This window comes from Urocitellus parryii, chromosome 1 (genome assembly GCF_045843805.1).
Source record: "Urocitellus parryii isolate mUroPar1 chromosome 1, mUroPar1.hap1, whole genome shotgun sequence".
Classification (NCBI taxonomy): domain Eukaryota; kingdom Metazoa; phylum Chordata; class Mammalia; order Rodentia; family Sciuridae; genus Urocitellus; species Urocitellus parryii.
The window spans coordinates 233,127,508-233,415,865 of record NC_135531.1 but is presented as its reverse complement, the minus strand read 5'-3'; the positions used below and the strand labels follow the sequence as shown (position 1 = coordinate 233,415,865).

The window sequence follows — 288,358 nt, the reverse complement described above, 5'->3', positions numbered from 1 at the left end:
CCCAATCTACACCTGTGGAGCCTAATCCCTTGGAACCTCTTTCTACATTACAACTGGAAAATTTATCATGTAGGCTTGGTATTATTAATAACTGTGCTATTCTATCTCCTGATGAAATTACTGATATACCTCTTGGAGAACTAGCTATGATTTTTATTTCACCCTCATAATCGGGATCAATTACCCCAGGACTTATCATAAGTCCTTTAAGTGTAGAAGAACTGCGTCCTAATAATAAGCCTACTGTTCCCTGGGGAAGAGGTCCTTTTACTCCTGTGGGAATGATTTGAACTCCCATCTCTGGAGTTAATACTGCTCTGGCAGAGGCACAGATGTCCAACCCTGCGCTCCCTCTAGTCTGTCTGATGAGGGATCTGATGGATAATGCGTCCTGGGCACCACCTTGATGGTGCTGCTGGGTTCCTCCATTGCCCCGTATATTTGTGGTTTTGGGCCCCGGGGCATTGGGCCCTCCAATTCGTTTTTTGACAACGGGGCCTGATGCCTTTCTCCACGATATCGTGGGTAGACATTTGGTCTTTGTCCATTTTTTGATAACGGAATACCCTCTATGGTGGTTTGAGAATGGCATTCATTAGCCCAATGTCTCCCTCTATGGCATCGTGGGCAAATACCCGGGATTCTACTCTTTTGATACCTAGCTTTGTTAAACCCTCCTCCTATGGGGCAATTTCTTTTAAAATGCCCTTCTTGATTGCAATTATAGCATGTTTTTGGCTTGGTACTTAAAGCCTGTTTTACTTCAGCTGCCATGACTTGTCCTTGTTCATTAATGTCTCTACATAATTTAATATATGTGTTTAAATCTTCCTGTTTCCATGGTCTAATGACCTCTTTGCAGCAACGATTTGCTTGATCGTAAGCCAGCTGTTTTATAAATGGCATTGCCTGTTCTGTATTTTCAAATGTCTCAGAGGCTGCTTCAATAAGTCTAGCTACAAAGTCAGCATAGGGCTCATTAACTCCTTGTATTATCTTAGACAGTTGACCTTGAAAATCCCCTTGTCCCTTCAAAGTTTTCCATGCCTTAATTGCATTTATAGCGATCTGAGCGTATACGCCAGGATCATATCTGAGCTGTTGCATCTGCTCTTGAAATTCCTCTTTTCCCAGTAACATTTTGAGGTCTCGTTCAGGGTAACCTGCTTCTGCATTTCGCCTAGCTGTCTCCTTGCAAAATTCCTCATTGGCAATTTTCCATAATAAATACTGTCCTCTATTTAGCACAGAATTACACACGTTAGCCCAATCTGCTGGTGTTAAGTTCCAGCCGGTAATAGATTCGACCATACTGACTGTGAAGGGAGCGGCCGGGCCGTAGGCTGCTACAGCTTCCTTTAATTGCTTTATTATTTTGAAATCTAAGGCACGGTAAACTCGTTCTTTTTCTTCTCCCTGCTCAACTACAGGGCATGCTAGTTTTTGGGGTCCCGCCTCAGGATTCCGTTCATCATCTATGGAGGCAGGTAAAGCTGTTGGTTGAACTATGCCCTCTGGTGGTGGAACGGAGTTAGTAGCAGCCTCCCTATCTGACGACCGTTTTTTCCCTGAGCTTGCCTTGTTCAAATTTTCTTCTATCTGACTAGCTTGAGAGACCTTTTGTTTTGCTTGACCTAATATGTTTTCTGCCATGGCCTGGACCTCTAACAATTTACTTAACAGTTTTTCGGTTTGTTTTTTACTAGATTCTAATCTACTATAAAGGTAACGTAACCCAATAAGATAGGATAGAAGAAAGCCAAAACAGAATGAAACAGAAACGGAGAGGAGGAAAATGATTATGTCAATTTTCTCTCTCTCAGGGCCGAATAACTTCAAACCTTGAGTTAACCATTTATCCCAACTCGTCTGAAAAAATTGTAAGGCTAGAGAGCCTGAAATAAGAGCAGAATAAATCAAAACAGAAATACCCATTCTGTCGCCTTTCCTTAGGGGCGAGCGATATTACTCACCTTTAAATTTTGGGCGTTCCCGGTACAGGGCCACCAAAATGCCACAAACTGCCCGGCCCCGGGCCGGCTGAGTCCCGCTCCTGCTGCCGAACACTGCCTGCGGCACCCCTGCTGAGCGATTCCCTGCTGAGCTATCAGTGCACGTGGGCTTGCAATCTTGCAACCCGGTTGGGCACAAAAACACAAGCCAGTCAAACTGAGACAAAGTTTTATTTAGAGAGAGGCCGTGTGCGTCCCCTAACAGGTGGGTCCGCCACGTGTGTGTTCTACCTGAGCCGGGCGGTTTCCCCTTCCCCCGGAACACCCTCCTACCATCCTTTCCCAACCAATGGGAACTCTCCCATTACAAGAGTGACATGAGTAACCTGAGTCCTGAAAATGGGCCCAGCTAGACAGCATGAGTCCAATTACCATATGAATGTGAATTGCTGGCTGGCAGTCAATAAAATCCAAAGGTGCCTGTATCAATATTTTTGCTGTGGCTTCTAACATTTCATCCCTACTTGGGAATTAGAGCCCCATTGTGTTATTCTCATAACTTCTGCTTGGTAGTTTGGACCTTGGGTTTTTTAGTTAATTATGGGACTTCTGATTTTAACCATCTGCCATATTCCTAGGCTGATAAATGGCTGCACTTTTTCTTCCTTCCTTCCTTTTTTTCCGTACTTTCTCTCTTGTTGTTGTTTGTTTCTTGCTATTTTCTCTCCATCTTCTCTTTGCTATAACCCTGATGTTGAGTCACAGAGCTTTGTGATAATATTTGATTTGATCTATCACAGATTTTTTTTTAAAGTGAATGTTTCAGGCTTACTCCCCTCAGCTTTGCTGATAGAGAAACTTTCTAGTTCTTGGATATGTGCCTAAATATTTATCATGTAAAAACAAACTCATTTTTCTTTTGCCACTCAGATTTAAATGAATCATTATAATATCAGTAATGTATCTGTTGGAGTAATATATTATAGCTCAAATGATCATTTAAGACACAAGTCATCATTTATTAGTTACTTCTATAGGCAAATAAAATTTTTAACTACTTATGTTGTTTTTGTGTTTTCAAAGAATCAGTAAAAGGATGGATCTGAAGACTATTTTGCAAGTGAAATAAGTCAATCCCCAGAAACTAAAGGTCAAATGTTTTTGATGATATGTGGAAACTAAACCACAATAAAAGGCAGGGGGAAAAAAGAGAAGTTCAGTTGATTACACTAATGGGAATGAAGGAAAGGGGAGTGGGATAGAATAGGAAAGACAGTAGAATAAATCTAACATGATTTTCCTATGTACATATGTGAAAATACCTAAGTGAACCTTACCATTGTTCCCACCCACAAGAATGGGGTCTTAATTAAGATATAACCTATGGTTGTATAATTTCATCAAAATGGATTCTACTGTTAAGTATAACTAAGTAGAACCAATAAAAAGTACACAAAAAAAATCAAGGTAGTAGGACTGTTTTGATTTGTTTGTTTTAATCAGAATGGTTAGAAATATAGGTTCTATAATAATCATATAACTGATATATCCAATTGGTTTACCAAAGCATTAATTGCCATAGCTTATTATGTGCCCTCTATAATTTTCTTACATAAGTAAATTATTGTTATTTCTTTTAAATACAGTTAGCATTCACATTTTTCCTCCATCCATAATTTGGAAATTTTAATCAAAATACAGGTAAATAGATGGTCTTTCTTGACAAGTTGCAATTAAAGTACCAAACACTTACTTATGTTAGGAAATAGATTGCCTTAAAATACACGTATGCATATGCCTCAAATGGACCCATGTGACTTCAGTAGTAGCTGAAAGTACTCATAACGGAAAATTGCTATTCTAGCCTATGATGAAGTATAAATACTAAAGCTCCAAAACTTGCTGGGATTATGCCACAATTTACAAAAGATTTTCTAATACACAAAAATATCAACTTATCCTACCCTATTTTGAGCTGCTTCCAGAGAATACGTTGACATGGAAAGTATTAGTTAACATGATTGCCTAAATTCTCCTGGGTAATCTGTTTCAATTGTCACAGCATAGGACTGGGGAATGACTCATGATATTCCGGCATCCTTATGTGCTCCCTGCTTGCCCTTCCCAACTTGTGACCCAGACTTCCCTGCCACGTGTGCTTTGGAGTTCTACCTAATCCAGCAACTCATACCCAAGCATAGACCATAGATCAGAGGTCAACTGATCATTTGGAACTGCATTCAAACAAAATGGAGAATTCTCACCTCTATATTATCATGCTGTTTTTTTTTAATAAAACAGCAAGGAATCCTTAGAAACCAAAGGATTTGTAAACATCAGATTCTAAATCTGAGTCTTAGAATCTTAGATATTTTAGGAATAGAGATTTAACTATACCTAGTTTCACTAATATTATCAGTGTAAGTCATCTGAAATTACTTTTTTTATGAGTTAAAAAAGTCAAATGTTGGAAGCTCCATAAAGTTCAATTACACAAAACTAGAATAAGAAATTTTATTGAATACAGCTATGTGCTAATCATTCTACTGAACACATATTTTTATTACACTAGACGTTTACACAACCTTACAAAATAGGGAATATTATTACCCCATTTTATAGGAGAAAATGATATAATTTAACAAATTTGCCAAGGCTGTTCAGTTCCGTTTTAAGTCCATGCTCTTTGCACTGTAATATGTTGTTTTCTTAAGATGGTTTTGGAAGAAATATCACCTTCTCCGTACACAGTCAATGAATTCTAAGATATCCCTAACATTGAGTCAAGTAGCATTTTGTTAGATATGCTGATATCTAAACCTCTGTTGAATACTCATGACCTTCAGACAAAACCCATTCTAATTTTGTATAGTTTTGTCATAAAACTTTCTAGTGAATGAAAATTTGCCTCCCTATAATTTCTACTTCTTCCTACAATCCAGGACAAGTCTAATTGCTAGTGCATATAGTGGTCTTTCATGAATATGAAGGTAACTGTGTATTGCTATGTGTCAGTATCCCTACTTTATAATATTCGTATGTCACAGAAATTGTTGATCATCCAATTTGTGGGTTGTTATATAATAAAAGGCATGGCAATGATGTCCCTTTGCTAGCTGTACAATATGATTTTAGCTGTCTGCTCCTCTAGGTGAAAATACAATAGGGAAAAGGCCAGTGAGAAAGACATCAGGAAAGCAAGGATGGGGCTTGTCTACGTTTTTTAAAAGTTTAGAATAAATGTGAATGTATATGCAAATAAGATACATCCCTGAATGTTGCCATGCTTTGAGCCTCAGAGTGAGTGTATATTTGTCCTGTTTATTGGTTAGAACAGATAATTCTAGTTATAAAAATGTAAAATAGATATGAAAGAGAATAAGCACAGAAAATGCCTGACTTACGTACTAGAGCCCAAGTAATTTCATTTTGAAAAGGCTTTTCACAGCTTATGATAATTAGGGTTCATGATGTGGGTAGGCCCTGGATTGAGGAAATCATATAGCTTGGGACCCAAATTATGTTATTAGTTGCTATTGGAAGGCAAGTTGAAAACAGTGACTGCATTATAGACACACCCCAGTGTGGCCCTGAAAGAGAGTAGAGTGGAAAAAATCTTCCTATGGCCAAAGCTAAAAGCAGTGCAACTGATTACTCTTTGGATGTGCAAAGAGTAGCTCAAGATGAGAGTAATAGAGATGCTGGTGCAGTGACCAGTTTTTTATAGGCTCACAAATTTAAGGACTAGAAAATTGAATGCAAGGAATTTTAAGGAAATGCATGTGAACCCAGTAGGAGTGGCAAAGTGTGAAGTTTCTGTATTTTTTAATTTTAATTTGTTATATGTGACAGCAGAATGCATTACAATTCATATTACACACATAGAGCACAGTTTTTCATATCTCTGGTTGTACACAAAGTAGAGTCACACCATTTTTGCCTTGATACATGTACTTAGGGTAATGATGTCCATTTCATTCCACTGTCTTTCCTATCCTGATACCCCTCCTTTATATTCCCTTTCTTTTTCCCATTTTCCCTATTTAGAATTCATCTAATCCTCCCAAGCCCCCCCCCCACCACCACATTATGAACCAGCATCCTTAAAACAAAGAAAACATTCAGCATTTGGTTTGTTGGGACTGGCTTATTTCACTTAGCATGATATTCTCCAGCTTTATCCATTTATCTGCTAATGCCATGACTCTATTCTCTTTTGATGCTGAATAATATTTCATTTTCTTTATCCATTCATCTACTGAAGGGTATCTAGGTTGGTTCCACAGTTTAGCTATTGAGAATTGTGCTGCTAGAAACATTGATGTGGCTATGTCCCTGTAGTATGCTGTTTTTAAGTCCTTTGCTTATAGACCAAGGAGCTGGATAGCTGGGTCAAATGGTGATTCCATTTCCAGTTTTCCAAGGATTCTCCATACTGCTTTCCATATTAGCTGCACTAATTTGCAGTACCACCAGCAAGGTATGAGTGTGCCTTTCCCCCTCACCAACACTTACTGTTGTTTGTATTCTTGATAGCTGCCATTCGACTGGAGTGAGATGAAATCTTAGAGTAGTTCTGATTTGCATTTCTCTAATTACTAGAGATGTTGAACATTTTTTTCATATATTTGTTGATTGTATAACTTCTTCTGAGAAATGTCTGTTCAGTTCCTTGGCCCATTTATTGATTGGGTTATTTTTTTTTTAGTATTAAAATGTTTGAGTTCTTTATATATCCTAGAGATTAGTGCTCTATTTGATGCACCCCACGTGTGGTAAAAATTTGTTCCCAAATTGTAGGCTCTCTATTCACCTCACTGATTGTTTCTTTTGCTGAGAAGAAGCTTTTTAGTTTGAATCCATCCCATTTATTGATTGTTGGTTTTAATTCTTATGCTATAGGAGTCTTATTAAGGAAGTTGTGGCCTAATCCTACATGATGGAGATTTGGGCCTACTTTTTCTTCTAATAGATACAGTCTCTCTGGTTTAATTCCTAGGTCCTTGATACACCTTGAGTTGAGTTTGGGGCATGGTGAGAGATAGGGGTTTAATTTCATTTTGTTGCATATGGATTTCCAGTTTTCCCAGCACCATTTGTTGAAGAGGCTATTTTTTCTCCAGTGCATGTTTTTGGCACCTTTGTCTAATAAAAGGTAATTGTAATTTGGTGGATTAGTCTTGGTGTCCTTTATTCTGTACCATTAGACTCCAAGTCTATTTTGGTGCCAATACCATGCTGTATTTGTTATTATTGTTCTGTAGTATAGTTTAAGGTGTGGTATAGTGATGCCACCTGCTTCACTCTTTTTGCTAAGAATTGCTTTATCTATGCTGGGTCTCTGATTTTTGAATCAGAGATGAATTTCATGACTGCCTTTTCTATTTCCATGAGGAATGTCATTGGGATTTTGATTGAAATCGCATTAAATCTGTATAATGCTTTTAGTAGAATTAATATTTGACAATATTAATTCTGCCTATCCAAGAGCAAGGGATATCATCATCACATATCTTTCCATCTTCTAAGGTCTTCTTTAATTTCTTTCTTTAGCGTTCTGTAGTTTTCATTGTAGAGGTCTTTTACCTCCTTTGTTGATCCCCAGGTATTTTATTTTTTCTTTTTGAGGCTATTGTAAATAGGGTAGTTTTCTCTATTTCCCTTTCAGAGGACTTGTCACTGATTTACAGAAATGTCTTTGATTTATAAGTGTTGATTTTGTATCCTGCTACTTTGCTGAATTCATTGACTAGTTCTAGAAGTTTTCTGGTGGAGTATTTGGGTCTTCTAGGTATAGAATCATATCATCAGCAAATAGTGCTAATTTGAGTTCTTCTTTTCCTATTTGTATCCCTTTAATTTCTTTCATCTAATTGCTCTGTCCAGTGTTTCAACCACGATGTTAAATAGAAGTGGTGAAAGAGGGCATCCCTATCTTGTCCAGTTTTTAGAGGGAATGCCTTCAACTTCTCTCCATTTAGAATGATGTTGGCCTGGGGCTTAGCATAGATAATCTTTATGATGTTGAGATATGTTTTTGTTATCCCTAGTTTTTCTAGTGTTTTGAACATTGAAGGGGTGCTGTATTTTGTCAAATGCCTTTTCTGCATCTATTGACTTGATCATATTATTCTTATCTTTAAGTCTATTGATGTGATGAGTTATATTTATTGATTTCCATATGTTGAACCAACCTTGGATCCCTTGCATTCCAGGAATGAATCCCACTGGATAATGGTGCACAATCTTTTTGATATATTTTTGCATTCAATTTGCCAGAATTTTATTGAGAATTTTTGCATCTATGTTCATTAGAGATATGGGTCTGAAGTTTTCTTTTTTTGATGTGTCTTTGCCTGGTTTTGGAATCAGGGTAATATTGGCCTAAATAGAATGAGTTTGGCAGTACTGCCTCTTTTTCTATTTCCTGAAATAAATTGAAGAGTATTGGTATTCTTCTTTAAAGGTCTTGTAGAACTCATCTGTGTATCCATCCTGTCCTGGGCTTTTCTTTGTTGGTAGACTCTTGATGGTGTCTTCTATTTCATCACTTGAAATTGATCTGTTTAAATTGTGTATCTCATCTTGACTCAAATTGGGCACACCATATATCTCTAGAAATTTGTCAATGCCTTGGATATTTTCTATTTTATTGGAGTACAAGTTTTCAAAATAATTTCTAATTATCTTCTGTATTTCTACAGTATCTGTTGTGATATTTCCTTTTTCATCACATATGTTAGTACTTTGAGTTTTCTCTCTCCTTCTCTTCATTAGCATGGCTAAGGGTCTGTCAATTTTATTTATTTATTCAAAGAACCAACTTTCTGTTTTGTCAATTTTTTTTAAAGAGAGAGTGAGAGAGGAGAGAGAGAGAGAGAGAGAGAGAGAGAGAGAGAGAATTTTTAATATTTATTTTTTAGTTCTCGGTGGACACAACATCTTTGTTGGTATGTGGTGCTGAGGATCGAACCCGGGCCGCACGCATGCTAGGCGAGCGCGCTACCGCTTGAGCCACATCCCCAGCCCTTGTCACTTTTTTTAATTGTTTCTTTTGTTTCAGTTTTATTATTTCATCTCTAATTTTAATTATTTCCTGTCTTCTACTACTTTTGGTGTTGATTTATTATTCTTTTTCTAGGGTGTTGAGTTGTAATGTTAAGTCATTTATTTGTGGACTTTTTCTTCTTTTAAGAAATGAACTCCATGCGATGACCTTTCCTCTTAGTACTATCTTTATAGTGTCCCAGGGATTTTTATATGTTGTGTCTGTGTTCTAATTCACCTCTAGGAATTTTTTAATCTCCTCCTTAATGACTTTTGCAACTTACTGTTCATTCAGTAGCATATTATTTAGCATCCAGGTGTTGGAACAGCTTTTATTTTAAATTTTATCATTAATTTCTAATTTTATTTCATTATGATCTGATATAGCCCTACTTTTTGTATTTGCCAAGAATTGCTTTGTGAAATAATATATGGTCTATTTTAAAGAAGGATCCATGTGCTGCTGAGAAGACATGACTTGTATTCCCAGCCATTTTTGCATATTTTTGGTATTTAACTAGACTTGGTTTCTCCTTTGATTAGTTTTTCCTTTAGTGGAATACCTCCCTTTGCTGATTTTCATTGTTGGTTTTCAATTCCTCTTTATGGCATATTTTGCTGAGGATGTTCTGTAGTGCAGAGTGCAGGCTTTCTAGTTGTAAATTCTTTTAACTTTTGTTTATCATGGAAGGTTTTTATTTCATCATCAAATCTGAAGCTTAATTTTGCTGAATATAAGATTCTTGGTTGGCATCCATTTTCTTTCAGAGATTGGTATATGCTCTTCCAGTATCTTCTGGCTTTGAACATCTGGGTTGAAAAATCTGCTGAGATACAAATTGGTCTCCCCTATATGTGATCTGATTCCTCCCTCTGTGGCCTTTAAGATTCTATTCCTATTCTGTATGCTAGGCATTTTCATTATAATGTCCCTTGGTGTAGATCTGTTGTAATTTTGTATATTTGGTGTCTTGTAAGCCTCTTGTATTTGATTTTCCACTTTATTTTTCATGTTTGGGAAATTTTCTGATATTGTGCATCCTTCTGGTTTGAAACTCTGTGCCTTCCTCTATTCTAATAACTCTTATATTTGGTCTTTTTATGCTATCCCATAATTCTTGGATGTTCTGCTTATGGTTCCTTACCATTTTCACTGTGTGGTCAACTTCATTTTCCAGATTGTATACTTAGTTTTCATTATCTGATGTTCTGTCTTCCAAGTGTTCTAATCTGTTGGTGCTGCTTTCTATTGAGTTTCTTATTTGGCTTATCGTTTTCTTCATTTCAAGGATTTCTGATTTTTTTTTTCAAAATCTATATCTCTTTCTTGAAGTAATCTTTTGCTACCTGTATTTGCTCCCTTATCTATTTGTTGGTGTGGTCAATGGATGCCTGTATTTGTTCTCTTGTCTCTTTGTTGGAGTGATCTATTTTTGCCTGTATTTGCTCATTTAGGTCATTCTTTAATTCACATACCATTTTAATTATGGACATTCTGAACTCTTTTTCTGACATTTCATCAACTACGCTGTCCATGGCTTCTGTTAATGTAGTATCCTGGTTTTGGGGGGCATTTTCCTCCCTTGTTTTTTTATGATGTCTATGTGATTTCCTTTCTTGCAGTGTAGATCTGAGGTATTACAGTTTCTATCCTACAATCTTGTAGTATCTGTGCAGACTTTAGTGTTGGGCTTCCAAACCCTGCTGGTGTCCCAGAAGGATGCTACTGTAACTACAGGAGGTGGCAACAATAACTCGAGAGAGCAATGGAGGTGCCCCAAGATGGAAGCAACATCTTTCAGAGATGGGGCTGAAAGGGTGGCCTTACTCTGGATTTGAGATGCCTGCTCTAAGATGCAGCTGCTTCTAGTCCCTATCTGTTGTCCCAAGGTAGAGGCTATTGCATGGGGGAAGGCTATGGGGGTGGCTACAGTGTCTCAAGATGGAAGTGGGTTAGACCTGGGCTCCCAGGTGGTGGTGGGGTTCGGATCCATGCCTACCTTGGACCCTGGCTCCTGCACAGGTCAGTGAGGCAGGTCTGGGCCCAGCCTGATCTCAGGTGGGTGTCTGCTAATGGTTGGGTAGACCCGGGCCTACCCTGGGTGCTGGGTTAGTGAGGTGGGTCTGGGCTGAGCCTGTGCTCCAGCAGGTGTCTGACAGTGACAGGATGAACTTGGGCCTACCTTGGGCCCAAGCTCCTGCAAAGGTCATCGAGGTGGATCTGGGCTGAGCGTGACTCTCTGGTGGGGTTGAAGTTTTTGTATTCTATACCACACACACACACACACACACACACACACACACACAAACACAAAAAAGCATCTACCACTGAAGAGGTACTGAATGACCAAGTCCACAAAATGACTTGCTTTGTTGATGTTAGCCATTCTTTGTTTTTAACCATCCCAGAAACAGCATGTGGAGTATCTGAATAAAATAGCCACAATGACAGTGAATGAAGCTATATATGGGTCCATCGGCAGGGACACCTATTTATGAAGTCAATATGACTATTTATGCCAGTGAATTTCACCACTGCATGGCAGTATTCCTTGATGACACAAACTGGCAGCTTCCTGGACAATTGGCTACACTGAGCCTCTTCTATAATAAAATAGCTAGTGATTCACCATCACAGGGATAAATAGATAACTATTCCAAGCATAGGTTTACCTAGTCTTCCTGTAGACTCTCACCCAGCTCTACTATCTTGGGACTTATGGAATGCCTGGATTCACAGGCGTGGATCCTAGACAACATAACACCCAACCAAGGAAACCACTTTATAGCAAAGGAGGTTCAGAACTGGATCCCTGGCAATGGCATCTACTGATGGTATCTATACCACCCAGAAAAGTAGACCCATGGCCATGGGATCCTTTAAACTGATATATAGACCATTTGGAAGGATCTAACCTCAGATAGTGTGCTGGAAAAACCTCTTAAAAGCATGGCTGAAGCTTCAAGCTAAGGTCCTCTACAAGAAGAGGCTACCACCCTTCAGGTTGCAGAGTGACCATTAAATCAGAGACTGCTACATGGTGCTATATTCCTCACTGAATCTGGAAAAAATCATGTGTCTGGGAAACAAGGAGTGGAAGCAGGATTCGTCCTACTTACTCTCCCCCTGGAATGACACACTAAGGGATTTTGTGCTTTCTGTAACTATGAACTCCACAAAATTAGAAGTTTGTGTCCCTAAAGAGAGAGGATGTTTTATAAGAATTAAAGAAATAATCCCATAGAACTATTGGATTTCTTGTGTCCATGAACCAGCAGGACAGAAAAACTGTTCTGTCAGGATAATTTGCCTTGATCAACAAAAAGAAATAGAGCAAGGATCCAGGTGCCATGGTGCATGCCTGTAACCCCAGTGGCTCAGGAGGCTGAGGTAGAGAATCACGAGTTCAAAACTAGCCTCAGCAACAGGGAAGCACTAAACAACTCAGTGAGACCTGTCTCTAAATAAAATATGAAATAGGGCTTTGGATGTGGCTCAGTGGTTAAGTGGCCCTGAGTTCAATCCCTGGTACAAAAAAGAAGGAAAAAATATATATGTGTGGAACTTAGGTGATCCACTTGGGCACCTCCTTGTTCCACCATAACAGTTAATAAATAAGTGCAGAAACCTGGCCTAAGAAATTTAATTGTCAAAGGCCCAGGCATCTAGGAATAAAAATTCAGTAAACACTACCAGGTAAGGCACTTAGGCATGCCTAGGTAGTGGTACCTGAGAGTGAGAGGAATTAATGACACATAGACAGTGAGTACCACTCACAGCTTTGAAACCAACTGCATGACAAGGACCATTATTTGTCCTACAAACTTCCCTCTAAAATTTCCCTCATGAAGAAGGGCCAATGGGAGCCCTGGAGGAGCTCTTCTTCAAACCTAAATGAAGAAATAGATTTGTGCAGTGTAAGGGTGAAACTTGGTGGCAGAGATCAACTACTATGGGGAGTATAATTGACTGAGTATAATTCTTCTCCTCTGGACTCATAACTGTGTTTACATGGAGGTCACACCTTCCACTGGGTTTCTCAGCCAATGATCGAGTAGGATGAAAGTACCATTAAATAGTTAAGATGGTTTATATTTAACTTTTAGGCCCAACCAAATTCTTCCATATCCCCAATCAGTATCAATGGTGTTCCACATTACCTGCCATCCTACTTGTGGGTCTTCAATAAATATTTCTTGAATAAATCTTTGTCCTTCTTCACATATTGCCAGTTAAGCACTTCACAATACTTGCCATATAGCTTCACTTGCTTTCATTTTCTTGCATAGGAAAATTTTATCAATAGAATCCAACATCTTGCCCAGGTGACATATTCTAGATTAGTGCCCCACCCCAAATTTCAGGATGTCAGCACAAAATGTAAGAAGTAGAGGTGAAGGGGATTGCTTGAATCCTGGTTCAGACATGTGTTCTGGAGATTTGGGCCACTCATTTAACGTAAGTTAAATATCAAATTGTTCTCATCTCTAAATGGAAGTGGTACTATCTCCTGTGGGTGGTTGCTAAAAGTATTAAAGACCAGTTATAAATTGTAAAAGGGCACTCAAGTATTTGTCATCATTATTTATTACTTTTATCCCCTAATCAAAGAGCTTCTAAAATATGAACCTTTCAAAATTTTGTTTCCAGTTTGACAAAATGAATATCAGTTTCCTCTATTTTCTCCACTCTGAACCTGAATTCACTGTGATCCTATATATGATTTATAAACACAGTACTATTCTCATTCTGTTTCCTATATCTGAATTAGTGTTTTCTCCCATTTTTGCAGTCTCCCAAAGGAAAAATAGCATAAATGATATCTACTTTGACACATCTAACCCAGTAAGCTGGACAATTAAGCACATGATGCACATTTAAAATGATAACTGTGGTAAGTGACATTGAGGTAAAAATATTTGCTGCCCCTCCCTTTCTCCTGGGCCTCCCCCATGAGGCCCTTCCCAGTGACTGGATAATATTTTCTATAGGAAGGTGTCAGGCTTAGTCATATCACTTGCTTTGTTGAAGTCTTTGTGAGTACAAATGATATTGGCCACTCCCAGCAGAAACTGCAGAGAAGCGATTGTGTGGTCCACTGTTACTCTTTTTTTTTTTTTCCCCATAAAAGAAGCCGGTGTCCCAAATAAGGGCTGCCAGTGGAAAATGACCCATGGCCTGGGTATAAGGGAGAATAAAATTTTGACTTGATTGTTCCTAAAGTATACATAAACCCACCTAAGCTGACTGACTCGATCATGATAGCATCATGTCTATCTACAGTGTTTGATTTTAGTGTGCACATCAAGCCATAAATGGGGGAATGCATAAAAAAAGTCTATTTTTATTTTATATCCTAGCTGGACCCTTTATTTGAAGCTTATGCATTTGGAAACCAAATGAAGGAAGATTTATAGCTATTTGTGCTTTTCACTCTGATATGCATCTCCTCTCTGATAATGACCCACAGAGTCTCTTGGAGGAATATTGGAAGAGCAGATAAATTTGAAAATAAAAGGGGAAAACAAACTGAATTTTCAAATTATTACTTATCTGTACTAGTAAAGTATTTGTAATATAATGTGAGAAAAGAAGGCAGGATATACCGAAATCAAATCAATGTAGTATTTTATCTATCATGAACAATTGTTCTTTCATTAAGATCCTAGGAATTCTTAGCCTACTACTGTAGACACACTGATCAGAAATGTAAAAATAGTGTTACTGCATTTTGCTTGACTTTAATTGAAAACAACTGAAATATGCTTGTAATTTCCATTATTTTTCAATTTTCTACCAAATGAATCTAGAATGAAACAGATGGATGAATAAAGAAAGTTTAGTTTGTTGCCAAGTAAATTCGCTACATAACATCTGGATATTAAAAACATCTGCATGACTGACAGTTTTCCAACTTTTCATCTGTATGTTTGTCAAATAAGGGCAAAGTGTTTTCTTTCTAAATCTAATTCTTATTCTTATGCAGTGCTATTCTGATAGCATGCTTGTTAATATTTCTATTATCCTGCTATTTCATCAAATAAAATATGGATATCATTCTGGAGCAAAACAACAAATTGTTTAATTTTATAATGCATTCCCAGATACAAGCTCTGAGAGTTGAAAAGGAAAACATTGGTAAATTCTTTCTTTATAGCAATCAATCTATTTCAATAGAGATTAACAATGGAATATATCAAAGCAACTCCACATTTAGTGGTCTCTATTGTATGTGCCCTTTATGTGGCATGAGAGAATTCTATTCTTTGACCAGATGCTGATATGGTCCTATAGCATCTGCATGGATGTCTGTTTGCCACTTGGGGTAAGGGGGGATATTTGATTGTACCCTTGAGGTTATAGAACATGGAGACAGGCATCATAATCTTCCTTTGCAAAAACTCCAAGGGGCTTAGTTACATGTTTTTCCCTTGTCAACATCTGTCAAGAACCACATGTCAATTACTACTCCATCTTTCCTCAGGTAATAAAGGGATAGAGAACTCCCAAATGAACAGTCTTTATCTTTCCAACAATATGCCCCAGGCCTTTGCTTTTGGATCTAACCCTCATAAATTGTTGTTGCTATCTCCTTACAGAGATCTTGGCAAAGAAAGAGGCCTGAATGGAAGAAAAGGTGTTACTTCTTGTACATAGAACCATTCGTGCATGATTCCATATATCTAATACAAAGAAAGGCAGGGTGAATCTAACAAATACATTTCATGTTCCCAAGAGTCACCCCTGTGTTTTACTGATAAGATCGCCCAATTTATGATTTCTATTCTGTTTTATTCTTTTATGCATATACAGTTTTATCCTTTTTTATTTTCCATCCTATTTATTGATTTATACATGTGCATGCATACCTTAACCTGCCAAAAATCCCTGATAAAGTAGTAACCAATTTAGGGTTGATGCCACACTGGATAGCCAAGATTATCATACCTAGTGTAAGGTTTATAGCTACCTATACTTCAAAATAAATAAGAGCTAGAAAGCAAAACAGAAAAACCATGCCATCAACCTATAGAATCTTGAGAAATATGTTCTTGTTTAAAGCCCCTGCATTTTTATGTATAATTTTCTGAAATTAGGCAAGCACAAAATCAGGGAACTGATAAAGGAATGTAACAAAAATTGGTCAATGATTACAGGTTACAAATCTACTAACATATCAAATTTGCACAGAGATACAAAGGGTACATACAAGGAATTCTTAATTGTACTCGGAAATCACAGGACACAATACAATCTGATGGCTTTGGGACTCAAACTTAAGTTTGAATCTCTAGCCTGAACCTCTACCCCATCATTTCTTGTCTCTCTGACCTTTGGCAAGAGCTTTCTTGGTATGTAGTTTCTTAATCTACAAAATGAAAATAATGATTCCAACTTTACATAGGTAGAATAATGGTAAGTAAGTTGGGTTTCATAGCAAACTTTCTCACATAGACGAAGAGCTCACTGTTAGTTATTGTATATCAGTGATCATAGAAGGGCTTTCTGAAGATGAATTTTGATTTGCATAATAATTAATCTATATATCTTTATTATGTAGTTATGTAATAGATTCATTCAAGTTGAGTCAGATAAATTCAATTCAGTTTACTTTTTTTCCTAGTTAGATTATGAATTTTTATTGGTTTGTATTAAGAAAGACAAATAACCATTTTCAATACCATTTCCGGCAACCCAGGACTTGTGTCTGACCAGTGATTATTGATAAGTTACCATCATATCTAACTGGTTCAGCAAAACCACTAATGTTAACAGGCCATATAGTTTGGAATATTGTTCATATCTGAATATTCACTTTCAAAAGTAGGAAGTTTTTTTTAAATGCTATTTGCAGTTTAGGTCTCTTTATGTTTGTTGTTATTACAATTCTTTCACTTGAAGAATCAATGTACAGTCATTTGCCTTAATGCAACAAATATATTCCTGAAAAAAATCAACTAAATATTACAAAACATACACTAAAAACAATAGGGTTTATATTGGCAAAATAGTATCAGGAACAAGTCATTTAAATATTCAATTTTCACTCAAAACATGCAAAACATATTAACTGGTCTGCTTAGAAAAACAACAGTATTCCTCATAAAAATATCAGAACCATTTTTAAAAGTTAAATGACTAATAAATAAATACTCCTCCATAAATAGAACCTTATAAACAACAACAACAAAACCCCAAGACTGACTTGTGGAAAGGGGTATAAAGGAAGGGCTTGGATCATGGAATATACCCAAAGAAATCACAGTCAGCATATAACAGGGAAACATGCATATCAGTGTTTCTCATGGCACTATTTACAATAGCCGCGTTATGGAATAAGCCTGGATACTTATGAACAGAAGAATGGATAAGGAAAATATGGTACATAAACAGTGGAGTATTGTTCAGCCATAAATAAGAATAAAATCACTCCCTTTATAAGCAATGAATGGAACTGGAGATTCTCGTGTTAAGCTAAATATATCAGACTCAGAAAAAAAAACACTGTCACTTGTTTTCCTCTATATGGAATCTTAAAAAAAAAAAGATCATATGAAAGTAGAAGTGGGGGACTCAGGGGAAGGAAGGAGGATAAGAGGGTAAGAGGGAAGGCAGATACTATCAAAGTACATTATATGCATATATGAAAATATCACAATAAAACCCATGATTTTAATAATTAATATGTGCTTTAATTAAATTTTTTCAAAAGTATTTTCCTTACATGAAATTTTTAAAAAGGCTTGAAGCTGCTTTGAGTTATGGACACAAAGGCCAAGTGCACAAAGATCAAGGAGAACCCCACCATGAGCACCTCCAGAGGGAGCCAAGAGAAGGATGGTGAACAGGCACCATGCAGCCCAGCCTGAATCCCACAGCTATGTTAGTGCACCTTGCATTCAGGGACTGTCACACAAAGACCCACACACCAACACTCTGTGGGAAATTCTCCATGAACCAGTGTGACTCTAGATGATATCAATCCCAGATCCCCACTGCACAGCAGCTGATTCACACCACATAAACACATATAATGTCAGAACCAACTGGAAGAGTAAAGGATGGTGATAATGACAATTCTGAAAACTATTTATTATGTAATAAAATGACTATTAAAAACTTTCAAATAGTTACAGTGGAAACTAGATTATACATTATGTAAGAGAATATGTTAGCTAGTCCTAAAGCACGCTATATTTATTTGGAGTCAACAAGTATGTATAGAAATTTATAGAAATATTTATAGAAATAATCATATGAGATATAATTAGTAAGACTATGAAGACATAAAAAAAGTGTACCCCCAAAATTTTCCTCCATCAACAGTGATTGCTCCAAAGTAATAATTTATTTATAAACATCAGTATGCAGTAGAGCTGCTGAGATATCATCATTCCTACACGACTATGTCAAGCTTTAGAAATTCAATTACTAAAAATTTTATAATAGGTTTTTATAATAAATGTTGATAAGAGTTCATATTTATTTCTACATCCCAGGAGTTTCTATTAGGATAGTGATATTTGGTTGTGACCTCAGATGTAACATAATATGGATTTTAACACTTGGCCATGTAACATATTGAAATTACTTCTATCTTTTAATGAAGAAAATTATCTAAAATAATTTCTTTTTCCTTAAATTTTTTATTTGTTATAATTAGTTATACATGACAGTAGAACACATTCTGACACATTGTATACAAATGGAGCACAACTCCTCATTCCTCAGTGTATACATGGTGCAGAGTCACTCCAGTAGTGTAATCATACATGTACTAAAATAATTTCTTATGAATAATAAGACATAATTTTAAATAGTCTAAAGTTATAGTATTTAATAAGGTAGTCACTAGCCATCTGTAATTTTTAAGATGAATTAAAGTTTAATGGAAGTCAAATGCAGTTCCTGAGTCATATCTGTCACAGATATCTATCAGGTGCTTGATCTCCATATGTATCTAGCAGCTACTGTGTCAAACAGCAGACATACAGAATATTTCCATCATCTCAGAAAGTTCAACAGTTAAGTAGTAATTCTATTGACCTTCAGCTCTGGCTTGTGTGGCCTCCCAGGTGCACAGGCAGAATGTGTGGAAGCAGCTTCTGAAAAAGGGCTTGGGCAAAGAAATGGAGGTGTTGGCACAGAGAAGATGACCAGAGCATATTGAAGTCATAAATATCAAGGCTGTGGGTAGGGTACTGGCAATGTCTGCAGAAGTTGGTCCATGTGTGAGTGAGATCACTCTGCCTAGCACCCAAAGCCAAACCAAGCCGGGATTGGAGAATCTTTCTGCACCACCACCACTGAAGAGGAAAGGCATGAGGAGGCAAGTGGGTGGCCAGTTCCTGTAGGTGTCCCATGCTTTCTGATGGCAGAATTGACCACAAGTACCAAGGAGTAACACAGAGTAAAAGAAGTCCCACTGCTCAGTAGAGAAGCCTCTGAGTTGTGTTTCATAGCATTTTCCAGAGTGTTCCTTGGTGGTGGCACCTCCAAATAAACCCTTGCATACACATCCTTGTCTCAAGGTCTACTTCTGAGGAAACCTAAACGAAGACAAAATCCAAATCGAAGAGTGAGTGGATTAATTAGAAATGGGAGAGGCTTACAAGAAGATAGTTAAGATTACATATCATTAGATGGTGAACTCCTTGACAGCAAAGGTTGTATTTCTGTACCTAATACACAAAGCCCTTGGTGAGTATTAAGGCTAATAATGTTTCACATATGTTATTTCTTTGATATCCCAATAATCTTATCTTGTAGCTATTACAGTCATTTTTCTGCTTAGGAAATGAAAGACCAAAGGATTGAAATGAATAGCCCAAAGTCACCCAGTCTTTGGCCAGGCTGTACCTGCAGTCAGGGCTTCGTGTCCAGCCTGTGTTTGTCCCTGTCACTGGTGCTGCTGGTGTGGTGGCCTGCTGGGCTCTTAGTGGAGGAACAGCATGACTGGCCTGGATATGCCCCCATCAGGTGTGCCTAGGTGCCATGCTCTGTGCATCCACTCCTGCCTGACTGGGGTGAAGAACACTCCGTGTTCTAAGTGTGTGTTGTTAACTTCATTTTCAGGGAACATGGCTCCTTATCTATGCACTTGATTCTAGACCAAATTGTGAAGGAGCAACAGTGAATTCCTTTGCTTCCCACACCCTAGTCCCAACCTCTCCCCACTCTTACCCTTGCAATCTCAAGCACCTACATCAACATATACTGCCCAGAATTCCCAGCCCAGGCAGCACCAAGACTGAAACAATTGAGAAATGACAGAAGAAACTTCCACACTCAGGGATCACCCCCCAGGTTCTGCTTTCAATTTCAAATCTTCTGTTGACTATTATCCTGGTTGTTGATTGGGTCTTTATTTCAGGTCTGTGCACAATGGACAGTTTCCTTTAAGTAAGTCGGTTGACTCTAAGGAGAGGGTGCCTGGGTAGAATCCATTCCTGTAGCTTTACTAGAAGAAGGATGTGACACTGTGGGCAAAATTATTTCCAGTTCTCTATATTTTAGTTTCCAATCTGTAGAATACAAATACTGAAAGTATCCATCCATAACAAAGTACCCATTAGTTATGAGAATGGAGCACCAGGCCCACTGTAAATGCATAATTACTACTAGAAACTACGACTGGCTATACATTTTGTATGCTGCCCACCTAGCCCCCATAAACCCAATGTAGACTCCAGGAAATCCAATTCATTATTGATAGAGAGGCCTGAGACCCCATTTATTTAGAAATAGAATTTAGATTAATGTGCTATCTCTTTGGGGATTAAGAGAAACTCCAATACTTAAGATTCCTGGATGACTGGCAAATATTTTTAATGAGAGCAATCCAAGAAGAAAGCCTGTTTACAAGTACAGTACCGTAAAATGGTAGAAACCACTTGCCTCCACGTGAAAGCCAAGCTGTTTACTTCTCAGTGATTCATGAGAGTGTGCTGAATGCTTTGTGTAGGTTAAATACCACATCCTGCATCTGGAGGTGGCAGGTACGTTGTGATAAGCACACATATTCACACATTTTGGTAGATACATTGGTAAGTGCAAAGAAAGGGTGAAGTTTATTAAAACATAGTAATTAAAATCTGAGAGGATTTTTTAAAATAAAAGCCATTTGGTGAGCTCTATTATTCCTTCTTATGTGGTTAGTTCTGAGTATACTAATGTTTTCTTATTTACAATCTTTTATTTTTAAAGTGGAGATTGTACAATCTGTGATACCACCTCTGCTGAACCAAAAATACGAGAACAGTCTGAATTGGGATTCATTTCCTAATTTTTATATTATGCATTTTCGTAAAGCATGCCAAATGTATCAGAGTCAAATTCCACTTGGCTATGCATTTCATGAAGCACCTGGTGAAGAACATAAATACTGGATATGAAACTGGGAGAGCCCCTGAGAATCTGAATACTAAGGCAGAAACCCTGCATTGCTGCCTTAATTTCCTTTTCCAGTCTTTTCCATAGCAAGGCTAATTTTCCAGTTCTCAGACACTTTCAAACTGGAATGATTCTGAAAGAAAATCTTTCCTGTATTCTGTGATAAAACTCAGTCCTCATGAAGACAAAGGACCTGCTCACACCATCAGAGTTGGCAGAAACATTGTTTTCAGCCTCTTAATTACCAAACAAGATGGAGTCAGGCTCACTGGGAAGAAAGTGTTCTGGTGAGACAAGCTTGCGGTTCAGTCCAGAATGAGCTTTTAACAAACTGTCCTGAAGATGGCGCCACGTGCTTAGCTATGGGACAGCCTGTAGCGTCCTGATCTCTCTAAAGACAGATTTGCAGAGACCTGTAAGGAATGCTCCCTTAAAATGATATTCCTGTATGGAAATATAAAGACGAAAAGAAGTCACCCACAGAACAATATGATTAGATCGTCTCTAATTTTTTTTTCAGCTAGGAGAAAGAATTACAGAAAATAATACAAGGAATGCTATTTTGAGTTAAATAATGGCATGTTTTGAAAGTCAAAGCCATCTCTGACCTTGTTGCTTCTCCTTTGTTCCCTACTTGCAGTCAATGGCACCACCATCCATCAAGTTGTCTTAGCCAGAAATCTGAATAACATACGTCTTTGATCTTTCTTTCATTTTAACCTTCTCCATCAGCAACTCCACATCCAGTCACCCCTAAACGATAAACCCCAAATGTCTTAAACATGTCTGTATCTCTCCATTCCCACTGCCACCAGTGAAGTCCAAAAGCCCAGTCACTTGCTCCTGCACCCCTGCAGAAATGTGCTGTTTTCCAGATCACAGCATGCTCCTCTCAATCTGCTCCCCCACTCTCCATCTAGAGTGACCTATCAAAGAGACAAGCTTGGTTCATCATTATCCGTAGCTCTCTAGTGCTCCCAGGTAAAGTCCAAACCCTTATTTTATAATATAGCTACCCTCCACTCCCCAGATTCATCTTGAACACTACTCTTTTACCTTAGCCACAAGACTCCTTTTCAATTCCTAGTATGTTCCCAGAATGGCTGTTTATTCTTCCTGTTCCTGGGTGTGCGCCCAGCAGCAGCTGCAACCCACTGCTTGCCTACATGACCAGCACCACACCTGCATCCATCTAACTCACGTTCGTCCTATAGATCTCAACGGAAACGTTATTTCTTCATGGAAGGAGACCCCTACAGTGCATTAGGACCTGCCATTCTAGGATTTTATAGCATCCTTTACTTTCCTGATTTTAAATCATTTCATCATAATTATTTGTTTATTTTTTACCCTACTATATTATAAACTCTGAAATTAGGCAAAGTGTCCTTATGCAACATTCTAGCCTTATACCATCTGCCTCTCATCTTAACCTTTCTGACTTTATTACCTGCATATATTTCTCATCCCTTTGTTTCAACCTCCTTGATCCTTCCTCTACACTGCTACCTCTGACGTGGCCTCTTCACTGTTCCTCTGGCTTTCAGTCACAGTCCTGTCTCAGGGACTTTGCACTTGCTCTTTCTTCTGCCTAAAATGTACCTCTCCTAGCTTTCTGTATGGCTAGCCCCCTAATCTGCTTCAAATTCTTAATTCACATACTAGATTCTCAGTGGAGTCTTTTCTGACCATCTCACCCATTCCTATTCCTCTCCCTGCTTTATTTTTCTCCTTAGCTCTTATGGTTGTTTAATATTCTTTCATAGTTTATTATTGGTCTCTCTCTACTGGAATGTAAGCCCCATGGGGACAGGGACTTTTGTCCCTTGGATTTGTAACTGTATTTCCTCCAGCAGAGTAGCATGAAGTAGTCAGTGGAATTAAGCAGCCCAGTCTCACCCTAGAGATTTCACAGACTAATTCTTTTCATCTTTTTTGGTACTAAATCATTCTAATATTTGGGTTAGGAGAAGTTAAGTTCAGCTGGAGAGTCTTCTCTCTCCCTGATTAATTTCCTGCCTATGAAACTAATCTATCTTTTGGGGGGACAGGAAGCAGAAAAGGTTTGGAGAAATCAGAACTAAAAATAAATCTTCCTGTGAAAGTATAAAAGTGGAAATTTTCCAGTGCTCTTGAAGTTTCATTTTCTTTCAAAAAATATTTTCTGAAAACCTAGAGAACATTTGATGTGAGGTCAGAGCTACCAGTCTTGTTTAAAAATGTTATAAACCTGGACAGCTCCTAGAGCAATGGTTCCTTACATCTCAGGAAATGGATTCCCTCAAGTCACTGGAGCAGCTTTTGTATTGAAGCAAGCATAGTTGCCTGGCTCTATGACCAGCTTGATTGTTTGGGTAGAAATGTGAGGTTTCTAAAACCAAACCAGATGTGCATTTGGACAGAGCCCAATTTCCTAACAAGGAAATGGCAAAGAAGATTCAGGTTTAATGACTACAAAATGGGTATACAGTCATTTTCTAAAACTCCAACAGCCTGCAATGATCAAATCCAGAGGAAAACAACATTCGGTCTCACAATATGTAAGGCTGATTCATGGCTAATGATTTATCAAGGATGTTTGATTCAACTTCCAGAGTTATAAGATAAGCTAACAGATGCTCACGACTCTTAATTTCAAGAGAATATCATCGCAATTGCAATTAAGTACAGTTTCTATATGAATATGCAAAGTATTTTACGGAGAAACAGAATGATCATTTGTAATAGGGAATTTTTTTAAAAAAATGTATTCTTTTAACTAATGAATAAAAACATACAATTCTACATATTGATGGGGTACCATGTGATGTTTCCATACATGCATACATTGTATAATATTCAAGTTAGGGTAAGTATCTCCAGCTCCTCACACATAGATCATTTCTTTTTGGTGAAAACACTCAAAATTCTTTCTTTGGTAGAAGATAAATATCCTAGTTTATTAAAGCCAGAAGGAAGAGGGAAAATTGTATACAAGGTCTAAATGACCAACTCATGTCATTTAATCATTACAAAATAACGTAAGACTTACTAACAAAAAGGATGCCATGTAGATATGGTGAAAGAAAAAAAAAAAACAAAAAGGGCTGAAGAGGCTGCTACTGAGAGGTATTCTGATGGGTGATATTTGGGCTATAAAGAGTTAAGACAAAGTTTGAGGAACGAAACAAGAGAACAGTAGTTATCAATTGGGTATTTCTGGACTGTGGAATTCAAAGTCTATGTGGTAATTTAATTAAAATGAGCATCCAGACATACAAAAATGGAGGAAAAGAGAACTGTGGGATTAAAAAGGATGACATCCAGAATAATCCCCCATAAGTTGGAGAGATCAGATCTGAAGGGAAAGATTGTGGTCAGAGTTCAAGAGAACAATGAAAAAGGTGGTCGAGGAGTGCCCCAAATTACGTAAATTTATATAATTTTCTTCTTCATTCCAAAGGACTGATCTCTGGAATTGGTTAAAAGGAATATACTTTCAAAGATTCTTTATACACAGAGAAAGATGAAGACCAGGCAGAATGGGACAGAGCTTCTGGAAAATAAATGTACCTTAAAATTCTAATGGAGATTCCACTTAACAGACACCCAAATGATAAAACTAGAATTATAACTAATGGCCAGGAAATCTAATCATTCCTATTTGGTCTTGAAAGTAATTATGCAAGGGGGAAAATATATGAGTCCCAGACTTGGTCCAAAGACAAACCAACTGGAGGAGTGTGTTAAGTCTTGGAAAATATTGCCTGGCTGGTCTCGTAATGGGAAAACTTGTATTGATACTGTTTTTTTAAACCCATAGTAAAAGCTAAAATGAAACACTCTGACCCTTTCCACCATGTGGAGTCCAAAAATGTGACCAAATAGAAATCAACTTTACCAAAATATGTACCACTGAATTTTATTGTCCGGTCAAACATATTGAGGAATTCTGAATTAAATAAAATTTAAAAGGTTTTATTACTATTAGAAGAATACAGTCCTGGAGCATCCCTGTATGTTTTTGTGGGCTATGCTGACATTGCAAGATCCTGATTACATTTTCACCCACTTTCTCTTATGGTTGTATTTTCCATGAACAACATAGCAATAGGCAATCTTGAGGAATGAGGTAAAGTCTTCCTCTGGGACAAGAGCAATCTTGTAAGAAAAGAGGTATAAAATTTCTCAGCTCAAATGCAAACCTACTGTATAAACAGCATCCTTTAGGTGCCCTCTGCACCTTCTTTAGAGGCAGGGGAAATGAAGGTGAATGTGACATTTATACTTATTGCTGTGCTATAATAAAAGTCTTTGTCTCTGACTCAGTATTCTCATGTTTTCTGCCAGCATTCATGAAAAGGTGACAGAACATCTTGTTAGCTGAAAGTGAGTTAAGTCCCTGACCCTGGAAGTAACTACAGGATTTCCTAGGCCTTCTCTATTCAAGCCATTAGGACCCAAGAAATAGCATGGTACAAACCATTTCCCAAATTTATTTGATCAAGCAAATTTGTTCTCTATGACAAAAAATCTAAGATTTTGCAACACATACCTCAGGGAACCCTAGCCTGAGAAGACTGGTTCAGATCTAGGTGGACCAAGGACCGAATTTGGAAAAAACTGCCTTCCCAAATACATCTTTCTAAGGACTGCTATGCTACCCATGATTCTTACTATGTGTTATTTCCAAAGGCCCCTATTAAAATGCAAACAGAGTACCCGGAGGTGCAAAGTACAGGAATATATTAACATGGTTGGAGGTGGACTCTGTGGAAAAATGGAAGGTGGGCTGTAGGTTAGGAGATGTCCTGAAATTTGTGTCTGAGTCACAGACGAGGCAAAATAGAAGTACTGTAGAGATGAGTCCACCTTTTCCTCCCATCTCCTCTCAAAAACAGTACTCTGGGTCAAGACTCATGTTTAAAATAAATTGTATGGCGTTGGGGATGTGGCTCAGCGGTAGCGCACCCGCCTGGCATGCGTGCGGCCCGGGTTCGATCCTCAGCACCATACACCAATAAAGATGTTGTGTCTGCCGAGAATTAAAAAATAAATAAATAAATAAATAAATAAATAAATAAATAAATTGTAAAATGCTGTGTTGCTGTTTTTTTTCCTGCTTTATGAATTTTCTCTTTGTGCTTAAAGTGAAATGTAAATTTGTCATTATTACCAAGTGGGTAGGTAAAAATTTGAATACAGTTTTTTAAAGGGATGCTTGAACCAGCATCATTTTGGGGAACAAGAGAAAGGATGGACAGACTGTATGACAGATATTTCCCTGAGGACACCTTTGGAGGTGCCAATGCAGGACAAACAGAACGCTGACTTCAGGCTTATATTTCCTGACTCTGCCTGATGCCAGGCCTGGTGGGGTGTGTGTGTGTGTGTGTGTGTGTGTGTGTGTGTTTAATTGATGTTTGCTTCATTATATTGGGGTTTTTTTTTGGTCTTAAAATAGAAACTAGGAGATTTACAGTAGGTACAACTTGATACTGCTTTTAATTATGACCATTTCTGCTTGAAAACTGCATATTCTAATGTTCTTACTAGACTCACAACTTTCTAGAAGCTGTTTATCACAGTTACTTAACTTGCACATGATTTTGCTATGTTCTCATCACCATTTTGGAAAAGTTATTCAGAGCGAATGCACTACGAGTTTTTGTATTTGCTCCCTTTAAAAAAAAAAAAAAAAAAAAAAACTTGTGCATAATCAACATGCAGGGCATTGTGCTACAAGGAACTGAGATTTTTCCATTTAAAAAGTCTTTCCCTGTTCTATACACATCAGGTTTTATATCAGAGCAAGGTCCAACACAGTATTGATCTGACAATGGTATCTTAAACATTACCATGCCAGATGGGCTGTCACAAGAAATATGTAAGATGTTTCAGAATAGCCAATTAACATTCTTTGTGTTTTATAGTCAAATCTAACATCATGTATTTTCTGCTGAAGGAAGTATCTTTGGATCAACCAGCTTTCAGTTTTTCTGTCATGTCAGGGTCATTTTCATTCACAGGAAGCCTCTGAAAATTCAGCAAGAAAGCATGACCCTTGGGACGGACAAAATAGCCAATGTTGGGGTCACTGGACTCTGATGTATTCCAACTCATCAATACACATCAGCATCTATCAACATAAATCCTCTTTTGAATTCCTACAGGTTAAAATTTCAAAAACAATGAGAAGTAAATATAACTGCATATGGGCTAACTGGTTATCAAAGCAAACTTCATGAGCATGTTGTGAAAGTTAAGAATATCTGCAAGGTATTTTCATTTTCTGTTGCAGGTGGCACTCCTTTGGATCAGTGTAATTCACATGGTAATGTACTAATCCTTACAGGAATTTAACTGCATTTTCTGACACTGGAATGCCATATGATGTTGGCATTGAATCTATGATAAATCATCCACTGACAAATTATTACCAAATATAAGTACTTTCACTTTACCCTTCAAAATCTCAAGAGAATTTTCATTGAAAATCTTCCTCATGCTGAAGCAAATGTAACAAAGAATTTAAACAGTGGATAGAGTTTTTGTTGCTTTGTTTCATTTTCTCTCAAGGACTATTTTTTTTTTAACAATAGTTTAGGTCTATTCAGAATTGAGTTAGTAGTGAAAGAGAGAGCTGCTTTTCAAATGCCGCTGAAGTTTCAATTCTACAGCATGATGTTACTGACTTTGAGGACAGGTTAAGACCTCAAAATCCAGTATGGCTGATGTCTAAGGCTGCTGGAATGCTGTAAGTCACTGCAAACATCTTGTTTGGTTCAGAATCATCCCTCAGTTCTGTCTCCTCTTCTGTTTCTTCTTACTCTTTTCTTGAGACACCCATTTTCATCCCGTAGCCTTCCAGGCTTTGATTAAAGTCCATGCAAGACCGTTGATGCTTGACCCATATCTTGCACCTTATCATTATGGTGTGTGCTGGCCAGATTTCCCACTGCCAGTGCTTGTACCTCATTGCAGAGTCTGCCCTGCCCACGTGCATGAGGCAGTCTTCAGCAATGACTGACAGAACTTGAGATCCACGTACCCCAGTTCTCTCACACTTACATAGAGTAACTCTGAGGTATTAGTTTTATAATGGCTCCCTGATTTCCCCAGCAGTATGAAGTTCCAGTTATCCACAGTAGTGACTACCTGATAACACATCCTTTATTAACTTCCTTTATTTTCCTACATAATTTTTCCTCCCCTTCCACCACCACATATTTCTTAAAAGTACTTTCCAATTAACTAAATTTTTGTCTCATGGTATGCTTTCAAAGGGAATGCAAACCAAGATACCGACGTTAGATTTCCAAGATTATAGCATGATTTCAGCCTACATTCAAGTGATGACATACCCTATTGTTAAGCTAGGCAGCCAGATAACTTACCTGCTCTACTTATCTTGGGGTAAGACTGGGAGTTACATTGTCACATTTGTACTTGAAAGGTATAATTCTCTATGCTATATTCATTGCTTTTATTGTGTCTTTATCTCTCTAGATAAAGTGTACTAATGTGCTAAAGACTCCCAAGTCTGTGTCCCCAGGCCAGAACTCTTTGTTAAATTTTGAACATGTATATCATATGATCCACGTGTCATCTGGATATATCCATGTCCATGAAACTTGGCATAAACATCCGTCAGCCCAACAAATTTCCTGTTAACCCTGCTCTACCGCCAGGCTTCCCTGTACCATTGACCAAATTTTCAAGTCAGAGAGAGAAAACACTTGAGCACTTTCATTCTACCCAATGTCAGATAGACATGCTCGTCTGAAGTAATAGAAAATTCAATTTGCAATAGCTTAAATGATATGACTTTCTTTTTCTCACATAACCTGTAGGTTCAGAGAAGGTGGCTGTGGTATTGATTCAATAACCTAAAAATGTCCAGCCATATTTCCATAACTCAGATGGTGCTCCCAATGGAATCAAAACAGAACCACATCAATTTCACCTTCAAGGAAAATGGAAGCAGAAAGAAATTACAGCACCCAGGTGAGTCTTTTTTACCAGGAATGACAGCTGTGCCCACAGAACCTCCTGGCAGACTATTTTTTGCAGCTCATTTTTCAGCACAGGCTAGTAACTGCCCCAGCTGCAGGGGAGACTGAGAAACAGAATTATCATGATAGAATTACCCCAACCAAGATCCATTGACTTCCCCCAAAACTAGGGTCTCTTTAATAGGGAAAAAAGTGAAAAGAGATACTAATTAATAATTTATAGCATCTGCAACAAGCCCCATCTTCCTTCTACCCACTAAGTCATTTCCAGTCTCACCTATGAATATCTCTGAAGTGTGTCTATTTCATCACTACTGAATCCACTTTAGTGTAAACTACTATCATCCATGTTCAGGACTACAGAAGACTGCTGTTAATGGCTGTTCTGCTTGATGTCATAATTATTTCCCTCCAACTTCATGTAGAATGATGTTTCTTGTAGGTAAACCTGAACTTATTATTTATTGTCTTAAGCCCATTCGGTGACAAACACCAGGCTACTCTTTACCTCTGCTCATCTTCTCTCCACTACTTAGTTCCTGCTACACTCCTCCTACTCCCACTTACCCACATGCAGCTGATTCATTTGTATTTAGATTTCATAAACTTACAGTTGAAAAAAGCATACTCACATACCTAAGTTCTTACATATGTACTTTAAAATTTTACAATGTGATTTAGTTATCAGTTTTAAACTTAAACTTTCTACAACTTAGTAAAATCAAGAACTCAATCCCTCAGACGCACTAATTACATTTTAGTGTTAAAGAGTCACACAGTGAGCTTAGCATTTATAATGATGTACACCTATAAACCCAGCAACTGCACAGACAGAGGCAAGTTCAAGCTAGATTGGGCAACTTAGCAAGACCATGTCTCAAAACAAGAAATAAAAGGTCTGGGGATGTAACTCAGTGGTAAAGCACCCATTGTTTCAATGACAGTGCCAAAATAAATACATAAATAAAAATTTAAAAAGAGCTATGGAGTGGACACTTCCAGAGCAGAGGAAATGTGATAAGTACACAGATAACTATAAATTAAGTGCCATGTCAGGGTGAGGATAAAGTGCTCTGGGAGCATGTTAGGGCTACTGATGTAGCTTGGCAGAGGAAATTTACCAATTTTTGAGAAAATGCTGTCTATCCTGAGACCCCAAAGGCAAGCCAGAGCTAGCCAGGTGATAAGGAAGAAAGAGCATCTATCAGAAGAAATCATGTCGCAAATAAGAAAGAAATATAGCATTTCCACAGACATGAGCAGGTTTAAGAGTGACTGATGCATAGAGTGCACATGTGTGTATACTTAGTAGATGAGGGATTAGAGAGGAGGAGTAGGAAAAGCAGCTGTTGAGAGACTAGGAAAGTTAAGCAAGGGAGAAAATAAAGAAAGTTTTCATAAGACATATTAAGAAAGTCAGACCTTCCTGAAGGCAATGGAGGAGCCATGAAGTATTGGAAAAGCATAGTTGCATGATCCTAATATGTTTTATTAATGATCTTTGAAGCTATACTATGAAGATAGATCATAGATGGAAAACAAAGTTTAGAATCTCACACCCATTAAGATGGGTACTATAAAAATATAATTAGGGTGTGAAGAAATGGGAGTGTAAAACAGTCTAAACACTGGAAAATAGTATAGCAGTTGCTCAAAAAATTACAAATGTAATTACTAAATAATTCACCAATGTCACTTCTGGGCATATACCAAAAATAATGGAAAGCAAAATCTTGAAGAGATACCTGTACAGGCATGTTCATATCCACGTTAGTCAGAATGCTAAGCTAAAATGAAGAAGCAAACCAGGTGTTTATTGACAGGTGAACAAATAAGCAAGATATGATGTCTGTCCACAATAAAACATTATTCCATCTTTTAAAAAAGGAAGGAAAATAACATATGTTCCAACATGGATGCTTCTTATGAACATTGTGCTCAGGGAACTAAGCCAATCACTAAAAGGCAAATATCACTTAACTTCACTTACATGAGGAATCTAGAGTAGGAAAATTTGTAGAAACAAAGTAGAGTGATGATTTCCAAGGACTAGGGGGGGAAAGGAAAAAAGAAGTTATTTGTTTAATGGTTATAGAGTTTCAGTTTTTCAAGATGAAAAGAGTTCAGAGATGGATGGTGGTGATTGTTGAACATGAATGAAGTTAATATTGTTGAACTGTACACTTAAAATGGCAAATATGACAAGTGTAATGTTTTGTGTATTTTAACAAACTTTTTGAAAATTAAAAACAATGACTATCAAGTTAAAAGAGGCTATTGCTATGATATAAGCAAAAGGGATAAAGATGGAAGCTGAAGTGGGGTAGGAGAGAAATGTTTTTTTTTTTCAGTGATATTAGGGGTATAATTAACAATGTATGAGAAGAGGAAGAGTCAGAATTTAAGCTATTTCCCAGCTTTCTAGTTTAAACAATGGGGTCCACCCGGGCAGTGATGATATTTGTTGAGAGAGGAAACAAAGAAGAGACATCAGCTTGGCTGAGGTTGGGGATGGAGAAATAAGGGGTTCACTCTCAGATATGTTTATTGTGAGGTGCTTACTGGGAGTCAAAGAGGAATTAGCTAGAAAGGAGTTGGGAAACAGGTCATTTTCTAAAGCCAGATCTGAGAGCTACTCTCATGTGGAGAACAATTAAAGCTGTAGGAGTGGATGGCCACTAAGGATATGCCATGGACATCTATAGTTTGTCTGCCACACATTTCCTCTGATTTTCTGCTGAGTACTTTAGACTTCTTCACCAAGAGCCTGTGTGATTAGAAGACAACTATCAGATCCCATATGCCTGGCTATAGTCATTGGGGTGTAAGGAAGAGCAACCTGAGCTGGTAGAATAAGTGCAAGTCTGAAGACATGTACATGAGGACTGATTTTAAAATAAAAGTTCTACTGAATTCAACTTCACTGGACTAGAACCTGGGAAAGTATGAACATAGAATTTTTGAAGTCATTTTGCTACTATGGGGTGAGGGCACTGGAGGCCATCACATGGAACCCCAAAAGGAATTCAATACATAAATTTAAGATGAAGAAAAACTGAGTTCCTTTTATTGCATTTCAACCCTAAATCCAGCCATGTTTGGACCAAGACAAAACATTTGACATTTCAAGTATGTAAGCCAATTAAGTGCCTTTTTTTTCTTTTTTAAATGTCAGCACTAGGTTTTTTTTTTTTTTTTTGTATTTGCATCATAATCAATACAGGCAATCCTAGCTTTGCATGGTAGCTCCGGACTATAAAAGTGACTTTGCAAGCTGAAACATATGAAGTAATTTTAATAATCAACTGGAAGTTACAATTAGTCTGTGACCTTCAAATATTTTTTGACAAGGCATTGAAAACTCTCTTATTCTTGGGAATTGAAAAAAAATATACAGCTAATATTTAGTATATTTAGTACACTGAAATTTAGAACATTAGATACAGAGAATTAAAATATTTGATTTCTTTGTAAAACAAACAAAGAAATAAACAGACAACTTACCAAAAGTAGTTTAAATACTTTGGGCCAAATCTTCTCATTATACAACTTAATACAGAGATGAAGCATCTTTTCTATGCCTTGTTGAATTACTGTAACTCTTATAAATTTGTATCAGCTTCTGACATTTTGTATTTTTCCACATTCAATGCCATGAAATATCCCTGATATTTCCTTTAATTTGAGAGGTTTTGACTCGGCTGGGTCACTTCTTCAAGCACATCTTCCTTTTTGTTAAACCACTTCCTCACTTGTGTTAATGTATTTGCCTTCATTGAGTTCCTGTGACTGCATGTCTAGTCTTTCCAATAGTGATAATATGATAATATCGACATCCTCCTGGTAAGAAATATCTACTATAACTTCATTTATATTCAATTTGAATTCTGTAAAGTCTTGTCAATTTCTGGAATGCTGAAACCAGCCTTTACTAACAGTGAAATGTCTCTGTTTAATCTTGTAATTACTGTTTTCTTTCAACACAGCATCTAAATTCAATGCTTGGCCTACATGGTCGTCATACTGATTGGTTTTTACTTACATTAGAATCTTTAATCCAAAATAGATGTAAATGCTTCATTTTCACCATAAGTGGATTTCTCTTCTAATACAACTTAACCTAAACTATATTGAGGCTTCTTTACTATATTTTTAATTTATCTGACTTTTTCATTATCATTGGTTCAGCAGCTTCATGCAGCACTAGGTCTTGTCCTATCTTTACTTTCTTATCTGTTTTCTCAAATCTAATCACATCCAGTTTCACTTTGAGCGCTATCACTTCAAACTTCTTCACTGCACTTTCACTTTTCCTCACCAATTTCTCTATTACTCATTTTTGTAAAATGTCATATGAGTTTAATACTGGAAGACAAGAATGTAACCCAACCACAGCCTTTTGTTTTATTTCACTTATCCAGTCTCAGTCTATTTGACAGAGCACATTTTTCCTTGCATCTTTCATATGCTGAAGCTATATCCTAACCATGCAAATAATTCATTTTCTTTTACTATAAGTCATTATGGTCTCCTTATCCTACATTACATAGAATTCATTCAAATTATCCAGAGCATTAGACCTCTCTTATTTCGAGTCATTTTTTTCAAGCTAACTAGAAAAGTTATATTAAAAATCCCAAGTAAATATGCATAGGAAAAATGCCTGTATCTACCTTCCTTTCTTTTTAAATTAAATTTAATTATTCCAATTTGATAATTTTTGGATGAAAACTATTAATCTTAGCCATTGGAGATACAAAGTGAAACAAATTGCCTTTTACTTTGGAAGAAATGTCTGTTTGCCCCATTCAACTCTAAATGTTCCTCAGATTCACTTCTCACCCACTAGCCATCATGAAACTTTTTGATGGAACCAGAGTATCTGCTACTTTCTACATCCAATATCTATCACTATAACATCATTGGTATAATGATAGAACATCAATGGTCATTTGTATAATGGACAAGCATAATGTTTTATGGACTGGTGAGATGACCAAAAATTTCAAGGCAAATTATTACATAGAGTGGAAGAATTAGTATAACTAAAGTATAATGCGTTGAATCATGCTGCTCTGGTACTCTCTGCTCCCTGGGAAAAAAACATTTGTCAAGAACAATAGCTGAATACCAAGAGTCAGGAATTTACTCAACTAGAGAGATCATAGAAATAATACTGAACTTTATAATCACCACTTGATTAAGTTTATAGCATTCAACTTACATTCTCGGGCTGGGGATGTGGCTCAAGCGGTAGCGCGCTCGCCTGGCATGCGTGCGGCCCGGGTTCGATCCTCAGCACCACATACCAACAAAGATGTTGTGTCCGCCGAGAACTAAAAAATAAATATTAAAAATTAAAAAAAAAAAAAACTTACATTCTCCAAGAGCCATTTGTCTTTTGCATAAGGCAAGGAAAGGGGATGCAGGCTTTTAATGGGGCTATGAGAGGAATTGCCACCTCTACTTGTTAGCATATAGATTCAATTCCTGCAGAGATAAAAAATGGTACAGATTTTAAAATAAATAAATAAATAAAGACTTATCTCTCACTCAAGTGAAAGTTCTTGTGTACGCACACTAGAGCTTAGGGGCTCTATGATGGCTCAAATTATTCTATGTCGTTGACACATTGTCCCTACAGTGGTGCTTTGATCTATATTTCAATCAGCAAAAAAGGAAGGAGTAGGCACATCAATCCACTTGATTGGCAAGATCCAGAAATTTCTCTCATCACTGTCACTCACATTCCCTGAGTCACAACTTAGTCATATGGCCCCATGTAGTTTCATTTGGCAGGAAAATGTAGTCTCTTTTTCAGAATGCCTATTTTCCTAGCTAAAATTTGAAGAAATATTGTTATGAGATAAAAGGGAAGCAGAGCTCTTGGTAGACAATTAGTAGCTGCTGCCATGTCACCTAGTATCTTTTGAATCTTTGATGATGGACTGATCTCTGCACTTCCTCCAGTGGGCTGTTTTACTTTTGGTAAGGGCAAGAAGCTCAATATTTGGCCCTTGGTTGCATCATAACCCACATTTGAGGGTCAAGGAGTAAACATGGGTATTCAGTCATTTCTATATGTGGGAAATGTGAAAGAAATCACAGTATAGATTTGCAGACCCATAGGTACTGTTGTGACAGAATTAGAACCTGCTGAATCTAATCATCTCCCAACCTTCATATATTACGATTCTTTCAAGTAGATCATGTTGAACATTCTTTACCTTATTAGTTCATAGTTAGGAGTCAATACTCCATAAAAGACCTGCCTATTTTCCTTTTCCCACCATATTGTTACCTTGGCAAATGGTCAAAGATACTTTTAGAGGGGGCTGGTAGAAAGATTTATGGCATGTGCTTGTGATGACATCACAAGGTTCTTCAGATTTCCAGGCTTCCTTTATATTCAAGGCTTAGACTTAGGTCTAAGTCTGAGAATTGGGTGATCGGCCATTAAGACATCATAGTGATTTGTGACAACCAAGGTTTTAACCATTCATGTGTTATTGTTTAGATCTAATTTAATTGCAGAAATCTCATGAAAGCTTAAGATATTGCTTTTCCTGTGTTAAATCATTCTAATCACCAGTACTTTTCTGCAGTGTGTTAGGGTAAAATTCCCAACTTGCCTCTGACTCTTATGTGATGCTTCCTAAAAATCCAAGACCATAATTACTATTAAGATTCCTATGTAGTAGTAATATTGTCTATATCCTTTCTCTTCCTGAAGAGATTTTTCAAAGATGCTGTCATTTCCAAAGCACACATTAGGCATTGTTTGGGGGTGAGTGAGAAGTTTGCACAAAATTAATTCACCTTTCTGCTTTAAACTTTGAATTGCTTTTTTCACATCATGTCAATAATTTTTTTGGTACTTGAGTGCCATGCAATATAGGTCATCTTTTGCTCATAGTACATTAACTTTATGAGCAAACACTGGGAACTATACACAGAGGTTTCATCAGCACTTTGAATCCAGAATTACTAATGATTATAGCTATGTTCATAAATTTAACCTGATTCTCCCTAGGCTAGCCTCTTCAAAAGCTAGTTTTACATTTGCCCCCACCATTTAGGGCAGTAAAAATGAATAAGACCTTGAAATTACTTATTAGCCTTCTCCTCAGGATGAAATTGTTCTTGTCCTAGCTGAGCCTGGTTGGGATCTGACACTAGTCATAGGTTAGAGAAAATGAGAAAGAGGAAGAGAGGGATATGAATAGAATTCACATCCTCCTGCATGTTGAGTACTTTAGAGGAAACCCAGACCCTGACTCTAAAGATACAGGACAAGGGAGTGTTTATTTTGAAAAGAAAACTTTCCAGTGGAATATAGGAATTTAAAATAGTTGCAGCCATTTTAGTCCTCCCAAATGTTGTCCCTAAATTTCTCAGTTTTTATCCCTTTCCCATCAGCAGGAGGATGTGGTGGGGCCTTGGAAATCATTAGTGTTTCTCAAACTCTAGTGTGTATCAGAATCACCTGGATGTCTTGAAACTGTGGATTTCTGGGCGCCAACCCCAGAATCTCTCTTTTCTTAGTTCTGGAATGAGACTCAAGAATTTCCTCTTTCAACAAGTTTCCAATTGTTACTTATGCTGCCAATCCAGGGACCACAATTTGAGCATCAGCCAACTTCTCTGTAATTCAACCACCTGTTTGGTAACAGGCTACATCAGTTCTATAAGATGATTAGAATTTACTTTAGATAATTTATAAAAATTTCCCAGGATTTTTTATTTTCTTTTCTTTCTTTTTTTAAATCGTGCTTGAGTGAGATGTGTATTTACCTGAAGTTATTCTGAGTAGTTGAAAGCCAGTAGCCCACCTCTATGTTTCTTACATAGTCCTTGCCCATTTCAGTAGCCACTCAGTATGGCACTTTGTCCCATATAACCATGGGTGATAAATTAATCAACTAGTTGCTGGGTGCCATAGATTAATAGCAACTTCTCCTTTAACACTTTTGAACCTAATTCATTTCCTTAATCAGTTGATCATATATTCCCATGTTCTTACTGTTCTGTTACCTATAGCACTTCTGGTCCCAATTACCAATCAGGAAAAAATTCTTAATTGCAGACTATATAACTCCATCTGAAATCCATACAAATATATTTCATGATAGGTATAGATAACTCAAAGAAACATTAGAAGACTTGAAGAAACAGGCTTTAGACTGAGATTCCAGGTATGGTAGTATCTAAAACCATATCATAAAACTAGGTTGTTAAGAAAGTATCTGCCTTTGCTAGAGTCAAGGAACTGACATATCAGAAAGCCGGTACCACACATTCTGGCTTCAGTACTTTGTAAGCATACCTGAGCCAGCCAAATAAATCTGTTCTATCACTCCCCCATGTAAACTGGTTCTAAACTAAAGTATAACACATCTGATTGCAAAATGTATGCCATATCTAGGGAGCATAGGAGATGTTTTGTATTAATTTCTTTGTTTTAGTTTTCCAGCCTATACATTCTAGTAAAGCATGCAAGAATGTTAGTATGGGTGTTGAGTGAACCAATCCATAGTGTCAACTATAGATGAAAAGTACAGCATGTATTTTGTGTGACTGTGTATGTCTGAATGAAAGTACAGGATTGTAAAGAGGAAAGGAAGGAGGATCCAGAATATAGTGCATTACAGTTTCCCAATATGCATATTAGTCTTCACTCTTAATTAGATTGGTAGTCACTTCATCTAAATAGAATAAAAGTAAAAAGTTAAAAATGTTCCACACTCTTCTAGATATGCAACTTTGGACAACTAACTTATTCCTTCTCTGTGTAATGACAAAGATAGCAACAATACCTATTCATAGAACTGTTTTGAAGTTTAAATGAGATAAACTTTTCTATAGTATCTAGTGTAATCCCCAACAGATGAATCCCAGTTTAATGTTTACTGTGAGGAGTAGTTCATGTTAAACTTGTTGAAACACTGTATGTATAGGATATTGATAAAAAGTCTCACTTGTAAAGATTTTTTAAATTAATCAAACATCAAACTCTCAAAGCAATCTGGAAAAAATGATTTTTTTAAATAATAGCATATCATGTATCTATTGTTCTTGGTAAACCACCTGAAAACTAGTGGATTAAAGCACAAATATTTATTATTTCCCATCCATCTATGGTCAACTTAATGCTTCTGCAGGGCTGGGCTGCATTTGCAGCATTCTCTTGTGTTCCTTCTCTGTTTTTTTGTTCCCTGGTATACTTAATTTCACAGGACTTCAAAATTAATTATCTGAAGAACTCTCTTCCTTTGTGTACTAATATTGTTGTTTGATTATATGCAGTAGTTTGTATATACTCATATAATCCAAATAAGTTAAAATAGCCACAACTACCAAATTTTAATCTTAATATTCATTCAAAATATTTATTAGCATGGTTTAATCCTTTTAAATAGAAAAATATACATGTAAAATATGTTTATTTCCAATTAAAGAATTTTACTACATTGAATACAGAAATAATTTTTTAGTTCAATCATGAATGTGAAAAAACAGTAAGTCCTCATACAGTATATACTGTAGTTAAGCAAAACTTTTTCTGAAGTGGTGGTTTATTCAAATATTTAAGAATAAAAGTTATACATGTATTGAAAGATTAGCCTTTCCTGAAAAGATCATGGAATGAATGTGAAAAGATCCAAAATGATATATATATATATATACCATAAATGTGTGGAGAGAAAGTGGATGAAGGGGGCCTGATGTATAATGGTGTACATGTGAACTAAGATAAACTGGTACTTAAGGTACAATATGACCCTGAAGGTAACATTCAGTGGACTTTCTGAGATAGACAACTTTTACAAAACGGTTTTCATAAAACTGAAAATGACTATCTTCAGAGCAGTAAAGATAAGCTTTAGTTTTCTTCTTTTAAAATGATTTATTTGAGCTGGGTGCTGTGGAGCACAACTATAATCCCAGTTGCTTCAGAGGATGAGGCAGGAGGCTGCTGAAAGCAAGCCTCAGCAAAAGCAAGGCACTAAGCAACTCAGTAAGACCCTGTCTCTAAAAAAAAATACAAAATAGGGCTGGAGATGTGGCTCAATGGTTGAGTGCCCCTGAGTTTAATCCCCTGTATATATATATATATATATATATATATATAAAAACTATGTATTTGACACAACTGTTAAATCAATTACCCATATTTAAATACATGTATTATTGCTTATTTCCCATGTTTCACATGTTTAAAAACTAAGAAGATAAGCAATAAATTAATAATACTGATAAGAGCCTTTCCCTTTCCCCATCCCAGGTGAAAAAAAATGTTCCTTTGTAAGCTTTTAGGCAACAAATATGCCTTTTAATAAGTGTTGGGTTGTAATTAAATAAGATTTATTTTACTAAAAAAAAATTCAGTTCCTTATTAAAGGAACTAATTGAATATTTTTTATTTTGAACCAGATATGACCAGAGCTAAAACAATCTGAACCCTACCAGAATAACAAGTTTGAGTAAATTTTTTTCTTTTCTGGTACTAGAGATTGAAGCCAGAGGCCCACTACCACTGAGCTACATCCTGATCCTTTTTAACATTTATTTTGAGACAAGGTCTTGCTAAGTTGCCTAGGGTGGCCTGGAATTTGTGATCCTTCATCTTCCAGATAGCTGGGTTTAGTAAATTCTTGAATAATGAACTTTTAGTAGAAACGTTATAATGTAGAATAATTTACTGTGTTGTATCATCCAACATGATAATTTCTCAACAACTAAACTAATTTACTACAAAACACGAACAGATGTAATTGACTCACTTTTCCATTACCATTTCCCCATTTTTATTTTCAGAAAGACTCGGCAACTGATATCACAGTTGTGTGTATTTTTAGATTAGTGACCACAAAACATCAAGCTTAAATTATTTCTTAGAAACAAACAAAATGATTTTTACAAAACATAACTTGTCAGTAAATCCTGGTCAGATCCTTTCCCTGGTCTGACATAAAACCTCAAAGGCAGAAGCTTTGGAGTCTAGTAGAGTATACCTCTGCACAGATTAGCTAGGTGGCATCGGGCATGTTACTTTACTGGTGTAAACCTAATTTTTTTCAACTTTCAAATGAGATAATCATAACTGTTAATTCAGTGTTCCTAGAATGTCTTATATAGATGTGTGCTGTTGCTGTTGTTATTTCCTATTGTGCAAAGTAGTTATGTTGTGGGTAGTTATTGGTGATCTAAATAAAATTTGGTATGTGATTTCTGAGGAAATAATAACATTCTCCCAAGATTATAGATAATCATAGATTTTGGGAAGGCCATTTGGGTAACTTGTACAAAATTAAACTGTGCTTTCAGGGTCATCTTTCTAAACATCTCAGAACTACATTCTCTAACTTTGTCTATCTCCTCTACAACCAGCTCAGTCCAAGTACCATCACCTCTTGCTACTGCAGTAGCTTCCCAAAACCAGCCCTGTAATCAGTTTTCTACACTTGGGTTAAAAAAAAAAAACTTTTATAAAAATATAAATCTTTCCAAAGTCTCAGCCACACCCAGTTCAATAGCTCAAATCTCTTCAGTGGGAAGCAGGTCCCTGTCTTCCCTGGTCATCTCTTCTCTTCCCATTATCCTTCCTCTTCCTAATGCTATACTGGGTGAGTACCAGGTTCTCAAACTCCCTAGACTCCTCTGGCTCAAAGCCTTTACAGTGTGTTTTGCACCCCAGCTCAGCCCCCTTCACCCGGGTAATACCCCTCCCCTTTCCTTAAAGCTCCACTGCCAGCAGTCTAGGCCAGGTTCCTTTCTTCTCTGCTTTTGTGTACTGGTGAGTTTGTTTTTCTTTTCTGCATTTGCTTCAATTTGGGTGGGTATACTCTCAGTAGAGAGTGAACCTTATTAAATCTTTCTCACACTAGATGGAAAGCTTTAAGAAAGCAAGATCTAATGTCCGTATTTGCTCCTGTGCTCCTAACAACTAGCAGCACAGTGCCCGGCACATAGAAGCATGCAATACAGATTTGCTGAGTTACTTGCAACCTAGTGAAGCAATTGTTTATAAAAGGAGGTGACTGAGAAGACAAATTCTAGAAAGAAAAGAAAGGAACCTTAATTGAAATCAACCCTGGCTTTCTATGTAACTACTATATTCCTGCATTGTGGGCAAGTATGAAAATCTAGGCTATTTTTTCTCATCAGAGATCATCAATCTTGTCCATGTGAAGCCCTAAAAAATAGGATTCAGGAATCAATTCAAAGGAGAGAGAAAAGCATATTCAACTTAACTGTTTGAATTATAATCTCTTTTTTCAACTTTTGGAAAATTTATTCCTTAAAAAAGTCTCCACCTTGCTAGGGGCACAATGGCACATGCCTGTAATCCTAGCAGCTCAGGAGGCTGAGACAGGAGGAGTTCAAAGACAGCCTCAGCAAGGCTCAGCGAGCACTAAGTGGCTCAGTGAGACTCTGTCTCTAAAATACAAAATAGGGCTGGGGAGGCTGGGGATGTGGAACAGTGGTCGAGTGCTCCTGAGTTCAATCCCCAGTACAAAAAAAAAAAAAAAAAAAAAAAAAAAAAAAGAAGAAGAAGAAAGAAGAAAGAAAGAAAAAAAAAAAAGAAAAAAGAAAAATCTCCACCCTCCATCTCTAAGATAAATAAATTAAAGGATCACAAAATGCATAAACATCCCCCTTTCACCATCAAATCATCTGAAAGATTAGGGAGAGAGAAGGGTGGGAAGAGAACCTCCCTAAAAGGCTACCTATCATCACCCCAACCACATACTTAGTCACCCAAAGACAGGTCTTGAAGGTAGACAGAGGTTGTGACCTTTGTAACACTAGAATGGAGTATCATGCCCCAGCTTCCACCAAAAAATATATCTCCTTTAGCCTTCATCATGTTGAATGTCAATATTACATGTTTATTCTTTTTTTCTTTGTGCTCTGTGCAAGCACTCCAGATAGAGACACCAGATCAAACATCACTCTCTTCCACCCTATCCCAACCTCTTAAAATGAATGAATTTATGGGTTCCTTACAACAGATAAATGGGCAGGGAACAGAAAGAGCATAAAGGAGTTGAGAGCAACTGAGAGGTCTTGGGACAGTGTCACCAATAGTAGGATTTACAAGGGCATGTAAACAGTTGGGGAGCACAGAAAACACCTGGGTTCAATTCATAATCTTGGCAACACTGGTTGTAATCTGCCTCATCAAATTAAACAGCTTTCAAGGGAAAGGAAAGGAGTTGTGTAGATGCTCACACAGAAACCAGTGGGGAGAGGAGAATTTGCCTGACAACAGGCAACTGTGAGTGCCTGGTTCACAGCTTCTCATCCTATGCTAAGATGGCAGGAGTAGCCAGTTCCCTCTGTGATGGCTTCTGACATTTATATTTCTCTTCCTCCAGTTTTTATGGACCTTTTATTTTTTAGAACTAGCTTTAGTGTACAGGGACAGGATAAACCAGTGAGTTTGAGTTATGAGTCTCAGAATATCAGGAGTAAAAATATCACAGGAAGAAAATAGACAATGGTGTTTATCAACAAATTGGGAAGTTGTTTTTAAATATCTAGTCTTATTACAAACAGATTCTCTGTTATAACATTTTTGTCTACAAAATGAGTAAGCTTAGGCACATTTATGTCAAGTATATATGTATGTGTTTAACTATTTATCTGTTTATTTATTATTAGAACCTAACCTCATAATCAGATTGTTCTGTTTAGGCCCCAAAGCAACTTGTCACTGACTAAAAATAATTTCCCATGGCAGGTGCTCCCAGCAGGTGGCTGCTCATGGTACCTGCATTGGAAAGGTAGATTTAGTCAGAGATTTTATTTTAATATGAAATCTGTATTGCAGCCTGAGCCACCACTGGGTGATGTGCCAAAATTCATGTCTGCAGCATGATTTATTATGTGAAAATACCACAGAACTAATCAGTGGAGTTACTAATTAATACAAATCTGCATTTTTTGCATAAGCAATTAGTGCAAGGAGAGAGCAGTGAAAGAGGAAGTTCAACTCCTTTAATCTCAGTGCCTACTCAAGCGGAAAGACCCACCAGGGCCAAACTCCAAGATCTACATTTGGAATTTTCCCACTTTGATTAGTTAAAGACATAAAAGGTCAAATTATCAATATTTAATTCAAGTAGAAATGCATTTGTTAAAAGGAAAGAAAACATTTTATTTAAAGAAGGTGAGACTCTAGGGGTGAATTCTTGAATCAAAAATAATTATATTTTCCATTACAGTGAAGTCTGAATAATCTAAGAATTTTGTTTGCTAATGATGACATTTTGAAAATTACATAAATTGTGTGTGTGTGTGTGTGTGTGTGTTGGGGGGATATGGAATATATTTATAAGATATTTAAATTTCTAAAGGTATTTGCTCTTCTTAGAGTCAGATCTCTACTAGACTTCCTGTGTATTCTGGATAAGTCATGTGTACTAATATACAATATTTAAATTTGGCATGATTTAGATAATTGTGTGGTTCACTGAGGAAATAATGACATTTAGCTTCTGTAAGTTTATTTTCCCCATTAACTTAAAAGAAAGTATTTATAATACAAAATAACTAGAGAGGTGATAGAATGATAGTGATAGGGAAAGATTTGTATTAATGTATACTCCATAAAACAAAAGCAAAATTTAAATAATCATTCTAGAGATATTTTGCTATTTCTATGGATAGCAAAAATAGATTTATTTCACTTTTAGAGCTTTATAGCAAATGAACACAAATGTTATAATGACATTTTTAAAAATTATTCAATTTGTGATTTCTTTGTTTCAGACTTCATCAGCTTTAATTATAGTTTAAGTCAAGCCCCTAAAACCAGATATCTAGTGTTATGGGAAACTTATTCTGATAAAGTGGCTAATTAGATACAGACTTACAGGGCTCTCTGACCAAAAATTCGGGCATGTTGACCAATGGTTTAGCGAAAGAAAGTGAACTGGAAAAAGGGAAAGACTGCCCAAAGAGGAGTTGTTGCTCCTTCTCAATAGGACGAATTTCAGGGCCAGCGTGTGGGAATTGTCCACGGTGCTGATTCTTTCAGGAAGTCATTTGCCCTCCAAGCTGCTCTAAGCGTGGCTTGCCTGCGTTCTTCTCATGCCTTTAGGAACTTGTCCAGGTTTTCTTTCCCAGCCCACGGTAATAGTTATTGTTCAGGGGACACCTAGACTCCGTCAGTGTGATTTGACTCCTGAACCTGCCCAACTACCGGGGGATTTTTGTTTGCTTAGTTTTTTTTTTTTTTTTTTTTTTTTTTTCCCCCTGTTAAGGCAAAGGCTGGCAAACATTGGGTGCTTGGCAAGTCCCCTTTGGACCACAAGCTGTTTCTCATTTCCCGAGAAACAGGTGCGGGGCCCTCTGTTCACGTTCCTCACTGGTGAGTAGGTATGGCCATGAGCACACACTTACTCGTGCACACTTATACATGTTCCCACAAAAACAAATATAGTCACTAATATAGCATTCACCCGCTCAAATGTTCACATACACACTAATAATCACGTGTATATATTCACATACACCCACGTTCACATTCACACACAATTTGACCCTGGATTATACTCACAGATTCACACACTTTTACACTCAATTACAATCACAGGCGAACATACATTTGCATACACAGACTTTCTGACGCACAGGGCCTTAGACAATCATGCTCCAGACCCACGTCTGCTTGCTCCGTCTGTGATTATTGAATGTTGTTGATTCTGTGTGTTGAACGGTTTAAGGAAAACCCCTCGATTCTGGCAGGGAAGCAGAGATGAAGTCCCTTAGAGGTCTCCGGACACCAGGAGGGGAGCCACCAAGGCCCTGGTAGGAAAGAGAGGACGTAAATAATAAATAAAAGGGCCCAAGCAGGCGGAGCTGGGGAAGCCCGGCACTAAATCACTCTCCAAATCACAGCCGCGTCGTGCTCCATCCAATAGCTCTAAGCAATTTGTGGGGCTGGGGGTTGGAATCAATTTTTTTTCCGTTCTCGCAGGTGCAATATGAATCAATTATCTTAATTAAGATTATGCCGCAAGCCCAGGAGATTTGGGGAGGACGGGTTTTGCGCTCGGGGCTATGGCGAGGCATTTTAATAGCGTCTCTTTTGCTCCTGGCTCTCCCCCGCCGCCTGCCTGTCGAGCTGGGGTAGCTCTAGCCTCTGGCCGGAACTTGGGAGTCGGGAGCCCAACCGCCTCCCTGGAGGCGAAGGAGCAAAGCCCACTCTGCGCCAGCTATCTAGTCCTTACCAGCATCATCCTTCTCTGGCTCCCAAGAACCTTCCAGATAGTGGGCCTGAGAGGGAACGTTCCCTATAGCTCTCAGCTCTCAGCTCCTTGGCCCTCTGAGCCCCAGGATATCCAAATACCCTCAGTGCCCTGCATCCCCGGCCTCCTGCCCCTGGAATGCATGGAGCTGGGTGGGACGTATCTCCTGCTGCGAGAGGCCAGGAGGGGACGAGGGCGCCGCTCCAGATCCTAGGGGCCACCCTGGTCACACTAGGTCCTTTCTTTGAACGCAAACCTCTATTCGCAAGAGCAAGCATCTGTTTCCCCGGGAAACAGGTCACCGCCGGGTACGTCGGCCGGCCTCTGCTCTTTATCTTAGCTCTGCGAATGCGTCGTCCCTACCCCACCCCCACCCCTAGCCGCCAGCCACACGCTTCCCACCCCCTATGTCCGGGCCCGCACGCCTCAGTCCCCTTTCTTCTCCCATCCCTGCACGCGACCCCCTCCCTTCCCCTCCGCCCCACCCAGGACGTACTCCCCTCAACACATCCCGGGCCACACGCCTCCTCCCGCCCCCCTTCCCGCGGGCGCTCCGGCTGCCGCTCTAACGGCCCCGACGCCTGTCCCGCGCCGCGCGGTCAGTGCAGGGACCCGGGGGGCGGCAGATTTAGGGCATTGCTCGAGGGCAGTGAGTCATGAAAGCGGCTTTTGTTGCCTGCGCGTGCGGTTCGCGTGCCGCTCGGCAGCCTACAGCGTCCAGTAGGGCGGGAGCTGGGGGAGTACAGCTAACCAACAGCGTGGAGAAAGGAAGAGAACTTGGGAAATCAGGAGGGTGAAAAGTGTGGAACCGTCCAAACAAGTCCAAAGAGAAGGAAATTTAGGAGGCGTGGCGGGACCACGGAGACCCATCTTCAGCGCTGAGCTCTGCGGAACCTCGGTTCAGTCTTCTCTAAGCATCCTAGCCACCTCTATTCTACTTTCTTGCCCCTTCCCCATACAAGAAGCACCTTGATCCAAGTTCTTTTGGGCTCCTCCCTTACCCGCCTATCGCGGGGCGGCAGTCTCCCCGGCTTTGCGAGCACTTGCCGAATGCCATGGTACTGGTGCTTTGGGTAGCCATTCTCTGCGCAGAGGCTGGTGCACAGCAGTGGCTGCAGGCCGGGAAGCCCAATAAGAGTCACCGTAACACCAGACTTCGGCCAGATCTCCGGAACTTCCCGGAGTGACTCTTCTTTTGTACAAAAATCCAGGCCTCGGTGTAAGGACGCATAGAGGGAATTCCAGGTGGATTTAATCATTGGCAGAGGATAGAAACGGGTCTAGCATCTCCCGCACTTACATTTGAATCTTGTAAGGGAAACACCCGGGTCTTCTTCTTGGCCCAGGAATATCTGACACCACTAAGATTTTCCTGTATTCCACAGAATGCCTCGAACTGGAGAAGTTTTTACTTCTGGGGGTGAGGAGGTCTGTAAGTCATCTCTGGGCCTTCAGGTCACCTGGAATCCTCTTTCCCACTCCTCCCACAACATCTCCTCTCCAGCTCCCCAAAAATAGATAATAGGGAAAGTGGCAGCTCTTAGGCACTGCAGCGAACCTCCTCAGACCTCCGGGTTGTGGACCAGCCTTTGCAAGTGTCACTCTTGACATCCCTGGAGTTTAAACCCAGCACTGAAGGCACAGATGGTATCAGAGTAAATACCAATTCCATGCTCCTTAGTGAATTCTTTTATCTTTCTGTGCGCTCTTTGTCAGCTGACGAATCAAGGTAGAAAAGCAAAAGTCCATACAATTCTTCTCCAGAACCTCAGAAAGATTCATTTTATGCTTGTGGCCACTGGTCAGAACGTACAACTGCTCTCTTCTTTTGGATTTGTGCTGGACAGGAATGGTTGCAATCCCCCACCATCCTTACACATGCAATCTCGTTAGGACCCTCTTCCCCCATCCTCACCCTTTCCCAGATGTACCCCACTTCAGCAGCTCAACCCTGACATTGTTTGCAAACTCGAGGGACATTTAGGGCAATTGCCTTTAATAAGCAATTCAAGTCAGATGCATTCATTGAGAAGGGCTTCAGGTTTTCGAGGGAGTAAGAAGTTAATGGAGGATTAAAAGAGAACCTAGGGGAGAAAGAGTAAACCCGGATTAGTGGAGCTCTTCTTCCTTTTTTCTTCCTTTTCTTTCCTTTCCCTTGCCCGTCTTCTTTCCTTCCTCTCTCCTCCCTTCCAAGAAAAAAAAAAAAAAACTATCATTCTGGAACATGTCATGGTCAGAAACATTAAATAATTGTTGTTTAGGAACAAACATGACTTCTTCAGAATTAATCAAATTTATCAGGAAGTCCAGTAGTCTTTGCTTGAAGGGGAAGTGATGGTCATGTCAAATGGAGGCTTGGATGCTACAGAGCCATTCCAAGGGTTGTTCTAATGGCCTTTTTGGAAAGAGGGGAAAGACCTGTTTAACATAGGCCCGTTGCAACTTTTTAAAAATTTTTTAAATTTTTAAAATTTTTTTTTTAAGAAAGCTCTACTGACCCAAGTACCTACTTACAGACCAGAGATTAGATACCAAGAGCACTGGCTGGGCTGTGATAGGGTGCCTATCATCTCACTAGTGGTCAGTGTTGGGCAATAAAGCTGAGCCATGGGAAGTCTGCTTCCCTGCCAACCACAACTTCCCCCAGGACTGGCTTCTTTGCAGCGACCTAGTGTCCCCTGTAAAAAGGTAAAATCCAAGCATCAGAGAAGCCCAATTCCCACACTTGACTGCTTGATGACAGGGAACTCAAGACCTGACAGAACGAACTAGCTTGCTTTGAGCACAAAATCCTAGTAGGTGGAAGGGGAAACTGAAGTAGAGAGGGGTCTTCGGAGAGGATAGCTAGCTGCTGGTCAGGGCACACAGAGTGGCATATATAGTGGGAGTAAAGTGGAAGGCACAACATTTCTATGCCTGTAGGGGTTAGGTTGGGGTGTTCTGGCTAGCGAACTAGTCTCAAAGCTGCTTTTACAAATGAAGTCATTTTTATATGGAGTATGCATTTGCCTGGAGGGGGCTGATGGACATCAGGAAAAGCCAACCTTTGGTGCCAATGAGCAAAATGTTGGCCAAAGGGCAGCAACTAAGAAATGGGCTTCTCGGAGAGCGCAGAGTCATGCTGCCCCGGAGGCTGGTGCCAGGGCGAAGACTCTTCACTGCGTGCCTCAGTCTCCCAGCTTTCTGACCTTTTCTCTTGTGCCTTAGTTCCCGCGAACGCAGGCTTCTCTTTCTGACCTAGACCCGGTCATCTTTAGCTTTCCCGCTCCCTTCCCTCAAATCCCTCCCCTCTCTATGCCCTCTTCCTTCTGCTGCCAGAAAGGGTTAATCTCTCCTGCGGGTAAAAACAGGTCCGCGGAGTCTCTAACTGGCGACAGATGGGCCACTTTCTTCTGGCCACAAAGGGGCCGGAATGGAGCGCTCCGCGGCATACAAATAGGCAGGTCACGTGGTTCCCGGCTCTTGGCTGGACTGGGAAGACCATATGGCGCATGCCGGGGAGGAAGAAGAAGGGGAGGGGGTTAGGGGTAGAGGGTGAGGGGAGCGGTTGTCGGAGAAGGGCGGGAGGAGAGCAAGGCTGAGGGGGGAGGTGGGGGCGGGGGCAGGGAGCGTACAGCTTGGACGCGTGCGCAAGTGCCAGGCGCAAGTGCCAGGCGCAAGGACCTGCTCGCTGCTCAGCTCGTGGCCCCGCCCGCTCTCAGCATCACTACCTCGCCTATATAACCTGAGCACCAGCGCAGCCGGGACACGAGGAATTCGCCTACGCAGAAGACACGGCGTCCGGAGGCCCCAGGGTTATGAGATCATCACTGCTCAGGACCTACTAACAACAACAGGTAATTACAACCCCTTTTCCTTTTTTTTTTCCTCGAGAATAAAACAGTAATTGAAGACCTGATGTACCTACATACTGTGTATGTGCGCATTTGAGAGTGTGTGTATGTGTATTGAGACCAGTATCCCTCCCTATGATTGCCCACAAGTACTCACTAATAATGAATCTGTGTTTAAGTACCCCCTGCAGGCTTTCTAATTAAATTTAAAATTTTTAATAGTATAGGAGTTTCGTGGATTAAAAAAATTAAACAGTAACTGATTATTTGCTGACGGTGATTTTTTTAAAGTCGTAGAAACAAATAATTATTTCACTTGCTCACTTCTTTTAGTAAGAAAAGAAAGGGCGGGGGGGGGGGGAAGAAAGGAAAAGAAAAAGAAAAGGCAACTGCTCCCAAAATTTGTGCTTATATATCTTATGCACATCGGGAGGGTCAACCTATCTTTTCAGTGAATGAAAAGGATGTGGGCATCTTGCGTATACACAGTCTTGAAAATAAAGCTGGGTCCAAGTTAAGTTTAGTTGAATCGGGGAAGTGGAGAAAGGGAAAGAAACCACTACTGCTACCTGTTACTGCTCCAGAGGCGGTCAAGTCAACATCATCCACTGCTGGAGCCAAAAATTCAGTTGTTTTACTAAAGGCTCTTTATATTCCGTATCAGAAGCGTCAACTTCGTCATTGCCAATCGCTGACCATTATAATTACTCAATCTTTTAAAGGCAGGTTTGAGGCGAACTTTGAAAAGCCCCAATAAAGAGCGGGCGGCCCTTTCAATGGGCTGTTTATTAGAGAGGAGCCTTCCGCACCTGATCCCCAGCGCGTGGGAGAGCGCTCTGCGCCGCGCCCCCAGCCATCGCCTAGTTGCGAGAGCTTTTGTACAAGGTGGAAATTTAGCGGAGGGTGAGGGATGGGAGGCGAGAACAGAAAGGCGAGGGAGGGAGGGATGACTCCAGTCCACGTTTGTTGTAAATCTTTCGTTAGTGGTGGAATAATTTTGTAGAAACTACTTTTCCTCTTCCGTGCATTTGCTCTTCAATCTCTATTCGATATAATCTTCTTTAAAAACACTGCCAGTGTTAGCAAATTATGTAATCGCTCTTCAACTTAAACCACTAAGTACCCAGAAGCCAGAATAGAGATGGGAACTGAAAGTGCGATTTTCAGACTCACCATTTTTTGTAGAGTTATGAGTGATTTTGGACACCTGCAGATAAACATGAAGTTACTGAAATATATGCTCATTTCCACACACATTATCCTGCCGAGAAATCCCCATAAACAGTTGAATAAATAATTAGAAAACATAAATGCATGAATGATAATCACATATATGTATCCAGCACTATCACCACCCACGCCCAGTCCTGTGTTCTACGTACCAGCGGGGCACGCACAAGCCATTATGAAACACAACACTTAACTTTTCTTCAGAGTCATCCATTTTGTAATGGAGTGTACTTCTGTTCACTTGTATTTGTGCAGGATTAGAGAGTGGAAGCTGAAGGCTTCTTTATCTGGCTTTTGAGTGTGGCATTTTTCTCCTTTTCTTTCTACTTGCCTCTCTCCCCTGTTGAATATAGGAAACTGAAACATGACCAAATCTTACAGCGAGAGCGGGCTGATGGGCGAGCCTCAGCCCCAAGGTCCTCCAAGCTGGACAGATGAATGTCTCAGTTCTCAAGACGAAGAACACGAGGCAGACAAGAAGGAGGACGACCTGGAAGCCATGAATGCCGAGGAGGACTCCCTGAGGAACGGGGGAGAGGAGGAGGAGGAAGATGAAGACCTGGAAGAGGAGGAAGAAGAGGAAGAGGAAGATGATGATCAAAAGCCCAAGAGACGCGGTCCCAAAAAGAAGAAGATGACCAAGGCGCGCCTGGAGCGTTTTAAATTGAGGCGCATGAAGGCCAACGCCCGGGAGCGGAACCGCATGCATGGACTGAACGCGGCTCTGGACAACCTGCGCAAGGTGGTGCCCTGCTACTCCAAGACGCAGAAGCTCTCCAAAATCGAGACTTTGCGCTTGGCCAAAAACTACATTTGGGCTCTGTCGGAGATCCTGCGCTCAGGCAAAAGCCCTGACCTGGTCTCCTTCGTACAGACTCTCTGCAAAGGCTTGTCCCAGCCCACCACCAACCTGGTTGCAGGCTGCCTGCAGCTCAACCCTCGGACTTTTCTGCCAGAACAGAACCAGGATATGCCTCCGCACCTGCCGACGGCCAGCGCTTCCTTCCCAGTGCACCCCTATTCCTACCAGTCTCCGGGGTTGCCCAGTCCGCCCTACGGTACCATGGACAGCTCCCATGTCTTCCACGTCAAGCCGCCACCGCACGCCTACAGCGCAGCGCTGGAGCCGTTCTTTGAAAGCCCCCTGACTGATTGCACCAGCCCTTCCTTTGATGGACCTCTCAGTCCGCCGCTCAGCATCAATGGCAACTTCTCTTTCAAACACGAACCATCCGCCGAGTTTGAAAAAAATTATGCCTTTACCATGCACTATCCTGCAGCGACCCTGGCAGGGGCCCAAAGCCACGGATCAATCTTCTCGGGAGCTGCTGCCCCTCGCTGCGAGATCCCCATAGACAATATTATGTCTTTCGATAGCCATTCACATCATGAGCGAGTCATGAGTGCCCAGCTCAATGCCATCTTTCACGATTAGAGACACGTCAGTTTCACCATTCCCGGGAAACGAACCCACTGTGCTTACAGTGACTGTCGTGTTTACAAAAGGCAGCCCTTTTGGTACTACTGCTGCAAAGTGCAAATACTCCAAGCTTCAAGTGATATATGTATTTATTGTTACTGCCTTTGGAAGAAACAGGGGATCAAAGTTCCTGTTCACCTTATGTATTATTTTCTATAGCTCTTCTATTTTAAAAAATAATAATAATACAGTAAAGTTAAAAAATGCACCTAGAATTTGGTGTAGCTGTATTCAGATCGTATTAATTATCTGATCGGGATAACAAAATCACAAGCAATAATTAGGATCTATGCAATTTTTAAACTAGTAATGGGCCAATTAAAATATATATAAATATATATTTTTCAACCAGCATTTTACTACTTGTTACCTTTCCCATGCTGAATTATTTTGTTGTGATTTTGTACAGAATTTTTAATGACTTTTTATAATGTGGATTTCCTATTTTAAAACCATGCAGCTTCATCAATTTTTATACATATCAGAAAAGTAGAATTATATCTAATTTATACAAAATAATTTAACTAATTTAAACCAGCAGGAAAGTGCTTAGAAAGTTATTGTGTTGCCTTAGCACTTCTTTCTTCTCTAATTGTAAAAACAAACAAAAAATTGCACAATTTGAGCAATTCATTTCACTTTAAAGTTTTTCCCTTTCCCTAAAATAAATCCCAGATCCATAATTTTCAAGAGGATGGAAAAAAACAAGAGATGCATTCCTTATCAAAACATATCAATTCAACAATTACTTGCACAAGCTTGTATATACATATTATGAATAAATGCCAACATACACTTCTTTAAATCAAAAGCTGCTTGACTATCACATACAATTTGCACTGTTTCTTTTTAGTCTTTTACTCCTTTGCATTCCATGATTTTACAGAGCATCTGAAGCTATTGATGTTTCCAGAAAATATAAATGCATGATTTTATACATTGTCACACAAATGGTGATTTGTCATATATTCATGTAATAAATCTGAGCCTAAATCTATTCAGGTTGTTAATGTTGGGATTTATACCTATTGTAGTCAATTAGTACAGTAGCTTAAATAAAATTCAAACCATTTAATTCATAATTAGAACAATAGCTATTGCATGTAAAATGCAGTTCAGAATAAGTGCTGTTTGAGATGTGATGCTGATACCACTGGAATTGATCTGTACTGTAATCTTGTTTGTAATCCTGTATATTATGGTGTAATGCACAATTTAGAAAACACTCATCCAGTTGCAATAAAATAGAATTGAAAATCAGACCAATTGTTATATTTCTTCCTAAAGTAATTTTTACAGTATAAAATTATTCTTAGGGGAAATAATTGTTTTATTTGCTGAATTAAAAAAATAATAAACATTATTTGTAGAATAAAGTAAAAAGAAAAAATACTTTGGTATATTTTCTAGTCTTTTTATCCCCATTAAAGAGTCACCAGTTCTTTGTAGGTAATGAAAAGACCTAACTAATGTTTCATGATTTGGATTATAGGGTTGCAGGATGAGGGGGATGAACAATGTATTTTTGCTTTTCTTTGTTTAAGCACCTTCACCTTTGGTAGGGTTGGTTCTTATTCTTTTAAATGATTGTGTTACTCTTTCCTTCTCTTTTTAAAAGGTGAATTAGTTAATTATTAACAAGCAATACATAAATAAGTGCCCAAAGTTAGTTTGTCTACACACTTAAAATATTAAAATATTAACTATTTTATTAGTGCTCTGTTACCTGTACATTATCCTGAACTGATCAGCTCAGGATATGTTTTGCAAAAGATACTGTCCCAAACAGAAAGTTACACCTTAGAAAATACCAGGGGGAAATTGTTCAATTAATTGAAAGACTCTAAGAAGAAATAGAATTTTATAATTGTTGTATAAACATCTTGCAATATTTCAATAATTTCTCAAGAAAAAGGGTCAATGATTTATATGTATTTAAGAAGACATTTTTTGTACTATGTTTTAGGAAGGTGTAATTGTTTCCCATCCCCCAATGGGGCACTATGCTCTTGTTTTATAAACACAACTCACTGGAAAAACTTACAGATAATTTTGTTCATTGTTAAGTCCACTTAAAAAATAGTTTGGCATTTCCTCTTTGAGAAATGACTGACAGTCATGATTCCTAGGGAATAACATTTTGGCAATTGTGGTCTGGCTCTACCACGGTGCTCTGATTACTGTCATTAGTAACTCCATTGTTCCTCCTCGGATTTGGATGCCACATTGGATGACTACCTCCCTTCCCAAGCTTGTTCCTTTAATCTTCTTCTCATTGGTGATTTAAGGGTTCCAGAAAGCTGACCTCATTTAGCAAGCTGCTCCAGAAAAATGTGAGTAATCTAATGGACAGGAACAATTAGCCATACTAATAACATTGCCAATGGGGCTGCATCAAGCTGTGACAGTAGCAGTAAGGAACATTTCAACATTAAAAAAATGTTTGAGTGCAATTTAAAATATATCATTTTAACATGTTTTCCATCAGCCTTCATCACATGACAGAAATACATTTAAGTTAGTCCCAACTTTATCCCAAATGCAGCAATCTCATTCCAAGTGAATCAGAGTTGTTATTTTGGAATCAAGCTGTTGCTTCCACTATCCCGGATTGTTCTCACTAATCTTACTTAAGAGACATAACACTGATATTTAAACAATGCCAGTCTTCCAGCATAGATCACAAAGTGAACATTCAGATTTGATCTGATCTATTAAGCAGCTCAATTTCACCTGTAATTAAAAGTAGATGTATTCCTGCAAGTTAAAAATTGTTGGTGTAGTGAACAGAAGAAATAATGAGAGAATGACATTTCAAAAATTCCAGCTTCTAAAACAGCAAGTGGAGAAATCTAGACCCTGAATTTCTTTCTTTCTTTCTTTCTTTCTTTCTTTCTTTCTTTCTTTCTTTCTTTCTTTCTTTCTTTCTTTCTTTCTTTCTTTCTTTTCTTTCTTGGTAGAAATGATGACTGAAAGTTAGTTTTAAGTGGTTTTTCCCCCTATATTGCCTGCACAATTTCATTCTAAAACATGGGGATTCTTTCAGTCAGTCAAGAAGTAACTCACATGCCACCATCTTTTATTCAAAGGCAGGCACAGATGTTCCTTCTGCAGGGGAGGTTTTAATTTATGAAAATGATATTGTTTATGCATGAATGAACTGCATGCACTCTGCATAACACATAGCACTTCCATCTGATCAGAGAAATACCACAGAACCAGTGCCAATGTCAGAAACATATTCTACAAATTTACTCACTTAAATGTTTAATGAATATTTGGAAGGCATTTTCAAACCACAAGAAACCTTTTAAATGATCTTCTTTCCTTTTATGAATTACTACCTATATTTAAAAGAGACTTTTATAGTTTTTACAATTGGCTAATGCTTTTATCTAGCTAATAAGAAAATGTTTTGCTTACTGAAAACCAACCAAAATGAAAATGCTGGCAATTTTGACTTTATTAGGAAAAATATTGTTTTTAGTTTTGCCACATAATGCTTGTTACAAGTAATATGTAGTGTCTCTCTTTCCTTCATCTTGAACAATTACTATTTCAGTAAAGTAAGATACTTAGACCTATATATTTAATGTTAAATCCTGAGCTAGTTCCAGAAGAAGGTGGCATTTAAAACCTGTAGGCAATTTCATAATAAGAGAAGAAATTTGGGTGAATATTTTAACTGGTGCATCATTTCTGGTTTTGAATAGGAATACTCTGCATAACTTAAATTTCATTTATATCATCAATTGCAATTATACAACATCATCTATCTACTTTAAGTCCTTAAAAAGACAGTTATATGCAAATTTATATGGAGATTCATAGTATCTCTGGAATAGACTACTAATTTTAGGTTTATAATATGTTCCAGTAAGATAATATTTGAAGCAAATTTTAGGTGTTGCAATTTATTGATTTTAAAAAGATCTCCTAGTGTTTTCAACATTTGAAAGTCTATATGCATTTTCAGAAAATTAATGCATTTTCTGATAGAAGCTAGCAATTACTAAAATAATATATGGATCATTAGCTAACAGTTTGAAACAAGCTGTTTTAGTTCTATAATTATACAAGAAATTTAAAGTGAAAAATCTATTAAACAATTAATAAAACTAGATTTCAAATCATAGGCTGATTTTGTCCTGATGGGACATATAAAATAGCAAAGCTGTTTCTTAAATTATACTAAAACCTCCTGTCTTCTCTTTTTCTCTTCATCTAGAAACATTTATTTCCTGAAAACAATCTGAATAAAATCTTTAATTCCAGGGTCTGATGAAAAATAAAAGAGCCAATGCAACATCTTGTGGAACACCAGGACTGAAAACTCTTGTTACCATTGCAAAGAGGAGTTCTGGCGTCAGATGCACAGTGATTTGTATGGTGGCATAATCACTGGCTCCTGGCCAGGCATTATGTTTCTGAGGACACTATTGTCAAGAACCATTCAACTAGAAATCTGCACTGTATGCACTCAAAAGTTGAGATCATCTGCCTTTCTATGTCAGGAAGAATTCTGTGCTGGCAATTGACTCATGGACTCTCTTCACACACACCAACACTTGGTTCAATGGCTCTGATGGAATTAACTGTGTAACCAAACTAGTGGCGTTGACAAGGCCACCGACTCTGGGGACATCTGGTTAAATTGCTAATTTTAAAATGCCTTAAAATGCAGAGTATTATGTTAATTCTGGACTAAATCTTCATATACGTTGATTTGGCCATCCAGATATTATTGTGCTATTTATCCAGCTAATTCAGAGGTAGAAAAATATTGACAACATCCATATTCATAGATCTCCATGTTTGGAGCAATCCAAAAGGTAGGATTTGGTTATGAAATTACATTGAGAAATAAGAGAATAAGTATAATCTAACATATATATATATATATATATATATATATATAATCTAACATATATATATAATCTAGTATAATCTAACATATATATAGGATTTTGGGCAATTTACTCTTAACAAATTAACCCTGCTTTTGATTTTCATGTGTGAGGATACCTAATCAGAAAGATGGCCTCACATACTTACTAGGTCTGTGTTAGGTGTCATGTCATTTACACATGACATCACCAAAACTACCTTGTGCCTTATTTTACAAATGGGGAGATTGCGAGAAGCTGGAATACCCAGATATTTGCATTCTGGCTTTCTTTCTACAAATAGATTCTTTTTCCAATGCTACTTCCTCAAAGAAGCCTTTTCTGATCCCCATCTAATGTAGCAACCACCTTCAACCCCACTCACATCACCAAAATATCACCCTTTCTTTATTTCAGAGCATTTATCTATCCAGTGTTATTTTGTGTATTTATTTGTTCAGTTCATTTTTAATCTATCTCTCATAGTAGGATGTGGGCTTCACAATGATAAGAATCTGGTGCTTAGAAGATCTAGAAGATCTGCAATAAATATTAATTTCTAAGAGAATCAGATAATTTTAATCTGATGCCAAAGCCTGTTGACTTAACCACTATGGTATAAATCAAATCACTGAAGGAGTATCACAGATTTTCAGTTTCATGAATGTTGTATACATTAATTCTATTAAAAAGAACCATTGAAACTAATTTCTTATCATGCTGCCTGGCATTGAACTCCCTCCTCCCTTTTCAGAATCAGTAATCATGAATTATCCGTTATCTTTTCTTTACTTGATACCAATTGGTTAAATATAATTTTGAATCAAAATAAAAGAACTCAAATACTATAGGCTTTTCCCAGACCGTGTCTCTTTTTCCCCATTCATTAAGAATTCTCTTGAGTGCATGCTACCCTTTTCCTTTCTGTTCATCACTCTTTCAGCAATTGCTCTTGTTTTATTTTTAGTGGTGTATAAAATTACCCTGCCTGTGCTTTTAAGTGTTCAATGTATAAACTTAGCACATTAATACTATTTTTTCTGTGTTCTCTTTCAATGATGTCAGTTGGGGTTTCAGTGACGTCAATGAAGGGATATTACAGTGCTTAAGAGAGCTGTTAATTGCTTTCCACTGGCATTAACAGTTGTAGGGCTGCTCAACTCATACTAGGGAATATAAAGTCATAATCTGTTGTAAGTTGCAAATACAAGACCAAATAATGTTTACATCAAGAACAAAGAAGATAATAGAATGTTCTAAAAAGATGGGGGAGAAGATTACTTATTGTTAACAGATAACTGAATAATCTTTATTTCAGCCAAAGACAAAATATATAGTAAACAGTAACAAATGAATATAAATTTTAACTAAATCTAAGTAGTAATATTAATTGCCACTATTTTTTAAAGAGAGAGAGAGAGAGAGAGAGAGAGAGAGAGAGAGAGAGAGAGAAAGAGAGAGAGAGAAAGGAGAGAGAGAGACAGAGAATTTTTTAATATTTATTTTTCAATTTTCGGTGGACACAACATCTTTATTTTATTTTTATGTGGTGCTGAGGATTGAACCCAGCACCCCACGCATGCTAGGCAAGCATGTTACCTCTTGAGCCACATCCCCAGCCCCACACAATTTTTTTTTTTTTTGAGACAAGGTTTCATTAAGTTGCCGAGACTATCCTTGAACTTGCAATACTCCTGCCTCAGCATCCAAGTCAGGGATTTCAGGTGTGCTCGCCTGGTCTTACATATTTCTTTACTAAAAGAATTTCTTAGTTACTATTTGTTTGTATATTTAAAAATGCCAACATGAGGTTTTTGGACAAAGGAATTCTATTTTAATGTTTCTTTAACTTAAACTAGTATATTAAAATGAAGTAAAGGGATATTTTACTTCCCAGGGTTTTATTTTTGCCTAATTAGCTTGGAAACTCAGGGTAGCAGTCTGCTCATGCCTTCTCAGGGCAAGAGTCTGCTCATGTCTTCTAGGTTTTGGTGCATTTATCTTATTTAAATATATATATTGCCAATGGGGGAATATATATAATATATATTATATAGAAAAGAATATTATGACTCTTCTCACCCCTCTTCTACCTAAAAATCCAGAACCTCAGAATGTGAACTTTTTGAGAAATATTATCTTTCTAGATGTAATTAAGATGTAAGATGAAAATTAGGATGAAGTCATGTTGGATTAAGGTGGATATTAAATCCAATCATTGATGTCATTATAAGAGGACAGGATATGTAAATGCACAGTTTGAAGAAAGAGTGGCATGTGGAGATGAAGAAAGAAATTGGAGCAACTGTCTATAGACCAAAAGACTTCAGGGATTGTGGGTGACCACCCAAAACTAGGAGACAGGAATGAACAGACTCCCACTCTCAGTTTCCAAGAAGAACTCACCCTTATGTTGGGCTTCTGGTCTAAACCTATGATACAATGCATTTATGTTGTTTTAGGCCACTCAGTTTGTGGTAAATTGTTATGTCAGCCCTTGCAAGCTAGTATATATGTTAAGTCTACCATAAACTGATATTAAATGTAGGGAAATTTGTTCAAATTCTTTTAAAAATATCACTGGGAACATTTAATGACATGAGAGATAACTACCATCATATTTGAGTGAGTACTAGGTTTGATATTTGAACAAGTTGGCCAATAATAGCTATTTAATAAACATCCAAATTACATATAAGTATTTTTATTCATATGAATAAACTTAAATTGACATCTAGATTTAACCAAGGGTGACCTAAAAAATCCCTATTCTGTATTTTTAAAACATACCAAGGGCTGGGGATGTGGCTCAAGCGGTAGCACACTCGCCAGGCATGCGTGCGGCCCGGGTTTGATCCTCAGCACCACATACAAAGATGTTGTGTCCACCGAGAACTAAAAAATAAATATTAAAAAAATTTCCTCTCTATCTAAAAAAATATTTTAAAAACATACCAAATATCATTTTTCATTTAATCTTCATGTGAAAAGTGCCACATATATTTGATTTGTGGGACAACATGTATATAAATAAATAGAGCCTCTGGAAAAACAAAATTTGACAACATGCAAAATTATATAATTGTTTACAAATAAATTTAAAGTGCCACCACTTCTAAAAATTGTATTCCCCTTTTCAGGTCTTTTAGGAACTCGAGTCAGTACTCACCTCATAAGCATAAAATCCAGAGGCTAGGACTCCTTCCTCAGTTGGGGGCTCTACATATGATTATTTGACTGTTCCCATTGGTCTAAACACAAGTTGGTTTTTATTTTCTCTGAAGACATTCACTTAATCAGAAGTGTTGCTTCTGTCTCTCATTTGCTTTCTTTCTAGTTTCTTGGTCACTCTTACTCAAACATGAGTAAGAACATGAACAAGGGGGAGGAGCTGCTTCTTGCTTTATATTATTTGAGCTGCTGAGTCTCATCTTTGTCCAATTTGGTTTTATTTTTTAAGCCAGTTTGAGTTGGACTCCTTTTTTTTTTTTTTGCCACACACAATGAGAATTTCCTGATAAAAGAGAGACTGTAATTTTACTGTTGTTTGGTCATCTTTGTACACTAAGATGAAGAAAACACTGGATCTAGGGAAGATGAAATTGAGTTAAGGTGTGGGTATGATTGATTGAGAAAAGTGTTGGGTAATGTAAAGGACAGGCCATAGGCAAACAATTACATGGAATAAGAAGAATACTTATTTCAAGAGACAAGTCAGGATGGGAAAGAGAAGTTTAGGAGAAGAGGTACGAAAGTAGTGGGAATTTATGCTTATGAAGAATTTTATAATAAAATTTCATGAAGATAGAAGTATGTTCATTCTCTAAGTGAGATGGAGTTTGTCAGCTTTTCATTACTGTGATCAAAATAACTAAAGAGAATAAGTTGGAGGAGGAAAAGCTTATTTTAGACCATGGCTTCAGAGTTCTGAATAGGTGCTCAACTGACTTCATTGTTCTGGGTCCAAGTGAAGCAGAACATCATGGCAGAGGAGAGCTACTCTGCTCGTGGCAGCAAGGAAGTAGTGAGAGAACAGGGGGGTGGCAGGGACAAAATGTAAACTCCCAAGCACCCCTGGTGACCTACTTCCTCCAGCCATACCCCGCCTGCCTATACCTCTATTAATCACCCAGTTAATCCACTCAAATTATTAACCCCTCATAAGGATCAATCCATTGATTAGGTCACAGCTCTCATAATCTAATCATTTCACCTCCTGCATTAGCACAGTAGCTTTAGGGGGACACTTCATACCCAAACCATAATGGGGTTGAAGGAGAACACCAGAGGTCTAGATTATCTTCTCTGGGGATCAGAAGGGGAGGCTCCATTAAGACTAATCAATATTAGTACAATAGGGCTTAGGGACAAGCAAAGTTCAAAGACCATGATATTATAGTAGTTTGTCATAACCTCAGTCTATCTTCTACAATAATAGCTTTCAGTGGCCCATATTTCAGTGTGAGAAAAGCAGATAAATGCAGTATTTTATGGAGTTTGGACAAGAGAGATGAAAGTGCTGCTGACAGTGAAGCTGAAGTGATATGACACAGGACCCAGTAAAGGAGAAGTGAATCCATCTGGTGTACGGACAAAGATGGCCCCATCAATTCTGTAGTAACTTGGAAAACAAAATATACCTAAGGAGCTTCTATATCCAGCTACGGATATTTTCAGCAGAATATTGCAATTGCTAAACAGTTTCTTTTAGACACAAAAGAAAGTTTTTCAAGAGAGAAATGAGCAAGCATAATATAGATGTAGAGAGCACAGGATGGACTCCCCTGGATAGAAAAATATTCTAAAAGCAAGAAATGACCCCAAAGATGAAAAGCAGGGTGCTTACCGATAAATAGGTGTCCAATCAAGCTCCAGTCAAGGGTGCAGATAGAACACACAGCTTACCTGTTCAAAAATATTCCTATGAATTCCTATGAACATATACCACAATAACCTGACTTGAATCCAAAGTAGACAGAAACCAGTCTTGAAGAGATTTGTAGTAATAACTTTTGTATAATATGACACTTTATATATTTAAATGCCACATTGTATATGTTTGTCTTCAGTTTTCTCATACAATAATCTGACACCAAATGTCTGGGTACTTTCGTACCAACCAGTTTTCCAATTTTTGGTGGACACTGACTAGATGTCCTACAATTTAACTTAATTCTAGCACTACTCAGAATCAGTGCAGAACTACAGTCTAATGGTTCAGTCCCACCAGACTGCCCTCCCCTGCAGATGTCATTTGCAAGTCCAGGTTTCCTATACTCCAAACTGACTGGCTACAAATTGGAGGAATGTCCTCCTTAGTTCAATAATTTTCTAGAATTGCTTACAAGACTCAGGGAAAAGTTTACTTATGTTTACCAATTTACCATAAAGGATACAACTCAGGAAGAGCCAAATGGAAGAGACATATAGGGTCTGTGTTAGGGGAGTTTCCACATCTTTTCCAGGTGCATGGCCCTCTGAGCACCTCCATGTGTCACTAGCCCAGAAGCTCTCTGAACTCCTTCTTTTAGGGGTTTTATGGAGGCTTTATCATGTAGGCATGATTAACTAAATCACTAGCCAATGATGATTAATATTATCCCCTGTCCTCTCTCAGAGGTCAGGGATGAGGCTGAAAAGTTGCAACCCTCTAATCACATGATTAGCTTTTTGGGTAACTAGTGCACTGTTCTTAGGGGTTTTCCAAAAGTCATCTCATTAACATAAACTCAGATATGGGGACAGAGGTTTGCTATAAATAACAAAAGACAGCCCTTTAACCTTTATCTCTATGAAGCTACATCAGGAGCCAGATATAAAAGTCTAACCAAATAGAGAGCTCAAAGCATTTGACAATAACTGCTAACAATGCTCTACTGTAGAAACTCTTTTTAAAATATTGTTTTTAGTTGTAGATGGATACAATACCTGTATTTGTGTGTGTGCGTGTGTGTGTGTGTGTGTGTGTGTGTGTGTGTATGGTGCTGAGTATCGAATCCAGTACCTCACATGTGCTAGGCATGTGCTCTACCAGTGAGCTGCAACCCCAGCCTTGTACTGTAGAATCTTAAGTTAGGTATAACCAGGCACACAAAGGAAATAAAGAAAGAAAAGAAAGTAAGAAATAAAACAACCTCTTAAGAAAAGTTCCCATTTTTGCTTTAAACACTTTTATAGAGATGATATCCTAGTACCCTAGCATATTTCTGAAAGCCACCAGAAATATGTGGAGTCCTTTTTACCACATAGGGATTTTAAAGCAGACAGTTGCAAAACCCCTGATATCTTAATGACATCACATGGGATGAGCAAACCCAGGAACAGTCTGACTCCAGACTTCTTGATAAATAGTTTTTTTTTTTTTTTTTTGCATTAGAGATTGAACCCAGAGCCTCACACATGCTAGGAAAGCAACGAACCACATCCCCAGCCCTTTTTACTTTTTATTTAAGATAGGGTCTTGCTAAGTTACTCAGATTGGCCTGGAACTTGGGATCCTCTTGTCTCAGCTCTCCCAAGTAGCTGGGATTACAGGCATGCAACACTATGTCCAACTAATATCTTTTTATGTGAGAAATAAAATATTATTTAAAAACCACTGCTATGTATATAAGTGGTAGACAGATTCACACCAAATGGTGACAGATTAATGAAGTAATCATCAAAGACAGTGAATCCAGGATAAACTCTTAGATGCCCAGGAGTGAGAAGGCTGAAAGCAATGATCCATTTTCAATAGTGAGTAGGGGCATTGCATCTTTTCTATAATGCATTTTCATAGCTATAATATAAACTGTACCCATAGTGTGGAACTTGAACATAGATCTCTTATTTAAATTTCTGATTTCATTTGTGTGCCTGGTTATATCTAATTTAAGATTCTACAGTACAGTATTGCTAGCAGTTATTGTCAAATGCTTTGAGCTGTCTATTTGGTGAAAATACATTTGAAATTTTGACTACAAGTTTATGAACATCAGAACCCACCTAAGAGGGGGGATTTTTAAACACTCAAGAAAGGGAGAGAGCCTATTTCATTGTTGCCCATTGAAATGCTAAAGATCACATTGGGTGAGTGAGGTATATTCTAGAACATTGCTGAGCAATTTGTTTTAAACATAGTTTCAGTCTAAGTACAAAAAACTGGCACATGCAAAAATTTTGATATTATGACTGTGGGATTCTAGGATTTGTTCTATTTTTTTTTCCAGTCATTGTTGCAGGGACATATGGACCTGTACCTTTTAGGCAGCAGGAACCAGAGAAGCAGGAACATTCTGACAAAATCTCCACTCAGCATGAGAAGGAAGCTGTTCCCTTGATACCTTGACAACATGCCCATTTAGCATCAGAAATAGCCAAGAGGCGGACACAACTAAAACTCACCTCACTCAAAATAGATGTTGACATGGAAAAAATAAATATGGCCTGCTTTTGTGAATTTTTATTCTCACCCATAAGGCATAATGGGCTCAGCGATATCAAAAATTAATATAGGAGTTCAATATGAAAAGTTAATTTATTCATCACGCATTCAACACATTTATTGAGCATCTGTTATCAAAAGCATTGTTCTGAACACAAGAGATAGAGCCATAAATAAGCAGACGAGGTCATTGCTTTCACAGAGTTACTGCCAATTTGATGGAAGAGGGAAGACAGAAATAAGTAAACAAATAAATCAACTGCATACTTTTATGTAGCAAAAAGTGAAATGAAGGAATAAACATTAAGTAGGGATCAGCTTTTACTTGGTTGGACAGGGAAGATATTCTGAGTGGATAAGGTGACATCAACCCAGATATTGAGCAAAGCCAGACCAGACTGATGTGTGTTGAAGGCACTACCTGGTGTATATGCTCATGTCTGTATATACTGAGTCATAAAATAATTTCAAAAAGAGCAATGCAACATAGAAAATGAATGGGACTGTATTCTCTGAGAAGAACCATGCCCTCAAAGGAAAAGGAATTTAAAAAGCAGATTTCCATAACAACTAAAAATTTCAGAATAAAGTTAGTGATGTAGTGTGGAAGTTGTCCATCTCTTTTGGACTATCTCTCTGCAATTGCCCATAATCTATCACTATGATACATTTTTCCAAATGTTGAATTTTCATTTTGGTTTCCTCCCTCTTTTAGTTTTTTCACCTATTTTAAATTTCTAGTATTACTCTTTGTAATTTTCTCCGATGCATGTTTTATCTTTACATCATTTTCATTGCATACGTATCCATTTTGTAAAGATTTTTAGAGACTTCTAGTTTGTTTACACATTTTTAAAAAATTGACTACAGTTATCATAATGTTGACTTTGTGTGTAAACATTGTGCACATAAAACATTGAAACTTCCTCAAAAAATGAACAGCTCTCTGTTTTGTACATCTGCATTTGGGAAAGATTTTCCTGAGATCTCAGCTCTTTGGGTAATTATATATGTGAAGCGACCCATTGTAGTTTTCAACTGACATCATCGAAAGACTTAGATTGTCACAGTATTTCAAATGACTGCAGTCATAAATCTAGGTGCACACAATTATGAGTTATAGTGCTAGACATTTGTACATTTCACTTTTTTCATATATTTTATTATGAATATGGTTTGTTTGCTCATAAGTGCTATAACTGTGCAACTGTTTTTAGTACACCTGTTTATGCTTGCCAAAGTGTGTTATTATTATCTATTTTATTATAGAGTGGCCTATGAAGTATTCACTCATATCTTCATGTTTCTCAAATACATCCCTTTTAAAAATGTAAATAAATATATTTAAAATTCTTTGAAATTATTTTTTCCAAAATTATACTTTTGGGATCTTTTAGGATTTAAGCCTTTAGGAATTTTCATCTTTTAGGAATGTCAACATTCATTTCTTTGTCTTTTGGGATTTGGGTCCAAAACTGATTCATATAAATAACACATGAATGCATAAAATTATTTTCAAAAGATCTTTCAGGGAGCTTCCTGAACATTGTTTTTCTTGCACTGGTGTAGCTTGAGTATTTGTTTCCAGAGCATTAAACAGCAAGGGTCCTAGTTTAACAGTCAAATAGTCACTTTATGTTAGGGATTTGGTGAAGTCAAGAGACAGTGTCTCCATCCCTGTTTCTTAGAAATCCAAGTCTAAAAGGAAGACCATGAAAATCTCTGCTATTTTCACATTTTTAGTAAGCCATTAAGTATGCTCTGCAAACAAAACACCCAAGCTTCCAGGAGAAGCAAGGCAAAGCTCAGGGACCCTACGCCATGAGTCAGCCTCTTGAAGTCACCTTCTCAGTGCCACAGATGGAGGCTGATGAATCTGCACCCAACAAAGATAGTGCAATGGGGGAAGTAGGTGTAGTTCTGGTCCAGACCTACTGGTATAGATCTGCACTTTGGCCAGTGGATATTCAATCCTATGTCACTCCCTTTGGTCTCCCAAGTCTGTTGGCTTCCAGGTTTGGAGTTTGTAAGGCAAACAATTGAATGCTTATGGTTATCAAATTACCATCAACATAGATCCTTTTCAAACTCTAGTCAACAGTATGTATTTTATTAAGGAGTGGTCACTGGAGGTGGAATAAAATCCAAGCTCACACCATGACCTGTGTGACCACATGTGCTTTACTTCCTGCCCACCTGCTCAAAACCCATTTTCGATTATGTTTCTTCCATTCTTTCCTACCCATGTGTCCTACCACACTGGCCCTTATTCTCTTCAAATAGCTAAGCCCATTTTCATTCAGGGTCTTTGCTGTTGCTATTTACTCTGTCTGGTACATTTTTCAAGTAAATTATGTAATTAACTTTTCATCTTACTGCATGCATTATTTTTGAAACAATAACTTTGCTAGCTTTTTCAGGCAAGTGTGGCTTTAATTCATTAAAACTTCCTGGAGTTTCCTCAGCTAGAAGAAATGGCAATGCATACAAATGATAAATTCTAAAACCAAAGATTTTGTCATTGACATAGGCAAGAAAGGAATGGACAATTCTGTTCTCAGAGTTTGGCTTTCTATTCCTTTTTATGTAGCTCCCCCCCCCACACACACACACACATTTTTTCCCCATGGGAATTATGGTCTTGGGGATTTTGGGCTTTCAGGATTTATCATTTGGGATTTTAATCTTTCAGGATTGTGATTTTTGGGATTTTAGTCTTTAGGGATTTTAGACTTTATAGATTTTGATCTTTCAGGATTTCAACATTTAGGATTATGGCATTTGGGATTCGCACCAGCATGGATCATTTATGGGACAACTGATCTTCAGGAACTAAGGGGAAAAATTGAGGTACCTTGGCTTTATTGTTACATATAAATGTTGAAAGAGTTCATTCATTCTTTCAGAATTTTTTTTTAGCACTCACTATGTATTAGGATATGTACTAGATTCTGGGAATTTAACAGTAAATAGGATAAACTCTGTGCTGTTAAGGAGTTTAATCTCTATCAATAACAACATTCAATGCTTATATTCAATACCGAGTACATTGACTCATTCAGTAGGGAAGCTGTACCAATAAAGAAGTTAACATACAAGAGATAATAATAATTGCTGTAAAGAAAAATAAAGAAGGGCATGGTACAGAAATGAATACAACCTGAACATGTTTATGTTCCAATCCTCAGATCCTGTGATATGTTATCTTATATGGCAAAAGGGACTTCGCAAATGTAATTGAGTTAAGGATATTAATGTAGACCTAATGTAATCACAGGATATCAGAGGGAGAGAGAATGGCCAAAGTCAAATGTCAAATAAAAAGAGAACTAAGGACAGAAACAAAGAGGACAGAACGTGATTAATAGGTGGCTTTGAAGATGGAGAAAGGGGTTATGAGCAAAGAAACACAGATGATCTCTAGAAGCTGGAAGGAGTGCATTCTCCCCTGGAGCCTCCAGAAGGAATGCCTCTTGGCTGACACCTTGATTTTACTCCAGTGAAGTTGATTTGGATTTCTGACCTCCAGGAATATAAGATAATATGATTTTTTTAAGCACTGAGTTTGTTGTAATCCATTTACAGCAGCAGAAAACCAATATACAGTGTTATAGAAGGTAGATTATCGGGGTTACTCAGAAATGGCCTCTTGAGGAGGTGACATTAAGCAGAAAAGTGTGCAAAATGGGGAGTAAGACATTTGGCTGGCTATGGGAGTGGGCAGAGGGAGCATTCCAGCCAACGGGAACAGCAAGAGATAATGCTCCAAGAAGGAAGTATGCTCAGTGTGTCTGAGTACCAGAATGAACAAGAGGAAGAAGTTAGTAGATACCTTAGGGAGGTAGCTGGAGGCCAGATTATGTAGAACTTTGTAGTTTTGCTAAGCATTTTGATTACATTCCAAGAGTGATGAGAAGTCACTGAAAGGTTATAAGCAGGGAGTGACATGCTCTTGTCACTATTAAAGACATGATATAAATGCTAAGTGGAAAATAGATTCTGAGCTGGAAGTATCAATACACCTGAGAGGTGCAGAACCATAGGCTAAGATGAGAGGGGGCTGAAAAGAGTATATATTGAAGATGAAGTGGACCAGATTTGCTAGTTGATTGGAAGTGATATATAAGACAAAGTGGGAGATAAGAATGATATCAGAGAGTCTGATAACACTATTTGCTGATTCAAAATATTCTGGGACTATGATGAAAAATCATGAATTTTGTTTTAGATGCTATTGGATAAGTCAGTAGAGGTGTCAGGTTGGCAGTTGGACATAACATCTGGAGTTCAGGAGATTAAATTGGATGGATGCCATCTCTTTTGCAGCATAGGTAGTGTATAAAGCATGGAACTGACGTGTGTAGATAGATCTTGAGCACAGAGCTCTGGGGCATTGCATTTTAGTTCCCTGGAAGAGGGCATCTCATCTATGGGGGAAAAAATGGAACATGGTCCTTATTACTTCCATATTTAAGGCAATTCAATGCCAATGTTTTTGACTTCTGGCCTGACGGAAGCTTGAAAAATGGCAACTTGGCCCTGTGCAAAGGTCTTAAGAAGTAGTCATTGCCTTGGCCTATTTGCCCTGGCTCTCAGTGAGCTTTTAAAATGCCAGTGAGCTCTAATCCTGTTGATTGACCCACAGCTGTGAATACAAGATGCTGACTCCAGAAGTGCAACTCATTCTGGAAAGGGCACCATCACTTTCCCCCTAAGGACTTCTGAGAGAGCCACCTGAAGTCTGCATAGGCTTAGCAGCAGCTGCACTTCTACTCAATCAGATCAAACTGAAGTTCTTTTTTGCTTCCTGAGGAACCCTGGGTATTTGTTTTTAGAACACTGAACAGTAAGAATCCTCGCTTAACTGACACACAAGTGCTTTATGTTTGAAAAGGATTTGGCTAGGCCTGTGTCTTACTAGACTGGCTGGAAAAACTCCTGTTACGGTTAGGTCTTCTTTCTTAATCTGCTGTTTGATGGTGAGGACAAGAAGAGAAGTGGCTGCCTGTCTAATGGAATCATTTTGGCACTAGCACACCAGTCCTAGATTCACAACTCTCTTTAACTCCTGAATTTTTCTTAGAATTATAATGACCCTATATAAAGCCTCCTGCTTTACCTCCCAGTCTGCTCCTCCACTGGGGACTAACTTTCTCCCTGCATGCTTCCCCACCACAAATTACTCCCTGTGTTGTTACATTTCTTAAAGCAGTTATTCTCAGCCTTTGCTAAACACTGGAATCACCTGGGGAACTTTAAAAAATCCTGAAGTCTGGGTCCTGTCCCCAGAGATTCCAACTTAATTGTCTTCCAGTATGGCCCAGACAATTGGATTCTTAAAAGCTCCCTAGGTGACCTACATACAGCCATGATTGAGAACCACAGGCCTCCAGACTCTATGTTTTCTAGATTAACAACCACCACCACCACCACCACCACAAAAATCGAATTTTAGGAACTCAAACTATGAAGGTTAAAAGTGAAGGCCCCAGGGATCCTCCTCTTTTACAGATGACATTACTGAACAGCAGTAGCCTTTTGGAGAACAAATGATGCTGCTTGTAATCTCTACAGTACTGCCAGATCCAAACAAAGGCAAGAGTTCAGAGAAGGGAAAAGTATGACCTTATATGCTAACAGCATGGGGACACCTTCCTTTAAAACTAAATTTGTCAGAAGCAAATTTGTGTATGCAAAGCAGAAGTTTCAGGAGATGAGTTCCCACTCTGTCCCAACTCTCTACAGATCATCTCTCCTAGACATGCAAAAGGAGTCATCAAGTAGCACCTCTGCTCTTCAGGAAGCTCACTGGAAAGGAGGTGGAAAGAGCCTTCCACGCTTCCAACTCAAAATGTGCACTATGGCCAGCAGCCCTCGTCTTCATCTAGTAGTTTCTTAGAAATTTAGTATTTGCTGGGGCTGGGGTTGTGGCTCAGTGGTAGAGTGCTCGCCTAGAAATTTAGTATTTGGGGCCCCCTTCCAGACCTACTCAGTAAGAATCTGCATTTTAACAAGATGCCCATGCAATATGCAATTCAAAGTTTGAGGAGCATTGGTTCATAGGACTCCAGGTAATAATGCGACGCGCCTAATTCTTTCGAACACCCAAGGCCCAAATGGAGGCCGTCACTTATTTCTCCTCCCGGAGTGGGTAGTCTTGTGGTGAGTGGTGGAGAAGAAGCTTGTCAGGGCTAGGTGCAGACTAGGTCCAGGGCGGTTCCTCCCGCGCCACGCCTCACTCCTGGGTCTCAGCGGGACGCGCCGTTGCTGCGGCAGCGCCTGACGCAGCAAGAGCAGTGGCTGCGGTGGCCTCCTCCTCTTTCTCCAAAGGCCTCCCCGGACCCCAAACTCGGGCCCAGCCTAGGCTCCTCCATGCCACGGAGGAGACGCCACAGCCGGGTGAGCGCCCAGGAGGGCGGCCGGGAGGAAGAGGCGCCCCCAGAAGTGGCAGCCTTGTCGCAGTCCCCACAGAAGTTCCAAGAGACCGCCGATCCGGTTTTGCTCCGGGGCATCTTCGAGATCCGGAGGGGCAGCTGCGACGTGGTACTGAGCCAACGGGCCCTGAAGTGGCGGCCCATTCAGCCCGAGCGCCCGGCGGGTGAGTGCCAGTCCCGGTGCCACAGTCTCCCAGGCAGCATAGCTCGGGTGCTTCCGCTCCGCCTCCTCTTCACTCCTCTCGCCTCCCCTCTCCTGCTGTGCCCCTGTTGGCTACAGTGTCCTCGACAGTGCCTCCTCCCTCCCAAATGGGGAAATGTGTGCAACTCCCCTGTCTCCACCAGCTAGGCTTTCCCTTCCAGGGCACTTCCCGACAGACGTCACGTCACGCTCAGTTCCTGCAGAGCGCAGAGAAACTTGAACCCGCAAGGGGAGGTGATTTACAAGTGGTGGGAGGAGGTGATTTACAAGTGGTGAGGGGAGGTGATTTACAAGTGTGGGGGGAGGTGATTTACAAGGGGGGAGGACGCCAACTACTCCACCCCACCTAATTGATGCTTCAGTCCAACTTCTGAAGGTACACTGATAGTATAAACCGTTCACAAAGTGTCTACCACATGGGTTCTGAATCCAACTCTCATTTTAATGTCTCATAACCCCAATATTTGGGGGTTCCGGGATTTGCCCACCGTCACATTCGTTGCCACTGTGGAGCTTGTTCAGGCTGTCTAGAAACTCGATTTGGGGTGTTAACTCAAAATCTGGTTTCCTTGGATTTGCCTTTACTCATTTAAAATTTTAGTGCAGTCATGCTGCAGTTTACAATAGAAATATTTCAAGTCTTAACCCAGAGACGACTCAGTAGAAAACGTTGGAATTTGATACATAAGCCTGTTTTAGTTAAGTAAAAAATTTTTAAAAATTGCCTTTCCCTATTGGTAAACTAGACATCATGGGCTGTTGATGTTATAGAAAGCAGCAGTCACTGTTCTAAAGTATCTTGTTCAAAAGTCTAACAAAATGAAACCCTCTAGTTGGAACCCAGCATGGGTTATGGATGGGAATTCTGTATGTGCTGTCTGTCATGCCCCTTACTGAACTAAATCTATCTTTGACTTTGATTACAATGTTTTCAGGTGTTTTGAAAACCAAGGTGATTTATTTTCTCCAACCTTTGAAATTAAAAGCTAGCAAGATGATTATGGAATTATTCTGTGAGTCTTTAAGTTAGCTTAAGTTATGTGATATAGAAGTTTATAATCAGAACCCTAAGAGCCAATTTAACCTACAATAAAGCTAAAATACTATAGAATTAGAATTAGACATTGTGTGATGAAAAACCATACAAATCAATGTTTCAGTGCTGGTACATGGAAAAGCAAATAATGACATGAAAAAAGAAATGTCATTTTATATTGAGTGGTGATTGAGGAAAAGTAGGTTTAATTAGCTCTCCTGGTAATGGAGTTTAAAAAGACAACTTGACAGTTTCATAACTCTAAAGGTTCCAATACTGATTCTTTAATTTCACCCGAAAACCTTTTGGTTTCCTTTCCTTTATATGAGTGTACTACTTTTTCTTTGTAATTAATGCCTGGCTTTTAAACCACTTTGGGCCTCTAAATTTGGAGCCACAGAAGTTGAATTAATTTAAACTGAACAATGAAAACTAATGAATGAATTTGATTGGAACTGGTGAATTTGGTCAGAAAATGGAAGAGAAAACACATCAAAGTTATGGTACTTGGGAGGACATGGAATGATAGGATAAGGTGGGGGAGACCATGTCCATTGATGGTTGATGGGTGACTTGCTGTCCCAGGAAAGGAGAGGATGAAGATGTAGAAAGGTCTCTGGGCATTATTAGATCAAACATATGGAATATTTTAAGACCACCCAGTTTTAAACCTCATAGTGTCTTAGTTGTTTTCACTGAGATAAGATACCATGCAATCTTTCCCTGATTTCCTATCTTGAGCAATGTGAGCAAAGACACTGAAGTGTTTTATGAGGGCTATCACGGCCAAAATTGTGACTAATTGATGGTGTTGCTGGCAGAGTAAATGAGGATAACTATAGTGATTTATATGCTCTTTATTGGGTTCAAGGGTAACTTGGAATAATAACTGTTACCCTTCCTCACAGAAGTGAGGCTTGTGTGGAGAGCATAAGTCAAGGTGGGAGGTTCAGAAGCATTAGCACTCATCTTTGGTATTATTTTTTAATGGAAGCAATGTTTTTAGTATATTAGTTCTAGTCAATGAATATGTTAACCTAATCAGCAGTTACTCTATTAATGGATATTTTGGTACTTATGCTAAGGTGCTTTGCTAGATGCTGTGAAGATGAAAAATGACCTGGTATATTTTCCTTCAGGAAATTGTACTTTTCAGGAAAGACATGTGACTCCAATAAAACTCTGTGTCACCAAACATTAGGAAACTAATAACTTTTTTTGTTAAGTGATATAAAGATCCATAAGTTGTGGGCCCTGCCTCTAAGTATTTCAATGTGTTTAGAGGGGAGGAATATGTTTTTGACAGGACTCTAATCATGCAGAAACAATTTTCTGTTTAAGTCACTACTCTCCCCCTCAAAACAATAGCTGAAAACTGTTTCATGAAGGGTTGTGGTTTTGTATTATTTTCCTAGGGTTGTAGTATCAAATCAGTACAAATTTGGTGGCTTAAAATGCAGGACTGTATTTTTTTTTCATAGTTTTGGAGGCTACAAGTCACTTAAGATGTCATTAGGGAGCTGGGTGCAGCTTGGGTTAAGTGCTTGTTTGGTGTGTGTGAGGCCTGGTTTCCATGTGCATCCTCCTTCTGAAAGCTTGAGTGGGTCCTCCTTTGCCTCCTTTAGTTCTGGTGGCTCTGGAGTTCCTCTGCTTGGGGCAGCAGAACTGTTGGCTGTGTCTTCACAAGGCCTTCCCCTCCTTCTCTGCATGCCCTATTTGTAAAGGCAGAAATTATTGAACTTAAGATTACCCTAAACCCTGAGTGATCTCATCTTAAAATCCTTAATTACATGGCAAAGATTTTCTTTCCCAATATGGTCATATTCTGATGTCCAACTGCATTGGAGTTTTGGGGAACACTTTTAAATGTAGTAAAAAGATGTAATGGGTGTGGGAGAAAAATTTTAGATTGAAGTAATAAAGGAAGAAAATAAAAGGCTGTCTTCTGGGAATAGTGACTGATAGAGCCTGTCAAAGTATAGGAGTAAGAGAATATTTCACAGGCAAATAGACACCTGAAGGTAAGAAGTTTGAGTTTTATTAGTAGGAAGTAGGAAGTTTTCTCCTGGTTTTTCTTCTACATTTATTTAAAACTGTTATCTGACTTTGTTCCCTCCTTATCCCAATTCCTGTCATTGCTGATGGCCATTGCTCTCTGACCTTCTAGATCTCTTCCCTTTTGGTGACTTTCACCTTCATTCCAGTTTGCTACCTGGCTCCATCTTCCCTGGGACATGGATCAGCCCTCTGTGCAGCAATACCACTAGTCAACCTAGTAAGCATAGGTGATTGTCATCTCTCTTCAAAACCAGTCCATCCCATCTCTCCCACCTCTTCTAGGCAGTTGTCTCCTCTCTTGTGCTCTCCTTCTTAGGTCTGCAGCCATTTTTCTCCTCTAGCTCTTTTACCTCCCATTTTGACGTTCCCTACCTTGATCTTCTAAATTCCTCTAGCTGATGCTCTGCCCCTTCTCACTTGCTTTGAAAAAAATGGTTTATTCTCACTGCCTCTTACCTATTTCTCTACCATCTGAGACCTGGCCTCCTTCAATCAAATGAGAAATTTCAGGTCCCACCTATTTGGATTTTTATTTCATTTAACTTTGACTTGGCTCCCTCAGTTCTGTGACACCAGGAACACCTCACTTATTGGTTTCAGATGGGATTTCTTTCTGTTTGCTTGTCAAATGTGGCATTACCAATGAACTTGTTTGGATCTGGTTAATTGTGTACTTTCTGATTTGTGTTGCCCAAAATTCTCAACTACCATTAGTTATCATCAGAAGTGCTATAAATTTTGTATATCCATAAGAAAAACAACTTTTCTTGCTCTTGGTCTTGTTCCCTATCAAGAATATGGAAGTCAGTAATCAGTTGTCAGTCTATTTAACTTTGTTTCTCAGGTTTATGTAAGTTGTGATGGAATGTTTAGATGGAGAACAAGAATTTCTTATACCTTACATTGGAATCATGAGATTCCATATAGAAGTAATAAATACTTTGGCTTAATATGTAAAGGACTGTTTAGGCAGCCACCTGGAATCTAAATGAGGATTTCAAAGGTAATCCCAGCTTGGGTGTCCCTCAGTTACTACTTCAATCAATCATCAATCCTGCTTCTTCTGTTTGCTAAGTGTTTCTCACATATACCTTCCTTCTCTGTCCAGTCAATCATAACCTTAGCTCAGGCCTTATGATCTCACTTGGGCTCCTCCTTTACCTCCCTTGAGCTTGTGCTTAAATGTTACCTTAAAAAGGTAACATTTTGTCTTTTGCCTTTTGCCTCAGGTTGACAGGAAAACCTAAGAGGTTTTCCGGATGCCTATCTAAAATTCCCTTTTGCACATTTCCTGGTTCCTTTTACTCCCTTACATTATTTTGATGGCATTTAAACTCTCATATATGATATGATTTCTGTTGTCTGTCCTCCCCATGACCACCCACTTTAAGAGGACAGGATTTTTTTTCTATTATTGACTGCCCTAATAACAAACAAATGGCATATCATATTAGGGTGATTTGAAGAGTTTTTAAAAGGTAGTTCAGTATTTATTCTTCCCTTATCTGAGTTTTTTTTTCATGGCTTCAGTTACTCACAAAAATACTAAATGGAGAATTCCATAAAAGATTCATAAGTTTTAAGTTGTGTGCTGTTTTGAGGAGTGTGATAAATCACGTGCCACCGGCTCCATCTTCCCTGGGACATGGACCATCCCTCTGTGCAGCATATCCCTGCTGTTCATACTGTCTAGCCAGCAGTCACTCAGTAGCTGTCTTGGTTATCAGGTTGATTATTAGTATTGCAGTGCTTGTACATAGGGTTCAGGATTATCTGCAGTTTTAGGTATTTGCTGGGGATCTTGGAACATATTCCCCATGGGTAAAGGGGAATGACTGTATTTTTAAAGGTGTAGGAAGAATATAAGAATCTTGAAATACTCTTGGGACTAGTGATAAATGGGCAAGTAATACCATTTGTAGGCCCAAAATTGTAAACTGAGAGAGCAGGTGCTGGAGCCTGGATTCAGAGACTATGTGGAGAAAGTTACCAGATAGCTCCTTTTGGCTTTTGCCTCAGGTTGACAGATTTCCTGAGTCAATCCTGCAGGAAGGGAGATAGGAACTAAATTCCTAAGCTTCTTCTCTTCTATCCCATACCACAGCCTATAAGCCAACTAGAAGGCAGCGCACAAGGGGACACTTGATGACTATATAGAGTGGCTTGCCAGGACACAAAGCAGGTGAAAAAGCATGGAGACAGTCTGGCTGGAAAAAAAATATATATTCAGAACATCTGTTATGTTTATTGTTGGTACCTTGAAGAGTGCTTGGCACATAAGCAATATTTGTTGAATGAATGAATTTGTGACTGACTTACTGGTCTCCTGAACTTTAGTTTTGCTAATTGCTTTGTGACTTGATTACTATACTCCTACTTAATACTGACCCCTCATCACCTATGGGAGCAATATCCTTTCCCTCCTCCCAATTTTTACTAAGCATAGGAACAAAACATGGATCTCCAGTATATAACACATGAAGGCAGAGGTCCCTTGATAGCAGTGGATTTCCTCTTCTCCTAGTGGAGATATGATCTCTGTTGAGGAAGGGAGTGGGATGAGAGATATTTTGCATGTGATCTTCATGCTTGGCACCTGCCTACCTCTGCATCTTTCTTCCCTTGTACTTTTCTCATTGTACCACCCCGTAATAGAAAGGATTACAAAAATAGTTCTCCATATACTGTCTTTTCTTAGCTTTTATAGCTACAGGGAATTGGCTTCCTTTGTGCTGCTTTTTTGATGCTTACATGTTTAAATTCATTAAAACCAATAAATAAAGGTTTATTACAGATTTCTTTTTCTCTTTAGGCATAACTGGATCTCATACACAGACACTGAATAAAACTTTGTTGTATTTTCAATTAGATGATAAGCTCCTTGAGGGTCTTTCAAATTTGTATTATTCTTGTACTTCTATTTTAGGAGTTAATGTTGGTCCATTCTCTACTATGAGGGACAGGGCAGGAATGTTCCATTTTGCTCAGCTACAGGGTAGAAAGCAAGGAGCAGGAAGTAGACAAGAATGCCACCACTATAATAGAGATTGTCTACCAAAATGCTTTTATTTAATTGTCTGCAATTGTGCCTGATGATCTGTTGGAATTCACAATTATGGCCATTTTGCTTGTGGATCTTACATGATTTTATTCACAGTAACATAAGTAGTTGTCAAGCTGTCTGTGACCTAGGAAGGAGAAAAGTTCTGAAGAGATGAAAGAAGCATCTGATGATGTTTTTGAGGCCAAACATGAAAGGTCAAATCAACCTGGGTCATGGGATTCTAAGGCAAAGCAGGTCAAGTACAGGGCCCAGGGTGCACAGCTCCCCATGTTGTGCCAAGATTGGATGTAAGGTACCAAAAAACAAGAAGAACGTTTGGACAGGGGACATGGGCAGATGCCACAAATTAATTTGTATATTTCATGATGTAACTGTTAGCTTGTGCTGTTACTGGATCCAATGTTTTTAGAGTTCAATATTTTAAAAACCACCAGTGGTTGTCTATTGCATTGTCCTCAATCTCAACCAAGGACAAATCTTCTGAAATATGTCCTTATTAGGTAGTAAGCTTTTATTTGAAGTGTAAGATTGAAGCAGAATATAGCATCCTCAAAGCTGCACGTGTTTACTGTCTTATGTGACTGAATGTTTTTACCTAGGTCCCATAAAGCCAAAGCTATTGATGGAGAGAGGAAGGAATGGGTGGGATTAGATGCTAAGCTTATATTTTAGTTCATTTAAGAATGATCCACTTAGGTATCTCTGTGACACATGTCAAATGTCTGCAATGCTGTCTCACGATGGTAGGATGTGTCTCCACACAGTCCTCTGAAGTGAGAGCCCTGTAGGGACTAAAAAGTACTGTACATATTTCTGTGCCAGCATGCGATTTTCCAAAACAAAAAGTTTCACAAAACAATTCTCACCATTGCTACGTGAGTCACTCCGATGTTCTGTTTTCATTATAAACATGCTGATTATGACTCACTAAATTAACATCATAATTTCATAAAAGACAGCACCTTGAAGTATGAAAAAGTGCTTCTGGGTGTTTTATAGCCTCTCTCCCCCAGCTGTCTGTAGTCTGCTCCCATCTGTGGTGTAGGACAGATTTCAGGAGTTGGCAAAGGCCCTGAGATCATGTCTCTACAAATAGCAAGGTGTGCAACTGACTCAGGCAAATGACCCTCTGAATTTATTCACCAGAAAAATGAGGGATTTGTATTATATTATGTCTAAACATTATCAATTTTGACCACCTGTGAAGTTGCATTTTAAAGGAAAAAAACTGGGCATGTTGTCAAATAAGAGTAATCTGAGCAAGGTTTGAATGGTCAATGGGGTCAACCGTCTGGTGTGTGTGCAGGGGTGTTGTATTTTACAGCAGGAACTTCTCAGCCCTAATGAGTTTCTAATTAGAAGAACCCCATGGGAAATATGGGCCCTTTACTTCTCTGCCTCAGCTTCAGGGCCTTCTGATGAGAAGTGGGCAATGGCTTCTTAACAGGTCTGGTCTTTGGAGCAAAGAAACCACTTTCTGGAAGAAAAGAGCTGGTCAAGGCAAGTTGTAAGCAGATTTTTTTTTTTCATGAACAACATAAAGGACTAGGTCGTCTGTTTTTGCATTACATTTAATCTTCCTGTAATCTTATAATTTCTGAGCAAAATTTTTGTTTAGTATTAGAATATTGTTTCAAATATTTTATTTTTAAACGAGAGTTTCAAATCACTAGTGTGGTTTACAACTCTATTTTTTAACCAGGTTGCACAACTTCATGATGTAATTTTAAAATAATTATTACCACCACAACTTTGAGTTCAGCTGAATTGGAGGAGTGACCAGAAAATCTGAGAAATCTAGGCTTCAAAATATGGTCTTGAAAATGTTTCTTACTGCTATGAGTCAAAATTAGTTTCTTGAGCTTTGGGTTTATACAAACATATTTACTTTCTGAAAAATTGCAACATGAAAGGTAATGTGGAAAAATGTGAAAATGAGAAAAAATCAATTTGAGAACAACAAGAGTTAGTGATTATGTGGGACTTAGCAGAGCAGGGTATATTCTAAGTATTAATCTGCCTAAGCTGTTTGGGAACAGATGTACGTGAAACAGATACCCGGTGTTCTGTTGTGTACATCCAAAGTGAGACATCTGTCGGTAGACCCTGTGGTCAGAAATAATGGAAGCAGGGGTTAACCCCCCAAATGACCTATTACTCATGTGAATTATTGAAGAACTAATTATTCAGTAAGACTTGATGCTTTGATTCATCAGTCCACACATTAATAAGAAAGTACCTACTTAAAAATTATTAGTGTATTCCAAAGCTGTCAAATTTGAAGGAATTTTTAAAAGATGATGTGAAGATTCAAGTTTACCTAATAACTGCATACACTGTACACTTACAAAGTTTTAAAATTATTAATAGTTTTAAAATGTTAGAAAGGTCTATGCTCAAAGGTTTTACTTTTTATTTAGATAAAATTTTCACAGAAAAGCAAACGTACAGTGACTTTTCTCAAGCAGGCCTGCTAGTTAGGCTTCCTATAATTATAGCAGTGCTTGCATCTGAATTGGTCAATATAGGTGCCACCAGCCACTTGTGGCTAGTTGAGCAGCAAAAATATGGCTAGTGTGACTGATGAACTGTATTTTTAAACAATATTTAATTTTAATTAAATCTAATAGCTACATGCAGCTAGTGGAAACTGCTTTAAACAACACAGCTCTAATACATGAAAAACTGAAAGTGTTTATTTCTGGACTGAGGTTGTAACTTAATGGTAGTGCACTTGACCAGCATGCAGGAGGCCCTGTATTCAATCCTCATCATGGCAAAAAGAAAACAAGTTCATTTTCCTTTATTCCAAGGTTTTAGTTTTAATCTTTATTTCTATATAGAATGAAAGATATAATTTTCAAAAAAAAATTAACCCCAGTGTAGAACTGATGAAGTTGTACAATTTGAGCAACCTATTTATAGACAAGCAAATGAGTTCAAGAGCTATCAAAGAGATAGAGCCCTTTAATATATTTTGTATGTACACAAAATATTATTTGTGAATTAGTAGTAAAGTTGGTTTTGTGTACAAAAATCACTGTGTTTTTCACAATCATTGAGATTTATTGTTTAAGCTGAAATATGGCAAATGCAATCTCTTTCAAGGATTGTTCATTTGAAATCATCACTATCTTAGCTGGTACACTCTGACTCCATGGAAGTTGCAGACTAATGTTATTATTAACTGGGCCACATCCATGTGGCACCATATAAAGAATAGTACTTCTAAAAATGTATTACCATTTTGTTTTCCTTTTGTCTCTCCTCTCTTCCTACCCCACGGGGCCCTGTGGGCCTGGAATTGGTACAGAAGTATCCCACTAGGAGTAAGGAATAGCACTTTCACTGAAGCCAAGGGACAGGCAAATGAGACTCTGATAGGCTGGGCCAAGGTCATTAAACCAGAAAGGGTGATCCAGATGGGACTGTCCAAAGCAGGAGGTCCTGGAGTGAACAGCAGAAATATAAACATGATCAAAGAGGCAGGGCAAGGGATGTGGAGAACAGAGCAACTGAGTATGCAGGAAGATACTATTGCCTACTCTGGCCACTTTTGTAATTTGGAAAAGTGGACCACTCTTGTGTAAAGCACCAAGAATGTGGTAGGTACACCTCACTGCAGTTGTGTCATCTCTGTATCAGACTATTCATCAGAACTTTATTGTTCTTAACTAGCTTAGTGTATTACTTAACTAGGTTATTAGATTACATTTCAGACAGTGACAACTACAACTCTACATGTATCATCAAACTCATACACACAAACCTCTCGAAGGCCTTCCATATGACTGAATTTCTGCCCCCATTTTGGAGGTGCTGTGCTGGTGATGGGGGCTGTATCTGCTAAGCAAGTGAGTTCCATGCATGAGTGTATATGTATGTGTGTGTACATGCAGGTGTGTGCTCCTGTGTTAAGCAAAGGGAAGGAGCTCACAGTAGCTCTTGTGTTTTTCAAGAATAAGTATGTGCTGGAGGAAGTAAAGGAAAGAAGGAAAGGAACAGAGCACTGGGAAATTACGCCCTATACTAACTTTTGCCATACCAACCAGTAGTTAAGATCCTTAGTGTAATAAATGACTGGATCCAGAGGTAGCAGGCAAGTAGGTAATATACACATAAAACTAAAACAAGGAAAAAGGCACAGTTGGTAATTCTTTCTTTTCTTTTTTCTTTTTTCTTGTTTTTGTATAACTGGCATGGTGCTATGGATTTATGGTAAGCCTAAAGATAAGTCTAAAATAATGTACCAGCTGGCATCAGGGAATTCCTATGTATATTCCAAGATTTTCATCAGAAACAGTATCATGGAAACTACCATTGCTGCTACACAACAGTGCCCAGTGCTGACTGAAAATACTGAACATGTATTGGTGTTTACTCTGCTAGGTCCTATGTTAAGTATTTTATGTTGTTTAACCTTCTACTCTAGTTCAGATAGGATTTTTATCCCTAGAGCCCTGAGGTATTAAGTAACTTGTCCAGGGTCATACTTGTAATGGAATAGCTGGGATTCAAATTCTAGTAGTCTGACCAGAGAGCCTGCCCAGTACCTGTTAGGTTATGCTGCTTCCTCAAGATGAAATTCTCCTACTACCTTCAGGAGCCTATCCTTCATCCCAGTTAGTAATAGTGAAGCATCATGGTCTAAACCAAAATTAAAAAACAAAAACAAAAATTTAAAAAAAAAACTTTAAAATAGAGTCATCTGATTTCCTGCAGCCTCTGAGACAGTTCTACCAAAAATAGATAATTCCAATTCTCTGGTCTCTGAAAATTTCCTAGTAAACAAACAAAAAAAGGGAACGATAGATGGCATTTTTTAAAATAAGATTAAAAAAAACAAATATTTTTTGAAATAATTTTTTAGTTGTAGATAGACACAATACCTTTATTTTACTTATTTATTCTTATGTGGTACTAAGAATTGAACCCTCTGTTCACACTTGTGAGATGAGCACTCTACCACTGAGCCACAACATCAGCCCCCAGACCAAATATTTTATTATAGAAACCATCATGTTTTCCCCACATACAACTCTAAGAGGGGTGAGGTTTTATGTAGCACACTATGGAGTTTAAACAATTTTCTTATTTATGGCTACTTTTGCTTCACTTATGCCCTATCCATATCTCTTCTTTCCCTGGAATCATTGGAAGCTATTACACAGCATCATAAAATTTCATTTGTGTACATTTCAGCATGTATTTCTAGGAGATGAGGATTTAAAAATGTAACTACAATGCCATTATTCTAGTGTATATAATCTTTTATATCTTTAAATATTCAGTTACTATTCAGATTCCACTGATAACTTCTTATTTTTTACGTTACCATTGAAAAGAGGTTTATATTAGTTGCTTGCTGTGTGTTTTAAATCTTTTAATTCAGATTGCTCTTCCTTTTTTTTCCCTTGCAATTTATTTTTTGAAAAAATGGGGTTGTCTGGCCCATAGTTTTCTGAAGGAATATGAAATGTTTATTGGCAGCAAATGCCTATAAAGGAGAAAATGATGGGGAAGCCAATTGGTCAGGGATTCCCTTCAGACCATTGGCAACCTGATACCTATCAAGAGAGAGGAAGCAGACTGGGGAAGGCAGAGCCTCAGCCCAAGATGCAGATCTGACAAAGTCTTGGCTTACCTGTGGAGAGAGCTTTCCAGAAAAGCCTGCCCATTAGGAGACTCATCTTGGTCAGAAATGGCCAAACTGCAGCTGTATTAACCCATGGCCTGGAAAGGTGTCACCTGAGGCTCTGGAGCTCAAGTTGGCAGCAGCTAATTGTACTCCTTGCAGTGGAACAGGGAGTCTCTCCTCAAAGAGGATTCCAGCAGCCACAGTGACCAAGGAGGTTCATTACCATTATCATTATCATGAACTCAGGGAGTTAGACATTTTAAATGTACTGTATTTCAGTTCACAGCAATGACTATTCTGACTGGTTCTCAGATGTATCCAACTTTAGATTTTTGATTCAAAGGGAGCCTCTTCAACTTCTGTTTCATTTTGACCTTCTCTCAGCTGTCTTTCTGGAATGGTAAGATATTCCAGGCTCATATGGGATATTTCAAGCCTCAGACAGGGAATTGCCCTATCATGGAAGATTTTTTGGGTAGTGGTTTGAATACTAAGTTTGAGTACTAAGCACACAGTTTGAGTACTAAGTATACTTATTGCTAAAACCTTCCATGTATGGGTCTTGTTACCAGGTTTTACAGACAACAGAGCTAGGAAAAGTGTTTTGGGGTGTGTGTGTGTGTGTATGTGTGTATGTGTGTGTGTGTGTGTGTGTGTGTGTTGGCATGTGGAAGGTACTAGGGATTGAACCCAGTTGTTTTGTTTTTAAAGAGAAAATACCTCATGAGATTATGGTGATACTTCAAATTCCAGTTCAGGACTAAAGTGTTTCTTACTGTGTGTCCTTTCCTCTATTAAAATCCTAACTCCTAATGACAATACTCATTTGTTTATCCTGCCTAACAAACATATATACCTAATAGAATATTGTTATATCAGTGTTATACAATAATATAATTACTGAAAACCATGTAAGTTCTGCAATTTTTGTTGTTGTTCAGAGGTGTCGTCAAATTACTGAAGACACTTGGAATAATTCCTTTCTGAAGGTGTAATTGTTTCACTTTGCTTTTGAGTTTTACACACCGCTTTTCTAAAAGTAGTTTTATTTTATAACTATGTGTAAAAGATTTTATTATTCCAAAGTTGAATTTATTTAGATTCTAAAAAAGTATAACTTTCAACCATGCCCTTCTACTCTTTTTCTTCCTCCTTGTAATAGGTAAACTTATTTGTTTTGTCAAGTATTTGGTTTATTGTTTCCGCCTCAGCCACTACTTTTGAGTTCTCACGCTACTTTGGAGTTCTCCTGGGGATTCCCCAAGAGTTCCCATTGGTTGGGGAAGTGCAGGAGGAGGGATTTCTGGAGGAGATATTTCTGGTGGCTGGTTTCTGGACGAGCAGCGTGGAGTTGGAGTTCGGGAGAATTCCCCGGGAGCGTGTGTGAAGTGTTTTCTTGTAGTTCAAAAATAAAGTTTGTTCCTGCTCCAGTGGCTCGTGTTTTGTGCCCAGCCAGACTGTGGCATTCATTAGCCCAATGTCTCCCTCTACGGCATCGTGGGCAAATACCTGGTATTCTACTCCTTTGAGACCTAGCTTTGTTAAACCCTCCTCCTATGGGGCAATTCCTTTTAAAATGTCCTGTTTGTTCACAATTGTAGCATGTTTTTGGCCTGGCATCTAAAGCCTGTTGTACTACAGCTGCCAAGACTTGCCCTTGTTCATTAATGTCTCTACATAATTTATTATATGTGTTTAAATCTCCATATTTCCATGGTCTAATGACCTCTTTGCACCAACAATTTGCTTGTTCATAAGCCAATTGTTTTATTAATGGCATTGCTTTTTCTGTATCCCAAAAACTCTGGTAGCTGTTTGAATAAGCCTATCTACAAATTCAGCATAAGGTTCATTAGCTCCCTGTATTACCTTAGATAATTGACCTTGCAAATCTCCATGTCCTTGTAAAGTCTTCCATGCCCTAACTGCATCTGCAGCAATTTGTGCATATATAGTAGGATCATATTCAATTTGTTGCCATTGACCCTCATAAGGTCCTTTTCCTAACAACATATCTAGATTTCTTTGAAGGTAACCGGCTGCTGCATTTCGCCTAGCCGTCTCCATGCAAAATTCCTCATTGGCAACCTTCCATAACAAATATTGTCCTCCATTTAGCACAGATTTACACATACTAGCCCAATCTGCTGGCGTCATGTCCAAGTTGGTAATGGATTCGACCATGCTTACAGTGAAGGGTGCTTGAGGACCATAGGTTGTTACAGCCTCCTTTAACTGCTTCACTGTTTTGAAATCTAAAGCACGGTGAATTCGCTGCCCTCCTGCCTGCTCAAGTACAGGGCATGCTAATCTTTGAGGTCCTGTCTCAGGATCCCATCTATCAACTATGGGGATTGAGGGCCACTCAGCTATCTCCATAGGTGGAGCTATTGGTTGAATTACACCCTCTGGTGATAGAATGGTGTTAGTAGCAGCCTCCTGTTGTAGCTTTTTCCCTAATAGCTGTTTCTCCTCTAAGCTTTCTTCCTTTAAATTTTCTTCCTCTGTCTGACTAGCTCGAGAGACCTTCTCTTTTGCTTGATCTAAAATGTCTTTCTCCATGGTCTGAACCTCTAACAATTTACTTAACACTCTTTCAGTTTGTTTTTTACTAATTTCAAATCTGTTATAAAGATAATGCAACCCAATAAGATAACACAAAACAAAACCGAAACAGAATGAAACAAAAACGGAACAATAAACGTTGTATCAATTTTCCTATTTTCTCGACATGTGCATTTGTGGTCTATTTCTATCTTTTCCTCAGGGGTGAACAACTTCAAACCTTGAACCAACCACTTTTCCCAGTCTGCCTGAGAAAGTTCTAGGGATAGGCAGCTTGAAACAAAAACAAAACAAATCAAAATAAGAACACATTGTTTTTTAAAATGGTCACCCATTCTCTCGCCTTCCCTTAGGGGCGAGCAATTTCACTTACCCCCAAGCTTCAGATGTTCCCTGCCCGGGGCCACCAAATGCAGCAGTCTGGCTGGGCATAAACCACGAGCCACTGAAGCAGGAACAAACTTTATTTTTGAACTGCAAGAAAACACTTCACACACGCTCCCAGGGAATTCTCCCGAACTCCATGCTGCTCATCCAGGAACCAGCCACCGGAAATATCTCCTCCGGAAATCCCTCCTCCTGCACTTCCCCAACCAATGGGAACTCTTGAGGAATCCCCGGGAATCCCCATGAGAACTCCAAAGTAGCTTGAGAACTCCAAAGTAGTGGCCAAAGTGGATAGTAATGCCTCGCCTGTCAACCAATACTGTTGGCAAAATGCCAGGGGCCATACAGACTGGGCCATGGCTCTCAGCAATTCTTAAAAATTTAAAATATAGACATGTATATATTCTTTTTATTATCCACCCCCACTGACCTCCTTAAATACATGACAGAGTACATGATTTTTCTACCTTGGTTTTTCCTTAATTAACAATATACCCAGATGATCACTCTTTTGCACTATACACTGATTTCCCATTTCCTTTTATAACTGCACAATAATCCAGTGTGTACTTTAGTTTACTGAAGCAGCTCTCTGCTGAAGGGGTTGGGTTGTTTACAGTCATTTTTGCTATTGCAAATAGTGGTGTAATGAAAAACTTCATGTGTCCTTTTAATTTTTTTTTTCAGTGTGCTTTTAAGGCAGATTCCTATCAAAAGAATTGTCTGGCACATAGTTTTCTGAAGGAATATGAAATGTTTATTGGTAGCAAGTGCCTATAAAAGAGAAAATGAGGGAGAAGCCAATTGGTCAGGGGTACCTTTCAGACCATTGGCAAACTGATACTTATCAAGAGAGAGGAAGCAGACTGGAGAAGGGAGAGCCTCAGCCCAAGATGCAGATCTGACAAAGTCTTGGCTTGCCTGTGGAGAGAGCTTTCCAGAAAAGCCTGCCCATTAGGAGACTTATTTTGGTCACAATTGGCCAAACTTCAGCTGTATTAACCCATGGCCTGTTAAGGTGTCACCTGAGGAATCAAAAAATAAATGCCTATGTAATTTTGATCAAAATTGTCAAATTCCCTCACAAGGATCTTGCTATTTTGCTTTTCTATCATCATGTGTTAGGGCACGTTTGCTGAAAGTTTTTGCAAAAGAATATATTGTCAAACTTAAAAAAATTCCAATAAGTAAGATATGCTTTACCAGCATAGCATTGTGTTATTCTTATTAAATCATTTGTTTTTAGTTTACTCCTGCTAACATTTAGGGAACACCTGCTATATGTTGGGTGTCTGGCAGATTCTAGGGGTGCCATAATCAATATAACATAATTTCTCCCTCAAGATATTTGTAATTTCCAGAAGGACAGTCAGCCAAAGAATAACTATGTGATCTATTTTATGTGCAATTGAGGTATCACTTATAGGGCATTTCAAAAAACCATGGGAAATTGGCTAAAGTGGGAAAAAGAGGATATGGGTTAGTGTAGAGCTCTTCCCTGGAATGCATAAGACAGTTTGGCCCCAGCACTACAAACAGAAGGAAAGAAAGAAAAAAAAAATCATTGTATGAAGTGGGCAGAAAGGGATTTCAGGAAAAACAACAGAAGAGTTTGAAGGAAAATTTGATTGTGGACCCTGGCTCCTGAGTAGTAGACAGCAACATAGACAAAGGAGTGAGACACTGTTCCAGGAATAAAACTTGGAAAAAATAATCTCATTGAGTATGTTTTGGTCTATTTGGAAAATAGCATAGTGTGAGGGGGAGGGAATATGTTTGTGGAGGGCCAGGTGCTTTGTGATTAGTCAGTAGTATACAGGACCTCAAATACCATGGTAGAAAATTCTTAACTTGTGAGTCAAATAAAGGATAACAAAGTCTAGGTGTTAAAGGAGATAAATTTTTGTTGTTATTTTTTAGGTGAGTTTGGGTTTTAGAAAGGCAACTGTGGAGCAGGATAGATGATCAATGGGTTTCACAATGAAGAGGCCAATACGATGACCAACATCCAGAAGATCAGAAGGCAATGTGTATGTGACAAGGGGAATAGAGAGGTGAGAGTAGGAGGAAGGGATATTGTCCAAGAGAGTTTGAGGATGTGGGGCTGGAGCAAAAGGGATGAAACACCAGTGATGCTGAGCTTTGCAGCTTGGGCAATGGAATGAATAATGGACACTATCAGCTCTCAAATCTGCAGAATAAGAAGCATCTTAGTTGAAATATTTTCTACCAAGGTTTAGCCTCAAATGTGCCAGAGACTGCCATAATGTCTAACAGAGGGAAATTGTTTTAAAAAAATGCATAAGCTGAAAATGCATAAACAGCTCCTAAAGTTGTTGGGCTAACAACTATGATTTTCTTCAAGGCTCTATCTTTCTCCTTCCATCCTTCCATATTCTGTTTCTTAGTAGAATAGAGGCTGATTAAGAATAATCATAGCTTAAGACTTTTTTTCAGACAATATTCATTAGATATTGGTTAAAAAAGTTGTGATCTTTGTACATTTTCAATATTTTGGAATTATTGAAAAGTAAAATAGCAAATTATAAATGTCAATTTCTACATGTAGAAAATAGCTAACATTTTAGACTTAAAAATAATTCTTCATTTTTAAAATCTCCATTGGTATTTAGTTGGTCTGATGCAAATTATTAATATTTACCCCGACTGAGTTTAGTTTAATTTTTTTTGTAATTGTAGATGGGCAGAATGCCTTTATTTATTTTTATGTGGTGCTAAGGATCAAACCCAGTGCCCCACACATACATGCAAAGCAGTGCTCTTCTACTGACCTACAGCCCCAGCCTCCCCCAGTTGAGTTTTTAAGTTTACTAAATGTTACAAACATGATTCAAAGTATTTTTAGTGTCCAATTGTGCAGGCAGAATGGAAAAATAAAATCAATAAAATTGGACAAATGTTAGTATATATTGGTTTTCTTATATTTTAAGTCTATTTTCATGTTTTGAAAATGTGAAGGAATGATAGTATGTTTTGTTTTTTCACTATATAGATAAAAACTTTACTAGAGTTAAAATCTTGGTAAATGAAATATATTTTAAAAAGTCCCATTAATAACTCACTTATATTTAACCTTTCATTAAAATACTTAGGTAATATTTTATTTGAATACTTTCAGTAGGGGTGTGTGTTTTGGGGATTGATCACTTTACCACTGGATTACATCCCCAGTTCTTTATATTATTGAGACAGGGTCTTGCTAAGTTGCTGAAGCTAAATTATGATCTCTTGCTTGAGTCTTCCAAGTATGGCAAGTTGTCGTTGTTGTTGTTGTTGTTCTTCTTCTTCTGGTTAGGTAGAAATAAAATTTTCTGTAAAAATAATTTTTATTAAATTTAGAACTTTTGTATTCAGGAAAATGACTTATGTCTTGGAACCCTATCTTCCAGTTAAATGGAGCTAGACCAAAAGCTACTTTCACTGGAAATATCTTGGAAACAAGAATATCTTTCATAGGCGAACTTTATTTTCTAAGAGCCTCTTGGTATTTGAGTACCTTTTTATGTGCATGCCAAAATCTTCTTTCATTCACTTCTTCTGCATGGAAAATAGGTGCATTGAAATTCTGTGTGTATAATAAGAATCCCAACAATTAGTGTGGAAAGCTATAGAATGCCTTTTGGCTTTGACTTTTTAAAGACCCTTAGTCAATAACATTTAGTTAGCAGTCATTGTGTACACTGCCATCTTTTGGGTGATGTGACTAGATAGATCCAAAGGAAAATTGTAGATGATCTCCACCATGTGAGATTAAAGATGACAGTATGCTTACTAAGTCATATGCTACTGTAAGATAAAATAATGATTAACTAGTAGATATAGGACACCAGGTTGAAACCATTGACGTTGTAACAAAGAATTCTATTCATTTTCATATTCTAAACTAACCAAGTATTATTATTGGCTTTGAGAATGCAACTAGCTTCACTATTCTTGGGTAAACTGAAAGGGGAGAGGACCTTGTTGGAAGTTCCTATTTAAAAAAAGAACGATTTTTATTTGGTTAGTCATCTATCTTTGTAATAGTCTCGATCTGATTGCTTTATCACAAACTCTAAACATTCAAATTGTCTATCATGTTCAATGTTCAATTTATTGTTAGTGATATTATGGCCTGGATAGAGCCTAATTCTATTTTTTCAACTTAGTGAAAGCACTGGTCATTTCTGCTGCTCGGGCTGCTCTTTTGTGTGCACATACTGTTGCAACATAATGTGTTGTGCATTTGATATGGATATTACCATATTGCCATAAGGAGCTGCTATTATTTTAGACACCAACTGATTCCATGATAGTGTCAGATTTCTTTAACATATGCTTTTGTTTTTGTACAAATGACCCCAAGAAACATCTGCTAGTTTTGTGGTGGTATCTACTGTTTCTTTTTTAAAATTTGACTTGTCAGTTGCTTTTTAAATGTGAATCTACAATATTTCATTAGGTTAAATTCCTTTTCTTGTTTTTATGTTATTGATATTAATTAATAATATTGAGTCAGTAGTTTTATGGCATAATTCAGAAAGAAACCAAAGCTGTCAAACCTGTGCATTTCATTTAAAAAATACATTTTCATGACAGTATGTTTATTTTTTGTCATTGGGGATACTTTAAAAAGTTCCCTTCTTATGCATCTTAAAGGATCCATGATGTTAAACCCCAAATAGATTTCTATTGGACCTGAAATTATTCTTTGAATATGACAAAGTGCGTTATAATTGGTATGTATCATTGGTTGGTTTATACTCTTTCTTAGTGTCTTTGATAGGTAAAAGGGAAAAGAAAATGGAAATAAAGTTTCTGAAATCTTTGCTCTATGAGAACTAAAGAAATACGTAGATAACAGAAACCATTATTGTACTACAGTTGGAATCCCTTCTTTAAACTCACTTTGGTATGATCTTGATTGAGAACAGTGACAATCAAGGACTTTAGTTGTCTCACTATTTTCTGTTCTACTTCCCTCTTTGTAAAAATAGCTGTTTATTCAAAGAAAGTATTTTTGAACTTTATTGTCATCAATTAAATCTGGGATATTAATTAAATGAAAAACAAAAACTTTCTTTGATTAGCAGTATGGATCCATGTTTTCCAGTGCATGTGAATAGATTCTTTCTACCTTCCTTTATGACAAGACATGCTCAATAAAATTTTGTATTACTTACACACTTAATACCAGACTTAAATCCAGTGAATATACATGAAAGGTATAGATCTTAATCTACAGTCTACATTCCAGTCTCTCCCTGGGTTAACTAGAACAGTGTACTTTCATTTTCTCCTCATCTCTTTTCTATGCACTAGCCATTGCCCTCCTGCCCAAGACTCTAATCATGTCATCATTTACATCTCCATGCTCATTCATTCATCTTGGCTGCTCTCAGTCCTCCTCTGTCCCTTGGGTGACTTATGTCATTAAGACAACCTTCTGTCCCCCTGCTTGCCACCACTTGGCTGAAACTGAGCTGAGGTCTTTGCCAGTTGTCTTAAGTGCTGTGCCTCTTGTGGCTCCGTTTTGGCCTCTCTGTGTGTGCCTTCTACTCCAACACTCAGTTTTACCAGGGATAACAGGATTACTGAAAGCCTTCGTTTTGATGATAAAACCCAAGCAAGTTTGTGCCAAGTACCTAAGAAGCTTTTCACTCAGGCCTGAAATAGGAGAGCAAGGGGCCTCTATGTCCCTTGAGAAAGAGGGATTTGCTTCAGCCCTCTGGGCCCAACACTCAGCCATTTAAGTAGACTGGATCCAAAGGGGAATGCAATTTCCCCAAATTGTGGTTTAGTTTCCCTCTGTGTACAACTGAAGTAGGACCAAATAAGGGAAGTCCCCAGTGACTTTTGTCTCTTGTAGACAGGTCATTTACTTCATCAAGGCTACCCACCTCTCTGTTCTCTCTCCCCTATTCAAGGCAATTGAGGAGCCACAGGATGTGGAAGGACATTTTGGAAAAGACACATTAGGTACTGGGTGCATCTGGAGTAATATTTGGAATTATTATTTGAATTACTATTTAGCCATTTTCATTCAATGTCTATTACTCTGTAAACTATTTGGTGCTGGTTTTTAGTAGAGTGAATTTTGTTTGTGCTATCGAAGGGTGGGGGAAATAGAAATATATTTCCATTGACTTTGTGTTGTGCCTCGTATGACACTCTGAACAGGTGGGCCCATAATTGTTTACTTGATGCTCTTCCTAAAAAGTCAATTTTATCTGGGGAAATTGAAAAAAATGGCAAAATTAATTTGTTTAACATTCTTTAGGAAATCTCACATGCGTGTTCACTAGAGAAACATTGAGCTTCTCCCTGAAAGGACAAGGCTTTGTTTTGTTTTTAATAAGACACACTCTTTATAATTAAAACAAAATCCCAGTGTTAAGGGATTAACTGTTTTAAATAATTGGATTTCTTTCCTTTGTTTCTCTTATCCCTATATATGAGAACAATAGTGACTTAGGATAATAAATATTTCCAAATTAAAAGTTCTCTTAACCACTGCATTTTAATAATGGTGCTCATAGTTTATGGATGATGATATAGAAGTAGTATAAGGTCAGGAATTTACTTTAGGTTTGGGAAAGGCAAAGATGCAAAAATTGGTTAAGAGCAACAGAGATGTAGAAATATATCTAAAATGGTACTGTATTTTTTGCAATACATTTTTTAAAATATGAAAACTCTTTATTCATATTCCTCAAAATACTAAATTTAGTACTTCATATTCTTCATTTCAGATAAATGCCTTCTTGAAATGCGATTTTAATGTCTGAAGATGGTTTAATTTAAAAACGATCAGAGCTAAGAGGATATAGGAAGAAGCAAACTATGAATCTAGCACTGTTGCTTTAAGGAAGAAGTTGCAACATAAGCTCCAGTGCCCTTCCCTTTTCTTCTTTCCATGCTGGAGCCTTTATTAGACTCTTCAACCTTGTGTGAACCTGTTAGGGCGAGTGGTAAGAAGTGGGGAGAATGCTTTGTTTGAGGCAAAGTCTGCCTCCATATGGGACCTTCTTAAAACCTTCCCTTCAGCCCCTTAAATCAGAACTTGAGCTCCCAGGAAAGACACAGTGCCAGGGGCAGCATTATCAGGGGAGGGGGAATGAGTTGTGGTGGCTGAACTTCACTTTTCTAGTTTGTCCCTGCTGGGCTTTTGTGTACCTTTTTCAAACCGACCCATTTCTCTACTTAGTCTGGAACTAGTCTTGACTTACAACTTTTCTGGTGTTAACTCTCATAGCTGCTTCTGGGTTTGGAAGCTCAAAAAAGTACTGGTTTTAGTTCTAGTGCAAGACTTTTATTAAAGAATCACTGGAAACCTGAGAGGAAAATATAGAGACTTTTGACAGATTTTCAACTTGACCCTTCAGGTGAGCAATGTGAGAAACATTGTAACTGATACACTTCAACTCTTCCCCAAGTTTCTCTCGATTACTTTTGTCTGTCTCTCCTTCCCTCAGACTATATTGCATCCCTTGCTATCTTGATGAATTGCTACCTAAAATAATTTGGTGGCCTCCCAAAACAACTCCAGTATTTTAATTAATCATAAATTGATTACTTAAATGTTTTTTCTCCCTTTGGTATTAAATAGTCTTCAGTGTCACATTTGGAAATATTGGAACATGGATGTGAAAAAGGGAAATTATGAATTTCTTTGTTAGATTTTTTTTTTCTTGATACAATGCTAAGACAGTAGATCACCCAGGGAAGAAAATTCAGAAATGCCAAAGAAGAAATTGAAACTGAAGACAAGTCGAGGAAGGATGGTGTATGAGTCTGCTTGGGCTGCCATAACAAAACACCATAGACTGGATGGTTTAAACAGAAGTTGATTTACTTTCTCATGCTCTGGGAGACTGAAAGTCTAATGTCAGGGTGCTATGGGGTGGTTTCCAGTGAGGCCTGTCTTCCTGACCCGCAGAAGGCTGCTTCTTGTGGTGTCCTCTGCAGCCTTTTCCCTAGGCTCACCTAGATCTGATGTCTCTGTCTCTTATAAGGACACCAGTTCATCAGATTAGGATCCTGTACTTAAGATTTCATTTAACATTAATTACTGTGTGAAAGGGTCTGTATGTAAATAGTCACATATGGGGTTAGGACTTTCATGTGTGAATTGGGGAATGCAATTTGGTTCATAACAGGTGAATTTGCTATAGTACTGCTTTACCTCAATCTTTTGCCTATCCTAAAAGTTGTTTTTATTCCTCCCTCAAATTTCTGTTAACTATGAGGTGATGCTCTTTTTTTTTTTTATTTTTACCATAATGGTCAATGTACAGTTGCTTTATGTTTTGGTAGATATAACCCAGGTATGCTTTACCACTGAACTATATCCCCAGTCCTTTTTATTTATTTTTTATTCAGACAGGGTCTTGCTAAGTTGTTGAGGGTCTCACTAAGATACTAAGGCTGGCCTTGAACTTGCCATCTTCCTATCTTGATCTTCTGAGCTGCTGGAGTGAAAGGTTTACATTATTTTTCTGGGCCAATTACTTTAAAAATATGTAAACACCAAGAAATAATCACTAGAATTATTAAATGAGATAAAACACTAAGATGGGTTGGAAAGTAGGGTTATATTTTTTTATTTTAAGTGGGTCTACTTAACTCTAAATTTCTGTGGAACTTGGTCAATCAGTCTAAATGTAGCACAAACAAGACAGGCTGGAGAAACAGAAGCAGTAACAACTTTCAATGGTAATGAAATAACAGTGAATACCACTGACATGTTCATGAGTTTTCTTGTCCTCATAAAGTGTTCTGAAGGACCGATGAATTCATAACTGCAGTTCTTTGCCTATGATTATTAACATCTGGGGACAGATTATTTTCTGATCTCCCCCAATTCATTACTAATTTCATATTTTGGTACTAAAATCAATGTTCACATCTTTCATAAATCTTGCCAATATTTACCGTGTGTATTAGGACATGCTTAGGACCACCAAGTTGTTGGGGGCAACCTGAAAAGGCCATGCAGAGAAGTGACTTCAGTAGATAATGCTCTTCTTTATTCAAATCTGAGCCATTCATTTTTCTAGTGCAATCAGAACACTGACCTATATTCACACTAACAGCCATGTGCTATCGTTATCTAAAGCCACTGTGCTTTTGAGGGGTGAAATATAGAAAAGAGGCCACTAGTGTTTTTTTCTGTTGCCCTTGATTATAAGTGATAGCCTATTAAAGGTGCTCCATAAAAGAGCAACCTATGAGGTGCTCTGTTTCTGAAAGATAACTAAAATAGAAAATTTACTCAAATTCTTATATGAAATCATAGGAAAGATAAGTTTCAGAATTAAGTAAGAGTATTGAAAAATAATAGAAGAGCCATGTCAAAAACTGATCTAAATAGGGATTCAAATGAGTTATTTCTATTTGGAAATAAAGTTAGCTTCTACTATTGATGAACACTGCTTTTTTTTTGTTTTGTTTTGTTTTTTAATCTTCTGAGTATTTAAGCTTTTACTACTTCAGCCATTCTCCCTAAAGTAGACATCGAAGCGTGTGTGCTTATCTTGGTTTTTTAAGGCTCTGAAAATGCAAAGCAACAGATGTTATACCCAGTGTAATTATATGTATCCTGGAAACACATCTATATAGAGTGGGATTGGTTCTTGGGAAAACAAAAATTTGGCAAACAAAGGGTATTAACTTGCTGATCTCAGCAGTAATTACTTGGGCTAGATTATAATAATCTTGTGTAGGTGGCAACTGCGTGGATGTGTTGGAAACATACTCTAAAACACATTAAAAGGAAAATGAACTCAAATAAACTTCAGCTCACTTACCCCCTGAAAGACCAGAAAAAGCTCTCACTTTTATTTCTTCAAAGTTCTTTTGACAGCCTTTTTGAAGAGGTTTCCAGGATTCCAAATCCTAATGTAGTCAGATTGTGGCTTTTGACTATATCACCTGTAGGTCACTGCTTCCAATAAATAAATAAATAAATACATAAATACATAAATAAATAAAACAAAAATACAAGGAATAAAACCTTTATCCACTGGGGAAAAATAGCTCCCCCTCCCCACAAATAGCTTAGGGCCTCACTAAATTGCTGAGGCTGGCTTTGAACTTGATATCACCCTGCCTCAGCCTCCTGAGCCAATGTGATTACAGGTGTGCACCTAATCTCTGATATTCAAACATCTCAGTAACTCTGAAACAAATTTGGCACTATGAGATCCACAGTTATTTGTACCAATGGCTGTACTAGAGCAATGATTTCTCTAAGTTTTGGTCTCTTCATTCCAGTGACACCCTATTTTTCATCTCCAAAAGATAAAGCAAAGTAGAACCGCTTAGATCTGTTATGGAAGAATAATCTGAGAAACACTGTGTCAACCATTTCTTAAATAGGTAGGTATAGAGCTGTGAAGGCCCTTACAAATTTCCGAAGTTGATAGTGTCAGTTTTTGTAATCTGAAATTTAAGTCATTAGATTTCTCAATGGTCATGGTCTGCATAGCCACTTAGCACCAAGATCATCTAAATATAGAATTGTTTAGATTTTTTTCTTACATATTTTGAATACTCATATGCATGTACAAATATGTAACAATGAATCCCACTATGATGTGTAGTTATAATGTACCAATAAAAATGGGAAAAAAAGATTTTAAAAAATGAAACCTTTCAGACATAGATTTGTTTGCATTATGAAAATATTCTGAAGCACAGTGTATTTCTATACAGAATTTAGGATCCACAGGAGAACACCAAGATGACAAAACCAGGTGATTGTAAGCAAGTTTCTATTCCAATCACATAGTCATTAGTGTTTGTCAAAAAGCTAGCCATCCCTGGGTTGGGATTCATGAAAAACTTTTCATTGAGGGTAGGGTGTGACATGCCCCCTCTTTTTTTATGAATATAAACTCTACTCAATGAATTTCTTAGAATCCTTTTACCAAGGGAATTTTCTAGTCTGCTAGAAGCCCACCACCCTTTTTTCTGTAGAGATAAGAGTCTGGAGTTTCACATGATGGTCAGCTACCTATGGTACTTCTGTACCCAGAGCTGTTCCAGGGAAAGAAACACATCTAATCATCCTAAAATCATCAATATTTAGGTCACAAAACACCTAGCATATAATAGATACTAAAATCTTGAAACTAGATTATCTATAGAAGATGTATTTCTTGTCTTTATAATTTATAAAGCAGTACGATCTCTAAATCTTCAGAATACTGGGAGAAATACTAGCTATATGCACAATTCCTCACACTGAGGAGTCCAGTTACTATAATATCACCATTGTCTGTTGAAAAGGAGGAAAGATAAACCACCACCCATCCAAAACAGGTCCACAAGTGCCCAGTCCTGGCTGGAGGTACAAATGCAAAGGGAAAAGCCAGATACCATTGGCTCAGGGTGACTTCAATGGCATTAAGTTCAGGCAACTCATCTCTGAATCATTTCTCCTCTCTATTCTTAAGAATTTCACCTCTTTTTCCCACCCTTAAAGACTGCTTTCCTTTTTAACAGGTTGTACCAACATGTATGGGCAAAACATCTAGATCTCTTCTCTGAATGTTTAGGGGGCATATTAAACATACCTGACAGGCATGTGGTATGCAGTGGGTCACTCACCACAGTTGCCATCCACAGGGATATTGCTTTCCCTGCTGTGCACCCCGCCTCCACTGCCCAGCCTCTTTTTTGTTCATGTTACTCCACAACGATGTTTTAATTTTTTTTCTTTATATGGCTCTTTACTTCTGCAATTTCTCTTTCATTATTCTTTTTTCTCTTGTTTCCCATTTTAAATAGAGACCCACGGAGCGGGGAAAAAAACAGATGGGGGAGTTACACATGAGTACAACAAGGTGTGATGATAGTGTACTCTGTGCTGTTGAGAACCATTGAAGGATTGTTTTGTGGAGTTTGACTCTTAGAATGTAAGCTTTGTCTTCCTCTACGTGAAAGTGCAGAAAGCTATTTGAGTTCAGATCATCTGCCTCTCCCCTCCAGTCTATAAAATGGGAGGTACAATGGCACCCATTTTATGGTATAGTAAGCATTCGGGGACACTATGAATCTAAATCTCTTTGTACTACATAGAACAGAATTTTTGTCTATTAATATATAATAAACAACCACTACAGCATTATAGAGATGAAAGAATCTTCAGATCAAGTTTAATATTTTGTCATCTTTCTTATTAAAGGGCAAATTTCTGCTTTGTTCATCACAATTTCTCTAAATCCTAAAACATTTTACAGAAAATAGGGACTCAATAAAATTTGCCAAAAGAATAAATTAATCCATTCTAATCCCCTTATTTTAAGGATAAGCTATCAAGCAAGCTAAATTGTTAGGGCGTTTCCCTAAAAATTGGTGACAGAGAAGGGTACTACATATAAGATCTTCTAGTTCCACGCTAATGTCCTTTCTGGGAACACATGCTGTTTTCTCAATAGTTATTTTTGTGTGTGTGTGTAAAACTGATAGGAAGTTTTGTGGTCGTATAAGAGGATAAACTGATAATCAGATATATTTGGAATAAAATTCTAGCTTTTTCATTAAAATTATTCATACACTAGTTATAATTTCCACATTCCCATCTGGGAAGTAGGACAGTTTCTACCTGATAGAACTATTATGAGAATAAATTGAGGTAAATCTTTGTAAAATACTTGCTCCCATTTCTTTGCCACTAGCTAGATTTATTTTACATGTGCTTTGTCTCATTCTTTCTTAAATTTTCTATGATATTCCATAGCTTTCTTGTCAAGGTCAATCTCCATTTGACTTGACCTGTTCAGAATTTGACAGTCACGCTGTACTCTTTTGATAAAACTTTCTTCACTTACCTCCTAACATGGCATTTTTTGGTTCTTCTATCTCACTGAGCTACTCCTTCACAATCTCTTCTCTTGGCTAGCCTCTTTTTCTCATGTCTGCCCTTTGACCTCTTATTGTCTTTTCCCAATTCTCTCTGTTTGAACCTCCTTTAGTTTCTGGCTTCTAATACTATCTAAATACTGATGACTTTCTAATTTATATATCTAGTTTATACTTCTCCTCTGAATTCCAGGTGTATAAATCTAACTGCTTTCTTAAATACTGACTTTGAGTTCTAATAAACTTCTCAAACTTATGTTCTATAGCAAACACCACATTTCCTTGTGCAGCCTCTAAGTATGCACCTCCTGTCAATTTTCCCATCTCGGTAAATGGGACTTCATTCTTCTAATTGTCCAAGCAAAAACACTTGAAAACCTGCTAGATTCTACTCTTTCTTTCTTCTACACCCAATCCATTAGCAAAATCCTGTTGCTTCTTCCTTTGAGACATATCCAACATTGAGCATCTTGATATTAGATACCATCATTTCTCACCTGGAATATCATGCTATCTTTTTACTAGTCTCTCTCCAACCATGTCCCTACCTGTCCATTCTCTATGTAGCAAATAGATGTTTCTTTTAGACCTGATATCAGATTGCATTGTTCTTCTGTTTGTTCAGGGTAATATGCATGTCTTTACTATAGTCTACATACTCCTATGTATCTACTTAATTCCAACCTTTCTAATCTCATGTCTTGAAACTCTTCTCTCTCTCTCTCTCTCTCTCTCTCTCTCTCTCTCTTCTTTTAAACTAGCACCTGTCACATTTTGCTCTTCCTTGAACATTACAATATGCTCTTGGCACAGGACAATCTTATTGTTCCCTTTACCCCCAAACCCTGGAACCAGCTGTGTGTTAAAATTCAGATATTTACTGATTTTAGAAAGCTAAATATGGAGTATATGTGATATATTCCATAACCTAACTGCCCTGGGTAGCATCTTATAATCAAATAGCACTATTTTTTGAATGAAATATTGAGAATACTCAGGCCAAGTAGGATTAATGAAGATTTACAATCTCATAGTCTGTTCAGGTCCAGTTTTGCTACAGAATGGGGTCAATTTAGGATTTTTTGCTCCCAAATGATTTAAGAAAAATATGGACAGTTTTCAGAGTTTGGGGAACTTTGGAATTACATATAAAGACCTTCTACATGGCTTGTTTCTTTATTTTTTTCTGATCTTTGCTCAGTGATTATTTGAGTAGTTAGGGGAGATCTTTAACAAAAAGGCTTCTTTCTGTTGTGTGTAAAGTGTCCAATTAACAGTTTTTGAAAGAAGGAATAGAGCTTAAATCAGTTTTCACCCAAATGTGTTATTTAGAAAACATTGTGACCTATTTCAAGATAGGTAACCCTTTTGGGAAACAAATTACTGTTTGATTAGTGATAGTTATACACTTATCAGGACTAGGAATATCAGAAATACTTAATGGGCTCTGAGTCCATAGATGACTCATCCATTATCTCCTTCAGTGCCTAGTAGCCTAACCAGTTGGACTGTTTCATTGATCTGTTATTGATTTGACATGAAACTTTAAGTTTCATTTTAGTGGAACTTGATACTTTTCTGGTTACTGTGGTTTAAAGCATTTTCAAACACATTAATAAAAGTTCTCACCATAATTAAAAATAATTAAAATTTATAATGCTTAGATTTACTTTAAGTACTACTTATGTAATTAATTGAAAATAAAAGATGGTATAATAATTATCTGTAAAGATTATGTGAAATTTTAACATTTATCTATATCCCTTTACATAAAGGAACTTATTTATCTCTAAAAAAATAAAGTACTATAATGATATATGTCTTGTTTTGGTTAAGAATCTATAGAAGAATTTAGATCTGAGTAGTAATTTTTGTAATTCCACTTTTTGAAAAGTCTTTGGCAAGAAGGATTTTAAGTGCCTCCAGAAATTAATAATCTTTTTCTTTTTTAGAGCTTTGGGGCCATAATTGTATTTAAATTGCTAATCTGTTTTAAGGGTACATAATAAATCATTTACCATTTGTATTCAATCAACTATCACTAGTATTATTTTTTTTCATAACACTTTAAAAACTAAATTCAATAGAATAAGGAAAATGGAAATATTATAGCTTTCCCATATCCTAAAACCTTGGCACCTGATCTACTGACAAAAATCCTCTTCATAATATTTTTTGTTGTCTTTCTCCCAAAGACTAGATAGAACAGGTGTGATTTTGTTTTTTAATTCACAGTATGGAAAGAACTTGGTTTTGGGGGGCTTTATGAAAAGTATTTTATGATGGTAGTTACACTTCAGTTGCATAAGAAAATATGACTGAATTTTAAATATGTGTTAATTTTCTTGAATCTCTAAAGTTAGAACACATGCCTTAAAATAGTCAATATTTTTTGAAGGGCTTTATTTCTGATTGCCTGATTGCGTGGATTATATTCAATGGTGCTCATATTAGTGAAATACAAATGGAAGCCTCTTCAGCCACAGAGGCACAGGTGGGCATCTTGGTAGCAAGCCCCATGCAGTGTGACACATGGCACAACCCCACATGGGGGCAAAGAGCATGCAGCTTGAGCTAGGAGTCATTTTATGGCTACTTTACTGTAGATTTGTGTTTTTCTGTGGAGTAGTGATTTTTTTTTGAAATTTATATTGTATTTTTTTAAAATTAAATGTGTTTTTACTTTAATTCCATAAAATAGTCAAGACATGATTAATAGACTCTATTTAGAAACCAAAGTTCCTCCACCCCACCCCTTGCTATCTATATAAATGATATTTTTGACTCTGTCCTTTATAATGTTGGCACCCTGTGCATATTAGATGTAATCAGGGCTGAAAGGAAACTTGAATCCATCTGGAAGCAATAAACTTTTCTAAAAGACTGCACAGTGTTATTTAATCCTGTGACTTCTTACTGTGAGTGAAATTAAGGTTTGATGCAGTTGTGTCACATCGTATTGATATCAAATTTATCTTTCTAAAAAATGTGACAGTAGTATTACAGCACAGTGGAGAAGATGGCTTTCTGTAATCCTCTAAGCTATTTTATGTTGATTACATGCTACATGGTGTAGCTAAATATATACAGGACTTGATCTAGATTGTTTTAAGTTTTCTCTAAATTTTTCACATCATCAGGTGACACTTCTTACCTTCATCTTTAAATTTGGCTTCTTATCATAGGACTGTGTGGTATAAATCATGATGAAAGTCATGGAGAATAAACTATTTTAAAACCATTTTTAATTTGGAACAAACTTGTATGAGTACCATATATATATATAGAAAAGCCAAATTTTAAACATTCAACTTCTTTGAATAACTAGACCCTTCTAATCAATTTAAGACCTTTTCACAGGGAAAAAAAATGACCCCCTCTAATGTCTTCTCCAAAATGGCTTTAAAATTTTCATTTTAATTATTAATATTACACTTCATACTTTTATAGAAAATTATCACAATTCCATTGATTTACTCATTTTTAATGTTTTATTTCTTACTCTTTACTAAATTATAGACCATCCCAGGGCAGGGGCACTTCATAGGCATTCAAAATATTTTTTGAAAGAAAAAATAAATGTCTCCCAACTTTTACTCTAAATATTTTTTTTAAATTTTATTTAAAATATATATGTAAGTAGGGTAAGATATTATGTGTGACTAGGAGCCTAAATTGTATCTATCAAGGGACAAGTAGCATAATTTATGAAGTATGTGTTTATTAAAACAAGTTTTAATAAGACAAAAACATTACTTGATTAAGAAATTTTTTGCCTCACATTTGCTTAAGTCCAATTGAAAATAATTTAGAGAAAATTTGATTACACTTTATAGATAATTTCCTTATGCTTTTTCTTGGTGAATCATTCTTACTGCATTTACTTTTTCCAATGTCAAAAACAAACCAAAACCCAAACATATTTGTCAATGTTTTAAATAATGGAAGTGAAACAAAGGATCATCGCCCATGTGCCTAGCATATTAAAAATAAACATGAACTTTGTCTTGAATGTTATTAAGTTGGGTTTTTAAAATAAAACCATGATAAGCTATATTAAAATTGCTTATCTCTTTGCCCTTGTCTCCAGCAAGTCTAGGCCTGAAAATACTCATCAAATAAATAAATGCTTACAATACTTTTTAAAACATCTTGAATTACATGTATTTGTTTGACATTTACTTTTAATTTTTAGTATATACAGCCTCTGGCAATTTCTCTTTAATCTTCTCTCTATCCTCCCTCTTCTCCTGCCACCCGATCCCCACAGTGATCTCTTGTCACAGTTGCTCTGCCCAGGTGTCAGGAAGGTGGACTACTGAGGTCAGGTGCCCTGGATGCTGATGAGGTGAATCTTTTCCAGTTCTTTTCTGTATTGTTGGGATTTCGGCATTCTGTTCCTAGCTGTTTTAGCTTCTCAAAGGAACTTCATTCTGGTACTAGAACCAATTTGCATCAGGGAAAATAAACTACTTCTTTAATATGTCTGGTATTGGTTCTGCTCCCTCCAGCAACACTGATCTTCCTCTGCTGAGTTCAAAAATCCCTGGACTTTAACTATTTGGAATACTTTTTACCTTAAGATCAAATTAATGTCTTTAAGGAAGAGCTGAAGGAAAGTGGTATAAAAGTGAGCCTTTTAGTGTTTCTAACAAAACCCTCTGGGTAATCTAAAGGGCTATATGATATACTAGGATATACTCGCTGTGACTACTTAAGGTACTCACTACTGCGAGTACCAGCATAGGCACTGCATTGGTTGGCAGGAATGGGCAGAAGTAAGAGCAAAGAAGGTGTTACTATTCTTGACCTCAGAAAGAAAGCACCTCAATGAGCTTAGACTGAGATGTAAGTGCCTTTACCTAACAGGAAGCCCATGCTCAGACTTTGTCCTTGGACCCTATTTCTAGAAGCTATCATTGTGGCTTAGGTCACAGTTAGGCAAGTTCTAGGCCACAAAATAATTAATAACTCTTTATTTGTTGTTCTCATATAGACAGTTACCAATGGGTATTCAATTACAATAATATGAGCATTTAAAAGTATACACAAAAGTGCCTGGAATATAGCAGGTGTTCAAGTATGTTAAATTAAATAAACTTTTGATCTCAACTTAAACTACTAGGCTCTACACCTCTACCACCACTTTTAACCACCACAAATTAGTGTGTAGAGTGTTTGTGTTGTGTGTTATGTGTATGGCTTTCGAAGATTTGTGTGCCCCAATTGGCTAAGCAGTTGGTAACTTCTGATATGTGACTATTGTGTCAACTGAGCAGTACTTGGTGGTGAGATTTAAAGGGATTCATAAATGAAGGATATTTTGGGGGAGAATGGCTTAATATGCTTTGACATTTGGTTAATGTTTGAAAAGACTGGAATTGAGAAGTCCTTTCATTTGCCAGGAAATGAAGGAGCAAAGCTAGAAGTACACATAGTGTGATTAAAATATCATCTGTTCTTAACTGTTTACTATCAAACTTTTGTTGGAAGCCTGTTCTGTGTTTGAAAATAGAGCTAGGTGCTGGGATACAGAGGTGAGAGTGAGAATAATAATAACTCCATTGTTAAAGGAAATTGTTGAGAAACTTGGTGAAAAGGAAGACCAGTTACCATTCTTCATGAAGCTATAATGGTCATCTGGTGTGATATGCATGAGCTGCCTGTATAAACTGATATACATATCTGAAAATATCAAATGACCACATTTTAAGATTAGGATGAATCCTTCAAGGTCATGTTTACTGTTGGTACCATTCTCAGAGCCTTCCCACACTTCCATTTAGAAGTGTTTTTATGAAGGAATTAGATATATAAAAGAGCAGGCATAGATAAATATGTAAGCACATAATAGCTAAATAATAAGTGGTTCCAAAAGAAATAGCACATTAGTGTATTTCCTCAAGTGAAAATGACAATACAAATCACATTCAATGATAAAGTCATGTATGGAATCTGAGATATTTTGATCTTCTATTTCATTATATTTCAGATATAATAGGGATTTGCTGCACCAATCATCCAAAAAATAAATAAAACCTTACAATTATTGATCAAAAGTGACAAAAGATAAATTCATGACATTTTTAGGCTGTACTTTCTTAAGGTTATGCCTGTCTTTACTACATTATATACTAGGAGTTTTCACATTTTTGGGTCTTGGGACCCCCTTAAACTCTTAAATTATTGAAAAATACCAAGAAATTTTATATGTTATTCAAATTGATATTTATTATGATAGAAATTAAAGGCATTTAAAAATGTTAAAAGGCTGGAATGTGGCTCAGTGATGGAGCTTTTGTCTGGCATGCACAAGTTTCTGGGTGTAGTACTAGCATGCAAAAAGCAAAAATAAAAATAAGTTAATATAAATGTTAACATAAATAACATTTTTATTAAAATAACTGTTTTTCCAAAACTATCTATAAAAGAAAACAAGTGCCACTCATCTCACTATTTTCTATTTTTGAAAATCTCTTTAATGGATGGCTTACTAGAAGAGCCGACTTTTTAAATTGCTTCTGCATGTACTATTTTATGACTTTTTTGTTTTGGTCAAAGTATACAAGGAAAAATCTAGTTTCACATATATGTACAGTTAGAAAAGGGAAAGTCTTTTAATAGGTTTTTATATAATTATTGATATTCTCCTTTGATACTATAGCAAAACTTGTCAGGTAATTTACTTTTGTTTTGCATAAGAATGTCTACTATTTTTCAGGTTTTTTATATAAATTACATAGGTTTAAGTTATGCAACATGATTTTTTTTTCTTTTGGTTTTGTAGTTGTACTTGTCAAGTAAGACTTTTTTTTAAGTGGCAGGTGGTTTTTTTTTTTTTTTAAATTTCAGAAGTTATTATCTTACAAAGGAGCATAGTTAAACAGGTAGGAAACAGATTCCCCATTATGAACAGATAAATCAGTCAAATCAAGTAGTAATATCTTAAAGGCTAGATATATAATGCAGAATCTGAAAATATTTCAAATTTTTGTAGTTTACTATTTGAAAAATGATCTGTCTTGAGCATGCACAATCTTAAAACATCCTGCATTGGCCATGTGAAAATTTGAGTTACTGAATTGTACATAGCTTTAAATTGTTTTATTGTACAGTATTTTAAAGTCAAATATAATATCACTGCCAATTTTACTGGAAAATTCTCTAAAACAGAGAAGCTGTTGAGCTCATTGTGGCATGCACAAGATTTACAAAATTGAAATTTTGCTGAACCTTGTATTTTCTCATTGAGAACATTCATAGTTGCTTTCTTTGGCTCCTTTTGTTCATTCTCTAGAGAATATTTGCCAAATAGTAATGTCTGAATATCGAAATCAGTCTTGTCAGTGGATATTCTGAGTAAAACAATGTTCCGTGAAAAACAGGTAGGTAGCTGCAAATTAGATGGTTCCTGGCTTATCCTGGAAAAAGCTACCACTTCCACCCATGGCAGAGATGCTATCTATATACTTTGCAATAATATTTAAAAGAAATGCAGGCAAGGTAGAGATTTTTAAAAACTATATTACTGCTTCATCAAGGACAAGTATGTGAAATTAATTCTTAAAAAAACTGAGTTGAGGAAATGAATGCAGTGATTATTAGTAAAAGTTGATGTTAGTGATTTTATTGGTTTTATCCACCATGCTTTTGCACCATCAGTACAAATGTCAACATGGTAGAAAAGACAAATACCATCTTCAGTGTCATAGAAATCGTCTTGCCCATATGTACCCTGTGAAACTACACACTGAGAACTAGAGATAATTTGCTTTGTGTTAAACAAAATGATTTGTCAGTTTCCCAAATATTGGTCTATATAAAAATAGCACTGTAGGCATAGACAGACCTTTTTGTAGTGGTAGATATTTAGGGAAAAAAATTATCTCAGAGCTACTTGGAACATATCTATCAAGAAAAAAAGCTTTAGAACACAAGGTCATTTATGATTGCAAGTCAGGTAGCTTAAATTTTCACTTATACTATTCTCCTTTTCAAAATATTATTTCATATGTGATATTTGCAATTGAACAGACCATGTATTTTTAAATTGCTAATAGCACTTCTTATAATGTAGGCATTAATTGTTCTGAATAAAGAATTATCATTCTATATTTCAAAACCCAGAGAATAATATTTACATGTTCTTGATCATTTCATTAGTTCATTTTGGACCTCAGACAGAAACACCTGCATATCCTCAAGTACTTGGATTCTTAAAAGGAATATCTTAACAATTTATATCTGACAGAAATAAATGGAAAAATTACAGATAGAAATTCAACATTAATTTTAATCTGATCTGGTAAAATACAACATTTGTATATGGATTGCCAATTTCTATTTTTCCTCTAAAAATATGAATGTTCACTCATTTTTTACTAGATAAGAATGCTATTTACTCATTGTCATTCTTGATATATGTACATATTTAGGAACTTAAGCTTTTCTGCTAACAAATGTCATGTCATAATTCTCAAGGATAGTAATACATTGTGATGGATTTTCAGTACACTACAGAAGCAGCCCTATTTGTTTAAACCCTAGTTTAACCTGATTATTAACAATTAAATTGTGTTTTCTTCTTACAATTAAAGTGTATTCAAATTTATTGGTCCCTTGCTTCACAGATTTATCTCAGTATGTGGTGTATTCAAACAGAATTTTGTATTTTTAATTAGGGGATTAGATAAGTAATTCTGAAGAGCCAAAAAAAATTGTTAGACATCACATTGCTTAACCATCTAATATACCATAAGTGTGTGTATACACGATGTTGTGGAAGCCATCTATCAGGCAGTTCTGTTTTTCAGGCAGTATTTTAAAAAGTGGACATGTGCAGAAACTGTGAGCACAATTAGCACCAAGCAGATAAATCCAGCTCTAATCCTGTTTACGGTCTGCATCAGACAGATGTGCCAAGATTGATTTAGACAAGCCCTAGGCTTACAGTAATATTTTTAAAAGTGCCATTCACTGTTCTATTTTTGTTAAACCTTTGCTAAATATTCTTAAGTGTTGTTGGTTTTGCTCTTCTTGTTAGTCACTGTAACCTACTTTAAGCAGGTCCTGCTTTGCTCTCATGGTGACAGGGTAACCTGCCAGGAGAGGTTATCTTTATTCCCTGTAATTAAATTGACTTTTTCCCCCAAGAAAATACAACAATAGGAAGTGGGTGCTGAATTAAATAAATAGCATGATATCCAATAGACGTATACTTAAATCCCTTGCAAGAACAGATGGTCCCCAGTATCTGTGTAAGTAATGTGAGAGGACAGTTAATGTTCTGAAACAACTAGCAATAACCAATATGATACTAATGAACCAATAGATTTCAAATAATAAACCACATGCCACCAAGCAAAGTTATATAGCATTGGTAAAGATTTAATTTTCAAAATCTGCAAAAAAGTGTCTATAATAGATTTCCATATTTTTATCTACTCATCAAATTTTATTCCATACTTCTTACCAGGAAAAGGTGGGTTTTAGTATTAAGAAAAAAGTAAAGTGATATTTAAAATGTATGCCTTAAAATAAGTGTTTTATGAACTTGCTTTTAATCTGCAGTCTGTGTGTGTGAAGTCATACATGGAAATGTATCTTCTGCCTACAATTATGAGAGCATTTGCTTGTGGCAGAAACTAATACTATAACAGAGTTGGATGGCATGAGATAGCAGTTATCCCGTGGAAGGAAATTTAAGCAGAGATAGAAGGCCTAACATTTTTTTTTTCAGTATTTAGAAATAGTTTTATTTGTAAAAGGTGGGTTTTAAATTCATTTGGAGCACAGAATGAGTCTTACTTATTCTTTAAGTAATACTGAAAACGGGCATAGATAAGTGGCCAATTTTTATAGACCCAGAACAAAGACTTCTCTTATGGTTTCTTTCCCCCCACCTCTAATTATTTTGTCCTAAATATTTATGTATTTTAGGAGTGTCCATAGAGTAAGTGTTTTGAAGTGAGGGTTGGGGAGAAATAATGGCCTCCTTAGATTTTTAGTTTATCAGATGCTCTCCAAAACCTCCATCCTTTGCAGAGGTTGGCCTGTGGCTTCCACCAAGAAACCAGAAGATCCTCTTTCAAGCCTAGGAAGCCAGTTGTTCTGCTACCCTACAGAGTTCAAATAGCCTAGGAACTTCAAAAACAGAGACACAAACACAGCAAAGCACCTTCTAGTCTGATGACTGATTAAACAATATTTAGATCCAGACCTTTAAGTGAAACCATTTTTATTTCAAGTTCACATAATTCTAACAAGTTTTGTCTCTGAAATGAGAAAAATTTCCCTTAAAAATAATATTATATGCACCTTCACTTTAGGCCATAATTATATTAAAAAATCAAGTGAATCCTGTGAGTAGAAAAGTAAAAAAGTAGATTTAGTGATACAACATAAATGATTAACATTACTGAAATGAGTAAGAGATCAGAATTTATATGGAAGATATTTACACCTGAGAAATTTACATACCTGCTGAGAAAAAGAGTACCAAGGAACATTTGTCTATTGCTAGACATTTGTAAAACCTTTTTCCTTCACAAGTCATTTATACTTATTCTCATTTCAGACAAAAACTAAACCTTCTCAATCTGTAGTTCTTCCCCTTAGTTTCTTCTTTTCATATTGGCAGAAGACCAATTATGTGAAAAATTCAGGTTTTAATCTGCAAGCAAATGCAAGGGAATAGATTAGAAGTCTCAGCAGAGAGAAGAGGAAGTGCCACTCAGATCCATACAGGGATTTTTAGAATCTCACTGCTGGCTGCTCCTGGTTGCTACAGTCTAACCGACTTTTTCCTTGAGGGATATAATTCAGTGTCTGATGAAACTCTACTCAGTTAATTTATACATTTGGTGCCTTGCTGTTTTCTTAAGGACTGACTGACCTACTGTTTTGAGTAGATTAAAAAAGGGATAATTTCACTTGTAAGTAGACTCTAAGTAAAGTCTAACTCATAGAAGGAAAGAGTTGGAATGGCATTACCAGGACGTGGGAGAAGGAGAGGCACTGGGGAGACATTGGTTAAAGGGTATATAAGGTTCACTGAGGATAAATGAGTTCTGGGTCTATTGTATAAAAAGTTGTCTGTAGTTAATGTATTGTATTCCTGAAAATTGCCACAAGTTTAGATTTGAAATATTCTCACAACAACAGAAATAATTCAGCTTGATTTAATCATTTTACTTCATACACATGTTTCAGAATATCACATTGTTTACCATGAATTTATACATTTTAAAATCTGTCATTCATATACTAGTAGAAGCAGGAAAAAAAGAAATCTAATGAAAAGCATTCTAAAACCAACAGTTGGATATTGGTCTAGGTCAGATCGATAAATTCTTGAAGGAGAGGCATAAATAGTTTTGTTTTTAATAACATGATCCTTCCTTATTAATCTTATTTTTAATTTCTATAATTATTGTTCCCATCAATCCAAATATTAGAGTGAAGTGAACCAGATGCAAAATAAACACTTTCTACAAAGGTCTAGAAAAAAGCAAAAATAAGTCAGTAATAATCTAAATGGTGATAGTGAGGGATTAGCTGGAAAGTGGCTTGAGGGAACTTTCTAGAATAATGAAAAATTATTTTTATTGAGATAATGATTGTAAGTGTATATATTTGACAAAATTCACACTATAACCTTAAAATATCTGCATTTGATTGAAATGAACTTGTGCCTCAATAACCAGCAGGAATGATGAAAGGGCCAATAAGTGTTTCCTTGAAGAAAGTCCTTATTGTCAGCCCGGCATTGTAGAAAACTTGTAAGGTCAGCCAAAATGCCTGGGTTCAAATCTTGGCTCTGCCCCTGTCATAAGTATGACCTTGGACAGTTACTTCAATTCCATCTTGAGTTTCTTCATTTTCAGGAAAATATAAATACTTAATAGGATTGCTGTAAGGATTAAAGGAGATGATGCATGTAAAGTACTTAGGGTATTGTCTGGCTAATAGCATGTGCTCATTAAATATCAGCTACCCTTCTTAGGGAATGGGATTTTTTAGATTAAAACAAAATGATCAGAAACAATTTTAGGATGAGCAATTACAACTAATCATAACTATTTCATTGTAAAAATAAATTTATGTCAGCAAAATTAAACACAATCTCATTAGATTACCAAGTTCTCTCATGCACATATAATATTTATATGCATATAAAATGTATTACTCGTATGTTTTATATTCAATATACAGAAGAGTAATGGAAATGTATTATGCTATTTTGGATACTTTTCTACAAGTAATACATTTTAATTGATCTGCAGCATTCCATTATATAAATATATTTTACAGAACCAGTACTTACAGCACATTTAGGTTGTTTCCAAATTTTGCCCAAATAATGCTTGGGTAAGCTTTCTTTTAGCTAATTGTGTGTATTATTTATTCTCTTCTGGTAAATTCCTGGAAGTAAATTGCTCGACCCAAACTATGCATATTTTAAAGCATTTTTATTTTCCATATTCAAATATGTAATGTTGATTATTGGAAGAGAAAATTATAGAGGTTTATAAGAAAAATCTAATCTCACATTCTCTATCTCATATCTCCCTCCCACCTTCTCTCTCACTCTCAAAAGAAAATTATAGAGGTTTATAAGAAATCTAACTTTATATTCCTTTCTCCCCCTTCTCCTCCTCCTTCCCGCCCCATGTCTCCCCCTGGGATTTGAATGCAGTGTCTGATACATGATAGGAAAAGCTCCATCACTGAGCTACATTGCTTAAAAGCTACATTTCTCTCTTTTAATAGGTGTCAATGTTAAATTTGTTGTGTAATTTTGCTTAGATTTCTTTTTAAAAATCTCTCGAATGAGAGTGTGATCAAATATCTCAAACTACTTTTATAACTTTTATTCCTTTTATTCATTTCTCTTAGAATTAATGCTTTTCCAGACCGGCATACAGAGCTCACACTGGCTCATTTGAGTTACAGAAGATGACTATGATTTCTTCAGCCATCCTCCCATTGAAGGACACAAATGTTTCTTTAAATATTTTTGCTATCATAAATGTTGCTGCAATTAACATTTTGAAATCTTTTGATACATATTCCCAACTTGTTATTCAGTAGTTACCATTTTTCATTCCTAGCAGCACTGGGACTGCTTCCCTTTAGCTGTACCATCATTGAGCCTTATTTTTGATCTCATGCCAATCTAAAAGGCAAAAAGTGGTATCTTGTTGTTTTAATTTGCATTTCTTTGATTACTAATTAGGTTGAACTTTTTCATATGTTCATTGGTCAATTTGCATTTCTTCTTTTGTGAAATGCCTGCTTGGGTCTTTTATGTGCTTCTCCATTAAAGTGTTCTTTTCTTGATTAAATAGATTATATAATCATCATGTGTTGCAAGTATTTCTGTTCATTTGGCCTTTGCTTGTGACTCCCTTTTATGGGTCTTTAGGACTTTGTAGGCATTGAATAATTTTTATGTTAATTATCTTGATCTTGGAATGTCTGTCTGCCTTTGCTGATATGCTTAGGGCTTTTTTTATTATGGTTATATTAATTTCTAATCTGGAAATACTGGTGCATATTATGAGATGGGGCTCTATTTTTTTCTTTACAAAAAATTAAATCAGTTTTAAAGCACCTTTCACTTTTTCCCAGTAAGCTTAGATTCTACCATAACACATTAGAGAATTTTAAAAATCATATAAATGTTTCTCTGGTCCATTCATTTCTCTACTTAAAGATGTTTTTAATTATCATAACTTTATAAAATATACTTGACAGGGCACGATCTTCCCTTCATTATTTTTACAACATTTTTTTTAGTTAATGTAAGACATTTATTCCAAGAGAATTTGCAAATCACTTGATTAGGTTCCTTGTTCCTCCTTACATCAAAGAATATACCATTGAGATTTTGATTGAAGTTGTATTATAGTTATTAATAATGAGATTTCTGTCATATAAAACATGTAATCTTGGAACTTAATACATCTCCATTTAATTCTTTATTCTTAGTAAATTATAAATGGCTTTTCCTTCATTCAAGTCCAGCATCATTTCGCTAATTTATTCCTAAGTATGATATGCTAATGGATATGGTATCTCTTTATATCCATTATGTCTTCTTGAGTATAGACACATTTGTAACGAGCTTCCTTACTGAATATTTTTATTAGGTCTAATGATTAAGTTGACTCTTTTGGTTTTTACAAATATATTGTGATATTGTTACAATTTCAGCTTCCTCTCCCTCTACCACCAATTATTGTCTTTTATTTCATTTTCCTTATGGCATTGGCCAGAATGTCTAGAGTAATTGGGAACAGTGAAGATGATTTTATAGGTATTCTATTAGATATTCTTATTTCTGGAAATTAGTCTGTTTTTTATTGTCATGCGATATTGGCTGTTGGTCAATATCTTTAAATTTTCAATTTTCTAAGAGGTTTTAAATTGGAATAGTTTTTGAATTATTTGTTAGCCAAAATGAAGCACATGCATATGAAATAATTCCAGACTACACTACAAAACTTCAAATTAAAAGTAAAGAGTTTATTTTGCCCCAATTTTTCTTTCCCTCAATGGCTGCTTTTTCTTCTCTTACTTTTCTTCCTTCTTTCCTTCCTCTGTGTTCTTACTTGTTGTATGTTTTCCCACATAAAATGAAATTTATATGTGACACAAATTGTTGTAAGATTAGCCTAGAAGTTATTACCAACATAATGTGTATAAAGGGTTTAATTTTGAGATTATTTAAAGGATTTCTGCAAGTAGACAACTAAATAGAAGTAGGGCAAAGCACATATAGAGGCAACTCTTGAGAAACTAAAATGGAAAGCACATGAAAAGATGTTCAACTTTGCTAATTGCTTGATTTTTTTTTTGAAGAATACCCACAGATATAGCCAAAATCAAGTTTATTTAGGCAGGAATATGGTGCAGCTTATCTACACATCCAGCTGTGTGAAGCAGACACCCAGCAATACCCCCATAATCAGACAAACTTCCCCAGCTTCACAGGACACTGTTTACCACATACTTCTTTATATACTACAGAGTGAGGAGTTTCCAGGACCTTGGACAGGCCTGCTCCATTCATTGTTGAGAGTACTGGAAGTGGGTAAGATATCACTGAACTTTCTCAATTGTTCTGTGAGGGAGGCCACAGGCCTACCGGTTCGGAAGCATCTCACATGATGATCAGAATGGAGAGAGACAGAGAAAGATAGAGATAGAGATAGAGATAGAGAGAGAGAGAGAGGGAGAGAGAGAGAGAGAGAGACTCTGCTTGCCATATACAAAATATATATCCCTAAGGCACACCCCTAATGACCTTCCTCCTCTAGCCACATCCTACTCACCTTCAGTTACCACTCAGTTAAACACTGATTGTGTTAATGCTATCACAAACCAATCATTTCACTTCTAAATATTCTTTCATTGTCTCACAGATGAGCTTTTGGGGACACCTCACATTCAAACCGTAGCAATATTACTAACTTATTGTGAATGAGTTAGGTTATCATATCCCTCTGGCCAGCTTTTCTAATATATTCTTCCTTATTAGAACTGGGACTCCTTGAAAAACTCAGATGAACTTGAAACCCTATGCTGTTATAAGAGGCTATTTTCAGAGATAGGTTACCAAGGTGCTCAACTGGAGAGACTTACACTGATCAGTGGGTGATATTAAGAGGGAACCAAAAATTTTAGTTAATTGGAACATTATCTGAAAAAGGACTTAACTTCATAATATGATTAAAGGGCATAAATGATCTAAAATATGCTAAAGCAGTGTTTTCAAAGTGTGTTCCAGGGACTTTTTCAGGGATTAGTAAAGTCAAAGCTGTTTTTATCATATTACTAAGAATGTATTTGCAATAGTCACTCATTGTCTCCCAAGGGTACAGTAGAATTCTGCAGAGATGAATATGTCTGACATCCTTGCCCTGTAGGAGTGTATGCATTGTTTTCTTGTTCTTTGAAAAAAAATCTCAATTTCAATTTCTAGTACAACAAATACAGATACTTATAACCTACACAAACAAGTTATCTGGGGTTCTTCATTCTTTAAGAGTACAAAGGGCTTCTGAGACTGATAGCTTGAGAACTGTACTAGAGAAAACTCAATCTTACAATACAGATTAATTGATTAGTATTTATAGAAAAGGGAAGTCAGGATGAATCATTCAATTCATAAAGGTATAAAAAGGTTTTGGCTCAAATACGTGCACTCCTTTGGTTAAAGTGATTATAATAATAGTGATGATTATTTTCTGAGATTATGAAATGTTTTGCTACACAAAGAAAAGCCTGCTGAATTGATATGTTGGGGGTCTTGTGTCCCTGAAGGATGGAAGTGGATTATAATCAGAGCTGAAACCTGAACTTTCTAGAGAATGTCAGGCCTGAAAAATGGACTTTGGGTTCCCCCTATCCTACTAAACAATAGGATAATCTTTGAGTGAAGGTTTTTCTATTCCTTTCTTTTTTAGTGGTACCTGTGCTTCATAATCAATCAGGCTATGATTTACAGAATGATTAGACAAGGCCCCAAACTCCCAGAAATATGCAGACAATGAGTATCTTGGAGTGCCTCAAAGTCCTCACTCCAGTCTGAAGACAATTGCATACTTCAAGGAATGAAGAAGCTGAGACAAAGCTTCTACTTTCTATTGTTTTATCTGGTTTTTAATCTGTTTTTATTCATTACTTTTTCTATTGTGGGACACATATTTTGTATACCTAGTTATGTGAAGTTGGATGAAAAATATTACAAAACTTGCAGGACATTGTTACATTTCTATGAATATTCTTGTGCTTTGTAAGTTACTTGGAAGCAGAGTAATGCTTTTGTACCTTGTTTTTTAGGCTTGTTAGGTGGCAGCCTTTGGTCAACTCACTGATGGGACATTACTCTTCTAAATATTCTCCCCATTCTCCCATGAATTTCCATGATTTTCCACTTTGGCTGGTTGGATGCCTATATAATCTGAACACTGTTCTCATAGTCCTGTGAGTAGTTCTTTCCCTGGCCTCACGTGTTGACCAATATTTGCTGAAGACTTGACAGCTCTACAGATATTAAGTGCTCTCTGTGAAGCCTTTTCCTTTCTGGTAATTAGCCTTATGAATCTTTGTCACCTTGATATCTTGGACCCCTAATTCCCTCTCAATCAAGAAAGACCACCAGGGTTCCCCTGCCTCCATTGTGGACTGGACACTCTCTCCTGTAGTAGATTGGGGCAATCATGTGGTGCATTTTGTTTGTCTTCTCTTAGGGACCACTGTCTTCCTTTGTTACCTGAGGTCCAGTGTCTTAAACACTGCTTCTTCAGGTATCGTGTGTGGTTTTGTGGTGTTTCAGGTAGAAGTTATAAACAGTCCATGTCATTCCATGTTGATCAGAAGCAAAAGTTTTGAAAGTTGCTCACACACACACACACACACACACACACCACTTTAAAAATAAAGTCTGATTGTGGTTAAGATTTTTGAGTGCTTTTCTAGATTGGCAGGAATTCCTATGTTTCCTATTGACAGTAATCATACATGTACATCCTTTTTGCACATGTGTTACTTTTCCAGGAGGGTTCATTTCCTTTTCTTTAACATTGCCTTCAACAAGTTGGCATAACTCACTTCTGTGAGTGAATTCTGTGTTTTTGGTTTTTTTGCATTACTTTGTCACAAATAGTACAAAAGAGCCCCTTGCATGATATTAATTTATTACTACAGTGTTGCTCAGAATTCTTCATACATTAAATGTTCTGATTCTGAATATTGTAGGCCTCGTGTGGCAGAAATGCCCTTCATTCATCCTATTTTTCCCCCTCATTTTGGAAAATAGACCCATTTTTTTTCTTCCCTTCCTGTCTCATGCAGGGACAGATGCAAAGGGAAGGCCACATAATTAAAAATGATAAAGATTTTCTGGGTCTTAACTATTGTGCATACATAGAAGATATGGATGTAATGGTTTTGATTGAAGAAAATAAATTTTCTTTTCAGGTAATTATAAATTTGATTTGCTATGTAAAGAAGAATCTCTTGAGCTCAAAAACATATTCTCTGTGAAACTGAAGCGGCGTTGCTCTGCTAAGCAGCCAAGAAGTGGGACTTTACTAGGCATCACACTTTTCTTCTGCCTGAAAAAGGAACAGAACAAATTAAAAGATTGCACCCTTGATCTTATTAATTTAAGTGAAGACCACTGCGATGTATGGTTTAGACAGTTCAAGAAAATTTTATCAGGTAAGTACTCCTGGGAGTTGTTTGTTTGTTTGTTTGTTTTTAGTTGTAGATGGACACAATACCTTTATTTATTTATTTATTTATAAATGGTGCTGAGGATTGAATCCAGTGCCTCACATATGCCAAATGCATGTTCTACCACTGAGCCACAACCCCAACCCCATCCTGGGAGTTTTGTATATTTAATGTAGATTATGAATATACACATGTTATATTTATGGGTACAAACAACACTTGATTCTGTTGATGGCATCTTACTATTCCTAGTATGTTGAGTGTGTTTATTATAAGAGGGCATTGAATTTTGTCAAGTGCTATTTCTACATCAACTGAGATGATTATCTTTTCCCCCTTTATTCTGTTCATGTGGTATATTACACTGATTTTTCATGTATTTAACCATCCTTGCATTCTAGGAACAAATCCCAATTGGTCTTGGTGAATAAGCTTTTAATGTGCTATTGAATTTATTTTGCTCAAATTTTATTAAGGATTTTTACATCAACGTTCATAAAGGATATTGATGTGTAGTTCCTTTTTAGTATCTTGGTCTGGATTTGGCATCAGGTTAATGCTGGCCCAATGGAATGAGCTAGGGATTGGCTCTTGAGTGACCACATTCACAAAGAAGCTTCTATAATCTCAAATAATAGTTTTTAAATAATTTTGTTCACTTTCAAGTTACTTTTAGAAGCATATTTTTATATTCACATCTTTCAGCTTATTTTAGAACTTTTTTCTTCTAGGCACTTATTGACAGCATAGTTTGTATTGATGCCTTGGGCATTTGAAAATAAGAATGTTTTGAAGATAATCTTTAAGGGACTTTACTTTTTACTGTGTCAATTGAGAGTTGTCTATCTTAGGGTAGATTTTTCTGAAGGTGAACATCTAAGAACATGCTTATTAGAATATATCTCATAGATGGACTCTGTATCTGAAATTTCTAAATGGCACTATTATATTTTGCACACTAAACAAAATAATAAATAAAATGCAATTTGGATTTTTAAATGTTATCTAGTTAAAATATGATCTGATTTTTAGGGTTGATTTATTTTTTTGTCTTCATAGGTTTGAAAATATTGCTTAATTTCCTTTTAGCCCACTTTTTTCCTTTTTGCCAGATTGACCAGGATAGTGGCAGCTGGTACTGCTGATGGTTTAGTTTGGGCTTGGATGACTCAGGAGAAAGATGGGTGCCAGATAACGAGCATGCACACAGAGATGTCAGAAATATTCAGGTCCAACATCTATGATCAACATCATGAGGACCCATGCTGGTCACTGGCAGGCCACTGCTAAGGTTATACCCATAGAAGATACCAATAAGCTGACATGACTGCATTAAAACTGAGAAACTCTGCTGCTAAGTAGCCCCATCCTTCTTCATTATCCCCTTTGGGATCTTCAATGAGACCTGATTCTTTCAAGAGGGCAGAAACCCACAGAGGCCATAATTTAGTTCATTCCTGAAAATGGAGAAAAATCAGTGTAATTAACTAAAAGCATTCCACTTTAACAGTGGGACTTTTACACTGTTATTCAAATTCATGTGAAAAGATAAAAGGTTAAAAATGAAAAATGAATCATTTCAATTACATTTATTAACATGACTAGTTATTCATTGGACTTGCATGGTCTGTAAAAGAAGCATCAAACTCTTCCTCACTCTGAAATCCTGATAAATCTCCCAGGGAGCTTATAAAAAGATGGCTAAAGCAACTTCTTTAATATATCTCACCAATAAAGCCAAAAGAAAGTAGCAGAAGATATCACAACAAAGCTCAATTCAGTAAAAGCAATTTTATAGGAGTGTGCCTAGCCATAAGCAAACAAAACAGCCCCCGATACACTGTCCAGATATTCAGCTTAATGATGTTTTGGATTAATTTAATGTTAAAATCTAGACAGATTACAGAGATCACTAAACAACTTATTATCTAGGCTATCGTCCTTTGGGGATATTACTTCTTGTACTTTTGATTTTGATAAGAGTTGGAGACAGTAAAATATATAAGGTCATAATCTCTGCATTGGTCCTGGAGTAGAGTTAATTTGCTGATTAAAAGCAAATAGACTGACTTTTAAAACCAAGCAGTGCAAACAAACAACACAGGATTGAAATATTCTAATGAAAATGAAAACCAAGACTATCTGAATAAATGACTGTCTCATCTCTACATCCAAGGAACAGGGAGTCCTTATAGGAGGGGTCAACTTCTTATCTCCACTCAAAAGCAGTTCTGGGTCAACTTCATTGTGCACAAGTGAACAGCTGAAGCACCAAGACTCTCTGCCACTCATTATATTATATTGGTACTTCCTTTTTAAGATTTTATCCTCAGTTTTTCTTGCTATTTCTTTCATGTTCAGATCCATGAACTCCAGGTGTTTATTAAAGTGCCTATCATCTGACAGTCAAATACAACTGGATCAAACCTCTTTCCCTTAGTGGAGGAAGCCCTGAGTCCTTCTCAGTCTAAGATAGGACTATTGCGTACCTTTACCTGGTCTTCTCTGGCTCTGCTTTCCAAGGAGTTGGGTCTCCGTTTGTATTATCTCCTCATCTTATATCCACTGTCCCTGTTATTTGATAACAGTGCATCAGATTTAGAAAATGGTGATTGATCAGTGTTTAGCCATCGCTGCCCCCTGAAAGAATTCCCCATCTAAATAATTAGTGTTTAGAGCTAATTTAAATTTAGGAGGTGATGAATTTTACACCACAAAAAATATATTTGATTCACAGTTAAATATTAAGCAATTCTATTTTAGGTACAAAGACCTTGCTTTTAACTGGTTTTGTTGATGAAATCAACAGGTTGTTTTTAAAAATTGCATTGACTTATTTTGGTTTTTATCTTTATGTAGCAAAGAGATTTTTTTTCCTGCCAGCCTTTATATCTTATCCCTTTTTTACTCCAAATATGAAAAACATGAAGAAGGAAGGCCTTCATACCTCAAGGGGTTGGTCTTTTAGTCTAATTAGTGTAACAATAATTTTAGCGTAATTTAGATATTATGAGTCATTTTCAAATATGCACATTTTCTCTTTGAATCAGAGCAATGAATAGGATGTGATGAATTTTTAAGAAAACAGACCAGCAGTACTGGGGGGTGCGACAAAACAACCCTCAAACACTTTTGATTTTAAGACTTAATTGACAAAAGGTGACCAGATAATTGTAGGTTTATAAATATAAAACAATCTTAGAAGTCTATTTTTACCAGAAAACAAGTTGGCTCCTTTCATGTTACAATTCTGAGTGCAATTGAGTACAGCATCTTTTTTTTTTATTCTTAATAATAGAAAAGTCATCATAACTTTATGACAAGTGGGCAATAGAGGTTCATTCATCCAACACACATTTTGTATTAGACTCTGTGTTAAGAGTTGGAAATACAAAAATGAAGATGTACTCCTATATAGAACTCTAATTCTATATTCCTGTATAGAACTCTTTTGCCCTGGATACATAATAGACAATTCATTGTATTAAAAAATGTATTAAGGGCAACAATGATGATATGAACAATTGAATAGGGACCACAACAATTGATTATTGATTTAGAGATTCAAAAATTTTTTAAGTAGTTTAGATTATGTAGTTGTGTGGTGAAAGCAATTTAACATAGTCTTTCTACTTTTTTATATACCTGTGATGCAAAGATAAATATGCATAGATTTTAAATATAGCAAGAGTGTACAATAGGTAGGTTGACTTTTATCCATTTAGTGTATGAGCCAATTTCTGCATATTTGAGTTTCCTAGAAATGGTGACTTATGAGCTCCTCTGAACACTCTGAACCAAGCTTTTCCTTAGAAACAATTACCTAAATGTTAATGGATATTCATAGGCTTTCTGGCAGGCACCCTGTATGGGAATAAAGAACGCAGTATCCTGCAGGTGATATTTAGGGTCCTCAGAACTTGGCAGAAGTCAAAGAGAGAAACGAAACAAAATAATGGCAAAAGAAAACTAGAGTTCTAAAGGATTTGCTCAAGTGACTTGGAGAATAAAGATGCAGTTTATTGTAAAACACAGTTGACTCAAAAGAAAATATTCTATTCTTGGCCCAATGGGATGTACTACATGATGCAACTGGGGATGATGAACCACAGAGCACTTTGAGAGGAATTTATGAAGAAGGGGAGAAGAGTTTATGAAAATAGATGAAATCACAAAAGCAAGTAGTATAGATTTTTTTAAAAAAAGCAGAGTATTACATACAAAATCTTGGGGACATGCTTATATATTAAAATACAAAAGAAAAAAGAGGAAAAAACTGAAAAAAATGGTAAAAAAATTGAAGAACCCTTTTAGCATAAGACTGTAGAGTTTTTCAAAATGGATGAAGGACCTAGGAATTAGACTAGAGATTCTATACCTACTAGAAGAGAATGTACGCCCAATTCTCCGTCATGTCAGCTTAGGAACCAATTACCTCAACAAGATTCCTCAAGCGCAAGAAGCAAAATCAAGAATCAATAAACTAAAAAGCTTCACAGCAAAGGGAAAAGTCAAGAACCTGAACAAAGAGATTACAGAATGGGAGAAAATCTTTCAAACCCATACTTCAAAGCATTTACCTCCAGGATATATAAATAACTCAAAAAACTTAGCATCAAAAACCCAAATAACCAAAATCAACAAATGGGCAAAGCAACTGAACAGGTACTTCAAGAAGAAATACAAATGATCAAAAAATATATATATATGAAAAAAATGTTCAGGGGCTGGAGTGATGGCTCAGTGGTGGAGTGCTCACCTAGCATGCATGAAGCACTAGGTTCCATCCTCGGCACCACATAAAAACAAACTAATGTATCTACCTAAAACTAAACATATATAAATAAATAAGTATTTTTTAAAAATGTTCAACATCTCTAGAAATTAGAGAAATGCAAATTAAAACTACACGGAGATTTCTTTGCATTCTAGACATACTGGCATTTATTAAGAATATTAGTGACAATAAATGTTGTCAAGGATGTGAGGAAAATGATACACTCATATATTGCTGGTGGGACTGCAAACTGTGCAACAACTCTGGAAAGCAGAATGGAGATTCCTCAGAAAACTTGGAATGAAACCACTGTTTCACCCAGTTATCCCACTCCTTGATTCAAAGGAGTTTAAAATCAGCATACTACAGAGGCTGGAGTTGTGGTTCAGTGGTAGAGCAATTTCCTAGCACAAGAGAGGCTCAGCACCACATAAAAATAATGAATAAGTAAAATAAAGGTATTGTGTCCAACTACAACTAAAAAATAAAAATAAATATTAAAAAATAAGCATACTACATGACTCAGCCACATTAATGTTTATACCAGCACAATTCAGAATAACTAACCTCTGGAACCAACCTAGGTACCCTTCAACAGATGAGTAGATAAAGAAAATGTGGTTTATATACACAATGGAATATTATTTATCCATAAAAAGAATGAGTTTTGCTGGTAGATGGATGGATCTGGAGACTATTATGCTAAGTAAAATAAGCCAATCCTAAAAAATAAAGTTGAATGTCTTTAATATGTGGATGCTACACACAACAAGGGAAGAGAGGGAGAACAGAAGTTCATTGGATTAGACCTACGGGAATGAAGGGAAGGAAGGGGAATGAGAATACGAAAGTCAGTAGAATGAATCAGAGATACTTTCTTATGTTCACATATGAATACATGACCAGTGTAACTCCACATCATGTACGACCACAGGAAGGGGAAGTTAGCCAGGCGTGGTGGCACACACCTGTAATCCCAGTGGTTCTGGAGGCTGAGACAGGAGGATCACGAGTTCAAAGCCGGCCTCAGAAATGGCGAGGCGCTTAGCAACTCAGTGAGACCCTGTCTCTAAATAAAATACATAATAGGGCTGGGAAGTATTCTGGTACCATAAAAAAAGGGGGGAGGGAGGAGTTATACGCCATGTATATATAATATGTCAAAATACACTCTACTGTCATGCATATCTAAAAAGAACAAATTTTAAAAGCCACAGCTGAGAAAACAGCCATGTTTTAGAATAAAATCACCATAGTGTATTATAGAAGAATCCTTATTGATTGAGTATATTTGCAATATAATGTGCTAAATTCATTGGTTAAGAGTGACATTACAAGATTACTGTTGGTTCCTAGTAGCCAAGTGAGTATTGAGCAATAGAGTATATATGTACATTTAAAAAAAAAAAACTATTGAGTTTTGTTTAGATTTTTCTAATTTTAACTAAATGTAATAGTTACCCAGAGACAAGTAACAAAGTATTTTTAATACACATTTGGAAGAGTTATTTCTGATGTCATATTTTTGTTTCATTTCTAAATGCTAATTTCTTTTTCTTTAACTTGTTCTAATTAGTTATACATGACAGTAGAATTCATTTTGACACATTGTACACAAATAGAAGATAACTTCTCATTCCTCTGGCTATACATGGTGCAATCACACCAGTAGTGTAATCATACGTGCATAGAGGGTAATGCAAGCCAGATGTATTTTGTTCTTGTAATGTATCCTACTCTTCTATATCAAAAGCTCAATCAGCTTTGAAATATAAAGCATAAAGGAAATGGGAAAGTTATTTGTTTTTCTTTCCAAAGATGTTTCTCTAGCTTATTAGATGTCAAATCTGTGTTCTATGATTTTGGACTCAATAGGATGCTCTCTCCTTGAGAGCAAAGATCACGGCTTCTTAAAACTTTGATTTTGTTTAAGACGCATTGTAGTCTACAAGAAAATTATAGTAATTTTTTTTTGTTTTTGTCAAAGTTGTATCATTGATTAAATGAACAAGGAAGATTTTTTTCGTAGCAGGACAATGGAATAATGTGACACTCTGACTTAATTATGCTGCCAGGCAATGTGCTTAGAGGAAAAAATAAACTGGAAATCAATATCGTAATGATTACTTTTAAATGAGCAGTTGTTATATGTCAAAAGAATGGTAGCTTTAGACATTTGGTTGTACATTATTTGAATTGTCCGGGCTTGTCTCCTTAGGGACAAGTTATTTTCTGCAAGGATGTTATATTTGAACTACAAGTAGTTTTTCTTTTGAAGTTTTGAAAATGAAATTTATGACTCTGGTTTTTTACCAGCTGAGTTGGACATTTAAGTGACATGTTTCATTTTTAAATATGTTTTTATGATAAGTATACATACATGTTTATTAATGTGGAAACTGAGTAAATATTTTTTGATCATGTGATGTCCACCCCTTGCAGTAACTCAAAACAGGGGTCTGTGGAGTGTGACCACTGGACCTCCCAGGACTTGCATTTGCAGTGTAGGCTATTCATCTACCACTCACTCTTGAGCTAATTGGTTTATATTTTCTATTTAGTGAGGTTTGAATGTGGCTTTATTTGAATACACCTCCCCAAAACTAAAGCACTTGAAAATCTCAGATTAAGTCATCCTAAGAATGCCAACCTGTTGGCTTATTATAACCTGTTAAGCCTTTTTATTTACCAGTAGGCATATAGAGACCTCCAAGTCTTCTAATTACCCAAATGCACACTTTTGGCAACTCCATCATTGACACCAGCAGAGAATGTCTATTTAATTTTATTATTTTCAATATGTTTATTCTTATAAATTTTATCCTTATAAATATATGTTTAAATGTGTCTTTTTCTATAATTTTACAAAATATTGCTTATAAACCAATTTGCAAATAAGAAACCTACATTTCCTTAAACCACTAGTGAAATTGAGTTTAAAAATTTTATTCAGTTATTTTTTTTTCCTTTGAATTTTCCATCGCTTTCTGAACTGGACAGAAAAAAACAGTGAAATTAAACTAGTTTCCATTAAATTCTGACTACTAGCACCACTTAACTTTTCCAAAGTTATCAAAATATTAAAAGAAATTTTCCTTACTCCAAACCTCTAATATTATAAAATTTGTAGTATAACATATACTTATCTAAAGTATAAAAATATGGAAACATAGTTGTCATGTGAAATTTGCTTAATAAAGGAATAGGAAGAAATTTCTCTTTCTGATGAACCTAGAGCATGCTAGTTTGACGTTGTGACCCTTTTCCATTTCAGCAATTAGCAGTGTGAGAAATTTGCCAAAGGGAGAATCTGCAGACACAGCAAACAGTAGCATTAGTTCCCTGAGAACTTCACGTAATAGGAAAAGGGGAAAAGAAGAGAATATGAAATAAGTACATTTTAAAATGATCAAACAAAAAGAGAAACTGAAAATATAAAATAGGGTACTATTGAAAATTGTTTTTTTTCCTTTTACTGTGGCATACATATGAATTACTTTTATTAAAAATTCTTCCTTCTCAGGACTTTGCCATTCCTGACAGTTTTGAGAGGTTCTGACTGATAGGTCTGGGAGGGCACCAGTCATTAATTCCTTTAGAAGACCACTCAGTGAGTGTGAAGTGTTGCAGGGCCATGAGCCATGGAGATTGATTGTTTGAGCCAACACATTTTGATTTAACAAACATGTAGAAACCTGCATGCCACAGTCACCCAAGACACTTGCTGGGAGGTTGTAGAACATTTTATTTCCTCATCATTTGACATGTTCTTAAAGGTCAACCAGTACCCATTCCTGACAGAGTCATATAAGGTTGTCACTTGTTTTCCAAGACTTTCCTATTTGTCTGTTTAAGAAGATTCTGGTAGAGGCTGAAAGAGCTCACTAGGGGTTTCCTTATTTTTTTTCCCCCTAGCATCAGCTCTGACTCACAGCTACTACCCTTTTAGTGGGTAGCAAGCTCTAATTTATCCTCTAGAAGCTACACATTCTGTGGATATTTGGGATTAGTGACACCAGGCAGTTTTGCCAAGGGCTTCTCACCAGCCTCTGTAGCATTTTTATCCTGATAAAGGACTATATTTTTGTATGTAATTGATTATAATTATATTGAAAAGAATAATGGATATGTCATACAAGAAAAAATATTCCTGCTTCAGTCATTAATGGAGTATCTTGAGAATAGAAGTGGAGTGCGTTCATTCTCAAATATGTTATATTCAAATCTTTTCCTAGAAAGAGGCCCTTTTGACTATGTTTTTTGTATAACTGAACTTCTTTGAAGTACTAATTTAGTAGACTTTCTCAGATCTTGTCATGCGATTATATTCAAAGTGCTAAATGAAGATTCTCTAAATGTTTCCAGTAGAGTGTTGAATTAAGTTTTCATGCTGTTAAATAAATTAGTTATAATTTCTTCCTTTACCGAATATTAAAGAAGTCATCATTTTAAAAATTTAAATCCTAATGATAATGGCTGACATTTATTAAGCGTTTACTATGTGCCAGACACTTCCGTAAGCAACTTTTATGAATTATCTCATTAAATCCTCATAATAGCATCAAGAATTACAAATATGTTCTCATATAAAAATGGGAACAAAATTACTTACTTTATGAGTTTTGTTGTATAGTTTGAGAAATTGAAATAATGCATGACTGGTAATAGTGAAATTAAATTATTATAATTATCTATTAGAATAATTTTCTTATTTGATAAGAAAACTACAATAATTTTTTAAAAACTAAAGTCTAAGATAGTTTTAAAATTGTTAATCTAAGGTTTAACAGCTACTAGGTGGTGTAGAAACTTGGTGCAAATCCATATATATATGAAAATCCAGAGCACAAACCCTTAACCAATGTGTCATTCCTGCCAGGGTGGTGGTCTACTCTATAACAGTTTCATCACATTCGTGGTACTGTTTAGATTCTATCCTAAAAAATAGATTTCATGAACTTGTCAGGTAGCATCTACCTCATCCTGTTTGAAGAGTATTCCTCTCATGTTCTTTTCCCAACATTGTGATTTAGAACTTGGAGCAGGCAACATGTGGGGCAATAAGTAGCATAATGTGTTTCTTAGTACTTATACAAATGTCTCACCATGACTGTCACTGTTAAGATTTCTCAAACCCCTTGCATGAATGTCTTGGGCATTATGTAAGAGATGACAGACATTTCTTTGTTAACCCAAAGGAATTCTAAAAGCACATGTAAAAACACTGGTTTATGACTGGTTTTATATTTATCAGAGTTTCCTAAACAAAATACAAATGATATAAGTTGATAGGAGAGATTCAAAGTTGAATCAATCCTTACATGAGAGTATAATGTATACTCACTTTTTCACTGCAAATAAATGAAAAGTAATAAAGCAGCATTCTCCCAGTGTGTGTAAGTAGGAAATACATATTTCATATTAAACAACAAATTATTAAGCCCCCTGGCATCATTAGACTACCATTAATGGTAATACAATTGTGTGGTGTTTATGTAGATATTGTATGTAACTTCAGGAATTTTATTACACTCATCTAAGAATGTATTTATTGGTGTCCTAGGTAGGTAGTTGAATATTTGCAATGGGTACACATTGTAGTACTGTTATAATAGTGATTTTCAACAACTTTTTTCTTTATCATCAAAGACAAAAACCATCTTCATTTTGTTAAAAAAAAAACCTTAAGTGGAAAATTGTGCATTTTGAAAATGCTAATTTTGTTTCTAATAGTCTTGCACCACAGTTTGTTTGTTTTCCCCAATGAAAAGAGGACAGACAAAGCCTGTTTGTGTAGTCAGGTTTCAGGGCCCTTTGCAGTTTCTAATGCCAGGCTGTGTTCTCGGGTTCCTCAATGCCTTCCTATATGTTAATTCAGTTCATATCATGAAATCAGCTGACTGGAGAGAGAGAGAGAGAGAGAGAGAGAGAGAGAGAGAGAGAGAGAGAGAGACACCACAAAGATGACTCTGATATCCTGCATTTGCGGATGGGAGTATATGGAACTAAAATAAAAGAGTAGTTTTAGGAAGGAAGATGAGGAGTTCTCCTTCTACATAAGATGAGTTAATGTTTCCTTGGGGTTGTAAAGGAGATTTTAAAACATAAACCTGCTTTAGCTGGCTCCTACAGTCTTTCAACCTATTTACAGTAATTTGGGGATATTTCTCCAGACTGTTAAAGTTTGCATCTTGAATAGCTCCCCAGAGTCCATGTGTTAGAGATTTGGTTCCCAGCTTGGTACCATGGGAAGGTGTTGAAAACTATAAGAGGTGGAGCCTAGTGGGAGCTTTTAGGTTATTGGGGGTATTGCCTCGGGGAAATATGAGATCTTTATCTCTTGTTCTCTTCTTTTTGCATTGGGCCATGAAAGAAATGGGCTTCCTCTGCCACACATTTCTGCCATGATATACTGTGCCCCCACACATACAAAACAATCGGGTCAATTGGTCATGGACTGAAACCTCCAAAACTATCCTGGAATAAATTCATCTAATTTGTAAGTTTCTTATCTCTGGTATTTTGTTTCAGTGACAAAAATCTGACTAACAGAGAAAATTGGTACTGAGGGTAGAATTGTTGCTGTAAGTATACACAATGATGAGGAAAAGCCTTTAGAATCAGGAATCATAAAGACCACAGCCATCACAGGCTCAGAGAACTTTTGGGCAGAATCTTTTGAGAAGTGAGTCTTATGGTTCCCTTCTTGCCCAGGACTGCTGAAGCCAGCAATACACTGAAGGCACTGCAGTCATGGTTCAAATGGACCCAGGTATGGCTCTGTGCTGATGGCAGACCTTTGCACTGTTCATGTGCTGCTGGTGGTTTGCAAACTCACAGAATGCAAGAGGCTTCCACCAATATTTCAGCAGAAAGCCTAGGAGGCCAGGAGATGTGTGACAGGGTCAGACCTTGACAGGTCTGTGAGAATAAAGCTGTAGTGGAGACCCCAAGAAGCTGGAGCTGCCAGAAACATGGAATGTGTCCAAGGGAAGCTGCAGATAAAGGTAAAACCTGATGGAGAGAAAGGCCTTCAGGGCTGCTGCAGCGAAGTAGTAGGGTGGGAGCTCCCTAAGCCTTTGGAAGCCCACATGTTGCTACAGTGTGCCCCAACTGCCAGACCTGGAGACTAAAGGATTTAATGTTTTCCCTGCTGGATTTCAATTTTTGGTCTGATTCCTCATTATTTCCTGTTTCACCTTTTTGGAATAGGAATATTTATGGTGTCATAATTTCTTGAATGTTTATGACTTTCTTTTTGATATTTGCAGGGGCTCACAACTAATTTTGCCATGAGTCTCAGAGGACTCTTTGAACTAGGACTTTTAGTCTTCATTCGGATAGTGAAGACTTTGGGACTGTTGGGGATGGACGCTTTTTGCATAGTGAAATGTACATGATTCTTGGGGACCATGAAATGCTATATTTTGGCTCTAGAATGTCTCCCAAAAGCCTATGAGTTAAGTCCTTGGTCCCCAGAAGGCTATTGGAAGATGGTAGAAATTTAAGAGATAGAGCCTAATGGGAGGTTTTAAGTCATTGCAGGGATGCCCTCAAAGAGGATTATGGGAACATGGTCTCTTCCGCTTTCTTTTTTTTCACACCTGGCCATGAGATAAATTGGTGAAGAATTTGATGTGTAATATACATATAAAAATATAGATAAAATAAAATATTCCTTGGAAACTGAGGATGTAGCTCATTGTACTTGCCAAGCATGTGCAAGGCCCAATGTTCAATGCCAGCACTGACATGATAGACTATGCTACCGTAGGCCCAAAGCAGAAAGGTCAATTGGTCATGACCAAAAACTCCAAAATCATGAGCCAAAATAAACCCTCTTTATAAGTTAATTATCTCAGGTGTTTTCAGTAACAGAAATCTAGCACACATAGTATACCTTCCCGACCCCAGCCCTGGAATCCATTGTTACTCCCTAAGGAGTTTCTTTTGGTGGGAAATGGTATTGGGAAATCAGTATTTGTGAGTTAGGTATGTTCATTTTCTTAAAATGTCATAAATTTTATATTCTTGCAGCAGATAGAATTAGGAAAATAGTTATTAGAAATCATGAGTTTACATTGATATCTCTAATTTCTGTACTATTCTGGAAGTGACTTTCTGGGTTAAATGTTAAATACATTAGATATATGTTAAATATTGACAAATTCTCTTCTGAGGGATTTATACATTTTTCATGCTTATTAGCAATGTTTGAAAGTGTCTTTATTCACAGTCTCACTAACAGTCTATTCATGTACCAATATTTAGAGAGGCTGTGTAGCATTGTAATATTTGGTAGAAATAGTTCATCTCAGTTTTTTTAGTGCTTTATGCTCATTTTTGCAAGTTAATTTTATTTATTTATTTTACTTATATATGACAGTGAAATGTATTATGATTCCTATTACACATATAGAGCACAATTTTTCATATCTCTGGTATACATAGTATATTCACACCAATTCCTTTCTTCTTATCTATACAGGTTAATTTTTTTATATATATACTTCAGTATCAACTTATCTAGATCTAGAAACAAAACTTGGGATTTTAATTGAGAGAACATCACACTTGGAAACTTAGGGAGAACCAATTTCTTAATGTTGAGACTATATTGCCAAAGACAATAGCTATCTTTCCTTTTGTACAATTCTACTTTTGCATACTCATGGTGTTTTATAATTTTCCTCATGTATATTTGTATATTGTTAGGCTTATCCACAAATATTTTACTTTTTTAGCATTTTACTTTGTAAATGGAGTTTTCTCTTTCATTGTACTTTCTAGTTGGTCATTATGTATAGATGAAGGCAATTGAATTTCCTATGTTATATACTGTAAAGTTGCTTAATAATTTGATATCGTCATTGGTCTCTAAGATTTTCCTGGTATACCGTTGTCATTTATACAGGAATGCCTTACTTCTTTTTAAGCTATTACAGCTGTCCCTATAACAGAACACCTGAGATAATCAAAGATAAAAATAAAGAAAAAAGTTTATTCTGGTTCACTGTTTTGGAGGTTTCGGCCTATGATCAGTTGGCTCCATCACCAATCCATAGCGAGGCAGAGGCAACACATCATGGGGAGCATGTAGCAGAGCAAAATTGCTCATCTCCTGGAGAGGGAGCAAAAAAGGGAGAAAGGAGGTTTCTGGAGTCTTAAAATCCCTTTGAAGGGCACTCCCCCAATGACCTAAAGACCTCTTACAAGACCTATCCTCTTAAAGGTTCCCCCATCTCCCAATAGTGCCACCCTGGACACCAGTCCTTTAACACATGGGTTTGCCAAACCTCCAGTGGCATAAGAAGTATCTTTGAGGATAATAAAAATCCTTGCCTTCTTCTTGTGAACAAGTAAGTGGTAATCACGCTTGTGTTTCTGCATTGAGTTGGTGTGGTGAGGGCTGCGGAACAAACTGCATTTCCATTCACACTACTGTAATCTGTTCCTTCCTGTTATCTTGAGGGTTGACCACTTGCTCCAGCAGTGGATGTTGAATTTGTCAAGTGTGTGTGCTTGGTACTCTTCCTCATGGTTAGGTATCAATTCTGTACTTGCTTCGCTAATAAGGGCTTGGAAGTTCTCCTTTGTTTTTATGCTCTGGATCAGTTTTTATAGCGTTGAGGAAATCCGTGTTCCCAAGGTTCACCACAGTACTCCTGTAGAACCATCTCTGCCAGGTTCTTTCTGTATATGGTAGATTTTTTTAAAAAACTTATTCTGTTTATTTTATGAAAACTGATCTTTTTAAGATACCTTGTCAACTCATATAAGTTATAGAACCTTAATTATTTTTTGTTTTAAGTTTCCCTTATCAATAGAAATTTCCCCTTATCAATTATTATGTTGCATATTTGTTCTTCTCCCTTTTTTATTGATCAACTGAGTTAATGGCTTATCTATTTTTTCCTCCAAGACTAGAACTTTTTAGTTATTAATGAATGGATAACCTGTTGTTAATTTCTTCTTTCACTTTTATGTTGTTCTTCTACTTTGTTTGGGTTTATTTTGCTGTTGTTTGTCTAGCTTTTGGATTTGGAAATTTATTTTCACTGACACAGATGCTGAAGACCTTTTTTCTTCTAATCATTATTTCAAATGTATCTCAGATTTCAAACTGAGGAGTTTTCATTAAAATCTTAGAAATTCTGTGTTTTTGTTTGTATTTCACGATACACCCGGAAATTGCTTGACAGTGTTTAAGTTTCCAAGGATATTACCTTCCCCTTCCCCACTTTTTCACTTATAATTTCTGTATTTATTGCCTTGTGGTTAGTCTGACCGAATAAATTACCACTTATTTTGTGAATATACCATGAGTGCATGAAAAAGGGTATATTCTTTTTTAGTTCCATTCTTTCTTTCTTTATTAAATATTCATTCGTATCTAATCTCTACTGCATGTTATGCTTAGGATATGTAAAACTATCACTTGAATCAAGGTGTTTTTGTACATTTATAATTTAGAAGTGGAATATCAAAAATATATAAAGCTACTTTTAAAAACATGGCAACATGACCTGTTAATTCATATTCTTTCATATGAAATAGTTTTAAAAATCATCATGGAGCTTGGAAAACAATGTAATAGCAACATAATATATTTTAGAGATACAGTAATAATGACAAAATAGTAAAAATGTACTTCTGTGGCTTAGGGTTCTTTGTTGATGATGCTATTTCAATCACAGTAAGTGCTGCAATGTAGATGTTGATACATATTACACAAAATACATTAACGTTCATTCAAGTGTGACTTGTCATATGAGAATGTACACCTCTTTAATTGAACAATTAACTTAAAATTATCAGTAATTAATCTTTAGCATATATTATGGTACACAAATCTTTCCAAGAATCTTTATTTTTTAGATGGAACATATGTTCTTGATATGCTAACAACAATGTGACTTATTTTTTTCTCCAGGTCTTGCAGATAACTAAAACCTTCTCTCGTAAAAGTTTAGTTACTTATATACGATCCTGAGAGGATATGTTGAAAAAGCTTTCTTACTGGATAAAATCATTATTAAAACATGTTCATGGAATTAATCACTCATATTTTTATAGTTTCCTAGTTTGTGGGAGATTAAATACACAATTATGCCATCAAATTAGATTGTTGTGAAGCTAATCATATTTAAATGTTCATTATTCTAGTTGACTTTTGAGTAGGGAGGAAAAGTCTCCTTAAAGCCAGCAGCATAAATTTCTTTTCATTCTGAATTTTGTTTTGGGAAAAATGATATACTTAAAATATGTCTACTCAATAACAACTTCCAAAAGCAGCAAAAATTCATGATTTTTTAAAAAAATGATAAAAATAAGTGAATGGTGTGTTTGGAGGAATTTTCTCTTTGCTCTCTGCTGCTTTTTCACTCTTGCTCCCTGAAACTAGTCTTTGCTCCTTTACTCTTTAAATGTTGAAGTATTGAAATGATTATTTTGGTAGCAGGTGATTCTTCCTACTAATTGCTTTTTGGTCAGTTTTAGCTGTTAGAAATGAAGACTTGTTTACGTTGGCAGACTGAATGTGAATCTAGAAGTTACAAGGTTTTGTTTACATTTTAAGTAGGCTGTGGCATTAAGATTATTTCCATCTGTACATGTAAAGATCAGCACACATAAACTTTTGTTGGCAATAAAGCGAAACCGATGCATTTTAGTATAAATTTCCCAAGATAAAATATCTGCAAGTCTGACCTTTTCTGGAAAGTTGTCAAATCTTATGTGTGAAAGGCTTTTACCATCACTGTTACACATTAACAGGGCATAGTTTAATATTAATAGCTACTGAGAGTTGTGGTTGTGAGGACTTTCTTGTGTTCAGGTTTTATCTTTGCAATCCTTAGTTGCTTTTCTGTGTGAAATAGTTGTGAATGCCCACAAGGCTGTGGCAAGGTTCTGGGCTCTTAACTTTGATGAACACCAAGCCATTTCTCTCGTGCTGCACTCAGAACAGCACAGATGTGAGTCTGGGAGTGGCGTCCCTACCGCTCCTGGGAGCCTTTGTTTGGAGAACACCCCTATTAACCCCCACCCTTCATGGTTCATTGACTCACTGATAAATCAAGTTTAAACTAGTACATATTAGCACATTTGTTACTAACCGAGGAACAGTTGGCCATTCTGTTTTACTTTGCTGGTTCATTGCAAACTGGCGTGCTAAAAAGGTCTCTACTCCAGAGTATGAATCAAGAGGTTACCAAAGGACTGAGAACTGAGTCAGTTGCATATTAATGTTGAATCATATTTGTATTTAAATCTTGGATTATCTATTTGGGAGATGATTATACTGTTGTAAACTTATGAATAAAATGCATTTTTCAAGAAGTTTGGGGATTTATGTGTCTCACTATAGCTTTTGTATTAAACAGTTTGTCATAATTGGATGCGAGGAGACCAAGGTCACGGTGATCAGATGGCTGGTATTGCTGCATTCTAAAAATATTTTTAAAGTTCTTTGCAGCTCATGGTTTTATATAAGTCCTCACAGTGTACTGTATTTCTATATCACATGGAAATGTTTCTGTTCAATCAGGGACTGGGATGTACATGTCTATTTTCTCATAAAAAAGTGCTTGTTTATCTAACTATAAATTCATTTTCTTAAAATTTTAAGAACTTTCTCCTCTTTCTAACCCTCCTGACCTGGTTTTCAAACTCTCTGAATGCTTTTCTTACTGTTTTAGCTCTCTTCATGAGAGAGAGGTTTATAGAATCACCTGGTACTTTCAAGTGTTGAGGGCTATCTTGGCTTCATCTATGGCCCATCATCCCTTGGACACCTGCTTCTTTGCATTTTCCTTTCTCTTTTGAGTTAAGGAAGTTTGAGTGCAGGACAACACTCTGAGTCTTAGACCAGGATAAGAAAATTGAGGTTGCTTTACAAAACCAGCTAGTGTCCTGTAGACTAAATGCTGTTGTTTTCGGGTTGTCTGAGTTTTATTGTAACTGATCATTTGTTTCTGGAAGGCGAACTGATTTAAGTTCTAAGCAAGAGGCTCAGTATATATTTTCAGTGCTGCTCTAAATTTCATTTACAAATTTAACTTAGAAAAGATTTTGCCAGGTCTTAATTATAATATTTTGTACTCACTTTAAGATTGTAAATGCAGGCAGTAGGTAGGAGATAGGGATCAAATTACTTTCATAAAACCTTAACGTAGTAGCTAAAAAAGGTAGTTATCTTTTCCATGCTAAATGTTTCTTCCAGAGGATTTAGATGTCTATCACAAAACCTATTTTTGATAAATCTTGTATTCTTAATTATTTGCCTTAGACTTTTTTTAAATTTTAGGAATTAATGTAAATGCTTTATAACTTTGGATTTATTTCATATTATGGCGACTTAAAGATAAAAACTTCTTTCTGAACTAAATTGTTTTTCAGCATTTAGTTCCTGCTTTCTCTAATGCAGTTCTCAATGCAGTTTCATATTTTTTTCTTTAAATTTTATTCTTTAAAATAATACTAGTTTAGTATGTATATTTACTGGGCATCTACCATATGTGAGATTCTATGCTAGTAAAGATGGCAGAGAGCAAAATCATAAAGTTCTTGACTGCAAGGAGCCTGTGCCCTTGTTCTAGAAGAAGAATTGAGGAGGAGCAAATAAAATGTATCTGTCAAGTGATGGTGTATACTACCAGACCATGCAATGAATTTATTTGCTATTGTGGACAGAATGGACAAGGAAGTCTTCATTGAATGCACATTTTAAAAGAAAGCGGAGAGTAATAGGAAAAGGGAGTTCTATGGATATCTGAGGGCAAAATGTTTCAAACAGAGTAAACAGGAAGTATATAGAATTGAGCAAGAAGTTCAGGTTCAGAGTGGAGTCAGCACTGGGCAGAGAGCTTACAGAGGTGGCTCAGAGTAGGTCATAAAGGGCCTTGCAAGCTTTGTTTGCTTCTTGACTTTTATTCTGAGAAAAATAGGAAGCCACTTGAAGGTTTTAAACAGAAGAGTAACATAAGTCCATTTTCAAATGGATATTCTGGCTGCTAAGTGTAGAGTAGAACAAGTGAGTAAATGACAAGATTGAAGTAGGAGGGAAGTTAAGGGGAAACTGGAATAATCCAGGCAAGAGATGGTGGTTTAAATCATGATGGGAGTAGGAGAGGTTGGTGAGAAGTGGCTAGATTCTGCATTGGTTTTTGAAGGTACAATCAGCTGCATTTACTCATATGGAGGCTGCTAAGAGCGAAAAAGTAAAGGATAGTGTCAAGATATTTTTTGTTTTGTAATGAAAAATGTCAAACATATAGAAAATACATTATATTATAATAGGTATCTATATTTGTCACCTTGATTCTATAGGTCTTAACATAATTTTTCCATATTTGCTTTATATATTATGTCAATGTTCAAAAGTAAATTGGAGACACTTCTTCCAGAAATATTTCAATATGCTTCTTTAAAAACATTTCACAAATAACTATCATTATCCTACCAAATAAATGAACAAAAATTGCCTATCATCTAATCCCTGGTTCATACTCAAATCTCCTAGGGTTTCTATAATGTCTTTTAGAATTAATTTGTACCAACTAAAGGAATCATTTAATTGAATATGCTTAAACTACAATATTACAACATTTCCTTCCTCATTTGTCTTATTCTGACATTGACTTACAGAAGAGACCAGATTATTATGCATGCCTTAGTGTATGCGAAGGTCACTTGGAAATCTTATTTAAACATGAACTGCTGCTCCCCAATCTAAAAATCCGATTCACTGGGTATAGCATAGCTTTTTCTAAAGAGGTGCTGGGTGATGCTGGGTTATCATTCTGAACACCATACTTAAAGCAGCACTTCTGTATCACTATCTGATTACTTATTTACAGTATCATTTAGCTTGTTCTATTTCCTGTCTTTCCTGTAAAACTGAATTTTCAACCTAAAGCCTTAATAAGATTCATGTGGGATATTTTGTGTTAGAATACATCATAAGTAGTACTATGTACTTCATTTTTCATCATGTCAAGTGACACATAATGGTAAGTATCCCATTATTAATGAGACTAAAATTGATTCCTGAGTCAGGGAGGTGACAACCTGATCCTTCCATTGTAATGTTTACATTTAAAACTAGTAGCTATTGAGCAGTACTTAGGATTCACAGAGTATCTAGTTCTCAATAAATATTCCTCAGTTAATGGTTTTAAGATACATTGATTATCTTTGTCTGAAATAATTATCTAATTAGGGGCTACAATATGGAGATTTCTGGTTTGATTGTTTCATCTAAATTAGTGATATTTTCTATGAAAAAGCATGTGGCTTCTGCAACTGGGGCTATTTGGCTATCCAGATACATATTAGAAAAACAGGATAACTGCTTAATTTGTTAGCTTTAATTATTATTTTTAAAGTAAGGAACCAATGTTTCTGACTGGAAGAAGTGGAAGGTAAGAAGTTATCATTGAGTGACTTTGGGTAAGAGAGATCAGGTTTAATGGGAAAAATCAGAATTTCACTTTTGAATATGTTAAGTTTGAGATGTCCATTATACATATGAGTTGGTCAGATTTCAGTTGAATAGAACATAAAATGTTCTGGCTATTTGAGGTAGAGGAGAGTTTCATGCAGGTAATAAAAATGAGAGCGTGTAATACATCAAATATACTGGTATCCTATAATCATTGTGGCTTTACTTTTTTTGTCTTTACCCCATATACACAGTCTCATGGAAACGTCCTATTACCAGTCTTCTGAAGGAAACAAAAGGGACCTAGGTTAGAGACAGTTCTCCATTTAAAAAAAAAAAATGAGCAACTGAAACACTGCAGTCCTACTCAAGAATATTCCTAAAAAATAAGGAAAAGAAATCTTTCTGTGGGACAGGACTCCACACAGATGATGCTAGTTGTCAAGAAGTAACGGGCAAGAGGTTTGATGCATGTTGATGTCTGGACAGTGGTTAAGAGCTTGGCCAGTCAGGGTCTTGGAAGAAAAGGTTGGTGACAAGGATATAGAGGTAGAAAATATACTTTTTGCAGAAAATAATAGACTATGAGGAGATGTATATTTCATGTAAAAGCCCACCAAGGAGATTTCATTCAGAGGAGGGAATTCACAAGATATCACATTGTAAAAATGTCAGCCAATGTCATTGCAGAGCATCCCTAGTGGGAGGGCTTGCACGGTGAACAAAGTGGCACTGGTGAAGGAATAGAAGAAATATGTGGATTTCACAATAAGTGTTTCTGCTCACCAGGATTGGTCGGATTACTATGTTTACCCACAAACAGATCAAACTTGAGCCCTGGATATGGCAACCCAGTCCAAGGTAACCAGCCAGTCACTTGGTGGCAGGCTGATTGCATTGGGTCCTCTCTATTGTGGAAGGTCAGTGGTTTGTCCTTGCTCTTATGACTACTTAATCTAGGTATGGATTTGCATTCCCCATCCACCATATTCTGCCATCACTACCCTCTTTACCCTTACTTACTGAAGGCCCATTTCAATAGATTTACATCCTTTATGATATTGCTTTGTAAAAGAAAGAAACAGAAAATAGAATAAAAATAGAGATGTGGCTGTGTGAAAAAACAGAATGTATGTATGCATGTTGGCATATATGTAGAATATTTCTGGAAGGAGTTACATAGTATCACCAGTGGTTGTTTCTGTGAAGGAAACTGGGTATCAGAGAATGGGCTGAATAAGGAGATTTTGGGTTCTATAACTTGTTTATGCTTTAACCTGCATAGCAAACAGCCAAGCATGTGGTTCTCAGATACAGAACATTTGCATTTAAGGTCACCTGGTGAAATCTGAGGGAAACCTAGGACGTAATATAGATCTGACTTCAAATTCAGACATTGCCCAGGCTGAGAAGGGAAGTGTCTTTGAAAATCCTCCAGCTCTGGGTAATATGCTCCTTCCCCAGGTGTAAGACAAGTTCTTAGAGCTCTATGTGCCTGGGGCAAGACCCCATCCTCCCCCACCCTCTCCAATATTAACTGCTATAAACCACTCTCATACCCTGCACACCATATCACTGCCAAAGGCTCTTTATCACCTGGTTCCCAATTCCCCTAGGGCTCAGCTGACATCATCCCCTGCCGTTTTCAGCTGGGAACACCATTTTACTTTACTCTCTGAATGAATGGTCCATTATTAGCAAAATCTCCTATGTTTTCAACCACTTTTCCAAATATTAACACTGCTTTCTTGCTTTAATAGAGAAACCCAGGTCTGCCAAGGGCTCCTAGCTTCTCACACAGTCATCTCAAGTGCTGGCTGTTTTCTCTGCCATACCTTCCTAACACTGGTCCTCAAGGTGCTGCTGACATCTTCCTTCTATTTATCTGCTGTTTGGGGGCCACCTATATTTCATCCCATCATCATTGTATATTTTATGCCAATTTTTTTCTTGCAAAAGTAGGATGTAATCATTATGTGAAATTTTAAAAAATTATGCCATTATTAAAAACCTTTATTACTAAACGCTCTTTGATGTAAGATTGGGATGCACAGCAGATTCATGAATGTGCATTACCATGGTCACAATTATGAAGTAAAATATAGCATTTTCTCTCCTTTATCCGTTAAAAATTCTCCACATTGATGCTCAGTCCATTAGACACCTCCATTTATTGCTATTTGTGCAGCCCTATACAGACTACTAGATCCTTCCTTTTACTCCTTAAAGACCTAAGCCCGTCTCACCATCACTCTAACACTACTTGTTAGAATCTTAGGTGTTTTTGTAAATGTTCAGTTGTTACCCTTTGGTTTCCATCAGAGATCCTAACTTGCATTTTAGTTCAGCCCCCTTCTCTTATGACCATACTCCCAAAGTACTAGTTCTTAAAGTGTAACCCCTAGACCAACATGACCAGCATCATCTGCCATCTGTTATAAATAGGCCCCACCTCAGGCTACTGAGCCCCAAACTCTGAGACTGAGGCTCAGAATCCAAGGCAATTCTGATGAATATGCCAGCCCATGAGGTCGTATTGTCAGTACCAATCTCTTTCTGTGTGTCTCAATTTCAAGTATCCTCCCCATCCCTGCTGCTTTTCTTTGGTCTTCCTAGATCCCTGATCTACTCCCTCAATTCTTGAAATCCTTCAACCCCACCAATACTACAATTTAAGGATTCCGCTGCTTTGTCACTAGGTCTTACTCATCTTATGTCCTCATTTTCCCCTTACCCAGCCACTATTTGACTACTTCTTGACACTTCTCATTCAAATACCATATTGAAAGGGTCAATGAAGCCAGTCAGTTCCAGGTTCTTTATTATTCTTGAAACTTCCACTGCACCCATTCCAGTCCAAGAGCAGTATCTGCCAACTGGAATGACACAACTCTTCTCACTTTGTGATACTTGGTTCTGTTGTGTCTAATTCCCACACAGCAGCCAGAGGGGTTCTTTGAACACCCAAGGCTATGTTGCTACATTGCTCAAAATTCACCATGCTTCTCCTCCTACCCAACAAAAAACCAAGTCCTTGGAAATGCCTCCAAATTCTGGGTGATCTGATCTTTCCTGGACAGAAAGTCCCTTTTATGTTTGCCTTCCTCCTTTCCTTTCTTCATTTTTCGTCCTTACAAATTATGACCACCTGACATGCTCTAAATTCTGATTTGTTTCTGTCTCTTGCTGTTACAATGGAAGCTTCATAAAGACAGAGGCTTTTCTGGTTCAACTGATTGGGCTCAGTTCCTGGGCTCCTGTGTGGTATATAGCAGGCATGTAGTTATTTGTGAATGGATAAATGAATGAATATAGGAAGGAGAAATAAAGTTTGTTTTTATGATAACAACAATCCTTACTAGGACTACTTTTGCTTGAGAAATGAAATAAAGTATTCTGACAAATTTTCCGGGTAAAACAAATGTCATCTGGATGTTTTATCTGACCCTTGGTGGTTGGGGTTTAGAGTAAGTTTCTCTTCCCTGTCATTTTAATAAAAGCAATTCTAGATTTACCTGCTTAGTTCCTCTTGCATATAGGATGACAATATTATCCTGACAACAATTTTTTTTAACCTTGTACAGAATCATACATTGCATTTATTTATCAGTGCAATGATAAACTCTCTTTAGTTTTTTTAAAAGAGAATAACAACTAATGACAAGGGACACAGTTTAAGAATAACACATATGGGGCTGGGGATGTGGCTCAAGCGGTAGCGCGCTCGCCTGGCATGTGTGCGGCCCAGGTTCAATCCTCAGCACCACATACAAACAAAGATATTGTGTCCGCCAATAACTAAAAAATAAATATTAAAAAATTCTCTCTCTCTCTGTCTCTCTCTCAAAAAAAGAATAATACATAAATATTTTGTCCCAAATGATCATCACAGGATGGTTTTAGCATCCATTACTTGCTTCCTGTCTCAATTGGATATTACTCTAATGACTTAAAATAGTGATTTTTCACTTCCTTTACAATGTATTGCATATTATTAATTATTCTACAAATCAGCTTTTCCATTTTTGCCCTTTTTTGTTTGATGTGAGAGTTACTCGTGGAATTGGGTGGTCAAGAAATTCAATGTCTGAAGTGGAATAAAGGGAAGGGAGGGAAAATGGGAATAGGAAAGGCAGTAAAATGAATTGGACATTACTTTCATGTGTTCACATGACCAGTGTAACTCCACATGATATAAGAAATAGTTCTTGGGAGCCAAGAACTGAGAGGACTGAACTCAGTTGGTGATTAGGAGAGGCTTCAGTGAGGAAGTGGCATTTGGAACAAGCTCTGAAAGATTTTGATTAAAAATAGGAATGGGGTAGAATTTGGAAAGGGAAACCATCTAAGGGAAGGCCTAGTAGACTTGGTATTTGATGACAAATACAGTGGTCTGGACCATGATAAGGAAATTAAAATGAAACATAGAAACCCTTTAGATTAACTTAACTTCATGCATTTGCTCAGTCCAGTCTCACTGCCTAGAATTTCTACCTTTTCCCTTTTGCTGAGGAGTGGGATGAAAGGTAATGAAGGAAGGAATTCTAGGCTGTAGAAACTGCATGAGGCAAAGCCCCATTCAATACTCCTTTCTTCTGGAAACCTTTTCCAGATGCCTAATGAGAAGTATGCATCTTGCTCTCACACAGGCCCACCTTATGCATGCCGTTCTGTTAGCAGTCAATACTGTCTTGAGCTGTTTGCATTTGTGGATATGTCTTCTTCCTCTGAAGCGTGAACCAGGTCTTAATCACCTTCCCCATCTCCCCAGCATGAATGCTCCATGTTTTTTTGAATATGCCTGAGACAGAAAGGAAAAGAGAAAGGTTGGGATTGGGGAAAAGAGGGCTCAAAGGACTGTTTTAAGGGTTTGGTGTGCTCTGCAGGCTGTGATGAACTGTGGCAGCTTTTGCCCTGTGAGGCACTGATCAGAGCTGTGATGCTGAAGGATGCAGCTAGGGGAGAATAGCCAGGGTGCCTGTGCAGTGACCCCTGAACTAGAGGATGGCAGTGAGAAAGTGCAGAAGGCATGAAAGCAAGTAGTTCCCTGTGAATCTGAGCGCTCATTCAAATGCAGGAACTTGGAAAAGAAAGTGAGAGTGGTTTTGAGGTTTTCAGCCTAGGTGACTGGAAGCCTGACAGAGGCTTCTTATCACAGTAGAGGCCCTGGGCAGTTTGATGGAAATGTTTAAGAAGTTCAGCATAGCTCTGTCTAGTTTTTCCTCTCAAGTGCTCCCTAAACTCAAAACAATATGTGCTGTCAAAAGATTCTCATTTTATCAAATATAACAAATAAAATATTATTCTACTTGAGGTAGGAAGCACTGACTTTGCATTTGTGATAGATATTTTTCCCTTCTCTTTATTAAAACCGGATGTTAATAACTGCTTTTGCAGCCTTGAATCATGGCCCTCTGAGAGCAGCTTACCATCAAAGAAACGGTTGTCAGCTTTCTTTTGGCTCCTGCCCCTTCCTAACAACAGAAAATTTGCTTTGCACCTGCTCCAACTGGGTTCTCAGTGATAAGCATCTTGCAAGCCCAGAAAATTGTAGTATCAAATCTCAGCCCCAACTGTGAGGCAGCACCATCAGCGACTCCCCGCTGAGAGGCGTTGCTTTCCCAATTCCCTGGAGAAGATTTTTTTTCCTCCCTTGGCTGCTTTTTGGGCTTGAACTCTGACCTAAACCCCTCCTTTTAGCTACCAGTATGCAGTGCTGTGGGTGCCAACCATGTCCCAACTCTGCTCACTCTGCTCTGCCTGGGGCCCATCAGTAGGTCAGATGTTGGTAGCCCTGGGGTCACCAGGGCTACCCAATTCCAATAATGAGCATATTTATCTAAGGAGGGGAGATGTACCCTTCTTTGTTACAGTTCATCACTTTTCTCTAGGAAAAAAAAATGCTAACATTTGATATCTGTGATTTGGTAAATGTACATAAACATTGCCTAATGTTCACAGAGTTGCATTTACTTATACCTTCCTTCATAGATTAAGTGCTTTGTGATATCTCATGATGTATTTCAAGAGAAATAAGCCTACTTTGTTATTAGGAAAACATAAGTGTTTGAAGATAGTCATATCCAGGAATACACTTATAAGCATTTTGAATAAAAATAGCCAATACCATTTAAATGTGTGTATAACATTCTAATGGACTTTCACATTGTCATTTTAAATGGAAGGAAAAATTGTTGACAATCTAACTTTATCTTTTTCTTCTCAGGTTTTTCAAACAGGCCAAAGTCATTAAAAATACTCCTTAACCCCCAAAGTCACAAAAAAGAAGCTACCCAGGTCTATTATGAGAAGGTGGAACCTCTGCTAAAGCTTGCAGGGATAAAGACTGATGTCACAAGTGAGTCACTGTCATTGTGGAATTTTATCATTGAAAATCTCACTTATGAAAGCCAGATAACCTGAATTTGTTTTTAATCCAAACTTGCAGAGCTTTTTGTAATATCTGAAGCTTTTGAAGTTGTTCCTATAACTCTGGTCAGTTCCAGAAGTATAAGTGGTTATATTTCCTTATTTAATGAGCTATTTTTATTAAGATATCAATGTCTTCTCTTTAGAATGTTTCCAGTCTTCCAACAATTATTAGGATTGATTTTAAAGAAAACTGTATACTTTTTGTTGTCTTCAATGAGATGTTTACTATTTATACATGATTTCTGCAGTTTGGCAAGCAATTGATTTTTGCTCCCTTATATAGCTGATGTCTTTCCATGGAATCTTTCTGTAGGTTGTTTTTGTTCTGACTCTGACCCCTGCTGGTTAGGTCAAAACTAAGCAAGTAGTTGCTGGTTTTAGTCAGACTTGGAGAAACCAGAAGCTTAAATTCATTGTCTAAAATAAGAATGTTCCCTTAGCTTTATACTAAGGGAAATAGAAATTTTCTAATGTTAAAATTAATAGAAAGGAGATTAGTAATACTCTTTGAGTTTTTATATGTGATGACCAAATTCTTTTGTTTCCTTAAGACTCGCATCTTTCCTACTGCTGGACACTGAGAATAAGTGTTTGATACTATCAAGAATCACAATTTTTTCTAGCTTTATTTCTGTGTAGCTTCATTAACACAATGGAAATTTGCAATAATTTTTTATTGATGAAGAATATTGCACAAATAACCTCCCAAGAAATAAGTCCAGAGCACAATTGGAGTCTCCTACTCCTAATTCTGAGTTCCTGGGGAAGGGATTCAGAATGAAGGGCTGTGCTCAGCTGTAACCAAGGGAGATGGGTTGCACGATGTAAATAAGGTCAGTGAAGCCCAGTGACTTGTTGGATTGGGTAGAAGGAAGTTCCCGAAAAGGGGCAAGCTTTGGGGGAAGTTCAGTCACCCCAGAAAACATCTGCTTCAATGGAGGTTAAAGAGAAACTGTCATGAAAACCTGGAGTGGAAAATTTCTGAATTAAAGTTGTCATAAAAGTTAACCTTTTGTGTTTGTGATTTGGGGCTCACTTAGAAATGATATATGACGAAAAGAGAAAATTCAGAGATCTATCCTTTTTACTGAAAATTTTTCAGGTATTAGACAAAAGAAAGATTTGAAGATTCCAACTGGAATGAGACTGTATTAAAAGTTGAGTAAACTCATTTAAAACTCAATAACATTTATCTTGTATGTTTCTATGTGAACACTAAAGTACAATTTGACATGGATATCACATACAGTTCAAGAATCTCTCATTGAGGGTGCACATCCACAGTTAAGATGCTCAGAAGTCTGAGGCAGGAGGATCACTTGAACCCAGGAGTTCAAGTTCAGCTTGGGCAACACAGACTCCATCTCAGAAAACAAAAAAATTGTCTCATTGAATGTTTGCTCTGTGTTAAACACTGCAAGATGTAAGAGAAATAAAGCTGTCATGTCCCTTCTTGAGTTACTCTTATAGGGATTCAAAAAGACAATTAAAACCAAATATTATAATTGTGGTATATATAAGAGAACTATAGTATCTCAGGGTGATATTAATTTTGATCAGAGAACTCAAGTAAAGCAGGTTCACTAGACAGCTCTTGAGAGACAAAGGAGGCAAAAAGTGTAGAAAGGGAAGGCAGGGGAGAGAGAGAGCATATTTTAGAAGTTTGCTCTACCTTCCTAGTTTTGATCTTAAATCTAGTTCTTTCCACCATCCAAAAATAACTGCCAGTGAATTGGATCTTTTCTTATCCATACCTCTCAGAATAGGGAGAATTAAGTGTATGTGAGAGAGGGAGACCCCACATGCTTCAATCCTAAAGATGGATTAACATGTCTTTCTTCAGGGTTGGTTGAACTACTATATTATTTGCACCCAACCTGGAACACTCGTTCTTCTAACTATCAAGACTCTCTCAGGGACTAAGTGTAGACTTTTCCAAAAGACTGCTGATGACTAAAGGGAATTTGGGTTCTTCTGGGGAAACACAAGGCATGATGGCTCCTGGGAAGTCTCCCAACCATGTGTCCCATGGGAGGCTAGTCCAGACTGTGACTGGGTCAGGGTGCTACACATGGTGGTTTGTTCACGCATCCATCCACAGTTGGTGTCAAGTGTCTTTAATCACAGAGTTGTAATCAGGTTTGCCAATGATGACTCCACTAGCAGAATAAAGATTAGAAAGGAAAAGAGCTCTGGGAGAAAAGGAAACCAGTATGTGAAGTCTGAACCAAGGCAGAGGAAATAAAAGGAATGTGCTTCTTACCAGTTGTGTTGGAGAGAATATACCATGTTCTGTTTTTTTTTCTCCCTTAAAAATTTCAAAGTAGTGCCAAACATTAAATTCAGTTCAACACAAAATTAGATTTTTTTCATAATGGAAATTTAGAATTTGTTTTTATATTTATATAGAATGTCTAATTATTAGCTGCCTAACACTCCTCCTACAGGCAAAATTATAAAATTGCATCCTTTGCTTATTAAGCCATGTTAGCATGAATATTGGCTAAATATTTACATAAAAATTATTCCTATTTTGTTAGTCTTCCTACCTTAAAATGTTATTTGGTAGAACTACTTTATGTATTATAAAATGCTATAGAAATAATGGTTGCAAGATTATTAGTTTCATTTTCATAAAATTGTGTAATATTTAATTCACTTTATTTGAAAGAAAAACATATGAAAAGTAATGTAAAAGAATGCATACCTTCATGTTCATTGTTTTAACATATCCTTTTTGGGCACTGGTAAATCCAAATGGAATATGAATTAACATTAAAAAATTTTTTGTATGGTAATTAATTCATAAAGAAATAGTACTATATAAATAGGTGGCGTGGCTAGAAAAATTGCTGCTAGATATATACATTAAAAAGTCTTTTTCCCATAAATTTCTTTTTGAAATGAATCTCATCGCATTAATAAAAATATATTTATTCCTTTTATTTTGACTTATGCTGAAACCCTAAATGCTTCTGAATATAGATGGACGTCTTTTGAAATATTCCAGTGAAAATGATCCCCCCTCCCTGATACCCCATATCCCCAGTGTAGTATCTTATCTAATAACAGCTGAGGTGTCATGAGCTATAGGAGAATTCACAGAACAATACAGTGCATAAGTCAAGGCAGCAGAAAAAAACAAGAGTAAAGAAAACTATAGCGGCCACACAGCTCAGCTTCCCCATGTAGTGGAGTGCAGGTGTGTGGCACTCCTTGTGGATTATGATTTATAATAACTGTTTATTTATGTTTATTTATGATTTATAATAACTGATTATGATTTATAATAACTGTTACTGGACAGTTTTGTTTGATGTTCTTGTGTTCACATGTACTGTGCCTTTGAATGCAGTAGAAAAGCCATTCCTCTGAACTGACTTACTAAAAGGTACCTTTTTTTTGGGGGGGGGGCTAATTTAGCCCACCTTCACCTGGCTTGTCCATTAGTAGCACTGTGTTGCAAGTCACCTGCCTCTACAGCCATGTTCCCTTGTTGGAGGCGTAAACTGCACACTGCACACCATGGGGAACTTGAGAGCTGACATCCCCCTCCTTCTGTCATCTACTAGAGTTAATGTTGTCTTTTGCAGCATAATTATATCCTACCTGCTGTATAAGTGTCATCGAAATATAAGACAGATATCTGTCTGCCCTTGATCTCTCTTGTTCTTGACAGGCACCTCCATCTTCTTCACTCTGTATTAACAGATGACAGAACTTAACTGTGGTCAAGACACTTCTCTGAATGCAAACATTACCTCCGCCAGCTCAGTGCCCATGGGAGTGCCTGGCCCCAGATAATTTTACCTCTTGGAAAGAATTGTCCAGAAAGTGGCTAAGAGGTGTTTCCTTTTCTTCACCTCTCTTCCTTCCTACCCTCCTTTCTATCATTTTCTTCTTCTTTCTCCTTCTAGCATAATGCTTCTAACCTTTAACCCTTTCACTGAGACTCTTTGTGTTGTTTCTCTTGGGCTCTTAATGACTGTACTTGAATCCTTTCATTCCTTGGAGATACCTCTTGTCATTCCTGATCACACATAGCAGAATGCTAAGCAGTCTGAAGAAACCGAGTTAAAAGGTACTAGAGGCCTGGAAACTTACTTCTTTTCCTTTGACCATAGTGGGTGTTCATGCATCATATCCAGCTAGAAAAAGAGAATTCTGAATGAAAGGTTGTTCTTTATCAACTTAAATAACTGTGAGTGCATATGTCCAATCCTGTTTCTAACACTTGTGTGGGTTAGAAAGTTGGAAGTTTGAAATATGGAATATTTCAAGGATTTGAAAATTTGGAATATAAAGAGTCATCAGTGACGTTTATGCCATGAGTGATTTAATTGAAATATGCTCAATGAGGCCATTCTGACTAGAGTGGGACAGAAGTTGGAGAGAAGAGGCTGTTGTAGTACACACATGAACTGATAATGCCCAGACTGACAGCATCAACTGTGAGGGAGAAAGGTGCATGGTTAATAGACAGTGTTGGCCACAGAGTGGTTCCAGAGAGAGGAGGGATAAACAAGGAGGAGTTGTTTCCTGCCTTGGGGGTGGATGACAGAACACAAAAAGAATGGTATACTTAAGGGGGACATGTTGAGTTCACTTCTTAAGTGAGTTTGAAATACCTGTAGGACAGGAAAGACATTGACCTCTCAGTATCCTATTCCACAGTAGAATTTTATCTCCAGAGCAAGAAATGTTTCCTGATGTCCATATCAGATCACGTCTGATTTTATTTTCAAATTCAGTTTAAGCACTTAATGTCAACCTCAAGACACCACTCTCCTCTGTCTTCCTGTAGGAGTAATACCTACACTGAAGAGTACGGGTCCCAGTACGGGACTGTGTTAAAAACCCAGTCAATTATGAAGACTCCAAATCCACATGTAAAAAGAGCCCAGAGTGCCAATAGGAAAGGGAAAGGATCTGAAAAAAAAAGAGATTAGATTATATACATTTTTGAAATTTATTTTCCTAGCCATCTACTCTTTATATTTATTTGGTGTAGGATGATTTGAATTCAGCTCTCTGATTCAACAGTCCTTAACAGCCTATCTAAACATAGATTTTGGTTCTTTTAATTTCAAATAGTAGTCCAAATCATGCATTATTCTTCTGCACTACATTTATTTTCTTTATAATCACTTATTTCTACTCCATATATTTGTTTTATAACTAGTGTATACTGTTTATCTCCAGAGTGTAAACTCCCTGAGGCCAAAGACTCTTCATTTTGTACCTTCTGCTAATATATTTTCTTGTAGTCAGCTTTCATTGATTTTTAAAAAATTAGTCCAGATAAATGATTTTATTTAACTTATGCAATATCTCTTAAAACTTATTTTTAAAGAGGTTGCATGGTATATAGTCAGCTATCACCTATAAGATCAAAGGAAATTATTTAAAATGTTCCCAAACAAAAAATGACATACAAATATAACATAATTTTGGGCTAATTTTGTATTGGATTTGAATAGTGTTACCAAAAGTAAACTTGATAAACCGATTCATCACCAGACCAAGAAAGACTTGATAAACTGATTTTCAATATAAATATTTCTTCATAATATCCTTAATTATTTTTAATGTGTCTATGTCAGACATTATTTCCCATTGTTAGGTTTCAACTACTTACTGTGGTTATAAATGAATTATCAGCACACGTCTTTTATGATAACTTAACCTTCCAACTTTATTAATATTAATATTTTATATTTAGCTTTATTATAGTTTTCTTCTGATTAGAATTTAATATAGAGAGGTTTTATTCATGTGAATGTTAGCAGCATTTTGAATAAGCTGTGGGAGAATTATAATGTAACACTGCTGGATACAGAATGATTCTCTTAGACACCAAGACTAATAATTTTTAACAATATCTAAAATCATCGCAGGAGAAGCTTGAACCATGCTGGCACCAGGGACAGACAGGCATGAAAGATTAATGTAATCTTGCATATAATGATGCACATTCTTACACAAAAAATCCATCTGCAATGTCATGTCAGTCAGCAGAAATCTTTGATGGGTGGATACAGCTGGGCTGTCTCTTCTGGCAGAGCTCCCCTAGAAAATGCTAAATGTGGTTGTGATGCTTGGTGCCATCTGCAGTGTGCCCGTTTATCCTGTCTTCACTGGCATTTACAATACTGCACAGGGCATCAGTGACTGTGGAGACAGCGATACGGTGTGACAGACTCATTTCCTTGGAGGATCGGGGCTCTGGTGGGCCTGTGTGCCACCCTCCTCCTGGACTGGGTCTCTTATCACTGGTGTTGGCTTGACTTCATATTTTCACATCCAACTCCTCCTTTTTTCAGTCTAGCAGTTCCAGATACACATTCTTCTGGTATGTAAATCTTCCACTAACCTTTCAACTAATTTATTCATGTAAGGTTGCCAAAGTGATTTTACATTGACTGTTCAGTGCCAGCTAATATGCTGTATTTTCAAAATACTCCTGCTCGTAAGCTTCTGATTTAAAGGAAATGTGTCTTATTTGGGGAACACTAAACAGACAGGCACCAAGATAAATTCTCTAACTACTCTGTGTTGGATATCACCAAATGACTTATGTAGTTGGAACAAATATGTGACCCTCTTTTGCATAAAGCTATAAAATACACCAGGCAACTAACATGTAAGCCTCTTTTCTATGATTAAAATATAAATATTCAAGAATAAGTGTTGTTTTATGACCCAACCATATGTTAATCATATTATTTTGCCAAACCAAGTTAAAAAAAAAGTGCAGAACATTATTTAAAGCTTTTATTTTGTGTGTGTGTGTGTGTGTGTGTTTTTTTTAATAGTAACGGAATATAAAGGACATGCTCTGTCCCTGCTTAAGGAATGTGAACTCCAGGGATTTGATGGGTATGTTATATTAATAATTTTAATATATATATCATATTGCTTATGTTATTCCATGCTTTTGTTAGGTTTTAGCTGCATATTTGGGAGCCATAATTTTTAAATATTTCTGATATGTATGTATATATAATATATATTCCATGTCATTATTCTATTTTAATCTATTTTACTCATATCTACATAAAAATTTATGGTGATATGTCATGGTCATTCCACCTCTCAGGATCTAGCATAGAAAAGCAAAAAGAAATCTCATTTTAAGTTTGAAAAAATCACAGTGTACTGCCCTATACTTATTTAATGTGCATACATTTGCATATATAATACTTGATTCTGTGCTTTTACCATGTGAGTATCTAGAAAAACATTGAAAGATGATATCATACTGGTTATATGTTATTAGTGCTGTGGCTCTCTCCTGTAAATTTATTAATAGTTTTAATATCTACCTAGTAATTTATTTTGCTACGACTGATTGAGGTAAATATTTTGGAAAAACAAATAAATTATTTCCAGAATGATGTATTTCCAAGTTTCCAATGCATTGCGGGAGTATGCAGGGTTTCTCATTGGTATGTCAACTTTAGAAATATTAGAACATTGGAACAAGGCAAACAACACACACTTAATAGCACTTTTTAAAAATCAGGTAAATTGATTTGCAAAAGTGCTAGATTGATGAATAAGACTAAAACATATTACTTCAGGGGAGAATTATTTCTTTTTTTTACAGGAGGGGCTATCTGAGAGTTTAAAAGGGTGGTGTATGACTTAACTGTGTCACATTGTGATGAGCAGGGGTTGACAAAGGATCCATAAGGTCAGGAAAGGCAGTTGAGACTCCGTTTTTATGAATGTGAAAGACTAATCTTCCTAAAGAAATGTTCATATTTATAGAGGGAAGAGAGTGCTCAAAATGAAGCATTGGCAGTACTGTTTTCAGAAATGCTTAATATAGTTTGATGAGAAAACAAGTAGCTGATGAAGAAGAAAGTTTGGTAAGTAAAATATGATTTAGCACAAAGACAATAGAGAAGACTAAATCTAGATGGCAATATCACATAAGATCAAGAGTATAAGATAGGCAGTTACTTTAGAACTTTGTACTTAGAAGCAAACAGAAGGAGCAATAAGCTACATTTAGGAAATTATCTTAAAAGCTATTTAAGCTAATTATCTTTAAACTGTTTCTTAAAATAGTTTAAAGGAAAGTAATTGGGAGAATCATGCCCACCATCTCCCTCAATATGCTGCATAGTCCTGAGCCAGGAATACGAGAGGGTAGCTGCATTACAAAAAAGAGTCTTTGCTTTAAAACTTGAATATGTGAATGATAAGAGTAACAGGTATCATAGATACTAACCCTGGAGTTGCCCACCAGTGATATGGAATATTCTGTCCAATGTGGTATCTATAAATGTATTCTATTGGTATGGCAAGGATTAAGAAGAACTTTGCTGAATCTGAAGAAAGACTATTGCTCAAATGTGGTTTAGGAATATTTTTCTCTTTACCTGAACATATTTAATTCTTTATTTCCCATTACAGTTTTGAATTGTGGTGCTAAGAGATACTTAGATCCTTAGTTATTACTTGTATATTCTTCAGCCAAGGGTGTTTGATCTGACCAATAAATGAAATGAGTTTGGTGATTTAACTATTTCCAAACCCTATAATATGCAAATGCACTTTGGACTTATACTTTTTTTACTGGAAATCTATGTTCCTAAATGCTTCAAATAGTTCATTTGTTTTCATGGGTTTAGTTTTACCAGTAGGAGCTGGTGATCAGGATAATTATCTTAATAAAATGGTAATTTTTAAGTCCCCATACATAGAAATATGTAGAGAGGTATATGGGGAGAAGAATAAAAACATAATTTCATTCATTATGCACTTCAAAAGCATTATTCTCTAGAAGTAGAATTTTCTATATTTCTAAGTATGGGGACTTAAAAATTACCATTTTATTAAGATAATTATCCTGATCACCAGCTCCTACTGGTAAAACTAAACCCATGAAAACAAATGAACTATTTGAAGCATTTAGGAACATAGATTTCCAGTTTCTGCATTGGCGAATTTCCTGTCCTTGATTGTGTTCTAAGAGTGGTCATAGAAGCACTTTTCAAAAAATTTAGTTTGAGGATGGGATAAGGTAACCCAGGATGCTATTTCATTTTGATAGGAGATCAGCTCACATTATCTTAAGAAATTTGCCCTGAAGCATCTCTTCCTTACTCTAGTGGAGCTATTGATAGGAAGTGATTAGGAAGTCAATAAATGGCTTCTAGACAGGCTAGAGAGAGCCAAGAAAAATTCAATGGATATTATCCTCAAAGAAAAATGATTTAATGAATAATATTTAAGAAATGCTATTTCCCAAGATTTCAGGGTACTTTTAATGAGTTATATATATTTCTATGAAATTGTGACATGTTTCTAAAGCCCACAGAAATAGCACATTAGTGTGCATAACAGCTAGTGCTCACTCTGGTGTGTTCTAGCAAACACTTAGATCCACTGCTAAAACTTGGAGGAACTTCATATTCTATATTGCCCGTTTATGTTGGTCATGAAGAGGAAGTAATATTAACTGCACATATTTGGAGCACTAACAGTTACATTTACAAATGTGAACATACTTAAACCAATCTGTAGATTTTACAACCATGGAAAATTATAAATTTACTAAGTATTTGCTATTTGCTTCAGTGTATTGAGTTTGTTGAATTAGTTTTTTCTTTGGTTCCTTCTACTACTAACTAGACCCACAATAATCTAGATTTTATTTGGCTAATATTTAAATTTTTGACCATGATATCTATACTACTTAAGTATAAATAAATCTTTCAGAAAAATGAAAAACATTGAATCAAAAGCCAATACTGTACTCAACATTTTAAAGATGTCAGTTAATAGATCAATTTATAAGCTGCTATTTAAATTTTTTCCTTGTCACCATTTCAAAAGGGAAATAAAATATTAATCCTTCAATTTTACTTTTCTAGACTAAATCATTCCACATGGAGCCATGGCAATAAGGAGTTTACTTACTCTAAAAACAAGAAGATATTCCATATGGAAAGGAATAATTACTATAGGGTTTATGTTTTAGAGTAACTTTTAAGTGTGGTTAAATTAAATTTATATAAAAAGTTGAATATTTTTTTCTCTTATGGTATGCAACCTCTTGTGATGTTTTTGTATTAAGCCTTAATTAAGTCTATCCCTTAGGTTGAAGAACTATACCCGAACATAACCTTAATGATCTAGTAGTAGTTGACATAAATAAATATATATCTTCCTGAGTCATTCAATTTTGGTCTGGTTTTATGGGTTTTCAAACTAATTTTCAAAGTAACAAAAATTCTCCTGAGGCTACTTTCATTGTTTTTTCTATGTAGAAAAGAATGTAGTGAATAATAGTGCTGTCTTTAAGGGCAAATTTTCTTGTTTCAAATCCCTGTTCTACCACTTACTAGTGATATGACCATGGAAAAAGTACTTAATCTTTCTAAGCTTAGTTTCCTAATCTGTAATTGGAGGCCATAGCATTTCTTGTATACATCTATGGCTCAAGTTAAATGAGGTAACACAAGGAGAGTGCTGAGAACAGTGCGTGGTTTTATATATTGATGATTCACTATTAGTTTCAAAATATTTAACAGTGCATGTTATGACAAAATTTCAAAGATTTTTGTAGCAGAGCATACTATGGAAAGGCCATCTCTGCTAACTCCAGTAATGAGTTAACAGATGCCCAATGGTATAACTGTATGCAAGATTCCAGGAGTTGAGTATTGCCATCCTGTGTACATAGGAGTCAAGTTCTTTAGTGCAAAATTAAATGCTTTTTGGATGACTTTATGTGGTCCTTTTAGATCACACATAAATATCAGCATGTATACTGGTATGGATCATATGGACTATACTAAATTCATAGAATGTTTGGAAATCTAATGGAGATTTTTTAAATCAATGGGAAATATTCAAACCACACTTTGTTTTCTCCATTTATAAATATGGAGTCAATGGCTAGTGCACAGAATTATGAGGATTTAATAGTAAATGATAAGCATATCTGACATATAGTTTGTCCCTAGTAGGTAATTATTTTAGTCAGCTTTTTTGTTGTTGTTGTTGTTGTTGCTGTGAACATAAGTCCCCAAAAGAAAAATTTTAGAGGAGGAAAAGTTTATTGGGTGCTCAAAGTTTCAGAGGTCTCAGTCCAAGATTGACCAATTCTATTTTTCTGGGCCCAAGATGAAGCAGAATATCACGGTGGAAGAGTGAGGAGGAGGAAAGCAGCTCAAGATATGGCAACAATGACAAGCAGAGTGCTCAGTTCATCAAGGATAAAATATATATCCCAAAGGCATGACTTCCATAAACTACCTCCTCTAGCCACACCCTACCTGCCAGTTAATTCCTATCAGGGGATTAATCTACTGATTTCATTATAACTCACTTTATCTAATTGTTTCACCTTTGAACCTTCTTTCATTGTCTGTCACAGGAGCTTTTGGGAGGCATCTCACATCCAACAGATAGTATCCCCTTTCTCTGAATCAGTCATCACATTGTAAAAACCTGGAATTCATTCAGACATAAAACAGTAAGGACAATGCCATGAAGGAAAAAAAGAAAGAAAGAAAGAAAAGAAAGAAAAGCTGGATCTTTCTTATAACCACAGCGGACCTGGATTGCCTAGCCCTTGTGGGTGTGACCACCATTAGGAGAGGGGACTGGAAGGTGGAAGGAAGTGATGCTTTCAGTATATTTAAGAACCTCTCTCTGATTATACCCCATAGGCTGTTTTGTTTGGCACTTGGTTTTTAAAAATGTAACAAAGGCTTGTTGCTGGTATTTATAAATTAGGATATTTACTAATTTAAATTCTGATTTACTAAATCAGAATCTTTGGTTTCACTAGAAAAATCCTATCTGCCTTTGCTAGGCCTCCCCCATGATATGAATGAACTGTAGTAGAAAAGCTGCCACCTCTTCAGAATGATCACGCTTTCCCATTCTTGCTGACCCTTGTAGGCCTTAAGTTGTGACACCTACTTTCCCTAATGAGAAATCTTCCTCCTTTGGGATAAATTGATGGCATTTTGATAGTGAAGATTATTTTGCATCTTTTAAATAGAAGTACTGTGAAAAAAAATCAGATATCAGTTTTGTGGATCTTTATCCCCCCAAATCTACTTACCATAATATTTCAAAAAAAAATTAGCAGTACTGTCTACAATCAAAGGGTAGTGACAGTACATTTAGAAGTGCATATAGCAGGAATGTAATGAAAACCAGGTCAGGTTTGCAATTAGTATATTCATGTACTAGTGATAATTAGCAGTTCCTTCAATGAAAGCTTCATATTTTACATGATTTTTTTATTGCTGTCATTTCAGAGTTTTATTGAGAATTAGCTAAATTTTATGAGTTTGGTTGGTGTGAAATGAATTGTAGGTGACAGTATTATTAACAAACAGAATGAGAATTATATGCTTTTGAAAGATGTGAATTAACATGTTCAAAAGTTTTAATGCCTCAATGCACATAAAAATATTTTGTCTGTGGGGACTATCTAGGTTTTCCACTTAAAGTAACTTTACCTTTTCAGTGCTTGTGTCTTCTTAGCCATTGATTATACTACAAATTGAAGGTGAGTATGAGTCTTGCATATGACTATGTAAGATTAGTAAAATATTCAGAAGTCTAGATTTTGTGAGTAATTACCAATTATTTTGAAATTCTTGCTTTTGTTTAATTTCTTTTTTCTAGTGTTGTCTGTGTTGGTGGAGATGGATCTGCTAGTGAAGTAGCCCATGCTTTGCTTCTCAGAGCCCAGAAGAGTGCTGGGATAGAAACAGACCAAATCCTAACTCCTGTCAGAGCACAGCTTCCACTCGGCTTAATACCAGCAGGCAAGGGGTGGCCATGTATATGCTAAATTGACTCTCCTCCATCATTCCCTTTCCTACTTCCTAACCTAGTCAATATGACACAAGATAAATGTATAAACCTTGAGTCTGAAAGACCCAAGCTTAACTTCTGGCATCTCCACTAGCAAATGTGAGTCTTTGAACAATGCAATCTCTTTGAGCCTAGTTTTTTTTTTTAATCTATAAAGTGGGGATAATTCATAATATTTACTTCATTACAGATTTGTTGTAGTACTAAATAAGATGGCATGTACTATGGGTTAAGAACATAGTTTAAACAATCAATAGATGAAATTAATATTATTCTGCCTTCCATACACAGGTCTAATGGTTACGTAGTACTAGACAGGAAGTTTCAAAATGGGGTTCCCATCAGTCAAAATGTTTTTAATTTCATACAAGGTAAAATGTGAAACTGAACTATAATTGAACTACAATCAGAAAACCTTGAATATCCAAAGATTCCTTCCAACTAGAAGGAGGATCCAAGCCCTAGAGGGTGAGCTCCATCAAGGCCAGACTGGTTATCTTTCCATCCACTACCATATTTCCAATGCCTGGAAGAGAATATAACACAGTGCAGGATAGTGTCTCAAGTGAATGAATATAAAGATGACTTTCTAGAGCAAATAGCAATTGAATCAGGCCTCAAAGTGGGTAGGCTCTCTGGCCTAAAAAGATCACAGTAAGCTATTTATTTTTTTAGCTAAAAAAATAATAACGGCAAAACCCAGAAGTGTTTATGAAATGGAAAACTGGCCATTGGATGGGAGATAATAGTGTCAAAATGGGCCAGACTGAAGCCACAGGGTCTAAATTGTATTTAAGAAGCAGTAGGGGACTGGGGATGTGGCTCAAGTGGTAGCACACTCGCCTGGCATGCGTGCGGCCCGGGTTCGATCCTCGCACCACATACAAAGAAAGATGTTGTGTCCGCAGAAAACTAAAAAAATAAATAAATAAATATTTAAAAAAATTATTAAAAAAAAAAAAAGCAGTAGGGAACGACGGATTGCTCCAGATGAAGGGAGCAAGCTGATGGAGTTTGTTCTAGGAGAATCCATTTTGTAGCAAGACGTGGAATCATTACTGGAAGTGGGCACGAAGAGGTGGAAGCCAGGGAGAACTGCTAGAGCCAAACCCTGGTCCAGAAAAGAAAACACTTTCTGCAAGCTTCACCCTAAATTATTATTTAAATAAACAACAATGAAGGAAATTGATTTTTTTCATTCTTAAAACATCATGCCCTGTTTTTAAAAGGAGGAAAAATATTTTCCTTCTGAAAAAAATGCACATGGTTAGAAGAAAATTTATTCCATTCGATAGCCATGATTTTTAGAATATTTAATATTGCTGCTAAATCGACCAAGGACCAAAGATAGCCAAATGTCTTTTGAGAGTATAAAATCATAAAAGCAAGAATGTAAAAATGGAGATTATTAGGATAAATTATGATATAATTGTAAGTTATATGTAGAAAAATCTATAATGGTCCATAAGTGGAAGATAACAAATAACCTCAATTCAAAGGAGGAAAAAGATGAATTATTTGGGGATTTTTTAAATGTCTTTTGTTGTTGTTGTTATCATTTTTGTAGTTCTGAATGCAGTTAGTGTAACCCTTCCAACATGTACCTCCATGCAAAATGGATGTGTTTAGTAAGTCACTGTTTTTCTTCATTAGAGCCTAAATTCCTGAGGTCATGTGCTACCATGCATCAAAACTGGAAAAGGGTGTCCCAAGAAGTGTGCATTTGGCATAAAGTGGGCACTTAGCTAAGCTAGCTATGCTTATGTTTTTAATATGCAACTATGATTTAATAAAGAAATAGCATTACATTTTTATAATTTTAAAGCAAATTTCTAATTTCAAAAATAAATTGTATTCAGTGGGTATCTGTGGAAACACCATTGTAATGCTTTTTGTTTAAAAGATGACAGCATGCTGCCAAAATTCTGGTTGTTGGATAGGAGTTCCAGCTTACTAATTCCATCTAATAGGAGGAGAAAGTCATGTGTGGGCTGTATTTAATATGAGGATGCTATGCCTAGTCAGGGCTTTTGATAGAGAATGGAAACAAGAGCTAGGCAGGAAGTTTCCAAGCTGAACATGAGGAGACAGTCTGCCTTTGAAGCCATTTGCCTCCTGGAGAGAGACACCCAGAGGGAGAGTGTTTAGTAAATTACTCCACTGAGCCAACAGACTAAGCTGCTGAATTATGGTCAGACTCAAATGGATCAGATGTGGGGAAGCCTGTATTTGAACTGCTGGCCATTAGGAATGGTGTTTGTTGCTATGGGAACTGGTGCTAAGGAACTATACAGAGAGATTCCGATTAAAACTGGGGAGGGGGGGTAGATAGAGGAAAAAGCCTGAGAGGACATAAAAATAAAAAAGCAATCCAGTTGTTGTAAAACAAGGCTCAATCCACATACTGATGGCTGTGAACTATATATTCCTATAGAGTTTGCATAAATAAATTCATGCTTTCCAATTAATTTGAGGAGAATAAAATATTGCCGAGGGACTGTTAATTTCTATGATATTTCAGGCAAAGAACCAAAGTGTAGGTGCTGTTTTCATGAGAATTTTAGATATGCTTGACTAGGAAGTCATTACATCACATTTATCTGTTTGGATGTGGGAGACATTAACAGCCTTATGAATATTCATGATGTCTGGTTAATTAAGTTAATTGTTCTGCAGAAGTGCTTGCACTTCCAAGGACAATTTTTTTTTTCTCTTTTCTTTTCCTTTTCTTTCTTTTTTTTTTCCAAACCTCTGTAGTGTCTGCCTGGTAAACATCTATCTTGCTTTACATGAACTGCTACTTCTGTCCTTATACTTTGTATTTGGCACATTTTAGCAGGTCTGGGGAGGGGGAGGGTGGGCAAAGTTGCTGGTAGTGTTAAGAAAAATAACTTTTTAGGCTAATTAAAATGTTTACCTTGAGGTAGAACATTTATAGCTTTTGTGAGAATGTTAAAATTACACCGTTGTTATTTATGTGAGCAGCATGTTCTTTTGGCATGTAGACATCTTTTCAAATAGAGTACAAATTTCTGAAACAAAATGTGATCTTTCAGATTTTTCAAACAAAAATCTAAAAGCCTCTATAATTTTGGAGTTTTACATGTACTTTCTCGTGAACTTTTCTTTTTTCTTCAGAATGTTAAAAAAACACCCCATTCAAAGATCAAGGTATGCACTAATGAGTAGGTGACCTAACTAATGTTCTGGTTTCTGGTCATGCCTAGTATCTGCTAAATTCTACAGAATTAGGAAGAAGTTGCAATGTTGCAAAGTCTAAGAGGACACAAAAATAAAATCCCTCTCTAGCATTCTGAAAGGATTTGTGCTTGGGCAAACTCAGCATTCTTCAAACTCACAGGGAATAAATAGTATTTTATTGAGTCATGATATGTGTCATTCTCTATTGCACATGACAACATTTCACTGTTTTTAAATGGCCTTTCTAGAGGAATGCTTTTATGGTTTACTCCTAATTAACCATGGCAATGGAGGAAATGTATTAAGTGGAGTACTATAATCCATCGATAATCCTAAATATTTCTAATTACATGGCTTCCTCCAAATTCTTTACCATACATCTGATTGGGAAGAAAAGAATGATTAGTTTCTTCTTTATTTTTCTTTTTCATTCCAGATGAATTAGCAATTAGATGACCAAAAGGCAAGCTGTAGAAGGTCAAAAGTCATTGGAAAGGCCTCGATTAAAATCCATAGAGTAACGCGTTTCTAACCACTTGTTCTCAAACCTGGAGCATGTATAAGTCACTTGAAGAGTGCAGGCACACATGAACACCCATGCTACATGCCTTGGAGGTGAAACAGGAATTTTCATTTTTAAAAAGCTCCCAGGTAATCTTAATACTGCACATAGACCACACGTTCTATCCATACCTCAAGACACTATGCACACAAATCACCTGACGATCTTAAAATCTTCAGTCTCCCATTCAGTATGCCTGGAGTGGGGACCAAGGGTGAATATTTTTTTTAAATTAATTTGTTTCCAGTAATAACTATCTCAAACTACTTATCTTCATCTACTTTTAAATTGACATAAAATTGTATACATTTAACAAGTACAACATGATATTTTGAAATGTGTATACATAGTAGAATGGCTAAATTGAGACAATTAACATATGCATTACCTCACATACTTATTTTGGGAAAACACTTCAACTCTACACCCAGCAATTTTCCAGTATGTAACACATTCTTAACTATAGTCACCATTTTGTACAATAGATCTCTTGCACTTAATCTTCCTAACTTAAATTTTTCCTCATCAGACAAATATGTCTTTGAGCTTCCCTTCCTCCAGGCCTTGGTACTGTGAACTCTGTGCTTCTGTGAGTTCTTTATTTTTTTTTTCTTTATTTCTTTTTGTTTCAAGATCCCACATATAAGTGAGATCAGGCAGCATTTGTCTCTCTGTGGCTCTTATTTCACTAGAACATCATCTTCCAAGTTTAACTATGTTGTCACAAAATATGCAATTTCCTTCTTTTTTTAAAATTATTTTTTATTAAATTATTTATTCTAATTTGTTATTACATGATGGCAGAATGCAATTCATTTCATATTACACATATAGAGTACAATTTTTCAAGTCACTGGTTGTATACAAAGTATACAACTTAGCATTATGTTCTCCCACGCCATCCATTTACCTGCAAATGCCATGATTTTATTCTCTTTTAATACTGAGTAATATTTCATTATATATATATCAATGTTTCCTTATTCATTCATCTACTGAAGGGTATCTGCTGCTTGTAAACATTGAAGTGGCTGTGTCCCTGTAGTATGCTGTTTTTAAGTCCTTTGTGTAAACCAAGGAGTGTAAACCGAGGAGTGAGATAGATGGGTCAAATGGTGGTTCTATTCCAAGTTTTCCAAGGAATCTCCATACTGCTTTCAAGATTGGCTGCACCATTTGCAGTCCCACCAGCAATGTATGAGTGTGCCTTTCCCCCCACATCCTCACTAATACTTATTATTGTTTGTATTCTTGAGAGCTGCCATTCTAACTGAGGTGAGATAATATCTTAGAATAGTTTTGATTTTGCATTTCTCTAATTGCTAGAGATGTTGAACATTTTTTTCATATATTTGTTGATTGATTGTATATCCTCTTCTGAGAAGTATCTAGAAGTTTTCTAGCAGAATTTTTTGAGTCTTTTAGGTATAGAATCATATCATTGTCAACTTGTAATAATTTGAGTTCTTCTTCTCCTATCCATAGCCCTTTAATTTCTTTTGTCTGTCCAATTTCTCTGGCTAGAATTTCAAAACTATGTTAAATAGAAGTAGTGAAAGAGGGCATCCATGTCTTGTTTCAAGTTTTAGAGGGAATGCTTTCAATTTTTCTCCATTTAGAATGATGCTAGCCTTGGGCTTAACATAGATAACTTACAATGTTGAGATATGTTCCTGATTTCCTAGTTTTTCTAGTGTTTTGAACATGAAGCAGTGCTGTATTTTGTCAAATGTTCTATCTATCTATTGAAATGATATAACTTTTATCTTTTAGTCTATTGTTGTGATGAATTACATTTATTGATTTCTGTATGTTTAACCAACCTTCTTGAATCCCTGGGATGAACCCTACTTGATAGCAGTGCACTATTTCCTTGATATGTTTTTGTATTTGATTTGCTAGAATTTTATTGAGAATTTTTGCATCTATGTTTATTAGAGATATTGGTCCAAAGTTTTCTTTTTTTTGATGTGTCTTTGTCTGGTTTTGGAATCAGGGTGATATTGGCCTCATAGAATGTGTTTGGAAGTGTTCCTTCTTTTTCTATTTCATGAAATACTTTGAGTAGTATTGATGTTAGTTCTTCTCTAAAGGTTTTGTAGAACTCAGCTGTGTATCCATCCGGTCCTGGGCTTTTCTTGGTTGGTAGGCTTCTGATGGCATCCTCTATTTCCTTGCTTGAAATTGACTTGTTTAAATTGTGTATATCATCCTGATTTAGTTTGAGCATATCAAATACCTACAGAAACTGGTCCAATGCCTTTGAAATATTTTATTGGAGTACAAGTTTTCAAAATAATTTCTAATTATCTTCTGTATTTCTGTAGTGTCATCATGATATTTCCTTTTTTTATCACAGATGTTTGTAATTTGAGTTTTCTCTTTCCTTCCCTTTGTTAGCAAGGCTAATGGTTTATCAATTTTATTTTTTTTCAAAGAACCAACTTTTTGTTTTCTCAATTTTTCAGTTGTTTCTTTTGCTTCAATTTCATTGATTTCAGTTCTGATTTTAATTATTTCCTGTCTTCTACTGCTTTTGATGTTGATTTGTTCTTCTTTTTCTAGGGCTTTGAGATGTAATATTAGGTAATTTATTTGTTGTCTTTTTCTTTTTTGAAGGAAGGAACTCCATGCAATGAACTTTTCTCTTAGAACTGCCTTCATAGTGTCTCAGAGATTTTGATATGTTGTATCAGTGTTCTCATTTACCTCTAAGAATTTTTTAATCTCTTCCTTGATGTCTTCTGTAACCCATTGTTCATTCAGTAGCATATTATTTTGTCTCCAGGTGTTGGGGTAACTTTTATTTTTTATTTTATCATTGATTTCTAATTTCATTTCATTGTGATCTGATAGAATGCAGGGTAGTATCTCTACTTTTCTTGTATTTACTATGAGTTGTTTGTGGCATAATATATAGAGAAGGATTCATGTGCTGCTGAGAAGAAAGTGTATTTGCTTGTTGATGGGTAATATATTTTATATATGCAGTTAAGTCCAAGTTATTGATTGTATTCTTGAGTTCTGTAGTTTCTTTGTTTAGCTTTTGTTTGGAAGATCTATCCAGTGGTGAAAGAGGTGTGTTAAAGTCACCCAGAATCATTGCGTTGTGGTCTATTTGACTCTTGAACTTGAGAAGAGTTTGATTGATGAACGTAGATACTCCATTATTTGGGGCATATATATTTATAACTGTTATGTCTTGTTGATGTATGGTTTCCTTAAGCAGTATGAAATGTCCATCCTTATCTCTTTTGATTAACTTTGGCTTGAAGTCTACTTTATTTGATATGAGGATGGAAATGCCTACTTATTTATACAGATCATGTGAATGGTATATTTTATCCTAACCTTTTACCTTCAGTCTGAGTATGTCTTTTCCTATGAGTTGAGTCTCTTGAAGGCAGCATATATTTTTTTTAATCAAATCTACCAATCTATATCTTTGGATTGGTGAGTTTAGGCCATATTCAGGGTTATTATTGGGACATGATTTATATTTCTGCTCATTTTTGTTTATTTTTGGTATTTAACTTTGGTTGACTTTTCCTTTATTGTAGTTCTTCCCTTTTGCAGATTTTTATTATTATTTTTCATTTCCTCCTCATGGAATATTTTGCCTAGAATGTTCTGTAGTGCAGGCTTTTTTATAGTAAATTCTTTTAGCTTTTGTTTATCATGGAAGGTTTTAATTTCATCATCAAATCTGAAGCTTAATTTTGCTGGATATAACATTCTTGGTTGGCATCCATTATCTTTTAGAGCTTGGTATATGTTGCTCCAGGATCTCTTGGATTTGAGGGTCTGAGTTAAAAAATTTGCTGAGATCGGAATTCGTCTTCCCATATGAGGGAAAACAAGTTCCCTCATATGGGAAAATGAATTTGCATCTCAGCAGATTTTTTTCTCTTGTGGTCTTTAAAATTCTACCCTAATTCTGTATGCTAGGCATTTCATTATAACGTGTCTTGGTGTAGATCTGTTGTAATTTTGTACATTTGGTGTTCTATAGGCCTCTTGTATTTGATTTTCCAATTCATTCTTCATGTTTGGGAAATTTTCTGACATTATTTCATTGAAGAAATTGTGCATTCCTTTGGTTTGAATCTCTAAAGCTTCCACTATCCCAATAAATTTTAAATTTAGTTTTTTGATAGTATTCCATAATTCTTGGATATTCTCTTCATGGTTTCTCTTATTGTTTCTTTCACTTCAATGATTTGATTTTTTTTTCTTTTTTTTTTTTAAGAATCTCTATGTCTTTCTTGAAGTATTCTTTTGCTACCTATATTTGCTCTCTTATCTCTTTGTTGCAGTGATCAATTTTTGCCTGTATCTGCTCATTTAGGTGGTTCTTTAATTCCCAAATCTTTTTAGTTATGTATATTCTGAACTCCTTCTTCAACATTTCACCTACTGCTCTATCTATGGATTCTATTGTTGTAGTATCTTGGTTTGTTTGGGGCACTTTTCTCATTTTTTTTTTTTTCAATGATGTCTATGTGTCTTTCTCTATTGCAGTGTAGGTCCAAGGTATGACAGCTTCTGCCCTATTGTCTTATAGTGTCCCTACAGGTCACCAATACCTTACCTTTAGGTGGGAGATCAATATTATAGCATCCAGTGTACCCAACCTGCAACCAATTAGCTTCTATTTTAACACTTACAGTTTTATCACTATAATCAGAAATGATGAGTTCAGGTGTCTTCTACAATATAGTCAATAGATCTGTGTAATTGTTTGCAGTTTCTAATGGTAGAAGGAGGTATTGAGGGTTTGGCTGAGATGTTTATGAGGTAGGATGGGAGAATATAGACGTATTAGATTATATGACTAGTGAGAGGGTAATCATGAGAAGTTGGTTGTTAGTAGGAGAAACAAGAGAGAGGCAATCCCACACAAGACTCCGTTATCTCAGCAACAGGATAAATGTTAGCACCCCTAGTAGTGATACCTCCGCTGCAGCTAGACCCAGAGGGACTTTGGTGACATCTTACCAGATCCTTATTGTTGTCCCTTGATAGAAACAGCAATATTCCAGTTTCGTGGCAGCGACAGCCTCAAGCCTATATTTACCCTGATGTTGGGCTGTGAAGCCACACTTTGGTGCCTCCCCCATGCAGGTGCTGGGGCAGGCTTCTCTCTGGGTCTTAAATATTATTTTTAGTTGTAGTTGGACATTTTTTTAAAGATATTGTGTCCATCTTATTTTTTATTTATTTATTTTTTATTTTTCAGCGGACACAACATCTTTTTGTTTATATGTGGTGCTGAGGATCGAACCCAGGCCGCACGCATGCCAGGTGACCGCGCTACCGCTTGAGCCACATCCCCAGCCCCCGTAGTTGGACATTTATTTATTTATTTTTATGTGGTGCTGAGGATCAAACCCAGTGCCTCACACATGCTAGATGAGCACTCTACCGCTGAGCCACAAGGCCAGTCCAGGATTTTATTCTTTTTAAAGCCTGAATAATATTCCATTGCAATGTTTATACCACTTTCTTTATCCATTTCTTTATTACTGGACACTTAGGTTGACCCCATATGTTGGCTATTGTGAACAATGCTGCAATGAACAGTATCTCTTTGACATACTGATGAAATGAAATATCCAGTAGTGGGATTGCTGATTCACATAGTAGTTCTATTCTCTGTTTTTTTTTTTTTTGAGGAACCTCCATAATATTTTCCATACCAACTATACCATTTTGCATTTCCAATAAAAAGTACACAAGATTCAAATTTCTTTACATCCTGGACATTTGTTTTCTTTTTATAACAGCCATCCTGATGGGTATGAGGTGATATCTCATTGTGTTTTAAATTTCATTTCTGATTAGTGATACTTAACCTTGTTTTTCATATACCTTTTGGCTATTTGTATGTCTTCTTTGGAGAAATGACTATTCTAAATCTTTGCCCATTTTTTAAAAATATTTATTTTCTAGTTTTCAGGGGACACAACATCTTTGTTTGTATGTGGTGCTGAGGATCGAACCTGGGCCATACCCATGCCAGGCGAGCATGCTACCGCTTGAGCCACATCCCCAGCCCAATCTTTGCCCATTTTAAAGACATTTTGAATCTTCTTTTTTCTTGACTTATTTTTACTTCCTTGTATGTAGTTAGTGTGCTATATATACCATGCTTTATATACATGATTACATGCATTATGTTTATAAATATATGATGGTAGTTCCCTACTATTATAATGGAGCTGAAAAATTCCTATTACTTAGTGAATATGCAGCTGAAAAGAGAGGCAGGAGAAAAGAAACTGCTCGAGAAGGAAAAGAACTGCCTCTAAATTCACAGCAAAGGAGGAAGTATTTGCAGATCTCAATAAGCTTCTGAAAAAGTTTGAAACCCCCAAAGGTTTACATTAATAGAGATGGATCTTCATGGTGCATTATATTACTTTGGCTACTTGGTGTCTTTTGTGGTTCCATATGAATTTTAATATATTTTTCCTATTTCAAAAAAAGCTATTAGAATTTTGATAGGGATTACTTTGAATCTATAAATCGCTTTGGGTAGTATGGACATCTCAGCAATATTCATTCTCCCAGTTCATAAACATGAGGTATCTATTTGTCTCATCTCCAGTTTCTTTCATCAGTGTTTTGTAGTTTTCAGTGTAAAGTTTTTTCACTCCCTTGATTTAATTTATTTCTAAGTACTTTTGGAGGGCAGATATTGTAAATAGGATTATTTATTTCTTTTCACGTAGTTTGTTGTAAGTGCATATAGAAACACTACTGATTGTTGTATGTTGCTTTTTGTACCCTGAAATTTTACCAAATTTGTTCATTACTTCTAAGATTTTTGGTGAAGTCTTTATGTGTTTTCTATGTATAAGATCCTAGCTACAGTGACAATTAAACTTTTTCCTTTCCAGTTTGTAATTTCTTTCTCTTAAATAACTGCTCTGGCTAGAATTTTCCAGTATTATTTTGAATATAAGGGGTTCAAATGGGCATCCTTGTGTTGTTCCTGATGGGCATCAATGTTTTAATAAGCACGTGGGTGTTGAAATTTCTCTTTCACTGTGGGCTATACTTTGATAATAAGGATTAGACAGACCCTAGTTTGCCTTTTGGTGAATCATTTGGAACCAATCTAAGAACTGGTTAGGGCAAATTTTCTTTGCATCATTACTAGAGATCTGGCTAAATTATGTATATTTGTTATTAGTAATTGAAATATGTTTTTAATGATTACTGCTTAGATAGAAACCTAATAATTAATAGTAATGATGTCTTGGTGGATAATGGCTGAGATGCCTCAGTTTCTCCAACTGAGCACTTAAGAATATAGTTTCAAGTGTCACAAATAGGATCCTGTCTGACTGCACAGGGAAGCATCCAATAACCCAACACAGGAGCAGGCTAATTACTAATTTTGTAATTAGTAATTAGCACACCATACCAGTGGTTTTGAAACTCTCAGCTATTATTGGACTTATTTTCTGTTATTTAATGCAAGAAAAATCTGTAGCTTAATTCACTATTTTTAGTACTTTTAACCCCTTTGAGCCTCTTGGAAATGAGAAAGGCTAGTTAGTATTTCTCTTCCTGAGATAGGCCTTTGTACCTGATTTCAGTCCCACATAGATGTTATAGGGGCCTAATTTGGGGAACTCTTTTTTTCTATAGGCTGGTGGGGGAAAATCCTTGTGAGTCTTAAATTATCCTAGTAACTGTGACAATGAGAAATTTATTTCTTATTGCCTCAGATATAGATTTTATACCTTAGAAAATAATTCAAAATTAAATACTTCCTTCATATAGGACAACATCTTTTTTTTTTTTTTTTTTTTTTGGTCAAATAATAGGTAGGAGTCCCATTTGGGTGGTAGCTTATCTCTAAGGCTCATTAAATATATTTAGAGAATACCCATTCAAGTTTATAATATTAAATTTTTGTCTTATCTATTATTTGGATTTTTAAATTTATTTATGTATTTGTCACTACTCTTCTGCTGTTGGTGCTCATTTTGGTATAAAAGCTAAAGACCATTCATTAAAGTTGGGGGTTTGATGTATCAAGCATTTGGGAGAGGGTAGAAAAATGGGTATTCATTTAAAAAAAAAAAAAACTAAGTAGGAACTGTATACTGTTTGCTCATTTTCAAATCATTTAAAAGTTCAACAAATAACACAGTACATATTTGATGCACATTTATGCAGTCAGGGGAAAGCAGTACTTTCATTGATGTTTCCATTAACTTTTCTGATGTTATAAATTTCCATTAATTTTTAGTCTGAACATTACATAGTGACATTTATATAAAATAAGAGCAGATGTTAATTTAAAACATATGCCATACTGATAGTGCATGTTTTAAAAATTGCTTTGGCAGGATCTACTAACATATTGGCACATTCTCTTCATGGGGTCCCTCACGTAGTAACTGCAACTTTGCACATTATAATGGGTAAGAATTCTTCCAAAGAAGTTTGTTTTATAAGGAAGTTTTTATTTATATAAGAAACACTGTTTTATTTCTGACAGATGTATCTAAGGAATGGCAAGTTCTTTGTCTCTTGAGATCAGAGAAATGTTTGACTGAAACCAAGAAGTCAATTAGGCAGGGCTTCACTAATTTGGATTACTTATTCAATATATTGTTTTATAAAGAGTAGTAAATTAAGCTTTACTATAATCTTGATAGAAAAAAAATACTAGTGATGTTCAAAACCACAATTTTATAATCAGATCCAGAAGAATCTATGGATATTATTTTAGTATATAACATAAACTGTTTTTTTTTTAGTATATCAAGACTCTCAGGCTAGGATTATGTTAAAATAAAAAAATTACAAGAAAATTATTTTAACCAGAACACGTCTGTAGTCTATTAATCATCTCAATTTGGAACATTTTATTTTAGAAAAATATAAGGCAAAACTACAGTTAAATCTAAGTTTACTTTGTGCATCAACTTCAACATCACTTCCTTAGCTATGTTTTATATGAAATAACAATAAGCTGGCAAATTTACTGCTTTAGGTTTTTCACTTAGAATTTAGAAAAGTTACAAATGATGTCTATAGTAGTTATAGGTAAAGAGAGATGAAGAGAAAGCAAGGATATTCATTGTGGTGTACAGTACCTTGAGATACTATCCCATAGATAAATAAATGTGGTCTCTGATGTTTGCTGCTTTGGTAACTACATGTACTTCATTCACTGACTAATATTCAATACAATACTCAGGGCACATACAGCCAGTTGATGTCTGCTCCTTCAGTACCACTGGCAAGCTTCTTCGCTTTGGGTTTTCAGCCATGTTTGGCTTTGGTGGTAGAACTTTGGCTCTTGCGGAAAAATATCGATGGATGTCTCCTAACCAACGGAGAGATTTTGCTGTAATAAAGGCACTAGCAAAACTTGAGTAAGTATTTTTCTTAAACCAAGAATTTTGTTTCATGGGGTCAATGACGATTAATAATAAATTTTATTATTTTAGGCCAGAGGATTGTGAAATATCATTTTTACCACTTAATGGCTCTCAGGATGACCCAAAAATGTAAGTTAAAACTCAATGTAATAATATCTGTATCCTTCTTTAAAGCATAAAACATTTTGAAATAATTTACTAGACTTGTGATCTTAGGTTATTTTCTTATATACTAAGAGTCAAGAGTATAGGATCACAGACTCCTGCACGTTCTAGTAAGCATATAGTTTGGCTTCTGTCTTCAGGACACATACAACCAGTCGAATCCATTCATTTATTCGTTCAACAGCTGTTCGAGTGCCTACTACGTGCTAGACACTTTGGATATATTCATGAGCCTAAACCCAAACAAAACTCGCAATTTTGACCCTCATGAGAATTTTAGTCTAGTATGGAAAACAAATATTAATCAAAGCCAAACTGAGGAAGGGCTCTACTCATGAAAGTAATTGAAAATCATTGTTCCTTATAATACTGTTCTACCATTAGATGAATTAACACATTATCAGGTTGGCAGGACAAAATTGCTCATATATTTTCACTTACTATTTAAGAAAATCTTTAATATATACAAGGATGGGTTCTCTAATTTCTTCATATCTAATAGGTACCATGTGCATGTGTGTGTGTGACATGTTTTGTCTCTGTTTTGTTCTCTTTCTTTCAGGAGGGCCCAGGGATTACTCAACTCTGGTAAGTCCAAGAGCAGCACCTCCTTGTGACCTGAGCCAGGCTGTACTGGCATTGTGCTCTGGTGAGGAAAGTAACTAGTCACGTTCATTGCCTTTAGACTGTAATGATCAATGGCAAATTATCCAGGGTCAGTTCTTGAATGTCAGCATTATGGCAATTCCCTGCCTGTGTTCAGAGGCACCTAGAGGCTTGGCACCTAATACCAGGTAAGTAAGCATTTTTATTGAGTTCTTGATATTCTTTTTATAAACCCAATTTTTTCTTTCATGATGCCCAGTTTACCTTTGGCTAGCTAGAAACTGCCTAATAGGTAGTGTCTCTTGGCACGTAAGAGTTTCTAAAGGATTTCTTATCTTTCAGATAACAAAATTTTCTGTAGTAGGGTGAGAAAAACTGTTGAACTAGATATTTTGCCAGATAATCACTGACCTTTTAGTAACACTAAGGCTAAAATCATATTCCTTGGGTTTTCTTGACTTCATCTTGTTATTTCATGCTTACCTTATTTCCTTTGCTTATTTACGTTTTTACTGGTTGTTGAAAACATTACATTCTGATGTTTCTTGTGAATGTCTCTTTCAATCTTAAAGCAAACAGAAATATCCTTAACATGAAAAGGATAGCACATGTGTTTTCATTTGAAACTTTAAAGGAAACATTTCAGTTCCACTTAATGTGAACTATGATGCATAGGATTCCACGACACACATTTTTAGTTAAATAAATTATGAGACATTTTATAAATTTCATCTATAGAGTATAGAAATTGTTGCTCTTGCACATTTTTTGAATCATTGTGCATTATGAGTATGAAAATATCTCTCCCACATTCCAATCTTGTATGAAAAAAAGGATCATGACTGTTGTAAAATAAGGTTTTGTTAGCTTTTCATTGCTGTGACAAAATACCTAAGAAAATCAACTTAAAAGATAAAGATTTATTTTGGTTTATGATTTCAGACCACAGCTGGCTAGCTGGCCTCATTCCTGTAGGCCTGTGGTAAGGCAGAGAATTGTGGTGGAGAATGTGTAGTAGAGAAAAGCCTCTCACTTCATAGTGGCCAGGAAGGAGAGAGAGAAGAGATAGGTAGGAAACAATACATACCCTTCCAAGGGGTGCTCCCAGTGATCTGTTTCCTCTAACTCGGCCACACTATCTATATTTTCTACCATCTCCCAGTAGTCCATTCAATTATGAACTCATCAATGGATTAATCCATAGATGAAATCAGAACTCTGGTGATCCAGTCATTTCTCAAAAGCCTCTGAACATTGCTGAGTTAAGATTGCCTTGGACACAAATACCCAGATGGCAAGGTTCACATTAAGCATGTCTAGTGCAGAAAGTTGGAAGGAGGGTTTTTGAAGCTTGTGTGATTTGGAAATGGAGCCTGGTTGTTTCCTTTCCACATCCTCAGAAATCCTAGACAGTTGTATACTTCCTGAATGGCAGTTTCCTCTGCTAGACATGAAGATGTGGCTAGCTGGCCCAGAAGCTGCATCCCGCAGTCCTTGAGACAGTGTTTTTCTAACCCTGCTTGTTCAAGGACTTCCAGGGGAGGTAGTCCTGCTGTTCGGGGAGCAATTGATTCATACCTCTTTCAAAGCAACTCCATAAATGTTCAGCTTTCCTGGGAATCCATTGCTGACTCTCCTAGTTTAATCAGTATCGCTGAGCTTTTCAAAGAAGGATGACTAATTATGGATTTCTTCTGTGGCTTATAGGGAAAACATTCCAGTTTTTCTGAAGGCCTTTAGACTGGGCCTCAGGTGACCAGAGTTATCAGAGATATAGCTTCTGAATGATTCAGAATAATCAGAGATCCTACTTTCATCTTTTCTTCCACTTACAATAAAATATAATATACTGCAAAATAACCTCGGTGCAAATTGGTGTTAGGAACTAATTTTCTTCTACATATTCTAAGAGTAAACGTATTGGTATATATGAGACATTTGGAACAGTGCCAGGCACACTGAGTATGTTTCCATTACTAGTAAATATCGAAAAGCAGACATAGGTAATACTTCTCATGTTTATTAAATGACACAATTAGAAAAACAAAGAAGTACAATAACACTACCCTGAACATTTTTTTGCTGTTTCCGAAGGGGAAGAGGTGGCATGATAAGTAGAAGAGACACTGGACCCTGGCAATTAGGAGCTTTGGGGCTGGTGATGATTTTGTTTTTCTCTGTGTCTTTGAGCACATCATTTACACTCTCGTGGTCTTTTTTTCCTACATAAAATGAGTAAACAGTAAGATAATCTCTAAGGTCCCTTACAGCTCTAACCTGAGCTCCCATAAGGCTTAAAGAGCTGTTTTTTTTTTTTATGTCATATTCTTGGGAGAACTTCATGTTTGCACTGAAATCAGGCTTGAAGTCGTTTGCATGGATTCTGCAAATTGCTTTCTTAAGCGAATGCATTTGTGCTTGGCTGTTCTGGCACTAAATCACACCTCTGAATCTCCAGTCTATCATATTGGATGGAATGGGTTAGGCAAGATTAAAATGCTCAGTCATTTAACTGAACATGTGTGGCACAGTTGTTCACTCCATTTCCTCCACCCAGGACCACTTTGATTTATTTCATTTCCTATGTCACTTAGACCTTCTGCCCATAAAATAAATATTTAAATCACACATTAGATTTTAGAAAATGTTGAGCTATTTGTTATACCATTTGTACATGTTAACTATTTTATAATATATCTTTTAAATAATTACAGTGGATTTTAAATTGTGACTTCATAATGTGAATAGGATGCATGATGGTTTGTTTTTTAAAGAGCCCTGATGTAAGAGCTTGCTGAGAAGGAAACAAATGGTTTAGTAAAACTAATTTGAAAAACTCCATCTTTTAAACAATAACACAGCAAGATATGACTCTAAGAGTTTTAGGTAAATTTAATATGGTGATGATTAAGCTTTCTTGCCCAATATTTCTAGTAAACAGTATATTTGTTATAAGAAAATGATATGGAGTAGCTTCTGAAGAAGTCTTTTAATAAACTTCTTAATGTCAAATGCAAATGTTTAATTTCAGAATAAACAATGGAAGTATGGCTCTTATAATTGCACGAAACACTTCTCGACCACAATTTATAAAACACCTGAAAAGATATGCCAGTATAAAAAATCAGGTATGGTGCCTTCTTTTTGTTATTTATTTGCAAAGCTATTAATCATGGAGTAAAAGATGCTTCAAGAGTTGACACCAAGCCTTGCCTCATAAAAAAGGCTTTATTTTCTTCTGAATACATTAATCTTTTTTCTTCGATCTGCATTTCATCCAGAGTTTGAAAAACATCCACCAGTGTTAATATAAACTGACTTTTATGAGATATGGGTTATACATTTTTTTCCAAATAGAAAATATTGTGTTATATTGAAAAGTGAAGCAAATTAAGAATATAATCACACACTCAGGCTGTTCTTCAGAGTGAAAAGTAATGAAATCTGAAGTTGTATCAGCAGTTTTGATTTTATGGTAGCAGGCTCTCCAAAGTTATGCACTTTGGATTTTTCTGACATTTATTTGCAGGTATGGCTATGTTCACTGGTTAAAAAATATTTCCAAATATGTTTCATAATACACCACTTGTATGCAGACATTATTTTATTCAAAACAAGAACACATAGAGATATATATTTCCACTTAAGTGGTTTAACTTTGAAGAGACAGTAGCTATATTCTTTTGCCAGATTTTTGGACCAAGTATGAGTCTTGAGGTACACAGGTGTGGTTGTAAAACCCTATCTATAGCCTTGTACATTCTAAAGGTATAAAATAATGTTTAGATGTAGTGGAAAAACAACAAATGATGGGAGGGATGTAGTATATCTAGCCAATGACCGGCTGCTGAATCTTGCTTCCAGACCAGAGCCATTGCCACTTATTAGTGAGAACCTGAGAAGCTCCCATTCTTCCTTCATAATTTCAAACTTCCTTAGGAAGTCCTCAAGCAGTGAGTTTTCATCTATCTATTTTTTTGATAAACATATTGAGTAACCAACTGGATATTTTAGGAAATTCAGACATAATCACACTTTCCTTAAACATAAATCTCTAACAAGACAAAGGAGACAAGTAGATATAAGACAAGTGATTGTAAGCCTAAGTAATATATGTGTGTCTAGGAGAAAAATGTGGATTTAATGATTTTTTAAAGGAATTTATGCATTTTCTGATTTTACTAATTTTTAATTTATTACATCATTTTATTTGTTTATTTTAATCGTTAAGTTATAAATTGACAAAGTATAACTATCTGTATTTATGTGGTAAGAAGTGATGTTATGATTCATAATACAGTATGGAATGCAAAGGATTTAAGTAGATCTCAAAACAACAACAACAAATATATGAGTAGTTGTTAAGCATATGAAGATACTCAACATCAGTAGTCATTACTGAAATGTAAATTAGTACCACAGGGTGATATGATAACGCATGTCTCAGCATAACTGCAAAAGACTAAAGATTCCTGGATTAGTGAGGATGTGGAACAATTTGAACACTGATACATTGGGTTTGGAAATGGGAAACACTTGGGCAGTTCCTTTAAAAGTTCAAAATGCTTTTACCATATGACTTGGCAATTTTACTCCCATTCATTCCATCAAGAGAAATGAAAACATGTTCACACAAAGATTTTACTAAATTTTAAACATTAAAATCAACTTTATTTTTCTTACTCCAAAAGCAGCACATGTTCCTTGCTTTTGTTTTTTGTTTTTTGTCAGAAAACAGAAACAAGAAAACAAAATGAACAGCATTCAACATCTCTTTTTTCTAGGGATAATCAACATTATTATCTTGGTATAGATTTTTTTTCCTAATCTTTTTCTATGAAATAAATACCTGAGAAGTGAGTATTAACTTATTAATGAGAACCTGAGAAGCTCTATTTTAGGGGAGCATCTATTGCATAAATTGTGTTTGGAAGATCTCTTTTAGAATTCCCTAAGGAGCAAATTTCTGAGGCAATTTTTATAGACATATTTTTTTCTCTAGTGAAAATAACTGTCTTCTGATTTCAAAATCAAAGCTTACCTAAAAGAATAAGATATACAGAATATAATGAAAATAGTTCTATATCAGTAGGAAAATGTTTTTAAATGAGATTATGTTATGCAAGATATAATGTATTTTTCCATGTACTTAGCCAGTGATTTTTTTTTTTGATGGAAGAAATTACGGCCTGTGTGTTTTATTAGATTTAACTGATTCACATTGCTATTTCCAGAAATTAAAGTTTATGATATTGTTCTATAATTTTTTGCAAAGAAATTCCAAAATGTCTTATATAATGGTATACAGGAAAATTAAATAGAATGATTCCCAAGGCAACTGCTGTCAATGTTAGTTGGATATATTTGTTAAAAGTTATCGATACATATCATACTAACATTGGGACTGTGTGTGTGCATGTGTATTTGGTCTCTTTCCTTCATAGTGACATTTTCCAAAAAAAATGTAAATTACATAAGATTATAAAGACTAGATGAATGTGGGTTTATATAATCTATTGTATAATTAATAGTAATGCTGGTCTTTAGGAAGGAAAAACATGGTTCTTCTGTCTAAGGAGAGCAACATCTTGTTCCCTGAACTCTATTTACCAGGTTAAACAAGTGAAGTTTACTATATAATCTGTTGTGGAACAGATTGAGAATCACTTTTGCTTTCCCCATCTTTATAAAATATAGAGTAAAATAACCTAAGTCCTTTCAACTCCATCCTATTGCTGACCCCCTTATCAAAGTTCCCCCATTTCTCTTTTTTTTTTTATCATTTGGGGTAATTTAACACCCTTAAGTGTTAGTGCTTCCTCGGGATATACTTGCAGCCCTCTTGACATCTCAGGATACCCTCTTCTGGGTGATTTCCTTGTTCCCTGCTATTTGAAGTGCTCATCTGTGCATCATGTCTCCCAAGGGTCCTGTCTTCTCTTCTGATCAGCAGAGCCCCTATGCCTTCTGTGTGCTGCAATGATTATGGAACCTACAGCATCCTGAGTCCCCATGTCCATAGCCGACCTTATCACTTTCCTCTAGCCACTCCTTCCATATTCCCTGTGCAGGTCAGTGGCACCCCTGCCACCCACCCTGAAGTTACTCTGGACTCCTCTTTCACTCCTTCCTCACAATCTCCCATCAACTACTTCTATTGAATCTCATCTTGAAATTTTTCCTTCATTTGAATTTAAACCTAATCCCTTCTTGCTCCTATTGGCCTCCTTGTTTTGTTTCTCTGGTCTGGTTTTCTGTACTTCCTTCGAGAGGCAGTTTCCTGAAACACATTGGATTTCTCTTCTGCTTCTCCTCGTCATCAGGCTGAGGTCTAATTTTCTCAGTATGGAGTACATGGCCCTTTGTATTCTAGCCCCTGCCTGTGTAACAACCTCCCCCCCCCCATCCGCCACCAGATTCCCTGTGTCTTGGTCATTGTGTTAGTTTTCTAGGACTATCACAACACATAGAATAGGCGGTTTAAACAATAACAAAATTCTGTTTCACAGTTCTGGAGGCTAGAAACTGAAGGTGTCAGCAGGTTTAGTTTCCTGAGAGGCTGTGCTTTAGCTTGCACATGGCTACCTTCTCACTGTGTCCTCCTGTGGTCTTTCCTGGGGGTATGTGCATCTCTCTGTGCTTTTGTAAATATTATTTCCTCTCTCCAGAGCTCCTTTCCCTCTCCTCCAGGGCTAAGTCTTCTGTGTTCTCAGCTCACATGGGAAGCTTTCCTCACATGCAGAGCCTCCTGGCCTCTTGTCTTTCTGAGCTCCATGATCTCACTGTCATAGCACTTCTCTGTATAATTTTGATGGCTTCTCTTCTCCCCTTCACTTCAAAACAGACCTCACACATCATACTGTTGGCTTCCTGAAGTCCCGTTTAACAATGTCTGTGGCTTCATCATTAATAAATTTGAATGGATGACTGGTGCTTCATTCTGAGAGGTGTGATGATTTAAGATCATAGACTTACTGGCGGTGGATTCAGTTCTTGGCATTTCATAACTTACAGCTTGATCACTCCTGCCTGTCATCACGTGGTGTTCTTTAAGAACATCAGTCATGTAGCGTTAGGACAAACCCTAATGGCTTCACCTTTAATTGAGGACACTACTTCCAAGTAAGGTGACATGCACAATTACTAGAATTAGAACTTGATATTTGGGGGGTGGGTGTAATTTAGCCAATAACAGCCAGTTATATAGATGACTCATTTAAATCACATAATCCTTAAAATAAGTGATTATGTAGAAATCTCTGCAAGTATGAGTCATGTAATTTCTGCTTGATGCGGAAGGTCTACTGTAGTTCTTACAGAGAACAAGCCCCTCAGAGCCTCTCACTCCACCTCTATCAGAATAGCTGATGCTTCCTTATTGTACAATATGAACTGCACAATCTGTTAGATCTTGCTTTTGACATATATAACAATGTTGTGGAAGATATTCGTTTTTTTATTGCCTTTTAAAACTCTGCTTCATTGAGGTTTATATGTGGAATAAGGGGGAAACTATGAAGATAATCTATTAGGGATAAATTTCCTGCTATTTGTCTGAAAACTAAAATGAGCATTTTGTAGTTCTCTTGAAATTATTTGGCTCTTAATTATTTCAGAGAATACATATACTTTTTCCTTATAACTTCCTTAAGCAAAGAAGAAAAGTTGCAGGTTGAAGGTTACCTTGTAACCTTCTCAAGTGGTCAGTAATCAGTTTTCTAAAAACTGGTGTCATTTTTAGAGTGGGAAGGAGACAGGGTAACACCAGTGAAAGTCAGATTGTGTTGGCTCTTTGAAGAAATATAGACTTCATATTTTATTTCATAATTCTAAGTATGAAGCTTCATCATTGGAGTTTGATTCACCCCAGCTGAACTCCAAGTTAATAAGTCTATGGATTATAAAACTCTTTGGTATCAACAGGTGTATATTAATCCAGTCTTTTATTGGAAGATATACAATATTATGTGCAATTTTTCATAGATAGGAACTATTTGTCATACAGGGTCTATACAATAGACCTAATAGTCAAACCAGCTTCAGGAAAAAGACTCCTTCAACCAAAACAAAAAACAAAACTGAGGATCCCTGGTGGTAGTTTCAAAGCTGTAAAAATATTATCTTGCATCATTTTTACCTGTGAGAGGAGCCACAGTAGACCTTCTTGATTTGCAGTAGCAGTTAGAGATAAAGCCAATATCATGATTATTTGCATTTGTTTTATTTAGTTCAATTTTCCATTTGTTGAGACTTATACTGTTGGAGAAGTAAAAGTTCATCCAAGGAACACCACTAGTGGCTACAGCCCAGAGCAGGATAGACTGCATGAAGCTACTTTAGAAAACAGTTTTCCTTGGAATGTAGATGGGGACTTAATGGAAGTTGCATCTGAGGTCCATGTCAGGTAAGCCTAACTATTTCACTGTTTTGTATGTCACCAGTAGACCCAACATTAGTACTGCAGGTAAGCATTATTTCAAAAAGTCAAGCAAGGAAGGAAAAAATGACACATACACAACTTTCAATAGAAAAGTATAACTTCATATTTATTCAGCAACTCTTACATAGTGCAATGGCAATTTTTTAGTTGGGGTTCTATGTTGGCATTCCAAATTATTCTGCATAAACTCCACAGTTAATGTGTCTATAACTTTTATAGATTTTTAAAAAATGGTTCAAGATCCCAAGGCTTTGTGAAGTCATCTGAATGGTGTATAGTCTTCAGTTTCAGTCATTTTTAATACCATTGCACCTTGTTCAGGAGATTGCTTTTATCAAGTCTTTACAAAATATTCAACATATTTTACAGAACACTTTTACATATTGGTACATGAGGAGGGTAAATGATACAAACAGATTTAGAAATATACAAGCTAATTCTTGGTTAAGTGTTATGTTTTAATGGGCAGAAGTGTATAGGAGCACCTACTAGATGTATTGTTACTAGAAGGACAACAGACTGCTCCACAGAGACAATATGGAGCACATTAGTCTAGGTGGCTTTGGAATAGTTACCAGTGTTTTTTGAGGCACTCTAAGTTTGCATCTCTGCCATTAGAAATTTGTAGGTGGTATTACTATGTACCATACTCATTATGTATGTGTTTGAAATCAAAGGTTGATGAAATAATAAGTTATGTATATTCTTTACAGATTACATCCAAGACTTATCAGTCTTTATGGAGGAAGCCTGGAAGAAGTGAATGATTTCCAAGTAACATGTAATTGTTTATAAAAGAAATGTGCAAACTAGAATTTTAATATGAAGGAATTTGCTCATTCTTTAAACAGATATCTTAAGAAAATGTTTTAAAAGTAAAATTGCTATTTTTGATATTAAAAAGCTTCTAGGTTTTTGAAAATCAAGATGAAAATATGAAATATCAAAAACAATTTTAATTCTGGTTTGTATAGGTGTTTATTGGAACTGAAACATTTCATACGTTTCACCTTTATGATATCAATATTTAATCAAGATAATTCATTTGGACTCTTTTATTTTACAAGATTTGAATCCATCATGTACTTCCCTGATTTTATGAATGAGGCAACAAATTTAGAGAAGTTAAATTCCAAAATGACACATTTAGTTGTGTAACCAGAAACAGAACCACGTTTTTTGAAAATCTTTCCAATACTTAGCCTGTCTGCCAAAAAAGAATAATCCCATCTTTGAGAAAATGTTGTTAAGTGGTGGGATTTATAAATTCATCATATAGGTAAACTCAAAGTTGATAACATTTAGAATTATGCAAAAGCCTAATTGGTAGCTGTGTTACTCTTGTACCTGAGATGCATGGGTCCAGAAATCATAGCTCTTGATTTCCAATGTAGTTTCTTTAGAGACCATTCTTGAGAAGACAGTTCTAAATTAGTGCTTCACTTTTTTCATGAGGGAGTGATCCTAGACATATTTCTAAAAGAGTTATTTGGCTTTTTTAAAATTAGTTTAATTAATTATACGTGATAGCAGAATGCATTTCAATTCATTGTACACAAATGGAGTGTAAAATTGCACCATATGTGCAGTCATACATGTGCCTAGGGTAATGTTCATCTCATTCCACCATCATTCCTGCCCCCATGCCTCCTGCCCTCCCTCCCCTTTGCCCAAAGTTCCTCCATTCTTCCACACCCCTCCTGCCCATTAAGAATCAGCATCCACTTATCAGAAAGAACATTTGGCCTTTGGTGTTTTGGGATTGGTTTACTTCACTGAGCTTGGTATTCTCCAACTCCAACCATTTACCTTCAAATGCCATGATTTTATTCTCTTTTAATGCTGAGTAATATTCCATTATATATATGTACCACAGTTTCTTTATCCATTCGTCTGTTGAAGGACATCTAGGTTGGTTCATAGTTGAGCTGCTACAAACATTGATGTGGCTGTGTCACTATGGTATGCTAATTTTAAATCCTTTGGGTATAGACTGAGGAGTGGGATAGCTGGGTAGAATATTACTTGGCTTTTTATAATGATGATAAAAGCATAAAAATGTCTTTTTGACAAAAAGCGCTCTTAAAATATATACATTTTAGTTTTGCTTGTACACAGTTAAGGAGGCTTTGTGTTCAACTTTGCTCAAATAAATGCCTTGGCAAATCACAGTACATTTCTCATTCTCCAGCCACCAGTTTCAGGCTTGTGAATAAGTAACTTCCATGAATCAGAAAATCTGAGGAATGGGACAGCTGGCAGCAGAGCCCTTATGCAAAGCAGTATTTCCCACAGTAAAGACTGTTTTCTTATTTATCTACTTGATTGCTTCCTAGAACAGATGTTCAAAAGTTGGCCACAGGTTTCTTATACACATAAAGAGATCCAGATGAAATTATATTCCAAAGTCACCAGCATCTAGATCACAGGCATGAAAATAAATATTTAAAATTCAGAAAGCTATTTCATTTAAAAATAGATCTTAATATCAACAAACTTTAAACATTATTAATGTTCACTGTATGGAAATGTTCAGTGAACTATGAATTTTGTTTCTCCATTTCCCTGGAGAAGTGAATGCTGTTATAGACCTCATAAGAACATATTCAAAAAGAGTAATGAAATATTACAACCAGGCAAATGTTTGCTTAATTTGGGACAGTGACTATTTAATACAGTACCCAACAGATGAAATGTTAGCCTCCTAATCATTCCTGGAACAGCTTTTATAAATCACTATGGAGGCACAGTTTTCATATTTCTTATATCAGTGTATAGCAGCTAAAGTGCAACATTTACAATCTGTTTCAGAATATAAATTAGAATACTTGAATAGTTTTATAAACAAAAAAGTTTGAAGATTTAAAAAAAATTTACTCCTGGGTACTCTTGACAAGTGTATTATAGGAGGCTAGTGGATTTATACCTATAGCAAAGTTTATATTCTTTAAAAAATGTATATATACAGGGGGGAAAATCTGTAGCTGTAAAATTCTCCACAAGTCAGTCCATTAAGCTGAAACCAGTGTATCATTTCGGAGTAAAACAGTTGCCATACAAAATGTGTTACAAATGCAGATCTTTAAAAATAAAACATGCTTTGAAGTAATGGTCTTCCTCTTTCATTCATTAAAAGATTCAGGGACACTGCTTTAAAATTCTAAATTATTTTTAAATATATGCTTCATATACGTCTCAAAGATGTATTTGAAATGAACCAATGCCCATTCAGTGGATTTTCTTGGCCAAAGTGAGCACATACGAAGTTCAAGATGATTCAATTCAGATGTACTTAATATATCTGCAAGGGTTTAGTTTTTTTTTTTTTTTTAATAATTCAAAGGCTGTAGTGTTTTTCTACTCATTATATCTAAAGTTGACCTTTTAGCTATTAAGTATTGCCTTTGCAGTTATTCTCTTTCAGTGATCACTGCTTGAATTATTCCCTCCAATTAAGACAGAATTCAGGTCCAAAGCAAAGGAGTATATGGAAGAATCTGAGAAAAATTCATGTCTTCTTGTAATCTGTTTTTAATCACCATCATTGCTTTTACTGTTGACATAACTCCAACTATCTCTTCTGTTTTCTTCTTGTAGGATAGATTTGTATTGTCTTTTAAAGAAGCCAGCCTGAAAAAATTAAATAATTGTGAATAGTTATGAACATGCTATACTCAGTCAACACCAGTACTCTTAAACTGTGTCCCAGGTCACTCTACATGAGGGCTTTTACCAGATAAAATCAGTAAAAATTCGTTAAAAATATTGGTTTACGGAAGCATTTTTGCTGTTAGTACAGGACTCCTCAGACCCTCCCCCCAGTTGATATTCAACATAATATACAACGTTTTACAAGTCTTTATTTTAAAAAATGTTCAGAACTAGTGTACTAGTTCTGTATCCAAACTATAATATTAGTTCTGAACATTTTTTTAAATAAAGAATATATACATTGTATAGTAAAAAAAAAAAAAAAAAAAAAAAAAAAAAAAAAAAAAAAAAAAAAACACTTGGGAGATACTGGCTTTGAAAAAATAGCATTTTTAAAGACCTACCTTCCACATAACATATGAAATCAATAAAAGTACAATAAGTCCAAGTAGCAAACTAGTTGAAATAATCACTATTGTGAAATGACGTTTGGGTATTTGATGATGTACTCCTTCTAGTAGAACCTATGTGAATTAAGCAAAATAAAGAAACACCAGTTAGGAACTTTGAAACTCCTTCCAACCACCTACAATAATTAAAACTAGCCACCCCATTCTCTTGCGGGTTCCACACAACCCTAGATACACTAGCGGGAACAGTGAATGAAATGGGCTTTGTGACTCTTCCTCCAGTTCATCCTATTCTAACTGCTACCTGATTCATTCCCTAAAGAGCTCTCAGTCATTTCCTCCTGACAGCAGTGTAAAATGCCACCTCTCAATGAAATGTTCCAGGTCCTCTATGACACATTGATTTCCTGACTCAGCTATGCAAAAGGGATTATGAACACCCTAACTGCAGTGGACCAATTAAAAGAGTAACTTACATGTGCAACATTCTCATCCTTGTTTAGCTCAATAACTCTTGGATGTGGTTCTGTAAAGGCTGTTGCTCTTATTTCAAATTTGAGGGCTGATGTTGCATCCTGTTTTTAAAAAAGTAGTCATCATCACCTGTTTTATTTCAAGACATTAATTTCTCATGGTCTTTACTATCTAGATATTTCCACAGTTTGTCTTCCCGAATTTAATTGTAATTAATTGCAGTGCTTCCCTTTAATTCTAAAGTTGTAATCATATGGCATCATTTCATTGAAATACTTTTGGTAAGTATGGCTGTGCTACAGATAACTTGACTGAGATAGTATTTGTTAGACTGTCAGCAGTTCATTATTGATGTAATTTTTCAGAGATTAAATTTTTAGCCACAAACAAGACTTTTTTCACCTGATAAATATTTCCTCAAACTAACATTTTTTTGGAAATTTTTTTTCTGAATGAAATATATTTGGACTACTGCTATAAAATTATATTAATCTTAATTTATATTAATTTCATTATAATTTTAATCTGTGGAGGAACTTTAGTATCTAAAACAGGTACTATATAACCCAGATTTCATAGATTGGGGATCTCTGGATGAACCTTCTAGATTCAGAGGTATTTTCATGTGTGCTGAGAATATTAAAGAGGTCTATGACCCTCAAAAGCTACAAACTGCTGTGTAAAGGTTACTTTACACTTTCAAACTGGAAATAAAATCATCTAGAACGAGTGATTTTTAATAAGGGAGGATTTTGTCCCTTAGGGAATAGTCAGCAATGTCTGGAGACATCTTTGACCATCAGAACATGGGTAGTGGTACTATGGGCATCTGTTACTGTATTGCAGCTGAGGATGCTATTAAATACCCTACAATGCACAGGATAACCCCCCTATGGTTCAAAATGTCAATAGTGCCTACTATTGAGAAGCCTAGACATGGTTAAAAGACTTGCTGATGGTCCTATGACTTTTTAGCAAAATTGAAACTAAAATGGACATTTTTTTGATGTGTCTTCTTCTTGACCACTAGGTGGTAATTTCAGAAATTCCAGTTAACACATAAGAGCTGTTATTACCTTTGGCTTACTATGTGCAATACTGTAAGTATGAACAAAAATCATCTCATTTGGCCTGGGGATGTAGCTCAATAATAAAGCAACCCAGGGTTCAATCCCAAGTATCATTTTTTTTTTTTAAAAATCTTTAAATGAAGATTTTAAAAAATTTAAAAAAATATATTTAAAAAATCTCTAATCTGAGATTAGAGATGTTGAAAAGATGAGGAAACTGAAAAAAACTAGTTTTACCTCTAAGTATTCTTCATGAAAATACACACTTCAACAGGAAGTAGTCCAAGATGTAGGTAATTCAACTTTTCAAAATTCATTGTTTTTGTTGTGGAAATTTTGATGTTTGATTCTATGAAAATCTTAATTCTATGAGATTTTTAAGCATAATTTAAGGTTATATGAAATATTAAGATAGTCAATAAAGGTTCATAGACAGGTCTATACATTTTCTAAACTAAACCTTCTAGTCATTCCATGGTTTTAGACAGCTTGAATGGTAAATAAAAATTGAGATATTCCAAAATATTTATGCCTTAATTCGTTGACAGCCTTCATATGATCCTGCTTCTATAAGATGATTGGATTTGTAAATTCAACATGGAACTTACCATTTCCAAAATGGATGGCCGGCCTTCCAACTGGATGTGAACACTGGCTTCTTTTCCACTTTCCATTTTTCCAAAATGGCATAAGAAATTTAAACAGTGTGGATCAGCTTTCATGCAGTACTTGAAAAGAATAAAATTTTCAACATTTAAAAGACTGTGTAAATATTTTATATAAAATTAAATATCCCTTTAGTGGCATTTAGAAAACTATCTTTCTGTAAACACGGAATTAAACATCTGCTTTCTCTGGGGCACTAAGAAACTTACTTTGCTTTAAATAAAATAAAAATGTTTGTTTTGTAAATTACAACAGAAATACAGTGTTAACGTCGGTGCATGTGTTCTCATCTTTGTTAGTAACATTCTTCTGAAAAAGAATGGAAAAAATGATGCCTAACCAGAGTCTTGCTAAGTTACATGTTCTACGTTTGTTGTAAAACCTAGATCATTTGAAGGTGATGGTTTCTTCCCAGTTTCTTTTTATTAACTAAGATGAAAAGCATGAAAATCTTGTGCCACAAGACTTCTGGGTGATTTGGCGTCCTGAGTAGATTAGAATAATATCTGCCTGGCAGATAATGAGACTGTATGGTTTCTATTTATCAATGAATCTGCCTCCTCACCCCTCCAAATCATGCCTGTACCTTATGTGCAAGATTATTACTTAAAGTTGGACCCTCTCCTCCCACTCCAATGACAGCTCACAGCCATTGACTGGTTTTAAGTGTTTCACTTCTGTTGGGGAGCAAAATCTACACCCTGAAGAACAAACTTACCAACAGCCTCTTTTCAGTCTTCGACAAGAATTTGAATATGCCCCTCAAGGTCTCCAGTGTACCCTTTTGCAGCTCTGATACACACTGTCTTTCATAATTTTTAAAATGGCATTGTCCGATAGTTGTCTACAAACATAGAAAGCAAGGAAATTATCTTTCACTTTGGAAGGAATAAAATGTGGTTATAATAGTTCAAATTGCTTTTCTTTCTAAAATATATTAAGTACATCTGAAATTGTAAAACTGGTTTTGATAGAATTATTTGGGAGAGAGGATCTGTGGCAAAAGCACATACAAAAACTCAGAAAACTTATGGAAAGTTGGATAGGTCCTAAGTTGATCAAAATGGCCTTAACCTATAGAAATGTGAGAAGTGAAAAAAAAAAGACCTTTAAAAATTATACATGAAACAATAGCATGAACTATCTAAATCTGTATTTTTTTTGGGGGGGGGGGGTTACTGGGTATTTAACCCAATGGTGTTTAAACACTGAGTCACATCCCCAGCCCTTTTTATTTTTTTAATACAGGGTATCACTAAATTGCTTACGGCTTCACTAGGTTGCTAAGGCTGGCCTTGAACTTGTGATCCTCCTTCCTGTCTTCCAAGTTGCTGGGATTACAGGTGTGTGCTTCAAAATAGTGATGTAAATATTGCTTCCTATAGAAGGCTCTGTTTCTGATTTTCCAACAGTTGGCTTCAAGCTTTATAGAAAATTCTACTAACTAAATTTCTTCCACAGGTCCACATCACAAAGAATGCATCCTCAAATAGTTACTCAATAAAGATGGGGGAAAGGTTATATTAATTTGTAGGTCAAACCCAAAGATTTTGCTGCTATTCTATAGTTCTAATGCAGTGTATAATGTTCAAAGTATACTCAATGCATGGTGAATGTATAGTTGTGCCTATAAGAGAACAGAAATCTTCATCTTAGCAAAATGACTTAGAAAAAAGGTGTGGTTTGCATTTTTTAAATATTTAAGACACCTCAAAAAGGTCAGATGGAATACATTTTTACCTGGACATCCAAAATGTTGAACAGTTTATCAGTTTGAGGAGTAAAAGAATTTGGTACCATTATTTCCACACTCGCATTTGGAGCCATGCTAATGCCAGTGTTGATAACCTGGTAAGGAAAAAAATTTCAAGCAATTTAAAAATATTTTTCATGAATGAAGAACAGAAATCAATGAGCTTTGAGGTGACCATGCAAGATTTACAGTTGTGGAGGTTTGTAGTTGGTAGCCACATAGCAAAGAGACAGAATATTCATATTGAGAATTTTAAAAGTTTTTAGTGATTTCAAACTCTCTTCACTATTCCTAGCCTCCTCCCCTCCCCAAAAAGTCCAGGCTGATGGTTTATTGTAGAAAGTCTTAAGAGAGATTCTTATCAATATATTTCCATTCCACATTATATATTTTAAAAACATGACCACTTGGTTCTCATGAGTATCCTGTGAAGTGGGCCAACATTCTACTATTTGCCAGCTAAGGAAAAAGCTAAGGGGTATATATGATGTTCCCAAGATGAAAGCTAAAGAGTGGCAAGTGTTGAGATCTCAGTATTCTATCTCTAAATCCTATAATGTTTTCACAAAATAACTATCATAAGAGGATGATATCGGCAGTAAGGAATAAAACGTACTTTTATTCAGGATAATTATAATGTTAATGCATTCAGAAAATTGGAAATGGGTATACTGCTGAATTTTCAAGAAAATACAATATTCTGAATACTTCTCAAAAAAATAAAAAGGGGACAATGTATCATTATTGATAAATTTGGGGATTACAGATCCCTGAAGAAAGACATTGGGCCAAAATATTGCCTAGTGAGAGCTTAATTATAAAACCTGTAAGTCAGAAACAAGATTTGCAGCAATACCTGCATGAGAAAGGATGAGTCACAGACCTAAATGAATATGACAAAATGAAGAGACTATCCCTAGATTTGGGACAGGTGGTAACTGCTAAGCCACAGAGCTGCTGCAAGAAGAAACATCAGCAATGGGTACCAAGCAGCACCCAGGACTATAGACCAGGTCTTCCTGATGCCAGTAAATAACAAAAGCAAATTGTAATTAGGCTACTAACCTTCAGACCTCTAACAGACTCACGACAACTTCAAACTGCATTTCTCCAGTCTGATTTACTCCATTGTAAATTAGAAAATCTTTATTAAACGTCAAAATTGTCATTCTAGAATCCAGCTTGGTTCCTGTTTTATGAAACTGCAAGCCCCCCCTGACTTCTGACAAGCATTTCTTAGGACTTTGAAGAACAGTTCTGACATTATTACATATCAGTGTAACGAAAACTTGAATAGACACAGAATTGATAGGATTTCATTCTTTCTACAGATCTGCACTGTAATCTGCATTTTGGTTAAGAATCACAAGTGATTCTCAAACATTCTGAAAAATATTTTATAAAATATACCTAATACAAAACTCACATCCTTAGGTTGTTATATAACTACGAATGTCTGGATAGCGCTTTTGATTCAAAAAATATTTTTGTAGACATATTTTCTCATCAACATCTGTGATGCAACCAAAACTTGTTTGACAGTAGAAATTTTATTTTAAAAGATTTATATTAGTATATTAATACTTATAGTATTATACTTATAATATACTTATATATAGTAATACTTATAGATCATGATAATATTTACTTTTAAAAAATATTATTCAATAATTAATAAAGTGCTTATCACAGGTCATAAACCTGCGGCCCAAAAGGCTGACCAAGTTGATCCTAAATGGAAAGGGGCGGCATTATATGGCTTTAACTGGTAATGTCAGGGCTATTATAAAGCTTGAATCAAGAAGAGATTTCACTGATTTCCTCCTAAAGATGTCTTCCCCCAGCCTAACTCCCTTGTATGCATCTCCAATGGATTCGGCTCACCCCCTAACTTTGCCTGTTCCATGTGTTACTTCTTTTCCTGCATGCCCTCCCACGTGTCCTGGAAGGAGATGAGGACTTGAGTACCAGGGATAAGAGAAAAGGGAGAAGAGCATCAGTAGCCTAGAAGTAGCCCTGTAGTGAGCTACGGTGGAGGCTATGGTGGGGATGGGATGTTCCGTTCCCTGGAGCAACTCATCAGTAACATCCTTCACAGTTGCTACAAATATCCACACAATTAACTTTGCTTACGTGGAAAGTGAAGTTCATTTTCTCTGTCATACATGCTTCAGGCTCATTTTCCTCACTTGATCCATACACAAATGAAGTTGGGTTCACAAACCTGATAGAAATAAAATCAAAGTTAATTAACTGTCTTCTTTGAAGAGCCACTGTAAATAATCTTTATAGGTGTGTTATAGCACAATTAACATGCTGTAAAAGTATACTATGGAATAATTCTGGTTTCTAGGCGATAATTTTATTTAAAAATTAATGGAATTGGAAGGCCATGTGCTCTGACCTGTGTGACAATGTTTGTTCTCACCAATATCCTCCTTTTATCTTCCCCAACCCTGCCTGGTTCATTCTTCTGACTATTCTTTCTCTTCAGCCCTTAATGATTCATGCTATTTTGGTAACTATAGGATAAATCTTTAGCTTTCTGCTGGGGCTCTTAATATATAAGTCTAACCTATTTTTGAGTTTTTTTTTTTATCCCCCATTCTTGCTGGCTACTTGTAACCCCAAGACTGGGAAACAAGAAAAACACTGGTAGGTTTGGTAAGTTTTTGTTCAGAATACAAGTTGCCCCCTGTCTAAACTTGTGATTAGACATATACATAGTTAGCTAAGGACGTTGACAAAGGCTCTTCCTACTCCATGAGTCTATTTGGCATTGCAAGTTAGATAATACCAAATTAGGGACCCATTAAACAGGAAAGAAATGAGAAATAATCAAATGACATAGTCTTATGAAGTTCAATAGTTGTAGAATATTCCTTGCTCCAAATAATGAGACATAAATAATAGAAAAATAGGAATGTTCTCAATATAAGAAAATTGAAGAGGAGCAAAGAGATAAACATTCAAAACCAGAAGCCATGCAGTCACCTTTCATTAGCTTATCCACTGACTCTCGAGGTTCTGCTCTCCTGTGAATGGCCTTCTTTCTCCTGTTCAGTCTCACAAACTTAGTACTCAATTCCACTGGACACTGTCATGTTATGCTTATTTCAATGGATGTCATCTTTATGGGTGGTTAAAGTGATTGGGAAATTGTTTATATTTAACATAAAAAGTAAAGCTCTGTATTTATTTTGTCCTATATCTCATCTCCGTCCAGTAAAACAATTAGAGAGTGTCTTAATCCCCTGTCTTTCTTTCCACACACCCCTTCCTAAATCAGGGCAGTTACAGCTCAGTAATTAGTAAACTCATGAGGAAGCAATGAATGTTGGCATGAAGGCTGACTGCAGAACTCCAGTCTCACGGGTGTGAAGGGTGGGCTAGCAACACCTGGCAGCTAGCTTTCTCACGTCTCAGTCCATTTGCTACACAGGTAGACATGGTTGTGGACAGTGGTGATTTGGCCAAACTCACACTTCTTTAAACTTCACGCTTGCCATGGCCACTGGGGATGTTTGTGCAAACTGCACACCACGTGTCTCTGGATGTCCCTAGATTGCAAAGCGTACAACTGAAAGGCTGAATGTGCCCTGCTAGAAGCTGATGGGGGCTCTTTCAGTAAGCAATCTCCACCAGCTGAGCTGGGGTTTGATATAGTATCAGTGATGATTATAGATTAAAATAATGAACAGTGAAGCCAGGAACTGCAACACTGAGATAACTGCTGAGGACATAGTATCCTTTTAATTTTCTAAATATGATTCTGTCATCCATGTAAGCAGCAATGGAATTGAAATTCCCTCTAAACTTTCCACGGGCCTCTGTATCGACTTACCCATGAGTAGTTAGCATAACCTCATATCTCAGAGGTATTGCTAAAGTCACTTTGTTATCCTCTAGCCTGTCCACGTCTTCATTTTCACTACAAAAACCAGAAAAACATCTTGTTAAATTCATCAAGCACAAAAATCATCTTCAGAGAGTACTCATTACATATTATATATACCTAATAAACTTAGAGGTTTAACTAGTTTGGGGGATAAAAGAAAATGTGGTAGTAAAAAAAAAATTAGGATGGAGTTAATAGAACTTTTTCTCATTATTTAAGCTGCTATCATTTGCTTCTAATCCTAGAGGGATTCTTGTTTGCTTTTTAAAAACAAAGCATGTAAGAAAAGTTTGTTCTACAATTAATTGAACACAGATCCATGGTTCTCCTAAAATTTCTCTCAAAATTCAGGGGTTCATCTACTAAATTTTATTTTATTTTTTAATAATCAAATATACCAGGAGGCATGCACTGTGATGCTGAGATCCTCTTCTGCTCTGTTGAGTGAGCTCACATCCAGGAGAAAGCTAATATCTATCTGCAAAACATACACAGAAAAGGGCCATTTTAAAATAATCTAAAATACATCTTTTTGTCATCTGAATTTATTTTTCTTAGTAGTTTATTTTTTTATGGAACACAGAATTGAAACTATTCTAGAGGCATAAACTACCCTCACTTGGAAGTAAGATATAGGGAAACTGTTTAATGGCAATTTTCAAGTGCAAGCATTTCCATAAGTGACATTCAGAAACAAAGCCGACTCTGAATGTAAAGACAGGCAGGTCCAGACGGACAAAATTAGAAATGCTTTAACAACTTGAGTGAGGACTCTTGCCAAAAAACACCTTTTCATACAGCAGAGGTAACATGCCTGGCAGACAGGGCCACCTGGGGTGGGTGGGGGGAGTGTTGGGGAAGGGGGAACGGGGGTGGGGAACAGAATTCTGATTGACATATTCACTTGCCCATCTCGACATAAACATGTGCCCCTCCCCTTCCTAAACAGTGCACATTGCCAAGAATATAAACACAAAGCTCAAAGATCTTAGGCCTGGTTGGTTTTGCTTTCTTTGCATCACTTAGCTACCTACCCTACATAAAAAAAATAAGAAGAAGAAATAAAAATATATACACACACATATGCAGCATAATAGAAAAATACAAATTTATGTTACTAAACAGAAACCATTAATGCTACATGCTTACCTGTGAGAGATGATCTACATATATGTAACCAACGCTGCAATCAAGTTTCACTATGCCAGAATTATCTGTTACTTCACAGTTTATTTGCTTTTCTTCCTAAAATTAAAAAAAAAATGACTGGTTTGGGTAGGCAGGGAATAAGAAACTTATATGTTTAGGGATGGTTTTTGAAAAGCAAGTCATCCTGGGAGTATTTATTTCCTAGGAAGCAATTATCTGTTTACTTTGAGGATAAATAGAAATACAAATAAATGGTGTTTGTGTGTGTGTGTGTCCTAATATTCATATAAATTATCCATAAAAATCTTCTAGACATGTAGTTTTCATTCACTTTAGTATATTTCCCATTTAATCTGCAGTCTAATTCCTTGAATAATCAGAATGAAAGGGATCCATAAGGTCTGATATGTGAAAATGTAGGAGGTACTTAAGCACAATAACTATAATCACAATTGGTATGTTTTAAAAACATATTCCCTGAATACCTGAAGTTTTTCAACTCTTTCTTTCTAAATAAGTTCCCAATGCTCTAGAGAAAGGGGTTAATAGATATTTGTGAGAGGTCAAAGGCCTGGCTCAAAAGCCCTTGGTGTGAAGAGGTGGTCCCTGGATATGATGTGGGTAAATTTGCTAAAGGTTAGAGAAATTGGGAGAAAGTAATTGAGCCTCTTCTCTGAAACCCAGCCTTATTACTATCTCACTGATGAGTTTAAGTGCCTGTGACTGAGGCACAATGGTAAGGAAAGGTCTCCGACTACTCTAAATTCTTGTGGGAAAAGTAAAACTTGTCTAAAACCTGGCTTGACAGCAGGATTTCAGAATCTGCGGAGGACTGCAGCCTCTGACATATTAAAAGTCCTCTGGGAAGCAGGCAGAGAGCAGGCACTTAAAATGCAGCACAGTAACTCTGGGTGCCTGGCACAGAGGACCAGTATTGCTCATGCAAGGACCCCAGACAAGAACACTGTAACAGCGCCTCACTGGCCTTCTCCCATAGCAGCTGGGAGAGGGAAGCTGATGCCTTTGGACTTAGAGATCATAGAACTTTCCTTTCTGGTCAAGGGCATGGAGGGGGTCTTGATATGATTGAGAGTCTAAGTGATAAGTCTAAATATTAAAAGTTATGGTGTAATATCACTTATGGTTTTTTAAAATTAAATAAAATACATGTGCATTGTACTCTTGTGATTTTTAGTACTTACCAGTTCTAAAATCTTAATGAAATAAAGACCTGTGGGTAGCTTGACATGCAGAGTGGTCTCAAATGCGTCATCTCCAGCATTAAACAACGACACATTCAACATTAACGTTTTCATGCCCCCCACAGCAAGGTAGGTTTTATTTTCATATGGCCTAAAAATTAAGTAACATTCTTTAGTTCTTATTTATAAAATAAAGATTCTATCTTTATGTCTATAGAATTTATGCTGAACACACAATATTACTTTAGAAATAATACCAACCATGGGAATGAATCCATAAGTAGTTTTAAATCCATATTAAAAGGAATTCAATTCATCAAGTTTCAAAAATATAGTTGGTTATTAATAAAGAAAAGTTTGCTTTTTAATTACAATGGAACAGTGTTTACAGTTTATTTCTCTGCCTAACTTCTCCAATAATTTAAATATATACCTCATTATTTTGTAAAGTTTTCTAAAAGCAACACAACTTTCACTTCTCTGTCGATCTTTGGACAGACATTGAACTAGCTGCTAAACCAAAAGCTTAAGAAAAAGAGAGAACTGGTAGAAAAGGAGAGTGAAAAACAGAGGGCATGTTTGGGTAGAAGTAAAGAAGGCATGGTAAGAAATGCTGTGCCCAGCAAAGGTGTGTCACTAAAATCTATTAGACTAGAATTAATTTCTGAGGTAGGATGGTCGAGCACATCTACAAGAACCAGGCCAAATTAGAAATAAAATCGAAGAAACACTCCACCATCTTGGAATTAAGAAGAGAAGACTGCTTTAAATCCAGACAGGTAAGTTCAAATTCTGGCACTACACCAGTTCTTTAGACTGGGGTGTCCTTCAGCGTTTCTAAGCATTGGCCACTCTGTCAGTAAAATTTACTATTCAGGTCTTGTACCTTCCATGAAATCCTCAGAATGTCTTAAATATGAGGAAATTTAGGCTTACGGAATTTATTCAAAGATCACAGTTCTAAAATCTCAAAGCAAATGCAGGTTTTTACACAGCCCATTTTCTTTTCCAGCAAGACAGAATAGCGTAATGCAAAAGAAAACTTTCAGTTCCAACATGTTATGATTTTATAAGCTTTTCCCAAAGACAGCAAATTCTTAATTATCTAGTAATTTAAAAATTAGAAGAATTAGTTCGAAATAGAGAAGGATCTGACCCAAAGTAAATAATCAGGTGAAGATATTCCTAACAATAAAACAGGTAAATATTCATCTAGCATTTTAGAAATTTGAAGTTTCTTCAATGATGTTAAAATTGTGCTGTTCTAGTCAATGTTTATATAAAAGCTTAGAATTTGAATAAATTACAGAACAGCACTTATTGGTTGTTTTGAGAAATGATTAAAGACAAAGAATACATAAGAATAAGAACTTGTTTCAAAATTTTTGCTTTTATTTATTATTTGAAGGTGCATGAATCACTGACTATAATTGAAAGTTCATGTATAATAAATCAGGTGTCATATTTGATGTTATATAAAATAATTAGAGCACATTTCACTCTCTCCTGATCTGATACAGCAAAGGACATATCTGTACATAAGTGTAAATAAATATAAGAGAAAGTTATGAACAAAGGGCTCTGGGAGTCCAGGGAAGGAAACCACTTTTGCCTGGGAGTAGTAAAGCGATATTGTCCTTTGATTTTCTATTAATATGATCATTTAGGTTGGCTATTCCAAAGATCTTTTTAAAACTAAACTCTGAAAAATGTCTTGATTTAACTTGAGTTAATCTGGATTATACCCCTAATAGATCTCTGTTTCAAACTCTTCAATTGTCACACTGTCAGAGGGTTGTTTTCAACAAAGCAAACCAGACAATGTATGTGGAGTAGCCTAAGGGCTTTTGAGATGAATCTTAACTCCTTAGCTTAACATGTGAAGCCTCCAAAAGCTGGCCCTGCCTCACTTTCCACTGCACAATTTATTTTTTTTTACTTTGGTTATATTAACCTACAAACGGGTACAAACCCATTATTCATTCATATTACCCACCCCCCACCACCTTTAACACCTTCTCGGCTTCATGCACCTGGAGAACCTGTACTTGTTATTCAAGATTCAACTTCAATACCAATGACACTAAGAAGTTCCTCCAGCTGCACCCTGTTCTGGATGCAAGATGCAAGGTGCAAGGTGATGGCGCCCTCACCCCTGGACACATACACACCCAGAGGCACCCTAGGTGCCTCTATAACATAGTCACATTTCAATGTCAAGTCTCTGTCTGGTTCCCCTCTCCATGTACTGTTTTCTTGAAGAGAAGTTACCACATCATGATTATCAAAATTTTTTTCAGAGCCTAGAAACAGTGTGTAATGTATGTAGGCACAGATGCAAGCATTGGACATACAAATGGGTCGGGCTACACTCAGAGAACATGTATAAAAAAAAAGAAAATTACTAAGTTAATGACTTTTACGTTTATGAAACAATATAATTTTTGTCAAATTATAGCTGGGTAGCCATGTTTATCTGTTCTGTGAGGTACATAAATTTTAAATGTTTCACCAAGAAAAGAAAGTAAATATCTAGCACCACCACATTCATGTGATCTGTGCCCCACCCCCAAACTTCACATTTTACAACTCCTGATAGACCTACTGAAGGCATCATCATGCGACCCTGGCAAAACCACTACTAGAAATTGTTCATTCAGAATTATTAATTCTCATGAACCTGACAATGTATATACAAAATTATAATTTTGGACATTTTCCCCCACTTCTGTAATTCTAAAAAATATACCTCCAAGAAATGGAACAGTTCACTTAGTACTTGAAAGTTTTTCCCCTCTTATTCTGATCTTCTCCCCCTTGAAACTCAATTTGTTAAAGTATGTGTATGGAGAAAAGCATACAGTCTAAGCTACAGCCCAATTTTTATAAACTTGAATACACACATGAGACTGGCACCCAGATCAAGAAAAATGTATTAGCTGCACAGGAAACAACTGTGTCCCCTTCCTCCTGGCCAGCCACTGAATTCGTTCTTAGTAGTAAAACTGGTGTTGTCCATTTTTTATATTTCATCTAAATGATATTCGAATAATCCTTTATATATCTTTTTTTTGTATGTGTCTTTTTCAACTCCAATTTTTTTAAGATTAACTTACATATCTGGGCATTAACTGGGCATATTTCCTCCTCTCCCTTTCTGTATATCTGTCTATCTTGGAGCATATTTTTTAAAAAGTTTTGTTTTTCTAAACCCAGGATTAATTACTTAAAATACCTGAATCTTGGTTTGATGATCAGCTTTCAAAACAGATTTAAGCAACAAAATATACTAAAATGAACTATTTTAACATAAGAAAATAAAAGATATATAATTATCATAGAAAAATCAAGAATATCATAGAGCTCATGAGTGTCCTGCAAACTGCTGCCTAAAGGTCAAATTCATACCTCTGCCTGATTTTGTAAATAAAATTTTATTCAACGACGCCATATTCCGCTCTTGCACTTCAATGACAACTGAGTAGTAGAGACTGAGATCTCAGTTCCCCAAAGCCTAAGATATTTACTGTCTCTTCACAGGAAAAATTGGGTCAGCTTCTGCTATAGAGCCATCTAACTGATGAGAACTTAAATACAAACATAATATTATACAATATAATATTTACTCTAAGTAATTAAAAATTACTCTGTATTTTTCTGACAATAGGGGCTTCACAGCTTTGGGTGACATAGAAGGTAGTCATCTGTCCTCGGAAGTCATGCAGTTTTAGAGAAGGGGATGCCTGGTCTTTTTAACTCCACAGCACTCTAAATGTGGAAGAGAAAGGAAAGAAGAGCACTTCCATGGGTACCATCTCTAGCTTCTGGTCCTTGGTTTTGAGAAGCTGACTTCCAGTGAAAAATGTGGAATACCTAATAAAGCAGTAATCCTAAACTTCAGGGAGGAAGCATTGATGGAGCAAGGGTGTGTTCTCGAGGATGTGGGCAATGGCTGGGACTTAGTCATTCCTGTCGCAGCCTTTGGGTTAAGTCCATGCAGGTCTGCTTGATGGTGCATGTTGAACGGGAGGGGGGACGTGTGTGGGAACACAGCCATCCTACATCCCTCTACTGTCCTGTAAACGTGTTATAACTGACGGAACCTGAGAGGTTCCAAAAGTGAACTTCAGCTTGACATTAAAGTCTAATTAAGACTTGTAGAAGAGCTGCCTAGAAATAGACGTTTATAAAATATTCTGGCTTGTAACCAAAGCATTAGTCACTGAACACCTTTGGGAAAGAAGTTGGCACTTCGACAAGCAACAGAAGGTGAAAGCACTGCATAAGCAGCCAGGTTCCAAGACAACAGCAGATTAGAGCGAGACACACGTTCACATTTCTGCAGCGAGAAGTGACTTATTTTCCATTTTTAAGCAATTCTGCTAGATTACCATAATTACAATTCTACTTTTTGAAAACGTCCATCTTACTGTATCTTGATTCATTAACAAGATGCCACAGGAAAGATGCCCACCAGCTTTCTCTGTGAGACACAATAAAGGACCAGGTGCACATCTGGAAGTGCGACAAGACTGAACCAGAGCCGTCCCCGGGACTCATAGTTCATTCTTCATTAAAACATGCATAATGCAGACCTGAAATTTACAAAGCAGCCTAGAATCCACATAACTTCCACAAATCAAGGTACTGTGTGCATATGGAATCATAACTTAATAAGTGAAAGAGGAAAAATAGAAAAATGATATACTGCAGCACCTGGCTTTATGTTTCTCCCGAGTGAACGATATACTTTTATTTTGAAGGAAGTGTTTGTGTCATTATAATATACTTTGCCTTGATGAAATGAATTAGGGCTTCATAGATAACTGTTTTTTAATAAAGATGCTAGAATGAAATATAATGTAAACTGATATCACACTCGCTTTGCTTTGTCAAGATATGCGATGCATTCATTTAACCAAGTAGCCTGCTGCCAGGGGCCTTTAGTTCTAAGTGAAATTTTATCCTCTGTTTTGCTTTATTATTAACATAAAGAAAAAAAATACTAAAAAAAATTCTTGCCTACTGGAATAGGTCAGTTAATTGTCATTTAAGAAGATTTTAGTGAATAAAAGTTAAAGTCACTGAGGTCCAGGGGAGGATAGCAGAAGAGCTTAGAAGACTGGACTAGCAATGAGCTTATTTTAGTGCCAAAAGCACACGATTACTCCTGCCAAGGCACTGTGATGTGAATGAGGCATGTTTTTATTCGAGTTGCTTTTATAGGTGCTAAGACCATAGTGGCAGGTACTACTCGTTGCTTATTATCTACACAACAGTGATTTCCAGTATTGTAGCCTAATAGACCCTGGGTTATTCAGGTAGTAGGTAGCATTCCCTCGGCAATGCAGAAGACAGCTTGTAGGTCAGCTTTAGAGAATGAATCATGGCTGATCTAATATGACCATGATGACTCCATTTTCCTTCAATCATGATACGTTCTGGAGAAAGCACATGATGAAGGGACTTGGTTATCAGAATACATCTGATAAGATACATCAGATACATCTCAAAAAAAAACCTCAAAAAGAAAAAAACACTTTTGCTTTTGGACCTTTTCTTCTTTCTGGGAACCTTTGTGCTGCTGCAGCCATTTTGTAATCATGAGGGAAAAAAAAAAATCGAAGCAGGAAAGATAATTGTCAATGTCTAATCTCTGGTAGTACTTGCCAAACCTGCAATAATCTCCTCTCTGCAGATTGTTTATTATATAAAATAAATTTCCTTATTGTTTAAGTCACTATCAGTCAGGGATTCTTTTACTTGCAGTTAAAGTGTTTTCAATGGATATGAAAGTGATCACTTAGGGAAAACTGGCATCACTTACCCTAGACATGTGACAGAACTACAGAAGAGCAGTATTATCATTTATATCAGCAATCTATATGAAAGATTTGATTTTAAAACTTCCAATATGATGGCTAATATCTGCTGTTATGTTTGTAATCTTCATAAAGTCTTATTTGTTCATCATTATTTTGCAGTGAAAATCCATTTGAATGTGAGTTGTCATCTTGAGAGTTTAGTCACACAGGAGGAAGCCTTCACTTAATGAAAAGATGAGATGTCGTGCATAAGCACCGTTTAGTGTACTGTTGGCAGTTTATTATTATGGGCTTAAGAAACGCATGTTCTTTACCGAGTAAATACATTTACCTAAAACAGCTTTATGGATCTGAAGCATATAAACACCATTAATGCTAGTGAAGTTACAGCCAGGAGATCTGTAAAGCATATGGTCTCAGCTTACTGTTACTGAGAAGGGACAGAGGACACCAAAGTAGGAGAGGTATATTTTTGCCTGATAAAGTATAATTTACTAAAAAAAAAAAAAATGCAAAACAGTTTGTCAGAAGCTTTCACTGTGAGTCTGAAAACTTAAATTAGAAGAGTTTTCATTTGAAATTTCCTTAAATCCTTTATCGTTTACCAAATAGAAATAGCTTATAACTTTCCTAATTGATGCAGAAAGCCTGATGCCGGCTATTCACACCAGCACCGGCGCCCCTTAAACCCTCCTAAGCCCAAGGACCTCACAGCCAGCAGCATCCTGTGGAGGAGGTCATTTGGGGAGCCAAAAGCCAAAGATCTTCGGGGCGGGGGGAATGGCGGTGGCAGACAGATAGGAGGAGAAGGGGATCAGGATGGCATCTTGGAGACAGAAGGAAAAGGTGTTGAGAAGAGGAAATAAAGAACTGCCAATGCTTCCTGTTTCCAAGGGGACTCAAGCAAAGACCGAAAAGCACCTCCTAGGCTTTAAGTTGAAGGTTCCTCTCCAATGTATTCTTTGACCCTCTCCATGGTTAAGTAAAAAACGTTCACACACAAAAATTCTTCAGTTGAGCCTACTTGTTCCCTTAACCAATAACTCTCATTGGGCTACCTGCTGAATTTATTTTTATCTTAAAATTTTCCAGTGAGTGCCCTTTTATCCCGCCTTTCAGATGCTGACTCCTATGACCCCTCTGAGACCTGCTATTTGATCTCCAACTTGCGCTGCAGCACTAAATCCACCGTTTTACAATCTCCATTGATTATTTGACCACAGACGTGGTTTTCTTCTTAGTTCTCTAAAGATCCCTGTTTGATCTCTGAAAGGGGTTCCTGTGCTTAGTAGGTTCTTTAAATAAAATTGCAGTCCAGGATTTGATCCTTAGTTTGTTCCTCTTTAAAATTCACACTTCCACCTACTGGGCAATCTCACAAGTCACCAATACGTAGAGGAACTTCCAAATACGATCCTGATGTAGATTTTAAGTGGACAGTTGTATACAGAAGTCTCCCCAAATTCAACACGTCTCAAACTGGATATGAAACTTCTTTCATATCCCAACCTCCAAAAAATAGTTTATCATTTTCCTGCTGTATTAACCCTCCATCTCCTTCCCTTTTTTATGTTCCATAAATGTAAAATTAACCCTCAACTTGAAGTATGGACTCTCTCTGGTCTTCATTTTCACATCTTCCCCCTGATGTACAAAACAACTTGAATACAGGAACTATCGACATGATACAAGACCTCAATGGTTCATCCTTTATCATAAAATAACACCAGCAACCAATATTTATTTACTTATTACATGCTAGATGTGGTTCTCAGCATATTACATGTATTTTCTTTTTACTGGTTCCCCTTCTATGAACTTAGAAGACCAAGTTGGTTATGTCTTTTCAAGTTTATTGTATATGTATCATTTTGTATAAAAGTTTGAATAATAAGACCAGTTTTCCAGGTGATAAAAAAACTAAGCATTATGTAGTAAATCCCTGTTTTGCACCCAAAACTCTATTAACCAGTACTTATAATGTTAAAACATACCTACAACTATGATAATAATATCCTAAGGCACAATTAAATTCTGAAACACATTCCAAGTTATCAATAAAACATTAAAACATGCTTTGTAAAGCCTCAGTGCTAATATATTCTCATTCTTTGAAAAATGGTAACTCTTGAATGACATGTAGATTATTTTATCTCTCTCAGTAAGACACTGTTCCTTCATAGATATTTAAAGGATGCTAGTTCCCAAGGGTTATCCCTTTCTCTTTAGAACCCATATGCATGTGCCCATTGCACCCTCTTCATGAAAAACAGAGAAAACTTACTTCAAAAATCCAATTTTTTCTAAACTTACTTCAAAAATCCAATTTTTCCCGAAACCCGTAAGTCAGCAGAACAATTTTCATGGGCACAAAACCTTGCAAAGTTTATCTGTAAATAAAATTTGACAACATTCTGAATTTTAGTTCAATCAGTAGATATATTTCTACAAAGTTAAGAACAAGGCATCCATGATACATGAGGAAAACAAATTTAATACATCAATTGGTAACTTCCTCTTTTATCCCTGAGGGTTCAATTTGAGACTCAAGTCGGTAGATTCAAATGACTACTGCAGTGCTAAAGAAACTTAGTGCTTCCAGAGGTAGATTTAAAGCCTAAATTTGTTAACTGAAATAAGGTTTGGGTAAAGTTAAAGACACTATACAGATAACTGAGGAAAATTAGCTTCCAAGATGTTCTTCCTTAGTTTCCTTTCCAGTTTTTGGTGCTCTCGTTTGATCCCACTTATTACACATATGCATGACACTTGTTTATTTTGGCAGATGGCAGGACAGTGATTTTATATTCATTGAAAATAATTTCTAATAAATGTAGAAATTAAGATATTTTACTTTGAGGAAATATTGAAAAAAATTAAACGGTAGTCTGTAGTAAAGGGGCCTGAATTTATTTAATTCTGAACATTTTCATAGGATCCACAAGGTACAAAGGAAGACCTGAAGGATAAGATGGACTAAAGAATAAATTAAGAAATAAACCCAAAGAAAGGAAAATATTAGAAATGGGTGAAAGAAGGAAAGATGCAGAGAATGAGAAATCTAGAAGGTCAGAGAAGGAGCCAGGCAGAGGCAGCAGGAAGTGACTGGGGACTGTCCAATGGCCTGCTAGACCATAACCTGCCTATGTGGGGCTGGTGGTGGGTGGAGGTGGTAGGAGCTGAAGTATAAATCTCCCTCTAAATGGTTAAGTAAATGCAACGTTTTTCTGCCACTCTTATTTGTAAAGCAAGATGTTCTGAGAACCAAAGTATAGATGAATAAAATTTGCTCCTAAATTATTATATTCATTTGATCTAGTATTTTAGACATTGATGATTATAAGCTTGAATATCTAAAATAGTTTAGGACAATGTTCCCTGGACAGCATATGAACTATACTTTTAAACATCCCTGTTGTCTTTTATATTCTGAGTTCTACTGTGTTTCAATGAATGCTATTACCATGCCCAAACTCAATTGACAATATCTTTGTGCTGCTGGACAGTAAATGTCTGAACAGCAGGATTCCTGAGAATAAATGCATCATCAGTGAAACTGAAATATTCTCAGACAACTTTGAAAAAATCAGTTCACTGATTCGAATCAGGATCTACCTTAAAATACAGTTGATCTTGGAATGTGGTTAAAAAAAAAAAAGCATGTACTGAAATTTTAAAAGGAGAAATTATTGTTTAACAAATTTGTGTTTATAAATGAATAAAACTCAGCAAAAGAATTGGATTAAGAAGACAGAGGGACTCCATGTGTAGGGAGAAAGACACAGTGAGAGAAAGTACCACAGAAAATGAGCACACAGAAGACAGGGAATAACTAAGCCAGAACTGCAACTTAACTTCCATTAGGGTTCCTCTCTAGTAATGTATTTTCCTCACTGGCAAGGCATCGAGGAGAGAAAATTTACTTTCTATATAGAGGGGAAACTACTGCTGTGCCTAAGTGCACATTTATTCAGTTCAATACCCTAAAGAGAATATAAGAAAATAAACATAGAAAACAAGACACACCATAAATCTGTTTTGTAAAAAACTCCACAAAAGGTTTACAAAGAATTCAAACTTCCAGATCATTGCTTCCAAATTATGCCATTTAAAAAACTTCTTTAATTAGGTCACCCAGCATTTTAAACAAATAAACAAAAAATATCCCTACCGTCTTTTTAATCATGTCCTTTTCTTTCTTCTGCTGAAGGATTGGCTGAAGTGGTGGGAATTCCTCTGTGCTACGCTTACTTATCACGTGATGCCCAAGGTGATAAGCAGCTTGGATTTGAATGGGGGTGAGGATGTCCCGCACATCTTTCTAAGGAAATCAAAAACCATGAGAATTCATAACAAAAATAGCCATGAAATAAAAAGACATATAATACTTCTTTTCCTGCATAAGAGCAAATACAACACGTAGAAGCAAAAGCAAATCCTTGTCTTTTATCTAAATTGCTTAAAAAACAGTGAAACACAGGGCTGGAAATGTGACTCTGGCGAGAACACGTGCTAGTGTGGCTCAAGGCTTCAGTTCCCAGAACCATGGACAAAAATGCAATGTGTCTATTTTTCCCACAGCAGAAGCATTCATATTTCTTATGAGAAACACAAAATGAGTATAAAATGAAAAACTATGACCATATAATAATAGTCACAAAAGTTTGTATTTGGGTATATTCCATTCTATTTTCTATATATTTTTTATAACTTGGCATATCAATATAATTTATTTATAAATTCTTTGTAAATTGTTCAAAGTTCTAATGAATAATTTATTTAATCTAACATGACCCTATAATGAACTTGCAGTGAAATGATATAACTCTCTGTTTTTTTAATCAAGGTGTTTTTTTTTTTTTTTACATCTATTGGTAATATTAGAATTCAAACTGACTCATCTGACTCCATATTTATGATGAAACATTCTTTTTTGCCATTCATTATGAACCTCTTCTCATACTTTCTAATAGATTATGACTACTATATATAAAAGTTATTAGTTTTGTATATTTAATTTTATATTATAGCCAGTTTATTGAATTTCATTATTAGTTACATTTTAGGTTTATTGTGCTTTTATATTTCAAAAAGAGGTTTTGAATTTATATTTGTCAATATGTAAAACTGTAACATATCCAAAATCTATCCTGTTCTGTATGACATTCTTTTAACTTTAATATCTACTAGTTTCTATACAGCATTTCTTATCCCTATTTCTACTGATAAGTGGCCAAAGTATTTTTATAATGACTAGATTTTTAAAATTTATTGTCTGCTGTCCTCAAATAAATAGCTCTTGAGTTTATTATAAAATTCTTTGATTTTAATCTGTATTTCTATAAACAAGCACTATTTCTCTTTTAAAAAACAATTTCCATGAGCTTAAAAATGATTCCTTTCAGTTGACTATTCCATATTCTCTGCACTAAAAGAAAACATACCTATCAAAATTACTTGTTAACACACATATGCATAGTGAAATAATCCACTAGAGAATAACTTTGATAACATTCAGGATTCAATTAAATAAGCACTTCACCAGATAGTAAAGGTGTTCTGGCATTTCCAGTCTATGGAAACAAATATACAGAATCCAGATATACGACAGGGCATCTCTTAGCACTTGTTTGTCTAAGACCTCTCTAGACAGAAATGCAGCTTCCAAAGTATATTGAACAAAGCAGCTTTCTTTTCCTCCTCATCTACGAGGGTAAGCTAATAAAACTTTACAAATAAAGTAATCCATGAAGATTTATAACAATTCAACTGACAAATTACATGAAATGAGACATGGCAACAAATCTATAGAACAAAATCTAAAGCACAATGAAAATTGAAAGTAGACATGATCTCAGAATTTGAGAGGGCAGGTCACAACCAGCAAATACATTCCACAAACACGGGAGTTAGTGTAGAAATTCTGTGCAGTCTTTATTTTTCTTGGTATTATAATTGTTACTATACTTGGAAGATAATTTGAAAAACTAGTCAGAGTTTAATATATTTCCTACAAACTTTAATTTTTTTCTAACAATTTTCACTTAAAGATCAGTTTGACTCCAATTTTCAAATGCCCATTTCAACTTACAGTTTCTCTTTTCGAACAACAGATTCAATAGAGTCCTTCTTGGCCATTAAAAAAAAAAAAAAAAGGTCCCTAGTGTTTTCACCCAGGCTAGACGTATCATCTTAAACCACACTTGAGGTTTACATCTGTGCTTGAGTTCCTCAGGGTAGACCCATAATGCTATAACTGACAAACTTCTTACTGAGTAATGTCAGTGGACCAAGATTTCAGGTCCACATGTCCACTCATTTCAAGATTGGAATACGGCTTAAATATCACTGCCTAAAAGCAAATAAAATAGATTAGTTTAAATACACCTCAATCAATAATCCCTAATGGATAGGAAAAATACCAATGGTATAGATTATTTATATCTATAGTAACTTTTCATTAAAAATCTAGGAAATAAATTAATAAAGATGACACATACTACATAACAGACTATACTTATTCCATGTCTTTATATAATTCTACACAAAAAGGATGTAATTCTTCTTCTCTTCACATTTGTCTTATCAATATATAAAGTGGCTGAAACTAAGTGGTCTGGAGGTAGAGAACTGGTTTTCCAATCTGGAGACCATTACTTATCTGTAACTTTGGGCAAGTTACATAATCTATGGCATGGTTATCTCATCTGAAAATGGAAACAATGATGGTAATAATACCTACACTATATTCTGTGACTATTAAATGACCATGTACGCAAAATAGTTAGACATGGTAATTATTACATATATTATGCCCCAAATGTAGCTATATAAGCCAACTAAGGAATTACTGAATTTATTTCTTAAAATAAGAACACTGCTGAACATTTGGAGGAAATAAGAAAACTGGACTATTGCCAACCAATGAACATTAAATAGAAAATAAATTAAATAGCAAGTGTTAGACTTCTATTAATTAAATGGTATCTGGAAGATCAGAGCCTGAATTAGGGTACTCAAGGTCTGATTACTTTTCCATTCTTCTGCATAGAGATACTTTTATTAAATTACTTGATAAGTGATCATCTCCACATGAAACCTTGACCATATAGGAATGCTGCAAATCAAGACCCAAATCCCAAGTTATCCACTTGTGAAAATGGAACAGCTTGAAGCCCCGAGTATTACAATAGCAAACTTGATTAAATTATTCCCCAGGTGTAGGAGCTAGACAGCCACTGATTCTCCCTCCACATGTCCACTGTTTTAATTCTTCTCAACAAGCTTGCACTGACCAAATCACATGTTATCTAATTCATACTAATTTTCCACAAGGTCTTCTCTACATCTGGTGTATATTACTTTCATTATCCTAATTAGCTATTAATTATGCTTTTCTTGCAGTATATAAAATGTACGCGCACTCTTGCAAGAACTGTATTTGATTGGTGGAGATATTAAAGTTAAATAAGTGTGAATATCTAAGGACAAAAGCAGTAATGTCAAAAATGTCCCAAAGTGACAAAGTATTTGGGAGGGGAATATGTAGATTTGCTTAAAATTTCTAATATGGGCAGGCATGTGCTAGTATATTTAAAATAATGGAAATTCCATGCCACATTTTTATGGACAATTACATAAAGCAGGGCACCCACAAGCATGCAAATTAGCACATGCCTGAAATTACCCAAAGTCTATCTTCTTGCTTGACTTTCATGGAATTCTATGTCTGGTCAATTTGTAAGCTAAGTTGTAGGCCCCAGAATCTCCTTCTGTATTTATATACTGAAGGAATTTATTTAAAGGTTAGGGCCAAAATATTTATAAAATTTTAAATGGAAAATGATGTCATGGCACCAATATTTTAAGGTATATATTCACTGGTCTACTGTGTGCAAGAAAAGTTCTGAAGCTACAAAACTACAAGTCAGAACCCACATCTCAGTCTATAATCCATAAACCCAGATGTGTGAGAAATAAATATTCTAACGTGCATGCACAAGCACAGAAGAAGGACCACCTAATAAATATAGATGGTTTTTAATTTAAAAAGATGGCTATATTTGTATTCATGAAATGCCCCTTTAGTGCCAATGTGGTGCTGAGGAGGGAGAAGGGGAGACCAAGGCATAGGTTGGAATCTAAGCCAGAACCATCACATGCAATTCTAACCACTTTATCTGGTAAGTGGTTCAGATGCTAGAGAGCTACTGGGCTTTAGGCGTTACAACTTCCTGAAAAAAGATCCCTCTGAAGACAGTTGCCCCAACATTGTACCAATAGAATACTCTCAGATTTTTCCTTGTAGAATTCTTTAAATAGCACTAAGAACACAGAGTCCACAATTTGTTAACTATTTATCAAGTTTCTGCCCTTGGTAATGAATTGTGCTAGCTCCAAGAATACAAGAACACAAAAATGTGAAAGACATTATCCTGCTTCAAAGACTTAACATTCAACAAAATATTCAGATGTGCCAGAATAATCAATTCTCTCCTTGAAAAGCATAATATCAGTAGTTACTTAGCTTATTTGCACTTAGATTTTCAGCAGAATATGTTCATATATAAATCAATTCATCATGTGCTATGATTAAAAAATAACTGCTTTGCAGCAAACAGTACTTCATTAAACTATGTGCATATATTGCTCAATAATATAAGCAAATAGGCCAAGTAATAATATAAATAAAATACCATTTACTAATTAAATATACATTCATTTCCTTGAAATTATGGACAAGATGAGTTTTAGAAGTTGTCTAAAGACTTATATAAAAAATAAAGTATTTGCATTTCAGAAATGCCAAGTTCAGAAAATTAAGAAATGAAGGAGAAGAAAAGAATACACCAATCTACTAAACAGGTAGGCATGTGATTTCATGGTTTTAATTTCATGGTTTTAACATGGTAAGGCCACTGAACTCACTGGATCTTGGAATACTGATGGGGAGAGGTATTCCTGAACCAGCAACTCAGTTAAATATTTCTAGCTGTAATGGAAATGTTGCAGACAAGCAATCTGTTTGGTACTTCAAGCTAGCATCTTTCTCTTCTGCAAATATCAGTGACTATTTTAATGCAGAGATTCCACCAAGATCAACCAAGATATATCATCTACCAAAATATTAAGAGAAATCTCCTACCATGGCTGTTCTAAAATTTCTAAACACTGTTGCAAATTGTTTCTTGGGTTTCCTTAAAACAAAATTGCTTCAAAATTATCTTGTCTTAATAAATCTGATAGATCTAATAAAGTAAATTTGAATACAGTAAAGGCAGATTCATTTTCATACACTTATATGAATGCGTAAATAGTTTCTCATAGAGGAAAGTGTAGCATCTAATTGAAAAGGATTTCCATGGGTACAACACGAAGATAGAGATTTCAAGATGCGGAATTGAGAAGGTCACTTTCCTGTCTGCTCTGTAGGATGAAACCAAGAAAGCAGATAGGCAGTTTCTCAGTAAGGTGAGTGAACAAAAAAAAAAAAAAAAAAGTGAATGTGTGTGTGTGTGTGTGGGGGGGACTTTAATGGAATTTAAAACTGGACATCCAAAGCAGATTGGGGACTCAGGAGGTTCAATATAATAAAATAAGGAAGAAAGCCCCAGGGCCAACAGCTGATGCCATGGCAGAAGGTATTAGCCAGAGCAGTTAGTCCTTGAGCAAAGTGGAGGGATAAGGGAATGAAAAGAACCTGAATTTTTAGGAAACTTGAGGCATGTCTGGGTATGGAGAGTTTAGAGATCAAACACACTGCCCAACTAAACTGAAAGGCAGGCTGCACCACATCCTTGTGTGGAAAAGAAGCCAAATCTCTCCCAGCTGTGTGCAGAGGACACAGGAAGGAACCATTCTGCAGCTGCAGCACAGGGGCCAGCACCTGGGGAGCTGATAACTGGTAACCCCAAGTTTGGCCTGAAATCCAGGCCTTGCAAACCACACTGCATAAGATAGAGTAAGCCTAAGTGACAAGAAGAAAAAAAAAAACATGCAGAGTGGATTACACAGGGGAAAACTAGTCATAGAAACCTTCTCAGCTCTACCCCTCTCCCTCCAATCCAGCTGCTTACAGATGGGCTAGGAGAGATGAACCTGGCAGGGAATTCAAAAGAGGAGGGACAGGAAAGATTGAATTTGGAGACTGAACCTGAGACTGGGAAAACGTATGATCTGCAGGTGACCTAGTGGACTAAGAATTGGATCCTCCACCACATGAGTGGAACCCAGGGGAGATCCTTGGGGTACAGTCTTCCAGTGTGGACCAGCAACCACTGATTTAAAGTCTCTAGACCAACTGGCATTCAGCAAAGAGCCTAGAATCCACCTAAGCCATAAACCCACCTCCAGGAATTCTGCTACAAGTTTACCTCTCTTACTCCAGCAATCCAGAGGGTGGAGCATCATGCTGAAGATGACCCCACTTCACACTGCTGAGAAGAAAAGCTGAGAATCATTTGAACTCTAACAAAGAATTCCTTTAACTTTCACCAAGATTTTTTTGTTTTTGTTTTTCTTTTCTCTGTTTCATTGGGACCTTAATGGATTATAGAGACTTACACATATTCATATTTTTTTCTCATTTCTAATATTTTTGAAACCAGTTATTTTTCATGGAGCATTTTTTTGAGGACTAGGATGTTTAATTGCTATATTAAACTTTTGTTTTGGATTATTTTAAAATTTTTAAAATTTTTACTTTACATATTTTTTCTCACCTGTTTCCCTTGATTCTCTTTCTCTTTTCTTCTGCTAACAGCTAATATCTATTGTTCTCTATTTCACCCTTCCTCTATTACTTATATCTTCTCTCCTCTTAGTAAATATCAAATCCTAAATGACTTCTCCATTCCCTCTGTCTACCATTCAAAACTGTAAACGCTTTTGCAAGCTTCCTGTTTTTACTGTAAGTAAAAATTATATAATTTATGTTTATTGTGACAGTTAACAATGTAGATATCATTGCAGGAACCATTTGGTATAATGCTGTATATTTTTTTCATTAGTTGTTGTAATAATTTGTTTCCTCCTAATTGGTGAGGTACTGAAAAACTTCAGGGACACTTAAGTCCATAGGGTAGAAACTCTACTGCCACAGATCCATACAGTCAAATGGGTAGACACACAAATAACAGGAAAAAGCAATAGAACAAATCACCCCAAACAAACCAAAATACTCCAATGACAGAATCTATCCATACCACCGTGGAAGAAATGTTAGAAAAGATTTTGGAATATACATAGTTAAACTGATTAGCAAGGTAAAAGATGATGTAAGGAGTGCAATTAGAGATAAAATACAGGAAGTAAAAGATCACTTCACTAAAGAGATAAAGATTCTAAAAAAAATCCTTGAGATGAAGGAATCAAACTAAATTAAAAATTCAGTGAAAAGCATCACCAACAGAATAAATCACTTGGAAGACACTTTCAGGAATGAAGACAAAATATATAATTTTTAAAATAAGCTGACCATGGAGAAACAATGTTAAAAGACCATGAACAGAACTTCCAAGAAATATAGGATAACATGAAAAGACCAAATTTAAGATGTATCAGGATACATGAAGACTTGGTGATACAAACAAAAGGAATGAACAATCTATTCAATGAGATAATATCAGAAAATTTCCAAAACGTAAAGAATGAAATGAAAAATCAAATGGAGGAGGCTTACAGGACCCCAAATATACAAAATTACAACAGACAACACCAAGGCACATTATTATAAAAATGCCTAACATACAGAATGAAGATAGAATTGTAAGGATGACAGAGAAAAATGACAGATCACAAGTAGAAGAAAAACAATACCAACCTGAGCTGATTTCTCAACCCAGACCTTCAACGCTAGGTGGTGGTGGAATAATATATACCAAATTCTGAAAGAAAATGGATGCCAGCTAACAATACTGTATCCAGCAAAATTAAGCTTCAGAATTGACAATAAAAACTTTCCATGATAAACAAAAGTTAAAAGAATTCCCAGTTAGAAAGCCTAACACTATAAAACATACTCAATAAGATATTTCATGAAGAAATGAAAAATAAATGAGAAAACCAGCAAGGAAGGAATTACACTAGAAGACCAGTCAATCAAAGGAGAAATTAATTCTAATTAAAAACCAGAAATAAATCAAAATGACATGGAATAAAAATCATTTATCAATAGTTCCATTGAGATCTGGGATTGTGGCTCAGTGGTAGAGCACTTGCCTAGCATGTATGAGGCACTGAGTTCAATTCACAGCACCACATACCAATAAATAAATAAAATTTAAAAATTTATCAACAATAAAAATATTTTTTAAAAAATAGTTACATTGAATATAAATGGCTTAAACTTATTAATCAAAAGACATAGACTGGCAGATTGGATTAAAAACAAACAAAAATATACTGTCTCCAAGAGATCCATCCCATAGGCAAAGACATCCACAGACTGAAAGTAAAAGGACAGGAAAAAAATATATCCAAGCAGAGATTGCCATCGTAATAGTAGATAAAGTAGACTTCAAACCAAAGTTAGTCAGAAGGGATAAAGAAGGACATTTCATACTGCTTAAGGGAACCACACATTCACAAAACATAACAATTATAAGGATTTATGCCCCAAATAATGGACCATCTACATATATCAAACAAACCCTTCCCAATTTCAAAAATAAAATAGAACACAACACAATAACACTGGGCGACTTTAACACACCTCTCTCACCACTGAATAGATCCTCCAAACAAAAACTAAATAAAGAAGCTATAGAACTAAAAATATAATTAGCAATTTAGACTCAACAGACATATATAGAATATTTCATCAATGACTGAATACACTTTCTTCTTAGCAGCCCATAGACCCTTCTCAAAAAGAGACCATATATTAGGCCACAGATAAAATAAAAATTAGAAACCACACTAATACTTGGAGACTAAACAGGATGCTATTGAATGACCAATGATAGCAGAAGAAATCAGGGATAAAAACAAAAATTACTTAGAGGTAAATGTAAATAGCAATATAACACACCAAAATCTCTGGGACACTATGAAGGCAGGGCTAAGAGTAAAGTTCATTGCATTGAGCTCTTTCATTAAAAGACTAGAAAGTCATCAAATAAACCACCTAAACCATTACATCTCAAAGCCTAGAAAAAGAAGAACAAATCAATACCCAAAGCAGTAGAAGACAGGAAATAATTAAAATCAGAAGTAAAATCAATGAAATGGAAAGAAACAAAAAATTGACAAAAAGGTGGTTCTTTGAAAAATTAAACAAAATTGATATATCTGTAGTCAAGCTAATGAAGAGAAAGAGAGAAATCTCAAATTACTAAAATTAGTGATGAAAAAGGAAATATCACAATGGACACTAATGAAATACAGATGATAATCAGAAACTATTTTGAAATTTTATACTCTAATATAAAATAGAAAATCTTGAAGATATCAACAAATTCCTAGAGACATATGACCTCGAAGATGTCATCAGAACCCTACAAACAAAGAAAATTCCAGGACCAGATGGTTTTCTCCAGATAAGTTCTACAGGAGCTTCAAAGAAGAACTAACACCAATCCTTCTTAAATTATTCCATAAAATAGAAAAGCAGGGAACCCTTCCAAACTCATTCTATGAAGCTAGTATTACCCTGATACTAAAACCAGACAAGCACACATCAACAAAAGAAAATTTCAGACCAATATCCCTGATGAACATAGATGCAAAAATTATCCACAAAATACTGCCAAATTGCATACAAGAACATACTAAAAAAGATAGTGCACACCAAAATAGACATGTAGATCAATGGTACCAAATAGAAGACACAGAGACAAACCCACATAAATACAGTTATCTCATACTATACAAAGGTGCCAAAAACATACATTGGAGAAAAGATAGCCTCTTCAACACATAGTGCTGGGAAAACTGGAAATCCATATACAGCAAAATAAAATTAAATCCCTATTTCTCACCCTGCACAAGACTCAATTCAAAATGGTTCAAGAACCTAGGAATTAAACCAGAGACCCTATGCCTAAAATCTTCATCATGTTGGCTTAGGACCTGACTTCTTTAACAAGACTCCTAAAGTGCAAGACATAAAATCAAGAATCAGAAAATGGGATGGATTCAAACTAAAAGCCACTTCTCAGCAAAGGAAACAATAAAATGAAGACAGGGCCTACAGATGGGAGAAAATCTTTACCACATGCTCATCAGATGGAGCACAAATCTTGAGGACATATAAGATCTCAAAAAACCTAACCTCCCCCCGCAAAAAAAAAAAAAAAAAAAAAAATCAATAAATGGGCTAAGGAATTGAGCAGACATTTCACAGAATAAGAAATACAATCAATTAACAGATATCTGAAAAAATGCTCAACATCTCTAGCAATTAGATAAATGCAAATCAAAACTATGCTAAAATTTCATCTCACTCCAGTCAGAATGGCAAGAATATCAAGTAAGAGTAAATGTTGGCGAGGATGTGGGGGAAAAGGCACACTCATACATTATTGGTGGGGCTGAAAAATTGGTGCAACCATTGTGGAAAGCAGTATGAAAATTCCTTTGAAAACTTGGAATGGAACCACCATTTGACCCAGATATCCCCCTCCTCCGTCTGTACTCCAAGGGCTTAAAATCAGCATATGTAGCCACATCAATGATATGGCAGCTCAATTCACAATAACTAAACTGTGGAACCAACCTATCTGCCTTTCAATAGATGAATGGATAAAGAAACTGTGGCACATATATACAATGGAATATTACTCAATCTTGATGAAGAATGAAATTATGGCATTTTCAGGTATGGATGGAGTTGGAGAAAATCATGTTAAGCAAAATAAGCCAATCCCAAAAAACCAAAGGCCAAATGTTTTCCTCTGATAAGTGGATGCTGATCTATAATGGTGGGGGGGGGGCAAGGGAAGAATAGAAGAACTTTGGATTGGGCAGATGGGAGTGAGGGAAGAGGAGGGGTATGGAGTAGGAAAGATGGTAGAATAAGATGGACATTATTACCCTATGTACATGTATAACTGCAAAACTGGTGTGACTCTGCATCTAATGTATGACTAGAGAAATGAAAGTTGTGCTCCATTTGTGTATGGTGAGTTGAAATGCATTCTGCTGTCATGTACAACTTATTAGAACAAATAATAATAATAATAATAATAATAAAAGATAGTGCACCATGATCAAGTGGGATTCATCCCAGGGATGCAAGTTAGGTTCAATATATGGAAATTGATAAATGTAATTCATTACATTAGTAGACTTCGAGGCAAGAATCACATGATTTATTTCAACAGATGCAGAAAAATACAGCATCCATTCATGTCCAGAACACTAGAAAAACTAGGCTAGGAGTTAGGAAAATACCTCAACATTTTAAAAGATATATATGCTAAACCCAAGGCCATCATCATTCTAAATGGAAAAAAAGTTGAAAGCATTTCATCTAAAAATTGGAACAAGACAGGGACGCTCCTCTTAAAACTTGGCATACAACAGTAATGTGGCCATATCAATGTTTATGAAAGCTCAATTCATAACATCTAAGCTATGGAACCAACCTATGTACAGATGAATGGATAAAGAAAATGTGGTTTATATATACAGTGAAATATTACTCAGCCATAAAGAAGAATGAAATTTTTATGGCATTTGCTGATAAATGGATGGAGCTGGAGATTATAATGCAAAGTGAAATAAACCAATCTTCAAAAAACAAAGGCTGAATGTCCGGATAGTTAGATGCTAACACACAACAAGAGGGATGGTAAGGGAAGAATAGAAGTTCACTGGGTTAGACAAAGGGGAATGAAGGGAAAGGAGGGGAGATGGGAATAGAAAAAGTGGGATGAATCTGACATAACTTTCCTATGTACATATATGAATACACCATAGTGAATCTCAACATTGTGTACATCCACAAGTCTCAGTCTCAAGACTGAGATCCTAATTAGAATAAGATGTACTCCATGTTTATATAAATACATTTAAAAATAGACTACTTTCATGTGTAACTAAAAAGAACAAATAAAACTTTTTAAAAATTCAAAGCTCAATATAATTGTAAGCAACTAAAACATGATGAATTTTAAATTTTTTGTGCAGCATAATTATAGAAAGTAGTGGGATTCATTGTGGTATCTTCAGACATGCACATAATGTAATTTGGTCAATTCCATTGCCCTCCTTCTCCTCACCCCAATCTCTCTCCTCTACTCTTTAGGTCTTCCTTCCATTTTCATGGAAATTCCTTTTTTACGTTAACTCTTTCTGCCTTCCATGTGAGAAAACACATAGATGGCCTTCAACTTTCAGTCTTACTTAATTTACCTACCACGATGTTCTATAGCTCCAACCATTTACTGGCAAATATCATAATTTCATTCACCTTTATGACTATGTAAAATTTCCAGAATGGAGTATTCTTTAAGCAAAACTTTTTCAATAAAAAAACAATTTCTTCTTTCTCTTCTACTTTATGTAGAACAAATTTTGACCATGTAAAATAATCCTATTTGATATTGTTTTAATTAAAAGTAGATGGGAAAATAAATGTGCCTGCCAACTAGATAAATGAACACATAGGCCTTGAAAAATAACATGTCAGAAGATGAACATGTTAGTGATGTAGATACTTACTAGATTGTTTAAACTGTCACTTGTTTTCCAAGAAATTCTAACATGAAACTAGAAAACATGTGATTCAGTGAGAAGGGAAATTGCATGGAAATGGAAGGTGATCCTCAGGGTTATACAAAATGTCATATAAGAGGTAAGGAGGGGTAAGTCAAGAGAATACAAATGGAAGATATGATTTACAGTAGAAGGGGTAGAGAGAGAAAAGGGGAGGGGGGGGAGGGGAGGGGGGATAGTAGACAATAGGACAGACAGCAGAATACATCAGACACTAGAAAGGCAATATGTCAATCAATGGAAGGGTAACTGATGTGATACAGCAATTTGTATACGGGGTAAAAGAGGGAGTTCATAATCCACTTGAATCAAACCGTGTAATATGATGTATTAAGAACTATGTAATGTTATGAACGACCAATAAAAAAAAAAATAAATAAAAAAATAAAAAAAAAAGAAAACATGTGATTCAAAGAAATATTTAACAAAAGCTCAAGTTTTATCATGAGATCTACAGCCAAATTCTTCATCATCAAATAAGACAATGGGTTTTAAAAAATATATAAGTGAGTTGAAACACTTCCATTTGCATGAAATGATCAAAGAATTATGAACAAAACATTTTTTTAAATCAATCTTTTTCTCACTTTCAAGTCTCCAAGGTTTTTATGTATTGTATTATTTATCTTTCCAACTCCTTCCCTCAATTCCAACAATTAGCTGATCCCTTGGGAGTTGGGGGAAGGCAGTGGGTGACTCTCCAAATCAATTATTTTCCTATTTTCTCAGCCTCTTGATGTCTTCCTTCCCTTTTTACCCTGATGAAATGTCATGACCCCAGATATGACCATTCTCTTCCACACTCCCTCAACTCATTTGTCTCTCACTTGCTTCACTCTCATGGCAAAGCCACAGCCCTGGCTAATTCAAACTCTTTATCTACCTCCTGTGTAATGGGAAGGAAACCCCGGCCATACTGACTAGCCACTGTGACCATGAGCTCAGCACCATTGGACAACTATACCATTCTCCCAGAGTATTTCTTCTTCCCACACTCCAAACACCACTTCCCTCACCCCTACACAAGATGATGACTTTAATTCTCACTTCAATGAGAGTATGAGAACCTCCAGCCCTTAGCTCCACATCTGCCCAGCATCTGCTGGCACATAAATAGAAATACGCATGTGTCTATGTAGATAGCTGGTCTCTCATTTTGTGCAATTGACCTCACCCTTCTTACGTTCTCAAAAATTTTGTTCCAACTATTTTCATTCTACTGGGGCATGCTTGTTGGCACAAACATGTTATTTTTGATCTCTTAAAGGGGTTAAAAACAGCTTTTCACTCTACTTGCTTTTTTCCACTATTGGAAAGGTCAAGATGTGACCCACTACCTTGGTCACCTTTGGAGCAAAACTTCTTCAAAGAATAACTTGTAATTTTTTCTCATTCCTTTCCTTCTTTCCCCCTGCTACCCTTCTGAAATGCTTTTATCATAATCACCCAAAGCCTCTACATTGCTAAACCCAATGATAAGTTCTCAGGCCTCATCTTATTCTACCAAGCAGTAGCTCTGAAAATGTCATCCTGCCCTCCTCCTCTGTTTCATTCTCTTCCCTTCCATTTCCTTTTTTATCATGTTATTGTCCATCTCACTTGACTAAACCCCTTGGAAGTAATAATCTTTTTATGTTTCGTTCATTGGCAATACATAAATGTCAGACTGTGACACAATGTAGGTTTTTAGTAAGTATCTATAGAATTGGGTGAATATAAAAGTTGAGCTTAATTGGTATCCACAGTAGGGGCAATCATAAGAAAAGCATGCCCAACCAGCAAATAGGGGAATCCTCTGAGAGTTGGAGGTTGGAGCCCTGAGTATATGATCAGCAAGTGCTACCTCATTTCACTGTAACAGGTGTTGAGTTAAAATGCATATGCATATCAACATCTGATACTGGGCATGTTTTATGGAACACAGGAACCAGCCTGATAAACTGACCACTATCCAACTTCTTTTTCTATTACTATTAAGAACATAGAAGAATACAGGTAGCCATCCTGTGCTTTCATGTACAGAAGCACAGGATTGCTTCCTAATGCCTCTGGCTGCCATGCTGGTGGAGATGGGAAAGGATAACTCTTGACAGTTGCACACCTTCCTGGTAGCAGCTAGAGCTCCTTACAGAACTCAAGACTGGGGCAACTGTGTCTGGTTCCTACATCCTCCTTGGGCTGGCTACAGATTAAAGGGTTGACGTAGACTTTTTGTCTTTCTATACAGAAGTTTTAAAAGTATTTTAACCAAAGGCAAAGTAAGGTGGGAAGATAAAATGATACTAGAAGAAACACTTTTTTTTTAAAGTCCTTGCTTAGTATAAGTACCAGCACTAAGTGCCACTAACATTCACAACTTAGCCCCCAATGACTGAGCCTGTCTCCTTTGAACCCATCATAATACTATAAGTATATATGCCACAAAATGGAAAAACTTGAAGTTAATTGTAATTTCTATTATAAATTTATTATGAAAAATGTGTACAATATGGATTATTCCTTATTCATATGAATGATGCCAAGAAACAGAGGGCTGAGTAAACCAGAGTCAACTGGCTGCCATTTTTACAACTTAGCACGATGTGCATTTTTGTGAACATTCAATGTTGGACCTTTAATCATCTTTAAAATAGTCTCAGCAATTGTCTCTAAAATTGACTAATGTTAAGTAAAATCACATCTATGAAGGATGCCAAAGGGGGAAAAAAAAAACCTCTCCTACCATATAAATGGTGGTTACATTAATATCATTCTGTACTTCTGGCTCTGAACCATCTAATAGCTCTTTTCTAGTAAAACAATAAAAACCGTTAAGGGAAATGAGGAAACAGCACGGGGATTATTGCTGTTAGTACTGCACAGTGTATTGGAGTCTTGATGCTTGTTTGCATTTGCTTGGAATAAGTATCCAAGGGAAAATTAAGTTCTAAGCTGAGGCTACTATTTGAAATCCCAGAAAGAGCTCTGGGGAATAGTTTGGCTTTGGGGGGACAATAGATTTCTGATGAAGTACACCATTCCCTAATGAAAAAGGCTGGGCACTGCTTCATATGCTAAAATTTGACCAATGTGAGGAGTGTGATGATCAGTTTGGGAATGAGTGTTTTAATAAAAGAAACATGAAATCGGCTGTGCTTTGGCAGGACATACCCCAAACCATCATGAGAGCTGTCATCCTGGCCCACAGATGATCCCTACCGTGCCACAACTGTGCAAGTTCCCACTGACACCACTGACAAAGCTGGCGTGGAAACAGGGGCATCATCCAAAAGCAGTCATGTTGGATTCTGCTTTGCTGGAGTCATAAGAAAAACAAACCACTTCCCCACCTCCCCCACCCCTAGAAAACCTGCCACCAAATAGATCTGGGGCTCTGCAGAACTACTCCGTCTGTACCTTTCTGAACAAGTGAATAAACAGAGATGGGAAAACAGCAATTGTGGAAGGAAAAAGGCATATATTTTGAAATAATAATGCGGTGTAAGAAATGTGACATAAAGATGCTGCAAAAAGTGAACTTTGAACCGTTCAGGTTGGGACTAATACTTCAACAGGAACAATAGGCCACAGCTCAGGAGGAGAGAGCATTCACTTTTAACTATATTTTATAAGAAGATACCAAATGCAATAAATCTCTATGGACAGTTCTGAAGTTTACATTTTCATTAATAAAAAATAATTACCCGCATAAATGCTTGATGTGTCCTGCAATTAGCTCTTTTGCTCGATACTTGAATGCTTCCTGTGATCACGTCAGAAGTTCCATTAGCAGAGAAGTAAAATCTGGATGGAGTCTCTGCCTTTCTGTTCACATCCAAACTCATGTTATAAAACAAAACTGAAAAACACGTCAAGAACTGCAATCAATTTAAGGAACTATCTAAATACATTTATCATTTTTGAGGAAAACGTTATATAAAATACTGAAATACTTTAAATTCACTTCATTAGATAGCTTTTTTTTAAGAGAGAGAGAGAGAGAGAATTTTTTTAATATTTATTTTTCAGTTTTCGGTGGACCCAACATCTTTATTTTATTTTATATGGTGCTGAGGATCCAACCCAGTTCCCCGCATAAGACAAGCGAGTGCGTTACCACTTGAGCCACATCCCCAGCCCCAAGATAGCTTTTTAAAAACTAAATGAAACATGAAAGAAGGAACAGCTAAAAATATAAATTTCAAAAATTAATTCCATAAAAACATTTTGTAAACTTCTTTCTAGGTTTCTATTATTAACAATATCAGCTTCTTTAGTTATTTTCTTATTCCTCCTACTTATAAAAGTTTCAAAAGTACAATACCAAAATTGTTACTAATAGTAAAAGTGAGTAAAACTTCTGGATTACCTTCTGTCCACATATCCTGAATTTATAAGTGAATTCTTCACAAACTAAGCTAAATCTAGTAGTCTGCTGAGGTGTCACTCATTACACAGGAACAATAACACAAGTGGCATTTAAAAAGATATATATTTCCTGGTATTATTTACTCTTCTAGAAGTAACTTACTAGGAGTAATTTATTCTTCTAGAAAGATTGCACCTACTTATTTCAAGGAAACATAAGCATTAATTCTATAGTACTCTTATACATTTCAAATTAATCTTTCAACCATCCTTTTACTTAAGAAATAATAAAGTACAAATCAATTGACTTCAAAATTACAATAACTGAGATTCAATAACTCAAAGAACAAGAGAGCTGCAATTGAAATAGCCATCTACAAATTCATCTCCCAGAGTTCAGACAAAAAAGAAAAAGGGGAAAATTGAAACCTACTCCTGTAAGAGGCAAAATATCCTGGTTTTATTAAAGATGATTACAATGTGAATTATCTGCCCCAAGGAGTCATTTATGACAATTATAAAGCAGGCTTCTGCAATAGCGCTGTAATTATTTATGAGTTTCGTGTACTTGTTTTCAACTGTTTTTTCAAACTACCTAGTACACTGGAATTGGTGGCATAGGAACACTGATTTTGTATAAGGGAAACAACCCTATCCATTCCATGTGCTTCTTTCAGATAATCTATCCATTTGTCTACGCTAATGTGTAGTTCATTGGGGCCATGCTCTGAAGGTGCCAGTTCTTCAATCAACAACCAGATGAAGGTTTTGCACACCTCCTTGATAGTGAGGCTTGGCCAGGATCTTCCAGACCACTATTTAAAATGAGTCTGATGAAGTAGAGATACCAGGCTTATTCTGTACATCTTATTATAAGCTATTCAGATGGAGATCTCTATTAAATATCCATAGTTTGGCTCACTAAATGTTTGCAGCCCTTGCTGATATTTGTATGAGAGTGGTCTGCAGGGCCATAAGTACAATCACCATAAGTCTCCTGGAGACCAGAACTTCTGTGAATTGTTAATATCCAAATGACGAACGAACCCAGGAATGCTCATCTCCTACCATGGGTTGTTTCCACTAGCTGTTATTCTCATACTACCTTAAATAAAACATAATAAGGGACATTCATCTACTGACAAAAATATGATACTTACAAAGTCATATATATATGTGTGTGTGTGTGTGTGTGTGTGTGTGTATGTGTATGGATTAACCACCATTTTGGATGAATCACATTGATAGGTGGCAGACAGACATGAGCCATCAGCACAGGAGGTTGGCAGGATGGCTCTGTAAACTGGGCCTATGGTACTAACCCCCATGTGCTTTCTTTTGAAGGCAACTTGCCTGAAGCCACTCTGCCCAGCCCGACTGAAGTCAATAAGATAGGCCACATTCCTAAGCAAACCACCTGCTTTCTACATAGAAATGCAAGCTGAAAGGCTCCTCCCTGCTGATAAGAACACAAGGTACTCTGCAGGGGGGACTTTGGGGACCTACACAGAGACCAGATTCCAGTTCTCAGGGAGACAAGATAATTAGGAGCAAAGCCCCCAGGACCATAGAATCTGTAAGAACAAGTTTCAATTAGAATTGGTCAGCATGGAGCAGGTGATCAGCCTTGCATCTTTAGCAAAATCTCCCCTCCCTGAAGTAGGCCCTGCACAGTGGGGACTATTAGTAAGTCTACTGCCATCCTGCTGTCAGTCAAAAGTCAAAAGGTGCCTCTGGGCAAGACTGTGGAAACTTCCCTGGAGTCCCAATAAAACAGTGGGACAGGAGAAACCACCAACCCTCTTCCCTCTGAGAGGAACCTTTCTCCTTTGAGAGTAATTCCTTCAGAAGGGCCGACCAGTTATTTCAGCAGGATCCTTAGTGCTGAGTCACGAGAAGCAGGCGAACCAGAGCTTGAATGCAGCCCATCCGGGCTGGTGTGTGTTCTGAGAGGCTCAAACTGTTCGCCCCAGATCCACCTCAGCTCAGCATTGCCTAGTGATCCTCAGCAAAAAGCATTTAGACTGTTTACGACTCCCTATGCCCGCGCAGCTGAAGAGGTCAGAGACTTGATCTCTCCGCGCCCACCGCCATGTTGGATCTCTGATAGCATCTTCAACAAATGGTGCTGGGAAAACTGGAAATCCATATGCAACAAAATGAAACTGAATCCCCTCCTCTCGCCATGCACAAAAGTTAACTCAAAGTGGATCAAGGAGCTAGATATCAAATCAGAGACTCTGCGTCTGATAGAAGAAAAAGTTGGCTCCGATCTACATATTGTGGGGTCGGGCTCCAAATTCCTTAATAGGACACCCATAGCACAAGAGTTAATAGCAAGAATCAACAAATGGGACTTACTTAAACTAAAAAGTTTTGTCTCAGAAAGAGAAACAATAAGAGAGGTAAATAGAGAGCCTACATCATGGGAACAAATTTTTACTCCTCACACTTCAGATAGAGTCCTAATATCCAGAGTATACAAAGAACTCAAAAAATTAGACAATAAGACAACAAATAACCCAATCAACAAATGGGCCAATGACCTGAACAGACACTTCTCAGAGGAGGACATACAATCAATCAACAAGTACATGAAAAAATGCTCACCATCTCTAGCAGTCAGAGAAATGCAAATCAAAACCACCCCAAGATGTGGGGAAAAGGGTACTCTTGTACATTGCTGGTGGGACTGCAAACTGGTGCGGCCAATTTGGAAAGCAGTATGGAGATTCCTGGGAAAGCTGGGAATGGAACCACCATTTGACCCAGCTATTGCCCTTCTCGGACTATTCCCTGAAGACCTTAAAAGAGCATACTACAGGGATACTACCACATCGATGTTCATAGCAGCACAATTCACAATAGCTAGACTGTGGAACCAACCCAGATGCCCTTCAATAGATGAATGGATAAAAAAAATGTGGCATTTATACACCATGGAGTATTACGCAGCGTTAAAAAATGACAAAATCATGGAATTTGCAGGGAAATGGATGGCACTAGAGCAGATTATGCTTAGTGAAGCTAGCCAATCCCTAAAAAACAAATACCAAATGTCTTTGATATAATGAGAGCAACTATGAACAGAGCAGGGAGGAAGAGCAGGAAGAAAAGATTAACATTAAACAGAGACATGAGGTGGGAGGGAAAGGGAGAGAAAAGGGAAATTGCATGGAAATGGAGAGAGATCCTCATTGTTATACAAAATTACATATAAGAGGTTGTGAGGGGAATGGGAAAATAAACAAGGAGAGAAATGAATTACAGTAAATGGGGTAGAGAGAGAAGATAGGAGGGGAGGGGAGGGAGGATAGTAGGGGATAGGAAAGGTAGCAGAATACAACAGTTACTAATAGGGCATTATGTAAAAATGTGGATGTGTAACTGATGTGATTCTGCAATCTGTATTTGGGGTAAAAATGGGAGTTCATACCCCAAATGAATCTAATGTATGAAATATGATATGTCAAGAGCTTTGTAATGTTTTGAACAACCAATAAAAAAAAGGAAAAAACAAGAGAGTAATTCCTTTTTCCCTTTTGCTGTCCCTTCTAATAAATTCATGCTGCTATTCTAAACTATTTGTAGGAAATCCTTCCAGCATGATTGTGAAGAACAGATGACGGAGGATATCCATTAGTGCTTGCTTTGGCGTTTACAGACAACCTGGCTCTGGAAGAATATCAGCGCTACGTTCTTCAGAGCTGACAACTAAAAGTGGCCTCTCTCTATATATATACACATATACATAGAAAGAGGCAAATTTCACTATGGAAATATATATATGGAAACGTACATGGTTCTCAAAAGCTGATGGCATCAGTAAATCATTAAGATCTCTGTATCTATAGATTTATCAATTTATCAATTACAATCAGAACCTAGACTCCAGATAAGCTTCTTCAATTTTTCAAACAGGACAAATTAAAAAAGGAAACTTCTTCCTCTTGGGCCTTCCAGCTTAAGCCAGCTCCAGGTTTTAAAGAGTTCAGTAGGGCGAGAGCAATAGCACTTGCCTAGTACCCATGAGAGGGAGTTTGATCTCTGGTACCAAAACATAAGGAGCTAAGTAAACCAGAGGAGCTATAATGATTCTCCCTCTATCTTAGAGAGATTTCACAGATTAAGCTCAGGGGGTTTACTTTTAACTAGTACAGTTAGCAACACTCTTGCTCTGATCTGTGCCACAACTTCTAAACAACTACAGCTTTTTGATGTGCCCTACTCCTTGGTTAGAACAACTTGAGAATCGTGCAAGATAGGTGCACAACAATTGCTGCTCTTTTCTACTCTAAAGAAGATCTTCACAGTGACAAAGAGTGAGGGCTCAAAAGATGACTGCAATATTAATCAGTGAACTGAATATTGTCAGGCATTATTTGTGCAGGCTACACTTACCAATGTAACCTGAAACTTCTTTGCCCTTATATGAGAAACAAAGTGTTAGATCCATGCACACAGAGGGCAATCCATTTTCAACACAGTCAAATCTCGTTCTGTTTACTGACTCAGGGTGGCTTAAAGATGCTTCGACAATCACAACAGGTCTTGTCCTAAGGAGGAAATAAAATAAGCAATTTTAATTGCAGAATTATTTTTCCTTAGGAAGATAATCGCACTTATTGTCAGTTTTCATTGACTAAGAAATGTCATTAATCTGCTCTGTTACCAGTATGTGTGTATGCATTTAACTCAATGTCTAGGCACAGATCAAGAGAAATTTTCATTTAAATGTCTAAAAACACTGACTTCAATGATTTGTTTAATTATATCTATGCAAGGTGGGAAACATACACTAAAGTTCAATAATTAAATTTCAGGATACCAAAAAGAGCATTGTGAGGCCACTATCACTGCTGTTTTTAAAAACTGTCTCCCATCATTTACAATTAAGCCCAATTGTCATTAAGCAATGAAATGTATCCACCTTACCTTAGCAACACAGCAGAATCAGACCTAAAAGCACCAACTGCCACATCTGGAGGATAACAAACAGCCACCCAGATTAATGATCGTCATTACTCAAAGAGAATTACTTTTCAGCCATAAATACTTAACTGCACATCACCTTTGGACTTTATCAAAACACTATTTACAGAAAATTAATTGGAAAAGACATGCTAGCACCTTGAGATTCATTGTACATTTGTCTGAATCTATTCACTTAAAACAGCATTCATTTCCTGCTAATATAACTTTATAATATAAACTTATAAAGATACTCATGCTAAAAATGTGATTTTAGGCTACAAATATTCATCCAGAAATTTCTTTTCAATATTGTATGTTTGATTGATTGTCATGGGTACTTAATTATTTCAAGAACAGGCATGTAATATTAAGGAACTAACAGTATAAAGATGAGAAATTACTTGATTATTTCTGACCCAACCTTGAATTTAAGAAAGTTTTAAAAACATAAGAAAAAATAATCAGTAAATTGACATCTCCCACAATAGTTCTCCACAACAAAGCAGTATCCACAATGAAGTTTACTCCAGTTTATAAAATATGATGATTTTATACTCACCCATGTATCCATTATTATCTGCATCAATTTGTCCTGATATAGACTGTCCAAACATACTTAATGATTTACTGATTTGAAGTCCTTCAATTCTCTGAAAAATAGGCAAGTTGCGTAGGAAATAGTTTTTGAATACCTACTATTCCAGAGAAGCAATGGTTTAGCTAAATCATAAGTCTTGCCAGATGATTCCTGGCACATTGACTAACAAATGCATTCTAGTTAAATGCTTGTAAAAGAGGCAAAATTTTCTACCTTGAAATAGGCAGTTAACATCTATATTATGACTTTAAAATTAAAGTTCTTGGTGAACAAAAGGAAAATTATATGGCACAGATTTTTCCAAAACCATTTTTACTCCTTTTCCTCAATTTTTTTCAGGTTCTGTATTTACTTCTTTAACCAACACAAATAGCTAAACAATGTATTTGGAAAATAAAATATCTATAATCACATAGTGGAGCCTACTACTCAGCCATAAGATGAAAGGCTACTTATGAAGCCAGATTGCTCCCTATCATTTGAAAAGAACAGACCAAGTGAGTTATCTGCCTCCTATTCCATATCTAATTCACATTCAGATAGTATTTGTAAATATCAGGCTGTTATTCCTACTAAGAAAAATCAGGATCTGTTCCTGGGCAAGAACATGTCATTCAGGTTAAAAATACAGATGTACATGCCCATTTTTACCAAAGCAAACATAACAGTACTAGCTAATGTTTCCATAAAAATGTCTTTGGAGAAACTTTGCTTCTTTGCCTGTGATTGTAGTCTTTTCTATGCACTGAAGTGCCCTGATTTTTCAAGATATAAAAGTAAGATCAGAGTTCAACCATGAACATTCATTAAAATGCTATCATCTTACTACTCTACACTGAAAGAAACACAGTATCATATGTACGTTTGATCCCCATGCACAATTTTCACGAAATATGAGGCGTTAGTCACAAGGAAAAGACAGTTAATCAAACCCAAATGGGCATATTTCAGAATAGTGTGGTATTTCCTGAAGAACACAAACTTGATGAAATGCAGAAATAAATCTTTAATAGACTAAAGACAAACTAGAATGGAAATGAACTAGAACTCTTATTTATGGGGAAAATGGCTTTAAAGGGTTATTAATCCCTTGCAATAAGACCTTTTATCATTACTGTAAGAAAATGGTGAAATAAAATGAAATAAAATGCATTTGAAAGAAAGTAAAAAAAAAAATAAGTCTATGAAAACACTGGAAATTTTCAGGGCACCTTTGTCACGATGCTTCTTTTGAACACAGAATAGTATCTTACCTGTGAGAAGCTTGCTGAGATCCCATCTACTCGGCCATTGTAAATGTAAATAGCACCTCGCAAGTCATCTTCTTGGGGAGCCCCAATAGCAACATCTATTCAAGGATGGAAGCAGTGGGAAAATAAATTCTTGAAAGAAAGAATTATCTTTGAAAACTAACCTTCATGATCCCCAATTCATGACATAAGAAAGCTCTCTCTTAGAACTAACACTCTTCTAAAAAAAAAAAAAAAAAGAACTATTATCATAATGTACAAGGTTACACAGAATAGTCTTTACATGGAAGAAAGCAGAAGAGACAGGTCTGAGAGACACTCTTCACAAAGAAGCTAAGGATGTCTGCCCCATAGTCAGACCCCAGAGTCCAACCCTAGCTACACTTCTGTACTAAGCTCTGCTCATTTCTCAGCTTCCATGTCTTGGCTCCCCACCTAAAGAATGGGATCAACATGAAAGTAACACTATAAAAGTATGTAACTTGTGTCAAATGCTTAGACTAGCATCTAATAAGTTGTTATAACCTATAAATATTGTAATCACTAGAATCTTTATTTCAAGCTTCTATGTTTTATTTGTAACGTTACTTTTAAATTAATTAGAATTCCAATGAAAGTGATTAAAGTATATATTAAGGATTTCAGTAAATGGATTTGTGCTATATAATAATGACAGCAACTCCTTTACGAGTTTGAGAATCACATCAGATTATGACACCAAGAACAAAAATTTGGTCAACTGATAAAAGACCCAAGAATAACAAACAATTGACACAATTGTTTACATGCTATAAATATATAGCAGAAAGGGGGGAAAATGCTAATCTACAGTTTCTAGAGCATTTCATTACTTTCTCAAGTATGATGTCTGCTTGAATTTATTCAAATATTTACTTATATGCAGTTTTTAACTGCTTTCATCGACACCTAAAGCAGAGAAAGCTTGTTCTTGTCATATTTCTTACTGTCCATCAAATCAAAAACATTTCTAACACCTAGAATGGTAATTTTGTACAATTTCAATGGGAATAGAAACATTTGATATCTAACTATGTTAAATACGGTACATTTTTTAAAGGCAAAAGCTTTTCTATTTTCATCTAAAAAGAAATGGTAGACCCTGATCCTTATTTTTTTTTTAGGCATGCTAAAACCATTCTCTTTTGATGAGTGTGAACTATTTTGATACACTATTTTGATATAAACTTTGATATACAAATATACCAATTAATTTATTCATTCATTGGACAACTATTGAGCACCTACTGTATTCCAGTACAGGGCAAAACTGCAAAAAAAAGGAACTCAGTCTACTGGTGAGAACAGAAGTAAAAATCCAGCAATCACACAGCATACATGAAGAAAGTGGTGGACATTAGGAAAGGCTCCCTCATAGAAGATGATGCCAGAGATGAGATTTAAGTATTGATAGGTCACAGCTAGGCTAAGAAAGGGGAAATGCAGTTTAGACAGAAGGAAAAGCCTCTGCACACAAGGTGCGGGGGGGGGGGCATTCATCATGGTACACATGACGAATGGCAACTGGTTTGCAAGAGCTGGAGTCACATTAGCATAGACTAAATGCACAGAGGAACACAGTGGGCGGAAAAGGAAGAGAAAGAGGAGGAAAAAAGGAAGGAGGTGAAGGGAAGGGCTGGGGAGAAGTTCCTCTGGCCACAGCAGTTTCATTAGTCAGGGTTGGGTTTTATATTCCAGCATGTGGCCTAAGACCATAAACAAAATTCTATATGTTGATTTATGATAACCACACAAGGAAAAATAACAAGCCTGCTTTATGAAGTGGTGATACCAAAAGCCTTTCAGAATCAGTTATTAGCACTAGTGATCTAAATTAAGATTTACAGACAAGCCTTTTCAGCTGAGGTATACAAAAGGCCCAGATCAATTTTCTTTCTGTGCAGAGGACATTTGGGGATATGAAATCTCTGGCTAATACAGATTCAAATTCTTACTTCCTAGGATTATACATAGATATGATATAAAATGCACTAAAGTTTTAGCTTTCATTAAGGGAATGATAAAACATTTTAATAAATAACAAAATGTTTTTCTATGCCTTTGCAACTCTATTTAGGACACAGTATACAGAACATTGAGATGTTTGATAACTGGTTTTGCTTTGCATCTGAACAGTTATTTTGTTGGTATAAACCATAGCCATTAATAGTATGAACATAATCATCTCTATTTACATAGTGTCTGCAATGCAGACATGGTGCTGGGGATTTATACATACTTACTAATTTAACTCACAGAATAACCATATCAGATAAGTACTTTTTAATCCACACTTTATAGATAAAGACACTGAGGCACCAAGTGTAACTTGCTCAAGTTCAGAGCCAGGAGGTGGTGCAGTAGGGATCAAAATTTTCAGTCTGGCTCCAGAGTCCTGCTCTCCATCACCACAATACGGTCATATACAACAGAAGTGAGCCCCAGAGTTTCCCCTCTTAGCACCTGTTTCTGCTCGGTGTCAAAGCAGTGCTTAATGAAAGGTGTGATAATATGCCAATATTGATTTCAGGGGCACATAAAATAATAACACAATATCTTATAATTAGAGAATATTAATAAGGTTCTACTCTAAAAAATACTCAAACATAATAGTCTCAAAGCCAGATGAGTATCAAGGTGAAGGGAAAAAAAATTAAACCAATAAGTAGTTTTGCCAAATCTATCTTATATGATCCAAAATGTTACCTATTTGCCTATTAGTCGTGTCAGCCTGTCCATCTATGTACCTACCTATTCCACAACTTTTTATTTTTGATTCAAGTTTTACACTATACTTTCCAAATTAACCAGTCATCTCCTTAGAAAATGGCTTGCTTTGCTTTTCTAAGGAAATAGGATCATCAATATTTTTCCTTTTAAAGAACAATACAAAAATGATGTGACAAATGTCAAAATAACAGCTTTGCTATGCAAAGCATCACAAAGTTTTGCACAAAGGGCATTGAGTATGATTTAGTCCTAGTAATAGAAAAGAAAGAAAAAAGAACAGGTTGGGTATTCATTCCTGGTCTACACAGTCTCACAATCCCAGCCATGAACACAAAGGATCTGCATCTACCAGAGAAAAGTAAGATAGAAGATGGGGGAAAGGATAGGGAAACATAAAAATAGTCTAGAGCTGGGGACTTAGCTCAAAGCAGAGTGCTTGCCTAGCATGCTTGAGGCCCCAGGTTCAATCCCTGGGACCCACAAAAAAAATTTTTTTTTTTTTTAAGAAAGATAACATGTAGATTCCCTGCTGTGTCTCTCAAGCAGATGTGGTTGAATGGAATTAAGACCTTAATGAAGAGCTTGAACACACTGAGTCTACTTCCAAATCACCATGGTCTTGCTAATATTTAAAATGTAGAAAACTCTTACTTATGGGCAAAATAGAAAGTAAAATTACAACTGGACTAAGTAGAAAAAGATATGAGGTGTTATCAACATTCACTAAAGTGTAAGGCTAAATACACTGTGGGTTATAAATGAGATTATAAATAGCACAAACAAGTATAGAAATATTACAACTACTGTAATTATAGTCTTCTAGAAATAGAAGCAACCTTGAGGAGTAGAGGGCTAAGCCAGGCATGGTGGCACACACCTGTAATCCCAGCTGAGACAGGAGAATTCGTGAGTCCAAAGCCAGCCTCAGTAACTGGTGAGGCACTAAGCAACTCAATGAGACCCTGTCTCTAAATAAAATACAAAATAGGGCTGGGGATGAGGCTCAGTGATGGAGTGCCCCTGAGTTCAATTGCTGGTACCAAAAATAAAAAAGGAGTGAAGAGCCAAGCACTCTAGGAAACAAGTGCCATCTGAAACCTTGGTTCTCACACACTGATTGAAAACCTGCCCTACCCTAGGAAGGTCCCCTCAAAAATCCTCTTCCTAAGTCTCACCAATAGAACACTTTGTCCTTCACACCACTTGGAAATTGGGACTTTCCCAGGTACTAGGGTGATTTTGGAAAGGAAACTTGCTTACTGTCCATAACAGCTTTACAACTCTGATAAGAATATAGGTTTGAAATTTTAATGCACATAATTTCTTCTTTACATGCACATGTATTTTAGGATATTCCAAATGGGGAGTGGCCTTCTTTGAATGTACCAATTAAAACAAACTGTAGAGGAATCATAACTTAGTATGTACTAAAAGGTAGTTTTTGTTTTTAAAAGAACCATTATCTCATGATACATATAAAATAGTAAGGTGCATTAACATGGCATCATCTATAGATTTTTATTAAGTAAGATCCTTAAATCCACCACAAATGAGATTTACTTTTATGTCTTATTTTCATTTGATTATATAACTATAAGAAAGGTGCCAGTACTTCCTTCATTTTCATTTATTATGGTGCATACTCAATACTGTACTCAATAACTGATTTTTTGCAGAATTATGCATTTAAACATTTAAAGTAGCATTTATGTATAAGAGGAAATTGAGATAAGTATGCAAAACTCCCTCACTTATTTTTAGTAACCAAGTTTTAGCCTCATATAACCAAATAATGTTAATGACTACATCACAAAGACTTAATCTTGATCCCTGAAAAGACCTAGTGGCTTGGAGACTGTGCATTCTCCTTTCAAACTCATTCATCATTGTATGCACAATTTTTACAGACTTGGTCACCACTCAGTACTAGAGTGAAAAGAGCAAAGCAAAGCAAAAGGAATACTGGTAGAGGCAGGTACCTGTATTAAGTCATCACAGACTTAATGCCATTTTTTTTTTGTGTGTGTGAAAGAGTGGGGTATGACCATTATGTGATTTAAAAAAAAAAAACTGAGCAATTAATAAAAAATAATTTATTACTAAACTGTGCTTGGTGCAAGATTAGGATGCACAGAATACTTGTGAATATACGTTAACGTGCTATGATGATTATGCAGTGAAATATGATATTTCAATAACAGGGCTGACATACAGGGTAACATGACAGTTAAGACAGTATAATTAATTATGGAGATACTTCAGTAGCAGTTGGTAAACAGCCACTGTCCCCAAGCCTCCCAACTGACCCTCACCAGTGCTCAGGACATTTTCCTGGAATTCCCCAAATCCTACAACAAGGCAGCAGTGGAGCAGGAAATTCCCAGCATAGCAGGGCCTTGGGAGATCTGCTCCAGCCCTGCAGCCAGGCTCTGCTGGGTTTGGTTGGTGTCTTTACTGCACCAAGTGTTAAATACCATGGTCCAATGATTTATCAAGCAATTTTCCCCTCCACATTTTATTTCTGAAATCAGGAGATTTTTCTTAAAATCGAAAAGTAGTAGGTGTCTCAGTTTATTAGGCAGCATTTTTCAGGGGCAGCTAAAATAATAATGCAACTTATAATCAATGGTGCCTTAGAATCAGTGAAGTAAAATATTTTAAATATCATCATTAATAATGGTAAAGATCAATAATTGACCCAGTGGTTCTGGAGGCTGAGGCAGGAAGATCACAAGTTCAAAGCCAGCCTCAGCAAAGGCAAGGCGCTAAGCAACTCAGTGAGACCCTATTTCTAAATAAAATACAAAATAGGGCTGGGGATGTGGCTCAGTGGTTGAGTACCCTAAAAAAAAAAAAAAAAAAGATCAATAACTGACAATTAGGAAGTCATATGTAACACTAAGAAGGAAAAGAAAAAAAACTTAGCATACCATCCTGGCTCCATTTTCAGGAGAAAGGCAAACACTATAATGCTCTAATCATATTCCAGCCCATGAACTATTTCAAAGTGGAAACCAAATACCAAATTAGATACTTTTAATTACCTTCAAAGCCATCATTATCAATGTCGCCAAGATTAACTATGGATTCTCCAAATCTTGCAGCATATTTGTCACTTCCAATGAGCACTGTTTCCATTTCATTCATTATTGCTCCCTAGATAGGAAGGGAGAGAAAAGGTGTCATCGTAACACTCCCTGACAACTTTACACATGCTTTACTGCTATAATTGGATATGGATTTTTTTCTAATGTGTCAAACAAGTTGGACAAACTACAGACTGAGCTTTAGTACACACATCTCAGTTCAATTCAATAAATATTTATTGAATATGTCAACACATATAATAGTATGATTAGAGCTCAGAGGACATAAAAAAAATTGTCAAACTCATGATCCCTCGCTTTAAAAATTCAATAAATCATTTGGATAATTCAATTTAACAAATATTTATTGAGCTCTTACTAAAGACAATGCACAGTACAGAGTGAACAGGTGAAAGAGGACAAGGCAGTGTGTATTTCAAAGGCTCTCTCTTTCCTTAAGAAACCCACAATTACAGAGAGGGCTTAGTGCAGCATGCAAATGATTTGGAAATACAAACTGCTTTGCAATAGCAAGAAGTCAAGAAAAAACACTTAACTGAAGCAAGCACAGAATGTCAATAATGAGCAGCAAGAAAAGAAGATCTAGAAGAGATTTCCTAAAGACAATGGCAAGCTAAGTAGCTACCCAAAGAAAGGTATAAACTTGATGTATAGAAAAAACTATGAGTAAAACCCAAATTCCAAAGGATTTGGCTATAATAACTGGTTAATGAATAGTATAATAAATGAGACCAAAATAGCAACATATTTCAACCTTACAGTATAGAAATTTGATTGTGTTGGAAAATTCACTCTCACAGTAGCAAATGATAGGAAACCACTGAGAGGTTTCTGAGTTTAGTGACATGATTCAAGTTGGCCTTTGGAACCTGATCCCAGCAGCAATGGAGCATGGATTGGTCAACTGATACCTCAGAAGTTAGAAAATGAGTTATTACAGTAAGGCATGTAAAAATGAGCTGTTGTAAGAACAGCTACCAGTCCTCTTGCAAACTCTGATCATCCTAGTCCCCTGTGTTCAAGAAAAAAAAAAAATGTACCACTCATCATAAATCCTTTCCTCTTCTCAAGCAAATCTATTATTACTCATTCCCTAAACACATATAATCTTCCCCTTGTGATGTGTCCTTCACCTTTCAGTTTCTAAGTGAAAAATTCCTTTTCTTGTCTCACTCAAATATTACTTCCTCTGTGAAGCATTATAGATCCAAAAGGGAATCGCTTGTTCCACCTTGTTTGTACTTACAACATGCCATCTGCCACGTTGCATTCAACTGAGTTTATCCAATGTTTGATGTCCTCACCAGATCCTGAGGTCCTGGCATCAGGACTAAGATTATTCTCAGCTCTTTTTATGGTCTTTGTTATATTCCAGATATTCACAAATGTCATTTATTTTATTCTAAACAAACCAAGAGGATGTAAAGATCTCTATAGATGCAATCACTGACATCAAAGTAGTGAGGGATTAAATCATAGGAGGGGTAAAACTGTTTGCTCCTGGGAAATGCTAACTTGTATAGAAGGGAGAGCAGGGTCCAGGGAGGACAGACAAGATACATGTATAAGACAGTGCAGTTCTGAAGTAACTATCACCCTTAAGTATTCTCCAGTCCCAGAGAGCAGTGACCAAGGGTTCTCTGGGGACACCCAAGAGCTATTTTAGTAGAAGTAGGTAGAAGACAGAGTCATTCGAGTGTCATTCTTTCTCCAGTTCATTTCAAAAATAATCTTGGAGTACCTACTTGACTAGGAGTTTTCCAGGACCCGGGGAAAGAGTCACATAAATAAGACAGACGATTCCTCTCTACAGAGTGTCTGTACTCCAGGAGAATAGACAATAGCAAACCAGATAAATAAATATGTTATGCCACTTAGTGGTTAGTGCCACTTCAGACAGACATAGGAGGGTAGTCGGTAACAAAGGTAGGCTCATCTATATAAGAAGATTTAGAAGCCAAATCCAATTACTAATTGTTCAAGAGTGGGACCTCCAGGTAAGAGGATGGCCTAGTGGGCACGGGTCCTCCCTTGCTCTTTAAGGAAAGGATTTTTGCTTAAAATCTCAACGGGAAAAGAATTCCTATGTTACTTTATTTTAGGAGTATTGAGCTACTGTTTAAGTTTTCCTCAAATAGTTATAAAGAGAGACATTTGCAGCATGAACATGTAGTGGGCATAAGGGAGACCATTTATTGATATGTGAAATGTCTATGGAAGAAAAATTGGAGTCACTATTAATGCATTCTAATGATCATTGTATACATGGCATGCCGTTACTCTTAAATTTAGATTTAAACACAGCCTATGAAATCCCAGTGTGTAACTTCCCTACTCTTTATCTTGAGCGCTGAGATTTTCCCCACTTTACAAGGCTTGAGTGTCTTCTCTCAAATTACACAGATCTTTGTCTGATGCTTAGAACAGGAACTTATTAAGTGCTATGAAGCCATTGATTAAACAAGGGCACAAGTACCTTCTTGAAACAGATTTTACTTTTTTGAATCCTACTGAAAGACAATGTGCCCTAAGAAATGAACCAATTTTCTCACAAGTCTGAGCTTGTTTTCAAATCAAAGGAACAGGCCAAGAAGATCCCATTAAGGCCCTATCAATTCTTTGTTTTGATTTAATGTCAAGAAGCAAGGCTGGCAAGATAAGACCAGCAGAACTCTTCAAATTGAAACATCAAGTCATCAATTTCTATTCTAACACACTGCCTATGATTTAAAATTTAACTATAGTCACTAATCACCTATTTAAAAAATATATCCACTTTGGAATAAATCATGACAATTTCAAATTCTTATCAAGAACATTATCTCCATAAATTGTGCATTAACATTGTACCAAAACATCTTATTTCTAATTGTTTTCAAATCATGAAAAACTTATAATTTTTATCTTCTACTTCCAGTAATATTTTATACTTTCTTGAATCAAAAAGACCTTAACTATAGAACCACTTAAAAGTCCACATTCTGAAGGCTATACAAAAATCATTCTTTTGAATTAGATTTGTGTCAAAATAAAACTAAATGAAATTTCAAGTATACAGTGTGTTCACTGTGAATGGAAAAATTCCATACCGATTCATGTCATATTTCTGGGGTATCCAAATGAATTGGCTGGCCACTTAGAACCATGTTCCATTTCTCTTTTAGACAGTATTTTTTTTATTTTTGTCAATACAATAAGCCTAAGAATCTACAGTCTCAAAATCTTGGAATAAGAAGAATTTCAGTTTCAGTGGTAATTCACATGTGGCTTCCAGTTTCAGGCAATCATACATACCGAACCAGAGTTGAGGTACACGAACACCCTTCCTTCCTCCCTGATGGCACTGTGCATGGGAGCTCCCACGAGGAGGTCTGAAAAGCCATCTGCATTGAGGTCCACAGCACAGACAGATGCTCCAAAGTATGAGCCAAGCTGTCCCAAAGTAAACCATACCCAGTCATTGAGAAAAAAGCAAGTACTTAAAAAAGCCTCTGGTATACCAAAGGTAGAGATATATTACCTTTTTACCTTTCATTTCATATAAGATGTTTAGCTCTTTTTCATCAATGCTGAATATATATGCCTGCAAAATTAGAGAAAGAATTAGGGAAGTTTATATTAATATCAAAGTTTCTCTTTAAAAAAAAAGCAACTCATCTGAAGAGCAATTTTTCATAACATGTAGTTGTTCAAATATAAAAAAGTGTAGTTTCAAAATTTTTATAAAAACATTTTAGGGGCTGGATTGTGGCTCAGCAGTCGAGTGCTTGCCTAGCACATCTGAGGCCCTGGGTTTGATCCTCAGCACCCATAAAAATAAATAAATAAATAAATAAAAACATTTTAGCGACAAGAAAAAGTTTAGGAATCCATTTTCACATTAATGTGCCTCACTTAAAAAAAGTGACCCCAGAAATTATCTTACTGATCCCATAGAAGGAACAGAAAATATTGTTTGCCTCACTGTTCAAAGCTAAGACTCAGAAAAACTGAGTGAGCAATGGTCACATAGTTATGAAGCAAAAATGAATCAAAATAACATTTTCTTCTTTCTTCTGGTCTTAGCAAAGGACATGTAGCTGACTCCCATTTCTTTTGGATAAATGTTAACCAGTAAATGTATTCCCTGGACAGCTTTCAAGAACTTTATATTACAAACTATTTACTTATAAGAAAAGCCTCATTTAACTTACATAGTTTTCTTTAAAGATTTTCTGCTAGATTTCTTCTAAAACCATATCTCTTTCCCAAATCCCATTAATACAATATGCTGTTCATCATTTCTAATCTTTTATTCCTTAGAATTTTTGCAATTCCTCCTTTGATATCATATTGCCTCATGCAATTCAGTTGAAGCTTTGTGAAGAAATAAAGATAGAAATGGAATTCTTACTTTACCAATCTGCTCATGTTGAGGGGCTCCTCCAACTACCTCAGTAGTATGCTGACTCCGAAAGTGACCAGCTCCAACTGAGTATCCTTCAAGAAACAGGAGAAAGTACGAGGATCATCATTTATAGCGAGTTAAATAAACACTAATTCAGAGAATTAAATATGAGACCAAATTCAATACAACTATATTAAGCAGAACATTAAGAAGGCTTAGCATAATGCTGAATAAAACATTTATTATGTTTTAAGCAATTTTGATATATGTGTTATGAAACTAATAATATGGTTTATATTTTCAAGTTCTAGAAATTGAAAATATTATCTTCATATTTGGTTTGTTAGTCTCTGTTTAGCATCAGAGATTAACTTCTGGGATGATAGCTGAATTACTGGAGAGGATATAAAACATTTTAAGCTTTGAATAATAATCTTCCTAAATTTCAGCTTTTACCATGAAATCTTCCTACTGTGGTGATTTATAACACTAATGGTAAGATTTTTTTTATGTGATAAAAGGCGTAATATCCAATTGCATTTCTTATAATACTTCACAATATCCTTCAATCATAAGAAAATGACAAATTATTGGTGAATGGGTCTGAGGGTTAGTTACTACTTGTTTTATTGTGATTATTTCCAAGTATAAAATGCTCAAATTTGAAGCATATACAGTTTAAGCAAATCTATTTTCTAAGAATCTACAGGAAAAGCATTTATTTTATTGTTATGGGAATTAACACCAGAACATTTTGCATTTCTATAGAAACACAGATGATAAACTGTTCTACCACTGACTGATGAAATAATAAAACCATGATAAAAATAGTTACGTTCTGGAAAATATCTAAGAACTCACGTAAGGCAAAGGTTAAGGAGCAATTTTTAGATGATGCTTCATAATGTCACCCCTTATCCAAAATGCTGGTGACAGTACTGTTGGCTTTCATTTGGTCTTTCAAGAAACTGCTTTTACATTTTCATACATGTGTTTAAGTGAGTTTACTCAGATACAAGTCTTACAAAAAGTTTCTGGGATATAGTGTGCACTCAGCTGAGACCACCTTTCGAATCACTTTACCTCATAAAAGTACAAGTCTGTTTTCAAAAGTGAATTGCAAAGTCACTTAATGTAGAGCCAGGAATTGTAGTCTAAGAACTCTAGCATGACAACTGGAGTCACAAATGTCAATGTAGAACATCAAATTAACTAAAGTTTCATAGAATGTGTCCTTCAGAGAGTTTCTGAACAATTTTCCTTATTTGAACTTACTACTAACTTTAGGCATAGATAGAGTTTGTCAATTTTCACGGTACCTAAATAACTTCCAAATTTTACTTGATTGCCTTTGTCTAAAAATGCCTTGTATTTATTTGTAGTTATATTGTAGATAAAAAGAGAGCCAGTCCAATAAGATGATCCTGGGGCTCCCATCACAATTAAATCCTGTTAAGAAAAAAAAAAAATTATCATCACTTGAAAGTTAAATGTTACCACCCCAAACCTCCTACAGATATACAAGATTATAAAAGTGAAGAGAATATATTTTTAGAATGAATTTCTGAAATATGAACATTTTACCAAAAACATCAGAGGAAAGCCAAAGAAGCTAACAGATTTCCACCTAAAAGAATTTCAAAGAAGAAACTCTGCAACTCTCACTTCACATTTATCAGTGGGTTTTAAAAAGCAAAGATAGAATCATTGAACACTAGAGTAAGCTTTGGAGAGAAAGGTAATGTGGTTTCTGTTAAAGAAAATTGAACATAATTCATTAATGCTCATTATGAAAATAATCATGTGCTGCCAGAGAATAAAAGCAAGACTTAATTCATTTCAATTTGCAAAAGACCACTGATGATTTCCTTCATGATGTTGGCTTAGGAAATAAATTAGTCCACTGGAATTTGGGACTAAACAGGAATTGAGGCAAATTCCAACAGAAGGAAGGTGGACTATGTCTGGTATATTCTATTCTGAAACCTGCAGTGATCAAACTGATATAACATATTTCTAGATTTTACAAATGATCATGAACTTTAAAAAGTCAACTTACATATAAACTAAAGACAGCAGTATAAGCATTTATTAATAGATAACATGTCCAGAAATTGCTAGTCCCAAACTTGATACAGTCTGGTCTCCATGGAGTCAAAAAACATTTATGCATGCATAATGGACTTTTCAAAGAAACTGAGAGAGTTAGTGATAAAGTATAACTGTGACCTATCATAGTACACCCTTAAATTTTAGAAGAATAATAAGAGTTTGGGAATATATCTGATTTAGGAAGACACTATTAAACTCTTAAATTTCTTAACTATTATCATTTTAATTGAAAATCTTAGAATCACATTTCTTTTCCCCTTAACTAGAACTTAAATACATGGATATTCTCAATACCTAAGTTAATAAAACAAATAACTTGGTACTTTTGATTTTCATTAAATTCTAGATGAAAATAATATTTTTTAATACAAATCTTAATTGGTTTTTGTGTTATAGCCATCTAAATATGCATGAATATTTAGCAGTAAAAGTCAAATTGTAATATAATTTAAGAGACATTATTAAGATGTTACAGAATGTTTACTTCAAAGCCTAACATTCCTCTAACTTTCTGAAGAATTAAAGGTCCAAAAGTAATCATTCATAATAGTTAATTTTTGAATTATTACCTCTGTATAAAAACTAGATATTCCAGCTTGACATGATGCAAAATTTTCTCCAAATTTTCTCACATAATCTAAAATGAGATACAAACAATTCAGTATTACATCTTAAGATAAAAACATAACCCTCCATAATTTTTTTCTTGGAAATACTTACAAATACGCCTTTTAAGTTCTACATTTCATACTACTTCATTAAAACTAATAGTAATTAATGTAATTTAAAAATCTCACAATCTTTTATTAATCTTTAAAATATCACCATGAAATGTTAATAAAAACCCATCTCTTGGTGCTTCTTCTTCATGGGAAGATGAAGCATATGCTAGAAAATTTGTCAAGCAAGTATCTGAGGCAGAAGTAGGCATTGTAACTGAGCCCACATTCCACTTATAATTTCAAGGTGAGCATTATATTCTGATGTACATACACATACATGGTAAAATGGTTGCTTCATCAAATCAACACATCCATTCCCTCATAGGGACCTGTTGTGTGTGTGACTAAAGCAACCAAAATCCTTCTTCTTGGCAAATTTATAGGACATGCTATGCTATATTAAATATAGTCCTCATGCTGTATATTATAGATCTCTGGATTCACTCACTACTACAACTTTGTCTTTGTTTCCTAGATTATTCCCAGCTGAAACATTCAAGACCTGTAGGGAGATGGAAGGTGTCTAGCTACAAAGCCCTCGTGAATGAATGCTTTCAGAATTCACGAAAGAGACACAGCTTTGCTTCTTCTGAAGAACTGACATAAGAACCTCTCTCTATGAAAAGAAGGATCAGGGAAACATCTTCTTTTTAGTTTTGATAACAGAAAACTTAAAGAAGCTGCTATGGCACTTATATTACCATTTGCTGCTATGATTTTTATCACTCTTTTCATATCTTACCTGATCCTGTACTCTACAATTTTAGGTATGGTTTTAGGTTTATACCATCTTGAATTTTTTGGTAAAATGTGGCTAGATATATCTAAGCAAAACTAAAATTCTACTATGAAAATGTTTAAAAGTGTAAATCATAACAGACAACAGAGGGTAGGTAATAAATATACAGATGCTTAGACTGAGTTGTATAATAGAGAATATTTCTTTTTTTATTTTATTGTGTCCACAGGTAAAATAGAAATATTTATAATATAAACTTCTCCATGACATCAAATTCCAGGAAGGAAAGATCTCAAATAGCATCAGAATCAGTAACTGAAATAAGTACTTGGCGTACTAAGTTTTTCCTGTTAATACCAATTTTCTTTAGATGCTAGGTTTTTGGTTTTGTTTATTCAGTTAGAAAAATTGGAAATTGGCATTCATATTTCTTGGTTTTTCCTGGTATTTCTTGGTTTTGTAAAGATATATTTTTAGAGTTTTAGTTTTGTTGCAAATACCATTTTAAAGAGTCTAATGCTTGACCGACTGAACTAGCCAGGAACCTACAGATACCATTTCAAATGGTCTGTTGACATTTGCCCCTCACTTTGTTTTCCACAGTTGCTATACTCTAGTTCTGTATGTAAAATACCTATAAGATAGAAATCCCACAGGAAAGATCTTTCACACTTAAGATCTTTCTCCTGCTATTCAAGGAATACATATGAACTGGAGGGGAAAAAAGAAATGGTGAACGAGAAGGAAATGCTTACACTTATGCTTTGGATCCTTTTGATTACTGCTGGAAGCTTGAGGTAAAGCAAGAAACTACTCTTTTTTTTCCAACCAGATTTTTAAAATGCAATTTTATAATTTAAAATATTCAATATTCGCTGGGCATCATACTCACTTATAATAAATTAAAAATAAATTTAGTGCAAAAGTGGGTAATTACAAACTACCTTCCATCATTTTTCAAATTGAAATGTAGAATTTCTTTTTCTAAAATCAAGAAGTGCAATTGTGAAGACTAATGCTACCTTTTATTGGATAAAGTAAAGGAATATTTTGAACAGTTTAAAATACAACAAATAATTCAAAGACTTCCATCTTCCTTGCTAAACTTCCAAATCTGAAAATTAAAAAAAAAAGTTGCTCACTTATTTCTCTTGATCTAGTTGATATCAAAATTATGCCTTACCTTGGTAACATGGAGCCATTCTCTTACTCAGTTCTGTTCGTAAATTAGAAGGCATTCCATAGCAAATACCAGTAGGGAGTTTATTTTCATTCCTGATGTAAAATACATTTTTCCATCTATGCCCACAAGCCTGATAAAATAAAAGTAGAACAAATTATGTGAAAATTGCATCCATGATATCTGATTTTAGAATTGATCAGTGGGCCAATTTCAATACCTACCACAATGGACCCATTCTCTCCTGGTTGTCTGGAAAGTGTGACACCCAACCACTGATTATCTCTCTCTTCCAAACAAGTCCTTCCACAAGGTTCTCCATGAGGGCTACCTAGAGCATTTGAACAGGAGTTTTTCCATTAGTTGTCTTGAAAACAATGTTATTGTACAAGAGCAGAGACAATAAATGTAGACACTCATCCCCAATGTTTTCCCTTCAACTGCTTCTCTCCTCTTAAAATCAGTGCATAGTTTGGGGGTAAATGTGAGTCAACTCTGTGCTAACATATTGTTCTCTCAAGCAAGAGAACAATAACCTCTTCTCTCATACAAGAAGGAATTGTAAAAATTACCTCCAATTGGGAGAAGGGACAGGAAAGGGGAGAAAATGAAAAAGGAACTTAACAAAATCATGCTACGTTTATATATAAACATACTACAGTGAATTCCATATTTATGTAAATGTATGAAGCACTAATCAAAAAATAAATACATAAGTGAAAAGACAAGAAAAAGAAATGACCTCCAATTGATAGAGAAACAGCCTCAATGATATGGGTTGGGGGGAAGCCCACTTAAAAACCAGCATAGTTACCACAAACACAACTGCAGTGTTTGATACCTGGAAAAGACTTTGCGTTTTAGTTTTAGTTTTAATCATTTATCTAGTGAAATAAGCAACATTACCAGAGCACTTTGTAAAATGTTTCCTGTATGGTCCTCAGCAATTAAGACACAGTTTATTGAATCCGGAAAGTGATGACTGAGCATGCACAAAGTGGAACATACAATTAGCATACTAATAATGCACAGCAATTTAAAACAAACTGCTCTATGTCTCACATTTAGTGGAAAGTGACTCATGTTTTCGATAAAGATAAAAAGACTTGGGAAGCTAGATTATTTTAAGTATTAAAAAAAAAACCTTCCCAAGTCTTCCCAAGTCATCATTTAGGCAAATTCATAAATAGCTAAGGGCTCAAATCTAGATAAAATATGCATGTACTGCTTGCTACTTCTAAACCATAAATAAAAAGTGATCTTCTTTTTCAGTGATAATCTTTTTTCATTTATTTGCATGACTTCATTCATAGCTGGATCCTATTAGAACTTTTATTAAACTGATTCTAAATAAGTAATTTGAGGGAAGTATAAGATATAGTATTTTCTCCCTGCTTTCCTTTCCTCGCCACTCCTCTCTCCTATCTTCCTTCCTTCTGTTCCTAATTTTAACACAGAACCTTCTTTGTCTACCTGAACCAGATTTTTTTTTTTTTTTACTTAATTGCATCTCTCTTAGTTGACTCTTGACAATTTTATTTCATCTGTGCTCAATTCCAATGGCAGGTAAATACATTAGGATAAATTTGAATACAGATGTGGGACTTGTGTTTGTTTACTTAATTTTAAACACTGTTACCAGGTACCAAGTTTTACACATCTATAGTGAAACTCTTTATATCCTTCTCTATATCATTAAATGTTTTCTCTAACCTTATTACCTTGACCCTTAACTACAACATCCAGGGCACACTTGGAATATCTACATAGATAAGGCTGATATTTTGGAAGAGAAACAATGTGCACTAAATCTCCTGGGTAGGAGAGATTTTGCAAGGGAAGCAATGGGAAGATATTTATGAGTACACTTGTGTGCCTCCAAAACATAATTCAGGAGAAATGCTATCCTTAAGCACAGCTGAACTGAAGAAAGATTCCCAGCCACTCCTCCAGAGAGTCTGAGTCAGGGGTTCAGGTGAAGGCCTGGCTGCCCCAGGTGTCGTGATGGTCAGGAACACTGTTAGAAGGGAATGGGGGTCATGGTTTTCAGGCTAGGTTTCCTGGAGAATAATGACAACTCCCACTCGTTGGTAATGGGTTCTAGTGGGGATTAAATGGAATGGAGACTAAGGACAGGCCTGGAAAAAGAACCCTGGGCTACCTAGCAAGACTGCTTCTTCTAGCACAGGAAGAAAGTCCAGCCTTCATAAAGCACAGCGTCCAGGAGGACACAGGTTTCTGTGGTCAATATAGGAACCAAAGGAAGGTAGGAAGGAAAGCAAGAGAGAGGTAAAGAGTGGGGAAGAGGGAAGTAGGGAGGAAAAAAAGAGAATGTTGAGTGGATAAGGATTAACATAGGGGGTTATTAGGTCCACATGATGCCAAACCAATAAGACCCAACTGAAAAAAGTTGGCAAAAAGAAATTTTAGTTTTCATCGTGATGCAGTTTTCAGTTTGACTTTTCACTAAAATCACCAGTTTTTATTTTTACTACTATCAAAGACATATAATCAACAGACATAAGTAATTTGAGGAAAGAATAAGATTCATTAATTTTCTCCCTTCTTCCCTTTCTTCCCCTCCTCTCCCCCACCTGCCTTCTTTTTCCTAATTTTAACAAAGAACCCTCTATGTCCACCTGAACCAGATTTTTTTTAACTTAATTACATCCCTCTTAGTTGACTCTTGACAATTTTATTTCATCTGTGCTCAATTCCAACTACCTGAGGTTGAAGTTCCTGTTATTTAACACAATAAGCATAGCCATGAATACCTCTCAGAAAATATCAATCATTTCTAAAATCAGAGTCAACGGAGTTAATTTTCTTCCTGCTAATTTGTCTTTGTTAAGGAATGGGAAGGATGGAGGTCACAAATATTGTACATTTAATTGTTATGGGCCAGGCTATAATGGGCAATGACCAAACAGATTCCATTTTACCCTGAGACTCCACATCATGTAAGAAATGCTTCTCCCATGGGAACTCCCGGCCTCTGTACCCATCAATAATTGCTTAGCATAGCATGTCTGGCAACACAAAATGGCAATTCTTATACAATGTAAAATTGTTCTCTTTTTGGTTCCCTTTTCTTTAAATTTTTAATCTTAATTTATGAGTTTATGTGTCAATTTGGGTGCCAAACACATGTAGTCATGACAATACTCCAGTGTACATACATACACAAAACAAAGACATCCATAGCGTATTTTTCAAAACCTATTAGATGGAGAGCTAACCCTTGTGAATGAATCAGAGTGTAAAAGAAACCTTCATAATTGGATAAAATAGGTCTGATCAGAAAAAAAAAACATATTAATCTAGGTGTGGCAGATTGAAATTATGAACTTAAAAAATATAGACTTTAAAAGCCTTCCGGGTCTCCATCCTGATGTGGTCCCTCTCATCCAAGGTGAAAAAAGTTAAGTGACAAAGGCCAGTGCCCCATCCCTCCCTGAAGGAATTTCTGAAGAGGCAGCAAGGGAGTCTGCTTTCATTGGTCTCCTAAGGAGAACCCCCTCAGGTTGGGGTCCTGTTCTAAACCGGTTTTTCTGGTCTCTTGGATGGTGGCCACCAAAATCTTAGCCTGGCACTTTGAAAAACATTTATCAGCTAGACTGACAACAGCTAAAAAACTTTTGGAGTCACCTCCAATAGCTGGAAGTTATTCTGAAAACCCTTTAATTTTTGGAGTTTTCTGAGAATATCTGGGGCTGATGGAGAGACAAAAGCCAAATTTCCTAGACAAAATGATGCTTTTACATATCTTAGAAATGACGATCCTATAAAACTCTAATTCTAATCTGCCCTCTAAACTGATATTGTCTACTCTGCTGGCCACCTGGCCCAGTTCCTAAATGAAGGCAAACTGTAGAATGCTTTTTTTACCTTTAGCTTTTACTTTGGACGCCTATTGACAGCCATTTACATTTCAATGCAAGCTTTCCAGAACACAATTAAAACCTTTTTAACCATTTTTTTTCCAGGTTGGTTTGGATTAGGTTTAAGGCTAACAATTAGGGCTGGGGTTGTGGATCAGTGGTAGAGCGCTCACCCAACACCTGGGAGGCCCTGGGTTTGATCCTTAGAACTACATAAAAATAAATAAATAAAATAAAGGTATTGTGTCCAACTAAAACTAAAAAAATGAATATTAAAAAATTTTAAAAAAGAAAAGGAAGGTGAGAGACAAGATTTTAACAAGGCTCTGAGTTTGACTCAAGTCTGAAGGTGGTGGCAAGTCACTGATGGGTTAGGTCTGTAAAAATAAAAGGAAAGTGTCTCTCTAGGGCAAACAGTTAAAATAATCTTAGAAACAAACTGAAAGCAAACTGAGGTAGAAACTAACATTAAACAGAAAGGGGACAAACAAAAACAACAACCAAAACAAGTCAAAAATACAGGACAAACATTCTCTCCTTCTTCTACTGGACCCCAATCTTCAGACTGCCTTCATGGTCTATTTAGCAGAGTTCTCTGGGCCTTGACTAAGACCTCTTCAGGCTCAAGGTCACCTTGGGCATTACAGTCAAGCACTTGATACAGTCAAGTGGATTGATACACCCCCAAGCAGAGCCCCTGATAATCAGGTGCTCAGAACCTCTACGCAATTACAATAAAGTCAAAGGGAAAGAAGAAATGAGGTAGTTCCCAACCCATGCAGTTCCATCCTCCTTCAAAGCCTCTGGATTTACAGATGTGGGCCACACCAGAGCTTTCATGGGCAGTCTCAAATCAGTCACCACAGGAGATCCAGACCCTCACAAAGCAGAGAGTTCTCACAACTAGAGAGGTTGGAAGCTCTCTGTCTGCTTCAGAGGATTTAGGACTCAGGTGTGCCTGAGAGCCACAGCCTTGACTGAGGTTATCATTTCCCTAGGGCCTCCAAAATGTTAAGGCGAGATTACAATAAATCACTGAATTGATCTTACAGCAGGAGACTGAACCTTTATTCACCAGCCAGTGGTCTGGATCCACTAGCTGGCGGGTCGAGTCAGGCTGCAAGTCTACACACTTCAACCCCCTCCTGGGGTTTGAGTACACCTTTTATAGTCCAAAATCATAGTATTCATAAATGGCTGTTGCTATGATTCAAAACCATAAACAAATGTCATGACATCTAAAATCCTAAGCAGAAGGGGGAGTGGGTCAAAATGTCCCTAGTTGAGTACAAGTTAAAGAATGATTACTAACGTCTAGACAATCTCTGATAGGGTACATTGTCCAAGAAAAATGGGAACCAAAGAGAGAACACTTTTACATTGTATAAGAATTGCCATTTTGTGTTGCCAAACATGCTATGCTAAGCAACTGTTGATGGGTACAGAGGTGGAGTGTTCCCATGGGAGAAGCATTTCTTACATGATGTGGAGTCTCAGGGCAAAATGGAATCTTTTTGTTCATTGCCCACTTAGCCTGGCCTATAAATAATGGATGCTGTTATTGAGACTGCATTCAATATCTAGTAACAAATTTACTCTTCTACAGATAGCAACCCAAAAGTTTAAAAAGGAATAGTCTAGAAACAAAACACTATGAAAATCACTTGATGAAAAATGTACTTATGTGCAAGAACAGAGTATTATCATCATCCCTTTCATGGCTGAGCTGTTTCCTCAGTTTTCAAATGAAGGCAAGACCCTGTGCTCATCAATAGATGGATTAAGAAAATGTGGTGTATGTATACACAATGAAGTTTTAATCAATCATAAAGAATGAAATTAGGGAATTTCCTGGTAAATGGATGAAACTAGAACACATGCTAAGGTAAAATAAGCCAGACTCAGAAAAATCGAGGGTCAAATGTTTTCTCTCAAGTGGAGGATAGAGCAAAGTGAGGGAAAAGAGGCTGGGGTCAGATATCATAAAAATACAGGAAAGATCAGTGGAGTAGGTGAAGGCTGAGAGGGATAGTGGAGGGGAGGAAATATGGAATAAACTTACTTAAAATCACACCATATGCATGTGTGAATATACCACAGTGAATTTTACCTTTACGTATACCTATAGAGCACCAGTCAAAAACAAATGAGTAAAAGGAAGACCAGTAGTGGAAGGAGAACAGAGGGAAGGGGAAGAGAAGGGAAAGTGGGGGTCACTGTAGTAAAGTAAATAAAATTCCATGCCTGTATGATTTTGTCAAAAAATGAACCCAGATATTATGCATAACTATAATGCTCTTTTTAAAAAGGAACGCCAGAGACACTCTTGTGTTGAGCTGTCTTTCATTTAATACTGTGTGCTACCTTCTCCCTGAATTTGCTTACCAGGTGACATCACAATGTCCTCCCTGCACAGTCTCACACTTAACTGCTACCCGGTCCCACTTTAACATTCCTCCCCTCCAACCTCTTTCTCTCCATGCCCAAGCCTCCCTCAGACCTCTGGGAGAAGGGCTGTTCTGTCATTGGGTTCTCCTAGAATGAGTCTCATAATGAAGTTCTGGGTCTTTATTTCCAATGTAGCTCTTGCCCTTCCCCTTCCCTCCTCCTGATACTAAGTTAAAAATACTGAAGGTTTTTTTTACCTTTAGCTTTTACTTTGGACACCTATTGGGGAACAGAAGAACAACCCTCCAGAAGCCACAAGAAAGAGATTATTTACCCAAGAATAAACGTAGTAAAAGCTTTCCCATGAATCTAGTGGTAAGGCTGATTTACCCCTGAGAGGAAAGAGATTTCAAATAGAAAAACATGTGGTAGATGTGTATTCAGGGAATACAAAGGTGGGGTTAAATGTCACTAGAAGTAATCTCACGTATACTTGTTACTGTGTGGTTCCAAACAATAAATGCCTTCTAATTCATGGATAAGATTTCTGGTTTTGGGATGAAACCCAGGGCCTTGTGCATGCAAGGCAAGCACTCTACCAACTGAGCTATATCGCCAGCTCCTGGTATTTGGTAATTAGCTGTCACATGTACTGTTAATCTACTCTTGGATAACAGAGATTCCTCCCAGCATCAGCAGTCAAGGGCCCTTAGACACACAGGATGTGATCACTCGGGAAGTCTCCATGAAATTAATATCCTGTAGGAAGAACGATTTTCATTTTTGCTGGAGTTAGCCACATTTATTTGTTTACAACTCCTCTGGCCTCCTTCCAAGGTTTAGTAAAGAGTGACCTCCTTTATGTGGGCCAGGACTGTATCTTGTTCATCATTATCTCACCCTCAACACACAGCCCAGAAGTGTGTGCTGAAAGCAGAAGGGTCTGTCACAGGAAACAAGTCATAGCTTAGACTGGTTTGAATAAGCTTTTTCCAATTGTGTTAATTCAAAATATGTATACAAAAGTATGACTATGAAGGCAAAAATAAAATTCATGATAACAATGAAATTGTGAGACAACTGTTCTTTCACACACACATAAAAATAACTATTCCTGCTAAGTAATCAAACCCACATACTCACATGTAGCTGTGTCTCCTTCTTTTTCCTCTGCTTCTACCACAGAGAGCCCTCAACAGCAATGGCAGTACTGAGGCTCTCAGCACTGGTTACAAGACAGGATCAGCTCAAGAAACAACCTAGAAGCCCCACTACTGCTTTAGGTCTATTTCTTAATCTCTGAGAACATTTTCCCCTTTTGTGTGGTCGTGCCTGCAAAATCTTGGCATAACAGGTCAGACCTTCACATCATGAAATGCTTTTCTCCCTTAAACCTGTGAGCTCAAGACTCCACCCTCTTCACGTGCTCCTCAGCCTTGCCTGGACCTCAGCAACACCTGGGGGAGTTTTAAACAAATACCAACACCTGGGTCCCATGCCCTGTGACTGGGTCAACACCCAGATGGGACAATTTTTAAACCGCTCCCCAGGACGCTGTACTGTGCAGTTGGGCTTCTGAGCAATGATTCTCCAACGTAGATGATTATGGCTTTTCCTGTATTGTATAATATTGGGAAAGTAAGACTGTTCTTTCAAAAACAATTGTAGTATCTTGTAGTCTCCCTAAGCTTCAGATAGATATTAAACTAGAATATCAAATGTAAAGCAAACTTTCTTCATGTAGAGATAGAGTATTTCTAATTTGGTCAAAGATGATGATTATTAGAACTGTCATGAGAAAGCTAATTCTCATGAATTTCCCTGACAGAACACCATAAATAAACTCAGATTATCTCTATATTTTACCCAAATGTCATGCAGCAATGATTTATAATCTGGTTTTCAGTTCAGCTCATACATTACTAATCTAAACTCACAGTAAATCAAATCAGCTCCATAATTGAAAAACTACTTTACATGGTTTAACATAAAAGAGGTCAGCAGAAATTAACATGTGATAATTTTCCATGCTTCTGTACAACTAGAGTGACTAATTCCTAGCATAGTTCAGTTCGTTTTCCCAGTAGACTCGAAAACAACAAAGCCACATAAAACCCATTCTCCTTATTCTAAAAACGAAGCCCCTTCTATTCCCCTCCTCCCTTTTTTTCCCAGTATGGGAAACAAAATAGAAAAAAAAAATGTATGCTTACCACTTTAGTTTTTTATTTCCAACTACTGACTTTTATCAGTATATGAAAATGTATATGTAAATGTAAATAGATGGTAATTTTGAGAAATGAATATAAAGAACCTTAGTACAAGACCAGTTAGGTAAACTCTACCCCCAGCCCCATTTTTTTTCTTAGTATTCACATCACCATTGCTTCAAATGTAAAAACTGAGATAGGGACCAGGAGAGATGAGATACTCAACCTTGGGTGTCGCCTCCACAGAGGGAAGATTGTTTTGCTGACAGTAGCATTCCCAGGACTCAGTGTCTTACAGAAAGGAGTCAGGAACTCAATGTGTATTTGCTGATGGAGGGAATTTGGAAATACCTTACACCACCAGAAAAATTCCTTACTACAGTGTACTTCTACAAAACTGTCACTAAACTCTCAGGGATGGAAAGAGAACTTTGAAGAGGTCTTTTCCTTTTACTACTATTCTTCTCTACTTCTCTACCAAAACATAATTTCCTTAACTTTCAAGATAGTAACAGATGGTCTGAAGGGAAACAGTGTGAATTTGAAAATCTTTACCAAGTGTAATTTATAAGGAGGAGGATTTAAGATGGAGAATCAGCTGGAACCCACAGGATACACCTATCTCCAGGTTTCTGCAAGGGCAGTGGGAGTAAATGAGCTATGTGTGAAACACTTGAACAAGAGCCTGGCAGAGAAAGCACGAAAACCTTAATTGATGTTGACATCATTACCACTATTATTTTAAGGCTAAAGCTAAACATTATTAAGCTGCACATATACCACAGCATACAACCACACCCACAAAACACAGGTAGCACATCTGTTGGGGAAGCCTTGTCATACACAGTAGCTCATTTTTTTTATTCTCTCAGTAGTACCAGAGGACTGTATTGTCGACCCATTTTTACAGATGAGAAAATCAAGACTTCTAAAAGTCAAATAACCTGCCAGAACTTATAGTATGGGGCTGATAAATGGAAAAGGTCAGAATAAAAATAACATCTTTGATCTTTAAGTAACTTCCCAGTATTCTAAAACATATACCATAGAGCTCTACAAATATTTCAGATGTATGAATTAACTGAATTTGATTTCATTTCTTATATCTTATTTCATCTGAAAATATGTGAAATATCACAAATCTGCCCCCAGCCTGTAAATCAACTTTCTATTTTTCAAGAAAAATGTCCCTTATGGTGACATATGTCACTTATCCTGCCCTGCCCTTTTCCTCCATTGTGATCAGTTCTCAGCATTCTGGTATCTCCACTGAGGACATAAGGACCAAGGGGAAAAGGTCAGTCTCAAAGTTCTTTCTATTCTTGCTCACAGTTCCAGTCATGCCATGTGGGTAGGGTAGCCTGGGACTTTTTGATGCAGTTTTATGTCTGCTCTAAATGCCTGCACCACTGCACCACGGCTTCCCCATACGATACTCAGCAGGGGCACTCAGTCTGAATTTCTCTATACTAAGACAATGTGCAACTTCTCTGATCTTTCAAAACCCATGACACGATTTTCAGGAAAACAGCCAAAGCCCTAACTTCCAGAAATTACTTTCTTTTAAAAGTTGAAGTTCTAGGCCACTGAAAGATGTACGCTATGTTTTTTTCCAACTCTTCCAATCTACATTTCTTTTAAATATTCTGAAAAAATGAAAGACTCTTGTTCTGTTATATGTTTTATGAAGAATCATTCAGTTATCTTTTTAAAAGGAGTAATAATCATTGAGGGAAATACTTTTATAATTCCTTTATCTTCTAAAAGCAGAATATTAGAAAAAACATCCCTGGAATTAAAAATGAACAAATCAATTCAAGTGTGATAACATTATAAAACCTACCACTTCAGGGCTATGAGAATTACAGAAATTTATCCCTGTACATACAAGTCTGCCTGGTACCTGGTAGGTGTTCAATAAATGGCAAATGTTTCTTGCTCTCCAGGGTATCTACATTCCATTGGTTTGGACTAAGCCAGCAGAGGGTGATCAAGGTGCTATGAGATTTGAACAGCAGACCTCAGATCTGGCTCTTTCATTTAGCTTTTCCTATCAAATCCTAATTACTACAAAATCTATTATATTATTAACTATGTACTTTTCTCAAAAATCTAATTAAACACCGAGGTGATGTTGCTAAGAGATAACAATGATGTTCTTGAATTTGACAGAAATAAAAATAACTTTGGGTAATTAAAAATTGAATACCCAAGTTTTATCGGTGACACAGGACCTAAACGTTCTAAACTTCCAAGACTTTTATTGTCAGATAGTCTCATGGCAAACAAGAATAAAAAACCACATTAAACATCCAAATGAGAAACCATTCTTGTAAGATTTTTTCCTTTAGGAAAATCAGGTCTTTAATTATCACCTCAGATGGATTAAGCCAAATCTGATAATGGCTAATAGTCATGTTCAGATTGTGTGAGCAATAGTTCATATAATCATAGACCTGAAAAGGCCAGGTATTTCAGTTCTTTGTCCTTTTATTTCTATTCTATTCTATTCTATTCTATTCTGAAAAGGGGCTCAACACAGAGGTGAATACACTCAGGGAGTGGCACCATGCTTTAAGGTTTAAACTTGATAGATCTGGGTTGATTCTATCAAGTTTAGGCCTCAGTACTCTAGAAAAACAAGGTCCCTGATGAGCTCAGTTCTAGGTTCAGCAACTCTACCAGAGCCCTTGTTCCCAGACTTTGTCAAAATTCTCCAAAAAGCCAACACAACTCTTTAATAACTACAGCAGAAAAATGTACTCCAACTGATATATTTGGTGAGCATAATTCAAGGAAGGAAAGTTATTTTCTAATTATTTTATCTTATGTTTGATATGTACTGAGCACAGTTTCACCACATATAAATACACATATTTAATTTTTGTAACATCCCTCTGAGGTATTATCATCAGTATCTCAATTTTACAGATGGTAAAGCTTTAATGAGAGGAGATCATCTTGTCCAAGGCCACAGAGCTAACAAGTAGGGGAAGGACGAGTTAAAATTCACATTGGTCACCACCTTACAATGATTCATTAGTATTTCTCCTTGTTAAGGATCAAAATCCCAATGACATTCCTCATAGAAATAGAAAAAGCAATCATGAAATTCACCTGGAAAAACAAGAGACCCAGAATAGCTAAAGCAATCCTTAGCAGGAAGAGTGGAGCAAATGGCATCACTGTACCAGACCTTAAACTATACTACAGAGCAATAGTAACAAAACCAGCATGGTATTGGCACCAAAATAGACTGGTAGACCAATGGTACAGAATAGAGAACACAGAGACTAACCCACAAAATTACAAGTATCTTATATTAGACAAAGGTGCCAAGAACATGCATTGGAGAAAATATAGCCTCTTCAACAAATGGTGCTGGGAAAACTGGAAATCCATATGCAACAAAATTAAATTAAACCCCTCTCTCTCACCATGCACAAAACTCAACTCAAAATGAATCAAGGACTTAAGGATAAAACCAAAGACCCTGCATCTAATAGAAATAAAAGTAGGCCCCAATCTCCATCATGTGGGATTAGGCTCCAACTGTCTTAATAAGATTTCATTGGCACAAGAATTAAAATCAAGAATCAATAAATGAGATGGACTCAAACTAAAAAGTTTCTTCTCAGCAAAAGAAATAATCTGTGAGGTAAATAGAAAGCCTACATCTTGGGAGCAAATTTTTACCTCTCACACCTCAGATAGAGCACTAATCTCTAGGGTATAAAAAGAACTAAACACCACAAAAACAAATAACTACCCAATCAATAAAAGGGCCAAATACCTGAACAGACACTTCTCAGATGATGATACACAATCAATTAACAAATATATGAAAAAAATGTTCATCATCGCTAGCAATTAGAGAAATGCAAATCAAAACCACTCTAAGATTTCATCTAACTCTAGTCAGAATGGCAGTTATTATGCAGACAAACAGCAATAAATGTTGGTGAGGATGCAGGGGAAAAGGTACACTCATACACTGCTGGTAGGACTGTAAACTGGTGTAGCTAATATGGAAAGCAGTATGGAGATTTCTTGGAAAATTGGGAATGGAATCACCAGCTATCCCTCTCCTCTATCTATACCCACAGGACTTAAAAACATCATTTACAGCATTTATAGGGACACAGGCACATCAATGTTTAGAGCAGCATAATTCACAATAGCTATACCGTGGAACCAACCTAGATGCCCTTCAATAGATGAATGGATAAAAAAAAAATGTGACATATAAACACAATGGAATATTACTCAGCAATAAAAGAGAATAAAATCATGGCCATTTGCAGGTAAATGGTTGGGCTAGAGAAGATAATGCTAAGTAAAGTTAACCAATCCCAAATAATCAAATGCTGAGAGTTTTCTTTGATATAAGGAGGCTGATTCATAGTGAGATAGGGATGGGAAGAACTCTAGATAGGGTAGAGGGATTGAAAGGGAAGGGAGGGGGCATGGGGTTAGAAATGATGGTGGAACATGATGATCATTATCATCCAAAGTACATGTATGAAGACACGAACTCATGTGAATATACTTTGTATACAACCAGAGATATGAAAAATTGTACTCTATATATGTAAGAAGAATTATAATGCATCCAGTTGTCAAATATAAATAAAGGAAGTAAAAAAACCCAGAATCCAAATATTTTTATGTGGTGCTGAGGATCAAACCCAGTGTCTCATATGTGCTAGGGGAGTGCTCTACCACTGAGCCACAACCCCAGTCCTCATCCTGTTTCTTTGCAGACACAGTAACAGGCTGCAGAATCTCCATAGGTCCACATCATACCACACATGTTTCAATTTTCTGAAGTGCTTAGGACATGGTAAATAATTTCTGTGAGTATCTTAAAGGCATTCCAAAAGCCTTGTCTTGGAGATAGAAACAATGGGGGCATATACAGGCACATACTCAAATTGATTTTGTGAAGAATATTTTTCCCTCTAATTTCTGCATGAACCTATTTAGTGTAGCAGCTAACTTTGTGGAACTGAGTTTCTGTATGGACTTTAAAAAGACTGTAGAATTCTCTAGCTTTAAGAGGACCATAAAGGGAAATACATAGGCATATCTAAGAAACAGAGGAAAGGAAAGGAATCACTGGAGTTAAGAACAGCCATGTGAAACAAGGAAAGAGGAAGGAGAGCTTAAGATCACTTAAAATCCTTTGGTATCCCACTCCTTGGTATATATCCAAAGGATTTAAAATCAGAATGCTATAATAACACATCCACATCAATGTTTATAGCAGCACAATTCACAATAGCTAAGTTATGGAGTCAAACTAGGTGTCCTTCCACAGCTGAATGGATAAAGAAAATGTGATATACACATAATGGAATATTACTCAGCTATAAAAATGACATTATGATACTCACTTGCCAACAAGTGGATGGATCTGGAGACTATCCTGCTAAATACAACAAGCCAATCCTCAAAAATCAAAGGTTGAATGTTTTCTCTGATATGTGAAAGTTAACTCCCAATAAAAGTTCATTGGTGTGAACAAAGGGAATTTATGAAGGGAAGGGAGAAGGATAAGAAAAGAAAAAGACAGTGGAATGAATCTGACATAACTTTCCTATGTACATATATGAAAACACCACAGTGAATTTCACCAACATGCTCATCAACAAAAAAAAATAATGAAAAAAAAAAAAAAACTATGCGTAAGTAGCAGAAAGATCAACAGAGGGAAGAGAGGAGGGGTAGAGAGAAGAAAGTGGAAGAAAAGGTATTGAGGACTGAATTAGAATAAGATATATTTCATGCTTTAATAAATATGTCAAAATGGTTTCTACTGTCATGTATAACTAAAAAGAACCAATAAAAAGAAAGAATATATATAAAATACCACTATAAACAAAAGACAAACATTTGAGGAGATTATGATTATCCTGACTTAAAAATTATACAATGTATAGATGTATTAAAACATTACATAATACCAAAAAAATAATTTATAAAATTTATTCATTTTTAATTCATGCTAAAATCAGATAGCATGCATAAAACTATTAAACATAAAAGCAAAATGTATTTCTCTTCTTCTTTTGGCTATTTATTGAAGACAAAATATATAACATTTTAAATCAAAATAGTATGTTCTTATTTTTCATTCAGTTGAGTGATTTTTGTTACCATCCTAAGTTGAGACTGATTAATTAATCTAAAGAATTTATTCAAATGACACAGTGTTGACATTAGTCATAAAGAGTCAATTCATAGTAACAAAAAAGAATCTTAAGATTTACTCATTTTTAAGAGAGAAATATTATTCTTAAAACTTACATGGATACTCTTTCGAATATCTTCAAAACAATAATAATACAAAAATATAAATGGGCGGGGGGAGTTCAAGGGAAACCAGGTTGCACTTAATGCTAGGGTGGTCAGGATTCACATCCTGTGTTTGGTTTTGGAAGTCACAGGGTAGGAAAGATGTAAAACAAAAACTTGAAAACGGTCAGAAAGACAGCAAGGTCTAAAAAACTGTGAAAGAAATAAAAATCAATGAAGGACCCATCACATTGTCCCAAGCAATGGAGGGTCACACTAAGAAGAGGAATTACAGAGGCCTTCTCACAGTTTTAAGGGTAGAATAAGATATCAAATGACTATGATTGGCACACAAAAATGATTATATCTAATGACTACTAGGAAATTTTTACAAGGAAACAAAGAACAGAATCAGGGTGAGGGAGAACTAGAAAGGTTTCACAGACAGTATACATTGGCAACAATCTTCTACATAGGGTATGAGTTCAAAAGAACAGCTAATTCACTTCACACAAGGAGTCCCAAGGATAGGGCATTGGAAAAATAATTTTACCATTTTACTATTTCTAAACATATTCATTGTGAATGATTAGATTTCATGCAATTTAGTTGGAAAAAAAATCACATATCATGAAAATAAAAATTCATGGGAGTGAAATGAGGACATCAGGACACTGGCTTTACTAAGCCCAGTCCTGTCACTTGCAAATGCACTTCTATGTTCTTATTTGATGTTTCCAGTTATTCTTTAAAAACAAACAAAATTCAACTGTTTCTAAAGATGATCACTTCCAAGGTCGAGTCTCAGGAATGTCTATTCTCAAGAGTCGGTGTTATTGTGGGACTGCCTGGTGGGAGTGGATAAAGTCTTTGGAACCCAAGACAGACCTAGACCCCTTGGAAGCCTTCTCTCATTATTCAAACAATTTCTTCTTGCTTACCTTGCCTCTATCATCATGCTTATTATTATCTCATAATTATCAGTTTACATGCTTCTCCTGTCTTCTGAACTGAGTGAAGGCCTATAACTGTAACTTATTTAACTTTTTGTTTCCAATATACAGTATAATTGATAAAAATGTACTGAATTAGTGAGGGAAAACCCAGTTAAAACAGACACCGACTTGTTCTCATTTCTCACTTCTCAACTCTCTGCAGTCTGCCTTCTCTGTTTAGAACTGGTCTTACCAAGGATATTAATAAACGGATTCCCTCTAAATCCAAAGAAGTCACATAAGTTCTTATCTTGTGTGATGTTTTAGCAACTTTTAACATTGGAAACCACTCACCTCCTCTCAAAACACACTCCTCCTCTGACTTCCAAGTTACATTGACCTGATTTTCCTTGCTGCCTCTATGGCTTCCTCTTCTCTGTCATTTTCAGACTTTTCCTTTCTTCTTCAGTGGTTTTCAATCATGGATGAATGATAGAATCATTCATTTGGGAGCCTCAGAAAATACCCAATGCCCTACCTAGTCCCAGAGATCTTATTAATTTGGGATGGGGCCTCTAGAATTGGTATTCTTTTTTGGTGAGGGGTATCAGGGATTGAACTCAGGGGAACTTGACCACTGAGCCACATCCCCAGCCCTATATTGTATTTTATTTAGACACAGGGTCTCACTGAGTTGCTTAGCACCTTGATTTTGCTGATGCTGGCTTTGAACTAGTGATGGTTCTGCCTCAGCCTCTCAAGCCACTGGGATCACAGGCATGTGTCACTGAGTCTGGCTAGAATTGGTATTTTTAAATTCAGCAGAAGAATTTCAGTTGCAACCAAGTTGAACACCACTTTTCCAGCCACATCCCAAACTGTGGGATTCCTCTGGGATCAACCCTTGGTCCTCTGTGATCTATTCACTTAGAGAGGTCCCAGGTAAAGCTCATTCACCTTTCTGGCTCTGATTATAATTTCCATGTTAATTACTTTCACCTCTGAATTGCCGATACAGACCTCTCTCCTGCCCCTTAAAACCACTCACCCAACCAATCACTAACATTTACTTCTTTGTTTCACAGGAACCTCGAGCCAGTGAAACCCCCTTTCAGTACATAGCACCATAATGGCTATGTAATCCAATAGCCCAAGTCAAAACCTTGGGTAACATCTTTGAAAACTTCTCCTTCATCTTTCTCATTCAATAATTACCAAGGGCTGTTGAATCTGTCTTCTAAATATCTATATAACCTTTTTACCTCCACTCTTACTGCCATGGTCTTAGTATAGGATAGTCACCTATCATCTGCAGCCTAAATTATAACAGCATCTTCCTGTAATTGTCTCACTGCCTTCTTCAGTCTTGAGCCACTTATTCCAAAGCATTTACTACCTTACACCTAGAGGAATTTGTCAAACACAGATCAGATCATGTCACTGCCCAGTTTTAAGCATCATAAATTCATATGTACAAGGCTGTACCAGAAATAATTCATGCTTACCTCTCCAACCTACTGTTCACTTCACACAATGCAGCCCAACCATACACATTTTTCTTTCAGAGCTTCAAAGACATCATACTCTCAAAGATCTCAGGGTCGCCATGCACACTGCTCTGTCTGGCACACTTTTCCCTAACCTCCTCCTCTGTCTCACTTCTGATTGCTATTCAGTTCCTCATTTGAACAGGACGTCACCTGTTCTCCTAGCTTGCCTTAGCTCTTCTCGTTACTATAATAACTTGCTCTTTTCCTATAATAACTTGCTTCCTTTGTGTGCCCAGGTCCTGGCCCTTATGCACCTGTCAATAAATGGTTGAATGAATACACTACCATTATGTACAAGGGATTACCATATCCAGTCCCAGAACTATTGCTAAGCACAGATATTTCATACTCATCAGGAATGCTACTCAGTGACCATGTAAATTCAAGGCAAAAAATAAATACCTTTAGAAAGCCTAATTTGTCACATTAGGAAAGAACACCACCCTTTGGGAGGTGAAGTTTGGGCTATTGGGGAAGTTCTAGCCATTAGCCTGAGAATTGACTAATGAAGTTCTCTGTCTTGATTTTCTACATAACTGCAAAACTATCTTCAAGGGTGATTTTTCAAAATGACCAAATAGCTCCATAAGCTGTATTTTAAGCATATTTTGAATAAAAAAGAAAAGTTATCAAGAAGAACGTATTTGAATATTCAGCACTGAGATGTTTGCTTCTCAATATTAAGCTAATAACTCCTGTAAATTGGGCAGAAGTGAGGGTGAGGTAATCATTAGCTTAATGATGCAATGCTTATTAGCTTAACCTCTGCCAAACAGGCTGTGGAATATAAACCAGGAGGGTTGCCAAGGCAATATAACTTCCAGAAAGAAATTCAAAGAGGGATAATAGTGACTAACGTATAATGGACCATTGGTCTCTCCAGTAAGGGAAAAAAAAAGGCACAGGCAGAGTGCTTAGAAGTAACCAAACCACTTAACCCGGAAAAGAAGGAAAAAGTCCTATTCACTTATTCATAAATACTGGGAAAGCACCTGTTTAAAAGGCAGGGTTATGCTGGGTACAGTGGCACACACCTGTGATGCCATCCATTCTGGAGGCTGAGACAGGAGGATCACAAGTTCAAAGACAGCCTCAGAAAAATTGAGGTGCTAAGCACCTCAGTGAGACCCTGTCTCTAACTAAAACACAAAATAGGGCTGGGGATGTGGCTCAGTGGTGGAGTGCCCCTGAGTTCAATCCCCAGTACCAAAAAAAAAAAAAAAAAAAGGCAGTATTATTTCACAGGGAAATTATGTTTCTCTCAAGTAGGGCTATCTAATAGAAAAGTAATGCAAATCTGTGTGATATTTTTATTCTTTATTTATTTTAGAGAGAGAGAGAGAGAGAGAGAGAGAGAGAGAGAGAGAGAGAGAGAGAGAATTTCTAATATTTATTTTTCAGTTTTTCGGTGGACACATCTTTGTTTGTATGTGGTGCTAAGGATCAAACCCAGGCCGCACACATGCCAGGCAAGCGAGCTACCACTTGAGCCACATCCCCAGCCCAGTGTGATATTTTCAAATTTTAGAATAGCAACATTATAAAGGGAAAAACAGGGAAAATACTTTATTTGGCCTAAAAAAATCCAAAATATTATGTAATCAATATTGATTTTTAAATATTTAATATGTAATCAATACCTTAAAATTTAGTAAGATGCTTTCTTTTTAGTTTCTTTTTGACATCTAGTGTGAAACTTACTGCACTCCTCATTGCAAATATTTTATGTGCTCAGTAGTCAACTGTAGCTAGAGATTACTTTATTGGACATTATAACTGTGAAACTTCAGACTCTATTATCCAGGTAAGTGAGTGAGTGTGTGTGTGTGTGTGTGTGTGTGTGTGTGTGTGTGTGAGAGAGAGAGAGAGAGAGAGAGAGAGAGAGAGATAATGTCATTACTGATAACCCTGAAGTAATGAAAGATTTAGATTATCTTTTGAATAATCGAATAAAGATCATCTTTTTGGTATAATTTGATAATCACATATTTTATTATGTTCTAATTCTTTGAATATTGGTAGTCCATGGATAGACCATGCTGAACTCTATTAATGGTGTCATTATTTGTAATACCCTGATTCAGGAACAGTTGTGATCAAAGTTTCCTTTAAACAAGACTCAAGGAGGATGCAGAGTGCCTGAGTGGAAAAGTAAGTGGACATTGGAAATCATCACAGCCTTCTCAGACACAGTTTCCAGGAGCTAGACCAGGCTTGGACCCTCATGACAGGCAGACCACTTTCCTTTGGTACCTTGAAGGAAGCACCAAGGAAGTGAGAGAACAGGACTCTCTCTTTGGGTAGCCAAGGAGGAGGAAGGTGGCTGATCACACACAAGAAGAAAAGCACACTGTGGTCCAATCCAGGCAACTCTTCTGATGTCACCTCTGTAATAAATTCACTTTACCAAAAGAGTGGCAAACATCTCCCACCCTGAGCATTTTAGATAAATGGGCATTGCTGCTCAATTGAAATTATGGCTACAGTGAATATGGCTTCATATGCAATATCATCCACAGAGGTAGGGCAACATGGTAGGGCTAATGACCTTCTCTTTTGAGGAGTCTGAGTCAGCTACTAATCTGACATGCTGCAGAGACTTGGAGAAGGGTTCATATGGACATTTTGAATGCACATGAGACGGTCACTATTTTAAGAGACCCTTCACTCTTAGATTCTTAATAACAAGTTATTCCAAATGAAAGAGGATACTTCATTGACATAACAGTCATAATCCAATCTTTAGCTATCATAACATTTTTGATGAGCTGTTATATTTCAGCTATTACCTTTTAATTTATAATTTTTAAATTTTTTAAACTTTTGGTTTAGTTTATTCATTCATCCTCTTAACTTCAACATACTTACTACAGATAACTTACAGATAAAGATTTAAGAAGGGGGTAGAACTAAAAAAAACACATATTTTTGAATATTTATTATGTGACAGGTATTGAGTCTTAGCTCAGTACTAATTTCATAGTTTTCCAAATATTACACTCTTCCACATGAGACAATTGAAGCAATCTTCTATGGAAGATTCTGTGTGTATGTGTACAGTGTGCTTTTCCCCCCTCTCTTATATATGTGTGTATATAGATACTTCTTCTGAATTTGTTTTGAATAGTGTTTCTTTCTATCAACAACATGTATTGTTCAAAGTCAGAGAAAAATGCAAATCAAAACCACCCTAAGATACCATCTCACTCCAGTAAGATTGGCAGCCACTATGAAGTCAAACAACAACAAGTGCTGGCGAGGATGTGGAGAAAAGGATACACTTGTACATTGCTGGTGGGACTGCAAATTGGTGAGGCCAATTTGGAAAGCAGCATGGAGATTCCTGGGAAAGCTGGGAACGGAACCACCATTTGACCCAGCTATTGCCCTTCTCGGACTATTCCCTGAAGACCTTAAAAGAGTATACTACAGGGATACTGCCACATAGATGTTCATAGCAGCACAATTCACAATAGCTAGACTATGGAACCAACCCAGATGCCCTTCAATAGATGAATGGATAAAAAAAATGTGGCATTTATACACCATGGAGTATTACGCAGCACTAAAAAATGACAAAATCATGGAATTTGCAGGTAAATGGATGGCACTAGAGCAGATTATGCTTAGTGAAGCTAGCCAATCCCTGAAAAACAAATACCAAATGTCTTCTTTGATATAATGAGAGCAACTATGAACAGAGCAGGGAGGAAGAGCAGGAAGAAAAGATTAATATTAAACAGAGTCATGAGATGGGAGGGAAAGGGAGAGAAAAGGAAAATTGTATGGAAATGAAGGGAGACCCTCATTGCTATACAAAATTACATATAAGAGGTTGTGAGGGGAATGGGAAAATAAACAAGGAGAGAAATGAATTACAGTAGATGAGGTAGAGAGAGAAGATGTGAGGGAAGGGGAGGGGTGATAGTAGGGGATAGGAAAGGTAGCAGAATACAACAGTTACTAATAGGGCATTATGTAAAATTGTGGATGTGTAACCGACATGATTCTGCAATCTGCATTTGGGGTAAAAATTGGGAGTTCATAACCCACTTCAATCTAATGTATGAAATATGATATGTCAAGAGCTTTGTAATGTTGTGAACAACCAATAAAAAAAATTAAATTAAAAAAATATATTTATATTATCTGAAAATGTGAGAAATAGCAGTAATCACAATTTACAAACTATTTACCGGTCACATTTCAATAAACACATCTTGCTGCCAAAAAATAAAATGCTACATGCAAAATAACTTCAGTCAACTTTTACAAGTATTCAAAGCTATTCATGTTTTAACCAGTTAACTAACTAGCAATCTTGTATTCTTTTTGCCTTTTATCTCAGTAAATACATTTTTATTGACCAAAATTTTCAAAGACAAAAATATCACTTTGGCTTATCATTTCTAATTCTTTTACTCATCCATCAAGTTGATGACATTCAAACTTTCACTTTACCTTTAATCATCCATCCAATAAATCTTTATTTATGTTTATCACATATTTACCATGTTCACATTTTTCTGAGGTTATTTCTATAGTCAATCACTATACTCTACATGCCCAATGAAGTTAAGTTTTCCTTCAATTGACAGCAATATTTTAAAATTATATAATATATGACATGAGCTTTCCAGTTAAACACAGACATCCAGAAATAGGCTCAGTCCCCTTCCAGGAAGGAAGTAGGTGCTAAATACCAGTAGTTATAATGTCATGGATCCAGAAACTGGCAGGACAGCAGAAAAGAAATTGTTCCCTTACAGACCTTGTCAAGATCCCCTGGCAGATCAAGGTTGTCTGCTTCACTCCCTAATTCTTCATCCCACAGATCTTTAGCAAATTATGTTTTGCAAAACAATTCCAAATGTATAAATCTGTGAATGTTTTTTTATATCTCTTGTCTGCTTATTGGGGTGGACCATGCTTAACAAGAGGCTAGGGTCTGTTATACATGTTTACTGCCAACTCCTGGGCTTTTATGGGTGCTGAGTTAAAAGCAAGAATTCCATTATGTCCATGCACTATTTGAATTCATCTGAATGAAGGAAGCCAGCTTTACACTTTGAGAAAAAGTGAAGACCACTATAAAAAGTTAAAGATTCAATAACTAGCTAATCTCAAAAGTCCATTTATAGCACAGATAAATATGAGAAAATACCAGTTGTGAACTTTTATATACCACTTATAGATGATCCATCAGTTCAGCACACAAAATACTGGATACTTCATTTAGTTTAATTTGCACTGAAGATGCATACATGGGATGAAAATGCTTAGACTTGTGCCTAAGCAGGCAGGACTTTGGCTTGAGGGCTCCCACCTACCACTCTCTAGGTTAGTAACTTTAGAAAAAGTACTTGTAACTCTCTGAGTCAGAGCCCTCAGATGTAAATTAGAAGCAATAGCAACTATATCTCAGGATTGATTGGAGGTGGGGTAAGCAACTACAGCAGTATAAGAGTTAGGAACAAGATATGTCTAAACTAATATTAGTTCCCCTTTCTTTCTCCATGCACTAACGTGCAGTAAATGTGCTTTTGTCTTTGAAAAATGAAACTTCTCCCCTCCCCCCATCTGTACACATTTTTTTAAGTGGTCACAAACTTAAGACATTAAGAAATGACTGCAAAAAAAGATATATCTATGTAATATGAGAGTTTTGGGAGAGAAAAATTCCTCTCCAAATTAATGTTAAACCTCATGCAAACTATATTAACAAATGCAGATGCCAATTTTCCCTTGCGACCTTCTTTCACATGGTATATTCTAAGTAAAACTATATAGCTTTATTTAAAAAGTCCTTAGGCTAAAAGGCAGGATATGGGATCAATGCCAACTACTATTCCTGACCTGCCCCTCAGCCTGTTCTTTAACATAGTTGGTAGGTCAAAGATGGAAATAAAATCTTAAATTGTGACTTAGTTGGATCCTGTTCTTGCCTAATATGTGGAGAGACTTTAAAACATGCTTTACAAGGAGGGAGGAAGAGATAGTTAAGAAACATTCCCCAACAGAGTTTGTCTTAGTACTTTTGTCATCAGAAAAAAAATAAATAAATAAATAAAAGGAGAAAAATATTGACAGAAAGAAGGAAACCACTTCTATATTAAGAAAGAAGGGTGGTATGCAGTTAAAACTGGAAATTAGAAGAAATGGGCATCTCCACTTTGGCCAGGATTTGCCCTACAGTGGGGTCTATAAGGGAAAGAGGTCACAAACTCCTAGTCCCAGACCCAACTCACCCAGCTGGAGCTGTTCGCAAGTCCGGTTTGGATTCTTTCCGATCTTGCATCTGTAAATCGCCCCGGGTTTGACCACAGAAGAATTGGCAAGCCAGTTGGCAGTGGGCGCCCCCACGACGAGCCTGAAGTGAGAACCGTGCACGTGCGCTGAGACATGAGCGGGGCTACCTACTCAACTCGGGCTTTCAGCAGCGGTGCAGTATGTAGTGGGGCAGTTTCCCCGCCTCCTCCGCCCACCACCCAGCGCAAGGGGCCAGACACCCCCGGACCCCGCGGCTTCAGGGCCTGGAACCACAACGCCACCCCGGGCGCTGCCACCCCAAGATAAGTTTTCCCGGGCAGATCTCAGCAAGCTGGCGGGAGCCGCGCTGGCTTCTTGCCTCCTCCAGAAGGGAGGAAAGTTTGAACTGGGGAACTGGACAGACTCTCCCGGGGTGCCCCTTCCTCTTGCCACTCTTAGATGCTGAGGGCGCTGGAATCCTTCCTACTCCACTCACCAGCGGTTCGCCCCGTGACTGTGCAGCACCACTGAGTAACCGAACAGCGTGCCGGAGGGCCCCTGGTAAAGCAGGGCGCTCTCAGTGTCTACGTTGTAGGGGTGGCCGGTCCGGACCCCCAGGCACAGCAATAGCATCACCGCTTCCCCGACGGCGGCCCCTCGGGGACCGGGTCCGCGCCTCGCTTCCGCAGCCATGCGCTCTCGGTGGGGAACATTCAACACCAAACGGCCACTTCACCGAAGTTGCACTGGATGCGACGGTTGGCCCAGGCGAAGAGCGCCCCAAGAGATGAAGCACAGCGTGTCCGGCGCAGGCAGGCGAGAGGGAAGGAGGGACAGCCACGCAGAAGGAGGGAGAGGGAGTTGGCCAGCCACAGGCGGGGCGATCTAGGGCGGCCTGGGATGCCGCGCGCCCTCCGGGCCCCACTCCCGGTTTCTGAGGCCTGGAGGTGCGGGTGCTTGAGCGGTCCTGGGGCGCAGGCCTCTGGGTGGGGTCCTGGGCGTGGTGTGGAGGCGCAGGATCTGGCTCTGTCTCCCCCCACGTGCAGCTGTAGGGGGCGCTGGGGGACCTTGGCTACGCCGGACGCGCGTCCTGGCCCGGGCCTTCCAGCCCACAAAGCGCGGGATGGCCGGGGGGCCTCCTGAGGCTTTGCAAAGAGGGACCTGGAGGTGACACGGGGCTTCTCAATTTAACAGTGGTGGGGACCTTCGTGCGGCACCATGTGGCTCCGACCGGTGCACGCCCCTATTGTGAACTCTCAGCCTCCGCGGCCAGCCTCAAACCCGGAGCCTGAGACTACAACCGGAACCCGCAGATCTTTCTTTGATAGTTCAGTGCTGTATCGCCACCCCGCCCCCCCCACCACCACCCCGAGAAATTACCCAATGGGCTATAAATTCAAAGCAAAATAATAACAAAAAAGAACTCCCTGAGGGGGACTGGGGAACTCTATGGCGACAAAGACGTTATGGCTTGTCTCTTCAAAACTCACAGCCCTGCACCCTTTGATGCCCACTTCCTTCCTCCCCACACTTCCTCTTAAGCCCCGTTTGCGTGAGCAGGCGAAGCAGCAGCTTCAATCTAAACAGCAGCAGCAACTCGTGCCGTTGCTGACCCCAATTGAGAGGCTGGGTTGAGGAACCGCTGTGAATAGCCTCACTTTAACAGATTCCAACCCCTGCTGCTCCATGATCTCTTCACAACCATACAGTTGCCAAGAAACACACAAGCCATTAGGGGTGTAGACCTAGTGTGAGGTCAAGGTCATAATGAACCTCCGAGAATCCGCTGGAGACCCACAAAACAACACACCTGTACGGGATGAGAATTCTCATCCTAACGCAATCCAGATGTGCCTTGAGTTGCCTGCCCGACCAACCAGAGACAGACATAGGTGGTTACTTAGGCTGATATTTGCAGGAGGGGCAGATCCCGTCATTCACTGTTGCTACATGAAAAAAAAAAAAAAAAAAAAAGCAAATGAAGAAAGAAAAGGCTTCGTCAAAGGGTTTGTCCGCAAGTAAAACTATACTGAAATAGCACATCTTAAATTGTGATGGCAGACACACAAGTAAAGCACTTGCTGGCTGATTCAGTATATTTCATTGGACACTTTGCTGGACCCTCAGGATTCCCACATGAACAGGGTAGGACTTTCCTGTTTCCTTTAAGATTTTCAGTCAAACATAGGCAGACTTTTATTAGCCAGAGAAAGTTCAGATGTGTTAAGGACGCTTGCAGAGAGAGTTGAAGGACAAAGAGGCTTGAGTCAGGTTTTGTTAGGAGGAAAAGGGAGGGCTCCAGTCTGTCCAGGCAGAGTAACTAAGGAGAGTTTGCTGCTGGAGCATTTAGCTGCCCCCACACAAGTTTAGTTCTGTGAGACTGACTAGGGTTCAGGTACACTTGTTGAACTCCAGAAGGCAGGTTAAGAACTTTAACCTCTGTGGTGGAGCTGAGAGGAAGCTGTGGAAGGATTTGTCTTAGTCAGCTTTGAATTTCAGACATTTGAAAGCAAGACTGAATACGAGGCCCACTTGGACAATTTAAGGAGATCCTGTCTACAAATTAAAAACAACAGCAGCAATTACAAAAAGGCTGGGTGTGCAGCATGATGGTAGAGCACTTGCTTAACATGCTTGATTTTGAAGACTTCTAGAGCAATAAATGAGGGCGGTGGTGGCTTGAACTGAAGTAGCTGGAAGGAAAGAGGAGGAAAAACAGATTCAAGAGGTATCTTGAATCAATAGAACTTGGTAGCACCATTGACTAATGAGATAAATTAATAGAACTTGGTAGTACCATTGATTAATGAGTGTGAGGTTGAGATGAAGAAGTCAGGAAGAAGCCAAGGATTTGGATTTGGAAATTAAGTGTGTGGTGCTACCATTCAAGAAGAAAAAAAAACCATTGGAAAAAAACCCTCAAGATGTGTTTGCATACACACTATTGGGGGGCATTGTTGGATTCAACTTTAGATATGCAGAGTTTGAGATGTTTGTGAAGTATTAGGATATTCTGGCCAGACCCAACCCAATTATTTTTACTCTTAAAAAAACACAAGAGGAATATTAACTTTCTCTTATTATTTGCAACAAAGGAAAGGCTAATAATGGTATGTGGTGAATCTGCTATTAAAATGAAGTGGCTTCCAGAAAGCCACTGGTCCTGCTCTCTTTGTGCAGTAATACAGTGTGCTTTGTTTTGTTTCCGAGTAAACTTACTTGCTGATTTCAACTCAGTGCTATATCTAGGTAACATTGTCATTATTCTGTATTATGTAAGTCTTTATTTTGCAGTCACAAAACCTGCAGTTGAGGCTTGGGAAATAAGGATATTGAAACCACTCCCACACCCTCCAGACACCAGTAAAGCCAAAGATGCAGGTCTGAGCTCCCACCTCTTTTTTTTTCTCCTGCTTCACCAAAATCTTAAGCAATAAAATTACTCAACACAATTCTTTGCCTAACAGAGTTAGCATGAGAAGGGGCCAGCCAAGTGATTGATAGGAAAGACCCTTATTTCTCTGGTTATGGTTTTGATTCACTACCTTTCTAGAAATGGCCATTGTTTTACTCATCATATCAGCCCCAAGTTTTCTTAACCCAGGGTGTGAAAATCAGATGGAGGAGGGGGTAGTGGAGGGAGAGGAAGAGGAAGACTTTTTGAAATGATTTATGCCAACCTTTCACTGTCAATCATACTTATTCAGTCATTCAATTCATGTATAATATTTGATGGATATGTATTAAGTGCCCACTGTGTGCTAGCAGTTGCATTAAGAACTCAAAAGTAGTAGATAAAATGCAAATGTGAGTCCCTTGTAGGGATCCAGTAGAGACAATTCTGCCATGGACTTGCCCAACTTTTCAGTTACCACAAATGAGTATTTCTCTTCTTTAAAAGAAATAAAACCTTTTAAAGCTTTTACTCACTTTCCTTTTTGGCTACTCAGAATTTCCTATGCTGGATTCTTTCCTTCCACCAAAAGTGCTAGAAAGCTTCAGGGCTGAACTCTGGGCTTTCCTTCCTTTCCTATTCATGCTCCCTCTTTAGGAGTTTTAACCTTTTCCCTCTGTTTTTAACTGCTGTCTAAATATCATGAGTCCTCAGTTCAATCTCCAGCCTGGACCTTTCTTCTGAGCTTCAGGTTTATATGTCCTATAGCTTACTTGACATCCCTACTGAGTTCCCTAGTGGGTATTGTGCATGTAACCTATCTGAAGCTGATTTTTGGAGCTCTCATCCCAACCTAAACTGTCCTTCCACATAATCTCTTCCCTTAGAGAAAACAGCCCTCTATCTGCCTAATCATTCAGGTCAGATATTTGGGAAGTTATCCTTGATTTCTCTCCCTATTCCCAACATTTCACCCATCAATCACTAAGTCTTACTAATTTGACCAGCAAAATATATCTCAAATCCCGTCCCCTTCTTCCTTCTCCTCTTCTTTTTCCTTTCTTCCTCTCCTCCTCCTCCTTCTCCTCCTTTCTTTTCTGTAACACTCCCACTTCTGAAGCAGTATTTGCAGACTTGGTCACCACCCTCCAAAAGCACCCCTTCAGCACTGCGACTAACCCTTCCCCAGATGCTATATTCTCACCTGAGCTCTTAAAAGATTTGCAATTTGGTCTCCCTTTACCTCTCCCTCATCTCAGCAGTGTTCTACATAAAAGTGAACAGTGAACTTTAAAAATTGTGCACCCAGTCTCTTGCTTAGATACTTGAGTTGCCCACTGCTCTTACAGTATAGACCACATTTAGCATGGACTAAAATGATCCTATGATCTGGACTCTGATTACTTTACCAGCCTTACTAGTGGCCACCCCTCTCTGGATCCTTTTGCTTTGCCACATCTGCCTTTCTTAATTTATGTAAGTGGATTAAAGTCTTTTCATCTTCCAGATCTTTGCCCATATTAATCTTTCCACCTAGACACATTGCCTCTTGACTTTTGAGGTTTCCTCCTCTTCCTTCCATCTCATCTTGAAGTTCCCCTCCCACCTAAAGAGGGTTTTATGCCCATCCAATTTAAAATAGGTCAACAAATGACAATTCTGTTCATTTTCTTCAGGAAACTTACATTTACAATCATACACACACATACACACACACACACACACACATTTCTCTCTTCCTTTGGTTTTTTCATCATGCCTTCCTCACTGAATATGAGAGGAAACATGAATTGAGTTGTTAGGTTGTTTTTCACCATATCCTTGGCACTTAATATGCTGCCAGGAAAATAGCAGGTACTTGTTTTTTTTTTTTTTTTGAATGTCCATTACATGGTTTAAACTTTTCATATCACCCAGTGGCATAAATAAAGGGAAATACAGATATTTATAGATTTGTGCTCACTCATTGTTACATACAAAACAGTGTGGTAGGTCCTTTGGTAGATGTAAAAATATGTAAAAAGTAGGTTCTAATCTCAAACAGATTATGATATAAAAGGAAGATATATGTCTCGGAACAATAGCACATGGTCAAACATGAATGTCATGGACAGTGGGCAGAACAGATACAGGTGACTGCTGACAAATGATATAGGCATGAAGAACAGTTCCAAGGGCTAAACTGAGGGAGAGTATAGAGCAGGAAAATAAAAGATCTGATATACACAATGGAAAGAAAAAAACTGTCATTATGTCGGGTACAGGTGATATGGAGAAGTTAAACATGACTGACATTTTTAGGCCAGGTGCCTGGGACAATGTTGATACCATGAAACAAAACAAAACCCAGATCAACAGGAAACAAAAACAAAATAACCAAAAGGAAGACTTGGAATAGAAGAAAGTGCAGGGTAGAGGACTGGAGAGTGTACTTGGGTAATGCTAGCTGGGTTTTAGAAATGTCTGAGATATTGGTGGAACATTCATGTAGATATCTAGCAAGTAATGTTTTTAGCTTTTTCTTTATTATTTATCTTTAAATTACTATGGAAAGCAATTAGAGATTCACAAAAATTTATTATTTTTCTCTGCCTTCCTCTAATCCAGACTTTAAAGGCACAATAAGCTATCTGATCTAAGTCTTATCTTAAGGTCTGCTCTTAGAGAATCCAAACTAGAACAATAGGAGATCCCATTGCTCAGTAATAAAGTTCCCAACTAGAAATAAGAACCTCCAGTTCTTTTATCCTGATGATACTATTAGACACTATTCTTATTTGTTTGTATTTATTAACTCATTCAACACATTTAGTGACAGATGCTGTATATAACATGATAAAAAGAGTTGGCACCTTTGTCTTCTTTAGATGTGCATTTTAGTAAGATAACCCAGTGATAAATAATAAATATTTCCAAATCTTAATTTTTGTCATTTTCCAGTACATTGACATATACAAGCAGATATTTTTCCTACACTACAACCTCTGAGGCTCTGAATGGCTCCTCCCCCAATTCAATTCAACCAGTTAAATTTGAATCTCTTGCCTGGGACTTAACACTCTTCAGACTTGACCTCAAAATAACTTTCTACACACCCCAAACATAGCCTACTTTCCTTAATCAAGAAATCACCTCTATCTACACCAATATGTAAGTGTCAAATGCCATGGAGGATGTGCACAAGAGAAATTCAACACATGAAGAGTATTCTTCTGGTTGGGGTGTTTAGGGCAATTTTTCTGCAGTATAAGGGCAATGTTGATAAATTTCACTTTTTACCAGTCTTTTCAAAACTCTAGAAGCTATTGATATTTTATAACTTTTTAAACCTAATCTATCTCATGCTTCAGTTCAGAAACAAAAATGTACGAAGGACTTTGTATAAAGCCATTCTAGTCTCAGAGCACATAGTTATTATGTGACAACATTGTATCTCATAAGTAATCTGACCTGGAAGATTGAATTTATGCACTGGAGTGATTTAACAACTGCTTCTTGCACCATCTCAAAGGTTCAGGAGACACAGGGTTACAACATCATTCTCTTTTATCAGAGGTTAGAATCCATGCAAACATGCTATACAAGTTTTTATCTCAGTTCTTATGTACTCATGACCCCATCTTTAAACAAAACAGAGTTCCTGGGCAGTTTGGAAAAGAATATGATATAAAAGGTATAAATTTGGTTGATTGTGGATAAAGTGATATCACACAAGCATTTATGTGTAGATGTCCCATGCACTTTGAAGACACAAAAAGGGTAAAAAAACATGTTCTTGTTTTTGAATAGCTGGCATTCTAACCAGAGAAGCAACACATACAAATTTGAAACCAGAAAACCATTTCAAAGCTACTTGCAAAATATTTTGTGAATATAGCACAAATTTTACAATACATAGTGGTATTTTCAGAAAATGAATTTAGCTTAATCCTAAATCTTTGTTTCTTCACACCCCACCCCCTATTCTTTTTTTCTCTATGCCAGACTGGAAGAATGAGGTTACTCTTTCTGGACCAGATAAGAGATAACAGAGCAGGAGAGACCAAAATATCAGCAGTTGAGAGGAAAAATGTAAACAGCAAAATGAGGATATGCCACTTTGTAAGGACAATAGTGGGAAATAAAAGAAATAATTTAATGCACTGCAGTTCCCTAAACTATTTCAGATCAAGCAGAAGCTTTGGAAAGATACTTATAATTTGGATTAGTAAAATATAGTGAATATTATTATAAAGGCAAAAAGCAATATCAGCTTTGTCCCATAACTATGCATTGGAAGAGCAGAAAGCTTGGATGTTCTATTTTTGGTGCATACTGTAAATCAGCTTTGTTTATAACAGTTGTATAGTATATTAACCCTGTAAAGTAAATTTCCTCTGTTTACAGAAAGTAAACAAAAACCTTTATTTTTAAAACTGTGTGTTGCTCATAAGGAATTTATTATAATTGTGGACAAGACTAGAAAAAAAATAATTTTAGAGATATCTTTTTATCATTAACCAAAAGGTTGATAACACTAATTCAACACCATAATAATATAAAAATCATCTTTATAGATTGTTAGTGATATTTCTTACTCCTTTCATGGTTTACATAAATATCTGCAAGCTTGCTTAAAACCTGTTTTAGAAAGTAAAAAGAGATTCCGGAGATCTGGATTTCTTTGTTATTAAAACGAAGGGTTCACTTAAATTGTCAGTAAAGTTATATCCATTTCCCAATTATTGTTATTTTTGGTTTCCACAGAAAGTAGGAGAATCCTGGTCTTTCACAGTCTGACACAGGAATCAAGAAGTAACATGTTAAAAAAAAAAAGATGAAGGGCACTCAATTCATTGATAATCTACTCAAAAAAGTGAGATGATGAAATTTTGAGTAGAAAGAAATGAATCTGGAATGCCAATGTCCAAATGTCTACATCAATGTCTGTAATCAGCTGTGTATCTCTCCCAACCATCCATCTCATGTGCTGGCTTAGTTAAGTATGTGCAAAATAGAAAAGTTTAACTTAGCTTCCCAGAACTGTTGGACAAAACTCTTTCCTGGTGACTCACAATCACCTTTCCTAGGATTCCTTTCCTTATATACTTGCACATTGTGTGGCTTTCTGGTAAATGACCAAAAAACAAGTTGCTATTGCATAGATCTTGATCTTTACAATTTCAAAAATCTATTTTATTAAGCTATTTGAAGTAGATACAAAATTATTAACAATAAAGCTTGAGGGCTGGGGATGTGGCTCAAGCAGTAACGCGCTCGCCTGGCATGCATGGGGCTCTGGGTTCGATCCTCAGCACCACATAAAATTTAAAAAAAGATGTTATGTCCACCGAAAACTGAAAAATAAATATTAAAAAAATTCTCTCTAAAAAAAATTTAAAAATAAAGCTTGAGATAAGAGGTGCAAAAGGAACAGACACCAAATGCATGATGATAGTTAAGAGCATTTAAAAAAAAAGTGGGGACATGATTTTCACTTTAGGATTAACCTGGAAATTGTTCTTATCAGTAAGTGATCTCATCAATTGGAACTCCTTTTGGTTGGTTTTTGTTTTGTTTCATTGTGCTAACACTATCCCGGTCATCTGGCCTAAAAATGCCAATCATACTTAGTTTCTCCATGTCATTTACACAATATCATGTCAAGATTTTTTCCATTGTATTATATTAAATCTTCCATTTTCCCTATCCTTCTACCTAAGTATAGGCCTTGAAACTGTTCTTCGTGCCTGAACCATTTGTCAGCAACCACCTGTCTCCTCTCTGCTCACTGTCCATGGCATTCAAATTTCACCATGTTACACTGTTTCCTGAGACCTCTACTTTGCATGTAACAATGTATGAACTTTAATTTTAAGCTTTATCTGGAAGTTGTTGTTCTTATCAATAAGTGATCAGTAATATCAGCGCTACAAAACTCAAGAGACAAAAGAGTCAAAACTGATGGCAGACTGGGAGAATCTACAAGAAGCTCTACATTCCTAAAGCTATATAGAATTGGCTAAAGATTACACTGTAGTGTAATTGGAGAATAGTGGCACCTTTTAATGAGGATTGAGCTTTAAGTGACTCTATAAATTATAAGATTACAGAGTCTACATATTTCTGATTAACTATATTAATAAAAGGAAGTACCACCCCAGACACTATTAATGTAATTCAAGTACAAACTGGCACATGGAGGAAAAGGTTGTACAGGAACGAGTTCAGGAAGACAGATATGAAACAACATTGACCACGCTAGCAACAATTTCAGCAGAGTAAAAATTATCACTGATTCTTCAGTGAAAAGAGATGTAAAATTATTATCAGAAGTCTATATTAAAAATAGACATATAAATCACATGCTGTTTATATTTCCCTGTGAGCACAGTCAATTTTAGATGATGCTTTTATTGCCAGTATGTAGTATTGAGATACCTGTTTTAAAGTATCATCATCTCAACTAAAAATTGCAATCAACACTCTGCTACCCAAAATATATACCAGGCAAACAGCAGATAATGCAATCTTACCAAGGCTTATTCCTAGTTCCTTATGTAAATTTCAGATTATGTGCTTATATACACTAACTTCATTGATACTTAAAAGTATTGAGTAAAGTAGAATTTTTTATTTCATTTAGAGATGAGACAAAGACTTCCAAAATGTTAACTGACTTGCTCAAGACCAGTAACCATATTCCTGACTCTCTCACAATGCCTTATGAAGAGACTGGATTGGCCCCTCTAGAGGGAAGGCCATCACGTGGGTGCCAGGCATCAGGTCTCTGAGAACAGAAATGGTGCCAAAATAGGAAGAGCCTAGACCTTTCTCAAATTTGAGTTAAAGAAACCAAGATAAGTCAGTCCAACCAAAGAGTAGAAATAAGGAGGGGGAGTGGGGCGGGGAGAAGACGAAACTAAGGCTCAGGAAACCAACCAAACAGGAGCAGGCCCAATGTTCCCAGGCAATTGCTGTAAGAAGAGATCAAGTATGAATGGCTTTGGAGTCTTAAAGATGTAGAGATTTCTTGGAGGGATAATATTAAAGCATGAATAAGTTATAAAAGCAAGTAAGATTCAATGTCTAATCTGAATTTACACTTACTATTTTTTCATTCTCTCATTCCAATATAGCTCAGGTTTAATCTGTAGTTGTAGAAAGAAAGAGCTTAGCTCTGAAGACATCCAAGTAAGGGTCCATTGAGTAACCATCCATCGTTACTCTAAGAAACCTGGCCTTCAAATATTGACAGGACCTACTTGTTTAGTTCCTAGCTTAGCTTATTTCAGAGTCACAGTGTTTCTGTTATAAATTCTTAGGAATTAAAAGCTTCACCGTTTTTGTCTATTGGGTAGGTTTTAGAAACCAGTATTTCTAGAGAAACAAAATTAGACAGAATGGCTTTCTAGATCCATGTAAGTTTGATTTTAATAAGGAGACTTTTATTAAAAATAATTCCCGAACACCTGACCTACCCATATTCAAGTATAAGTAGAAAATAAATGTATTTCCACACTTAATTCAGGATGATGTTCAGGTTATTCACACTTGAGACATAATTACCTTTTCTATATTCTAGCAATAATTATGAGTGGGTTATAGTAAAATATAATTGAATGTCAATAAGCTAATATTATAATGGCTATACTCTAAAGCTTCAGCAACCTTAAGTAATTCCTTAGGGCCTGCAGACACTGACTAGCAGCAGAGCCCTGGTCTCTGCAGTAGATAAGCAAGGTCTGGGTGGGAACCATCTGAATCTAATTTCACAACTCTTTCACGACTGTCATTTTTATAAGCCTCACATTTTATTTAAGTGGAAAAAGTTACTGCATGGCTTTTGACTGTTAAGTGATTTTGGAAGTGCCCATAAATCTTTATGAAATCCAATTTGTTTCCAGCTTGTTAATAGTTTAAAGAATGGGTAAAAAGGGTTTTCATAGCTCCATAGAAAAAAAATTCATGGAATCGAATTAAATTTTGGTGGCTTAAATGAAATGAATATTTGTTATGAGATCCATGATGGTATTGACAATAGATATTGCCAATGGGTAGTTTCGCATTTTTGCAACTTTAAGTTCCCTAAATGGTGTACAAAATAAAAGCCATACAGCAGAATGAGGATGGGGCAGGACCAAACTTTTCCCACTGTCCGGACTCCTTTTCTAAGCCAGACTATCAAAAGCAGTAGGCATTTTTTAAGCCCTCAGAACTGTCTTTAGCAAAAAAAAAAAAAAAAAAAAAAAAAAAAAAAAAAAAAAAAAAAAACCTCCCAGATTTCATAACCCTATTTGATAATCTTTCACAGACAGAAATCCCAAATGTGTTTTGACTCCAAAGAAGAGGAATGCCTTATTTTCCATGAAAGAACTCAGTTAAGAAGCTGAGAATATTGTTTGAAGTGAGATGATAGTGTGACTTGTAAACGACATCAAAAGGTCTCCTGTATGGGAATTGAACTGAAGAAACACTTCTCTGAGGGTAAGCTTTGGTATTTTATGTCCTTCTGTATTTGTAACTTAGATGCCTTTTAACAGATAAAATCTGGCCTCTCTTCTTCTGGAACCTCCCAGACCACTTATCAGTGCCTGAAACCTCAGGACTGATCTGTCTCTTGGAGGATCCCCCATTGTAACAAGAATGGCTCTGATATCCTCCCTTTTGCCTGTGCTGTGAGTGCTGTCCAGTCTACCAGAGGTATTTTATTTCTAAACTGCTTTGTCTCGATAAACACATTCTAGGCTTCAGCAAGTAAAGTACAGTTAAGTTCCATTTTCTTTGAATTTATCCATCCCTGTGTGTTCATTCTTTCTCTCAGTGATTGCCCACTAACGCCCACCCTTTCCTGGGCACCATGCTTCATGCTATAAATGCAAACTACACAGGATCCTACACTCAAGGAAATTACTGCATATATACATGAAGTTCATGTAAAATGAACAAAAGTTACATTAAAAAAAAATGCAACGTCCCATGTAGGAACAAAGAAAGCAGTGGTCAGTTATGGGAGCCAAAAGTTTTATCCAAGGGGAGAAACTTAAGTTGTATCTTTGAGCATGAATAGGTGCTTAACAGGTAAGCAGACATGGTGGAGCACTAAAGGGCGTGGAATCTCATGGTACATTTAGAAAAGTGTATACATTTGGCATGGATCATGTATTTCTTGCATTAAATTATGGGTGGCAATTTAGTAACACCGTTCATTGAAAAACTGTAAAGAAGAGGAGCAGATATCCACGGAAAGATAGGTGGGGTTGATAGGGTTGAGTTTGAATTTTCCAGGAGGCATCCATGTGCATATGTTCCAGAAACAATAGTATTTACTGTCTGAGAACTCAGGAGGGAGGCATGTGCTAAAGATATTATTTTGGTAGCTCCATTAACATTTAGGTGGATGGGAGAAAACATGTGGAAGGAGAATTGAAGAGGACCAGGGAAAGAATCTGGACAATCTGGAAGGATACCAAAGTTTGGCTCAGACAGAGGAAAAGCCACCCATAATTTGATACAAAAAAAACTAAAAACTCATCAGAAGTAAGAGAACCAAGGAAATATCTCTGAAAACTAAGAGTAGAGTCAGAATAAGAAAATGACTGCATGCAATATGTGATTAATAGGCTAAGCATAGTAGGAATTTAGTAATTAGGGGTTCTTTGAGGATATAAGCTATGTAAGGCCTAAAGTGTGTAGGGAAAATGAGCAAGAAATATGAGTCTTGGCAATGACCCTGTCTGCTCTGTCCAAGAGAGGGGCCGGAAGGAGGGCTCTCTCAGATCTCACAGGCTTATTCTACGGACCAACATTAAAACCAAAAATAAGTCCTGGGAAAGGAAGTCTCCTCTCCATAAGGATGATTTCTCTATATAGCTGCTTCCCCTTTTCTGCCAGCAGATAAGACCAGCATGTCTCCTCTTCTTCTCCAATTACTACCAAATACCAAGCCCTCTCACCAATCTCCTCTCTACGGTCCTTTCTTAGATCCTTCTCGCTTCATCCTTAGATGACACCTGACTATGAACAGTTTCACTGCCCCAAATTCCTGCTACTCAGACTCTGAATTTTGGAACAGATGGTTCTTTAGAGGAGGTGATGGACGTAGGTATCTTGTTGTCAATCGAGATGATACCCATATTAAGGAGTATTTGAAAAGGCAGGGAAGCAACAGAGTCAGCAAGACATGGGAAGGTCAAGTCGTAGGCTCATCAGGGAAAGAATGAGGACAGCCAAGCAGATGGTGGTATTTGAGCAGAACATGACCGCCCCTATAATCAGACTCTCAATCTTCCTGGTGCCACTGTCCCTGTGTCATGGTGCTGGGATGAGCAATCAGCATGTGATTGTGTTGCTTGCATTTTAGGTAAGGGATGGAAAGGTCCATCTCTGAGAAGGTCAGAAGGAATGGAAATTTTAAGTGCGCTTACAACACCCATGTGATCTGTTGATAGGTTTGAGAGCACTGAGATCATGGTGAGTTTGGGACATACGTGGAGATTTTTGAGAAACTTGATTCAAATATATAGTAGAAACATTTCAAAGGGATGAACTAAAATCTTCTAATAAAGTGGGGATCTTGTTCTTGAGAACCCCACTGGACAAAGACATGGCTTTTTGCATTTTTGTTAATTGGCAATACAGACTTGGAGCCAAGGCAGCTTTGCTGTCGACTAGGATGGAGAGTGACTGTTAAACCCACACAAACCCACACACACACAACATGCTTTGTAAGCTAGTGCCCTGTTAAAGTGATTAAAAAGTAGATAAATTGTGGAATTAGTTATCTATCAACATTTGTATATAAGATTTGCACAAAAAAATAGAACACAAGCATTGCACTCTAAGCAGTATTTTTAGTTAGTTGTAGATCATAAATTTTAAATGGGTTCTGAGTAAAAGGGGGTGAGCTGAAATTTCAGGAATAGGTTCTTAGGAAAACCACTGGGCACCACCAGGTAGAGTCAGAACAGTCCTCAGTGACAGAAAAACACCTGAAGGATGTCTTCTAAGTGTTTCTCAAACTTTACCATGTGTATGAACCATTTAGAGATCTTATTGAAATGCAAACTCTGAGTAGATCTGGGGTGGGGGCCGTGATTTTGCGTTTCTGACAGGTGCCTAGGTGATGCCCTACCTGGTAGGCTATGGATCACACTTGAAGAGTACAGTTTTAAGATGGCACTCTTAGTTGAGTTTCATTAGACAGTTACCTTGTAAAGTATAAAGTCTATTGTCAGAAATACCAGAAAAAAAAATCTGAACTGAGCAGCTAAGTATAAATCATTCTTTTCTGCCAACATCTTGTGGTTAAGAAATTAAATTAGACTATGTAATGAAAATCTATTTTGACATTTAGTTATAAGCCATATTAATCCTTTTTTATGATGAGATAAAATTTCACAGTATGCCATCTTTTACTACCGGAATCAATGAATTGTTGGAAATCATGTCTCTCGGTCTGGATATTGTCATGGTAAAATTTCTAGTGTGTTTCACACTTTTAAATTAAATTAAATGCTTCTTTTTTCTTAATACCACCAAACTAAACTATTTGTAGAAGACTTTTATCTGTTTCTTTCCTTTCTTCCTTCTTTTATTCCTTCCTTCCTTCCAGAAGGAGAAGGCTGAGGAGAAAAAGAAGAAGAGGGAGAGAAGGAGAAAAGGAGGTGACAGGAGGAGAGGGTAGCAGCTTCCATAGTAACTCAAGTTCATAATGAGTTTAATTAATAATAAAAGGGGAAAATACAGGAAGCAATTTTCTAGCTGTATCTTTACTAGGACTTTGATTTTTAAAAGCCCTCTAATTCTTGATAATGAATAAGATTTCTGATAATTCTAATCTTAACATCAAACGTTTACTTTGGTGGATTCTCCCAAGTAGTTGATCTTTTTTCATCACAGAAAGCTTTATCACCTAAATCTTTAGATGTTGGCAGCCTGCTGTGGACTCTCTAAGCACATCACTGATGCACCATGATTTTGAAGAATATTATTTGATTCTATAAAACCATTCCTTTGTCCAGTGTTACCATATGGTGTTCTGAAGAGGACTAGTTCTGTGAACCAGGTTATTATTATTTTGCAAGTGGGATTTCTGTGGTCATATAAGTTTGGAAAAATTTAGGTACCTGGGTTCTGTCTTGGAGATCCATAGATCACATTAATATTTGAAAATTTCTGAAAATAAAAGTGCTGCACTCTATTTATCACAGCACTTCTCAAATTTGTTTGTCCACAGAGTACATTTGGGGGAATGTCTGCTTTTTTCACTTGTGGGAGAAGGTAACTTTTTCCAAATTGGTCAAGCTTTTGGTTTAGTGGCGAGATAGACAGAATGACTCCCCTCCTATCATCAGAAAAAGAAAACCTTTGCAAAAGTATCCCCAGCTGGCTTTCTCTGAGACATATTTTTGGACAATCAAGACATGCTGAGCTGTATGGAATGCCAAGCAGGGAATGGGTAAAAAGAGAAAGGGGAGTCAGGATGCAATTGGAGCAGAGCCTTATCTGGTGGAGCTGATGCACCAGATAATATTGGAACAATGATAGAAGGAAAGAGGGAAAGGCTTCTGAGAAACAACTCACAGTGCCTATAGACTTGCAAAATGAAGGAATCTACTGCTTTCACTACTTTGGTATGGCTTCAGTCACAAAATTAAGTTTCTGCAAAACCAATTTTACTGATGCTTTCATTCTTGTCCCCTTTCATCCTTGTTCAGTCCTCCACACAGCTGCTGAGATGAACCATTTGAAAGCATAAGTCAAGTCAGGTTACTTTCATACCCAAACCCTTCCAATGCCTTGCCATTTCATTTAGCATAAATTCCATCCCCTTGATTATGAGGAACAGGCTCTGTGGATTTTTGCAACCACAACTCATGCCTTATTTGCTTTGTTCTAGGTCTGGCTTCTTTCTGTTCCTCCAAACTACCAAGCTTTTCTTTTATTTTTCCATTTTTTAAAAAAAACCTTGTGCTCTCAGCACTTTTAATTTTTTTTGTCCAGAAATTTTGTTTCTTTAGATTTTCACATTATTTTCTCTTTATTCCCTGCACATGCCACCTCCTTATAGACAACCTCTCTGATCAGGCTAAGGCACCTGGTTTCTTTTCATCATATGCTCATTTTTGTTAGATAGTTTTATACTTTCTTTTCTGTCACCTGCACTAAAATATTAAAACATGAGTTGGTCTTGTTTGGCTCTGGGCACAATAGGGCACACCTATAATCCCAGTAGCTCAGGAGGCTGAAGCAGGAGGATCATGAGTTCAAAGCAGCCTCAACAACTTACTGAGACCAAAGTAACTTAGTAAGACCCTATCTCTAAATAAAATATAAAAAGGGGATGGGATGTGGCTCATTGGTTAAGTCCCCTGGGTTCAATCCCTAGTGCCAAAACCAAACAAACAAAAAATAAAACCTTATTGACATGTTCCATTTCATTTAAACATGAAGATGAGATTGAATTCATCAAACATTGTCAAAACTAAATAAATTGCATTTATATAAAGCTTGATTTTAAAGTTCTATGCATTCAAACCTACTTGAGACTCTATCTAGGCCCTCTGCTGACACCAGTATCTATATCACTATCATGTTAGATTTTGGAATTAGAGAGGGTTTTTTATTAATATAAATGATAGCACACTATAAAATATTAGAAAGGACCAAATCTTAAAGAATACCACAAATTCAAGTGGACAAAGAAATACCTCTTGATTAGACAGAGTCTAAGATGCCTTCCAGCTTCTGGGTTTTTGAATTCTAGTTTTCTTTCCACTTACTAAAAAGTAATACATCATTTAGCATTCAAATTCTATTTAAAGGAAACTTCCTTAGAAATACCCTCTAAGAAATTAAAATTCAACTCTAGATTATTCATACTTACCATAAAATTTTGTATGGGTTGTATATTCTTTTACATATAAAGAACCCAATTTTTCTTATATGTAAGAACATGTTGAGTGTAGATGATATTATTAGATCTTAACACTTAGCCTGATTTCTGTTCTGTTTTTAAAGCTTATTGCTTATCTATCATACTTTGTCTATTATTCTATATATCAAATTCAAAGAACAAGATTTATATTAGAAGTTAGATTAAAAATGTGGAACTAATTAAAGACATTCAGTTTTAACTTATGGCCTTAGTCCCAGAAATTTTATATTAGCCATGTAAAGCCTTCTGAGCTACTAGAAAAATTGGATTCAAATTAAAATGAGAGGTTATTTTTCAAAATGCTTTGTAGTTTTGTCAGTGTCCTGATGAGAAATGTTCAAGTGAAATTTGCACCATTAATAATGCTTTATACATAATCACTGTAGACTCAGGTTCAGATCTGTTTGTAGATTCTGCTACAGATTATCTTTTGGGGGAAGAGTTTAGGAAATAATTTTTTTTTTATTCCAAGGATGGGCACAACACAGTCTTCTTTTGGATAGTAGACACAGAAATGTTCAATAAGCTGGAAATGGCTAAGAAGTGACTGTAGAAGGAGCTGCTGGCTATTAACCAACAGTCATTCTCCATTATTCCCAGGTACTACAGGTACTACCACCACTCCATTACTCCCAGGTACTCATTTAACATTCAAATTCTATTTAAAAGAAACTTCCTTAGAAATACCTGCTAAGAAATTAAAATTCAACTCTAAATTTTTCATGCTTACCTGAAAATTTTGTATGGGTTGTATATTGTTTTACATATAAAGAACCTAAACTAATTTTTCTTATATGTAAGAACATTTTAAGTATAGATGACATTGTTAGGTTTTATATGATCTAACAATAGATGATATTTCTAAGGAAGTTTCATTTAAAAAGAATTTGAATTTTAAATGAGTACCTGTGATATATGCCTCTTCCAGTCCTAGGACTCAAAACATTGGGCATTTGTTCTTTGATGCTCTTGACCCCCTCCCCTGAACTGGAATAAATTCTATTTAAAGGAAATTTCTTTTGAAAACATTCCTTATAGAGATAAGAAAAATAACCCAAGGGATGATGGAAAAAGAAAATGGACAAGATTTGGATTTCTGAATGACCATGTGGAACACAGCAGCCTGCCAACTTGTTCTGGATTGATTTGTGGAATAGAAGTAAATCATTTTTAAAGCTACTCTATTGTTAAGACTCACTGTGATCACTTTTTAGCAGCTTTGCCTTTTTACTAAATGACATTGGGCCTCTTTGGTGAACTTCTACTCCACTTTCACATTCTCCTCCTACCCTGGTACCTGCTCATTCACTAGACACCTGGGAAGCTACCTGAGTGAATGTCTGTTCTGGATTCTTTTCCTTATGTTCTCTGCCTGTTTTTTTTCCCCCCAAGTCTCAAGTCTCAATACACTTATATTTAGCTATATGGCTCTTTCAAATGGCTCTGATTAATTCAGTCTCTCTCTCTCTCTCTCTCTCTCTCTCTCTCTCTCTCTCTCTCTTTCTCTCTCTCTCTCTCTTTAATGCTTAGAGACCACTTCTTCTTCTACAGGGCCTCATTTCCCCGGAGAGTGGTGACTTAATCTAAATGAATGGATTTTTTTTATTGGCAACTGAAGCAGAAGCCCACAGATCATGACACTATCTGTCCATATCTTTTTTCCTTTCAGATTCCCTGGCTAGAGCAGGGCTCAGTCTCCCCTAAAAGAGAAAGAATAAAAAAAAGAGAAACTAGGGCTTTCAGCCTTTTTATTTTTTCTTTGCCATTGTTTCTCTAGTTTAAGAGAAAGTACGAGATTATTCCAATTTTTAATCTGAAAAACATAGGCTTAATTTATCATTTCAAACAGCCATGAAGTAAATACCTATTGGTTCCTATCCACTATCTGTAAGTAAATTTAACTGAGGAGACTCTGCAACTTACCTTAGGTTTTATAATTTTCCATTTATTCATTTCAACAAATTTGAAGATGAATGTTTCTGAGTACTGCCTTAGACTTTTCAACTTAATCTGTCTTTATTTGAGTTTGGAAATGAAAGAAATTGTAGATGGCTTGTTCAAAGAAAGTTCATATTCTCTCAACCTCCTGACTTATAAACCAGCAAATAGTAGGTGCTCATTCCACAGGTCATCCTGCGTGAAGCACTATAGAGCTTTCCACATCCCAATACAGCTCTTTAGAGGGACATGAGGTAAATACTGGGTCATGGTCAACAAACAAAGAGGATTCAAAGAATAGAATACCAGTGCTTTCATTACAATTTCAGTAGGTATTGTTTTGTGAAGCTTTAGTTACAGTTGTTTATGAATGTGAGTATGTGTGAATAGTTGTTTTTGATACAAAATGTCTTACTATTAAAAATAAAGTCTTGAAAAACTTTGCTTTAGTTCACCTCATTTTGGAAACAGGGTTGCTCCTCTTTGTGGGTAAGTGCTCATTGTCTTAGCACCATTGAACCAAGTCTCCTGACTTAATCTCTAAGCCCTTGAGTGTCATAGAATCATAAACTATACATTTATGTATCGGGGAGTCATGGCCATCTTTTTACAAAATTATTGAATTCTCTCTGATTCTGTAAAAATAAATCCCCAAGTCTCAATACTGCTGCAGACTGCATAAGAACACTATGTTGACAAAGAAAAAGAAAATGTCCCCTCAATATAAGTTTGTTGTTGGTCACTAAATGAATTTAACACATGGATTAAACATGTGGCTCTCTAATTTTAAATCTCCTTAATCACAGACAATCCCATGCTATAACTTTTTAAAGTACCAAACAGATCCTTCCTGGGAAAGGATAATACAATTTAACAGCTTAGAAGATAGATTATTTATTTCAATAAAATAACTTTCTCAGCTTCAAGTTCAGGTCTGTTTGTAAATTCTGCTACAGGTTATCTTTTGGGGGAAGAGTTTAGGAAATAATTTTTTTTTATTCTAAGTAAAAAAAATAGGTTTTATTTGTTGGAACTCAAATATCTTGAGTAAAATTATTTGCATATTACATTTAGGTTTTAGATTTCCATGCATAGTATTGTTCTTATTCCAGATGAAATTACTTATAGCTAGGTGCATTTATTTAATTGTTATACATATTAAAATGTATAAAACATTCACCAACGCACTCAAAAACATAAATCAAAGGAAAGGAGAAATTCCTGACTGATTGCCTTAGTTAAAAATACTGACACACTAGTTTGTCTTATGAATGATCATATCCAGTAGCTGAACTAATAATCTGCATCCCTGTCTATTCTACAATGAGGAGAAAAATCTGAGCACAAACATGATTGAATTAACAGAGGAAAATATTTATAATGTCTGGAAAAGTGATTTAACTTTTTAACTCTCAAATATTCTCTCTCTCTCTCTCTCTTTTTTTTTTTTTTAGAAATCCATTCTCTAAGAATAACCTGCAAATTCATTCATTTCCTGAAAAGTAGCGATTTAAGATAAAGTATCAAAACTTGAGCCTTAAGAATTGGTTAATTTAATTTATTCTAAAATCGTAATCTTAGTTCTTGAAATTGAGAGCTAATTACTGAGAATTTGAAAGTTTTATCAAACTGTTCTCCCTTTTCCCTATATAATACTATTGAAAAATGGTCCTCAAATAATGTATAAACTTTACATATTCACTAAAACTTCATCAGGATATATATGAGTTGAAGACACTGAATAGGCACAGAAAGTATTTGAAATTTGCAAATATAAAAGAGTATATTTTTTCAGGCTCCAATAATATAAAATTGATGAGCTCTCACATAGGGCCTAGGGTGCAGTTTATCTTTTCACATTACCTTTTGAGGGGATGGAAAGGAAGAGAGGGGGGAAAGCCAGGCTGCAGGGAAAGCAGCTTGTTAAGCAAATGAATGAGCACACTAAAGGAGGGCAAGCACTGGATAAGTGTACAAACACCATAATTGTCACACAAACAAAGGCTTCCCGGCTTGCTCTGCCTGCCCTTTGATATGGAAACCACAAGTCGCTTCATCTCTTAATAAAACAGGATCTCTAGACAGCAGCCCTTGGGGTCCTGCTGGGTTATAGAGTAAATACTTCTACTTTTTCACACTCTACTGTCCTTCTAATAAATTTGGATCAGAGGAGGAGGTTTTTAGTGCTTTGGCCTTCTTTACAAAGCACCAATGAGATTTTTAGTGCATTGGCCTCCCCACCTGGTAGATCATTAAATCAGTGAGGGTTTGGTGGGTGGATAAATGGGAGAAATTTCCAAGAATGTAGATTTTTTTTTCTTTCTCTAAAAACATTTCTTAAGTTTGCTTCTGAACTTTGAAAGACATTTTTTTGAGTTAGCATTTTCTTGTTATTTTAGGATGTAAACAGTGGTATATCCAGGAGCTGTCAGTTCAGTTGTGCTCAGTAATTTTGTGGTATTCTCGTATTCTCCAAAATAGATTCGAACAAAGCCAATTTACCCCCTTGGAAAGACTAGCCTTGGTGATCTGACAGCAGATTGAGTCCCAAGTATTCCAAGGCTCAAGAAACATCAATCATCAGCCCAACGAACATATATAGCAAACAGAAATTTTCTATTAAAAGACAGGTTTCAGTGTATCAATAAAGATCCTGCCAGGAAAAAAACATGGCACACTCAAAATGGGTAATTGAAGAGAATTTGATCCAAGCACTATTTAAAGGTGTGAGGTCAGGGTTACAGGTAGCTAAAAAGGGGTGGTGAGACTCCAGTATCACCCCCAGATTTAAAGAGCAAGGCAAGGAAGCAGTTACTGGTCCCAAAGAGAATGTTGACATCACTGCTGGACAGCTACCCAACAGGAGCAGTAACTACTGAGGAACCAAGCTGCCCCACAGCCCAAGTTGGGCCAGAGGATAAAATCCCCGTGCCCTTCCCCAGTTCTTCTCCACTTGACAATCTTCTGCCAGGGCCTCCCAATGGCTAAGATTCAACCAGAAGTCTAAAGATGGGGATGCATTTAAGATAGCCTGTAGAAATTGGCCTCTTGACAGCCAGAGTAGAATGGAGGTGAAAGCAGGTTGGGTCTGGAGGAGCAAAGACTGTCCAATACATTTGCATTTCCTAAAAGTTAAACTTGAGAGCATTTTGGGGGTGCTTGTGACATCTTTTTGGTTTATCAATTAGTCCAATTTCTTTAAAAAGGTAGGACATCACCATCCTGAAAATATAGAATATATTTTAATCCCTGAAAAATCAACCTCACTTTTTCCTTCTTCCCAACCCACTTGCTCAAGGTATAATAACATGACTGAGAAGATTGGTCATGAAATAGGTCAATTGATTAGCATTCAGAGACAGATTTGAGTCCTTCATTCATCTAAATATGCCACCAGCTCCAAGGCTCCAGGTTCAATAATTTCCTTAAATAAGACCTTCTCACATGAACTGGGATTGGGAGTGAAGTTGGGAACAGTTCAAAGAGGGGATTAAATACTGACTCCCAGGATTTACCAATCAATACAATGTCATCTTAAAAAAAATGCATTTCCATTTTAGTAGAGTATCATCTTTAAGAATAATTCTGACAGTAATTCTCTTTGGGTGCTCTACATTTTCATAGAATTTCTTATTTGACACTGATAACAATCTTATGAGGTGGACTCGCCAAATTGTATTAAGTCTAGTTTTACAAATGAGGATACTGAGTCACACAGAGCTTAATGACACT

General features: G+C 36.5%; 3 protein-coding genes across 3 annotated transcripts; 2 read left to right on the top strand and 1 right to left on the bottom strand.

Moving 5' to 3' along the window:
* Positions 1-51,073: 51,073 nt before the first annotated feature.
* On the top strand, positions 51,074-52,144 carry Neurod1 (neuronal differentiation 1). The gene has a single exon (XM_026392042.2). It carries the CDS (start codon positions 51,074-51,076, stop codon positions 52,142-52,144), a length of 1,071 nt encoding a protein of 356 aa, XP_026247827.1.
* An 18,729-nt stretch (positions 52,145-70,873) lies between these two features.
* On the top strand, positions 70,874-180,430 carry Cerkl (CERK like autophagy regulator). Its single transcript, XM_077799021.1, is given in 12 exon segments — positions 70,874-71,099; positions 116,741-116,983; positions 143,444-143,575; positions 150,465-150,528; positions 156,313-156,455; positions 168,634-168,708; positions 169,491-169,668; positions 169,744-169,803; positions 170,499-170,633; positions 173,477-173,573; positions 178,674-178,849; positions 179,599-180,430. Coding segments are annotated over 12 exon segments (1,611 nt in total). The 3' UTR covers positions 179,681-180,430.
* A 748-nt stretch (positions 180,431-181,178) lies between these two features.
* Positions 181,179-266,069, bottom strand: Itga4 (integrin subunit alpha 4). The gene is made up of 29 exons (XM_026392021.2): positions 265,873-266,069; positions 265,376-265,497; positions 242,091-242,197; positions 241,870-241,999; positions 239,795-239,862; positions 238,433-238,562; positions 237,120-237,205; positions 236,247-236,309; positions 236,021-236,158; positions 232,664-232,775; positions 226,875-226,969; positions 225,583-225,673; positions 224,985-225,030; positions 224,451-224,605; positions 219,386-219,540; positions 203,155-203,304; positions 201,297-201,373; positions 193,159-193,309; positions 191,957-192,052; positions 191,206-191,285; positions 190,754-190,840; positions 189,043-189,133; positions 186,897-187,004; positions 185,875-186,000; positions 185,099-185,218; positions 183,423-183,521; positions 182,941-183,060; positions 182,425-182,515; positions 181,179-181,303 (listed from the first exon to the last, which is right to left on the bottom strand). Exons 1-29 carry the CDS (start codon positions 266,067-266,069, stop codon positions 181,281-181,283), a joined length of 3,114 nt encoding a protein of 1,037 aa, XP_026247806.2. The 3' UTR covers positions 181,179-181,280.
* Between the last annotated feature and the right edge of the window lie 22,289 nt (positions 266,070-288,358).

Excerpts from the sequence above, each read along its gene's own strand:
- Neurod1 (XM_026392042.2), top strand. The coding sequence starts at position 51,074 with ATGACCAAATCTTACAGCGAGAGCGGGCTGATGGGCGAGCCTCAGCCC.
- Itga4 (XM_026392021.2), bottom strand. The coding sequence starts at position 266,069 with ATGGCTGCGGAAGCGAGGCGCGGACCCGGTCCCCGAGGGGCCGCCGTC. Across the intron at positions 242,198-265,375 it reads TTGCGAACAGCTCCAGCTGG|GTAGCCCTCATGGAGAACCT; the intron begins GTGAGTTGGGTC and ends CAAATGCTCTAG. Across the intron at positions 201,374-203,154 it reads AGGACATGATTAAAAAGACG|ATAAACTTTGCAAGGTTTTG; the intron begins GTAGGGATATTT and ends TTTTATTTACAG.